This window comes from Eublepharis macularius, chromosome 2 (assembly GCF_028583425.1).
Source record: "Eublepharis macularius isolate TG4126 chromosome 2, MPM_Emac_v1.0, whole genome shotgun sequence".
Lineage (NCBI taxonomy): Eukaryota > Metazoa > Chordata > Lepidosauria > Squamata > Eublepharidae > Eublepharis > Eublepharis macularius.
Genome location: NC_072791.1, coordinates 5,761,523 through 6,005,315, shown reverse-complemented (window position 1 = coordinate 6,005,315; position 243,793 = coordinate 5,761,523). Strand labels below are relative to the sequence as shown.

The following is a 243,793-nucleotide window of genomic DNA, read 5'->3' as shown; positions in this document are numbered from 1 at the left end:
GTCTTCCAAAAGCATACTCCAAACTGCTTAGTTTGCAAAAGGTTACCATATTTCTACCTGTACCCTAAATAGACGAGGGAGAGGCTCTGACACAACCTAGATGTCAGAAGGAGGCTCAAGGCTTATCTGCTCCGAATAGTGCAAATTAGAAAGTCAGTGTTACTGTTCTTAAATATATCTCCCCTCAATTTGGGGAAGAAACTCTTCAGCAGTGGTAGGTGCCAACAGCAAAACATACACTATCGAAACTCCTAAAAACTCTCTTCGTACAGGTTCCTTGTGGAATGCCAGCTCACTCTTTGAGGGATGCTACTACTAGTGCAGCATTACACAGGAACACTTCTGTAGAAGAAGGCTGCAAGGTTGTCAGTCTTGACCTTATTAAGATGCTACAAATCAAATCTATATGATTCAGCGGACACTGACTGTAGTAGAAAAGTACTGCGGTGCATGATCGTGAACGAAGACCACATCCCACCCAGAAACTGGAAACTGCTTTGGGAGCACCCAAGATGTCCTCCGCCTCAGAGGGAGAACGGACCTTTGGACACTTACTGTGAAGGGTCCTTCTCCTCTGAGGAAAGGAGGACATCTTGCCCTCCCCGGGTCTCCGTCCTTCTCTACCCTGCTGCCTCATTCTTCTACCTCCTCCGGGTTATGCTTTATTTACAGTGCATGTTAATGCAACAAGTGTTTTTTCTCTCAGTATTGACAGTTGCTGAATGATAAATTGAATGTTACTGCTTTGTGGAGTCACCTGAACTGAAGAGAGGGTGTTCCACACACCAGACAGGAAAAGGAAGAAAATTAGTTCCTGCCTCCCTGATTGGATGGTGGGAATCACCCAAGATGTCCTCCTTTCCTCAGAGGAGAAGGACCCTTCACGGTAAGTGTCCAAAGGTCCGTTCTCCTTACGTTGCCTTAAATTTTTACCACAGGAGGGCTCTGGTTACAACAGTATTCCTTTTTTTCTCCATACACACAGAGCTTCAGTTGTTCTTAACTTTACCTAGGCTTTATACCTTGAGAACACTTTCCTTTGGGGGGTTTGAATCCCACCTTTAACACCACCTGTGCATAACATATATTTTGCTGCCTCCTTGATTCCCTTAGTATTTCCAAAAGGTTTTCACTGCCGCCAAAGACTTTCACCTTAGATCGCTTCCGTTTAACTAGTATTAGTATGACAGGAACGGTCAACGTATAGGTGTGGCCGTGAGGGAAAAAAACGGATCTTTTTTTGCTTAACCAAAAGTGGAATTTATATTTTTATAAGTACACAAGCATGACGGTTGCAGAGTTTTGCTAAACGTATTGCTTTCAGAATAGTTGTTAAACTCAGCGGTTTCAAAAATAGTTATATATTCTCAGACCCAGTCACAAAGGCTAATTTTTCACACCGATCTTCACAACAGAATTACAACTCCTCTCATCCACACAGACATAGCTTCACTCTGGATTTCCTACACAGCTTGCCCGACCTAGATAGAATAACCTCTTTCTGAGATACACCTGACCCAGGCTCACACACCGTTTGCCTCAACCAGCCAGAATGGATCCCTTCCCCTCAGATCCACTCTGACTGAAAATGGCAGTTGGATCCCCTCCTTGGGCGCAGCCACTGCCCAATCGCAACCCGCGTCCCTCGTCCATCCATCCCCCTTCCTCTTCTGTCAGAGGCCTGCATTTAAATCCACAAGGTGCTGTGGGGTGAGACATAAGGAAAAAAGACAACTTCCATAAGTTCAGCCCAAAAGCTTGATTCCTGGGACACCCACCTAGCTCACCTCGTATGATCCAGGCTTCCCCAGAGGCAATTTCCCATGGAGTTCATTTGCACAAAAGGCCACAATCCTGTAACTCTTCATATACAGATGATACCAATTATCATGCACAGAATTCTGGATTTCAACTCTTAAGGAACTGATCTTTTGTGCCTGTTGCAGAGAAGGGGCTATTTCTAACAATGCTTCAACTACTGCCTGCAGCACACCTTGGCCGATTCCGCACAGCTTACCTGAAGCCGGAACGTTGCGGGACGTTGTGGAACATGCTGGCAAAAATGCGAAAGATCGCATTTTCTCGCGCGAGTTTTGCGCGATGCCACGCAAAACTCACACGAGAAAACACGATCTTTTGTGTTTTTGCCGGCATGTTCCACAACGTCCCAGCTTCAGGTAAGCTGTGTGGAATCGGCCCTTCATAACCTCTCCCAAAGGTCCACAGGTGAACTCAAGTATCTCCCCCTCATTCTTCCTGCAGCGTATTTATTGGCAGAAAGAGCCAACCTCTGAGCCCACAAAAGGGGCTCTCTCCCCCACTCTACTGCTCTTGGCCTTCAGCCCCTGAGCTGTTCATAAATTCTTGGGAGCATGAGCCCACAAACCTATGCTAAAGTCTGGCAGGCTGACGTGGGTTCGCCTGCACCACGATTCCCCTCACCCTGAAAGTGTGGCCGGCGGGTCCCACTCATAGGAACGATGCATTTCAAGACAGGCCAAACAATGGAACCCAAAGGAGCTGGCGGAGCGAGAAAGGTGAGCATGTCGTCTATAAGACTCTCTTAGGTGGCCTTCCAGGGTGTGAGGCACTGAAACCATCTCCTAGTCTGAGTTTACCATTTTGAGTTTCCAGCCGAACACTTTAGGCTGCATTCCTCTTCTCTAGCACCGTCCTGCACAGCACAGGGCCTGTCCAAGACACATGGCCACATGAAGTTGCCTTATGCGGAGTCCTCTTCCACATCGTGAAATTTAATTGGGTTTTCTGTGTATTGAACCCATGAGAATCGGATCTGTACTCATCGGTTCTGGCTCCGTACTGCTTCGATTCTTTGATTCTACACTTTGAAGGAATCGAATCAAAATGGCGCCTGTTTTTTATTTCTGCACTAGAAAAATGCCCCAACTCTGCTGCAGCTTGAAGGACTCGTCATTTTCCTCCGTTGAGCGCTGTTGAAATTTACAAGGGGTTTTTTTTTTGGTCTTTTTAAAAATGGCACCAAAGGTGCAAGGTTGTTGATAATTTTTTTAAAAAATCAGGAAAAAAACTCTGTTCGACCAATCAGGATGCAGGGGAATAAAAGGGAGGGCGAAAGGCAGGGCCAGGCTTCACACCAAAGGAAGCCTTCCGCACTTCAAAAAAGCACCAGGTTGACTTAGCTGGGGGGGGGAAATCAAGGTATGTGCGCAGGGAGAAAAGCTGGGAAAAGATGGATTCTGCAGCAGATGCAGCCTTTCTCCGTGCGGATGAAAAGAGTCTGGAGACGGAATCAGCGTATTTTGACTGTGCGTGCAGAACTCCGGAGAGAAATCGACGCAGTATGGGGCCAGAACTGATGAAAAATCCCTGTGCAAAATAGACCGGAGTTGCACCCTCCATCCATTAAGGTCAGTATCGTCTATTCAGACTGGCAGCAGGTCTCAGCACATCTCTTTCCCATCACCTCCTACTTAATAATTTTAACTGGAGGTGCCAGGGATTGAACTTGGGACCGTCTGCATGCCGAGCAAATGTTCTACCACTGAGCCACGCTTCCTCTCTGAAGCAGGCTGCTCCAAACCTCAGCTGAGCACACGCAACCCAGCTCTCCTCTCCAAGAAAGGTGGCAGCAGCTGCTGGCACAGAAACCACATCCTGCCAGGTTCTGGCACATGCACACACACATACACAGCAACAGAAGCAAAAATGTTTCTACACAACAATAAACTGCCTTACCTCATTTGTGTTCTGCAGGGAAGGTGGTTGCAAAAACAATTTTTTTTTTACATGCAGAGGGACACTGGGGTTGTGAGTTCTACTCCCTTGCGCGATGAGGGGATGAGATGATAGCTTAATGACAAAGTGTGTGGCCTGTGTACAATTCCTGGCATCTTTAACTGGAAGGATCTTGGGCAGCAGGTGTGTGGGAGACCTTCAGAGCTGCGGCCAGCAAAAGTAGGCAGCTGCCGACTAAATAGGCCAGTGGTCTGATTCAGGCCAAGTCCCCTTCATGCTTATGCTGGGGTAAACAATCCCCAACATGTGTGCCAAAGGGTGGCATGCCAAACCATTTTTCTCCAAAACCAACTAAAGGAGAAAGCTCCACCAAGAAGAAAGGTTTTTGTTTTCTTCTCGGTAGAGTTTTCTCGGTGGAGTTTTCTCCTTTCGTTGGTTTTTGTCTATAACCGAGAGAGCCTCCTTGTGGGGTGTGGAAACCATTTTTCTCAGCACAGAAGCTCCCCGGCTGCACCCCAAATGTGGAAGTGCAGTCATAACAGGCCGGACCGGAGCACAGCCCACCACGAAGGCCACGTGGTTTTGATCAAAGTGTCCTTTAAAAATCGCTCCCCGTTTCACACGACGCGAGAAGCCTCCGCAGGTATTTCATGAAGCCCTTTGTTATCCCACGTGCATCCCAGAAGCCACAAGGGACCGGGGCCAATCTGTCAGGCGAAGGGGCCTTCAGGAAGCGCACACCCCACTTCCCCCATTCGTGACATCGTACCCTCCACGCACATGCGCCCACTACCTGTGAGTGCTTCCCACCGGGTGGTTCTACCTCCTCCACCACACAGCCCACTAATGCGCGACGAGAACTGGCGCTTCTTGCTCTGGTCTGGAGCATGGAGAACAGAGAAGCTGCCCAAGCTGCTCTACCCCAGCAGGTCTTCAGGATGGGCTGTGCTCCCCACAGAGGAGCAGTGCGTGTCTGAGGGGACGGAGTGGGGAGGCCCCCCAGCACCCTCTCACCTGGAAGGGCTTCAAGAAGGTTTCCTCCATGGCCAGCCGCCCATATTCTGTGAAGAGCTGGAAAGAGAAGAAAGCCGAGGCAAGAAAGGATTCGTTTCATCTACACACCTATGGCTAAGAGAATGCTAAAGGGAAGGGAAAAGTTGGCAAGGGATGATAAATATCAGAGGCGGAGACGGGAATTGCTCCAGCGCACGGCCAGCTTCCTTTCCCAACACAGTTCCTGTGCCTTTGGCTGCAGCCAGATAGAAAGAGATTCAGCCCTTTGTAAAACTGTAAAGAGCTCAGGGCAGAATATGTGGAACTCCCCTCCCTTCTTTTATCCCAACAATCACCCTGTGAGGTAGGCTGAGAGCGTGACAGACCCTGTATCTGAAGAAGAGAGCTGTGATTCTCGTAAGCTCAAACCCTGGAAATCTAGTTGGTCTCTCCGCTGCCGCTGGCCTCAAATTCTGGGAGTGCAGTTTGGGGGGGGGGCAGCTGAAACTCCAAATTAGGAAAGCTCCTCCACGTGGGCCCTACAGGAGAGTGGCACTGCCAGGCTGGGCATTGCAATGTGGCATTGCAAACACTGCAGCCGTCCGGGGGGGGGGTGTCAGAGTTGCCAGCTTTTAAACTCATGCAGCTAGCTGCCACTTCCATATGGTTTGATCTGCAAGCCATTATTAGGGGCTGACATGCAACTTCATGCCATCATGATGCCTCGAGGTCCTTCTTGCCAGATGAGCAGCCCTCGACCCTTGCGGGTCTCCAGAGTGGGTGGGGAAGAGTCCTGAAGGGACCGTGGAGCAGTGAAAGCCTTCGGGGAGGCCGAATAAGCCGCCAGCAGGGCTTGTAATCCAGGTGGACCTCCCATGACTTAACCTCCTGGCGAGGTTTTGCTCATCCCTTCCTAGCGCCTTCCCCGCCTGGTTTAACCCTGTGTCCATTTATTGCAAAGTGCTTTGATCTGCATGTTAAAAGGGGGCTAGATTCTAGAACCAGGGTGCCACCTGGTGGCCGTTCGTTGTAATTTCACCGTTTATTATGCGGCATCAAGTCGCTTTCGACCTATGGCGACCTTATGAATGAAAGAACTCCAAAACGTCCTATCATTAACAGACTTGCTCAAATCCTGCAAACTGGAGGACGTGGCTTCTTTTATTGAGTCAAGCCATCTCATTTTAGGTCTTCCTCTTTTCCAGAGAATCTTGTCTTCTCATGATGTGACCAAAGTACGATAGCCTCAGTTTTGTCACTTTAGATTCTAGGGAGGATTCGGGCTTGATTTGATCTAGTACTCATTTATTTGTCTTTTTGGCTGTCCATGTTATCTGCAAAACTCTCCTCCAGCACCACATTTCAAATGAATCAGTTTTATTCCTTTCAGCTTTCTTCCCTGTTCAGCTTTCACATCCATACATGGCAATGGGGAATACCATAGTTCGGGTTATCTTGATCTTGGTTCCCAGAGAGACATCTTTATCTTTAAGGATCTTCTCTAGCTCCCTCAAAGCTGCTCTTCCAAGTCCCAATCTCCTTCTCATTTCCTCTCTGCAGTCTCCCTGCGCCTTATCTGGGCTTAAAGATCAAGATGGGTAGCCCTGTTAGTCTGTCGGGTTAAAGCAATAAGGGAAATGGAACCAGAGTGCCACCCTGTGGTTATTTGTAGGAAAAGTAGAAGGCAGTAGGAAAAGAGGAAGACCTAAAACGAGATGTCTTGACTCAATAAAAGAAGCCACGTCCTCCAGTACCACCCATAGATAAATGGGTCTGCAGCAGTCATAGAGTGGAGAGGCAGCATAGCCCCCACCTGTGGGCCCAGCTTCTCGGGAGGCTGAGGTTGAAGCATCTCTTGAGCTCAGCAGCTGTGGGCCGCTGTGGGCTGTATGTGGCCTTTTTACTTTTAACAACTTCTTTAATGAATTCTTCTCTGGGCACAGAGCAGGGGGTCATTGGGAGAGGAGATGGGTGAGAGAGCTGTGAATTTCATGCATTATGCAGGTGGCTGGTCTAGATGCCCCTTGGGGTCACTTCCAGCTCTATGTTTTTACATTAACTGTTTCGAATGCTGGTAGTCATTCTCTGTACCACATAGCCTTTCACCGTTTGAGCACCCTTTTCAAAACAGACGTCAGGGGAAGGAAAGCAGTCAGTTGTTAAATTACTAATTCCCTAGGAGTATGCAAGTGCTGTAACCAATCCCTCTTGTAACCAGTCACCAGGTAGTGGGAGATGCAGGCACTAAATGGAGCCTTAGAACAGCAGTGTGGGTAGGGAAGCTAGAAGCACTGGTCCTCCTAAAAGACCAGTTTGTGGCCGTGGTGATGAAAGAGAAAGAGAAAAACCCTCCAAGCTGGAAAACGGAGTGTCTCTGGGTGAAGACTCAGAGTATCCGAAGAAGAGAGCTGTGACTCTCGAAAGCTCGTAGCCTGGACATCTAGTTGGTCTCTCAGTTGCCCCGGGACTCACATTCTGGAGTGCAGTTTTTTGAAGGGGGCAGCTGGAAATCCACACTAGGAAAGCTCCTTCACTTGGGCCCTACGGGAGAGTGGCACTGCCAGGCTGGGTATTGCAATGTGCCATTGCAAAAGCTGCAGCCGTCCCCTGGGGCGGGCAGAGTTGCCAGCTTTTAAATTATTTAAATTTTAACTGTTTATTTATGTTTATTTAAATGTTAACTGTCACTTCCATATGTTTTGATTTGCAAGCCATTATTAGGGGATGACATTTCACTTCATACCATCATAATGCCTCGAGCGAGCAAAGCCTTTGGTCTTCTTGCTAGCCTTTGACCATTGTGGGACTCCGGTATGGAGAAGAGCCCTGAGGGGGCCCTGGAAGCCTTCGAGGAGGCGGATTAAGCCGCTGGCAGGGTTTTTAATCCATGCAGACCTCCCATGATTTAACCTCCTCCCTTCCAACGGTTCTTCCCTCCCTGGTGGCCATTTGTTATAATATTCCTTTATCGGCATTTTAAGAGTAACGGGGACTGGAGCCAAGGTGCCACCTTGTGGCCGTTTATTGTAATTTCACCGTATCTGGGTTTAAAGAGCAAAAGGGAAAAAGAAAATTCTTTTTAAACGGGGTTTAAGAGAATTAGAACTAGGGAAATAGAACCAGAGTGCCACCCTGTGGCTATTTGCCTTAATATTAGTTTGTCAGCATTTTAAGAGAAAAAGAGACTGGAACCAGGGCGCCACCTTCTGGCCATTTGTTATAATTTATAGTGGAGATTGCGTTCAAGTCACAGATGACTTATGGCTACCCCTGGCAGGGTTTTTAAGGCAGGAGACTATAACAGAGGTGGTTTGCCATTGCCTGCCTCTGCACCCCTGGTCTTCACTGGAGGTCTTCCATCCAATCTCTAACCAAGGCTGACCCTGCTTAAGCTTCCGAGATCTGAGGAGATCGGGCTCACCTGAGCTATCCCAGTCAGAGAAAATTTTGCCATATCTGGGTTTAAAGAGGGGGGGGGAAAGAACCAGAGCACCACCTTGTGGTCATTTGTTGTAATTCACTTTACCTGCATTAGCACTAAGGGAAAATAGAACCAGAGTGCCACCCTGTGGCTATTTTTCGTAATTTCACCTTATCAGTATTTTAAAGGGGAAAGGGGAGTGCCACCTTCTGGCCATTTGTTGTAATTTCATCGTATCTGTGCTTAAAAAGAAAAAAGGGAAAGAGAAAAATAAGAGTACTACCTTGCAGCTATTTTTTTGTAATTTCACTTTATCGGCCTTTAAAGAGATAAAGGGGAGAGAAGCAGAATGCCACCTTGTGGCCATTTGTTGTCATTTTATTTTATCTGCTTTTATAAAGAGACAAGCGGAAGCGAACCGGAGTGGCATTCTATGGCCATTTTTTTTTTGTAATTTCACATCGCTGTGTGCAAAGAGAAAAGAGGAATACAGCTAGAGTGCTGCCAACATATCTGTTTGTTGTCAGTCCACTATCTGGGTTTAAAGAGAGAGAATCAGAGAGCAAACCAGAACTTTTTGCATTTGTTGTACTTTCGCTCTTTCTACTTGTCTGGGTTTAAATATAAATGGGAATAGAACTGTTAACTGGGTTCCCTGACCAGAGAATAATTGGCGCTTAGGGTGCTTGCCACCCCATTGGTTAAGGACTATTGCCTACAGGAAGACTTACGCTTAGATGCAGGGGTAATTTCTCTGGACAGAAAGGATTTCCATCAGTGGAACACCACCTTCTTGCCTCATACTTCTCCTGCAGCCCCAAATTCCCTCTCTCAAATACTGCTCATGGAAGGAGACAGAGGTTGACAAAAATCACACACACCCCTTTCAGCCTGTCTCAGGCTCCCAAGGAGCTGGGATTACCACCAAGAGCCATCAGGCACAACTGTCCTGCAGCTCTATGGCCTTCAGAGTTAAGTTGCGGAATATTCGGTCCAGCTAGACAATAGTAAGAGAGCCTGGATGCTAAAATGTCTTCCTTGAAGAGATGCCTTCTGTCTCCCAATCAGCAGCTGGTATTCATAGGGGGGATCACTAAAAGAGAGAGAAAGGAATTGTTGGGGCCAGCACCCAAATCTAAACCTCATAATATGGCCCAGCAGAGAAGCCACTTTCTCTCCCTATTCTTTTTGTCCTGGGGTTGACAACGAGGTCAGACTGTACCTTCCGGAGGGGCAGGTAGTTCTGCAGAAGAAAACTTCTCCAGGTTCTGGCTAGTTTCCTCTCCTCTGCATTCCAGGAAACCCTCGGCAGAGTGAATTGTGCTCCATTGCGGGTGTGCCTCTCTGCGTCTAACTTGCAATTAAGAATGATTCATACGCTTCCAGTTGTGTCTCTTTATTCATCTCCCTGTGCTAAGCATTCTCTGATTGTAGGTGCCGCTTTTTCCCCTTGGAGGCCTTAATTTGCAGTCTCTTTCTAAGCACTCCATTCCTCCATTCACTTACACTAGATTAACTCTGCGTATGATTACATAACTTAAGTGTTAATTTTATGGGCTGAAGGTGATAAGGAGTGCAGAAGGTTGCCAGCGTAGAGCTAATTTTACAGTTAAGTAACAGTTTGCTATGTAGCTTTAAGATTTCTGCACTGTCCTCGAATGTCCTTTAATTTACTTTGGGTCGCTATTCATCATTTCACTAATATGTCTTCATTATCTTGAGTGTTGTGCCTTAATCTGTCTCAGTTACTCCACTGAATCTGTGTTTTCTTACTGGTTAAGCGTTACTCACTGGGTTGATGAAGGGCCCAGATTTGCCGCTGGAAAAGGATTATTCAAGAATCTGTAGAACAGAAGGCAGGTGTGAATTGAGGACTGAATGTCTGCAGAATCTGTCCCCAGAAACATCTTCTAGAAAATTCTCTCTCCCAAGGTAACAAGACAGCCAACGCAGCTAAAGTAACCATTCAAATCTGGCTCACCAGAGATACCATAATCCACATTCCTCTTCTAAATTAATCCCAGCACATCTTGAAAGAAAACCACAGGGCTTTCAAAAGAAGCACAGGCTAGGACTTTGTTGAGCCTCCACAGAGTCCCAGTCAACAGGCTGTCCTTCAGTGTAGTTTTGAGCAGGAACCCGGAAATCACAGCAATGAGCCGGGGGGGGGGGGCACCGGATTCTCTCCGGGCTCCCAAAGCACTGCACGGGTTCACGTCTCAAAATAGGAAGGTACAAGGTGAGCTTACCTGACCACTGTTGTCTTCAGAGGCCCTGCTTCGGGCGTCCCTGGCATTTCAGGCTGAACCGGTGGTAACCTGAGGAAGGGCGTTCTTATCATGGTGCCAAAACTATGGAACTCCCTCCCTAGGGAGATGTGTCTGTCCCCCTTGTCTTCTGCCAATCGGTGGGGCCTTTTTTTGTTTCGCTTGACGTTTCCTCACTGACCCCTCCCTGTTTTTACGTCTATGTGTTAATGTGTTTTTGTGTAATAGATATATATGTATTTTAAAGCTTGTTTGAATGTTCTCGATTGGTTGCTGCCCTGGGGGGCCTGAGGTGGGTGGAAAGGTGGCTCAAAGAGGTTTTAAATGAATAAAAATGAAATAAAGAAATTAAAAAAATAAAATACAGGGAATCACCTGGGCAGCATAATTAGGAACCTCTGATGCACGATCACTCTGTGAAGATGACTTGTGGGTCTAGAGAATCCACAGTCCACAAACGGACATAACAGGGGCTGTTTTATGCTGAGTCGAACCCATGACCCACTGGGCTGAGAGCTGCTTGACTGATCAGCAATAGTTCTCTGGAGTTGCAATCTCAAAATCTAGAGGAGTTAGCCGTGTTAGTCTGTAGTAGCAAAATCAAAAAGAGTCCAGTAGCATCTTTAAGACTAACCAATTTTATTGTAGCATAAGCTTTCGAGAATCAAGTTCTCTTCGTCAGACGCATGGTACAGAAACTGGTCAAATATAGAAGAGGAGGGGGGAGGAGAGAGAAGATGCAGTTAGGGGGGGAGAGGGAGGGTGCAACCAAAACATTCCTTTGCTAGTAAATGTAAACATCTCCTTTTGGAGTGGAGATTAATTGGCTTGTGTGAGGCTTCAAAGGGGTTTGTCGTGTTGGTTTGTAGCAGCAAAACAACCAGACCATCCAATTCCAATGTAGTATAAGCCTTCGATAACTACAGCTCTCCTCATCAGATGCATCTGACAAAGAGAACTTGATTCTCGAAAGCTTATGCTACAATAAAATTGGTTAGTCTTAAAGGTGCTACTGGACTCTTTTTGATTAATCTCAAAATCTGTTTGCTGAGCAGATTTGTAAGAAAGCCCCATTTATTTTGTATCACAAAGTTACCCATAAGATGAGGTGGTTCCTACAGCACAGAACTGTAGCAACTAGAGATGGGCACAAACCAGGAAAATGGTGGTTCGTCGGATTTCACGAACCACGAACAGGCATAAAATTGCCTGGTTCACGAATTGGTTTGTTTCGTTTGTGAATACGTCACCTCTGGGGCAGCAGAAGGTCTGCAGTAAGCCCACCCCCCCTGTTGCCTAGGAAACTGATTGATCGGTGTCAGGCTGTCTGCAGTGATGAACTGAAAAACGAAACAAACATCACGGTTTGTCAGAAATGCCCTCCGACGAACTGCCAGTTTGCGAACTAAAAAAAGGCCCGGTTTGTGACAAACTTTGGTTCGTATTTTGATTTGTGCCTACGTCTAGTAGCAACTGATTCTGTCTTCCCTCTCCCTCAGACCCCCCTGCTGCCCTCCCCCCCAAGATGTACCATGCTAGAGTTAATAAGACCCAAAGAGGAGCTAGAATTCTTTAATCTATAGTCTGGCGGACTGCAACCTTCAGACATATAGGTGGAAACTTTACACCCCTTCAGTGCAATAGACTGAGTTCACGGAGAAGAAAGAATGCATATATTAAAATACCGAAGGCACCAGAAAAAGTTAACTCACGTTGAATAAATGGTTATGGCAGAAATGATTTTTTTTTTAAAAAAATAGCTATTGGAAAGTTAGGCAAACTGATCCAGTGATCTGGAGAACAGACATCAATAATGGCCATTTCTGGTTTGAACGAGAAGACCTTTTCTGAGACAGGGCTGTTTATTTTCTTTGAAAGGATGTTTAGTGGATTCGGATTCCTGAGAGTTCTAGTACCCATTTGAAAACAAATAAATACTTAATAGCAAGACATAGTGGAAGAGAGAGGAAATGTCTCTGAGAATGGCTGTTGTGGGCTTGAACATGATATTCAAACGATGTATGGTGATTGTGCTCTAGATCATTTGTGTAATGGGTTACTCAATCTTCTCTTAGTGTCACGGGTATTCCTGTTTTTTGTATCCCCTTTGTTGTTTAGAAAATACAATTTTTTTAAAAAAGAAAACAAATAAATACAAAGTTCAGCCCTCTTGAAATGCTAGAAAAACCTACAAGGGCCTCATATTCGTAAAGGGACCCGAGATGAGCCCCTGAGGATGCTTTAGACCGAGCCAGCCCATTGGTCCATCCAGTTCAATAAGGCCTGCTCTAATTGGCAGTGACTCTCTAGGCAGGAAGCTAAGAAAGTTTCCCCCAAAGCCTGCTCCTTGAGACCTTTGATAGGCTGGGGCTGGAACCCAAGACCTTTTGCATGCAAAGTGTATGCACTACCCCTGGGCCAAAGACAAAGACTGTTTGGAAAGCTGGAAACTAGCTTTATCACAGCCAAACAAATGTTGGGCCTGTACTCTGCTGCCTCTTGGTTGTGTGACACGCCCCCTCCAGCTAGGGTTGCCAGCTCTGGGATGGGAAATTCCTGGAGAATTGGGGGTGAAACCCGGGGAGGGCAAGGTTTGAGAAGGGGAGGAACTTCAGCAGGGTATAATGCCACAGAGTCCTCTCTCCAAAGCTGCCATTTTCTCCAGGGAAACTGAGTTCTGTAGTCTGAAGGTCAGTTGTAATTCTGGGAGAACTCCAGGCCCCGCCTAGAGGCTGGCAACCCTATCCCCAAGCATATACCTCTCTTAGTTGGGGGGAGGGACGTCTTGGGAAAAGACGTAACTAGGGGTGTGCACCCCCCCAAAATTCAGGTTTGGAAAGCTTTGCTTCGGGATTCCCGAATTGGTCAGCAATGCTGGGTCCAATTCGGGAATCCCGAATCTTTCCAAATTGGGCCCGATTTGGGTTAAAAACCCAAACCAGAAACCCGAAGTGCACATCCCTAGACATATCTGTGGGGTGTCGAAGGTCTGAGGACCTGCCTTCTATTATTCACCTGGTTATTTTTTTCTCTCCCTCCTCCTCCTTGTGTTTCATCCAGTGCTGCCTGAACTGTAAAATCAGAAACAATGCCGCTCTGATTGTCCCGAGTCCCAGAGCAAAGTGACCAAAGTGGTCCTACCGTCCTACAGAGACTTTGTGCTGGGGATGAGGCCTTTTGAGGAGGAGGTCCCCCATTGTACAACCCTCTCCCATTTCTCACGCTTTCACAGAGTCTCTCTACACGAGACATCTGACAGGTGAAGAACACGTGTCGGGAGATGCAATGGTAACCGGGAAGGGTAGTTTAAGAAGACAGAGCCGGCAGCAGGGCAAAGGCTTTGCTATACACTGGAGCTGTGTGAAGAGGCTGTAAAATGCCAGAAGGGAAATTTCAGCCCATTAGAACCTCTCCAGGTCCAAGCCCGGCTCTGGAAGGAGGTTCCAGCCCATTTCCAATCCTCGCTGCCCTCTGGTTGAAACCCCACACAGTTTTAGACTGGTGAGGTGAAACTGACAGAGCCTTCAAGACGGTGAAGATGAAATTAACAAACTCTCTGAGGAGCGATCTCTGCCTGCTCTGTCTTTTTAAACTATCCTTCTTGGTTAACGTTGCGTCTCCCTACACTTGTGTAGAAAGACTACCAGCCACCGAGTTCAGAGCGCTAAAGACCCATCTTCTCAAACAAGCCTTCTGTGATGCAAAGAAGATCAGGAAATAGGGAGGAGAAGGGACCCGATAAAGTGAAACATTGGTACGGTGGTTCTCCTCGAGGCCTCTGAGCCCAACCTTCACTTGGTTTAGGCAATCTCTGAATCTGGCCACACCGCTTTGGACTCCGACCTCAATTCCCCCATGAATCCGAGTAGGGGGAGTATATTAAGGCTTGAGAAACACAGGGCTGGACCCATGTGCGTGTGCCTGACTGCTGACCTGAGCTTTCTTTGGAGTGAACAGCCCTGAGCTCAGCCGTCCCCAAGAAGACAGCAGAAATGGTCACTTTGGGCTAAAGTGCAGGAAGGCGCACAAAGGCAGGCCCCGATGGCTTCGCTAAGAGCCCAACTGCGCGGCGGAGCCCAAGGCCGGCGAGGTCAGGCTCTTGACGATCCTGCTGAGATTGGCGATCTTTTCCTCCAGCAAGTAGTTCTTCTTCTCGACCGTCTTCTGCCTCTGCTCCGTCATCTCCAGAGCTTTCAGCAGCTGCGCGTTCTCCACGTACAGGTCCTTGACCATTTCGTCTGCTTTTGTGTTCTTCACAAGCTGAAAGACAGGAAGGAAAGGTGGATTCCCCGGACAGGGCGTGCAGCGAGCCCTTTCTGCTAGCTGCGTTGCACGCATTCTCTGTGAGAACTGTAGCTTTGCTCAGGAAGTCCAAGAGATGGAAGGGGACTTAGGAACCATGTAGCCCGACTCCCTGTTCAGTGCAGGAATTCCCAAGCTTAGAACATCCCTGACAGATCGCTCTCCTGCCTCTGCTTGAACACCGGCAAAGAGGGAGAGGCCCCCTGCCCACCTCGGCTGATTGGTTCTCTCGTCAAACTGCTCTTACGCTTAAGTAGTTTCTGCTCATGTTCAGCTGAAATTTACCTTCTGCCCTGACATGGATTGCACAGGTGAGCCCAATCTCATCGGATCTCGGAAGCTGAGCCCTGGTTAGTGCCTGGATAAGAGAACACCAAGGGAGACGAGAATCGCTACACAGAGGTAGGCACTGGCAAACCTCTGAATGTCTCAAGCCTTGAAAACCTCACGAGAGGTAGCCGTAAGTTGGCTGCGACTCGGTGCGCATGCGCACGTGCATGTACACACACACACACACACACACACAAGTATAAGCCCACGGAACAGCAGAGACCGATGACTATGTATGGATGGGAAAGCTGGACAGCGAAGAAAGCTGACAGGAAGAAAATTGATTTATTTGAAATGTGGTGCTCAAAGAGAGTTTTACAATGGCCCAAAACACATATAAGTGAGAACTAGATCAAATCAATCCTCCCTAGAAGCTAAAAAGATGAAACTGAGGCTATAATACTTTGGTCACATCAGGAGAAGACAAGATTCTCTGGAAAAGTCAGCAATGCTAGGAAAAGTAAAAGACAGTAGGAAAAAAGGAAGACCTAAAACGGGATGGCTTGACTCAATAAAAAAGCTACCTCTTCCAATTTGCAGGATCTGAGCAAGTCTGTTAATGATAGGATGTTCTGGAGGTCTTTCACAGGGTCACCATAAGACAAGAATGACTTGATGGCACATTACAAACACAACATAACCCCTCTGCATTTATTTAGAGATTTATATGCCATGTCTCCAAAGACCTGCTTGAAGCACCTCTCAAAGTAAAAAAAAAGAAAAAACCCATAAAATCATATAATGAGACTATAAAAACAATTAGCGCTAAAACCAGCCACAAAAGAGCACACCAAGGGAATAAAAACAGCAAAAAGCAATATTCACCAGCCCAAAATGGTATCCATAAAAGTGACCTGTAACAAAAACCTTTTTAAAAGGATGGTTAGTCCTTCAGTTCAAAGCCACAGGAGAAGAAAAATATTTGGGGTTGGCGTCTAAAAGACAATAAGGCAGGCACTACGGAAGCCTCAAAGGGGAGGCTTGTTCCAAAAGCAAATGCCCGGTTTCACTTCTGCAGATAGGCATGGAAAGCAGGGACTGTGAAAAGGATCTTAATTGGTAGGCTGGACATATGGAAGGAGAAATGGCGCTTCGCATATAATAATAATATTATTAATAATAATATTAATAATATTAATAATAATAATAGATTTATATACCACCCTTCAGGACAACTTAATGCCCACTCAGAGCGGCTTACAAAGTATGTCATTATTATCCCCACAACAAAACACCCTGTGAGGTGGGTGGGGCTGAGAGAGCTCTGAGAGAGCTGTGACTGACTCAAGGTCACCCAGCTGGCTTCAACTGGAAGAGTGGGGAATCAAACCTGGCTCTCCAGATTAGAGTCCCGCGCTCTTAACTACTACACCAAGCTGGCTTTCACATCCCAGCCCCAGGCTGTTTTCAGTCTTCTCCGTTTCCTTCCTCTTCAATCTTCCTTAATACATATTTTTCAGATCCACCAACTATCTTCGCTGGCCTCCTCTCCCCCTCTTCCAATTTGTTTAGCTCCCAGAACGTATGCAAAACTTTAGAGGTCTGACTAGAGCAGAGCGGACTGGAAACAGAACTTCTTGGGATTTTAGGCAAGACACAAGAAGTTCTATTTCCACCCTGCTCTGAACTAGTCAGACTTTTATAAAATTTTGTGTACGTTCTTGGAGCTTGCCTAAAATCCCATTAGCCTTTTGGGCAGCCCGAGTATACCCCCCCCCCCGGGGTCGGCAAAGAGGTATTTTACCACCCCCAATACACACACGGTGCAATCCAAGCGGTTCCTCCTATGAGCCCTTGCAATATTGCAGAGTGCGCTGGGGTCGTTGCACTTGGCCAAATGTCCTTGGAGGCAACGCAAAGACTTCTGGGGCAACTGTGGGGCCTGGCAGGCCCTGCGGGGAACCCCCTTGGGATTTCTTCTTCCTGGGGAAGGCGGCTTACCTGCTCTTTCAGCTGATTGACTTTGTCTTGGAGGAGCCTCTTCACCAGCCGTAGCTGCTGCTCGACGTCCACCATCCTTTTCTCCATGGTCTTCAGCAGCTGTTCACGTCCGCCCTGAAAGGGAGCGCAAGTGCAGTGAATCGGGGCCCAGCGTGCCCCTTGTGGCACCCGAAGGCCTTTTCTTGCAACATTAGCGTCCCTGTTTTGTCAGACAGAAGCACGGCGGCGGCCGGGAGGTTGCTTAGGGCAGAGAATGCGGCCAGAGTGACCTCCTCTAGGGACAAGATGCTGAAAGCAGAGCTGAAGGACCCCCCGTCCAGAAATCTATGCACATAGTGGGCTTTTCTGTTCAAATGGGCACCCCCCAGGGGTCACTTCGTAGAAAAAAAGCTGCAGGAACTCATTAGCATAACTCATTAGCACAACTCATTTGCATATGCCACGCCCCTGGGCAGCACCAGAGGTGTGTCATTAGCATGACTGATTTGCATATGTCCCACCCCCTGACATCACCTATCCTGGTTGTTTTGGACCCAATCCTGGCCATTCAGGGCCGAAATTGGGCCCAAAATGGCAAAAAGGGGCCCAAAATGATCAGGATTGGACTGCTACTGAGCGGGAGAGTGATCCACCACCCGTCAGAGGCCCGATCCTGGCTGTTTCAGGACCAATCCTGGCTGTTTTGGGCCTGAATCGGGCCGTTTCGGCTCCGATCCCGGCTGAAGCAGGCCCCAAATGGCCAAAAATCAGGTGGGCGGGGCCACCTGACATGTGACCTTTTGGGAGAACTACCGGAACTGTTCCTGTGCGTTCCCCCTCGAAATGAGCCCTGGCACCCCGCCTACTCATTTTAATTACGGCACGTGATGGAACGGGGAAAGTTCTGGAGGCAGGTGTTTCTGTTGTGTAGCGGGGCAGTTTGTTTAAGCGACGGCTTGGGCAGACCACAACTTCCGAAGACACCAGGCACAGATCTTGTCTTGAAACTAATCATGGCAGGGCCTGTCCAGCAGACCAAAGAAAAACTGCTTTCTGTCTTGCACCAAGGTGGGTCCATTTATCCTATAATCCACAGACAGCTCCTTTCCTCTTTGTGCAGATTGCCTCTTTGTTCGTTCACAGGTGCAAACGGTCACGTCTTAACTCCAGTTTGCAAAACTCCCGGAGATTTGGGGGGTAGAGGAACTCAGCAGGGGTGAGAGGCCGTAGACTTTGCTCCACAAAGCTGCCACTTTTGCCAGGGGAACTGTTCTCTGTAGCCTGGAGATCAGTTGTTATTCTGGGAGAACTCCAGGCCCAACGTGGAGGCTGGGAACGCTACCCCTACTCACTACCCATGAATCTAGTCCTCAGGGATGAATCAAAGTGCGCCACCAAGTGGGAGGCAGTACTTTTACACCAAGGCCACCTCCAAGGAGCACCTTTTGCTTTCCGGTCGAAACAGCACGTTTGGTTACAGCGGCAGTATCTCGGAAATGTAAAACATCCAGATTACACAGGACAACTCAGGAAAGGAAGTCTGGGACCATTTTAGAAATTCTATAATTAACTTGCAATATTTTTAAGACACTGAAGTGCTGAACTGATGATAAACTCCTTCCCCCAGCCCCCCTTTCCCCCTTCACAGCTGAGCCACGGGGAACACACAGAGGTTCAGCCATTAAAGAAAAGGTCCATTAAAAGTTTGAAGGGGGGGAGGCAGAGGGTGGAAGTTAGTTCTACCAGACCGGTTGCAGGGAGAGCTTCTTTACAGAGGTTCTGCCCAGAGCCACACCGTTTCCCCTCTTAGTCAGAGCAACAGAGTTTTTTCTTTGGGCCAGCTCAAATTGGAACGCCCCAAGAGCCCCACACGTCATGCTTGGAAAGAGGATGAGGTCATGTGGAAGTCCTCTTCCAAAGAAGGAGCAGGCTGTGTTCCATCTGGGAAAAATTCCCCATATGGAAGCAGCTGAGATTGGAGGAGGAGTGGAAGAACTGGTTCAAATTCCCACCCTGGCAGGAAGTTCACTGGACGATCTTGGTCGAGACGGGGAGCCGTGTTAGTCTGTCTGTAACAGCAGAAAAGAGCAAGGGTCCAGTGGCACCTAGAAGACTTAACAAAATTTGTGGTAGGGTAGGAGTTTTCGTGAGTCACAGCTCACTTCTTCAGATACAGTGAGCCGTGACTCAGGAAAGCTCATACCCTACCGCAAATGTGGTTAATCTTAGAATCAAAACACACAAGATGAAAAATCTAGATTCAACTCGTGTTCTCTTACCTAAAGGTTTGTCGGGAACTGTAGGCATCCTTGCAGCTTAAAGTTTAGCATTTACAGAGCAGCAGGGAGAGACGTGCGGGGGTCCTTGCAGCTTAAAGTCTCCCGGTGCAGCCAGGCGTCGCTCTGCAGGGCCAGGTCGGGTGAGGGGAAGGGAAAATGCTGTGATGCACCTTGAGAGTGGGAGGAAAGGCGCCCCACACCTGCACTTCCCTCCTCGCTGCTCTGTAAATGCTAAACTTTAAGCTGCAAGGACGCCTGCACTGTAAGTGCTAAACTTTAAGCTGCAAGGACACCTGCACGTCTCTCCCTGCTGCTCTGTAAATGCTAAACTTTAAGCTGCAAGGATGCCTGCACTGTAAATGCTAAACTTTAAGCTGCAAGGACACCTGCACTTCCCTCCCTGCTGCTCTGTAAATGCTAAACTTTAAGCTGCAAGGACACCTGCACGTCTCTCCCTGCTGCTCTGTAAATGCTAAACTTTAAGCTGCAAGGACACCTGCACGTCTCTCCCTGCTGCTCTGTAAATGCTAAACTTTAAGCTGCAAGGACGCCTGCACTGTAAATGCTAAACTTTAAGCTGCAAGGACACCTGCACGTCTCTCCCTGCTGCTCTGTAAATGCTAAACTTTAAGCTGCAAGGATGCCTGCACTGTAAATGCTAAACTTTAAGCTGCAAGGACACCTGCACTTCCCTCCCTGCTGCTCTGTAAATGCTAAACTTTAAGCTGCAAGGACGCCTGCACTGTAAATGCTAAACTTTAAGCTGCAAGGACACCTGCACATCTCTCCCTGCTGCTCTGTAAATGCTAAACTTTAAGCTGCAAGGATGCCTGCACTGTAAATGCTAAACTTTAAGCTGCAAGGACACCTGCACGTCTCTCCCTGCTGCTCTGTAAATGCTAAACTTTAAGCTGCAAGGACGCCTGCACTGTAAATGCTAAACTTTAAGCTGCAAGGACACCTGCACGTCTCTCCCTGCTGCTCTGTAAATGCTAAACTTTAAGCTGCAAGGATGCCTGCACTGTAAATGCTAAACTTTAAGCTGCAAGGACACCTGCACGTCTCTCCCTGCTGCTCTGTAAATGCTAAACTTTAAGCTGCAAGGACGCCTGCACTGTAAATGCTAAACTTTAAGCTGCAAGGACACCTGCACGTCTCTCCCTGCTGCTCTGTAAGTGCTAAACTTTAAGCTGCAAGGATGCCTACAGTTCCCGACAAACCTTTAGGTAAGAGAACACAAGTTGAATCTAGGTTTTTTGTCTCGTGTGTTTTGAGTCTTATAGGAGCTACTGAATTCTTGCTCTTTTCTACTGGATGACCTTGGACATTCTCTTAGTATAGCTTACCACACACAGTGGAGGAAGGGAAACCTATAGAGACCTTAAGCTCCCAGAAGGAAATGCCACATTGAAATGGGATCAATATATACCATTTTCCAGCTAACTGGTTTATTGTGCTTCTTGCCCTGTTTTCTTCGTGTCTTTCATCTGGAAATCGGTACCAGGGTCAGGGAGGGGCTTTGCGTGGCCCAGAGGCCCCCACCATCTGACTTCTCCAACCCCAGCCAAGGTTGTCTAATAATTAAAATTCTGGCTAGACCTACAACAAGCCCTGTCTATTTGTTAGTAAGACAAAGACACCCACATATTTAAAATTTGTATTTTATTTGTCCAATTACAAATAAAAAAAATGGGTAGCTCTTTCCCCGTTTTAAAAAGTATTTATACATCTTGTACAAAAATCTGTATAAATAACCCAAATTTTCTTCTTCAGATCCGATATATAAAAAAATCAATACCTTTTTGTTTAAAAAATAGTTACAGCATAATTTGAGGAAAAAAATAGTGTTTCTCTTTCCAAACTCCCCTGGATGAGCAATTCTTAAATAAAATAAATTTTTTAAAAAGTTTGACTCCAAACAAATTTTAAAAAACTAAAGACAGCAAATGTGCGGTTTTGTTTCTCTCACATACATACACATACAAACACACACAGACACGCAAATAGATTTTGACACAAATAAATAAGGGGAAGAAAACATAATACTGGAGAGGTTTAAAATAAAATAAGTTTTTAAATTAAAACAAAAAAAAGCAGTTGCATTCCCAGGTTTCTCAGCTTGTGCCAGTTTGTGTGAGTAAGGAATGAGTTGGGTTAGCAGCCAGCCAAGTGGTGGTCACAGGTGCCCGATCCGCCTGTACGTATCGGCATGCAGAGATCGCTGCTCCGGAAGCAAGGCCTAAGGAAAGAAGGCAAGGAGGACACACTTCACCCCAGGTCTTTGAAAACAGCATACCCCACTGTTTCTCTACACGTTACTGATTACCTAGGGATGCTCAAGTCAACTTCATTTCACGTGTTCCCCCCTCCAACTTTCCATGCACTCGTTCACACAGTCTCACTTCAATTTGCTCCCTGTGAATACATTCACGTGTTTGATATCGGTTCCTCCTCAATTGCTAAAAGAACCTCAGTTTCCCCCACATCCGTTCTTTCAAATGCAGGTCTTGACATTTTCTCACTCCTTAGAGAAATGCAAATTGGCAATTCAAAGGAGCCTGCAGTACTTGTTCTTGCAGCAAAAACAGAGCAGAATTGGCGCTTTGCCCTTCAGATTCACTTGCAGATGCACTCACACGAAGGGAGCTCCCATGAAATCGGCATTCACGTGCACAGGGCAAGAGCAGCCTGCACGTGAATTGAGGACTACACATACAATCCTGCTCTTGAGCATCCCTAGGCACTTAGTAACGTGTAGAGAGACTCTTAGTAACACACACAACCAGCACAAGTTTAGCAATCAAAGCAAGCCAGGCACAAAAAGCAAGAGCTGAAACAGAAAAATAAATGACAACATGCGGCGAATGGGCAGACGAGAATTGTTTAAAGATTAGTATCTGCTGAACAGTGAAGACAAGCAACAAATAGCTTGTAAACTGCTTTGTTCAAGCCTCCTTATTCCCTGGGGTGGTAAACATCAGATTTCAAACTGTAATAAGTTGTTTGAATATGCCTCCTCCTATCCTTAAAGATAAACACTGGAACACACTTTTCTTTTTCTTTCTTTCTTTCTTTCTTTCTTTCTTTCTTTCTTTCTTTCTTTCTTTCTTTCTTTCTTTCTTTCTTTCTTTCTTTCTTTCTTTCTTTCTTTCTTTCTTTCTTTCTTTCTTTCTTTCTTTCCTTCCTTCTACCCTGCCTTTCTCCCCAAAGGGGATCCAAGGCGGCCTACATTGTTTTCCTCTCCTCCTTTTTTTTAACTTCACAACCACCCTGTGAGGTAGATTAGGCTACGAGTATGTGAGCGGCCCAAGATCACCCAGGAAGCTTCTACAGCAGAGTGGAGATTTGAACCTGGGTCTCCCAGATTTTAGTCCAACACTCTAACCACTATACCACGTGGGCTTTCTCTCTTGCATACATGCAACATTAAGTGCCGGTTTTGAAGCCAGGATACTTAAGCGACTGCTTGGGGGGCACAGCGAGAGGCCCCCAGGGCATCACAAGGGCATGGCATGCTCCCAGCCACCTGCAGCACAAGAGGTGACGGGCATCAACTCCTGGTTCAGGCTGCTGCCAGTCAGGTCCAAGCCATGCCCTCACAGATCAAGGTATTTGATTGCCCCGAGCAAGGCATACTTGTCGTCTCCTCCCTTGCTGCTGAGCCGAGCCCCTGCAGCAGCTCAGAAGTGACTTAGCTGGTGGCAGCATGCTTCTGGGAAGCAATGCCCCTTGCCTCCTTGCCCACTGATGTCTGGGAACCAGCCAAACTGTTGAACTGTGATGCCCAAAGGGTGCCTTGGGCAGGGCACCGGCTCTGGTGACCACAGGTGGCCCGTGAAAGAAAGCCTGCTTCCTTGGAAAGGCTGTTCAGTAAGTACGGTAAGATTTATTACGCTCGACGACCAGATTCAAGCTTATAAGACAAAACATTATCTGGTATACAATATACAGGTTAAAAGAAACTTCCGTTAAAAATATACAAAGATCAGGATATCAGGATATCTAGTTAAAATTACATCGCAGAATTAAAATAGAGTATAAAAAATATAAAATAGTATCCTAGATAACAATTTTAAAGTTTGGCTCTAGAGAACTAAAAACAACAATACAGTACCTTCTAATGCGATCTGAATCAGGGCTCAAGCGAACAGGACTGAATTTAGCTGTTACCTTGGTAATAGCTGAGAGTTCATCTGTTAGTAGTTTATCTAGACATACTCTGTCCATCTCTGTAACAGATCTATCCATAAGGGAAAGAATTGTCTTAACCTGCATGTCTTTATAGAGGGGCTGTTTCCACACTACTCAACTTCATCCGGAACGCTGCGGAACATCGCGAAAAAAGCGGAAGACAGTGTCTTCTCGCGCGAGTTTTGCGCGATGTCGCACAAAACTCGCGCGAGAGGACATTATCTCCCGTGGTTTTTTCACGACGTTCCACAGCGTTCCGGATGAAGGTGAATAGTGTGGAAACGGCCCGGGCTGGGTAAAAAAAACACGTCCCGTTTTTTCCACCTCGGCTAGAGGGCAGGGGCAAATCCTCTTAGAGTACGCGATCTCTTTGTATCTCCCTTCCAAAATCATTGACGGCATGACATCTCATCTGGCCAGTGTGAAAGCCCGCCTGTGAGGGGGGAAATTTAGCAACAGGAGTTCTCACGCTCGCAGGGAAGGACTGGGAGCTTGAAAGTGGCACAAACAGAGAATGGATCGCCACGGGGAAAAAGAGGAACTAGGAATCGTCTCCTGGAGGCACACTGCCTGTCCTTCGCTCAGTGATGAGTCGCGAAGAGGAAGAGCCATACCTGCGGCATGTTCGTGTCCAAAGGCCGGTTCTCGAGCTCCTCCTGCAGGCGTTGATACCTCCTCTCCGCCTGAAGAAGCTGGTGCTGGAGCTGCTGATATTGCTCCAAGGGGACCACAGCGGCACAGCTTTGCTGCTGGTGCTGGTGCTGTTGCAGCTCGCGAGGGTGTGGGGTCTGGCTAAGCCTCACGCTGGAGCTCGAGTGAAGCAGCTGCCCAAGAGAAGAAGCGTCACACAACGTGAGAACAGCCCCGCTGGAAATCCCTCCGCCGGAAGTGCCCTTCCGTCCACAAAGGCACTAAGAGCCAAGCTACAAGTGATGCCTGACACAGGTTGGACACTTGTCAGCTTCCCTCAAGTTTTGATGGGAAATGTAGGCATCCTGGTCTGACAGCTGTAATGGACAGCCAAGCTGTAAAACCAGGACGCCTACATTTCCCATCAAAACTTGAGGGAAGCTGACAAGTGTCCAACCTGTGTCACGCGTCACTTGTAGTTTGGCTCTAAGAGAAACTGATCTTGATGGCTCTTTCCCAGTATAACTACAACTAAAGAGGTAAAGTGGGGGAACACTGAGGAAGCAGCAGCAACAAAAGTTCCCCTCTGTACAGTACTCAAAAGGTAAAGACGTTCAACAAGCACAAAATGAACTATGAGTCAAAAACTATGTATATATTAAAGTCTCACACCTGTAATAAAGCAGTATACCAATAGTAAATAATGAATAAATAACAGGAACACCAGTCAATAATATCACATCAGCTGTAACCAGGGCTTTTTTTCAGCTGGAACGCGGTGGAACGGAGTTTCGGAACCTCTTGGAAATGGTCACATGGCTGGTGGCCCCGCCCCCTGATCTCCAGACAGAGGGGAGTTTAGATTGCCCTCTGCGCCACTGAGTGGCACGGAGGGCAATCTAAACTCCCCTCTGTCTGGAGATCAGGGGGCGGGGCCACCGGCCATGTGACCATTTTCTCCGAGGGCAACCCACTGGGTTCCACCACCTCTTACCCCAGAAAAAAAATCCTGGCTGTAACACAACTAGGACCAAATGTAAGAATGTAACAACCAAGTGTCTTGAGTAGTAGAAGTCAATCAAAATTGCGCCGTCAAGAAGTCCAAAGGCTCAATGAGAGGAATGGAATGAATGTCAGCCGTTTCTTCCACCTGTATCCAAACCGGGAGGTCCGTCGTGAAGTTAAGGTAAGGTCCAGGAACTCCCGGAAGCGGCTGGTGACAAAATCAGCTCAACACACTGCCAGCAAAGAAGTATTTCGCGGGTGTGAGACTTGATTTTGATTCATAGTTTTTGATTCATAGTTTTTGATTCATAGTTCATTTTGTGCTTGTTGAACGTCTTTACATTTTGAGTACTGTACAGAGGGGAACTTTTGTGGTTGGCTCTTTCCTGGTGACAGAAATCCCGCTACAAAAGCCCATCCAGAGCATCTTTGGAAGCACAGGTAGACCTACCTGTGGCCGCAGCCAGCAAAGCTAACTTACACGGACGAAAGGAAACCCTTCTTTACTTCAACAGTAATGAAATTACAGACCTCGTTGCTAGAGAATGTAGTGCCAAAGGACCTATGCCACAGGAATAGAGGACCAGGCAGATTCATGGAGGACAGGTCTATTAGAGGCTACTAGCCATGGGGTCTAAAGGGAGCCTCCACATTCAGAGGCAGTCAACCTTTGAATATCAGCGCCAGGAGACAACATAGGGGAATGCCTTGGCCTCCATAGATGTTGTCGGCCATCTGGAGCAACTGGTTGGCTGTTGGGTGAAACTGGATACAGGATTATATGGAATGCCGGCAGGGCTCTTGTTACATTCTGAAAGAGTTTAGATGCAATCCTATTCAGTTTGGTTGATTCTGGCTTGCCCAAAGACTTTTAGAGGGCAACCAATAGTCTAACGTTCTGTGATCAAGGTGATCTGGGGAATTTCATAAGAAAGCCGCCATGGACTGCAATTAGACCAGAAAGGGAGAGGCTTGAGTTCAAATCTTTGCTTAGCCTTGAAGGCCATTTGGAGACTGTGGGCGAGGCACCATCTCATCGCTTAACCTACCTTGCAGGGCTGTTGGGTGCAGGGCATGCGGTGCCATAAGCATCTACCAGCATCTCATAGGCAAAAGTATACAGGGTTGTAATTGTAACCTACTTCTCAGCTAACAACGAAGCTTTCTTCCAAGGCAATGGAATAGATCCAGAGGAGTTAGTCATGTCAGTCTGCAGTTGCAAAATAGTAAAGGGTCCAGTAGCACCTTTAAGACTAACCAACTTTATTGTATAAGCTTTCGAGAACTACAGCTCTCTTCGTCAGATGCTTCATCAGAGAGCTGTGGTTCTTGAAAGCTTATGCTGCAATAAAGTTGGGTAGTCTCAAAGGTGCTACTGGACTCTTTACTATATCAAAGCTCCTTGTGCCCGGAGTGGGGGGAGTGCAGCTGCTGGCTGAACTGAGGGGCTGACGCCCACTGCTTTTGAACATGCAGACATCGTCATGGCCAGCACTCACCATCTTCCATGAATGTGTCCAACACTTTAAAAAAGAATAAATCTAAGCATATCCTACAGAAGAAACTTTTGCTTTGGGAGAGGGCAGGTGACATTAGCTGGGTGCGCCTGCGATTTGCGCCGGATTGCCAACTTTAATAGACAAAGGTTGTTGTGGGTTTTCCGGGCTGTATTGCCATGGTCTCGGCATTGTAGTTCCTGACGTTTTGCCAGCAGCTGTGGCTGGCATCTTCAGAGGTGTAGCACTAAAAGACAGAGATTTCTCAGTGTCACACTGTCAAAAGTATGACACTGTGTGACACTGTCAAAAGACAGAGATCTCTGTCTTTTGGTGCTACACCTCTGAAGATGCCAGCCACAGCTGCTGGCGAAACGTCAGGAACTACAATGCCAAGACCACGGCAATACAGCCCGGAAAACCCTCAACAACCATCGTTCTCCGGCTGTGAAAGCCTTCGACAATACATTTAATGGACAAAGCTGGAATCAGCTGGGCTGAGCTGCCTCCTTCACACTGCAATCTTGGGAATGCACATGGAGCTAGCACTCTGGGACCGATGAGGCCTTCTTGCTTGTGCATTTAATAAGGAAAAGCAAGAATTAGGGGCTGGAGCTCAGAGGCAGAGTACCCGCTTTCGTCCCTGGTTCAAAGCCTCTCCAGCTAAAAGATTTCAGGTAGCAGATCTAGGGAAAGACTGGATCATGGAAGATCGCTGCCAATTAGAGGAGGCAATTCCGAGCTCGATAGACCTACAAACCTGTATTTGTCAAAGCCATTTAAAAAACTATCGATGCTACTAGGAAACTGAATGGGCAGCCGTGGCACCTCTGCCAGTTTGCGAAGTCTGATTTTGAAAGAGAATAAAAATCAGCGCAGCATCTTTCGATAAGAAGAGTATTTGCACAGAAGGAAGGCAAAGACCACCAGGGAGCTGCATTTTCCATAAAGACTTTGTAAAAATCAGCAAACCCACGTGACTTTGAACCTGATAATTCCATGGAAGGCATGCAGCGAGGAAAAAAAGACTATGGAGGGAGGTACTCTAAACTTCACAAAAGAACAAATGGATTGGAGGGGAAACACACAGAAAATGGAACATCAGAGCCACTTTTCACTTTGCTGAAAACTGCAAATTAATCAGCATTCTTGGTAAGATTTAAATCAAGCCTCCTCTTTCCCTGCTGGAGCAATTAACTGCCCCAATGGATTTCTCACCCAACCCGTGCCAATTGTCAGGAAAATGTGAGAATGAGAGGATCCCATAGTTCCATTAAAATGAAGAGTAGCTCCTTCAGAAGAGAAGGGCAACGGTTACCCTATTCCAGGGGTCCCCAACGTGGTTCCGTGGGCGTTCTTAGAAAGTCGGGAGGGTCAGGTGGGCCTTTTGCCTCACAAGGCTTCTGATTGGCCAATGGATATTTGATTGGCCAAAGAAATTTTAAAACGTTGCTTTGATAGCAGCGGCCACCACTGCACAAAGATCTTCACTGCGTGACTGAAAGTAAGCTGTGGCAGCCATTTTGTGGATGGCTCCGCCTCCTGTGGCAGCCATTTTGTGGAAGGCTCCACCTCCCGTGGCTGCCATTTTGTGGATGGCTCTGCCTCCTGTGGCAGCCATTTTGTGGAAAGCTCCACCTCCTGTGGAAGCCATTTTGTGGCTGTGTGTACCACATTCTGTTACAATTCCAAAGTGCCCGAAGTTGGGGACCCCTGCCCTATTTGGTATTAAGTCTGTAGTACCAACAGAGAAAGGAAATAATGGACACTATGAAATGGGATTCCCCCCCCCCCCTCCATGCAGTGGAATTACAGGGGAAAAGTTTTGTTCTACCTTCACACGCTATTTCTGCCGGAGCAGTGCCCTCATCTCTGCTAGTTCCAACCACCAAGGTCTAGGTAAGGATTAGCCGGCAGGGGAAGAGAACAAGCAGGGGAGAGAACGTTACAGGAGTCAGAAGGCAGGAAGGGGCAAAAAAATAGTTCGTGTGGAACTATTTGAAGGCTGTTGAATAAAGAAAATCAAGGGCAAGAAGTATTTCGCAGAGATCAAAAGAGTGGGTGGAAAAGACACAAAAACTTCTTCTGCACACAAGAGAAAAGCAGAGCATAACTATTTAAAATAAAGTATCTCAGCTCCATTGTCCACAACAGAATATCCTGAATGCGGATGGGTGCATTCCACAGAATTCAGCTTTTAAAGAATCTCTCGGCTAAAATACAAGTTGCTAGACCTCCAGGCAGCAAGCTGGAACAGCTAGCTATAACAGGAAAGATGCATTTATTTTTTAAAAAAATTCTCCCATGGGGACATCTGAAGAAATTTCAGAAGCAAGAGGGGTGGCTGAATAATATCTGCAGTGATCCACACAGGGGGGGTTTCCATGTTCTTCGCTGTTTCCCCATAACGCAATTTAAAAATTATGCAAAAACACGTTGCACTCATCTGTACCTCAAGGATCTTAACAAATTTTCACAGACGCTGCAAATCTGCATTACTAGCAGAGACTTGGAAAGGTCTTTCTGTATGCAACATCCAGGAAAGCCACATCAGACGGGAGTACTCGACATTTGGGGTGTGACGGAGCCTGCAAGAGCACCCACGTTTGCCTGAGGGCCGGGGCATGAGCAAAAAGAACTTTCACTCTTTGATTAATCTCAAAGGCCAGAATCCCACGTAAAGCATGTTCGCAAATCAATTCGGCTGCTCGGCTATCAATGGATTCAGAACCCAGACACATGCACAACGGGAACAGCCCGTTTTTGCACACGTCAGCAGGGCACTTTGGAACGGAACTCACAGCTCCGCTCTGCTTAGGGATGCCAAGTTCCCCCGCCCCCGGCAACTGATGGGGGGGGATTTACTAGGTTGTGCGGTGGGGAGGCATGCCAGAGATATGACGTGCTGATGTCACTCCTGTGTGCCCGGAAGTGATGTCAGCATGATGCAGGTACACGCTGGTATTTGTCCAGAGTTTTGCTCAAACGCCAGAGTGTCTCCCGGCAACACACTGTCATCACTACTGAGTGTACGGGGACACTGCTGATGTCCCCCTAATTTCCTGCCATTCCCTCCCCCCCCCCCGGCCAGCTGAACAGCCGTGGGAAATGCCTCCCCTATCTGGGGAGAGGTGAACCTGGTTCTGCTAGCAACGGCATGATCTCCTGGAACCTCTAGCAGGATCCAACCCTTTTAACAGCGCACCTGAGTTCAGCCCCAAGTCTCTGAACAGTCTTTCCTCTAAACTTTAATCTTCACCGATTTCTCTCTGTTCTTCCCTTCTCATTACTGAATACCAACCTTTTACTTGATTATTTCCCCACTGTTATTTAAATATTGTAGGCAGCAACCTTTTACACGTGCTGACGGTATCAATGAGCATAGACAACGGCAACCTTTGTCCTCTGGTTGTGCTAAATCCTCTCCCCACTTTCACCACCAGCAACTTGGGTGGCTGAAAAGAACATTTCCGCATTGCAACGAAGCAGCAACAAGTTTCCTGGCTGGTTTCACGCGGAAGGGAAGCCAGCACCTCTCTCCTCTGCTTCCTCCTGCTATTGGCCACTGCCACTCAGCCCAACCCGAAAAAGCAAGCAAGGCCTCTGTCCTTTTCCATCAGAGATAAGGGTGCTGGAACTGGCTTGCTGGGTTCAGACCAACGCCCCAGGATCACTTACTGCAGTGGCCAGATTTCCACTAAACTTCTTCTGCCAGCCTAGATATGTAGCTGACAGTTGATGACAGACTTGCCATCTGGAGTTTTGCCCAGTTAAAGTGGATGTGCAAGTCCTGTCTTGAGGACTGAGCCACAAGCCTCTTTATAAGATCTTCATTTGAGGCCCTGCTGTGCTTGCAGGGGTGCCAGTTTCCTGCTGGTGGCAGGGCATCCCCCATCACCAATGGGTTCTTGTTGCCGCTGCTCAGTTGGGCAGTAGTAGAAAAATCATGGGGAAATGGGAAAACTGACGATCCCAGTGTGCTGACATGACTGCTCGTGCACCCAGAAGTGACGTCAGTGCATCACTGAGGATGCTCCAGCATTTGGGCAAAACTCTATGGTTAAACCATAGTTTTGCCCAAATCCTAGAGCATCCTCAGTGATGCACTGATGTTACTTCTGGGTGCACAGGGAGGGATGTCAGTGTGTCGCCAGTGATGTTCTTATGTTGCTGGGAAGGTTATGTTGCTGATGTCCTTAAGTGATGTCCTTATGTTGCTGGAAAGCTTAAACCATAGAGTTTTGCCCAAATCCTAGAGCATCCTCAGTGATGCACTCATGTTACTTCTGGGTGCACAGGGAGGGATGTCAGTGTGTCGCCAGTGATGTTCTTATGTTGCTGGGAAGGTTATGTTGCTGATGTCCTTAAGTGATGTCCTTATGTTGCTGGAAAGCTTAAACCATAGAGTTTTGCCCAAATCCTAGAGCATCCTCAGTGATGCACTCATGTTACTTCTGGGTGCACAGGGAGGGATGTCAGTGTGTCGCCAGTGATGTCCTTATGTTGCTGAGAAGGCCCCTCCCAGATAAGTCTCCCACCAGTTGCCAGCTTTGTGCTGGCAATCCTACCTTGCGGTGGCACCGCAAGTTTGGCACACCCTCTCCCTGGATGCTTACATGGCACCAGATTTCCTAACTTTTTTCAATAAACCAATTTATTTTCCTGGCTCTTAGGTGGCATTTTAATGTCCCCATTTCTGCTGCCGATTAATACTACCTTAACTGTTTTATCTTTTCCTGCTTATTTTAAACTTGGCAATTGTTTACATTTTTAATATTTCAGCTGCTCAATTTTTGTTTTTATCTATTTGAATATTCTGATGATTTTATTGTAGTTTACTGTTTGTGTTTACTGTAAGTCTCCCCATCTGCTGACTCTCACTGAAAGGTGTTTAAAATAAATTATTAAGAATATTCTGTTGTGGGACAGTTTCATCTTGTGATTGGACTGGATGAACCAGCAGATAGAGGAACAGCCACGGACTGCAAGCTCCAGAAAAATCTCTCGGCCAAAGATCTCAACTGGTAAAGAGATCCTTCCCTGGTTTCTGTCTTTTCCAGGCAATAGCAAAAAGAAGGGTCTATGACCGAAATGTACCTCCATCAACTGTTCCTCCAGTTTGACCTGTTTCTTCCTTAGGCCTTCGTTTTCCAAACTGATGGTTTTCCGTTCACGCTCCAGGGAATTCATCTGGCTGACCTGCCAAGGAGTTTAATCTAATTTTAGAAAAGCGGCGCAGAGGGTTGTTCGTTTGTGCAGAGGGTTGTTCGTTTGAACTTAGCCGTGGATTCCAGTCTAATGGCAAGAGAACCAGCTGGTGAATTCTAGCCTGCGGCTAAACAGCTGTTCCCTCTCACAGCCAGAGTGCTCCAGTGGGGAGGCTGTAGCAGAACAAACTTCTCCAGGGCTCTGTGGTTGGTCCTCTAATGCAAAGCATGGCCAAATTGAGAAGACAGCCCTGCAGGATCAGTCCAAGAAGTTCACCTTGTACAGCATCCTGTTTTCCACCGCAGCCAGCGGGATGCTTCTGAGAAACCCACAAGCTGAACATCATGTCAACAGCCAAATTGGTTGTTGTGTATTTTCTGGGCTGTATCGCTGTGGTCTTGGCACTGTAGTTCCTGACGTCAGGAACTACAATGCCAAGACCATGGCATGCTACGACCACGGCATCCAAGACATCAGGAACTACAATGCCAAGACCACGGCATGCCACGACCACGGCATCCAAGACATCAGGAACTACAATGCCAAGACTACGGCGATACAGCCTGGAAAATCCACAGCAACCATCGTTCTCCGGCCGTGAAAGCCTTTGACAATATATCACTCCCCCAATTCTTTGCACTGAGATTTATGGTCATTCTACAAGTTACTTCTTTTACAAGGTGAAGCCAAACTGTGCTCCGTGAAGACACACGTCGTCGGCTTGGGGATTGGCTTCTATTAAAAAAGAACGAGAGTGCAAATGGGCTCAGAAAGCTGCCACTGGGGGAGGGAGAGCACCTGCCTTTCTCCCCAGCTTTTTCCCCCCAAGTGCAAAAACAGTGTGGGGGCAGGAGAGTTTTCTCCTTTCTGCTGCTGCACGTGCACACAATACCTCCAGGAGATCAGTCAGGAAAACTTGCAGGAACACACAGAGAGCTGTGCTAAAAGGGGGCTGGATTTCTTTCAGTTCAGGCAACAAAAGCAAGAGCCAAACTAAATGTGAGGGCGACTTCGTGGCCGCCACGGGTTTGCTCGTGCTGTTTTAAAGTGTTTTTAAAACGCTGTGAGGGCGGCCTTGTAGCTATTCCCCCGTGCAAGTGTGCGTGAGTGCGGCCTCCCCGCAGCTGTTTTGGCACTTAAAAGGCATAAGAGGCATTACTCAGGGCAGTTATAGGCAGGAGAGTAAAGTTTCATAAAGAAAACACATGGACCAAGATACGAATTCAAATTCTGGATTAGTAAAGAACTGCACAGGCATGGCGCTGGGGCTCCTTTCCCATCCTGGGAAACACAATTTCTTGTCTCGGACGGACCTTCCTGGTGGCCGAGTTCAGCTCTCTCTGCAGCCGCTCACACTCTCTCTTCAGCTTCTCTTGCTCAACTGCTTTCGCAACCCCCGGCTGGCTTTGGTGTTTTTGGTGCTTCAGGGAGAAGAGAGTAGATTCCAGATGCCGGATCTGGTGAGCACACAGCCCCAAACAAACAGAAAGCAAAAGGGTTAGGCAAATAGCTAGAGGCACCAGAAAAGCATTCAATTTTAGATCCAATTCATTATTTGTTTAAAAACGGCCTGCTGCTCTCTCCATTAAGACAAAGCAGCTTATGGTGGCTCAGAATATCTGGTTGCATCCCAAGCAGGGCCGGCGTCACCATTGAGGTGGTGAGGCGGGTGCCGTGGGTGCTGAGGCACCAAAAGGGACGCCGGAGGCACGTGCCACAGAGCTGGTGTGCCTGGTGCGCAGCTACTGCAGCCGGCCAGCCCCGCGCTGCCGCCACCAACACACGCCCCTGGCCGGGCGCAGCAGCCACGGGCTGGGCACGGCAGACATCAGGGGCGGCGTGTGGAACCTCCCCAGCCACCCACTACGCCCGACTGGGAGCGCGGGCAGCCTCCGCGCGCTGTCCCAGCCACCCGCCGGCCAATGGGGCTGGCTTGCTGCGTGATGATGTCATCACGCAGTGACGTCATCATGTAGCCTGGGGGGGGAACACACGTAGGGGCAGCTGTGGGAACCAGAAACCCTGGCGCCACCCCTGATCCCAAGCAGCATTTTTGCGGATACATGAACTTCTTCCCTGGAGCACAATTTTCTCAGTTCCTCCCCTCCTGCAGCAGCACAAGGCACCCCCCCTTCTTAATGTGTCCAAGTTCACTGGGGCCAACACAGGACCAGCCTCCAATCAAGATGTATGTAGTAGATCAGCCAGACTCCTGGTGGAAGGAGGGCTGAAGCAGGGCTTGGCCCATGGCCAGCCACAGACAGCCCACCACTTATGCTAGCGATGATCTTCTGACCTCATGCACGCGCTATGGACTGGACTAAGACCTCACTGTACTAGTTCACACCCCTTCTGGCCTGCGTGGACCGGCTCCAGTTGCGAACCGCCTGGCACCCGAAGGGACCTCAGACAATGTAATTGATAAGAGGGACTTTTTGCAACCCCTTCAACTTGCATCTCCAGTAAAAGGGCTGGGTCGAAAATGGCCCAGTGAGTCCAACAGGGACCAATTTACTCCCATCAAGAGCAGGCAGCAGAACGCCTTCCAAGGTCCCTTTTGTACCTTTTGATTAATCTTATACAAATGTCTGTTGTCCAAATAAGTTTACAAAAGCAAGACTTTGCAAAGAAATCTTGGAAGATGAGCAAGCCCTGCAATCCTCCTGCCTGAGCCATCACGGCTGCCCTGCTAATAAGCAAGCAGGACAGAGCATGTGCAAAGTGCCTTTTAAAAGAGATGTGGAAAACTTACATCTAGATCAGGCTGGGCAAAAGTTTCCCGTGTGAGAGAGGCAGAGAGTGATGACCACGATGGGAAAGGACATGGTTACTGTCATTCATTCATTCATTCATTCATTCATTCGATTTCTAGCCACCCTCCCTGCAAACGGGCTCAGGGCAGGTTACAGTAAAATGCTCAATAAGCATTAAAACATATAATAACATTTAAAATCCAAAAAACAGCACAAATACATACAAAACAGCATTTCGGATGGCGGGCCCCCTCCAATTTCCCCAATCATGGTATAAAACAAAGCAGAACAGAAGGGGTGGGGCCACAGTTAAAATAATCTGGTGATGCGCTTATAGGGGGCAGATGATTTCATTGCTCCCCCCCCCCAAGCGGGAGACCAGTAGGGAAGCTCCCAAAACAATCAAAGACTGGCCTCAACCATACGCCTGGTGGAACATCTCTGTCTTACAGACCCGCCGAAAGGATATAAGACCTTGGCGGGCCCGGGTGTCCGAACATTAAGACTAAGGGAGCTTACAAAAACACCAAGCATGGGGCTTTACCTTTTCCCTAGAATGAGAAAGCTCCACCTTGGCTGTCTGGACTTCTCGCTGGAGCCTCTCGTTTTCCTGCCTTAACAGCTGCTGTTCTTGCTTGACCAGCTGATCCAGTTCGTCCCAGTATAGCTTCTTCGGCTGGCTCTGCAGCCCCGTAGAATGCACGGCCAGTTCCAGAACCTGATTCTGAAGATATCCAATGCACCTCAGGGTCAGAACTGGTGTAGCTGGCAGCAAGGAGGTTAGATTTCAAACTGGGAGGCTGGGGCTTGAAGTCCTGCTCTCCCAGCTTCATTTTTGTGGCCTTGGGCAAGTCACACTTTCTCAGATATAGAGCCAAGCTACAAGTGACATCTTACACAGGTTGAACACTTATCAGCTTACCACAAGTTTTGATGGGAAATGTAGGCGTCCTGGTTTTACAGCTTGGCTCTCCATTACAGCTGCAAGACCAGGATGTGCCTACATTTCCCATCAAAACTTGAGGGAAGCTGACAAGTGTCCAACCTGCGTCAGGCATCACTTGTAGCTTGGCTCTCATTTACCTACTCATAAAATAGGAATTACGGGGACCTATCTCACCAGTGAGAGCCAAACACGTTCATAATTATCAAACTGTTTCTGCAAAAATAAGTGATAGGATGGTGTATATTTTGTACAGAATATACTTGATTCTGATCAAGGAAGCTATAAAAGACTTTCTTTAAAAACAGCAAGTTTTGCCTATATGGGAAGTTTAGGGAGAGAATGACTAAAGAAAGAATAAGATACAGAAAATGATACATGGTTTAGAGAAAAAAGAGAGGGGGAAAATAAAGCAAGTAAGGGTGTGAATTTGGATATTCATGATCTGTGCCTGAAATTCCCTGTTCGATTGGAAATACCTTGAAACAAAGAAAGGCACCCCTGATATCTTGGAATTTTTTTCTGGGTTATTTCAGCTGAAAACCATTGAAAACAGATGCCAAGTCTATTATCCTTTGTTTCCAAAAGAAGATAACCAAAACAACATCATTCAATTTATATACTGCCCTTCAGGACAACTTAATGCCCACTCAGAGTGGCTTACAAAGTACGTTATTATTATCCCCACGACAATCATCACCCTGTGAGGTGAGTGGGGCTGAGAGAGCTCTGAGAGAGCTGTGACTGACCCAAGGTCACCCAGCTAGCTTCAAGCGGAGGAGTGGGGAATCAAACCCGGCTCTCCAGATTTGAGTCCTGTGCTCTTAACCACTACACCAAACTGGCTCTCAATAACAAATAACAATAACAAATAACTGATATTCCTGAACCTGAAAAATGTATCAAAAACAAATTTTGAAAATGATACCAGTACTTCCAAAATTTTGGAAAATGAAAACCATGCCCTTTCTGAAATAACGAAACAAAATAAAATTAATTTTTTTTAAAAGTGCACACCCCTGAAGTGCTACCTTATCATTGGCTGTCTGCAGTTGCTTGTGTAGTGACATCACTTCCTGCTTCAGAGCTTCGTTCTCCTGCTGAGTCACCCTGACGTCCGACTTTAGCCTGGACATCTAAAAGTTCCCGAGGGGTAGCCATGTTAGTTTGTTGTAGTTAAAAGCTGACATTTTCTACAGCATCAACAAAATTCTGGATCTAATGTACAGGTGAAAGAGGACAATATCAACCCAGCAAGGAGTTGGGAGCAGTTGGGTAACCTGGGTTCAAGCTCACTGGGCTGTCCTCTTGGATAAATTACTACCAGCCTGACCTTTCTCAAAGAGCTGTCATGAGGATAAAACACGAAAACCTCCATGTACTGGAAGTAGTGTCAGCTCAGGGGTGTGAAAGAAAGACAGCTATGCTTTTCGCAAACAGTGGGGCCAAAAGCTTGTGAAATGATAAGAAGTCTGATACTTTTCTTACGCAAAATCAAAAAGAGTCCAGTAGCACCTTTAAGACTAACCAATTTTATTGTAGCATAAGCTTTCGAGAACCACAGTTCTCTGGTTCTCGAAAGCTTATGCTACAATAAAATTGGTTAGTCTTAAAGGTGCTACTGGACTCTTTTTGATTTTGCTACTACAGACTAACACGGCTAACTCCTCTGGATCTTTTCTTACGCAAAGACCAAATGTCTATGAGGGAAGAACAGAACTGCCCATTCATTGCCTATGAGCGCCCATCCTTCTAATGAGGCGATGCTAATTGGACGCCGGAAGTGGCAGAGAAATCTGAATTAAGAACCAAGATGGTTAAAGAAATCCAAATCACAGGGCCAAATTAGCAAAAATTCCCCCTCTTTTTGTCCTTCGTGGCAGAGAAATCCAACTTCCCAATTAAGTCCAAATTAATATTTGGTGATAGATTCCAGCTTTGCAATTTTATATTTGAGTTTCTATTCTAGCAGGGGGGGTGGGATTGACAGGCAGAGATGTTGTCCCGGCGACTTTGAGAACTGGAATGTCGTGACGCACCTTGTCTTGCGACGCTGCAATTTGTGTTTTCAGAGACTGGGTCTGATGCTCCCAAGAGGCCTTCTCCTGCTTCAAGGAAGCAACCAGGTTTTCCAAGAAGGGCACTCGAGCCACCTAGAATGAAGACGAGTTCCTGGATTTCTCATTTTGGCTTGCTGAGAGTATGAAAAGAACTGGAGTTTTGCTTTACGGTGTTCAGAAGGTCACGTTTCTTCAGCTCCTCCTTGGAGTACCCTCGGATCCGACAGCGGTTTGTGCTTCAGGGGCCAAACTCCACATTTAGCAACAAAGCATGCAATGATAGTAGGTATCTGAGAGCCAAGCTACAAGAGATGCATTAAACGAGGACGAGCACGTGAACGGAGTCGCAATGTTAGCGGGGAAGCTGAGCTTTAAAAGAGATCAAAAGGCTTTGTCAATTTCCCCTCTCCACAGAGCCAGCTGCTCAGAGAGTTTGTTAATTTCCTCTTTGCCTCCCGAAAACTCTGTCAGTTTCACCTCCCCTTCTAAGAGGTGAAGAGGAAATAAACCTTCTGAGCAGAGATCTCCCTGGCTCCGTAGAGAGGGGAAATTGACAAAGCCTTTTGATCTCTTTTAAAACTCAGCTTCCCGGCTAACATTGCGACTCCTTTCACGTGTTCCTCCTCATGTAATTCATCTCTTGTAGCTTAGCTCTGAGAAAGAAAAATCTGAATACGCCGTGTGGGACAATGCTCCCAGGATGTGAGATAAAGATACGGGAATTTGCGGTTCAAATCCCCCTCTGCTGTGAAACTTACTGGGTAATCTTGGGCCAGTTACTATTTCAGCCCAATCTACTTCACAGAGTTAGAATCATAGGGTTGCAAGGGACCTTCAGGGTCATCTAGTCCAACCCCTGCATGATGCAGGAAATTCAAAATTACCTCCCCCGCACACACACCCAGTGGCCCCTGCTCCATGCCCAAAAGATGGTTGTTTCAGGAAGGGCAGGATTAAACACATGTTAGAAAGGAGCGCCATATGGTGTTCAGGGCGTTGTTGATATTAACTAGCCAAGTGGGCAGGAAATTGCGATCCGCGCCTCCTCACCTTCTCGATGCATCTGTTCAACTCTTCACTGAGGGCTTCCTTTTCTTTCATTAACTTCTCGTTTTTCACGATGAGGCTGGACATCTCATTCTGGAGATCAGAAAGATCAGGGCATCTGGGCAGCTGTGGAAGGCACAGGCTTTTCAACACATACATATTTATCCAGGCGACAGACACGGCTGCCGCCGCTTTTCGGTATCCTCCCATAAGGAGCAACATGGTGCATGGTTATCGTACTGGTCACAAAGAAAGTTCTCAATTCTTACTTTGTCTGTATGTATGTGCGGGGGGAAGTTAATGTGTTTCAGTTGCTCTGACACATACTCACTTGAGTATTTGCTTATTTAGAATGCCCCACACTCTTTGGAGTAGATAACACACAGACAGACGCACACATGCTGAGCAGAGCATCCTACTACATAAATGCCGAGCTGTGTTGGCGACGACTCACTTTTTTATCCTGGCACAGGTGCACTGAGGGCCCTGTGGTGGGCCTGTGCCAGGATAAAATGTGAGTTGTTGGCGCGGCAGGCCTCTGAGGGGCAGTGGAGCTGGCGGGGAGGTGCAGTGTGGCCCCACAGCCACCACAGAGGCAGTGGGAAGGCCACACAGGGGGTGCTCTTCACGGCCGCTGCAGGGCCTTGGGAGGTCTGTGCTGGGCCTCTGTGCTGCCTCTGGCAGACCTCTGAGGGGCTGTGGAGCCAGCAGAGAGGCGCAACACAGGGGAGCCCCCACATGGCTTTCCTGCCGCCTCTGCCGCTAGAGCCCATTGTATTTATTTTCAAAACAGGCTCTGTGCATACAGAGTAACATTGGTTGCAGCTCTGTGATGGTTACTTACATGTGCAGGTCATCACTTGATAAGCACCATCGAAGGACGAGTGTATAAGTTCAAGAAGCCCTCACTAGATACTTTTCTATCCCTTGAACTAAGACCAGATTAACTGATCCAAGAGAGAGAGACAGCGCTGCTCCCCACACAGAGGTACATGTCCTGGAGCAATGCTTCTCAAAAGAAGGGACACACACCATTTCCACACACACAAGCACCTTGTATGCTCTTTGCAAGAAGAGAGTAAATAACTTACCATCTCTAGCAAGCAAGAACTACCTCCACAGTTCCAACTTAAGTTCTGTAACAGCCAACTTGTAGTCTTTCCAACCCTTTGAACATACTTGAGTGTCCTCAAGTACAACATACAGTGTGTCTTTCCTCTATGGAGGACAGAGTGCACACAACACACTCAGGAGGTCTGAACTCCAGGCAGAGGTCTTCTCAGCTTCAGAGGCACAGGGGTCCCCTTCCGATCGCTCTCTGGGAGCGGAGCTTTCCCCCCTTCCACCAATGAACCTCCGCGCAAAGCCCTTACCTGTTGCACCTTCTCCAGTTCTTGCTTCAGGAAGAGGTTCTCTTGCTCCAGGCCGCAAACCTGAGCCCTGAGTTGAGACAGCTCCACCTCCAAGGACGAGACCAGCGTGGACGACTGGAAGCAAAACCACCAGAAGCGAAGGTCATGGGAGAGAGTGGCTAACGGGAGGTGCATTGTTCACTTGTGGGTGGGTGAGCACAGGATAAGTGCAATGTGTTGAGACGGGGGCAATGAGCAGAGAGGAGGAAAGACGGACCTTCATATCTTGACTTCCATCAATCAGCCACCTTTTAGGCTGCGGGTTACCAAGAGAAAGGCCATAGGCTCAGTAGGATAGCATTTGCTATGTACGCAGAAGGGCCCAGAAGCAATCCCTGTTTCCAAGCTCAAGGGCCTAAGGCTTCAGGTGTGGGCAAAGAGCTTTCTCAGACCAAGATCCCGGACAGCTGCTACCAGCATAGAAGGAAAGACCAAGTCAGACAAGCCAACCATCTGCTGCCCCTGACTCATTGAAGCTCGGTAAGGCAGTCAGCTTTCACGTCCCTCATTTTGCTGATTAGGGGAGAGGCTCAACTCAGAACAGAGCAGCAACTGACCCAAGGGCGTCTGATACATTCATGGCAGAAGCGCGTTCTGAACCCGACACTCACTTGACTCAACCTAAGCTCCACTAGTATTTATTTATTATTACCCGGATTATTACCCGAGGGAGCTAGATAAGATCCTGAGAGATAAAGATGTCTCTCTGGGAACCAAGATCAAGATCATCCAAACTAGGGTATTCCCCGTTACTATGTACGGATGTGAAAGTTGGGCAGTGGTGAAAGCTGACGGGAAGAAAATAGATTCATTTGAGATGTGGTGCTGGAGGAGAGTTTTGCGGATACAATGGATGGCTAAAAAGACAAATAAGTGGGTTCTAGATCACATCAAGCCTGAATTCTGCCTAGAAGCTAAGATGACAAAACTGAGGCTATCATACTTTGGTCACATCATAAGAAGACAAGACTCTCTGGAAAAGTCAATAATGCTAGGGAAAGTGGAAGGCAGCAGGGAAAGAGGAAGAACCAAAACGAGATGGCTGGACTCGATAAAAGAAGCCACGTCCTCCAGTTTGCAGGATCTGAGCAGGTCTGTTAATGATGGGACATTTTGGAGGTCTTTCACAGGGTCCCCAAAAGTCAGGAGCGACTTGATGGCACATCACACACACCATAGCCCCTCTGAATTTATTTAGAGATTTATATGCCAAGTCTCCAAAGACCTAATTGAAGCAGCTCTCAAAGTTAAAAAAAAACCCAATACCATAAAATCATAAAACAAGACCATAAAAACAATTAGTGTTAAAACCAGCCACAAAAGAGCACACCAAGGGAATAAAAACAACACAAAGCAAAATTCACCAGAGGAAAACCTAAAACGAGATGGCTGGACTCAATCAAAGAAGCCACGTCCTCCAGTTTGCAGGACCTGAGCAAGCCTGTTAAGGATAGGACGTTTTGGAGGACTTTCATTCATAGGGTCGCCTTAGGTCGGAGGCGACTGGACGGCACATAACACACACACACACACACCTGAATTTTACAGTTCTCCAGTTCTTCCTTGAGCCGAGAGCTCTTCCCCCGCCATTCTTCCGGCACACACTTCTCTGACTCTCTCTCCCTCTGCTGGAGCACCCTCAGGAGCTGCTGGCTGAGCTCTTCCGCATCTGCCTGGCTGGGAGAATTCTTTTGGCCAAGATCGGCGTTTTCCATTTCCAGCTGCTGATTCCTGGCTTTCAGTTCAGACACCTGATTAGAGAGCAAGAGCCAGAAAAGAATCAGCAGACAAAGAACACGTGGTTTTCTAGGCTGTACGACTCAAGCCGGGTGGGGTGTTCCTTTATCATGCTGGGCGAAAGGCCTCCTGATGTTCTTTCTGACGGGATTATCCCATGGGGAGGAGGAGAACGAGGACACAGCCCAGAAAGTGGGTGCAGGATATGGTGTGGATGCCTGGGGAGGGTCACTGCCCTCCCCTGTTCTTGTATCAGCTTTCTTTTCCAGCCGGATGCTACAGGGACACAAACTTTTATTTATTTATTTTATTTACTTCATTTATAGCCTGCCCTTTTTTCTGCTGAGAATCAAGGAGAATTACAAAACACAAGAAACAGTTCAATAGGACAGCATAAGACAGCTAGAATCATAGGGTGGGAAGGGACCTCCAGAGTCATCTAGTCCAACCCCCTGCACAATGCAGGAAATTCACAGTTACATCCCCCACCCCCCACCCCACCCCCAGTTACACTCACACCCCTCAGGCCAAACTGGCCTGGGGAAAATTGCTTCCTGACCCCAAGGTGGCGATCAGCATTACCCCGGGCGTGTAAGAAGGGGCCACAAGAACTAAGCACTGATGTAACACTTCTTGCCTTCCCTCTCATGATCTGAGATGGAAGTGACATCATTGTGCAGTCCCAAGAGCATGCGCTGTGCACGTGCACATGTAATAACAGGGGCACCCCCTCCTCCCGGGAGTTGCCCTGGGTGAGAGCTCCCCCAACTCTTTCCCCAGAAAAAAACCCCTGGCTCCTGTTCCCTTATAAAAGTACCCTCCTGTATTGTTCCACTCTACTATAGTTCTAGTCCCTTTTCACAAAAACACCCTATGAGCATTTCTGTTTTGCATTTTATTAAGTGACCAATCCACAAAGTGGGAGCTGCCACTGAGAACGCCTGTGAACAGGGCAGTTGTCGGTTTTACCCATTTGCAGGATGATACATTTGCATTTGAGTAGATTTGAACTCAGATCCCTCCAGTCCTAGTTAGAAATATGGGGAGGAGAAAGAAACTTACCTGCTTCTTCAAATTTTCAGCCAACTTCTGCACCGCCAACTTCTCTTTCCTCACGGTCTCTACTTTTTGCCTAAGATATTCACAATAAAAACTGTTATACGTACAGTGACAGCTGGGGGAGAGGAACGAATGAAAACGACAAAAGCCTCGCACAAGGGCTAAAACTGTATCTTGACCTTTTCAATGACAGACTTTACTGATCACAGAATCACAGAGTTGGAAGGGGCCACACAGACCTTCTAGTCCAACCCCCTGCCCAGTGCAGGATCAGCCTAAAGCTTCTTGAAAACTGCCAGTGAGGGGGAGCTCACCACCTCCCTAGGCAGCTGGTTCCACTTTTGAACTACTCTGACCATGAAAAAGTTCTTCCTAATATCCAGCCGGTACCTTTGTGCATGTAATTTAAGCCCGTTGCTTCGCGTCCTACCCTCTGCTGCCAACTGGAACAGCTCCTTGCCCTCCTCCAAATGACAGCCTTTCAAATATTTAAAGAGAGCAATCATGTCCCCCCTCAACCTCCTCTTCTCCAAACTAAACATTCCCAAGGCCCTCAGCCTTTCCTCGTAGGGCTCAGTCTCCAGACCCCTGATCATCCTCGTTGCTCTCCTCTGCACCCTCTCGATTTTGTCCACATCCTTTTTGAAGTGAGGCCTCCAGAACTGCACACAGTACTCCAGGTGTGGCCTGACCAAGGCAGTATAGAGAGGGGCTATGACCTCCTGCGGTTTCAATGCAATGGCCCTTTTGATACAACTCAAGACTGAGTTTGCCTTTTTTGCCACTAGATCACACTGACTGCTCATATTTAGTTTACAGTCCACTCTTACCCCAAGATCCCTTTCTCATACACTACTACCCAGAAGTGTATCCCCCATTCAGTATTTGTGCTTCACATTTTTGTGGCCCAGATGTAATACTGTGCACTTGTCTTTGTTGAATTGCATCCTGTTCACAGCTGCCCACTTCTCCAGAGTGTTCAGGTCTTGTTGAATTTTAACTCTATCTTCTCGATTGTTTGCCACTCCTCCCAATTTGGTATCATCAGCAAATTTAATGACTAGCCCATTTACCCCTTCATCCAGATTAAATATTGAAAACTACCTGGCCCAAAATCGAGCCCTGGAGCACCCCATTGGACACCTCCCTCCAATCTGATGTCACGCCATTGACCACCACTCTTTGGGTGTGGTCTTTGGATGCCAAGTGGAATACATAAATTTTTTCCTCCAGGCCTCCATCATCCCAAAAGCAAGAACAAAGATGCAGTGCTGTCCAGGAATTATTCCGAACCTGACCCCATAACTCCCAGTGGGTTGGAAGGAACTTACCAGAGTTCTTCTCGAGAGCCACAAAGCTCCCTCAGCCGTAGGCTCGAAAGGCTACCTTCCTCATTCAACAAAGCAATTTCGTTCCTTAATACGGCGTTTTCTTCTCTGAGACTTTCAGCCTCACATCTGTGGCACAAAAATAGGGAAAGTTCAAGGAACTTAAAAGTTCTGTGAATTCATCCAGCCACTATGCTGGATATTTACGCTCTATGCTGACAGGTTTTCAAGCTTTCGACTCTGAGAGATTCTTCTCCACATTGACTTAGGTGAGGAGGAGCCCCTAAAGCACCTTCCATGGATACGTCATGCGTTCCAGAGCATTTGGGGCAATATTGCAGCCTGCGCACTCATTTAAGGGCTGTGGGGGCAGAGGCAGGCCCTGTGAGCCACTTCATAGATCAGCAACAAAAATGGCAAATGCCATGTGAGGGATTCTTGGGAAAAGGACTGAAAATAAAACTACCCATGAGTAACGGCTTTCTACAAATTTCTAGTGTGGCCACACCAGGTAGAGTTCTGGTTGGTGCATCTTAAGGAAGACACTGAAGAGCCAGAAAAAGTGGAGAGAAAGGCAGCCAGATGGTGTTGGAACACCTGCCCATTGAATATATGGAAACTTTATGTTTTAAAAAGCTGACTGAGGGGAGCCACAGAGGGGTCTACAAAGTTATGCATTAATGGAAAAAGCCAAGAGAGAGACTTTTCTATAATTCTCACTTTTCTATAATTCTCACTTTTCTATAATTCTAGAACCCTAAGAAACTGGTCTGGTGCTAGATTCAAGAGTGACAAAAGGAAGCATTATTTCACACAACAGGTAGTTGACCTGTGGAACTCACTGCCACAAGATGTGGTGGTGACTGCTGGCTTAGGAGAATTTAAAAAGGGGGCTGGGATAAGTGTCTGGAGGACAGATCCATTGCTGGCTACTATCCACGATAGCTGGATTTGACCTCTGGGCTTAGAGGCAGAATATCTCTGTCAGAAGCTAGCCAGCAGTCAGCGGGTGAAGGCTGTGGTTTGCAGGCCCTGTGTGTGGGCTTCCATGTCGCATCTTCCTGGCCAAGATGCTGAACCAGATGGACTACTGGCCTGATCCAACATGGCTACTCTTTTGTTCTTATAGTCCCACAGGATCCAAAGCACGCGCTTAGAAAACACCTACCGATGTCCTGCATCTATGCATTGGAGGAGGAAGATAGCTACAGTGGACAAATTGTCTCCCTGGAAAGCCACTGATCTACTCTTACAACTTCAGGTATTTCTAAACATAACAAATATTTAGAGGCCTGAGATGAGGCTGGATGAAATGACGGCAAAAAATACATGAAACATAACTTTAGTGTTAAGTAACCGGAATGATGCAAAAAGATCCAAGTGAGGACGGCGGAAGGAAGGCAGAGAGAGAGAGCTACAGAGGTGGAGGGATCGTACAGACGTATGAGGCTGAGCTGGGTCCTCAGAAACATTCGCACGAAGCATGTTTTTTCTGCAGCTGGCCAACAAATCAAAACATTTCCCTCAACCCCACCAACCCCAAATTTCAAGCTGCGTATGTTCCCAGCCCGTGTTAAAAGTGACCAGTCTGTGAGACAAGAGAGTGAGAGAATCCAAGGCGGCACTCTGTCTTCTATCCCAGGGTTAATCTACTTGTTAATACAAGATGCAGGAGAAAGTCAGTAGCAGCTGTTACAAGCCTCCCAGTGGTTAGTGCCAAGAAGCAAAGCAAAGTGGCCGAGCTCCGGCTGCAGCGGGAGCCCACCGTTACCTCAAGCACTCCAGCTGCTGCAGCTGCTCTGCGCAGGTGCTTTGCAAGCCACGCAGTGCCGTATTCAAGTCGTCCTTCTCCTGGGCATGCGTTCCCTTCTGCTTGAGCAACACGGCCACTCTCTCTTTCAGCTTCCAGTTCAGCTCCTGGAGTCCCCTTCTCTCCGCTGCCGCCTCTTTGGTGCTGTCCGCACAGTGGCCAGGTCTCCCTTTCAAGGCTTTCAGACTCAGCATCAACTCTTCAAGCCTGTTATGTAGGCGCAGCTTTGCGCTCTGCAGCTCTCGGTTTTCCGCCGCCATCTGGTCCCGAGCCTCTTCCAGCTCCCTCACTTTCTCCCGGAGCTGCTGCTTCTCCGCCTCCCTTTTCAGGCAGTCTCGGCTGCTTTCCTCGAAGCGGCACTGCAGGCCTATCAACTGCGGCAAGTAGCTCTCCAACTTATTGTTCCGTTCAAACAAGTTCATCAGCTCGGCTTTCAGAACCTGGTTTTCCACCTGGAGGTCTTCCGGCAATACAAGAACGGTGGGCTGTATTCCGTCGCTTGCATAGCTTCCCATTTCCAGCTCCCTCTCCTGGTTGGCTTCACTGTGGCCTTTCAAAAACTGCCAAGAATAGTCACTCACCTCCTCGATGCTCGGGTCAGCCTCTGACTCTTCGGCAAAGAGCCTCTGGTTTCCTGCCGCACAGCCTGGATGCTTTTGTGTAACGACTGTTTCCGCCCAATGGGGCTTTTCTGCATTCCCGTCATCTCCAAAGGGCAACATCTTAGGCCTGGGAATTGCCTGAAGGATCTCATCTAGTTCTCTCTGGACCTGGGAAGCCATATCTTGCCGATCGTGAGCCGCTTGCTCACATTCCATTTCCAGGAGGGAGATCCTCTCTTGCAGCTGACGTTTCTGGAGCCGGAGGGTTTCGTTCTCTGCCCGAATATCTTCATAGGCCTTTTTCGGGTCGGAAGAAGTCTCCGTAGTTTCCCTGTAGGTCGCCGCTTCAGTTTCTACGACAGGTTGCCCACTTGCGTCGCCCTCTTTCATTGCATTTGCTCCTTTTATTTCACCACTGTCTTCATCTGTTGTACTCGAGAGCTGAGATTCAGTCAATATTTCTGGAGTCAGCAGGTTGAAACCTGCGGACTGAATGGCTTCTTCTGGCTCGGACAGCACGTTGCTTATTGCGGAGACTTCTGCTGCATTCTCCTCTTCTGCTGAATCCTGGACATTCCGCAGGTTTGGAAAATCGACTTGCACCTCTCTTGATTCCTGGGCTTTCCCTGGCCCTGAAGAATCGCCATCCCCGCTTTCTGCATCTTGGCTTGGGTCTGCAATATTACTTTGAAATTTGGACAGGCGAAGTATCTCCCGTTGCAGTTCTTCCACTTTACCTTCAAGTTTTGAGACTTCCAACCTCAGTTCTCGTTTTTCCGCCGAGGCTCTGCTAAGCTCCTCTTGCTTTGAACGCTCAAGATGATCGAGTCTGCAATTTAGTTCTTCTCTCTCGTGCAAAAATTCCTCCCCCAGCCTTTCAAGCTGTTGGCTAGCCAGCTCCCACTTTCCCTCGGCGGCAGCAATTTCTTCTTCCCTCTCTCTCAGCTCCTTCTCGTGACTGTCTTGAACTTGCAAGAGCCGATTGCGTAGCTCATCCTCTTGCTTTTTCACATCCCAGAGATCCTTCTGAAGCTGTTCCTTTTCCAGCATCAACAGGTTAAGGTGCCCCTTGAAATTCTTTTCTAGAAGCTCCTTCTCTTGGGCGAGCGCTGAAGAAAGAGCCTTCTCTTTCTCAAGCGTTTCTTTCCATCTCTCCTGGGCCTCAGCACTTTCCTGGATAATTTCATCCTTTTCAAATTCCCACCGGGATTTCTCCTCACCCTGCAGCTCGGAAAGCTCTCGCCACTCTTGCTGGTAGCGTTCCTCCAGGCTTTTTACCGCCTCCCCGTATTTGCTTGTGAGGGCCTGTCGGTCAATGGCAAACTGCTCCTCAGTCTGGCAGAGTCTTCCGTTAAACTCACGTTCCATTTTTATCCTAAATGCGGTCAACACAACACATTACTGAAATTTCTGCTGACTCAGGAACAGAGAAGTGCAGACCTCTTAAGACACTAGTCCTCAGCTTTTTCAGACTTCAAACCTCTCTTTGCACCCCCAGGCTACAACACGAGTGTCATCTACAAGTTTTTAACCTTATCTTGTTTTTTCCTCTCTTCCTGTAAAGGATTTAGTTAATAGCAGTCCACATTGGGTCATGTCTCCAAACCATTTGTGGTTCACAACTGACTGACGGAAGACCAGCAATTTGACAAAACTCAGGAACTGCTTCTTTGACCATTTTTGACCCAACATTTTCCACCAAGGACTCTCAGAAATATTAATGGGGAAATGATCTGTTTGGACTGGAATTATCCCTTGCAGATCCTACTTCGAGTTAAAATGCAGAGAGAGCTCTTTGGGCTACTGTGGTTCTTCTGAACTAGCCCTGCATCTGCACAGTGATAAGGGGAATGCTCTGGATTCTCAGGCTGTACATTCGATATCCAAGCAGTCTAGGAAGGCCCTCATCCAAACCTTACCACCCGTACCCACTGGCTAGGTGATCTTACGCAAGCTGCTGTTCTTTCACTCCCTGTTGTTCTGCCCTGGCCTACCTTACAGGACTATTTTATCACAGTACTGTTTGTAAAGTGCTTTTTAGCACCCTAATGTGCTGTATCAATCAGTCTACTAATACTAATTAGTAAGGAGCCCCATGGCGCAGAGTGGAAAGCTGCAGTACTGCAGCCCAAGCTCTGCTCATGGCCTGAGTACGATCCTGGCGGAAGCCGGGTTCAGGTAGCTGGCTCAAGGTTGACTCAGCCTTCCATCCTTCCAAGGTCGGTAAAATGAGTGTAGATGACTGGGGAAGGCTATGGCAAACCACCCTGTAAATAGTCAGCCAAGAATACGTCATGATGCGACGTCCCCCATGGGTCAATAATGACTCGGTGCATGCACAGGGGACTACCTTTACCTTACCTAATACTAATTAGTATTACTAGTAATACCAGTTCCTACCTGCCATCTTGCTAGCAATTTTGATGTTAATTAATGCTTTTTAAAAATAGGCTTAAAGCACCTTGTTATTAGTAATACTGCTGTGATCTTGTCCGAGACCCCTTTGAAATAGCAGCACGAGAGTCAACATGGTGTAGCGATTAGAGCATCGGACTAGGATCTGGTAGAACCAGGTTCGAGTCCCCACTTTGCCATGGAAGTTTGTTGGGCCAGTTAAACACTCTCAGCCTACCCTACCTCACAAGGTTGTTGTGGGGATAAAAAAGAGGAGAGGAGAACTATGTAACCCCCATCCTAGGGAGAAAGTGGGGAGGAAATATAAGTTAAACAAGTGAATAAATAAAGTGTTGATCTGTTTGTTATAACACGCCACTAGCATTGCCTGGGAATAGATGAAGGAAGAATAGTAAATAATAAAATAACCATTATAAATACAGATGAGAACCATGCTCCCTTCCAGATGGCAAGCAACCCAAAAGCTGGCAGCACTGCACCACAAGAGAATAAAAGGTTTCTATCCTGTCTACATGATAAACGTATCTAGGCTTTAGAGCACTTCTGCCACCAGGGCTAGAGCGACTGTCAAAATGTTTGCAGGTCCCCCACCCCCACCCCTTCCCCCAAGCAAGCCCTGCAACTTTAGAGGCTCCTTGTGAGGCAGTTAAGCCAGATTAAGGGCTCTTCCGCCATACGACAAACTTAAAGACACTTGCTCTAAAATGCAACCTGATGCCCACCTCTCTTCCTGGAGTTCCTGCTGGTGCTTCTCTGCCAGATCTCGCCGGAGCTGCTCCTTCTCCAGGGCGCATTTATCCACCAGGATTTGCAGCTGCTCACAGAACCCGTGCTCCAGCTCGGCTTTCTCTTCTTGGACAGTCTGTGCCATGGACCTCATTTTTTCCTCCATCCAAACCCCGGCCTGTATCAATTCCTCCCGCTCTCGGTGAAAATTCTCACACGTCTCTTCTAGCCTGGCTTGGAGCGCCCCTCCCTGGGACTCCTTGCAGCCGGCCTTCTCCTCCACGCCCATCTCGACATCACCCTGTTCCACGCCACGCTGGGGTTCAGCCCTCTGTCCGAACCTGGCCAGCTCCGCCTGGAGGTCAGCGACTCGGGCTTGGAGGCTGTCGACTTGCCGCTCCCTGCTCTTCATCTCCTGGTGGAACTTCCGCTGAAGGTTCTCCTGCTCCTTCTCGCAGCTGCTCTTGGTCTCCTCCAGCTGCTTCTCATAATGGCGCATCTGGGCCGAGAGAAGCAAAATACCCTTGGTTAGCATCTCCGTAGGTTTCCAAGCTCACAACGACCTTGGTAACCTTGGGCAGCAGGCAAGGAAATGAGAGGATTGCATAGAGCAGTTTCACGTAGGTAGCCGTGTTGGTCTGCAGTAGAACAGCACGATTTGAGTTGAGAACAACAATTTTTAGAGTCCCCTCCCTCCATTAGCATTCCACACCCTGGGAAACTCTTACAGGATGACTCAGCCCAAACCCACCTTCCTGAGTAGATATAAATGACCTGCCAACATCTTTTCCACACTGTGACACTGAGAGATCTGTGTCTTTTGGTGCTACACTTCTGAAGATGCCAGTCACAGCTGCTGGCAAAACGTCAGGAACTACGCCAAGACCACGGCTATACAGCCCGGAAAACCCACAACAGCCAATTTTTAGAGTCGTTTTGAGAGTCAAAGCTTTCTTTGTACACAGCTCCTACGATTCCCACAATCGGGAAAATTCTAATCCTGATAATGCTCTCAGCTGCAAAATCATTAATAGAATCATCTTTGAAAGAAGAACTTTTGCCTCCTTTGTCAAACTGGTTTGTGAAACTTTGGGATTTTTTTTATTATGGACAAAATCTCAGACCACCTTCAAACTCTAGATAACCCACGTTACCAGTCAACACTTCTCGAACAACGGGGGCCTTTCCTAGATTATACATACAAAACAGACAGTAATTCTTGATCCATTTATACAGTTTCATAGCGTTGTCATAATATGCTAATGTTAAAGATTGTTAAATACCTATATTGTTATTCTTATTATCGAACGGTGTTTTCCATCACTAGACCAACTTCTGGATTATAAGATGTTAAATGTTTGTTGTTAGTTTGTGTTCAGAAAACTATGGCCGTTTCCACACGGCTTACCTTGTTCCGGACAACAGTGAAATCTCGCTCGAAATTGAGCGAGAAGTCGCTGTTATTGCACAAGAAGTCGCTGTTATTGCACAAGAAGTCGCTGTTATTGCACAAGAAGTCGCTGTTATTGCGCGAGAAGACGTGAGATTTTGCTGTTTTCCAGAACAAGATAAGCCGTGTGGAAACCGCCCTGATCAATAAAATTTTTTAAAAAAGAGTTTTCTTCTTACACGATTAAATCTTGTTGGTCTCTAAGGTGCCACTGGACTCAAATCTTGCACAGAACAATGGTACTAACACCACAGCTTGCAGAGAGCCACAATCACAATTACCATCAACTCAAACAACCTCATTTATTTCCGCCCCTGGCATCAGACCTGCATCTCTCAGGGATCAGGGATGCTGGCAGTTTATGCATTTTCAACCAAAACTGCAGTAGATCTACTTCTGCCTCAGGGATGCTTGCAATTTATGCATTCACCTGCCTGCAGCTGTTTCATGGTGGGAACCAGGGCTTTTTTTTCAGCGGGAACGCAGTGGAACGGAGTTCCAGAACCTTTTGAAAATGGTCACATGGCCGGTGGCCCCGCCCCCTGATCTCTAGACAGAGGGGAGTTGAGATTGGCAATCTCAACTCCCCTCTGTCTGGAGATCAGGGGGCGGGGCCACCAGCCATGTGACCATTTTCTCTGAGGGCAACCCACTGAGTTCCACCACCTCTTTTCCCAGAAAAAAAAGCCCTGGTGGGAACCACCTGTCAACCACAAGCCCCCCAAGCAAGGGCCTTGCTCATTTTTCTGAAACGTAGGGCAGGTGCAGCATTGGAAAGCTGTGCTCGGAAGAGCCTCAGGGAGCATGTCAAAGAGCCACATTTGACCCCTGTGCTCATGAGCGTCAAATGCATAGAGGATTTGTAAAATTACAGGCAGTGATGTGAGGTGGGCAGAGTGCTGGACATGGGCCAGGGAGACCCAAGTTTGAGACAAGAAGCTGAGGGCCACTGCAAAGTATTTTGTAGCACCAAGCAAAGCACACCCCTTGTGTTCTCCTGCGTTGCTGCCAGTGAGGTCCAAAACAGGCCCCAGCTGGTCACCTGCTATGTTGCCAGCAGCCGGGAGTGAGCAGAGCCCCTGTGACATGCCAGCGCTCTTTCTCATTGTGGTGCCCAAGCAGCTGCCAGGCTGCCTGAGCGGGAGAACCAGCCCTCCCTTTGACACACACACAGAGCAAAGAGCTCTTCGGGCTTCCTAATCCAATGGAAACAACTTACCGTGTTTTCAAGCTCCTGCTCTAAGTCGCAGAGATCCCGGTGGTGCTGATCTTTCATTTGTTCAATGATCATTTCAGCTTCTATGCTCATGTTGAGTGGGTTGCAGTCTTCAGAACCGAGCTCTATAAAGCACAAGTCGACACAAAAATGCACATACCAACCTGTTTTTTTAAAAAATTAACTTTTCCTAAAAGAACAAGAGTCCAGTAGCACCAACAAGACTAACAACATTTGTGGTGGGGTATGAGCTTTCGTGAGTCACAGCTCACTCTGTCAGATACTCACGAAAGCTCATACCCTGCCACAAATTTTGTTAGTCTTATAGGTGCTACTGGACTCTTGCTCTTTTCTCCTGGTAATTTAGAAGTGAGCTGTGACTCGCAAAAGCTTACACCCTAAAACAAATTTTGTTAGTCTTATAGGTGCTCCTGGACTCTTGCTCTTTCCTACTGCTACAGACAGACTAACACGACTACCCATCTTGATCCTGTTCCTAAAAGCTGTATACCATCAGCTAACTACCTATAGGCTAGAATCCGTGGGCAATTTCTGGGGACAAAAGAGATTTCTGTCCATACTGAGCCTACTGCTGCCTCCCCTGACGCTTCTGCAGGCAAAAATGCCCCTCAAATACTAGTCCGGGGGGGGGGGCAGGAGACCCCCAAGAACATGAGGGTGATGTTGCCAAAAAACACCCCGCCTTCTGTCCACAGAAATCCTCTCCTAGATCCAACCCGTGACTTCTATAGGGCCAAACAAAATTACTGAAAGGACAAGGTAGAAGCCTTGTAGGCCAGCCGCAAGACTCCTTCGGCTTCTCAGCTGTCCCAATAAAAAAGGATGTAACAATACAAGAGAGTATCACAAAAAGCAGGAAACCAAAGAAAGAAAAAAATTCGTGAACCTTACTAACCACAATGACTCACACCAACAGTAAGGCTATATTAATATCTCTATTTCATTAATATTTCTATAACCACAATTCTAGTTAACATTCACGTAATAACACACACAAAGGCACCACAGCCACTTCCAGAATATACAGCTCATTAGTAAGAGGCTACAATTTAAAGTGCTATGTGCTCAGCCCTGCTGTAAATATAGTTTTTATAAATACAATTAAAAAGATATTATTAAAGTGCAAGGTGCAAGAGCAGTGAATGTTCATTCAAGCACAAGGTGCCTCATAGAAGGTCAGTCCTAAATAAAAAAAGGAGGCGGCAGAGGCAACATCCAAACTGGCCATCAGCTCCTTCGTAGAACTTCTTTCCTGTGTCCCCAAACCCAAATTCTTGTGCATGCTCTGCCCTGACTTCCCTGGGCTGTGCGCCTATTTCTTGCCCGTTGCTCTTCACTTACCCCTGAAGCCTGTTCCACCACCTGCTTTCCAGTTTGCCCCTACCCCATTCCATTCTTCTCCCTCCCAGCAAGGTATCCTGGCTACGTGCCCAGAAAACTGATGCGAGTCATGAACCCCCCCCCCCCCGGCCATATACGGCTTTTACCGTGATTGCATTCAACTCCCCCATCGGCCAACTCGTCGTAGAGGGAGTTTTCAAGCGAAGGCTGGGCCACTTTGCCTGGAGTCCGATGTGCTTCCAGCTGGGACTGCAGTTCGTCAATCTGGTCTTGGAGTTCCTGGGTAACAACCGGTAGAAGTGTCAAGGTGGGACTACGAGCACAATGGTCCACTAGGACAGTGACATTTTACGGGGTGGGAGAACCAGAAAAACAGAATCCCATTCGCACACAATCCGGAAGCTGAACTGCAGCATCGTCGGCGATACTGCAAGAGCTCTTGTGGGGCAGAGTTGACTCTAAATGCAGCCGCCCGGGGCAAAACACCATGTTGAGCAGCCCTGACTACAGTTGACAAACTCACTTCAGTTTGTGGGTCTGTATTCACTTGCAGGCTCCGGATGGACAGTGAGGGCAAAACTAGAGGGAAACCCCAGATCCCTGGTCCTGTGTTTCCCTCTGATGTGTAACCGTGAGATAGGAATTTTACTTTAGGGGGAAAGTGGTAGACGGGAGTGGCACAGCTTCATCCTTAACTTCTCCACCACCTTTCCTCTCGAACCCTCCCACTCCCTCACTAACTGAACAGCCAGGCTGCGGAAAGAGTGGTTAGAGTAGGGGGAGAGGATACGGAAGAAATTATCCACTCCCCACTTGCCTGGTCTCCCTTGGAAATGTCTCCATTTGAAAACGGATATGTTGGAATGCAGATTGGTATGCATGTTTAGGAAGCCATTCCACATTTCAAGTTCAAAGCTGCATTTAAATTCTGCAAGCCAAGAAAGAAAATAAAGCAATCCCATGCCATCAGAATGGGGTACCCCTTTAAGCATGGAAGTTGGCGCTGCACAATTCTTTCTTTGCAGTAAAGTGTTTGACTTGCCCCCTCTAAACACACACACACACAGTGTAGTGTACTACCTAACATGAGACTTTTTGAACCTAATACTTCCCTAGCAACTCTTCATCCATCCATCCATCCATCTGTGTCATTTATAGTCCACCTGTCTTATTAAGCCTCATGGTGGATGGCAAAGTGGAAGTCAGTAAGATCAACAACTGGGACATTCAATAAACAATATAATTGGGTTACAGAAGTCTGAAAACAAGCAAAAATCCAACACAAAGCAGAAACAAAGTGGAACAAAATACATGCATCTTAAAAAGGTATATGAAACAACTTGTCCCTTGGAGGCACGTGACCCTGAACAGCCAATTCCTGTCCTCTCTGGGCTGATCCGCCACGCTTACCCTGCACTGACGCTCATATTCGATCTTCATTTGTGTCAGCCGCTCCTCCTGCAGGAAGAACTCTGCGCTGCCGGGATCGAGATCGCCAAACTAGAACCAAAGAGCAGCCTCGTCAAGAGCTTTGCTCACTTTCACATGCAATCCTTACTGAGCTGGGCCCCGCACTATTGCCTTATTGCTGGCCCCAAAAAAGTGATGACGTGGTTTCTTCTGTATGCGTTGCACTGGACAGTGGGAGAGGTATAAGGGAAAGGGTCTTTCCCTGTATTTCCCATCCATCATTGCCTCCACTCCATTCCTCCAGGAACCCCCTACTCTATAGTTGGACCCCGGCCACCTCCGCCTGTTCCATGTTCTCTCCAGACCTTCCTCTGGCAGGCCTCCTCTTTTGTAGCTGACGACCTTTCGCCTGCATGGGTGGACCGGACCTTTTAATGTACTGGAGAAGTTCCTGATGGATTTCTGATGAGCCACAGCAAAACCGAGCTGAGAGTGGCAACGAGGCACACTGTTCAGCCCGTTGCCCTGGCATGGGAGTCGGCAACAGGCCAACCAATGTCTGACGCTGCCGCGAGTGGCCCAGTCTGAGCTAAGCACCCTTTGTGGGGCTGCTGGCGCTGCAGGGGCCACTCTGCTTGCTCCTGGGCCGTTTCAGCTGCCCCGTCAACCCCGGCTTGTCTGCTGACTCCTGCACGCTAGGCAAGATCAGCGCATCACTCCCCAGGAAGGCCCCGCTCCGGACCCAACAACCCTGGACCTTATTTTGCAAATCAGCTTTGTGGAGTGAGCAAACAGCTATTCGTTGCAGCTTTCCAGCATCTGTGTCAGCTAGGAATGTCATTTTTGACATGCTGCAGGTTTCTGGCCTTCTTCCTTCAACCAGGCTACCATGGCCGGGTTCTAAATAGCGATACAAAGGAGGGATAACTCCAAGGTGACTATCTAAACCAATCTTTCATCACCCATGTTAATCTTTATCAAATACCTAAATAGTGAATACAATTTTACCTACAATATAATGCTTTTATCATGAAGCAAAATAGAAAAGAGTCCAGTAGCACCTTTAAGACTAACCAACTTTACTGTAGCATAAGATTTCGAGAATCACAGATCTCTTCGTCAGATGCATCTGACGAAGAGAGCTGTGGTTCTCGAAAGCTTATGCTGCAGTAAAGTTGGTTAGTCTTAAAGGTGCTACTGGACTCTTTTCTATTTTGCTACTACAGACTAACATGGCTAACTCCTCTGGATTTATCATGAAGGTAATCAGTTGCAAACCACCAATCTACAATTATATTAGAATACAACCAATGCTTCACACAAACTGCTTATTATATAGAATAGTCCATAGTAATCCACCAATTGTCTTTTTATGCTTTGCAGGCAACAAGCCATCGTGGACGTCCCAGCTGACGGGAGGTAGTATTCCTGGAGGGTTGGCAACGGGTGCACCAGCCATTTCGCACTGTGCGAAATGGGATGTCTTAAATGCTGGTGTGAAGCACTGGTTATACTCTAATATAATTGTAGATTGGTGGTTTGCAATTGATTACCTTCATGATAAAAGCATTATATTGTATGTATAATTGTATTCACTATTTTGGTATTTGATAAAGATTATCATTGGAGATGAAAGATTGGTTTAGATAATCTCCTTGGAGTTATTCCCCCTTTGTATTGCTATATATTGGAGACTATTCCCCTCCGGTTGGTATTTCGGGGTTCTAAACAGGACAATGGTACGGCACACACAGACTGACCTTCTCCGCCAGGACATTTTCCAAGTTCTTCTGCAGTTTGCTTGTCGTGCTTTCGTATCTGGCCAATTTCTCTCCCATTTCCAAAAGCTCGGTCTCGAGACGACTGTTTTCCTAAAAGAAACCCAGAAGGCCTCAAAAGTCAGGGCTTCCTCAGAATAACAGAACACATATTTGCTACAAATCTCTGTGCTTTCTAATAAACTAGCGCCAGAGCCCATTGTGACATAATACAACGGGCTCTAGCAATGGGCCAGGCAACCCCACGCTGCAGTGGGGCAACTCCGTGCTGCAACGGGCCAAGCAGCCCCGGTGGGCAGCCCTGTGCCACAGTGGGCTGCTGGGCTGGGTCACACCACTGCACTGGGCCCCGAGGCAGCAGGAAGGCCCGGGGCCTTGGCGCCATGTCTTCCCGCTGCTGCACTGATCCTTCCTAGACCTCCAGAAGCCCCGAGGCAGCAGGAAGCCGCAGTGGTGCAGAGCCAAGTCTTCGCGTCACTGGGCTGGAGCTTCCCAGGCCTCTAGAAGCTCCGAGGCCGTGGGAAGGCCTGATGCCACGGTGCCAGGCCTTCCCGCAGCTGGGCTGGGCCTTTCTGGGCCTCTGGAGACCCTGAAGAGGCGGTGGGGAGGCAAACCGTTTTGCCCCCGACTAGCTTCTTATCCCCGTGTTCTGTGCCTTCGCGGGGATAAGAAGTGAGTCGTCGGCAACACAGTTTGCCTTTTATGTCTTAGGATGGAATCAAAATGTTGAAGATGTGTGTCAATTCTCTTGCTTTCTTTTGAACCCAGCGGCGGCCCCTTTCCCAGGATCGTTACCTTCAAAGTTAGGTTAAGGCGGTCCCGGAGGTAGTTCTCCTCTGTTTTCAATGCCTCGATCTCCTGCTCTAGTTCCACCCGCTGCTTGCCAGCTTGCTGCAGGATCTGCTCACGCTCTTTCCGAAGTTCATTTCTGAGAACTGACACACGATCCTTGTACTCCTCATCCAGTTTCCTGTGTGTGCAGATTAAGGTTTTTAATTCATACGAACTCAACAGCTCACAGATAATGTGTGGAACAAACACTGGCAGCTGTAGTGGTCTGCAGTAGAACGGTAGTATTGGAGTCCAGTGGCACCTTAGAGACCAACAAGAATCTCAGGATATAAGCTTTTGAAAGTCAAAGCTCCCTTCTTCAGATACTCAGAGAGTCTCAGCTCCCTTCTTCAGGTATCTGAAGAAGGAAGCTTTGACTCTCAAAAGCTTATATCCTGAAAATCTTACTGCACAGATAGTTGAAGCTGGAGGAAAATTAAGAGTTCGATAAGTTGGGCAAAAGCTCTGCAGTTGTGCCCCCCTCTTCCTTAGCAAGAGACCTGTCTTTTACACTTCTGTAATCCTTAATCCCACCCTTCTCATGGAGAGATGTTGCAAAGATAAATCTGGAATCACATCATGTCCCTAGATCAAGTCAGGTGGCCGTGTTACTCTGTCTGTAGCAGTAGAAAAAAGCAAGAATCCAGTAGCACCTATAAGACTAACGAAATTTGTGGGAGATAATTTGTGATTGGTAATAGAAGTGTGCACACAAGAGTTTCCCGCTTTGCAAAGCTTTGCCTCGGGATTCCTGAATCGGCTCAGAAAAGCTGGGGCCAATTCAGGAATCCCGAATCTTTCCGAATCGGGCCCGATTCGGATTAAAAACCCGAATTGCAAACCTGAAGCACGCATCCCTAATTGGTAATACCCCTCTGCATATCCCTCCGAATCCAATCACGCTTGCTATCATCATTCACCAGCTATTATAATTTACCTGCTATTGTCATTCGGCATCTGAAATCACTCCACTCTCCAAGATGTAAGGACAGACGGACTCACATTCTAGCTGTATCTGAAGAAGTGAGCTGTGACTCATGAAAGCTCATGCCCTACCCCAAATTCTATCAAATCCCTAGATCTACCTAGTGGGATTTGCCAAATTCCACTGTCTCCTCTCTTCCTGCAAACAGGAGCTTGCTGATATCAATGCTATCAGAGAGCATTTTGTCCCCTTTAGACACTGTGATGCTATGAATTGTGCTTGAGGGGAGCAAAACATACCTAAGGTTGTACTCATTTCGACGTTCGATGGCAGCATGGTGGTCGTCCACTTCGGAGGCCATCAGTGATTTAAATTTTTCTGCTTTCTCCAGGTCCACGCGCAGCTTCTCTTTTTCTCTAACAATCTGGTCCACCCGTTCCCTAAAGAAAGGGAAAAGTTTTCAGTCGTTAAGGGAAATCTCGTCAAATTTGCAGACAGCATAAATCTGGGAAGGACAGCTAATACTTTAGAAAGCAGACTGGAAGGACTGAAACGAACAAAGTAAAATTTGACAGAAACAAATGCAAAGTTCTGCATTTATTTATGTCCTTTGTAGTCTGCCTTTCTCCTTGAGATTCAAGGTGGATTACACAGTGTGAGATTAGTACAATCAATATCATGGACATTTCCATAAATGATACCATAGGGTAATAACAACAACAACATACAATTTATATACCGCCCTTCAGGACAACGTAATGCCCACTCAGAGCGGTTTACAAAGTGTGTTATTATATCCCCCAGTGAGGTGGGTGGGGCTGAGAGAGCTCCGAGAGAGCTGTGACTGACCCAAGGTCACCCAGCTGGCTTCAAGCGGAGAAGTGGGGAATCAAACCCGGTTCTCCAGATTAGAGTCCGGCCACTCTTAACCACTACACCAGACGGGCTCTGGTAAATAAATACAACTTTACAAAAACATAGAATTAGCAAGAATTCAATACAGAGTTGAAGAAAAGCTGAAACAGAAGATAAGCAATTCTAGGACTGACATTAGACAACATGAAGCACAGGAGCACATACTTGAAGCAACAGATAGTACATAAGGCAACATAGTGGTGAAGTCTATGGTCCCTAACTTATTAGTGAGCCATCTGAGACCCTCTTGCTACAATGCACAGGTATGAGGAACACCTGGCCAGGTGTAGGGCACAAGAAAGGGAACTCTGGATCGCACAGATTGCAAACAGCAGCATGATACATCTACAAAATGTGATTTCAAGCAGCATTCAGCCGCAGCATAGCCTCCGAGTCATGAAAAGTACCAGTTCCACTCTTTTCTATGCTAGCCAGACTTCATTTGGAGTGCTGGGACCTGCCCTTTTAAGAAAGATGTATACTTTATATTCAGTGCAAAGGTGCAAAGTGCAAAGTGCAATTATATAAATATACTTTTGGAACAATTTACAGTTTGGACTGGAGTCACCCAGCATCCACATCAGGACTCTCCATTTACAACTTTGTATGCTGCTAAATTTCCATCTTATACCATTTACGGACATTGATCTCTGAAAACCTTCTCCATAATGATTTGAACAAAGGATAAAAATAAGTAATATTTATTGTAATATTGTAAGTAATATTTATTGCACGTTGAGACAGAGAAAGCAGATATTCCTTTTGTATTTATTGTATATCTATCAATTTGTATATTTATATAATTGCACTTTGCACTTTGCACCTTTGCACTGAATATAAAGTATTGATAACTTAATATTCCCGGAATTGTTTGCTACAGTTTATTACTATCCGGGTGGATTCCCTTGGTTTGCCTAGACCTACTTTTAAGAAAGATGGCAACGGGTTTAGAGGATGGCAATCCAGATAGTCGAGAGGCTTGAAAACCCCTGTTCAAGAGGAAAGGTTGAAGGAACTGGATGTGTTTAGCCTGGAGAAGAGAAGGCTGAGGCAGCACACAGCAGCACTCTTCAGGTACTCAAAGGCGGGGCTTTTTTTCTGGGAAAAGAGGTGGTGGAACTCAAGACCACACAATGACGTCACTTTGGGTCAGCTGGAACAAGGGGGGAGTTTTTTAAAGTTTGAATTGCCCTCAGTGAAAATGGTCACATGGCCAGTCGCCCCGCCCCCTGATCTCCAGACAGAGGGGAGTTTAGATTGCCTTCTATGCCAGTGGCGCGGAGGGCAGTCTAAACTCCCCTCTGTCTGGAGATCAGGGGGTGGGGCCACCGGCCATGTGACCATTTTTAAGAGGTGCTGGAACTCCGTTCCACTGCGTTCCCGCTGAAAAAAAGCCCTGCTCAAAGGACTGTCAGGGAGAAAAGGCCAAAATCTTGTTTTCTGCTGCTCCAAACAATAAGACCAGATCTAAGAAGGCTGAATTACAGGAGGGGGAGATCCTGGCTGAACAAGACGAGAAGATCCCGAACGGTAAGTTTAGGAGGGTAGCTGTGTATGTCTGCAGTAGAACAGCAGCAGGATTTGAGTCCATTTGCATTTCCCAGGCAAATGCAGATACTTCTAAGCTGGGGAGACTCATATGCCTTCTTTCCTGCTCGCAGAAGGCTCAGGGCCAAGCCCGATTTTTCTCTACGGTCATTAGCAATCAGGAGGACACACGTGCCCACGCTTGTACGTAAAAGGAAAACTCATTGCCTTAGTTTGAATTGCCGTCTGAACCGGCTCCTGTGAGATCACCTGCAAATTACATAGACCGCTGACCAGGCCTGACCCAGAAGCTTTTATAGAAATAAGAGAGAACCACCTGACCCACTCCAGCCTATAGGTGCCAGGGGCGGTCTTTGCCAATGGGTAACAGAGGCAGCTGTCCTGGGCCCCATGCTGGGGGGCTGATTTCCCACAGCTCTGCCCCTCAAAGGAGGGGAGGAAAAGAAGAGCAGGTTCCTGTTGCCCTTTGCACTTGCCTCATCTGGGGCTTGAGCAAGCGGCTCTCCTTGCTTGGCCCTGGGGGGCAGAGGGGGGGCAGTGATTCTCGGTCCCACCCTGGACTTTTGCCCAGGGCCCCAGAGTCACCAAAGCTGTTGCACCAATATAGATAAAAGCACATGGCAATAATCGATACTGAGCAATCGATACTAGGCCATGTACTTGTATTCTAGATGAACTTTCAAACTTTGCATGAACCGTCTGTGTTTTTTTCTAAGTGTTAGGTAATTCTAACAGGTGTGCTTTAATCTTTTGACAGTTAATTAAAACAGTGAACTCTGTCGAGATTAATGTTCCTCTATCAGAGATTCAACCAATAGTGATCTCTCAACTTAACTTTTTCTGACACTTCTCAGAGATTTATAGTTTTGTTTTGCAAGTATGAGTATAATGTCATTTTTTACTAATTGGAAGGTTATACAATAGAAACTATGAATATTCAATGAAGCATCAGACCAAGTATTGTTTGTTTGTGCTATCATGTGAATAGACCTTAGATATTTGCATATGATGACTTATAAAATTGTAAACTCAGATAGAATGGCAGAGCTCTGATGGAAGAAATCTCTTGAGAGAATTTAGGTGAGAACTTATTTTTACCTATGCATTTCATAGAAACTTTGATTATGTTAAACTTGGAATTTATTAGGAAATGTTAGCAAACTTATTTCTTATTGCCTTTCTGTGTTCTGTTTTTATAGGATTTATATTAATAACCATTTATATTTTAATTACTTGCTTCATTAAAAAACTAGGGTGTATTTTCAATAAAGTGAAATAGACTCTAGACAGGTGTCTGTGTGTTTGATAGAGTTTCAAAGCAATATTGAACCCTATATAAATAAATGTACTGATAAACAGGTGGTTCAAAGAACTTATCTGTTTGACAGGTCTGAGAACTAATTGCTGAAAGCTTTCCAAGAGAAAAGATACATCTTTCTTTTGGCTAGTAGAAGCTGAGTTTCAGACACAGGCAAAAGCTCGTTACAATGCCACATCTAATAGGTAAATCAAAAAGAGTCCAGTAGCACCTTTAAGACTAAACAATTTTATTGTAGCATAAGCTTTTGAGAATCACAGTTCTCTTCTTCAGATGCATGGAGGGCCAAAAGAAACTGGTCAGATATAGAGGAGGAGAGGAGAGGGCGGAGTAGATGCAAACAACTCCTTCTGATATGGAGATGCACTTCTATATCTGACCAGTTTCTTTTGGCCCTCCATGCATCTGACGAAGAGAACTGTGATTCTCGAAAGCTTATGCTACAATAAAATTGGTTAGTCTTAAAGGTGCTACTGGACTCTTTTTGATTTTGCTACTACAGACTAACACGGCTAACTCCTCTGGATCTACCTCCAATAGGTGTGAGGCAGTTTCTTTGGGCGGAGTAGCTGGTCTCTCTTTATTTTCCTCCTCTTTCCACAGCAGCTGCAGAATTCCTTCATGAGATTCTTTAGGTCTCCAGTTCAGGACTTATTGGAGGCTCAATTTTTATCAGTGCTTCTGGGTTTCACTAGCTGTCAGGGAGTCAAGCCCAGTCGGTGTGTGCACAGAGGCACCCCTGGGGCCTGCCACTCACACATCACCCTCCGAGAGGAACTCCCCTCCACTTGAGGTTAAGGCTGCTTTTCCAAGCATTTTCAGAGAATTTTGTTCAGCATTGACAATAAAGCTGTTTATGGGGCTTTTAGAAGGTAGATACGGGTGAGGTCTACTTGTCTCATTTGTCTGAAACGTTATGAAAGTGCACTCTGAAAACTTAAGGGCATAAATCCGATCCCAAAAAACTTACATCAAATGCCTGATCTCCGTTTTGAAACTTGCAAGTGCAGCCTGGTAGATTCCGTTCTTTGTTACGAGAAGCTCATTTTCCAGGGCAAGGGTGAGCTCGGTCAAGTTAACTTTCCCATCCAAGCTGAAATCTAAGCCCTGTCAGAAAAGCAATATGCAAAAATGGTCAATTGTTTAAAAACACTTGTTCTTTTAGCAGGTTATTATTTGGGATTTTAAACAATTGTTCTAATTGGTTATATAATGAGTTAAAATAAAAGACTGCCTTATCTCAGAAAGAGTGGAATTAAGATACTCACCCTGATAACCATTTATCTTAACTAATCGCCTTATGCGTCTCCAGTGCATTGCAGAAAATGAAAAGTTCCCCAGTGGGAAGTTGTGCTACATAGCAGAAGATAAAGGTAAATCTGTCTCACTCAACCCACTCACCCTGCCCTTGCACAAAAGCTGAAGGATGAAAAGTGGATCACAGAAAAAAAAATACTTATATATTCACAGTCCATAAATATGAATGTATGACATGTCCGTGGAATGTGTGGAGTGGTAGGAGCGTATGCCTTGTGCTTGTAACATACTTATGACCAGTCCGAATTGCCTTAAGCCCAGGAGGAAGTGAGTCTTAGTACTCACGAAACGGGTTAATGATATTTGCCAGCAAACCCCCGTCGGCGTTCGTTTAATTACATTCATATTTATGGACTGTGAATATATAAGTACGGTACACAACTCCCTACCTACCGGCTCCCTTTGATGTACTGGCAACTGGCAACTGGCACTTTATAAAATTTTCCTGACGATTCTGGACAACAGAAACATTGAGATATATGTATATATGCTTGGACTCTGTATTTTGGCACTTCAAAATTTTGTATAACGCATTTTGTATTTATGTTTGTATTTATTGCACTGTTCGCACTTTATAACACAAAAACTAGTATATATTTTGGCTCCAAAGATTGTAGAGTCCCGGTTTGGTTGTTTTGCTTCAAACTCTATAACAATAACAATAACAACATTCGATTTATATACCGCCCTTCAGGATGACTTAACACCCACTCAGAGCGGTTTACAAAGTATGATATTATTATCCCCACAACAATCACCCTGTGAGGTGGGTGGGGCTGAGAGAGCTCTGAGAGAGCTGTGACTGACCCAAGGTCACCCAGCTGGCTTCAAGTGGAGGAGTGAGGAATCAAACCCATTTCTCAAAATTAAAGTCCCGGCATTCTTAACCACTGCACCAAACGGGGAGATGTCTTGAGACAGGATGATGAATTAGATGGACCAACAGGGCTGTTCTTATGTTCTTGGCTCTTAATGCCTCTCCCCCACCTGCTTCTCCCAGCACAGGAGAAAATGGGATGAAGACAGAGTCGAAGCACGTGGCCTCAGCTCCAGGTGATTTCTGGCTCTTGTGTCTTCACAGATGAGTGGCTTTTTCAGTGTACAAACAGCCATCAGAAAATTGTAATGGTTGTTGTGGATTTTCCGGGCTGTATAGCCATGGTCTTAGTGTTGTAGTTCCTAACGTTTCGCCAGCAGCTGTGACTGGCATCTTCAGAGGTGTAGCACCAAAAGACAGAGATCTGTAATTTTGAGAAATGGGTTTGATTCCCAACTTCTCCACTTGAAGCCAGCTGGGTGACCTTGGGTCAGTCACAGCTCTCTCAGAGCTCTCTCAGACTCACCCACCTCACAGGGTGACTGTTGTGGGGATAATACATAGAAAATTATAAGTTGGACCCTGGTCTGAAGTTCCGGCCCTGTGTAACAGTTGCAAGCAAGTTGCAGGCTCTCCTCAAGTCCCCACCCGCATAGTATATGATTTGGATTAGGATCACCGCACTACCTGTGTGGAGAAGGGGCTTTGGCATTTCCTCTGTGTTATTTTCCCACCCTGAAATGGTCCCATGGGAGCACTAGTTAAAACTGTTTAGGAAGCACACACATTTCCCAGGGGACACCTGGGTTCCCTAAGTGTGCCAAACAGGACCTCTGGACCTGGAGCTGTTTCAGGCAGGAAAAAAAGAAAGTAGGGGAAGAGAAGGCTGAAGTCTCTTTTCCACACGCAACATGGTCCCCCAATCCAAATCAGGCACTCCGCACATAGAAATTGAGGCAAACCCACATCTGTTAAATAGGCAGAGCTTTTTTCCAGCTGGAATGCGGTGGAACGGAGTTCCAGCACCTCTTGAAAATGGTCAAGAGTCGGTGGCCCCACCCCCTGGTCTCCAGACAGAGGGGAGTTTAGATCGCCCTCCATGCTGCGAACTAAACTCCCCTCTATCTGGAGATCAGGGGGCGGGGCCACCGACCATGTGACCATTTTCACCGAGGGCAATTTAAACTTTAAAAAACTCCCCCCTTGTTCCAGCTGACCCAAAGTGATGTGATTGCGCAGTCCTGGGAACGTGCGCACACTTTGCATGTGCGCATGTGGTACCAGGGGCACCACCTCCGGCCAGGAGTTGCCCCCTGTGCTGGCAACCCACTGAGTTCCACCACCTCTTTTCCCAGAAAAAAAGCCCTGTATATAGGGCAAGGACCCAAACTCTGTGTACTCTGTGTTATCTAAACTGACTCTAGACTGGGAGTGGGGATAGTGGACCAGTGCTTGACTGGTTTTGTGGGCATCAGGGCTTTCAGCAGTCCACCTGGAAGCAGACCAGACTTCCCATAATATCCTGTCCGCTCTCTCCAACTATGGAGTCGAACGGTAGGATACAACCCAACACGCCACTGAAACTACAGCAGCTGAATTCACTCTTAACTTCGGAGTTGTCCGCACATCCAACAGCCAAAACGATGGATTACCTTCATGACCTCATGGCTATTCTCTATTCCCTCTTCGTGCCAGATGTCAAGGATTCGATCCACGGCAGCATAGCCCATCCCGTCGTCCAGGCTGGAAAATACCCGGAAACTGATTGTAGTTGTCACTGCTGAAGTTGTAGTGGTGCGTCTTCCACTCTCATCAAACGACTGGTGCGGGGTGGGGGGGAGAGAAAAGACTAAATTGAATAAAAGTCTCTGATATCCCGATGCATTACTAGAATGTGAAGTGAAGCTGACAGATAACCTTCATCCCCTTTTCAGGGAGACCCAACCCTCAGAACGTTGGATTCGGATCCGACAGTCTTGAGTTCAAGTTATGCCATGCCAAGAATTCAGTAAATTACCTTTTGTAAGTTACACACTGTCAGCCTCATTTCCCATCTATAGTTAGAACCACGGTAGCCAGTCTCATTAGGGATAGTAAAAACATTCTGTAGATTCATTGTGCTATGCAGAATGCAATGGTCAGCCATATTGCTACCAATGTAGCTATATGGCTAATCCAGACCTGGATTAATAAGGCCTGGGGTCCAGATCTCTGCTCAACCACAGCGTTCACTAGCTGGCCTTAAGCCAACCCACCTCACAGGGTTGTTGGAAGGATACAATGAGGGGCAAATCTCATGAACGACTTGGAAGACACATGGAATATTAAAATTGTTTTTAAAAAGAGGGAGAATGATGAGCGTTCACCAGGGTTTTGGGAGATCTTCTCCCGCAAGAAAAATGTAAAAACGCTTCTGAATTTCCCATGATAATGCCAGAGAGATCTCATTTCAAAAGATTTTCATACTCTCAGAAAGAGCCTGATACTAAACTACCAGAAAGACTTAGAGCCAAGCTACAAGTGACGCCTGACACAGGTTGGATACTTGTCAGCTTCCCTCAAGTTTTGATGGGAAATGTAAGTGTCCTAGTTTTACAGCTTGGCCCTCCATTACAGCTGCCAAACCAGGATGCCTACATTTCCCATCAAAACTTGAGGGAAGCTGACAAGTGTCCAACCTGTGTCAGGCGTCACTTGTAGCTTGGCTCTGAGATCCCCAGAATACAGGGAACACAAAAAGACTTCTTTGTGGGTGACTTCATACCATCAAATACCCTGGATTAAACACCCTTAAATTCACTCTACTGTTTGAGATCTTCATATATTCAGGGGTAAATACGAGGCTGAAATGAGTGGGAAGGGAGCTGACCACCCTCGGGGAGATCAAGAGCTCTTGACCTTTGATGAATGATCTCTGGATGCCAGCAACAGCTGCCTTATCACCTCTGGTGGGTATTTTGAGCAGAGAATGACGGACAGTCCTTGCAATTCCTTGTTTATGTAAATAATGCCCAGGCTAGCTCAATCTCATCAGCTCTCGGTCGGGAAGCAGGGTCAGCCTTGGTTAGTACTTGGATGGGAGAACCACCAAGAAGTCCAGGGGCACTGTGCAAAAGCGGACAAGGGCAAACTACCTCTGTTCATCTCTTCCCTTGAGCACCCTATAGGATTGCCGTAAGTTGGCTGCAACAGCCCTTACAGAAGAATAAGCCATTGGGCTAGTGCATAGCCGGAGGCTCACTTTACTAAACGTTCCTCTGTACTAAAAACAAACAAACCCCTCCTTCTCATGGAAAGCTAGCATATCAGAGTGATGGTTAAGCTAGAACCCTTTCCTATGACTTCTACTTTCCTATGCAGTGAGATTTTGTGAATTCCACCAAGTGAAGAGCAGAATTTGAGTCTAGGGGTACCTTAGAGATCAACAAGGTTTTCAGAGTATAAGCTTTCAAGAGTCAAAGCTCCCTTCGAGAGTCAAAGCCTTGTATCTGAAGAAGGGAGCTCCAACTCTCAAAAGCTCATACCCTGGAAATCTTGTTGGTCCCTCACGTACCACTGGACTCAAAGCCTGCTGTTCTACTGCAGTCCAACACAGTTACCCATCTAAAACTATCTACCAAGTGAGTCAGTCTTAGGGCCGGATCTACGGTTGCCAGCGCCCAGGGCAACCGAAGTCCGGACACTCGCACACGCTCCTGGCACTGCGTGATGATGTCACTTCCGGCACCGGGGGGGGGCAGACTACCCCCTCTGCCCCCCCGTGACATCATCATGCAGGGTGGCGCATGCCAGCACGCAGCAAGCCGGCTGTCCCAGCACCCCATGGAGCTGGCAGCAGCAGCACGAGTGGCTGGGAGGCCGCCCGCACCATTTGCCTGCCCCGCAGGACAGGGAGTGGCCGGCTTGCTGCGCACCCCCTGTCCTGCAGGGCAGACAAATGGTGCGGGTGGCCTCCCAGCCACCCGCACTGCCTTTTGCCTGCCCTGCCACTTGCACGCTCCCGGGGCTGGCAGCTGTGCCCAGCGCCCCCTCTTTGGCGGCACCGGGGGCAGACTACCCCCCTGCCCCCCCATCAATCCGGCCCTGGTCAGCCTGATACATATTTACTGTATATGTGAGCTAGACCACAGACAGGAATTGTTCTGACAGTATATCCAACCCGAGTTGGCAATTCTGTAAACAATTCCTTTGTTTGCAAATGTACACTTGAGCCTAAACTGTTTACTTTGTTCTGTGCCATTTTTCACAAGTGTAAAAAAATAAGTGTGAAAATAAGTGTGAAAAAATAACCTTAAGTTTATTCATGACCAACACAAGCCGCTGCTCTGCACCTTTCCCCCTCCTCTGCTCTTCTGATCCTTGGTTTCATTTGTCCTCAGTGTCCTTGACCTTCGCTTGCCCACACAGCCTATTAACTGTGGCAGCCCTCGTTATTTTGTTGTGGATATTACCACACTACATCTGATGTGAGGACGAGCTCCCTGGCACTTAAACAAAATTACCTGAGTTGCCACCGCTACCTGGATTGGTATTGCAGGCAAATGAAGGTTAGAACTATAACACCAAAGAAGCTGTCTCCGAGGAAACAAAAACAGCACCAAACAAAACAATGTGAATTTCTGGCAACAGAATTGTTGTTTGCCAATCAGTTCAGCTGAGTTAATAGTGTTACTTTTGATTTGCATATGAACTTAGTGATAAATTTTGATGAGGTGCAAAAAGGCAATCGAAGATGCCCACCTGCATGGAGAGATGCCGTTTGAGCTGCCTGTACGGGGTTGAGGCAGACGGGGGAAGAGGCTTCCCAATTTTAAATAGGCCATAGAAAAAGTCTTCGATGCTCATCATTCCATCGTGTTCGAGGTTGCGGAAGACTTCCTCCAGCACCTGAGAAACAGCAAAGCACACCTCAAATCGGGCACAGGAAAACAACATTTGTAGAGCACCACGGGAGAAAGTTCTGCAAAGAGAATTCGAGCTGTGATCCAGCAACAGAAGATATACTGCTTTTCTAAGCATTTTCAGAGAATTTTGTTCAGACAGCATCAGATCTCTTGTTACTCAGGAGTAGAGATGGGCACGAACCAAAATATGAACCAAAATTTGTGACGAACCAGGCCGGTTTGTGGTTTGGGAACCGGCAGTTCGTCAGAGCCCATTTCTGACGAACTGCCATGAACTTTAGGCTGATTGGTTTGGTTCATTTTTTGGTTCGTCACTGCAAACAGCCTGGCATTGATCAATCAGTTTCCTAGGCAACAGGGGATGGACTTCCTGCAGACCTTCTGCTGACCCGGAAGTGGCCTTCTGCTGGCCCAGAAGTTATGATTTTGCTGACCTGGATGTGACGTTTTCACGAACCAAATAAACTGGTTCATGAACCGGGGCAGGTTCGTGAAAGTTTGTGGGCTGTGGTTCATGAAATGCGATGAACCATGAACCGCATGGTTGGTTTTTTTCCGGTCCGGGTCCATCTCTACTCAGGAGGATATAGAGGGATCTGCCCCCAAACCACTTAGCATCTTCTCTTCTGGCTATATCCTACCCTTGTGGCCATAGAACCAGGAGGGGAAGAAGGCTGTGAAACCATTTTCCTCCTTACATGCCCAGGGTAATGCCAATCGCCACCTTGGGGTCCGGTAGCAATTTTCCACAGGCCAGTTTGGCTAGGGATCCTGGAGGTGTTTCACCATCTTTTGGTCATGGAACAGAGGTCACTGGGGCAGTTGAGAAGAGGGGGGGTAGCTGTGAATTTCCTGCATTGTGCAGTAGGTTGGACTAGATGACCCTAGAGGTCCCTTCGAACCCTATGATTCCTCCTCCTATTGACTCCTGTTCCATCCTGCTTGGAGCAAACACTCAATAGCCTCCTGGCCTTGTTAAGAAAAAGTGTGCACGATCCCATAAGCCTCCAGGCCTTTGGTGAGTGAGAACTGCTTTCGATGTATTGTCGAAGGCTTTCACGGCCGGAGAACGATGGTTGTTGTGGGTTTTCTGGGCTGTATTGCCGTGGTCTTGGCATTGTAGTTCCTGACGTTTCGCCAGCAGCTGTGGCTGGCATCTTCAGAGGTGTAGCACCAAAAGACAGAGATGACACTGAGAGATCTCTGTCTTTTGGTGCTACACCTCTGAAGATGCCAGCCACAGCTGCTGGCGAAACGTCAGGAACTACAATGCCAAGACCACGGCAATACAGCCCGGAAAACCCACAACAACTATCGAGAACTGCTCTCCTTACGGGCCGCTGAGAGTTGTCCCGTTTGCTGCCTTCTCTCCCATCCCTGAATCACCACCTAGAAGAGTCGCTGATCAGCTGTTGTGGTGGAGCGTTCATGTTCTCCTTCACCACAGTGGAGGATCTAGTTCCCAGTTTGGGACAATATCCATTTGGAGGTGGAGATCTTCCTCTCTCGCACACAGGGTTTGCCTGACTTCTGCACTGGAAAATCTTGATGCACATGAATAAATTCTTTGCTGCCCCCCCAGCAAAAGAGGACTCAGTCGTGTTTGCAGACCCATGACGCAGCATCCTTGCTGAAGCCAAGCAGGGACGGGTCTGGACAAAATCTGGCTGGGAGAGTTTCTGAGAGCTTCCCATTCACCCTAATGAGCTGTCCAGGCTCTGAGACCTTTCGCTGTGCAGCTGCACCGAGAGAAAATCTCCAACCGAAAGCCAATTTCAGTAAAGCGGTAATAGTCACACTGCCCAGCCTGACTCTGGTGTGTGTGTGTGTGTCCATGGGTACCTGCGTATCAATATTCTGCAGTCCATATTGTTCACAAATGGAGACGAGCTTCTCTCTGTCCAGATGGCCATCTCTGGAGATGCCTAGATTCTCACACACCTCACGCAGCTTCTCTTCTATCCAGTCCTGAGTGGGGGAGATGTTTGGGGATGCGTTCAAGTCGTCAGGATTCCAGAATCTCAGCTGGCCTGAAAGGGAAAGCAGGGAAACTCCTTTTTAAAAGATTAAAAAAGAACCAACCAGGGCCACCAAAAATGGAGCAGCACGTCTCACACAAGGAAGTCTTCAAAACAGGGACAGAGTTGTGCATAACCACGCAACAAACAGCATGTGCCATTTAGATAACTTCTGCCCAGGGCTTTTTTTCAGCTGGAATGCAGTGGAACGGAGTTCTGGAACCTCTTGAAAATGGTCACATGGCTGGTGGCCACATGGCCACCAGCCATGTGAACATTTTCTCCGAGGGCAACCCACTGAGTTCCACCACCTCTTTTCCCAGAAAAAAAGCCCTGCTTCTGCCTCTTACATTGGGCTAACACGAGGGAGGGGATGAAGGGTCTATCTGTTCATAGCTAAAGCAAGGGTTCCCCCCCCCAAGTTTCTTAAAACAAAAACTGCACACAGTTGAGGGGAGTTAAACCCTTCCTTCACCTTACTTCACTGGACTCGGCTGCTTTTGGAACTTTCTCGCAACCTTCCATGAGGATGGGTTTAGGTGAGTAAATTCAGCTTGGTGGCCATGTTAGACTGTAGTGGTAAGAAAAAAATGTGTCCGGTAGCATCTTAAAGACCAGCCAAATTTTCCAGGTTATAAGCGTTTGTAAGTCAAAGCTCACTTCATCGGACACAAATGTTCCTCATTTGTATCTAACAAAGTGATCGTTGACTTGCTGTTGATGGTTCTAGTGGACTCAAATTTTGTTTTTGCAAGCTGGCTCACTTTCAGAACCAGAGCTATACTGGAACAAAAATTGTTAACAAAAATAGAGAGAAGGAAGGCGGGCACAGGGAGGAGGGCATAGCTCCCCTGTCCAACTGCGTGCCTCATTTATTCATGATATGAACATAGCAGACAGGTTCCCCTCTTCGCAGCCAGTTTGGTCCTGAGTCGAATCAATTTCTCCCCACTCCTCAAGGAAGAGATGGAAACTGCAGAGAACCACAGAGTGTAACAGGGCCAGAGAGTACCATCTCTGCATCCGTTGTGACGTTGCAGTGGATGCCAAGGTGCATGTAGTGTAGCTACCTGAGACAGCAGCTCCGCAAAAAACATTACAGAGCAAGCATAAAAGTTCCAAATCAACCAAACAGCACACTGCAAAAATGCAGAAATATGTAGTTGCTTGTGCAGAGGAGGATGGGAGATAGAAGAGACAGCAGCAGGCGAAGCAAAGGAGGAGGAAGGGGAGGGGGGGGAGAGCAGAAATAAAATTTGAAGAGGGGTGTTATCAGAGGAAAAAGAGGTGGCTATAACTACAAGAGGTCTGTGTGAAATCTAGCGCAGCTGTCAAGGTAATATGTGGCAGCTATCAGAGAACGCTCTTGCTTTAAGAAAATTTGTAGCATTCTGAAGAGCGAAAAAGGGCAAAATGCATTTGTACGTTATTCCCTATTCTCCCGCTTCAAAGCGAAACCAGAGTTTGTGTTCATTAGATGCTTCAGCAGGAGGGAGCCACTGAAACCTTTTCGTTATCCCTTCTTACCTTCCGCTTCATATTCTTCACTGTCTTGGGACTGCCAGTGCTACGAAGGGAAAAATAAAAGAGAATAAATCTTGCTGAAGCCAACCGTTGTTCTAGAACAGCAAGTTGATACGATTCCAGAATCGCCGCCTTGTGAGTCTGCTGCAACACACACAACAAAGAACCTTGTGGCACCTTAAAGACTGCACAGCTTAGTATGTGGCAGAAACTTTCTTGGCCAAACAAATAATAAAAACACAATCTCCTTCCCTTTCTTATCTCTGTACAGACACATGAACGCACACTTTGCGCATCTCAGAAAGTAAGCTGTAGGTCACAATAGGTTGCACCACAATAAATGTGTGAGTCTGAAGGGGCCACAAGACTCTTCTTTGGTTTTTTTCCAATTATGTACGGCAATTCCAAGATCAGCAGAACACAAGAGACAGGCATGCTCCAATGCAGCTCAGTTTTTCAGCTTTTCTTTTTTCTTCACAGGACTAAAGAAGAGCCAAGCCCTCCCCGTGCCCTTCCATTATGAAGCATCAAGCTTTTTGAAAGCCGATTCTGATTCCAGCTTCCAAAATAAATGACACCCTCCTCCCTGACCTGAACAAAAGATCCACTTGGAAAACAAAGGGCCAGAGGTTGGTCGGCTTGAAAACAACTGACAGCTAGGGGGGACAAAATTAATGTCTGTCAGTGCCAGATGGGTGGTGGGTCATTTTTTAAAATTCACATAAGCATGGCTAGTCTGTAGATTCTTGAGCGGGAGGGCCTGGGCGTACTAAGAACACACAGTATTATGTGTAGTTTGTATGCTGTGGCACTTCTTCTTCCAATTAAGTAGTGGCACGACAATCAAAACTGTGTCTGGGCAGCTATTTCTGTTTTCACTAGAGTGGACAGAGATATTAGTATACCGTACCGGCTTGCTGTGGAGGAAGGTGAGTAGGACACTCTAACCATTCTCTAGGAAGTAGGAACAAAATTAAAAGTTTGAGGACAACAAAACTCGTCTCTCCTCTGACCATATATCCGTTATTCTGCACAGCATACTTTGGTTTGAGAATGCTCAGGCAGCAGCATTCTACGCCAAGTGATAACGGGTGGTTTATTTTCCAAATGCCAAAGCAGTTCTAACGGATCACTGATACGAAAGGACATTCCCGCCCCTTTGGGAGATCCAACCGCTGAGCAGTTTATGAGACAAATAATTCATATACACACAGCTGCAAAGAGCTTTCGCATTCCAAAAAGGCGGAACTGGATGTGAACGTTGCATAGTACAAAAGAGGCAAAGAAAAAGTAAACTGCACTCCGATCGGGAGGCTCTGAGCACTCCACAAAGCCCTACCACATCATAACATAAAAGTTTAATACTGCTCATTCACATTACAGCTAAAATGCCTTTAATCTACCAGTGTAGCCACGGGAATCTCTTTCGGTCACTCCACTGTTTAAAAGCCGTTTCATGCTTCTTCACCATCTGGTAGATCAAGAGAAGGAACCCCCAGAACTCCAAGTCCCTGTAGAAGAGCAGTGCACAGTTCTTCTATACTGTATACTGCATGCTGCTGCATGTTACAAATGCAAATACAGTGAAATTAGAGTTGCCAGCTATGTGTATGGAAATTTCTCTAGATTTTGGAGCCTGGAGCAGGATATAATGCTATACAATCCACCTTCCAAGGCAGTCATTTTCTCCTAGGGAACTGATTCTCTGGAGATCCATTGTAATTCTGGGAGATCTCCAGCCACCACCTGGAGATTGGCAATCTTAAGTGAAATGGAATGTACAGTCACTGACATAACCATTCCAAAGGCCCCCCAAACAAGCCCACCACATTTTGCCCTGAAACGTGGGTTCCTTTGCACATTTTTCAAGGGATGCAAGATCCATTTTCCACAAACAGCTCTGGGGTGACTGGGATAATATTTAGAAGGCCCAGGTACATGAGCTTGCTCTAGGGTTGCTAGCTCCACGTTGGGAAATTCCTGGAGATCTGGGGGGTGAAACCTAGAGAAAGTGGGGTTTGGGGAGGGAAAGGACCTTGGCATGGCATGATTCCATAGAGTCCACTCCTCTAAGTAGCCATTTTCTCCAGGTGTGCAAATAACAAGCCTGATATCCGCAACAGATTGCAATACACAGAGTGAAAAACTAAGTAGCCATTTTCTCCAGGTGAGCTGATCTCTGTGGCCTGGAGACCAGTTGTAATTCCGGGAGATCTCCAGCCACTACCTGGAGGCTGGCAATCCTAGCTTGGACCAGTAACAGAGATGAACCATAGAATTGGCACTCGTCTATGCTCAAAGTATGATAGCCTCAGTTTTGTCATTTTAGCTTCTAGGGAGAATTCAGGCTTGATTTGATCTAGAAGAACCCACTTATTAGTCTTTTTGGCTGTCCGTGGTACCCACAAAACTCTCCTCCAGCACCGCATTTCAAATGAATCAATTTTCTTCCTGTCAGCTTTCTTCATCTATCACACCCATAGTAATTGGCAGGGCTTTTTTTCAGCTGGAACACGGTGGAACGGAGCTCCGGAACCTCTTGAAAATGGTCACATAGGTGGTTTTCGCGCCAGAATGTCAACGGACCCAAAGGGCGGGAAGTGTCCCTAGAATTGGTAGTGCCTTTTTTTTAATAGTCACTTCTGCCAATTGCTACCTTAGTGTGAACACCTTGAACTGTACGGCTCTCTAATAAAGTTGCTTCAACTGGAACACCTGTGTGTTAACTGTGGAGAACTTAAGGACTGACAGATCTCTTTCTCTTCAGTCATTACTTTGGCCCATATTTTGGGCGTGGGGAAGAGAGGGTCTCAAGCAGATCTGGGGAGACAGAGTGTACAGATTTTCTGAATAAATTTCTAAATAAATGTCTGAGGCCTGCCCGCATTGTCACCTTGAGGACAGTTCTGAGCGCCAAGTACCTGCTGAACTGGACCCTCAGGTGGTTGTTTTGGGCCTGCTCCAAGGGACAGATTTTGTGAATCTTGAAACGTGCCAAGATTATAGACCACAACAGAGGCAAAATTGGGTTGCAGCCTGATGCTGTCAGCTGTGGCCTTGCTTAACTTTCCACTGATTCTAATCCCAGAATCCGGTCTCTGGTGCAGAAGGAAGTATCATATTTCTCCAGTCAGAAGAGCAGGGTTCGTTTTAAGCCCATCCATCAACTGGACAGGTACAGGCGGCAGAACGCCTCTGAGAGGAGAGAACGCTTTTCTAGTAATCTCCAGGACCAGAACGTTAAACAGACAAATGTTGCAGCGGCTGTGTGTGCGTGAGAGAGAGATCTCCCCACTGTATAAAGCAGCAAGAGTACCCCATTTTTTAAAAAGAAATATTATGAAGACGCATTTCCCTCATCGCCCAGAAGTCACACAGAGCCAAGCTACAAGTGATGCCTGACACAGGTTGGACACTTGCCAGCTTCCCTCAAGTTTTGATGGGAAATGCAGGCGTCCTGGTCTTGCAGCTGTAATGGAGAGCCAAGCTGTAAAACCAGGGCGCCTACATTTCCCATCAAAACTTGAGGTAAGATGACACGTGTCCAACCTGTGTAAGGCATCACTTGTAGCTTGGCTCACAGTTACATGGCGATCGTTTCAGGTGGGTAAATATGTTGGTCTGTAGTTCCACAAGAGGCCTTAAAATTTTAATTGTCATGCTGAGTACCTGGAGTGGATAGAAGAATCCGTTTCGGCTGCCAGAGTGTAATCTGGAGTTTTACGGAAAGGTGGAACAGAACTGCTGTGTCTTATATGCTCCAAGATATGTGATGTATTAAGGAAACAGGAAAAGCATTGCCTGTTTGTGCTGGAGGTTATTGCTTGTTTTCGGGATGGGCACACAATACAGAAGTGGGCAAGCCAGCCGTGATAATCAGGCACAAATTCTGTGCCAGCAACTTGTACACATGAAGGGAAAAACAGGTCCTGAGTGTACCTACTGAACAGCCAGAGTTGGAAAGCATACATCCATGGGGTTGAGACTGTATCCAGCACATGAATAGACACACATCGTAATGGCAAAAAAGACATAGCTCACAATCCAGTTCATCATTTCCGGAAAGTTACCGTTTGTATTTTATTACCGTAAATGCATTTGAATAAACAAACCCTTTCAGGGACAGCCATCATTTTTTTCGAGATTCTTTCTCAAACTAGACTCCCCCCCCCCTGCCTCATATCTTAACAGGATACAACTTGTTTGACTGACAGGGAAGAATCTATCAAAACTCACTATGGCTACAAAAGTCCAAGACTAACAGGAGGGGTAGGAATGCCACAAACTAGCAAGGTTTTTGCAAAAACACCTCTCCCTCTCACAAGCCCTCACAAAAACTGGATTTAAAAGACACACGGAGTAATTTTCTGAACATTTCCACCAAGTAGACGAAGAGCTGAGCACCTGTCAACCTAGGTTTTAATTTTGATGATCCATTGTTATGGTGCAGCCCAGCTCCCGTGCTCTTTGGCGGACGCCCCCAACTCCGGCTGCTCAGATTAAGGGCCTCCTATTGTATCCGGGTGCTGCCCCCTCCCAGCCTCAGCTGGCTGGACCCCTTTGCCGTGCACACACTCCCTCATTACCATATGCAATATGCGTGACAAGAGCCTCATTGTGAAAAGCAGCCAAATGAGGTCAGAGGTCAAGCCGCCTCAAAATGGCTGCCCCAGAAGGCAAGTCGGTGGATTGTAGCCAACACAATAGGGGGCACTTTGATAGGTTCTGCGAAGCATGAAAACTCCCCCCCCCTCCATCACACCAGGTATTCTTATACGGACTGTAATTGTTCTGCATCTGGATAAGGGGGTCATGTGCATTATGGGGGGGGGCAGCTCCTCACCCCTGCAGCAGGCAGGGATTCCAAGAATGCCTTATTTTGAGAGAGAGAAAGACAGGCTTCACTGGCCTGAAGAACAGATGGCTGGAAGTTTTACAATGACCAAACTCAAAGCCCGTGGAAGCATCTGTGGCTGAGCTCCGTGCTCCGTGCAATCTCCTTTCCCTCCCAACTCAGCAGCCCTCTCAGCTGACCATCTGCTCCCAGAAGACAGACCTTTATTCTCAGATGGAATATATAGCCTATTAAAACGAGCAGGGTGTTGGCACGTGCACAAACTGGGCTTGTTTGGAACTTGCATTGGTTCCAGGGGCCCTGGGATCATTGGTAGGGCTTGCCATTCCCCCGCCCGGGGCAGGGGATCCCCTGCTCCCACCTCCCTCCATCCCCCCACTTACTGGGCCAGTGGGGGGCATGCCTCCTGGGGCACCCCCGGCAGTGAGGTGCCCCCCCATGACCCGCAGAGGCACACTTCCGTGCCCCACAGTGGGCCTGTTTCGGCTGAATTGGGCCCTGTGGGGGGGGAATTCAGCCCTTTGGTGAGTGCAGGAGCGCTCCCGGGCCGCCCTCTGACCCGCGTGATGAAGTTGCTTCCCGGAAGTGACATCATCACACCAGCTGGGAGTATGTGCGCATGAGAGGAAGAAGAGAGGAATGAGGGAGGTAAGAGCCAGAGTCCTGATCTCCCGGCAGAAGGGTGAAGGGATCTGGCAACGCTATCATCAAGGCCTAGGGGACTCGGAGCAGCCATTAGACCAGATAGGCTGGGTGTAATTAGGGGACAAATAACGTGCCTTAAAGGAATGAGATCAAGATGGGTAGCCGTGTTAGTCTGTCTGTAGCAGCAGAAAAGAGCAAGAGTCCAGGAGCACCTATAAGTCTAACAAAGTTTGTGGCAGATTATGAGCTTTCGTGAGTCACAGCTCACTTCTTCAGATACCACGAGTACAGTAGCACCTATAAGACTAACAAAATTTGTGGTGGGGTAGGAGCTTTCGTGAGCCACAGCTCATGAGTCTGTATCTGAGTCTGTATCTGAAGAAGTGAGCTGTGATGCACGAAAGCTCCTACCCTACCACAAATTTCGTTAGTTTTACAGGTGCTACTGGACTCTTGCTCTTTTTTAATGGAATGACACTCTTACTAGTACTATACCTTTTTTCCCCTACACATAGCTATCTATACCTTTATTTTCACTCTTCAATTTAATCAGTGAACGTTTCAGGTCCACAGTATATTCCTTTGGTCAGTTCTCCTTAAACGGAGTTATTGTATTAAGGATGGCCTGCGGGATTTGTAACCTACTAAATCAAAGGAGGACCACTTGCCTGCCAGACGCTTGACCCCAACCCCCAACCCCAGAAACTCTTTCAAGTCCCTGGCAGGTGACTGTGTGAGGCCAGGTGGGTTACAATTTCTAATTTCTGCAGGGCCTGGTTCCGAAACTTCCTGGATGCTGAAGTCTACGCATAGAGGAACTTTTCACATCCAGAAGAGGTCTACCTATGAATAGCGGTGTTAGGAGACAACATCAAGGGAAAGCTTTGGCCTCTATATACCTAGGCTGAATCCACACTCACCTATTATCCGTTTTTTTAACGGAAAAAATCTGTGTGTTTCCAACCCGCAAATTTCACCTGTCTGTTCACATTCATGCTGAAACTGCGTATTCCTTGCGCGATCTACTGTTCACATATCCGTTGGCAAAGTCGTCTTAGTGGGCGGGGATCAATCTTCCCGCCCAATTTTTAAAAAATTTTTTAAAACAGATTTCCGTTATTTCGAAATCACCATATACTGAAGCATCAGCAAAGTGATATATCACGTGCCACTTTTCGTAGCGATTGGTTCACATTTCTGGCGGGGTACTTAAAAATTCTGTAAAAAGGAAACGCACAGGAAAGATCTCTCTGTGGGTGGTAGTGGCTGGTAGGATTCATTATCATGGATCCCATAATAGCTTTGATGGTGCAAGTAGTTTTGATTATGATGCAGTGCACCTCGCAGATGTTGGTTGCCTACAGGCGCCACTCTATGCGAAGGCGTTGTGCTGCTGCCCGACTCCTTTTTTCCCGATCAGAAACATGGAAATTTTGATAGGACAATGCTTCTTAGCTTCGTTGAAGAGATGAAGCTTTGAAGCCACAATAGTGCAGCGGCTCCTCAATGCATCTATCTAATTTTCAAGATTGCGTCCGAAAACCAAATTGGGATCTATGCAAAAAGATATCCCATTTAAAATTTCAGTAATTATGAAAATATTTAGGAAGTGGCGGTGGCCGCGGAAAAAAGGGAATCTTTAGTGCCTATGTGTTCCGTTATATTCTGAATTGCACAAGAATATTTAGCGGAATTTCGATATTACATTAATCAGATTTTTTTTTTAAAAAAGGAATAAAACGTGTGGTGATCCACATCGTGCCACTGAGGATTGAATTCTCCAGACCACTTTCCCCAACAACGAGATTTTATTCTGGCAACATCAAAATAATGTTTTCAATAGAACAACGTAAGCTATGAAAGCCCAGCGTTCATGGAGTACGGAGCATTTGCGGGGACAATAAGCCAATCGACGCGTTAGGAACAGGTTTCCTATTCAGGGCAGAGAAACGGAAGTGCGGGTGGTTTCAAGAAAAGGCGCTTGAAGACTTTACCATGACGCAATCTGCCTAGTGTGGTTGAAAGAGTGGATGACGTTAAAGAACAAGAAATTACTAGCCCTAGAGGGATACAAAAAAATATTCGGATGGCACGCATACCTATGGCATGATAAAGTAAAGGTGAACTCGATGTTCCTGCATCATTATATACGGAGAAGTTTATATACAATCTGGAAGAAGTACAGAATCTATTTACAAGAAGGAACCCCTTTGTGGGTAGTTCCATATGAGGTGATAGATCCGAGAGCTGTTGATAATGAGCAACAATGTTTAACTTATAAAGAAATAACTAGAATTGAAGCATCTAAACTCAGAATAAGGACTCAGGAGGAACTACTACCTTATTACGATTGGTTCCAGTATAGACAGATTAGAGATTTATATAACTCGGACTCTGTAAAGGGAGGTATACGAACAGAGAATTCGGAACTAGAGCAGACCCTTTTTAAAGAGGACAAGAAAAGAATATCCAAGGTATACCAAGTACTGTTGAAATGGTATACTGAGGATGAGATAGTCAAAGCACAAATGGTGAAATGGGCTATAAACTTCAACAAAGAAATAACAATGGAGGCATGGGAATACTTGTGGAAGACTACAATGAAGACAACGACATGCACTAGCATTAAAGAGAACATTTACAAAATGATCTATCGTTGGTACATGACACCAAAGAAGATTGCGCTAGGGAATTTGAACACTTCTAATAAATGCTGGAAATGCAGGAAGCACGAGGGCTCCCTCTACCATATGTGGTGGACGTGTGAGGTAGCTAGGCAGTACTGGGGGGAAATAATAAGAGAAATGAGTGAGATTTTACAATTTCAAGTAAATAAGAACCCAGAACTCCTGCTACTAAACTTGGGAATGGAGGGAATTCCAGCCCATCATAGGACGTTGATATTTTACATGACGGCAGCAGCTAGACTTTTGTACGCGCAAAAATGGAAAGTACAAGAAGTGCCAACTATTGAAGATTGGATTTACAAATTGCTGTATATGGCAGAAATGGATAAGATGACAAGAAAACTGAGAAATCTGGACTCAGGACAGTTTAACACAGACTGGGAGAAGCTGAAACAATATTTGGAGAAGAAATGGGAGGTGGGAGGAGAACTGTGGCAGTTTGAGAACTATTGAAGTACAATAAAATGTAGAGGGGGGTGACTTTACCGGGGGGGAGAAGAGGTAAAAGTGAATCTCTAAGCAGCTATGTTATTAGATTGATATATATAGAATAATAAATAGAATATTGATAGAAAATAACTAATTATAAGTGTTAACTATAAGGATTGACTAACTAATAATATTTTCTTTCTGATTCTGTATAATGTACCAAACTGAATATGTTCATCTGAAGGTATATATGAGTGAAATTGATTGATATCATATATAGATTTATGATTGAAGGGGAATAGAAATATTAATGTAAACAAATATAACCAAAATAGAGAGAAGAAGATAGAATGAATACCATATAGAGTATAAGTTAAACTGGCTGGTTTATATGAATGTATGGTTTACATAGTTTATGATATATAGAAATATTTGAAAATGGAATTACGAAAAAGGGGATAAATTGTTTATCCATTATGGAAAAAAGGGACTCATAGTTAGGGTACAGAGCATTAAAAATAGTTAAAGAAGTATTGCTTAGAATAAAGGGAGAATATATATTTGTTAGATAGAGGAATATATAAAGAGTAAGGGAAAAGGGATAAAGGGTTGGAAAACTGTTGGAAGTCAACAAAAAGGGGGGGGAAAGGGAGGGGGTTAGAAAGTGGGAAATGGGAAAATTGATTGTAATGTATAAACATTTGATTCTAACCCAATAAAAAAATTTTTCAAAAAAAAAAAAAAAAGAAAAGGCGCTTGAAAACCGCTTCTAGGCAATCATGTCTGTCAGAACTGTGGCTAGATAATGTCCTTACTCCAGACTACCTTCTGCAATCAGACAAAAGCCCGTTGTTTTCAAAAGTTTACTGAAGAAAGAATTCATTATAGTCCATGGGCCTAGATACAATATCCAGGCTGGTACACACGTGTGTTGTTACGAATGACAGGCAAAGCATGAGTTACAAAGTATCAGAACCCAGCAGGCCCAACCTCCCCCCATAGTTCTCAAAACAATCCCTTTGAAGCTGAGAAAGCGAAAGTTTCCCAAGGCTGGAGAAGCGATAGCCAAAACAATCCTCTTCCGTGAGATAGCTGCTGGGAACATCTTGGCACCTGGGAACAAAGCACTTAGAATACTGAAAGAATTAATATGGAGTCTCTTTGGTTACATACATACACTTCAACCCTGACAATGTCCACCGTGCAACTCCCTCAATAGACCAGTAACTGGTGATGAAAACCAAACCGAAAGAGAAGCGAGAGAACTGTGGAATGGAAAACAGGTAGTGTGAACAGCACTGAGATTTGCACAAAAAAGTTGTAAAACTGTGGGAAAATTTATGTAGTGTGGATTCGGCCCTAATTTATTGGCGCCCACTTTCAGGACAAATCATGTCAGCCTTTAAAACAGGAATTCCCTGTTTTGGGAACTTTTTCTCCATTTCCCAAAATACGAGAACTTGAGGCTGTCCAGTGAATTTGATGAGCAATAGATTCAGGACACATAAAAAAGAAATAGTTCTTTACAGGAGCAAGATTCGGGTCCAGTAGCACCTTAAAGACCAACTGGATTTCCAGCTTCCGAGAATGAGCGATTAAAATGTGGAGTTTACTGCCAGAGGATCAGGCCACAGGCAGAGATGGCTTTAAAAGGGTTTAGACAAATTCATAGAGGTCCGTTAATGGCTACTAGCCATGGTGACTCAGGGGAGCCTCCATATTCAGAGGCAGTCAACCTTTGAATCCCAGTGCCAGGAGGCAACATCAGAGAAAGGCCTCGGTGCCTATGCTCTGTTGTCAGTCCTTCAGAGCAACTTGCTGGCCATTGTGTGAGATAGCATGATGGACTAGATGGACCTCTCGTCTGACCCCACAGGACTCTTATGTCCTTAAAAGTCACAACAATCCAACAAACCATATAAACCACAGCTGACACACAGTTCATCACAAAAGAGCAATGTTTAACCCAATACAAATAGCACGAACACTATGCATCTTTGTACAGACCTGCCCCGAGACCCATATCCTCCATGGGTTTTCTGGGTAAAGATCATTTGCAACCCACTCTTCCCTCCAGTATTGTTGGCCATCTTATTACCAAATGCTCTTACCTCCATATCTACTCATAAATGCAAAAACTGGTGAAAAAACAGGATTGTTACAAACTGGATAAAAGGTCTACTTAATAGCTGCTCCGAGCCTCTTTTGACAGAGAAGGGTTCCTTAGCCAAGTAAGGTACTGTTTAGAGAGGTCTTTAAAATACCTTCCTTGCTGAGCAGAAGCATCCAAAATGCCATGCAGACAGGCCTGGCGTGTCCATAGAGGTGGTGCTGGCAGCTGCCCTGAGCACTGAACTCTGAAGAAGGCACCGTGCCGGCCCCCGACAACCCCCCCCCCAATCCGGAAGCAGGCCGCGTCCCCGCTTGCCTCTCCACCCCTTCACCACTGCTGTCTGTCTTGGCTCGGCTTCTGGCGAGCCGGGCGCCCAGGCAGCGCGGCAGCGAGCGGGGAAGTGGGCCACCTCCTTGCCCCTTTGCTGCTGCCACCCAGCTCAGGTGAGGGGGACGCTCCTGCGTGATGACATCACAAGCGACATCATCGCGCAGAGCTGGAGTGCCTGGCCGCTTTGCGCACGTGCATGGGGCGCAAGTAGGTATCTCGTCTCAGGTGCCAGAAGCCCTAGCACCGTCCTTGCATGCGAATAAAAAGGGGGAAATAACCATCTCATCTTCCTGCATCCATCGAGTGGTGGGATGGCAGGGGAGGAGGATGGCGGACCTAAATTCTAATCTGGTTCTGGGCAGTTTTCAATATATTCTGTTCTAGATGGAAGAGTGCTATATTATTCCATTTCTAAATTCCTTAGAGGCCTTTAGTGCAGTGCCTTGTATCTTTAAAGATTAGTTCATTAAATTATTCCATCATTAGGTTTATAAAGAAATTTCCTTTATTTTTGATTTATTTATGTCATTTATAGTCCGCCTTTCTCACTGAGACTCAAGACGGATTACACAGTGAGAGATTAGTACAATCAGTAGGAAGGACATTTCCATATAGTGTCAAGGATATTTCCATAAATAATGTCATAGGGTAAAAAAATACAAGTTTACAAAGACAGAGCATTAGCAAGGATTCAATATCGAGTTGAAGAATTGCTGAAACAGAACATAATTAATTCTAGGACTGACATCAGACAACATGAAGCACAGGTAGTACATAGGAGAGTACATATTTAAAGCAACCAGTAATATGAAACGCAACATAGTGGTGAGGTCTATGGTCCCTAGCTCATTATTTATTTATATTTATTTATATTTCAATTTATATACTGCCCATCCCCAGGGGCTCTGGGCGGTGAACAGTTAAAATCGATAAAAACAAGAACTAAAATCAATATACAAACAATAAAACAAATTAACAAAGTGCAGTGGTGGGGAGAACTCTCCCCCACCCCAAAGGTGGGAGGCCGACATGGCACCGCCCCCTTCAATCACCGAACGCCTGGCGGAACAGCTCTGTCTTACAGGCCCGGCGGAACGATAATATGTCCCGCTGGGCCCGGGTTATAGAAACATCTGAGACCCTCTCCCTACAATACAGCCCTCCTGTCTAAAAATCCTTTTTGAATAATTCAGTTTTGCATTGTTTGTGGAAAGCCAAGAGAGTAGGGGCTTTCCTGACCTCCTCGGGTAGGTCATTCCACAGGGTAGGGGCCACCACAGAGAAAGTCCATGTACAGACTGCTGTTGATTTTGCCCGTGTGCAGCTTGGCACCTGCAGGAGACCCTGTTCAGATGAGCAAAGCTGTCATGGAGGGAAATCCATCTGTTTCAGCACTAAAACGGAGCACTGGGTATTAAACACTTGTAATTGGAAAGAGATTTCCTCCTCTTCTTTTTTTGATAGCCATAAGAAGTTTCAAATTCTGGATTCACTGTATGTGCCCTTTGCTTATAATCTGCTCCAATTGGCAGCAGCTCTCCAGGAGTCTTTGGGAAAAATCTGCTACCTGAGACCTATTAACTGGAGATATCGACGACTGAACCAGGTACCTTCTGCAAGCAAAGGATACAGGCTTCCACTAACCCACAATCCCTTCCCCATTATTACAAAGGAGGACATAAAGTCACAGAGGAAGAGCTCTCTCTTAATGGATGGCAACTAGAGGTGGGCATGAACTGAAATACGAACCAAAGTTTGCCACAAACTGGTCCATTTTTTAGTTTGCAGTTCATCGAAAGGTATTTCTGACGAACCACAACGAACCACAACAATTTTTAAGCTGGTTCGTTTGGTTCGGTTTTTGGTTCGTCACTGCAGACAGCCTGGCGCCAATCAATCAGCTTCCTAGGTAATGGGGGAGGGGGCTTTCTGCAGACCTTCTGCTGCCCCGGAAGTGACGTATTCACGAACCAAATGAACCAGTTTGTGAACCAGGCAATTTCATGTTAGTTTGTGGTTCATGAAACGTGATGAACCACGAACCACAACGAACCGCCATTTTCCCGGTTCGTGCCCATCTCTAATGGCAACCATGACGAACATGCAAAATTAGGGGTAGTATACTTCTGAGTGCTCGATGTAGAGTACGGCTAACAATGTCATATTTCACTGGTGAGCTTCCCAAAGGGCTACTGCTGGGGGGGGGGGTCACATTGTTGGTGTACACTACTTTGTCTGATATGCCAAGCTGACTAGTATTTTCAACTGTGCCACAGTAAAGCCCGGTCAATCCAGCAGATGGCACACACAACCCATATGTTTGACAGGACGCAGTTTTTAAAAGTGAAGGAATATTCATTTCATACCACGGGGCAGCCAGAAGTCCCCCTACCCCCAGCCAGGAGAGACTGTTCCCTGCACGGCTTTCAGTAGTAACGTAAAAGGGTGGTACTGGTCCCCAGAAAGTGGTTTATCTGGCACCTCCTCTGAAGGTTTCATTGCCAAAGGCTGGATTCTCTCTGCAGGATTGGAACTGTTCTTGAGTTGCGCGGCAGGAAACACTGAACAGCCTAATTTCCCCCCTCTGTGAAGTCAGTCTCCCCCCGCCCCTCAGCTCTTTGTAAGTCCTACTTAGCTTCAGGTACGAACAGGCCTGCATTTCAAATGCTGCTGTACTATGCAACATATTCAGCATTCACCATCTGGCAGCCTGTGCTGAAGTCACACGGCCATTATAGCTAAATGGAATATCCATGTCTAAAAACAGTATACTTCTGGATTTTATTTTAAAGTGATTATATCCCACTTTTCTTCCATACTATGAGACCCAAAGCAGCTTACGTCATAAAACCACTCCAGTTAACGACCTACAAATGCCAAAAAACAGCTCTCAGTATCCAGCAAACGTAACTGCCCTGTAATCAGACGCCATTAAATGCAGGTTCAAACAAACCAGCTTTGCAAGCTTCTAGCAATCTGAAACAGAGGTGCCTCTCTCATCTCTTTCAGGAGGCGATCCATAAAATAAGAACTGACACTGAACACCCCCAACCCTTGGCAGAAGTGATCCTCCCGGCACTAGGTGTTGGAACAACTAACAAATTATGGGATGATGCTAGGTGTGGTGCATAGGCTCCAATTAGTAGAAAAGGTCTTACAGATCTGAGTTAAAGGTCAATATCAGTACCTTAAACGGAATGTGGAACCAAATCAGCAGCACCTATAAATATTTCAGACTTGGGGTGATATGCATAGAATCATAGAGTAATAAGGTTGGAAGGGACCTCTAGGGTCATCGAGTCCAACCACTGCACAATGCAGGAAATTCACAACTACCTCCCCCCCACACCCCCAGTGACCCCCGCTCCGTGCCCAGAAGACAGCAAAACACTGTCAGAATCCCTAGCCAAACTAGCCTGGAGAAAATTGCTTCCTGACCCCAAGATGGCGATCGGCCTCACCCTGGGCATGTAAGAAAGGGCCACGAGAACTAAGCACTGGTGCAACCCTTCCTGCCTTCCCTCTCATGATCTGCCCAGGTTCACAGAATTAGCATTGCTGTCAGATGGCCATCTAAGCCTCTGCTTAAAAACCTTCAAAGGAGAGCACACCTCCTCCTAAGGAAGCCTATTTCACTGAGACACCGCTCTAATTTGCATAAAATGCTTAAGCCTGCTTAATAACCTCACCATCACATTCTGAACTAGTTAAAACTTCCATGTTGTCTTCAAGAGCAGCTCATGTACAGTTCACTACAGTAGTCCAGTTTTGAGGTTACTGTCCTGTGGGTTACCAAGGGCAGTTAGCTGGGACCAAGAAAGGGGACAATTTCCATGCCAGATGCAGCTAGGAAAAAAAGCCATTCCTACCACCTGATTCAACAAGGACTCCCAAGTTCTTAATGATAAGGCCACCCCAGCCAAAGCATTGCACCAGAGTTTCCAACTAGCATCCTCCCCATCTTGCCAGTATTAAGCTTTACCATGTTCTCTAGACCCTGATCCAATGCAGAGATAGCTGCTTCTGTAGGCTTCTACAAAGAAGTGTATAGCTGGGTGTCCTCTGCACGTTGAGGACAATCTACTCCAAAACTTTGGATGACCAGTCAGTCTTATACAAATGTTAAATAATACAAGTGATAGCGCTGACCCTTGCAGAACTCCAAGTGAGAAATTCCAGGCCATTGATTCTGCATCAGCAATAAAAACATTCTGTATTTGGTCACACAGAAAAGATCGACACCACTTAAGTGCCTCAACTCAAATATCAACGCCATATTCCAGGGGTCCACTCAAAAATGTGAACTTCATTGTATCAAAGGCAGGTGAAAAACGTAGTGATTTGGGGGTGGTAATTATTCACCAAGGCCACATGCTACACTCATCCCACAGCCAGACCCGAAGGCAGACTGAAAAAAGTCAAGGACAGATGGATTATCCAGAAAACTTGGGAGCTACTCTGCCACAAATAAGTTCCCCATTGCACATTTAAAGAATGGCCTATAATTTGCCAAAGTTGTTGGGAATTAGCAAGTGTTTATGTTCAGTTATGAAAAAGTTAAACTGTTGTTTGTGTTACTTAGTTAGTAAACCTATTTGCATATAACCACTGCTGTTAAGGAAGGTTTTCTGCCACAGGAGTAGGAGGGTCTCTGCTTGATTAAGTAGAATTAGGATTCTCTATTGGTCAACCAGTTTATTGGGGCATGGGCAATTAAGTAGAAAGATATGCAGAAGTTAATTGCCCTTTGTTCAGCATTCTCTCTCTAGTCTACCTTTCACCATCTAGGACGTAACGGTCTGGAGAAAGTCTCTGTCTAGTCTAGAAGCCAGCAAGATGTGGCTGGAAAGGCATTTTTTATTTTGTTCCAATGTAACCCTATTTCTATCCTTTAAGTAGTAAACTATTTTTATAGAGCTAACTCTGGAGTGTGTGTGTTCTCATTATATCCAATGCGCATTTCTGCTAAACTCTGCTACCGTAAGTCTTAAGAGCATCTTTCTTTCCCAGAAATGTCTTTCAAAGGGGGATAGGAAAAGCTGAAGGGGGAAGCTATACAATTTTGATTCGTTTTTAACAATGTTTTTGGTTTTAGAGAAATGAAGCCTCTGACTCATGGGTGGCCAAACTTGCTTAATGTAAGAGCCACATAGAATAAACATCAGATGTTTGAGAGCCACAAGACCTGATGCATTGAAGTGACTTCAGAGGAAGAGGTGGGTTTGGGGGAGCGTCCTGAAGGTGACATCACAGGACTGGGTGGGGTTTTGGTGCAGTATGCTGGAAGTGACACCATCAGAAGGGGTGGAGCTTGGGAAGAACCATGACCTGACCTTTGACTTGGAAGCGAAATCACAAAAGTGATGTCACATCCTTGCTAGGCTTCACCCTCAAAGTCCCCAGGCATTTTCTGAGTCAGACCTGGCAACCCCAACATTTTTAATGGAAAGAAAGAAGGAAGGAAGGGAAAAAGGGAAAGGGAGGGAAAGACATGGAAAGAAAAAAGGACAGAAGGAAAGGGAGGGAAAGACATGGAAAAAAGGAGGAAAGGGACGGAGGGAAATAAAATAAACTAAAATAAAATGTATGGCCATGGCTAATACTTAGAGACCACTGGGAGACACACAATATGTCTAGAAGAGCCACATGTGGCTCCCGAGCCGCAGTTTGGCCACCCCTGCTCTAACTGATGCAGAAGGGGGAGACTGACTCCAGAGGAGAGGGCTCCCTTTCACCTTGGGCAGCCTTCCCTACCAGAATTAGCCCCCTAGGGAAAAGTTCCTAATTTGTTTTTACAATCAGGGGTAAAAGCTGCTTTTAGGGGGTCTTTTTTTGGTAAAAAAACTGCTCAGAGGAAAGGGTTAAGAGCCCCCTCCTCCCCATACCCTGCCCCCCTTCAGCGACTGCCTTTGGTAACAAAACAACCTTGTCCCTAAAGGGAATTGTGGAACTACACCCAGTGTGCATTCCCACCCCGAGAAAACAGCAACTCTGCTGGGCGTAAACCGAGGCCTTTCAGATGGAAACAGTTGCCGGTTTGAAAGGAAAGCTCCTTAATTAATCTGTTCCCAGAGGCTTTTTAGACTAGCTGGGCTTGGAAGCATTCAGAGGAGGTGGCGACATGTCACGGTTTGCTGGGAACAGTCTTCACAAAGGACTTAGCAGGGGTCACAGCAAGTAGAAGCTGGTTTAGAAGCAGCAGCATCCTGTCAAGACGGAACTTGCGTGGACACCTTATTCCAGGGCAAAGACCCCCAAATAACCCTGGACTTCAGGATGTCGGAGAAAATTATATGGTGTGTGTGGGAGGGGGGCAGTTTGCATCAGCAGTATACAATCGAGAGGGTGTAGAGGAGAGCAACGTGGATGATCAGGGGTCTGGAGACTGAGCCCTACGAGGGAAGGCTGAGGGCCTTGGGAATGTTTCGTTTGGAGAAGAGGAGGTTGAGGGGGGACATGATTTCTCTCTTTAAATATTTGAAAGGTTGTCATTTGGAGGAGGGCAGGGAGCTGTTCCAGTCGGCAACAGAGGGTAGGACCCGAAGCAATGGGCTTAAATTACATGCAGAATGGCACCGGCTGGATATTAGGAAAAACTTTTTCAAGGTCAGAGTAGTTCAAAAGTGGAATCAGCTGCCTAGCGAGGTGGTGAGCTCCCTTTCCCTGGCAGTTTTCAAGAGGCTGGAGGAATATTTGTCAGGGATGCTTTAGGCTCATCCTGCATTGGGGGCAGGGGGTTGGACTAGAAGGTCTGTATGGCCCCTTCCAGTTCTGTGATTCTGTGAAGCAGTAGCATACAGCCTCCTGGTTGACCAGTGGCACCAACCCAATGCGCCTCACTTGTTTAAGACAGCAAAGTTTTCCTGGTCCAAAGCTGACATTAGCCGGCGCTCACAGCTTGATGGGTCCCAGATCTTAATGAGCGCTGGTTGTCTACAAGATGGGGGCCCACAATGAAAACAGGCGCAATCGGGATGGCTGTTGCTATTTGGAAATGCTAGTCCATTGCAGCAGAAACAATCAAAGAGTCTGGTGTGGTACCTTACAGGCTAACAATAATGTATTCCAGCCGAAGTTTTTATGGACTAGAAGGGCCCATCTCATCCAACGCTTGCACAAAGTTAAGGCAAGAAAATTTACCCTGAAATACAATTTTAATAGTATTTCCGGTGGCTCAAGGATCCTCTTTATTCTCTCTGGAAACAGAGCTCACAGCTTTCAGAATACTGAATTTCCAGCGAGTTTTCCTAAAAGGTGCTAAACAAAAGTTGGAGGGAAGTTGCGGAGGCCCTTTTCACTGATGTGCTGATGAGATCTCATTAGGCAGTTAATAAATATTCCTAGAATGAAAGGCACCACAAGGGGGAAATTGCTCATCACCAGCTTCTTTGAGGTGGGAGGAGAGGAAAATGTGGCCAAGGACCAATTCAGTTAATTGACTGGCCTTGTTAATTGACTAACCTTTTACACCCATTTTTACAACTAATAGGAAGGAATAAAAATCACAGCACAGTTGTTCTGGCCTGAGCATCCCCCTGGGAAGTGTCTTAACATTCATTCCAAGGTCACTGCAGTACCCGAGGCCAGCAGGGGAGATGGATTAGCCCCTTGGTGCTGCTAAGCAAATCCATTATCGAGGGCGCAGCTGTAAGAACCAACTCGCTTACCCAGTTTTACGAGGGCTGGTTTGTAAAGGTCACTTATAAAAAAAGATCTGTTTGGAAAGGAAAAGAAGATGCCAAGCTACCAGATTGCAGATGGAGAATCGGAGATGGCAGGGAGACAAAAGTGAGCTAGCTGGAACTTCTAGACGTCATTTCAGTATCTAACATTCGAGCCGACTGGAGAGCTTCCAAACAGGAGGAGTCAAGACTCAGTGGCAGATCACCTGCTTAGCATGCAAAATGCTCTTATATGAACCTACCCAACCACTCTGGTCATCTTTGGAGGCCTGCCTTAGGTGCCCTCTGCCACCTGAGGCTAGATGGGTAGCAACTAGAGATGGGCATGAACTGGGAAAATTCTGAACCATGTGGTTCATGGTGCGTTGCGTTTCATAAACCACGAACTTCCATGAACTTGCCCCGCTTTGCGAAACGGTTAATTCGGTTCGTGAAGACGTCACTTCCGGGTCAGCGGGAGGTTTGCAGGGAGCCCATCCCCCCGTTGCCTAGGAAACTGATTGATAGGCACCAGGCTGTCTGCAGCGATGAACTGAAAATAACGAACCAAATGAATTGAGCTAAAATTCGTCACAGTTTGCAAGAAATGAGCTCCCACGAACTGCCGGTTTGCGAATCATGAACTGGCCTGGTTTGTGACAAACTTTGGTTCGTATTTCAGTTCGTGCCTGCTTCTAGTAGCAACCTGAGAAAGGGCCTTCTCAGACGCGATGCCCAAACTTTGGAACTCCTTCCCCAGAGAGATTCATGTGTGTCCCTCTACCATTGTCTCTTTTTTAAAATTTAATTTATTTTAAACATTTATTAGCCGACTTTCCTCCAAAGGTGCTCAAGGTGTCTTACAATCTAAATCATAAATGACATAAATATAACAAAAGACAACAGTTAAAAACAGAGTTAAAACACAATTAAAATGTATTAAAAGGCTGTCCCAAATAAGAGAGTTTTGTTTGGTGTCCCCTCACTAACTCTTATTAGCCTTCTTCTGTGTTTGGGTATTTATATGTTCATTTGTGTCTGTGTGTTTGTATATTTTAAATGCTATTTTAATATTTGAAATGTTTTAATGTTTGCCATCTCAAGAACCTGAGTGGAAAGGCAGCAAAGAAATGTCTCAAATAAAATAAAATATCCAGATAACGGACGTTGGGAAGAGACTTCTCTGCCTGAGAGCCAATCAGAATAGGCAAGGCTGGACACATGGATCAGGAGCGAGCTAGGAATGATGCCGCTTCATGCTACATAACCAATATGAGAACAAGAGTGGTGTAGTGGTTAGAGCGCTGGACCAGGATCTGGGAGACCCAGGTTCGAATCCCCACTCATCCACGAACCACACTTGGGCCACTCACTGCATCTCAGCCTAACCTACCCCATAAAGTTGTAGTGCAAATAAAATGGAGTAAGCAAGAACATGAACCCTGAGTTCTTTGGAAGAGAACAGGATAAACATGTAAGCAGACTGACAGACAGATACATCATCATCATCATCATCATCATCATCATCCAGAAAACAGCAGAAGTTAAGTTTGCCTCCACAGGGCTGTCCCAATGCTGATCGACATTAATCGTTCTTCAATTTGGGACGGCTACAAATGCTATCGCTTGCGGGCTGCAACCATATCTGCGTGTAACGCGCCTTGAGGTTCACGTGCCAGTGTTGCTCCTGGTTACAGTCATGAAACAGAAGCTAGGAAGTTCCAGTCCAAAACCCCACGAATCCTCAAAGGTAAGCTGGTTCCCTCACCAAGGGCTGCACAGTTACACGACGTCCTGTCTGTAGGAATGAACTGAAATCTCCTCAAAGACAAGTTTCTTCAACGGCACTTCACTCGCCAGTTGTTAAGAGCTGAACACGGTTGTGTCTAGACTAGGACTCCTCCAGCCAGTGTTTGGAACCTGAGATTGGGGCCAGTAACCTCACACCAGATTCTTTTCATCCACTGATCTCCACCAGCAGCTCTTATAAAGAAGTCTCCAGGGACGTCTTTATCTGCTGTTAACAGATACGAAGGCCACCTTCCAATTACCGGAGTTTACTAATTCAGAAGCCAGAATTCCCAGCATGAACCAGCCCAGACTAATGAAGCGCTCCACAATGAGCACGCTCCATCCGCCAGATACAATCAGAGCATTGTTTTTGGCTCTGGCATCTTAGTAAACAAATAGGCAATTGGCCTAACTACGGGGCATGGCTACAAAGAGGCAAGTCATTCATTGCAAGGGGCAACGGTGGTGGCGACTATGAGCCAGAGGGGCTGGCAGCTAATTTGCATTTTACATGCATGTAATTTCAGTAACCTGTGCACTATTTTGCCATAAATCCAGTCTGTAGCAGCAAAATAGTAAAGAGTCCAGTAGCACCTTTAAGACTAACCAACTTTATGGTAGCATAAGCTTTCGAGAGCCACAGCTATCTTCGTCAGATGCAACCAACAAAGAGAGCTGTGGCTCTCGAATGCTTATGCTACAATAAAGTTGGTTAGTCTTAAAGGTGCTACTGGACTCTTTACTCTTTTGCCATGGCACATACTTATACTGTTATTAACAAGACGTTTATGTGGGCAGAAATGTGAACGGTAAAAGAGAGCTAATCGGCTCCACCTTTTTTGTCTTTGACCACTTCTTCCTCCCTTCCTTGGCTCCTCAGCTCCTCGCTTCCCTAGCTGTTTCATTGGCACCCTCACCTCCCTCCCTCCAGCTGCAATTCCCATGGCCATGATAGTGAGATGTCTATTAAATTTTCCACACCACGAGAATGTCTCTTCGCTGTCACAAATCCTGCTCTCTCATCCTCATTTATACACTCAAACATAATGGTCACTGCTCACTTCCAATGAGGCACATTCCATCAGTCAAGCACGTCATTTCCTCATTGTTGGTTGTTAGACAAGCAAATAGGTATGAGATGTGGGGATTGGTAAAATAGCTTCTAAAGTCACAAAAAATGAAGGAGGAGGAGAAAGAAAACAAGGTGTTTCAAGGCTTACAGGCAGTCCCCCACCCTAAAAAAAACTTCTCACCAGCAGGAATGGACTACCAAACAGACACAAATCCAAGAACCAAACCCTACAATAAATAGATGCCAACTTTGTCTCCATACACACTCAGGTAGTACTGTTATGGAACCTAGCAACATCAGCTACACTATTCTGGGCTTGCACGTTGCTTGCACGTCATCCAATTCAATATATGCCATCCTGTGCGAACAATGCCCGTCCACTGTCTACACTGGACAAACATATCAGCCTCTGCTTGAGAGAATCTATGATTACAAATTGGACATAAGAAATCACAACATTCAGAAACCAGGGGGGAAACATTTTAATCTCCCTGAACATACTATTATAGACCTGAAAGTCACTGTTCTACAAAATTATTTGAGTCCAGTAGCACCTTAGAGACCAACAAGATTTTCAAGGTATAAGCTTTTGAGAGTCAGAGCTCTCTTTTTCAGGTTTCTGAAGAAGAGAGCTCTGACTCTCAAAAGCTTACATCCTGAAAATCTTGTTGGTCTCTAAACTGCCTCTGGACTCAAATGGTGCAGTTTTACTACATGCCAACAGGGCTACCCAACTAAAACTCCTTTTTTTTTGTCCTTGCAGAAAAAACTAGCAGGCATTGGAAGTCGCAAATCCTGGTGGGAGACGCTAGAAGACAGCAACGGGATGCAGGAACTGACAACAGAAAGTGTTAGGAAAGAGGCCAAGACATCCCAGTTCAGGGTGAAATCACAATGAGAGCGCTGTGGGGTGGATACAAGTTTTGCCTGGGAGAATCTTCAAGAAACTGATTGCAAGCAAATAAAGTAACCAGTCTGGGGGACACGGCGTGCAGTTTGCACATCTGAGCAGAAGGCAACCCTTTCTGTGGATTCCTTCATAAAAGAGGGGAGCTATTAGGTGGAGGGAAGAGGCAGCAATGTTATGATAAGAGGGGGGCAAGGCAAATATCAGCGCGGATCTAATGTTGCATTCACACGGTTGCTTCTCCAGCATAGCTATTTTGCAGGCAAGAAGAGGGAATGGTACACATTTCTCACGAACATTTAGTAGAAAGTGCTGTTTGTACCCAGGAAAACAGAACGGAATGCAAAGCTTGACTTTGTACGTGTTTAAACACGAGGACGAAGGCTTTCTGACCTTCTCCACGCTGGCGGCAAAGCACACCTGAGGCCACATGAAGCATCTCTGGTGCATTTTTCAGTTGTTAAATAGCAGCTGTGCAGGATGTATATGGTCTGAGAGCCAAGCTACAAGAGGCGAATTACACAAGGGGGAGCAGGTGAAGGGAGTCGCAATGTTAGCCGGGAAGTTGAGTTTTAAAAGAGATGGGAAGGCTTTGTCAATTTCCCCTCTCCGCAGAGCCAGGGAGATGCTGCTCAGAGGGTTTGTTAATTTCCTCTTTGCCTCCAGAAGGCTCTGTCAGTTTCACCTCCCCTTCTAGGAGGCAAAGAGGAAATTAACAAACACTCTGATCAGCCATCTCCCTGGCTCTATAGAGAGGGGAAATTGACAAAGCCTTCCAATCCCTTTTAAAACCCAGCTTCCCAGCTAACATTACAACTCCCTTCATCTGCTCCTCCTCGTGTAATTCATCTCTTGTAGCTTAACTCTGTATTAGGGCCAGAACATGGGGGGGGGGGTTAACCCTCCCTCTCTGTACCTTTCCCCTAACCTAGAGCTCATATTTGCTCTCTTGGGAGAAACACACACACACAAAGCAGGCAAACTGTAGGTTTCCTCCAAACGTGACAAACGGTACCTTGAGGGGCTATCTGAAGCCAGGAAAAATGCAGTTGGGAGGGAGGGGAGTGTTAGAAACTCCCCCATACCATAAACCCTAAACCAGATTATCCCCTTTAACGCCGATCTATTTAGCTGTGTTAGTCTGTCCGTAGCAGTAGAAAAGAGCAAGAGTCCAGTAGCATCTGAAAAAGTGGTATCTGAAGAAGGGAGCTGTGACTCACAAAAGCTCATCCCCTACCACAAATTTTGTTAGTCTTATAGGTGCTACTGGACTCTTGCTCTTTTCTACAGCATCCAGTTTGCTCAGAGGTGCCTGAGTTTTTTGGCTCTGATATCCATAAGAAGGTGGCAAGAAGAGACTAAACAACATCCACCCTGGCAAGTACTCAAACCCGTGCTCTCTTTCTGCTTGCTGGGTTTCTTGGCCAACATAAAGAAGAGAGAATCACGGAAAGCAAAAACCAGGGGAAAAAACATGCCATGATCGACTTACTCAAACAACAGCATTAAACTGTAATATAATAACAATAAAGAGTCATTACAATAATAAACGGTGGCTTTTATTTTCAAAAGCAGCCTTGCTGCTATTACAGAATATAGAACACAAACTTATGGTTGGAGTTATCAGCCATGAGCACAATGCACTTTAGAAATTTATGAATGTATTCGTCTGACAGTGCTGGGCTGGTTGATCAAAAAATGCTTTTTGTATTCTTTTGATGCCCGTATGATCTTTGAGCTCAATAGTTATTTTTGTGTGCGTTGCAAATTATTGAACATAAAAAACACCATTTATTATTGTAATGACTCTATTGGTATTATATTACAGTTTAATGCTGTTGTTTAAGTCAATCACAGCACATTTTTTTCCTTGGGTTTCTTTGCTATGCATGGACTAGCACCGAACCCCTGGCTCCTCTGAATCCTACTTGGCCTTTTGACTTCTTCCTGGCTGGTTTCCTCAAGTTTTCTTCTATGAACCTAACCCCTCTCAGCCTTGGTCCAGCTATTTTGCTCAGGTCCTACCCAACCCCCAAAACAGACACGCACGCAAATCTTCCAGACTGTACCCTTATGCTTTTCTGCAGGACCAATTCACTCAGATCTAAACAAGCCACAGCATGGAGAGCTGTGCCTTAAGGGAATTTAAATATAGTTCTGTCAAGAGTTATAAATTTAACACAACAATCAAAACGCCATAACTGTGTAACCACCTTAACCCGCCACAAACACGTTTAGTTTTCATCAAGGAAAAGACAGCTTGCGGGCTTTCTATCCCAGCTCCTACCTAGCCTTTTTTATTGATCAAAATTGCTATTAAATCTTTACCTCGTTGCAGGCATCACTGGAGAGGCAGGGGGGCCGGGCTTCCTCACTCAGAGGCTCAATTACTGTCACCTTTGCAAACTCTTCCACAGGCTCCTGAAACTCTGGCAATGATCGTCTCCCATAGCGCTTCCCGCCCTTGATATATTTTGGTTGGGCTTCGGGTGAAGAATCTACAAAGCAGAGATGGAAGTGAAGGCCATAAATCCAAAAGATACGTAATGAGTGCTTTCCCCTTCAATGTACAACTCAAATCACTTGCAAGAAATTATCCATTGCTTCTTCGATTGCGAAACGCCGACGTTCTCTCTTAATACCCCTCTTTCAGGTATATCCCTCATAGATAAAAATCTGGACATTTTGAAGTCTTGGGAGGGGAAAAAAACAGCAATTCTGGAAGAAAAAATGAAATAGGCGCAATACCTCCTTATCAAATTTACCTTATTTAGCGGCTGTAACAACATTTGGCATGTCTGTGGAATTTAAAAATATAAATGCCTTAGAGGTTTTTTTTTAACAAGCAACACTGAATATTTCCAACATTAGAGAGTGAGGGAGAGTGCACAGCAATTTGCTGTATCCTCTGCTACCTTAACACACATCTCTCTCTCTCTCTCTCTCTCTCTCTCTGTGTTTGTGTGTGTTGTGTGTTTGTGTGTTGAAAATCTTAGCTTTGCCATCAGAGAAGTAGAGGGAAGTGTGGTATCTGGATAGAAATAGTCTCCTACATTCACAACATGACTAGTGCCTTGAATATCGAGTTAAACTTCATGTGGTATATTACTCCATTCGTTACTCATCAGTTACCAGGCGTGCCAAGGTCTTGGCTATCACATGTAATGATCTACCTATTTTTCTTTTTAAACCTTTAACCTTTGGACTTTTAACTCAGCTCCTCCTCACCTTACTTTAAACATATACCTCAAGTGGGTTCTGGTGACAACCTACACTCTTTTTTCCCCTCCGTACAGAGTTTCAGGCAGGGCTTTTGGGGGGGGGGAGAGGTGGTGGAACTCAGTGGGTTGCCCTCGGAGAAAATGGTCACATGGCCGGTGGCCCCGCCCCCTGATCTCCAGACAGAGGGGAGTTGAGATTGCCCTCCGTGCCGCCGAGCGTGACTATTTTCAAGAGGTGCCGGAACTCCGTTCCACCATGTTCCCACTGAAAAAAAGCCCTGGTTTCAGGTATTCTCTACTTAACCTGGATTTTTACCCCAAGGATACCTTCCCTTTTCATGTGTGATCTATATATGGCTGCCTCCTTGACTTCCTCAAAAGGTTTTCACTGCCACCAAAGGTTTTTTTGCCTTAGACCTCCTTAACTGATAATATAGGAAGGCTTGTTATAGCTGGTAGTATATCAGCATGCAGGGGTGGCTGTGAGGTAGAAAGGGAATTTTTTTCTTAAACAAAAGCAGAATTTATTTATAAGTACGTAAGTGTGAGGGATGTAGAGTTTTGATAAGTGTACTGGTTTCAGAATAGTTCTTAAGCTTGGTAATTTCAAAAATAGTTAACTTCTTGAAGGCATATTCACAGACTCAGGGCCAAACTACAAGTGACGAATGACACAGGTTGGACACTTGTCAGCTTCCCTCAAGTTTTGATGGGAAATGTAGGCAGCTTGGCAGAATATTGGACAAGTGACAGTTGAAAAGTCCGTTGGACAGCAGTTGGAGAGCCAAGCTGAAAGACCAGGATGCCTACATTTCCCATCAAAACTTGAGGGAAGCTGACAAGTGTCCAACCTGTGTCATTCGTCATTTGTAGCTTGGCCCTGAGTCACACAGAGAAGTTCTCCACAGAGGTCTTCACTAACAGACTAAACTCTCATCTCATTCACACATGGATTCACTCAGGCCTTTCCACACAGCTTGCCTGACTTAGATAGAATAATCTCTCTCACACATACACACACTGCCCCAGGTGTACAGACAATATGCCTGACTTAAGACAGAATTAGGTTATCAGGCTTCTACACAGTCCATCCGATTTAGCCAGAATCCTTTCTCTAAGACACCCAAAGACTGACTCAGATGCACACACAGTTTGCCTGACTTGGCCAGAATAAAACCTCTTTCAGGCTTCCACATAGGTTGCCTGATTTAGATAGAAAAATCTCTCTCTGAGATGTACGAAGGCTGACTGAAAACCTTTCCTCAGCACCAGGGGCGGATCTACTATGAAACTAATGAAGCTTAAGCTCAGGGCCGCTAATCCTGGAGAAGCCCTGAGGCAACTTTTTTTAATGAGTGAATTTTTCAACAAAATTGATAAAAAAGTGTTATTAAAACAAAGTTTTTTAGTGACAGAATCATAAGCCAATGGGTTGAAGTACTTAATATTGACCTTAGAATATGTGCTAATACCCATTTCATATGGCCTCAAAATGTCCCTGTAAGAGGTCAAATTTCAAAGTTTTCTCGGGGAGCTTGCAGCACCCGAACTCCCAGCTGTTGCTCTATTGTCGCTGGTTGAGAAGGGCCTCCCATAACAGTTCAAGCTTCAGGGTCCCAAAAATGTAGGCCCACCACTGCTCAGCACGGACTAAAAACTGAAGTTCACTCTGTACAACAACAACAACAACAACATTATTCGATTTATATACCACCCTTCAGGACAACTTAATGCCCACTCAGAGCGGTTTACAAAGTATGTCATTATTATCCCCACAACAACAAACACCCTGTGAGGTGAGTGGGGCTGAGAGAGCTCCTATATTCAGGGCAGACTCCATTCACCCATCCAGCCCCTTCCTTTTCTCCTCACAGGCCGGCACTTACAGTGCGATCCTAAGCAGAGTTGATTTCTCTGCTACCTTAACACACATAATGATTTTAATGCGCTTAGACAGGAGTAACTCTGCTTTGGGTTGCACTGTTAAACTCACAGTAACAATCATTTAAAAATCCCACATTAGCAAGCAGAAATAAAATCCAAATTAAATACATTACATGCAAAACATTACACCCTTCATGGTCTTGGTTGCTTATATCTGCAGGACCGTTTCTCTTCCATAGTGATTCCGCACACATTGGATAATGCACTTCCAATCTTCTTTATAGATCATTTGGAACGGATTTTTTCGTATGCGAAACAAAAACTCCACCTCAAACAATTGATAAAGTGCATTGAAAGTGCAGTATCCAACGTGTGCGGAATCAGCCTATGTTTCACCATGGCAGCTTCACTCATTCAAAAAAGGCCTTCCACAGCTGCCACCTTGCACATGTGCCAAATGAACAGCTGCCCATACTAGCGCATTCTCTGTGGTAGCCTCCAACTTATGGAATGGCCTGCTTGAGGAGGTCGGGAACACTCCCAAACTTCTGACTTTCCACAAAATGTGCAAATCTAAATTTTTCAGGAGGGCTTTCATATACAAGTAATAGGGCTGCACTGTAAGGAAACAGTTTGAAGAGACGGTTAAATAAAGGGATAGGGACTGTAAACTGTACTACTGTGCACTGGCTGTTACTATCATTTATCATGTCACATCAAAATTGCTTGTATTTTGTTTCACCATTGTTTCAGGTCCGAATCAGATTTCTGCATGTTTTCAGACTTCTGCAATCCACACACTAGTGTATTGTTCATTGAAAGCCCCAGTTGCAGATCATATTAAATTACACTGTATAATCCACCTTGAGTCTCAGTGAGAAAGGCAGACTAGAAATAACTTATATAAAATAAATATTAACTCTGGACAAAATCACACATTAAAATAATGAACATACCTTCGAAAAGATGTTGTATATATGTCAACAGCAGGGGTCATTTCATGGAAAAAGAGCTGGAGGAACTAATTAGCATAACTCATTAGCATAACTCATTAGCATATGCCGTGCCTCTTGCCATCACCGGAAGTGTGTCATTAGTATAGCTGATTTGCATATGCCACACCCCTTGACATCACCTATCCTGGCTGTTTTGGACCCAATCTTGGCCATTCAGGGCTGAAATTGGGCCCAAAATTGCAAAAAAAGGGCTGAAAATGGCCATAAAGGGGCCCAAAATGGCCAGGATCGGGCCGCTGCTGAGTGGGAGAGTGATCCACCATCCGATAGAGGCCCAATCTGAGCCGTTTCAGCTCCAATCCAGGCCAAAACGGGCCCAAAATGGCTGAGAGTCAGGTGGGCGGGGCCACCTGACATGTGACCTCTTTGGGGAACTGCTGGAACTGTGTTCCTGTGCGTTCCCCCTCAAAATGAGCCCTGGTCAACAGTGTACCCAGGAATTATCCTCTAACATAAAAATCTTTATATTACACGTTCTGAGTGAATAATACCTTCCTTGTTTTGAAAAGCACTGCACCCATTCCAAAAGAGAAAACATTTCTTAAGATGGTTGTTGTGGATTTTCCGGGCTGTATAGCCATGGTCTTGGCATTGCCTTTGACAATATATCATTTCTTAGGAGTTTTCTAGAAACCCCACCCCCAAAATTCTAGCTTCATGTTTGGAAATATTGAAAAAGTTTCTCAGGGGAAAAAAGCAAAGCCCCATTTTCTGGTTTGGGTCTTCCCCATCGCCAGTCCTAAAATAGCGTCTTTCTCATTTGCTCCACACACCTCAAACAGTGACACAGTCAGCTTTGCTCATTAGAGCTTATATCTTCCCCCGTCAGTTTCCAAGGGAAGGGCAAAGCAATGGGAGGGGGGCAGGTTTCAGGTTGCCCATCCTCAACTGCTTTCAGGTTACCCCTCACCTCCTTGAACCACTTTGCTATGCTCACAGTCGTAATAACTAAATGGGGATTTAAAAAACCCACTTCAGTCAGGCACACTCAATTTCCATTTTTAAGTGGAAGCTGCCACATTGCAAATTAAAAGCTTGATTTTTGGAAAATTCTTAGGTTGGCAAAACAGAAGTCCGGATGGGGCAGCTGGGCAACTTCCGGCGTCACCCTTTCCACAAAGGGCAAATAGGCAAGCAAGGGAACGAAGGGGACATGCCTGGAATTGTGCTTTTAATTATGTTATTAGGCACCAAGAGAGAGATTCCAATTGGTGGAAGAAATCACTGAAGTGAACACAGCACAGATCTTACCATCTTTGAGCGGAACTTTTTCCTCCAGAATAACGTTTTAGTAGCATTCCCTTTTTTCCTGGCTGTACCAGGATCTTCTGCCTCCATTCTGGACCCTGCAATAGTTGCCCTCTGAATCATGGCAGGGCTTGATATGTACTCAACTATTTGTTGGAATATCCCTGGCTTTGTGCTACTGTCCTCTCTGTGGTCACCACATTGTAAGCCACCTTGAGGGTTTCCCTGCAGGGCTAGTAGGCAGAGTATGCCCTTCAAGCAAAATATTTGATGATTCCCCTGCAAAAAGCATCGACTCAAACCCCAATCTCTTCTAAGATCAATTCTCTAGCTGGTGCACAACACAGCACCGCAATTAAAAAGAAAAGATGACAAGTTAAGGGTCGAGCACTGCTCACAGCCCCTGGAGTTAAAACTAGAGATGGGCATGAACCAGAAAAAAAGAATAACGTGGTTCGTCAAATTTCACAAGCCACGAACTTTCACGAGCCTGCCTCCCAGTTCGCTAACCGGTTTGTTTGGTTCGTGAAAACGTCACATCCAGGTCAGAAAACCACCACTTTCGGGCCAGCAGGAGGTCTGCAGGAAATCCATCCCCTGTTGCCTAGGAAATTGATTGATCGGCACCAGGCTGTCTGCAGTGACGAGCCAAAAATGAACCAAATGAACCAGCCTAATGTTCGTGGTGGTTCGTCAGAAATGAGATCTGACGAACCACTGGTTCACAAACCACGAACCAGCCTGGTTCACCATGAACTCTGGTTCGTATTTTGGTACATGCCTATCTCTAATTAAAACTAATAAACCCCGCAATGAAGAAGAACAGGCTATGGCTAAGCAAAGAGGAAAAGAAAAATAAGAACCAATATTCTAAAAAAAAAAACCCTGAGTGATAAGCTTCTTTGGGCAACATGAGTTAATGGTACTTTTAGTTTTAAGAGAGTTCTGATGGAGGGCGGGGGGTGAAAACAAGAAACAGTAAGGGGGAAATCGGTAACTAGGGGAACCAGAAAAGGACAGGCCTTCAGATGTGCAGGGAAAACAATAATCCAAGCGTCCTGCTCAAGGATCATATCGGACAACCCTTCTATACCCATTCTGTCTCTGAGCTTGTTAGCGGAAATGTATTCTGTAGCTTAGCTATGCAATGAATTATAAAATACACAAGACCAGAAACCCTTTGATATCCCCCCTTTTATTTCCCCTGGACTCACATCCCATCCATACATTTTGCAAACCCTGGGGAATGCAAGCACACGTGCGGGTGTGTTTGAACAAGACAATTTTAACAAGATTTCCTGCAGCTGGGAGCCTGGACATGAAAGCCCTTCGATGAAGTACACAGATAGGGAAAAGTCAGAAACGAGACAGGTTGATTAAATAAGACCCAGAAGAACAAAGGCAAACCTCATCGCCGCCATGAAAGAGGCGGGCGGCTGGCAACTGCTAGCCGGCAGCTTTCTCTAGCACGTTAGCTCTGGTGGATTCTTTCTGACCCGCTCATTTTCTCTCCTTGCCTTGGAGGAAAACAGGTTCCTTCAACAGTATAATCCAATTGCTCCAAAGAGGAAAGAAGCGACCCACAGGGGCACCCAAGCAACGTAGAAAGAGATTTCAGGGAACTGCAAGAGCGTGGCTTTCTCAATTTACACCAGGATTTCTCCAGCTAAAACCACATGCACACACACAATTAAGTTGCTAACCAATGCTCACATACCTTTATTCCAGAATTATAAACATTTGCTGTATAATTCATATCATTCTGCCAAGGGAATCCATGGCCTCGTTCTCCCTGAGGACTCGGCCTGCATCTAGGCGGCATCATTTCTGACAGCAGGTAAAAGCTCAAACAACAAAATGCTCTTCCCTACAAAAAGAAAACCCCTGCACATAGAAAGCTAGCTTGTCAGGGTGACAGCTTTTGCTTCCCTCTGATACGCTAGCTTTCTGCACACAGGGTATTTTTATATGGGAGAAGTATTCAAGTGAAGTGAGATGCCCCCCCCCCCCGCTCTGAAGGGGTATACCCCAGGCACAGGTGGAGCATTCCTCTGTGAGAACTAGGCCCATGAACAAGAAGAGCCAGGTTATATCAGCCCTTGTCAACGACATTTACTAAGTATCTTCATTCAGTTAACAAGGTAGCAACTGTATAGCATCGCCTGAGTTCCTAAAGCCCCGATTAAAGGTTCTTTTTGTACTGGAGAAGCAGCGGGGGGTGGGGGATCCAGCCAGTATGTGTACAGAGTGGAGAAAGAGAATTTATTTATTTATTATTTATGTATTTATTCATTCAATTTCTAGCCTGCCCTCCCTGCGAACAGGCTCAGGGTGGGTTACAGTAAAATGCTCAATAAGCATTGAAACAGATAACATTAAAACCCCCCAAAAAACCCACCACAAATACATACAAACAGCATTTCCGACGGTGGGCCCCCTCCAATTTCCCCAATCGTGGCAGAAACCAAAGCAGAACAGAAGAGGAGCGTGTGAGCGAGAGAAGAAGGAACTCAGGGACACAACAAAAGAAAGAGATGCAACTTCACCTCTGCTCTCACCCCTGCCCTACCTTTGTCTGCCTCTCTGCAAATGGCTCAGAAAGGCCTGAGATGGACAGACACATATAGGTATGGAAGTGGTTTGGAAAAGGCAACAGCGTTGTTCTCTTTTCCGGTATGTGTGTCTCTCTCTGTGTCCTTCTGATCAAGGCCGCCAGCAACTCCAAAACCCTTGGGCTAGCTACAGATTTGCTGGGACAAGCTGGACGGAGGTGCTGCAAAGAGCAAGGAAAGGGCGGGAGCATCCTTGAAGCAAGTGCGGGGTGCAGACGTCATTGGCAGAGTAGCCTCACCCCCACCCTCCGCCCCCTACCCCCCCCACCAGGCACCAGCCTGACAGCTCACCCCCAGCACCAGCTATCGCCAGGGGCAATGCTTTGTTATGTTTCCACGTCAGATGCGCTTCTTCTCCCCAGGGGCAAGAAATTCATTTTGAGTTTCCTTACAGACACGCACACACTCTGATGAAAACTCTGATGAATATCTCAACTGCGAAGCGCCTGGTTCCGAAATATTTGCATGCATTTTCACTACCAGACCCCAATTCCAAATGGATTGAGATCGTTTTAAATACAGCAAACAGAACGACACTATTTAAATGCTAAAGGATGGAAAAGGTTGCTATTTTAAAAATAAACACACTTTAAGGACTCCACGTTTTTATTCTTGAATATGCATTTGAAGACTACGGCCTACTTTGTATGATTTTTAAGATATCCTTAGAACTGTGGTTGCCCAATACGATGCCCTGACCAATGACAATCTTTTACTGGCTAAGAACATAGCTGTGAGCTGGGAAGCGGGGCTGGCTCCAGGTATTAAAAAGCTCTGTGCAAAAACAGACTGGGCTCCACTATATATTGATTGTGTAAGGGGTATGGCTTGTGTTCCCTTGCAAACAGTTGTTTCTTATTACAATCTAAATTAATGGGGAGGGGGACTGACATTTGGAAAGTAATTGTCGTATGGGGCACACCTGCCCCACTTCTTACGTTTGAAGGTAACTCTCTTCCCCCATCAGGGTTGGTGGTAGTGGAGAGTGCCCTCAAGTCATAGCTTGGCGACCCCTGCTGGGGTTTTCAAGACAATAGACTAACAGAGGTGATTTGCCATTGCCTGCTTCTGCAACCCTGGTCTTCGTTGGAGGTCTTCCATCCAAATATTAACCAAGGCTGACCCTGCTTAGCTTCTGAGATCTGACGAGATCAGGCTCACCTGGGCTATCCGGGTCAGGGTTTTAAGAGTTATTGAAAGAATAATTTGCATTTCTACAGTGTTTCACATTTAAAATGCTTTTCATATAGCTTATCACAATAATTCTTACAATAACTCTGTAAAATAGACCAATATTTTCTTCCCCATATTGAAGAGGGGGGCTGGGGTGGGCAAGATGCAGAGAATAACTGCTTGGCAAAAGTCAAACACTAAATCTATAGATTGTAAAATTTGAACCAAGGTGTTCTCACACACCCCTATATATCCTACATCTACTCTAAGTGATACAGTCGAAGGACTCAGGAGAAGCATTAGCATTACCAAATCGTAGCTGAAAAGATTATAATCAGGACAATATATTTTGTATTCCATCTCCCTGGAAGCCTGTATTATAATACGTAATATTATATTATAGCAAAATGCAAATTTATTTAAATTTAGTCTACTGACCATTGAATAGTTTAACTTTTTAAAAAGAGCTGTAACTTGACAACCCTAGTGACCGTTGGTTGTTGTGGGTTTTCCGGGCTGTATTGCCGTGGTCTTGGCATTGTAGTTCCTGACATTTCGCCAGCAGCTGTGGCTGGCATCTTCAGAGGTGTAGCACCTCTTTTGGTGCTCTTCTGGTGCTACACTTCTGAAGATGCCAGCCACAGCTGCTGGCGAAACGTCAGGAACTACAATGCCAAGACCACGGCAATACAGCTCGGAAAACCCACAACAACCATCGTTCTCCGGCCATGAAAGCCTTCGACAATACTAGTGACCGTTGCTTCTACTTTTATTGATAGTGGGCTTCTACTGACAAGCAAAGGCCAAATAAATTAATATCATTTGCATCTCTGAAAGAGACCCCATTGTAACCCCAGAAAATGGAGTGTGGTCTCCTTTAAGGCCTAAAAAGTGGGGAAGAGCTAGACTCCAAGTCTCTCGAAACGAGTGTGTGTGCCGGACTCTTTAGTCTCTCGACACGAGTGTGTGTGCCGGACTCTTTAGTCTCTCGACACGAGTGTGTATGCTGGACTGTTTAGTCTCTCGACACAAGCGTGTGCGCCGGACTCTTTAGTCTCTCGACACAAGCGTGTGTGCCGGACTCTTTAGTCTCTCGACACTAGTGTGTATGCTGGACTGTTTAGTCTCTCGACACGAGCGTGTGTGCCGGACTCTTTAGTCTCTCGACACGAGTGTGTACGCTGGACTGTTTAGTCTCTCGACACGAGCGTGTGTGCCAGACTCTTTAGTCTCTCGACACGAGTGTGTATGCTGGACTGTTTAGTCTCTCGACACGAGCGTGTGTGCCGGACTGTTTAGTCTCTTGACACGAGTGTGTATGCTGGACTGTTTAGTCTCTCGACACGAGTGTGTATGCTGGACTGTTTAGTCTCTCGACACGAGTGTGTGTGCCGGACTCTTTAGTCTCTCGACACGAGTGTGTATGCTGGACTGTTTAGTCTCTCGACACGAGCGTGTGTGCTGGACTCTTTAGTCTCTCGACACGAGTGTGTATGCTGGACTGTTTAGTCTCTCGACACGAGCGTGTGTGCCAGACTCTTTAGTCTCTCGACACGAGTGTGTCTGCTGGACTGTTTAGTCTCTCGACATGAGCGTGTGTGCCGGACTCTTTAGTCTCTCGACATGAGTGTGTATGCTGGACTGTTTAGTCTCTCGACACGAGCGTGTGTGCCGGACTCTTTAGTCTCTCGACACGAGTGTGTATGCTGGACTGTTTAGTCTCTCGACACGAGCGTGTATGCCGGACTCTTTAGTCTCTTGGCACAAGTGTGTGTGCCGGACTGTTTCCCATTCTGGAGTTTTTACCCTGCTGCCCTCGCTGCTTAGAACTTTGAATTAACTAAGCCTCAGCAAAGCAAAGGCTCCAGAAGGGGAGGCAGCAGAGCACTGTGAGAGAATCCGTCCCCACTGGACCGATGTCCTCCGGCTCTTGTCTTTCCCGGTGAACATGTCTCAGTTGTCTTGCGCAGAGAGACTCTAAGAGTTGCCCATGACTCTCTTAACAAGATCTGGCCTTTCCTCCTCCAACCCAGTTGGAGGACATGGCTCTAGAGATCAGCGGTAGAGTGGCCCACACCAAAGACTACTCACACCAAGGTTGCCAATCTCCAGGTGAATTACAACTAATCTCCAGACTACAGCATCAGTTCACCTGGAGAAAATGGCTGCTTTGGAGGGTGGACTCAATGGTTTTATGCCCTGCGGAGGTCGCTCCCCTCTTCATACGCCATCCTCCCTAGGGCCCCTCCCCCAAACATCCAGGAATTTCCCAACCTGGACCTGGCAAACCTAACTCACATGAGGACTCCACACCCTAAACTACAGCAGATCTCTCTTCTGTGTAGGGGAGGGACCTGGCAAAAGAAATTAACTGGCTCACTGGACTCCAAGTTTCCCAGCCCACATGCCAGAACCATCCTAACGTACTGGAAAGGAATTAAACAGGCAAGCTTTTTGAGCGTTAGGCCAATATCATTCCCTTGAGCGGCTCACAAAGAATTGGGAGCTGGCAGACCTGCAATGTAGAAATCCCAGGTGCAACTCTCAAATGCATGCCAATTCAAGATCATGCCAAAAGGTCGGGAGGACGCCTGTCAATACAGTCCAAAAATAACCCCCGCACTCATAAATTATTTAGCTAGATACCTAGAAGCAACTCAGTAAATCCCAATTATTTCTGGACCAGGGCACGTGGGTGGAACTCGGCCAAGACTTTGGCTGGTCTCAAGGCAGCTTGACACAGCCTTCCTTTGCTCAGATGTTGCAGTCTTTTGCCATTCAGCAGTATGTTTTTTTTCCTTGTTCATCAATAGTATGCTGCATTATTTAAGACACAAATTGCTTTATGCTGAAATGGGAACCATTTGGTTTCTGCAACCATGAAAACACCCCATGCCTTGGCTCACACTTATCACAGTATAAGAACGAAGCAGGGAGCACCTGCTTCGTTGGCAACAGGGCTCATTTCGAGGGGGAACGCACAGGAACGCAGTTCCGGAAGTTCCCCAAAGAGGTCACATGACAGGTGGCCCCACCCACCTGACTCTCGGCCATTTTGGGCCCGTTTCGGCCTAGATTGGGGACGAAATGGCCCACACCGGGCCTTTGACGGGTGGTGGATCACTCTCCCGCTCAGCAGCATCCCAATCCTGACCATTTTGGGTCCCTTTTCAGCCATTTTCAGCCCCTTTTTGCCATTTTGGGCCCAATTTCAGCCCTGAATGGCCAGGATTGGGTCCAAAACAGCCAGAATAGGTGAAGTCAGGAGGTGTGGCATATGCAAATCAATTATACTAATGACACGACTTCCGGTTTGGGATTCATGGAGGTCTAACGCAGCTCCATTTGCGGAGCTGACCGAATTGCCGTTTTAACCGGCCGGAGGGGTGAAAATAACCCGCGGCCGACTGCTCTCAGGCGGGGAGCAGGCAAAGAACGCTCAAGACCCTAGGGTGAGCTAGATCTCGGACGAGGGGGGGCTCTACACAAGGAGTCTCCCCCCCGATCCTTGAGGTCCCACCTTGCGACGGGTCGGCTATAATCTCTGCGGCAATTTTGGGGCCAACTCGGCTGGCATAAGACCTACATACCCAAGCTTCGATCGGGGAGGGAAGTCGAGAGGAGAATTTAAGATCGAAACAGCGATTACAACCCGAGAAAGTTGAAGAGAAGGTAAAGATCGCTATCTCTTGAAACGGGACAGATTGACAAAAACAGAGAGGAAAGAAAGTAGATTTTTAAACTGCAACAGACTAGTGAAAAGGAGGTGAAGACTCGGCAGGAGTTGTATTTTAAAAGAGACTAAGTTTAAAGAAGTTATTACAAAAATCGGACTATTGTTTTGAATACCTGTGGTCTTGGAGCTGTGGGAAAAAGACACCATCGCGAGACCTGCTGTGGGAAGACGGGAGACAGGAAGTGCGTAATAACAATAGAGTGGCTGGAGGGAAGCGGCCCTTGCCAAGGGACAGGAAGTGGGGAATCGCCATTTTTGAAAGTGGAAGGGTCGTGGCTTCAGCGGAAGAGGAAGTAGGCCATCTTGGATTATAATAACATAGAGAAACCATAGAGAAAAGACGCCCGACATTTTGGATATAAAAAACTAATTTTGGCAAAGATTGGGACATTTGAAAAAAAAAGGAAAACGTTTAATTATACGCCACGGAGCTGAGGAAGAGAGCAGATTCGTGGGAGCGAGCTAAAGCAAGCCCCACGATGTCGAAAAAAGAGTGGCAATCGGCAATAGAAAATTTGGACAAAAAACTTATAGACATGATGAAAGAACTTAAGGACACGAAATTGGAGCTTATTAAAGAGGTTAAAGAAGTTACACAGACAGTAAAGTCGGAGCTGTCAGAAGTGAAAAAAGGCGTGGAAACGATTAGCAGTGAATTACAAGGAACGAAACAGAGAGTCAAAACAGTAGAAGACGCGATGGAGAATTTAATAGAAACGCAACAAACAGAGATGAGATCGGTAAAGGGGAGGATGTCAGTTGCAGAAACTAAACACATGGAGAAGCAGCTTCGTTTTCGTGGTCTGCCAGAAGTTGAAGGGAAATCAGCGCAAGAACAGATGACTGAGGTGTTGGCTGAATACCTGGGGAAGGAGGAGGAGGAAATTGTGGCTATCCTAGATGTGGCGTATCGTGTGAACTCGAGAATTGCAACCCAGAGGAAACTACCAAGGGATGTGATCGTGCAGTTTACAACTAGAAATATGAAAGAGAGGATTGTGACAAAACAATTTCAAGACCCATTGGAGATTGATGGCAAGACGATTATCATAATGAAGGAATTGCCCAGATCAGTGTTACTGGACAGGAAAAAATATAGAGTGTTAATTCAGACTTTGAAGGACATGAACATTAGGTACAGATGGGAGTTACCGGAAGGAGTGTCCTTTGAGTTTGGAGGGGCAAAAAAGCGTATCAGATCTGAGCGGGAGATGGAGAGATTTATTAAGGACAATGAAAAAGACTTCCCAACAAAACCATGAATATGGAGAGTAAAGTATTATCTTGGAATGTAAATGGACTAAACTCACCGAATAAGAGAAAAAATATTTTTCATTGGCTACTAAAACAAAAATGTGATATTGTTTGTTTGCAGGAGACCCATATTAGAAAACAGGATGTAAAATATTTAAAATCTGGAAAATTGGGCAAAGAATTTGTAGCGGCTTCCAACAAGAAAAAAAGAGGAGTGGTGTTGTATATAAAAGAGGAGCTGCAGCCAAAATTTGTTATGAGAGATGTGGAAGCTAGATTTGTAGCAGTGGAATGTAACTGGAACTTAAAGAGAGTGTTGGTAGTCGGACTTTATGCACCTAACGGTGCAAAGGAAAGCTTCTTTGAGGACTTAAGGAAGCACTTAGACGATCTTGTATATGACCAGATAATTCTTGCTGGAGATTTCAATGGAGTGACAGATTTGGAACTAGACAAAAAGACTACAAAAGCACAAAAGAAAAGAGGATTATTGCCAAAGCTTTTTTTTGAGTTGATTCAACAAGAGACTCTCGAAGACGTATGAAGGAGAGAATATCCTAAAACCAGACAGTTTACTTTTTATTCTGCAAGGCATCTTACATTATCAAGAATTGATATGATCTGGGCCTCAAAGGACTTAGCGTTATGGACTAAGGAGGTAGGAATAATGCCGATGGTAGGCTCAGATCACAACCCAATTATGTGGAAATTTGGAAAAAGGAGAAAAAGGAAAGCCTGGAGAATAAATGAGGACTTGTTACAGGAAAGTGAGAATATGGAAACATTGAGAAGAGAGACTAAGTTTTTTATACAATACAACGTGAATAAAGAAGTACCAACCAATAAAGTTTGGGATGCGTACAAGGCGGTTGTAAGGGGCATACTAATGGACTTAAATGGCAGAGCAAGAAAAAAGAAAGAGGAGAACAGACAAGAGATTGAGGAGAAAATAAAAGCCAAAGAAGTACAGTTAAAAAAGAGACCAGGGAAAAAGAAAATATACCAGGAAATCAAAATTCTTCAAGAACAGCTAACAGCAATGAGTAATAAAGAATTGGAGTGGAATCTTAAAAGACTGAATCAAAAAGCGTTTGAGGGTGCTAATAAACCTGGGAAATATTTGGCATGGCAATTGAAGAAGAAAAGGGAAAAGAAAATAATAAATAAAATCTGTGAAGAAGATAAAACGTACTTGGAGCAGACTACCATTAGTAGAGCCTTCTATAAATTCTATGCTAAGCTGTATAATAAAAAAGAAGTAAACAAAGAATCAATAGCATCATATCTGGAGAAGACCAAACTTCCAGAAATCTCGGAAGCTTGGAGAAGTAAGTTGAACAGTGAAGTAACTGACGAGGAAATAAGCAAGGCAATACAATCTGCAAATCTAGGAAAGGCGCCAGGGCCAGATGGACTTACGGCTAAATTTTATAAGACAATGGCCAATGAACTGGCACCATTCCTAAAAGAGGTGATGAATGGAGTTTTTAGGGATCAAAGGATTCCAGATACTTGGAGTGAAGCGAATATATCATTGATCCCAAAGGAGGGCCAAGACCTGACCAACGTGAAAAATTACAGACCTATATCACTACTTAATAATGACTATAAAATTTTTGCGAAGATATTGGCGGAGAGATTGAAGGGGTGGCTCTCGGAAGTCATAGAGGAGGAACAAGCAGGCTTTTTGCCAGACAGACAAATAAGAGACAACTTAAGGACAGTGATCAATGCTATTGAATATTACGACAAGCGTTGTGACAAAGAGGTTGGTTTCTTCTTTGTAGACGCTGAAAAAGCGTTTGACAATTTAAACTGGGACTTTATGTTTGCCACTATGGAAAAGCTACAACTGGGAGAAAGATTCGTCAGAGCAATCAAGGAAATCTATAGAGACCAGACTGCAGCAATTGTAGTGAATGATGAACTGACCAAGAAATTGACGATTAGTAAAGGAACAAGACAAGGTTGCCCGTTATCTCCATTGTTGTTCATTTTAGTATTGGAGATTCTGATGATACAAATCCGACAAGATGAGGAAATACGAGGAATAAAAATAAAGGACTATTCATATAAGGTCAGAGCATTTGCAGACGACATAATGTTAATTGTAGAAGACCCACTGGAGAACATGCCAAAAGTGATAGACAAGATCAAGGAGTTTGGAGACTTGGCAGGTTTCTTCATTAACAAAAAGAAGTCAAAGATATTATGCAAAAACATGACTAAGCAGAAACAACAATTGTTAATGGAAACAACGGATTGTGAAGTAACTAGTAAGGTGAAATACCTGGGAGTTGAGCTGACTGCAAAAAATATAGATTTGTTCAAGAATAATTATGAAAAATTATGGACTCAGATAGAGAGAGACTTGATCAAATGGAATAGATTGAACCTGTCATGGTTGGGCAGGATTGCAGCAGTTAAGATGAATGTGTTACCAAGAGTAATGTTTTTGTTACAGACAATACCAATCATCAGAGACTCTAAACAATTTGAAAAATGGCAGAGGAAAATATCAGATTTTGTTTGGGCAGGCAAGAAGCCTCGAGTGAAAGTAAAAGTTTTACAAGATGCAAAGGAGAGAGGCGGAATGCAACTGCCCAATCTGAGACTTTACCATGATGCAATCTGCCTAGTTTGGCTAAAAGAGTGGATGACATTAAAGAATAAGAAACTATTAGCCCTAGAGGGATATAAAAAATTTTTTGGATGGCACGCATACCTATGGCATGACAAAGTAAAGGTCAACTCGATGTTCCTGCATCATTTTGTAAGGAGAAGTCTATTTACAATCTGGAAGAAGTATAGAACCTACCTACAAGAAGGAACCCCCTTGTGGGTGGTTCCATATGAGGTGATAGATCCGAGAGCTGTGGATAATGAACAACAATGTTTAACGTACAAAGAAATAACTAAGATTGAAGTATCTAAACTTAGAATAAAGACGCAAGAGGAACTATCACCTAACTATGATTGGTTCCAGTATAGACAGATTAGAGACTTATACAACTCAGACTTTGCAAAAGGGGGCATACGAACAGAGAACTCGGAACTAGAGCAGACCCTTCTTAAAGAAGACAAGAAAAGAATATCCAAGGTATACCAAGTATTGCTGAAATGGTATACTGAGGATGAGATAGTTAAAACACAGATGGTGAAATGGGCTATAAATTTCAATAAAGAAATAACAATGGAGGCATGGGAATACTTGTGGAAAACTACAATGAAGACAACGACATGTATCAATATTAAAGAGAACATTTTCAAAATGATCTATCGTTGGTACATGACACCAAAGAAGATTGCGCTAGGGAACTTGAATACTTCTAATAAATGCTGGAAATGTAAGAAACATGAGGGCTCCCTCTATCATATGTGGTGGTCGTGTGAGGTAGCTAGGCAGTTCTGGGGGGAAATAATAAGAGAAATGAGTGAAATTTTACAGTTTCAAATAAATAAGAACCCAGAACTCCTGCTGCTAAACTTGGGAATGGAGGGAATTCCAGCCCATCATAGGACGTTGATTTTTTATATGACTGCAGCAGCTAGACTTTTGTATGCGCAGAAATGGAAAGTACAAGAAGTACCAACTATTGAAGATTGGATCTACAAATTGCTGTATATGGCTGAAATGGACAAGATGACAAGAAAACTGAGAGATCTGGACTCAGGGCAGTTCAACACAGACTGGGAGAAGCTGAAACAATACCTGGAGAAGAAATGGGAGGTGGGAGGAAAACTGTGGCAGTTTGAGAACTACTGAAATATAATAAAAGTATAAAAGAGAGGGGTGACTTTACCGGGGGAGGAAGAGAAATGTGAATTTATAAGCAGTTAGATTAATTGATTGAGATATATATAGATATGTATAGGTCAACTGATAGAGAATAATTAATGATAAGGTTTAAACATGAGGATTGACTAACTAACAATATTTTCTTTCTTTGACAAGATTTATATGCACCAAACTGAATGTATAGAAGAGTTAAATTGATTGAGTATCTGAGGAGTTATATAGAATTACCATAAAAAGTTGAAATGAGTAATATATAGAGAACAAATCAAATTGTTTGATTTAAATGTGGGAAATTTTTATGGTTTATGATATATAGGTTTATATAGAATTACTCAAAACTGGAAAATGGGATAAATTGTTTGTCTAAAGACGTATAGTTTGGGTGTATAATAAGTAAAGGAGTTAAAGATGTACTGCTTAATATATTGGAGAATGTATATCTGTTTTAGACAGAGGAACTTAATAGAAGTAAGGGAAAAGGGACAGAGGGTGGGAAAGCTGTTGGAAGTCAACAAAAGGGGGGGAAAGGGAGGGGGTTAGAAAAGAAAAATTAGGGGAAAATTGACTGTAATGTAAAAATAAAAATGTTCTAACCCAATAAAAATTTTTCAAAAAAAAATTATACTAATGACACACTTCCTGTGATGGCAAGAGGTGTGGCATATGCTAATGAGTTATGCTAATGAGTTCCGGCAGCTCTTTTTCAATGAAATGACCCCTGGTTGGCAATACTTCTAACAAGAGGTATTTCACGCTTTCCCTTATCCTCATAGTAGCTGAATTGGGGACAGCATTCCGATATTTTAGAGTCAGACAACTGGCTATCAAATTACAACTTGGGTCTTTCAAGACTCAAGTGAAAGGTAGACCCAGAGATTCTTTAATGTTGAGTATTATTTGGGGGGGGGGTATGAAGAAACTGGCCATCTATCTATCTATCTATCTATCTATCTATCTATCTATCTATCTATCTATCTATCTATCTATCTATCTATCTATCTATCTATCTATCTATCTATCTATCTATCTATCATCTATCTATCTATCTATCTATCTATCTATCTATCTATCTATCTATCTATCTATCTATCTATCTGGCCAGTTTCTTCATTGAGTATTATTGGTGTGGTGTGCTGTTTCTGTCTCCCCCCACCGCTCTTGTTTGAGAAGGTTCAAGAGTTGCACAAAATAATATATATATATATATAGCACAATATATATATATTGCACAAAATTATATATATATAATTTTGCAATATATATATATATATATATATATATATATATATATATATATATATATATATATATATATATATATATATATATATATATATATATAATTTTGTGCAATATATATTTATATATTCTTTTCTCTCTCTATATATATATATGAAGAAACTGTATATATATGAAGAAACTATATATATATATATATATATATATATATATATATATATATATATATATATATATATATATATATATTCTTCATATAGAAACTGGCCACAGTTCTCTTCGTCAGATGCATCTGACGAAGAGAGCTGTGGTTCTTGAAAGCTTATGCTACGATAAAGTTGGTTAGTCTTAAAGGTGCTACTGGACTCTTTTATTATTTTGCAACTACAGACTAACATGGCTAACTCCTATTAAAATTTTAAATTGCCCTTGGACTTTTGTTTTATTTTGCTATAACAGACTAACAACCTCGAAGAAACTGCCTGGCTGAATCTATATTCCCCCTATACGTGTTGCCATTATCCAAATGTAACAGAAATATTGCTGTTCTGGCTTACCTGGTTCTTCGAAGGGCTCTTCATTCGTTAATGTCCTTGATAAGATGAGGATTAATGCTTCTTTAAACTGGCTGAAGTTGACCTAAAAAAAAAAGAATACGAAAAACTAAGTTATCAGTATATATTACTCCACGTAGCAGATTGTATTCATATCACTCATTGCTTATGGACCCAGAAGGGGTCCGCAGACCAGTTTGGCTAGGGATCCTGGAGATGTTTTGCCATCTTTTGGGCATGGAGCAGGGGCCACTGGGACAGTTGGGGGGGTAGTTGTGAATTGTGCAGGGGGGACTAGATGACCCTAGAGGCCCTTCCAACCCTATGAGTCTAAGATTCTAGGGGTAGCTTTGCGGGTTTGCTGTAGTAAACAATAAGGGGTCCCACGGCACTTCTAAGACCACCACATTCAGGGCTGGTTCTCCATCGAAGCAACTCTTTTTATTTGTTTATTAAACTTCCTTACATTTTTCAGTACTCACAGCCTGATCCCTGTTAACATATTGTGGCCTATTTGGTCCCACTTTCCAAAGAGCAGCACACCTCTCCATCTCTAAGGCACGAAAGTGTGAAAGTGCAATAGATCACCTCCATGCTAGTTAACAGGAGTGAAGCCGCACAGATTCTGAATGAGAGATGTACAAATCCATCTAATAGGAGTTACTGTTTCAGACTTCGTCAGATACAAAGGAGCTTGATTCTCAAAAGCTTATACCACAGAAAATCTGACGAAAGGAGCTTTGACTCTCAAAAGCTTAAACCACGGAAATCTTGTTGGTCTTTAAGGTGCTATCGGACTGAAACCTTGCTCTGCTATTGCAGGCCAACACAGCTACCCACCCAAAATTATCTTTCAGACTTCTTGGTGGCAGCAGTTACTATCCAAAGAGAGGTTGGTCCCCCACATCAACCCCAGGAGTAAGTGAAAGAGATGGATGCTGGACTTTTTCAAGGTCCCAGGGCTGCAAGTCTGTTCCTTTACAGTTCACCGAATCAGAGGCATTTTGCTAGTACATAAACACCTCTGTTCACACTTGCAAACCTCTGTGCACCACGCCTCCCATTTTCTCTCCCAATATTATTCTCGCTGCCACTACAAAGGAAACAAGGAGGAAAAAACAACATACAATTTGTCAAACTTTATTTAACTTTCCTGAGAGATGTTTCTCTCTCGCTTACTGCATGGCTGGCTTATTCCTCATGAATGACAAGAAACTTTGCCCAGGCAAGTTTCAAGTTCTTGGCAAGCTTATTCCAAATGAATGAGCAATTTCACTCACTTGAGACATGCGGATTAATTTATCTGCAGCTGAAAGCTTTAGCGCTATGCTGGGCCCCAGGCGCTATGGTGACAAGTGTCATAGAGATATCTTCAAATAAACACCCAGCATTACATAGCACAGCGAACACCCAGAGTAATGAAGAGGGGCAGCCCCACCTTCTTGGGCAAAGAATCCAGGATCCAGCCAACACCAAGTTACCTACAGCCGATCAGTCTACTTTTAGCAATAGCGGCTCTTGGTGCTCTGCAGTTCCCAGTGCAAATCCTGTGCTGGATTTACAAAGGGTTTGTCAAGGTTCAAGCTCCACCCCTCAAGGACACAACATTTTACCCAGGAAGGCCCACCCCCTGATTGAGGCACTCTGCCCATGTTAGGACAACCTCTCATTCACATATAATTCCTTCCTTCCAGGGCTGAGCTGCAATGCTCTAAATATGTCCCTTGAATTTCGGCTCAAAGAAAGTTCAGCAAATATTATAATTTCTGTAGTACTTTTTTATGTCACCTTTCCTCCGAGGAGCTCACAAAGACTTCAGGGCTGCTAAGAGACACCCCAAAGATTCCCTTTGCCTACACCACTCAAACCCAATCCACAGACAGTTTGGTGTAGGAGTGGTTAAGAGCACGGGACTCTAATCTGGAGAGTCGGGTTTGATTCCCCACTCCTCTGTTTGAAGCCAGCTGGGTGACCTTGGGTCAGTCACAGCTCTCTCAGAGCTCTCTCAGCCCTACCCACCTCACAGGGTGTTTTGTTGTGGGGATAATAATAACGTACTTTGTAAACCTCTCTGAGTGGGCGCTAAACTATCCTGAAGGGCAGTATATAAATGTTTATTATTATTATTATTATTATTATTATTATTATTCCTATGAAAATAAATAATGCAAGGTGGAGGGAGGATCTACAGCCAAGCCCTGTTCTTTGTATCTGTTTCAAATCAGTTAGCTTTTTTTCATTTTTACATATCTTTGTTTATTAGGATTCTCTGGGCTTCTCCTTCAATCTCTCTTGTTTTTCCGATATAAAAACGAACATTTTTAAAAAAGAAAAGCTGTATTCCACTTCTCCTGTTCTGCTCAAAGCAGCTTAAAACTAAAATCTAATTTATTTATTTTATTTCTCCCCTACGGGGACCCAAAGCTGCTTACATCATTCTCCTCCCCTCCATTTCATCCTCAAAACAGCCCTGTGAGGTAGGTTAGGCTGAGAGTGTGTGAATGACAGGTCACTCAGTGAGTTGCTGTGGCAGAGTGTAGATTCCAGCCTGGATCTCCCAGATCCTAGCCCAACGCAGTAACAACAACAACGTTTGATTTATATACCACCCTTCAGGACAACTTACACCCACTCAGAGTGGTTTACAAACTATGTTATTATTATCCCCACAACAACAATCAACAGGTGGATGGGGCTGAGAGAGCTCTGAGAGAGCTGTGACTGACCCAAGGTCAGCCAGCTGGCTTTATGCAGAGGAGTGGGGAATCAAACCTGGCTCTCCGGATTAGAGTCCTGCCACTCTTAACCACTACACCAAACTGAAGCTATTATCCTATTGCATTAAGAGAGTTCTCCAAATATTGTCCCATCATAACAACAACATTTGATTTATATACCACCCTTCAGGACAACTTAATGCCACGCTCAGAGAGGTTTACAAAGTATGTCATTATTATCCCCACAACAAAACACCCTGTGAGGTGGGTGGGGCTGAGAGAGCTCCAGAGAGCTGTGACCGACCCAAGATCACCCAGCTGGCTTCAAGCGGAGGGAGTGGGGAATCAAACCCGACTCTCCAGATTAGAGTCCTGTTGCTCTTAACCACTACACCAAACTGTCTCTCTAGCCACTACACCAGACTGCCTCTCATCAGTCACTTTTACTAGCCACTTTACCCATTCCCTTTTCCTCTGGAATAATCACCGCAGAGGGCCCTTTGCTCGTCATTCTACACTGCACGGCTGAAAGGACAACCTAGCGATTGTTCACAGGATCACTTGATGGGACCAGGTCGGGCAAGAACACTCCTCAACTCCTGATTCATTTCTGGGTGAATCGGGGTAACCATCAAGTTCCACTGGCTTAATACACTCATTACACCCATGTAAGTGACAAAGTGAACAAGCCCCTTGCTATAGATCAGGGATCTGCAACCTTTTATAACAGAAGAGCTACAATTATATCAAATTTCAAAGCAAGAGGTCAACAAACAGCTAGTATAATAAAGTCCATTCGAAGCCACTGCAGTGTAGTGCTCGGGCCAGGATGTGGGAGACGCAGGTTGGAATCCCCATTCAGCCATGGAAGCTTACTGGGCGACCTTGGGCCAATCACATACTCTCAGCCTAACCTACCTCACAGGTGCAGAGGAGTTAGCCGTGTTAGTCTGTGGTAGCAAAATCAAAAAGAGTCCAGTAGCACCTTTAAGACTAACCAATTTTATTATAGCATAAGCTTTCGAGAATCAAGTTCTCTTCGTCAGATGCCTGGTACAGAGACTGGTCAAATACAGAAGAGGAGGAGAGAGAAGAGACAATTGGGGGGGGGAGGGGGAGGGAGCAATCAAAACATTCCCAGTGGGAGAACACTTCAATCTACCAGGACATTCCATCAAAGACTTAAAGGTCACTGTAGTTCAACAGAAACCTTTCAAAAACAAAATCCAACGGGAGGCTGCTGAACTGGAATTCATATGCAAATTTGACTCTGTAAAGCTGGGACTGAATAGGGACTATGAATGGTTATCACATTACCACAGGTAACAGATTTCCTTTACAGAGGTGGGGTCTGGGGGAGCTCAGTGGCACCTGGCGTGGGCTTTCGGGAGCCACAGATCTCTTTGTCAGATGCATCTGGCAGGGAGAGCTGTGGTTATCGAAGGCCCATACTGCATTGGAATTGGATGGTCTAGCTGTTTGGCTGCTACAAACTAACAGGGCAAACTCCTTTGAAGCCAATTGATCCACACACTAAAAGGAGATGTTTACATATACTAGCAAAGGAATGTTTTGATTGCTCCCTCCCCCTTCCTCCCCCTAATTGCCTCTTCTCTCTCCTGCTCTTCTGTATTTGACCAGTCTCTGTATCAGGCATCTGACGAAGAGAACTTGATTCTCGAAAGCTTATGCTACAATAAAATTGGTTAGTCTTAAAGGTGCTACTGGACTCTTTTTGATTTTGCTACCTCACAGGGTTGTTGTAAGGTTAAACTGGAGGAGAGGAGAATGATGCAAACCGCTTTGTGTCTCCAATGGGGAGAAAGGAAGAGTATAAATGAAGAAAGGAAGAAAATATATAAATAGAATAACTGACAATATACAGCCTGACATTCAGTTGCTTGCAGCTAGAATAACTGACAATATACAGCCAAACTGACAATATACAGCCTGACAATATACAGCCTAACATTCAGTTGCTTGCAGCTAGAATAACTGACAATATACAGCCTAACTGACAATATACAGCCTGACAATATACAGCCTAATATTCAGTTGCTTGCAGCTAGAATAACTGACAATATACAGCCTAGCATTCAGTTGCTTGCAGCTAGAATAACTGACAATATACAGCCTAACTGACAATATACAGTCTCACAATATACAGCCTAGCATTCAGTTGCTTGCAGCTAGAATAACTGACAATATACAGCCTAACTGACAATATACAGCCTGACAATATACAGCCTAGCATTCAGTTGCTTGCAGCTAGAATAACTGACAATATACAGCCTAACTGACAATATACAGCCTGACAATATACAGCCTAGCATTCAGTTGCTTGCAGCTAGAATAACTGACAATATACAGCCTGACAATATACAGCCTAGCATTCAGTTGCTTGCAGCTAGAATAACTGACAATATACATCCTGACAATATACAGCCTGACAATATACAGCCTAACATTCAGTTGCTTGCAGCTAGAATAACTGACAATATACAGCCTAACTGACAATATACAGCCTGACAATATACAGCCTAGCATTCAGTTGCTTGCAGCTAGAATAACTGACAATATACAGCCTGACAATATACAGCCTAGCATTCAGTTGCTTGCAGCTAGAATAACTGACAATATACATCCTGACAATATACAGCCTGACAATATACAGCCTAACATTCAGTTGCTTGCAGCTAGAATAACTGACAATATACAGCCTAACTGACAATATACAGCCTGACAATATACAGCCTAATATTCAGTTGCTTGCAGCTAGAATAACTGACAATATACAGCCTAACTGACAATATACAGCCTGACAATATACAGCCTAGCATTCAGTTGCTTGCAGCTAGAATAACTGACAATATACAGCCTAACTGACAATATACAGCCTGACAATATACAGCCTAGCATTCAGTTGCTTGCAGCTAGAATAACTGACAATATACAGCCTGACAATATACAGCCTAACATTCAGTTGCTTGCAGCTGCCAACAGATGAGTGGTCAGGCAAGCTGGAAGCACAGATGGATCTCATTACTTCTGGATGTTGCCACCCACAGCTCCCACTGAAGCCTGGAGCTGCCCTTTGCTTTGCTGTGTATGTCAGCCTAGACATGACACCTGCACACTGAGGTACGGCGGCCAGCTCTGGAGATTACCTTTAATTCTGGGAGATCTCCAGCCACCACCTGGAGGTTCTAACTATTACTACAATTTCATTTAAGTTCTCTTGTAAAACTCAACTACTATCTAAGAGCCAAGCTACAAGTGACGCCTGACACAGGATGGACACTTGTCAGCTTCCCTCAAGTTTTGATGGGAAATGTAGGCACATCCTGGTCTTGCAGCTGTAATGGAGAGCCGAGCTGTAAAACCAGGACGCCTACATTTCCCATCAAAACTTGAGGGAAGCTGACAAGTGTCCAACCTGCGTAAGGCGTCACTTGTAGCTTGGCTCTGAGACCCACTGGCGGCTTGATTTTTGGCGGCTCAATGAAAATTTGCGTTTGAAAGTGTGTTGGAAATGTGTGATGCATTCAGGCTGCTTGAATGTGGAGGCTCAATGAAAGTGGATTTGTGAAGGTACGCTGGGAATGTGTAATTATATGAGATTTGTTTGAGATACGGCTACATACCTGAGGAAGATCTTGGCAGAAACGGGATTTATATTTAGCCGGATGGGAACTGACAAACAACTGCCCTCAGACTGTAACATGGGGGAGTTGTTTTGCTCAGAAGATAGCTGTTTACTGAAGTGTATTATGTACTGCCTATCTTGTGCAAGCCTTTAAGAAAATGTTTGGATTTATACAATTTTTGTGAATCTCAATTGGTTATGTTAATGTTGGCAGCTTTGGAGCAGGTGTAGGAGAAGGCAATCTTGTATATTCACAAAGTATATAGACACAGCTGAATTTTACAAGATAATTTCAATTAAACTGTAGTAGTAGATTGTCACTGAGGTTGTCCCTTATTCTTCTTATCTTTGTACTGTGATCTCCCTCTTTTTTTACCACCTGGAGGTTGGCAACTCTAGAGGGGGAGCTCATACATTGGGCAGACAAATACCCTTGCATGCTCCCTGAAGCATGTTTGGCGCCATACTCTGACGCAGGTTGCTGACCTGTGCCGTAGACCAGTCAGGAGACCAGATTCCAACCCAGTGACTTAGTTCTTAAGAAAATAAAGGGGACTCTCGTAGGTTGCACCGAAGATTCCTCTATCCTAATATACAGTCCAGCCAGATGCTTCTGGGAATACAGGCCACAAAGACAGGGCACTCTTTTGTTTATCCCCAACATCTGGTGCAAGAGTATACAGCTCCCATACAGGGAGATTCTCTTTAGTTGTAGTAGTTAACTCCATCGACCAACGTCCTGCCATGAATCTGTCAGATCTTTTAAAAAAGACATTTAAATGACTGCCTACTGCCTATCGTCACATTTCAAGAAATAAACTACGACAAACCACCTTTGCATTATTTGAAAAGCCACAAGTCAATTGTGCGCTATTTGCATAAACACTTCCTTCTGCCAGCTGGTTCTGGACAGTCATATACCGAGGTGATCCTCGAGTGACGAGATTAAAAGCAAACCAGCAAATTATGTCATGTAGCAGCTTACAAACAAAATGTTTTTAAGGCACGAGCATTTGTGAGCCAGAGACCACTCTGCCAAAGGTTTGAAATCTCATGAGTAGGGCTTCAAGAGGGAGTGGAAACCTCTCTCTCTCAACATAACTCACAGCATTTTAATACATGTCTGTCATGTCCTACCTCTGTCTGCCTTTTTTCTAAAGCAGAGGCAGCCACATATACTTTAGTTTTTCCTCATGGGAACGGTGACCCTTGATCGAGTCACTCTCATACAAACACCCTCCCAAATGAATAGCCCGAGTCATTACATGCGTTGGGATCCGATATTAGGAGTCAGCAATAGAAACTGCAATGCATCTCAAACGGGCGTAATTAAAAGCAGCCCTGGAAATCCTCTCTGTGAAAAAACTTTGTTCCAGCAGCCTCATTTGCACATTAATTGCTGCCATTCATCCTACAAATATTTCAAAATGCTAGCGCTCTTCAAAAAAGGGGGCAGTTTGCAGCGAGGAGAGAATTTCCCTGATTAAAAAAAATACTTTGACATTTAAACTAAATGAGCTTGACTGCAAGAGAAGGGAGACTCGGATTAGCCAGGCTACGGCGTACAACAATTATAATATTGGGGGTGGGGGCTTGCTCAGCCCAGCCTCCCATCCAGCCCTACACGTTTGCTGAAGGAAATTTATCACAACAACACACCTGCCAACGTTCGACAGAAGAAATCAGGACGACTGGCTCGGCAATTTGATTTAGCTAGTTTAGTTTCTCTTGCCATTTAATCAAAAAACCCCTCCGAGTGCTGACATTTGAAAAATCTGATCAACAATAAAACCAACTGTCATAACTGATAAAATATTTTGAAAAATACAGTCTATAGACTTGACCACAATGGATGTTTACGTATCTGAAACGTTTCAGATGTATTATCTCCATCTTTTCTGCAGCAAACCTGTATTGTAGATATACTTGCGAAGTGCCTGCTTTGGGTGGCCAATCTCCCGTGGAAGGAGAGCCTCCCACCCACCCTTACCTCTCATGCCAGTGGGAGTGGAAATGATATTGGCCTATGTGCCAGCGTCACGTCTGGGCTAAAACCCAGGTGTGATGTCTGATGACAGCGGACACTCTAGAAACTCTACGGTAATACCCAGGGCTCATTTGGAGGGGGAACGCACCAGAATGGCGTTCCTGTAGATCTGAAAAGAGGTCACGTGGGTTTTGGCCACGCCCACATGGTTCCTTTTCCTCCCCACTGCCTCCCCTCCAAAGGAGGGTAAGCTGCTTTAAATTTATTCTGCTTCATTTTCATTCGTGACTCGTGAGTGAGTGCAAGCTGGGCTACTGGGGCTGGCTCTCCAGAGGAGGGTAAGCTGCTTTGAGTTCATTCTGCTTTATTTTCATTCGTGACTCGTGAGTGAGTGAGCGAGTGAGCGAGCGAGTGAGTGCAAGCCGGGCTACTGGGGCTGGCTCTCCAGAGGAGGGTAAGCTGCTTTAAGTTCATTCTGCTTAATTTTAATTCGTGACTCGTAAGTGAGTGAGTGAGTGAGTGCAAGCCGGGCTACTGGGGCTGGCTCTCCAGAGGAAGGTAAGCTGCTTTGAGTTCATTCTGCTTTATTTTCAGGAAATACCTGGAGATTTTTTGGGGAAAGGGGCCTGAGGGGTGGGTGTTGCCTTCTGACACACTTCCGGTGATGTAAGGGGTGTGTGGCATATGCTAATGAGTTATGCTAATGAGTTCCTGCAGTTCTTTTTCTATGAAATGAGCCCTAATACCACAGAGTTTCTAGAAGGTCAGTCAATACGCTGATTTCTGTTTTTTGCCTGGATGTGACATCAGCACATAGCCAGATGTGATTTCTGCCCTTTGCTCCACCCCTGAAGCACCCACGGGAGGCAGGCCACTGTCCGGCATCCCTAAAGATAGTTGATAGTCCCAAACAGCAAAAATGGGAGATGAGTCTTTGAAACAGACAACTTGCCCAAGGCTCTAGTGGGTTCATGGCTGAGGAGAGATTTGAATCAGAGACTTGCAAGTGGACAGCACACCCTTTTATGCTTTACACCAGGCCTACACCAAGCCAGATTCTGTAGCCCCAGCCAGGAACCATGAACTGGAGGTCTGTTGAGGCTCTGATAAGCTACAATACATGGCTACCGACTTGTACGGTTGCCATCTGCAGGTTGGGAAATTCCTGGAGATTTTTGGGGTGGAGTCTAAAGAGGGCACGGTTTGAGTTGGGGAGGGACCTCCACAGGGTATAATCCCATAGAGTCTATCCTTCAAAGCATCTATTTTCTCCAAGGGAACTGATCTTTTTAGCCTGGAGATCTGTTGTAATTCCAGGAGATCTCCAGTCACAACCCGGAGGCTGGCTGGTAGCCCTACTACCAAGCTGAACTGACAGCCAGTTTGGTGTAGTGGTATAGAGCGCAGGACTCTAATCTGGAGAACTGGGTTTGATTCTCCACTCCTCCACTTGAAGCCAGCTGGGTGACCTTGGGTCAGTCACAGCTCTCTCAAAGCTCTCTCAGCCCTACCCACCTCACAGGGTGTTTGTTGTTGTGGGGACAATAATAGCATACTTTGTAAAGTGCTCTGAGTGGGTATTAAGTCATCTTGAAGGGCTGTATATAAATCTATTATTATTATTATTATTATTATTATTATTATTATTATTATTAAGCTATGTGGGAAATACAATATGCAGGCCTGCTCTACACTAAATCAGACCCAAGAGAGAAGAAGACCTCATTGCAACTTCCCAGAAGAGCTCAGACTGGCGCTTCAGCAGACCTAATGAATTGCACATGGCAGAAGCCACAATTTAGGCTGCTGTGTTCGGCGGCGTCCCAGCCTAGGCAGCAGAAGCGGAGGCTGCTCTTTAAGGGCAGGTTGGCACATATGAGGGAGTGACTGATAATGAGAACAAACAAAACGGCAACTTCTACTCCAGTTATAGGGATGGCAGGAGAGACTGGACCTTTAAATTATTGGAGGAATTCCTGATCTGCAGGAATAGCAATAAGCCAAGAGGGGCCTCAGCGATGCTGACGATTTATGGTGATTTTATTGAATATTATATTTTTGTACTATTTTTAACCGTTGTAAAGGTTGATGAACCACTTCGAGATCTTAATTGAAGAGAAATGGTATAAAAATCAAATAAGTAATAACAACAATAATAACAATAACAACAACATCCAATTTATATATTGCCCTTCAGGACAACTTAACACCCACTCAGAGCGGTTTACAAAGTATGTTATTATCCCCAGAACAATCACCCTGTGAGGTGGGTGGGGCTGAGAGAGCTCTGAGGGAGCTGTGACTGACTCAAGGTCACCCAGCTGGCTTCAAGCGGAGGAGTGGGGAATCAAACCTGGCTCTCCAGATTAGAGTCCTGCCGCTCTTAACTGCTACACCAAACTGGCTTAAGTAGTTCGGTGTAGCGGTTAACAGCAGCAGGATTCTAATCTGGAAAGCCGAGTTTGATTCCCCTCTCCTCCGCTTGAAGCCAGCTGGGTGCCCCTGAGTCAGTCACAGCTCCCTCAGAGCTCTCTCAGCCTCACCCCACCTCACAGGGTGATTGCCATGAGGATAATGTAACACACTTCGTAAACCTCTCTGAGTGGGTGTTAAGTTGTCCTGATATAAATCAAATATTATTACTGTTGTTGTTATTAAATAAATAAATAAAAATGACGTAAGGAAGAGGGCGCCCCGCTCAGAATTTCCCTTTCTTAGTCTCCTGCTCCCCTGAGCCTGTCTGACGGGGAGGGCGGTCTAGAAATGTGATAAAATAAAAAATAATACAGCCACTGACTGACCAGTACAGATCAAGAGATGGACAGAAGAGAAAGCAAGAGCTGAAAGCAGATCACTTGTCAGGATCGCTTCCAGTGTAGAGCACATAGATGCAGAGGAGTTAGCCGTGTTAGTCTGTGGTAGCAAAATCAAAAAGAGTCCAGTAGCACCTTTAAGACTAACCAATTTTATTGTAGCATAAGCTTTCGAGAGCCACAGTTCTCTTCGTCAGATGCCTGATACAGAGACTGGTTAAATACAGAAGAGCAGGAGAGAGAAGAGGCAACTAGGGGGGGAGGGGGAGGGAGCAATCAAAACATTCCTTTGCTAGTATATGTAAACATCTCCTTTTAGTGTGTGGATCAGTTGGCTTCAAAGGAGTTTGCCCTGTTAGTTTGTAGAAGCCAAACAGCTAGACCATCCAATTCCAATGCAGTATGGGCCTTTGATAACCACAGCTCTCCCTGCCAGATGCATCTGACAAAGAGATCTGTGGTTCCCGAAAGCCCACGCCAGGTGCCACTGAGCTCCCCCAGGCCCCGCCTCTGTAAAGGAAATCTGTTACCTGTGGTAATGTGATAACCATTCATTGTCCCTATTCAGTCCCAGCTTGACAGAGTCAAATTTGCATATGAATTCCAGTTCAGCAGCCTCCCGTTGGATTTTGTTTTTGAAAGGTTTCTGTTGAACTACAGTGTGTGTATCAGTTGGCTTCAAAGGAGTTTGCCAGCTAGACCACCCAATTCCAATGCAGTATGCAATGTAGAGCACAGGCAGTTTCCACCCACTAACGCACGAGGTCGTATACAGAATGAGGCCCCGCTTTTAACACAGATTCGCCCCACGCCCCACTTCACTGTCTGTCCTTTTCAACCACAGACATGCCTACAACTGAACTTCCATTTAAAAGAGAGCTCTGTTGTAGAGCTGCCAGCCTCCAGGTAGTTACAACTGGTCTCCAGGCCACAGAGATCAGTTCACCTGGAGAAAATGGCTACTTTGGGGGGCCGGGTTGACTCTATGGAATTATGCCATGCCAAGGTCCTTTCCCTCCCCAAACCCCTCTTTCTCCAGGTTTGACCCTCCAGATCTCCAGGAATTTCCCAACTTGGAGCTGGCAACCCTACTCTGTTGTCCAAATAGAGATCTTTCTTCTTTTTCAAATTAAGAGGGGGAAGTAGCAGCGCTCCAAACGCCAGCCACCCTGAAGTCTTATTAACTGGCGACGCCAGAGATCGAACCGGGGACCTTCTGCTTGCAAAGTACACCGCCTGCCCTTGAGCAGTGGGCCCTTTCAATCCGCTAGACTCTAGAGTATCATTATCCAAAAGGGATCTATTTGACCGTCAACAAAGTGAGTAACCAACAATAATGACGGAAAGAAACTGCCCCTGAGCAATGAGGGAAATCTTGGTCAATGGAAAGAGCAGGCTGGCGGGGATGGATCTCTCTCTACAAGACCGCCATTGTTTTGAAAGGAGGCCGCTGCCGGAGCGGAGACCCTGCCTGGAAGGCTCGGAGGAATGACTTTGTGCTCTTTGTCAAGTCATTGTTTGTTATGCAACTGGAGTGTGTTTTACAAGAAGAAAAAGGAGAGTTGGGGGCAGAGAAGGGGCTTTGGTGGGCAGGGGTGGGGGAGAACGCGAACATTTCTCCTTTGGGGCTCTAACCCCAGTCTCGAAACAGCAGCTGCGCCCGGAACAGATGGCCGCGATTTGTATCACACGAAGCAATTTCACCGTGACCGGAGCTCAAAAGGGAGATTAACAGCGGCAAGTCTAAACCAAGTTGGAGGAGGGGGAAAAAAAACGAAAACGAGAAGGCGGCTGCAACCAACTAAGGCAAAAGAGGTGGAAAATTGCACAGGGGTCATTTGCTCAGAGAGGGGAAGGGTTACGGCTCCGTGGCATGGCGGCTCCGTGGTAGAACATCTGCTCTCCACGGAGAAGGTCCCTGGTTCCATTCTCCGCATCTGCAGCCAAACAGACCAAGCAGGAGGGGATGTGGACAACCTCGGCCTGAGACCTTAAAGAGCCATCGCCGGTTGGAGAAGAAAACACTGACAAGGTCAGAGCGAGGGGAAGGCACCAGGGGTTGACTAGCAAGCTCGGTTGAGTGGCCCCCGCAGCGCTAAGCCGAGCTGCTGGGATTTGGTTCTGTTTGCTCCGGGGTTGCCAGCAGCCCTCCAGAGCAGTGGCCCACAAGGAACTTTCCCTGTGAGAGCCAAGCTACAAGTGACGCCTGACACAGGTTGGACTCTTGTCAGCTTCCCTCAAGTCCTGATGGGAAATGTAAGCGTCCTGGTTTTACAGCTTGGCTCTCCATTACAGCTGCAAGACCAGGATGCCTACATTTCCCATCAAAACTTGAGGGAAGCTGACAAGTGTCCAACCTGTGTAAGACATCACTTGTAGCTTGGCTCTATGTTAAATAGCCAGTCCCGCCCCTGGAAGGCACAAACATCTATCCGTTACTGGAAGAGCAACTGGGCCAAATAATTATTGATGGGCATGCAAAATATAAGAAGTGGCCACATTTGCAGCCCCTGGGTGTTAGCCTCAAGGAGACCTATGTGGAAAGCCAGACATCTGGGGCCAAACACACATACATGGAGCAAAATGCAATGCTCAAGCCTGGTCCGAAGACAGGACTCAATCCAGAGAAGAACCCAAAATGAAAATCTGTCATTCTCCATCCTGAACTGATCTGATAAGTTTAAGGGAGATTTGATCGGGCCTCCTCCCTGGTGCTCAGCGTCCACGCTTAGATTCAAGTCTGGACACTGCCACAGCAGCTCTCCACAAAGCTACAGTCGATACACCTCCCCCCTCCTCCTCCTCTTCATTTACAGCCTGCCTTTCTCACTGAAACTCAAGGAGGATTGTGTGTGCGTTATGTGCCATCAAGTTGCCTCCGGCCTGTGGCGACTGGATGAATGAAAGACCTCCAAAACGTCCTATCGTTAACAGACTTGCTCAGATCCTGCAAACTGGAGGCCGTGGCTTCTTTTACATCTCGTTTTAGGTCTTTAGGTCATTTTAGGTCTTTTGGCGGATTACCAAATACAAAAAGCAATTCAGACAGCAGACCTCTGCTGAACAATGTAGTAGGACGTGGTTTACAGAACTGAAAAACAATGCAAAGGAGTAACTAATAAGGGCACAACATACCGGAATGAAGAAAGGGGATTACAAAGGTAGAGGATGCTGCTGTAGAAAAGGGAGGTGACGCGAGCAGTAAATATTGCAACAGACTACAATACTATCCCTTACGGAGCCTTGGTTCATGGGCAGTACTTGATCATTGGTCAAACGGCATTTTGTGCTACCCGAAAACAACAATATAAGCCGGATGGCAGTAGGGTTGGCAAGGCCAGCCATTTCCCAGGACTCAAGGACCAGCGAGCATTCCCTAGTGCCACATTACTTTGCATGGAGCTCTCAAGAGAATTCTTGATTTGCTTGGGTTCAAGGGTCCCACTGAATGTGCTGTACCGGCAAGATTACAATAGCCGGAGCCCGCACAAACTCTCAGGAGCACTCCCTACAGGGAATCCTCTTGAAGGTCACGATGGGGAGGATTCTACTTCGGTTTCCCATACATGTGATCGTTGATGGTCTCCATCTATACAAGGGTTCTGTGTCCCACGAAGGAATCCAGCAATGCACACAAATAGAAGGCAAAAACAATCACCTCCTTATCACCTCCTTATAAGAAGGGGAAAAGGTCTTCTGCATTCTAAACCCCCCTACAGCCACCACCTCTCCTCTTTCTACTCTTCTTCTCCTGGTGACCTTGGCCACAACAGGCAATCTGTTCTCCAATTATTCTGTACCAGTGCAACTATTTGAAGGCTTTTAAAAACAGGACAAAGCTGAGCAGTAAGAAATGGCTCAGAGATGCCTTGGTAAAGGACTGTAGTCTAGAGTTGGGCACGAACAGCAATACGAACTTAAAAAAAGCCATGAACAGCCCAATCAGCTGTTCGCGAACAAGCTGTTGGGGAGGCCCCATTCTAAATGAATAGGTGTTCGTTGCAAGCCTCGTTCGTTGCTGTTTGTCAAGCCAGTCAGCCTGGCACCTGCAATCAATTCCCTTGGCAACTTAGGCAGGGACTGCCTGAACTCTGTCTGAACTCCTGCTGTTGCCCTGGAAACCCCCATCTAAGTCCAATTTAGCTTGATAGGCAGGTCTTCCTTTCAAGTGTGGAGCTCCAAATTTGTTACAAGGGAGCAAAGAGCAGGGGGGAGGGGGGCTCCCAGCTCTGGTTTTTCAGACAGTGAGGAAGAGACAGTTGCTGTTGGCATTTTGAAAGAGAGACAGGGAGAGTGCATTGGAGCTTGAATTTTCTTTGTGTGGGGTGGGATAGGGATCTACCTCTTCAGGTTCCAGGGGTGCTGCCAGGCTCTGGGCCAAGCTATTATTTATTACTGGTACCTTTCCTGCTGCCTGCTCAGGTAGGGTTTCTGGGAGTGGTGTGGTAGGGATCTTGATGGCTGGAGGAGAGCCTACTGGCCCCCATGAACAACGAACAATGAACATGTTCGTGAACAGGTCATGTTCATCAGTGTTCATTGTTCGTGGATGGCAACGAACAACGAACACCATGTTCGTTTTTTTTCTGTTTGCGCCCATGCCTACTGTAGACTATTCTGCTGGGTACTGCCTGTTGACATAGATATGCTCCTACAAGGCAGTTTCTGCATCGTTAAAGATATCATGTTTGATTACTTATGCTTTGTTTCAGCAATCTTCCATCTCTCTGTTTGGATTCATGCTAGTTTCCAAATTTCTGCCACCCATACCCTATTGTATTTTTTCATTGAATGTCAGCTGTTGATCCGATTGATTTGCACTGGGTAATGTGTCTTGGTCGCAGTGAGAAACGCAGAGCATAAATAAATAAATAAAAATAAGGCCAGATCACTGAATCAAAACCCCAAGCGCAATAGGAAAACTAAGACAGGGACCAAGAGTCTGAAGTTCCTCCACCGTACATTTTTAATACTCTTTTCAAAGTACTTTTGATGTCAGCTCAGCGGGTGTTTCAGGCGCTACAGACAGCTAAAAACTCACTTTAGTTTGGTAAGTCTGGCTATCTTTAAAAATTGATGAGCTGGAAGATGGTGTTGAGTTTTTAAAGTAGAAATAAAAGGAATGGAAGAAGAGGCGTACAATAAAGATGGGCACGAACCAAAATATGAACAAAAATTCATGACGAACCAGGCTGGTTCGTAGTTCGTGAACCAGCGGTTCATCAGATCCCATTTCTGATGAACCACCATGAACTTTAGGCTGGTTCGTTTGGTTCGTTTTTCAGTTCATCACTGCAGACAGCCTGGCGCCAATCAATCGGTTTCCTAGGCAACATGGGATGGACTTCCTGAAGACCTTCTGCTGACTCGGAAGTGACCTTCTGCTGACCCAGAAGTGGTGGTTTGCTGGCCCGAAAGTGACATTTTCACTAAACAAAATGAACTTATTTTCATGAAAGGTTCATGAAAGTTCATGGTTCGTTTTTTTTCTGGTTCGTGCCCATCTCTTGTGTACAATCATATTGCCCAAGAAGGGAGCTCGGAATGTCCCTGCTTTTAAGAAAACCCCTTTACTCAAGAACATCCTAGCGCCACCAGACACAATGGATGTATTTTGTCTTAGAACATGATGACATCTCAATAAAATGGACCTCGCTGTCTGTAGCCTCTCGTGGCTTTGCAGTTTTTATTTGGAGAAGGCCTGAGGAAGGTGCTAAAAATGTTAACGGAAATTCTAATGGGAACCCAAAATTATAAGACAGAGCACCCAAACTATGAGACTAATTGAAACTGGGGCAAAGATAAAGGTAACTCAAGACTTCAAACTAATCCTTCCAGCATATTTTTATTTTATATACATTTATTTATAGTGTACCTTTCTCACTGAGACTCACTGAGGTATAGTCTACCTTTCTCACTGTGTAATCTACCTTTCTCAAGGTAGATTACACAGTGTAAATCATTATGGTCCGCAGCCAGGACATTCAATAAACAATACAATGGGATACGGATTACAGTAGTTTGAAAAGAAGCATAATTCCAAACTCAGAGCTGAAATATTGCTGAAACAAAACGTAAGTAATTTGGTATGACATATTAAACAATGTGAAAACCACCCAGGAGGAGCATATCTATCAACAGACAGTACCCAGCAGTATAGTCCACAGTCTCTGTTTCTTTACCAAAGCATTCTAGGAGCCATTACTCATAGCACAGCCTGACCTCTTCAGCAGGCTATTCCACAAGGCAGGGGCCACCAGAGAATATTTACTGATCAATGGGACACACATCCACCTTAGAAGAACTCACTCCTTGTGCGAACTAAGGGGAAGGAGGAGATGCCTCTCCTGAGACGGTGCTCCAGCTTCTTCAGTGCAAAATGAACCGCAGGTAAATTATGTAGGGAAAAAGACCTTTATATGCCCCAAACCCTAGAGAGCAGCTGCCAATCAGGAAAGACGATACTGAGCTAGCAGACCTCACAGCCTAACTCAGGATAAGGCAGTTGAATATATACAGCTGGCACAAAATGCAGCGGTGCATGTTATTACGAGAGTGCCAAATAAGGTGCATATAACACCATTCTTACGCGAGCTGCATTGGTTGCCAGTGGAGTACCGGATCAGATTCAAGGTTCTGGTATTGACCTATAAGGCCCTGTGCGGACTGGGACCAGCGTATCTACAGGACCATCTCTCCCAATATATTCCCCAGAGGACACTTCAATTAGGGGACAAACAACTGTTGGTGGGCCCTGGCCCCAAGGAGGCCCGCCTAGCCTCGACTACAGCCAGGGCCTTTTCGGTCCTGGCTCCCACTTGGTGGAACGCTCTGTCTGCTGAAATCAGGGCCCGGCAGGACCTACTATCTTTTCACCGGGCCTGCAAGACAGAGTTGTTCCGCCAGGCATATGGCTGAGGCTGGGCCTCAGCTGGCCTGGAAAAAAGGGTTGTGAAGACTGTCCACCATCCTGTTTTAAATGTGTTGTTTTTAATGAACATGAATTTTTAATTGTATTTTTAATATGTTGTTATCCGCCCTGAGCCCGCTCGCGGGGTGGGCAGAATACAAATTTGAAATAAATAAATAAAATAAATACATATATGTATTTAAAATAATTTTAAGAGTCTGCTACCTGATTAAACATGAGTGCTCTTTTTAGCTTGCTGAGTGTCAAATCAACTGATCAAGTAAGTGGAGGACATGTAAGAGTTCATGGAGGGAGACATTTCTTCTTCTTCCCTCTACTCCCATCTCCTCTTTCTCCATCCGCTCTGCTTTCCCCAGTTATCCACTGACTCTTTGGTTTTTTATGCTGGTTTAGACTGTTTTAATAAAGATTGAATGATTGAGCGATCGATTGGGCAGATCACGAGGGGGAGTGCAGAATGGGTTACATCAGTGCTTAGTTCTCGTGGCCCTTCTTACATGCTCAGGGTAATGCCAATCGCCACCTTCGGGTCAGGAAGCAATTTTCCCCCAGGCCAGTTTGGCTAAAGATCCTGACGGTGTTTTACCATCTTCTGGGCACGGAGCAGGGGCCACTTGGGCAGTAGGGGGGAGTAGTTGTGAATTTCCCGCATTGTTCAGGGGGTTGGACTAGATGACCCTAGAGGTCCCTTCCAACCCTATGATTCTATGATTGATCAATTGATTGACTCTGGTTGCTTCTGCACTGAGGCTTTACTCTGCATTTCCCCTGCCCCATGCTGTAGTGTTTTTACTTAACTTTTACATAACAATGCCTTGGTCCTGTTGTCTTCCCTCTGGGTTCCCCCCAGCCTCACAGCATGTCCCGACCCCCAAATCGGCTTTGATAGATTCTTACCAGAAAGATCATATGCAAAAGGGTTCAATGACAGTGCTGAAAAGACGATGAGGATTTTTTCAACCTCCTTGCCTACATCAATACTATTTTCTTTCCAGCCCCACCCTCCACACACCACTAGGATTTTAGCCTTTTAAAAAAATGGTGGTAGTTATAGCACTGCACCGTCAGGACGCTATAGTGATATACCAAGTACAGATTTATTTATTTTTAATGGAAAAAGCACACTGCCGTGCTGACTGGAATGTCAAGCATGGGGGGAATGGAAGGAAAGCATGGGGAATAAGTTGTGGGAGTGTGGGACAGCTTCATTGCCACTGTAAATGAATCCCTTGGCACCCACAGTAGCTACGAGGCCACACTGCAGACCTGTTCCTGGTTGGAAGTAACATTTGTACCCACACATTTCCCTTTTCACGCCCCCCCAGCTTCCTCAAACCCTAGTTCCCAATTCTCCACCCCTACTACCCTTGTCGCCCCCCATTTTCCTTTTCTACCCAGTCCTGCATTCTCTCCTTTCACACACACCCCTTCCTCCTTTAGTTGAAAAGGGAATAGAGAACATGAAATCTCATGAAAGCACAGCCATTTGGGATTGCCTAAGCCACCTAAAACAGTAGGGGAACTCTCTTGAGAACTAGCTTTGTACTGGCACTTTTAAAATCCTTTGTTTTATTTAATCTTCCTGCTTTTTAAGTTTTAAGATTTTTTTGCTAACCTGGGACTGCCTCGAGGTTTGCAGAAATACCTACTCTCGCTCTAGGTGGCCCAATGGTGTGGATTTCTCAGTTTGCACAGCAGGTCCGCTCAGGTCTATTAGATATAGGATTTCGACACCCCACACAAAAGCAAAGCATATGTGTGAATTTGTTTGTACACAGAGTCTGGGCAATTTTCATCCCACCAATACAATTTTACCGTTTCTGCCTTTGGACTCTCATAGTGGAAATGTGTATTTTTTTAAAAAAATGCTTCTAACCACCCCAGGGTTATGGTGGTTTACAAAACAGTACAAAAACAGATGCAAGAACTAGAAACGTTCGGTGCTGCACAGATACGGCTCCAAAAAGGACCTCGAGCCTACGTGACAACAGCGAGCCGGACACTATGCTCTGTAACATCTTGCAGGCAAGATGCTGAAGAGCTTCGTGTTGAGCAACGACGGACAGCGCTGCAACATTCCCACTGCAATGATGTTGCATGCTTTAAAGGGGTGCATATGCACAAAAAACGTTTTAGCTAAATATACAGGTCTCTCCCCATTCTATTTGATGGTTGCCTATAAAGCCCCAGAAGCGATAACTAACAACTGCACCAGATGAATTCAAAGCCTGCAAATAAATCAATAATAGGACAACATGTATTGCAGGAACTGCAACGCATACGCAGCTGTCAGAGGCTAATTGAACTTCTGGCTGGCAAGTTCGCTTGATGATGTTCAGCCACATCTTGGATACCCAATTTAAGGAAGGCGCTCCTATCAGCCAGTCTCCTTATTAGCACAATAAAAGAGACACGTCCCGCGTCCCGGTTCAAACCGCTCATTATTTTCTACCGTTTTTTGTTCGCACAATGCAAGTCTACAAGTTCTTCAAGATGTAGGATTTTCTCCCCAGAGAGCTCGCAGACATCAAACATCTTCCTCCCGTTTCCAGCCTTCAGAAAAAAAGGATTTCGCCACTGCAAGCGGCAAAGCTCTTTCTGACACCCTCATTCCCACAGTGGTGAAGCTGTGGCACACGTTTCAGGTGAATATATAAGGGAGGGATGAGAAGGGGAATTGAAGGAAACAGGGGATTTGTACGCGTGGGGGCGGGGTCGAAGTCTTGCCGCAGATCTGGATCCAGCAGCACCTTAGAGCCAAACTACAAGTGATGTCTTACACAGGTTGGACACTAGTCGGCTTCCCTCAAGTTTTGATGGGAAATGTAGGCAGCTGTAATGGAGAGCCAAGCTGTAAAACCAGGACGCCTACATTTCCCATCAAAACTTGAGGGAAGCCGACTAGTGTCCAACCTGTGTAAGACGTCACTTGTAGTTTGGCTCTTAAAGATCAACTCGATTTCCAGAGCATGAGCTTTCATTATATATCTGCCAAAGGAAGCTTGGACTCTCGAAAGCTCATACTCTGGAAATCGAGTTGGTCTTTAAGGTGCTACTGAGCTCGGATTTTGCTTCTACTACAGCTCAACAAAGCTACCCACCTGAAGCTGTACACAGTTAATCACTGTAATATTGGCAGAAATTAGTTTGGATCATGGGACACATCATAATGTATCTGATGTCAGTTCCATTACATTTAGTGTCTGCTGCCTTTCTTCTGAAGCTAACCGACTGGGAAAAAACAGTAGTGAAAGCTAAGTAAAGTATTCAATTCAAGTACCAAAAATCATTTAATAAAGTGTTTAAGTCAACACTCAGAGGAGGTGGCTGTGTTAGTCTGTAGTTGCAAAACAGTAAAGAGTCCAGTAGCACCTTTAAGACTAACCAACTTTACTGTAGCATAAGCTTTCAAGAACCACAGCTCTCTTCGTCAGATGCATCTAGTCTGTAGTCGAAAAATAGTAAAGAGTCCAGTAGCACCTTTAAGACTAACCAACTTTATTGTAGCATACACTTTTGAGTTGCATCTGACGAAGAGAGTTGTGATTCTCGAAAGCTTATGCTACAGTAAAGTTGGTTAGTCTTAAAAGTGCTACTGAACTCTTTACTGAGTCAACACTGTATCTAATTCATATTTTTGTGTCATGTATCAGAAAAGACACCTATAAAAGTTATTCACTAAATCAACCTCTGAAAAACAATGCGATTCACCTTCAACAAATCACTTTGTATCAATAAAGTGGTAATACTTACAACATCCAACATATACATTTCATAAATACATCAATAAATAGTTGAATATTGCACAAGTGCATGTACTGTCCCAGTCATGAGGTCCAAAACAGCATGCTGAGGAATACACATATTATAAATCCATTATTCATTCATGTAAAACGTGTATTCATCAGCATGCTATTGGACATCATTCTCCCCAATTGGTTAGCATCTTAATCGTGATTTCTTCTGAAGCTGGCAAAACCCCCTTTGGCATGTAGGGTTCCAAGGAAGGGCTTGTATGTTTCTTATGAAGAAGAATTGTGCATTTGCTAGAGGAGGTTTTGGGGCACAAGCAAAGGGCCTGGGGGACCAACAATGTCACCCCCCTTCTGCAAAGAGCATTCAAAGAGGTTTGAGAATTCTGGGCCTCCTTGCCTTGCCTCTCTTCCATGGAGCCCAGCAAGGGACAGCCAGGGCTGGTGTGTCCATAGAGACAGGTCCGGCAGCCACCTCGAGTGTTGAGGCGCTGGAGGGGGAGCCAGGGGTGGGGGCATGTGCCACAGAGCCAGCAGCGGGAGCGCTGGAGAGTTGGGAAGCCACTCGTGCACCGCCCAGGCCACCTGCCGCACCTGGCCCGAAGCTGTTGCAGCCTCCCAGCCCGCCTGTTCAACTGCCCCGTGGTGCCGCCACTGCCGCCACCACCAGCACGTGCTCCCGGCCAGGTGCAGCAGCTGCGGGCCAGGTGCAGCAGGCTGCTGGGGCAGCACGTGGAGCAACTGAGCAGGGCGGTTGACAGGACACATGCATGCTGTCCCAGCTGCCTGCCACATGACGTTATCACGCAGTCCAGGTGCGCGCGCGGGCAGCTACAGCGCTGAAGCTGCCCCAGCCTCAGGCGCCAGAAAGCCTGGCACCGGGCCTGGGAACCGCCCAAACCCTGGACTCAGCACCAACCGTTACTGGTGACACAGCTTTGTCTTGTCCGGCTTACCCTTTCCAGGAGGTTGTCTTGCAAGAGGGCTTGCTGGAGCGCTCCCGGAGCGACTTCTTCCAAGTGCAACACGTGACAGAGGTCGGTCAGCTCTTCTTGCCCCAGAGAGCCTGAGCCGGTGAGGTCGAAACTGTCAAAGAGTTCTTTGAGACGGGCTTCGTGCTGGTCCTGCTCAGCTTCATCCATCCCATAGCCCACTGCGCTCAGCTGGGGAAGGAGAAAGAGAGAACCACACAGTCACAAACACAGCGGTTACGTGGTTGGGCTGCGAATCGGCACTCTGCTGGTTCGACTCCCACTATTGCCATGAGCTCTGCAGGTAGCCTTGCTTAAGCCACTCCTCTCAGCCCAGCTCCCCAGCTGTATTGTGGGGAATAATAATAATAATACTGACCTTGTTCTCTGCTCTGAGTGGGGCACTGATCTGTCTAGAAGAGTGAGCTATAAGTGCAGTTAGTACTAAGAATTGTGCTGTTGCCTGAATTCCAGCAAGGCTGTGGCCACGTCAGGGAGGCTCAATGGTACAGCTCTTCCTTTTGATTTATTTCTTAAAAAAATGTGTCTGTCTCCTCTCCAAAAACCCACCAGAGGCAGCTCAAACCCTTTGCATGTAGAACATACCAGGGTTCAATCCCTGACAGGTCCACTTAAAGGAATTCAGACAGCTTTGAAAGACCTTTTGCTGGCTGACACCTGATAAACCACTGCCCGCCAGAACTGGAAACGCATTGCTAGCCCAACCGGTAGTGTGACTTGGCACAAGGCAGCTCCAGAGATGGAGACATGGGCCGAATCCACACTTCCCTACCTTCCGCTTTTCATACGCAATCATTGCTCCGGATTCTATCCCGCAATGTCCCAGTCTGTGTTCACATCCCTTCTTTTACTGCGCCAGCATCGTGCTATACTCCGTTCACATCCCTGGGAGAATTGCACGATACGGGGCGGGTTTAGATCCGCTGTCGCCGATGACGACATCACATAGCCTTTTTTTAAAAAAAATTAATGCTAGATTTTCGCTATATCGATTTTCTGCTCAATTGCAATGGCGGGGCCACACCCCCATTGATGCCTGTGATTGGTTAATGTTACCGCTCAACTATAATTATAGGATAGCGATTTTTCACTATACCGATAATTTTAGTTTAAAAAAAAAATGGAAAGAGTCAACCTTTGCAGGCACAGTCCGCTTATCAGAAATTACCTAGGCTCTCCTTCGGCAGGGAAACATTATTTACTGTAAAAAAAATGGCAACCTCCCCCTTGATACCTCCACGGACTTTTTACAACGCCACTTCCCAACCCGCTTGTGGATGATCTTCATGAACAGGATTGCGCAATAGTGCTAGGAATGCCCCCTTAAAAAAAAAAACAGGACGGGGGTGTGGGCATACCTTGGACAGAGTTGGGACCATAAGAATTGCTTTGCTAAGAGGGACGGTGTTTTGGAAAGGCAAGAAACAAGGAAGTGGGGGGGGGGTTAAGAGGGGGCGGTCTCTTTGGGAACCGCTTCTATTTGTTCACATCCATGGTGAGAACTGCGCAAGAGAAGCGTTTGAAAGCGTGACAACCTCGTCTGAGATGCAGCTCAACAGATGCGAAAGAATGGCGGGACTGAGGTAAGAGTATATGAACAGCCCTCTGAGAAGCGCATAAATGGCGGGAAAATAGCGGCAAACTTGAGCCGTGTGGATTTGGCCATGGTCTCCCATAGCATTTTAAAAGCCAGCAGTTTCATTGGGGAAGAGGCTCTTCTAGACTGCAGCCCATCTTATCTGATGGGCGGAGGGTTATCCCAAGCTGATGGGCTATACACATAACATACACATGGGGAAGCAAAAGGAAAAGTTTGTAGACACCGAGGGAAAATGGCCACGGATGGCTTTCGAGATGGGCTTTGAGATTTGATTTTTGTAGTGCTGAGCAGGAATTTCAACCCGGGGCTGCCTAGTCATGAGCTGATACCCTAATCACCACTGGCCCTTTCCATGTGAAGTCCAAATCTACACAAGCCAAACCAGGGTAACTACAGCAGAAGTTTATTAGGGGCCAGAATCTACAGGAACTGGAAGTGACAATCCTTTAGCAGCTTAACTGCTGATTAACTAACACTTGTTTCCAAAATAGTAAAGAGTCCAGTAGCGCCTTTAAGACTAGTTCCAACAAGAAAAGCAAGCAAGGGAGAGTACGATCAAATAGCGAAGCAAAAACTCGCTCAAGAACCAAGTAAAACAATGAACTAATCAAAATATTTGCTATCAAGTGCTATAAGTCCAAAAAGTGCATCGTGCTTAAATACACACAAAGTCATAAATACAATCCTCAATCCTCAATACAAATAAAGCATAAATATACACAATTATACACAATTCATATTCCAATACATCAAACAATTAAATACGAGGCTATGAAACATATAAATACACAGTTCCAAAGCACATTCTGTATAAAGTCAAAATACCCAAATGTCTCCAAAGCGCTGTTGGCTTTCTAGCGGAAGTGAGAAAACAGCACAGGAGTAGAGGCGTTCCCTCTTGCTCCCAAACGTCATTAAATAACACAGTCCAATGGCCTATATAGCCCAAATTTCAAAATGTAGCTCCTCGAGAAAAGTTCAAATCGAAGTACAACTTTTAAACAGAGCCCCCCAAAGGTGCCGCTTCAAAAGATGACTCCGTCTCACTGCACAGTTTGTCTGCCGTAGCCAGCACCTTCTCTATCAGCCCGACAAAACGCTAGCACTCTTAGTTTTGCCGAAGAAGCTTTTTCAGGGGCTAAATTATTGGCGTACCCAGGGCTCATTTGGAGCCGGAACGCACAGGAACGGCGTTCCGGTAGGTCTAAAAAGAGGTCACGTGGGTTTTGGCCCTGCCCACGTGATTTCCTCCGAGTGCAAGCCGAGTGGTGCTGGGCTCCAAAGGAAGGCAAGCTGCTTGGATTCATTCTGCTCTGCTCCTTTACTTTCATTTGTGACTGGTGGGGGGCGGGGAGAAAATGAGTGAGTGAGTGAGTGCAAGCCGAGTGGTGCTGAACTCCAAAGGAACACAAGCTGCTTGGAATTCATGCTGCTTTATTTTCATTTGTGACTTGAGAGAGTGAGTGAGTGCGTGGGTGCAAGCAGGGCTGGCTCTCCAGAGGAGGGTAAGCTGCTTTGAGTTCATTGTGCTTTAAGGAAATACCTGGAGACTTTCGCAGAAAGGGGCCTGAGGGGTGGATGTTGCCTTCTGACACACTTCCGGTGATGTCAGGGGGTGTGGCATATGCTAATGAGTTATGCTAATGTGTTATGCTAATGAGTTCCTGTAGTTCTTTTTATAGGAAATGACCCCTGGGCGTATCCATTGAATCAAACAGACTGGAAGTACCTGAAGGGACTTTGATGGAAGCAATGTCTGTCCTCTACTCCTGTGCCGTACAGAATGTACTTTGGAACTGTGTATTTATATGTTTCTTAGCCTTGTATTTAATTGCTTGACTGATGTATTGGAACATGAATTGTGTATAATTGTGTATATTTGCGCCTTTAAGACTAACCAGCTTTATTGTAGCATAAGCTTTTGAGAACCACAGCTCTCTTCATCAGATCTGATGAAGGCAGCTGTGGTTCTCGAAAGCTTATGCTACAATAAAATTGGTTAGTCTTAAACGTGCTACTGGATTCTTTACTATTTGCAACTACAGACTAACACGGCTAACTCCTCTGGACCTATGACCACAGAAAGCACTTGTTTCCAGTAACTGAGGCTCAAAGGCTCGACTTATCAGCAATGTAGACTCTCTCTCTCTTTGTGGTAATTTATCTAAAAACTTTTAATATGTTTTTTTTCCCCTTCCAGCTAGCAGATGGTTTGCCTTTTGGAGCAAAACCAAGAGGGGAAAACAGACCACCATTATTTGGAGTTGTAGTTGATTAATTTGTACATTTTCACAGGAGAGAAATTGTCCCCTTTCATGAGGACTCTCAACAAAAGGCACCTTAATTAAGGTTTCCCGACAAGTAAATGTTGGTCATTATTAACTGATTAAGCAGTTAAATGCCAGACAATTTCTTCAAATGTTCATCGGCTGTCCGACAGTCTTTTTCTGCGCTGGCAGTCCAGAAGTAATGACTTGGCAGCATCCAAAGATGGAAACCATGCACGGCGCCCTCCCCTCACCGAAATACCCTTCCCACAGTATCCCCAACAGACACCATTGCCACTGATTCGCCACCCAGACTGCTCGGCTTCCCTTCCCAAAACTGCCCTGTACTTTAAATCATTCATAAACATAAAAGGCAAACCGTGTTGCCAACGACTCACTTCTTATCCCTGTGCATAAGAAGCGAGTCGGTAGCAAAACGGTTTTCCTCCCTGCTACCACCTTGAGGCCTCCAGAGGCCTGGAAAGGCCTAAAGCGGCTGTGGGAAGGCCCAGGACTGTGGCACAGGGTCTACCCACTGCCTCAGGGCTTTCGGAGGCCCAGGAAGCCGCGGCCCAGCACTGTGCCGCCAGGGTTTCCTGCTGCCTCAGGGCTTCTGGAGGCCAAAGAAGGACTGGCACGGTAGTGGAAAGACATGGCACTGTGGGCCCTAGGCCTTCCCTCCACCTCGGGGCCTGGTGCGGTGGTGTGGCCCAGCCCAGTGGCTTGCTGTGGCGTGGGGCAGCCCGACCTGGTGACATAGGGCGGCCCGGCTTGGCGGCCCAGCCCAGCCTGGTGCCTGCTGCTAGTGCCCACTGTATTATGCCACAACAAGCTCTGGTGCTAGTATGTATATAACCTTGAGAACTGTGAACTGCAGCTATATACCCAATGATTCAAAGACCGACACTAGATGCTGAGCACCAGTACAGAATTCTATGTAAAGAAGCCCGAGTGCTAGGGGAAGGCACCCTACAGCAAAGATCTTTCCGTCATGGAGGCTCCAAAAGGGCCGACAGAGAATGACACCGAGGGAGTTTCGTGGCCTGCCCATGCTGCTCCAGCACCACACTACATCGGCTCACCTGGAGGAAATGGCTACTTTTGGGGGCGGGCTCTATGGCATTATGGCGTGCCAAGGTCCTTTCCCTCCCCAAACCCCACTTTCTCCAGGTTTCTCCAGGTTTCACCCCCCAAATCTCCAGGAATTTCCCAACTTGGAGCTGGCAACCCTACATGAGGTGGCTTGACTTCCATCACCCACAACGATGGCTGGCCATAGGCATGCCTACTACTGGCTGCTGTAGTCTAGTGGTTAAGTGCCTGGGCTGTGAGTCCACACTCTGCTGGTTCGACTCCCACGTCTGCCATGAGCTCTGCAGGTGGCCTTGAGTAAGACATTCCTCTAGCCCCAGAGCTGGATCATGGGGATAATAACAACACAAACTTTGTTCACCACTCTGAGTGGGCACTATGTCTAGAAGAGTGGTAGAAAAGTGCATAGATCCAGAGAAGTTAGCCGTGTTAGTCTGTAGTTGCGAAATAGTAAAGAGTACAGTAGAACCTTTAAGACTAACCAACTTTATCGTAGCATAAACTTTCGAGAACCACAGCTCTCTTCATCAGATGCATCTGACGAACTGAGCTGTGGTTCTCGAAAGCTTATGCTACAGATGCATCTGACAAAGAGAGCTGTGTTTCTCAAAAGCTTATGCTACAGATACATCTGACAAAGAGAGCTGTGTTTCTCGAAAGCTTATGCTACAGATGCATCTGACAAAGATAGCTTTGTTTCTCAAAAGCTTATGCTACAGATACATCTGACAAAGAGAGCTGTGTTTCTCGAAAGCTTATGCTACAGATGCATCTGACAAAGATAGCTGTGTTTCTCAAAAGCTTATGCTACAGATACATCTGACAAAGAGAGCTGTGTTTCTCGAAAGCTTATGCTACAGAAGCAGAGCTTTTTTTCAGGGGGAACGTGGGGGAACAGGCTTCTGGAACCTCTTGAAAATGGTCACATGGCTGGTGGCCCCGCCCCCTGATCGCCAGACAGAGGGGAGTTTAAACTCCCCTGTCTGGAGATCAGGGGGCAGGGCCACCAGCCATGTGACCATTTTCTCTGAGGGCAACCCACTGAGTTCCACCACCTCTTTTCCCAGAAAAAAAGCCCTGTACAGATGTATCTGACAAAGAGACCTGTGGTTCTCGAAAGCTTATGCTACAGATGCATCTGACTAAGAGAGCTGTGTTTCTCAAAAGCTTATGCTACAGATACATCTGACAAAAAAAGCAGTGGTTCTTGAAAGCTTATGCTACAATAAAGTTGGTTAGTTTTAAAGGTGCTACTGGACTCTTTAGTACAAAAGTGCTGTTATTATTATTATAAGGAGCACATGCCTACCACCACAGCTGCCGACTGGACATACGCCAATCAACCCCTGAAGTTTTGCCCGTGCAGAAATAACATTTGGTGCTTTATTGAGAACTTTCAAGTCCATGTGAAAAAATGATGCCGGAATGGATTATTAGTTTGGGGTTGTTTTTTTGGGTGTGCGCACAAAGTTCACTAGTCTGACACAGTGCTTAGCTCGCTCTTGGCCACCACTTTGAGAAGTGAGACGTTGCAGGGGAAAGGAAAGTATCTACCTAACTCTAACCTTCGTCAAAAAGCCAAGACACAACCATGAAAAGGGTTTTAATATTTAAATATTAAAAATATTAAAAATATTAAATATTTAAAATATTTGCCACGTGCTGCTGCTACTATTAGTATTATTCCTATTTCTCGTTCCTTCCCCCTGAACATACATGCTTTTCTTCATCTCACTCCTCCACTGTATCCTCAGAACTGCCCTATTTAGTCTCTACTCTGCCTAAACTACTAGTCCAGAATCTATCAGTAAGCTTTGCAGTTCAGCAGGGATTTGAACCTAGAAATCCTTGGTCTAAGTCTAAGAGTCCCTCTACATGAGACCCCTGGGTGCGTGTTCATCAAGTGCTGGAAGATGCAACGTTAGCTAGGAAGCATAGTTTTAAAAGACAGAGCCGGCGGAGATTGCTCCGGAGGGGACAGATTCTCTCACAACTTTCCATTGCCTCTGGCATCTCCCCTTCCAGAGCCTTTGCCCTGCTCAGTTAATTCAAAGTTTTAAGCAGTGGCAGGGTAAAAGCTCCAGAAGGCGAGACAGTCCGACACGCCAGAGGCTCTGAGAGAATCCATCCCCTCCAGAGCGATCTGCGCCGGCTCTATCTTTCAAAACTATGCTTCCCGGTTAACATTGCATCTCCCGACACATGAAGAACACTTGTCAGATGTCTTGTGTAGAGAGACACTACTCACTACATCACACTAGAAGAAGCAAGGCCAAGGACTGGGGGGGCTAAGCGGGCATGATTAAGGAACTCTGCAGCAGCAGCAGCAGCACAACCGAAATCGCAACAGATTTTTTCCTCCAGTTACGCCACGCAACAAAACCACGTTCAAAAACCGATCTGCTGGAGCTTGCGAAGTGCTAACCTAGAGCGGCTTCCTTTTGACAGCACGTGTAAGAATTATGAAGAGCCTTCATAATCACTCGCTTTTATTAGGGAATGAAGGAAACACACCTGCCCTGCACTGCGTGCTCTTTCTGCAAACATGCTATTTTGCTTTATCCCAGTTAAACCCCAGATAATCTCTGGTTATCCGCAAACAGACAGAGTGAGATAGAAGGACTTTCTCTAACACTGTGCCTACTTCAAAAAGAAACTGGTTTAGGTTTTTCTTTTAAAGAAGATTGTATACATGTATTATATACACACCCTCTTCTGGGCGGAGAGTCTCATTGGTCTGTTTTTGGTCTGTTTTTTTAGGTATCGGCATTGGTCTGTTTTTTTAGGTATCGGCACTGGATAAAGCTGTCTCTCTGGGAACCAAGATCAAGATAATTCAAAAGATGGTATTCCCCATTACAATGGATGGATGTGAAAGCTGGACAATAAAGAAAGCTGACAGTAAGAAAACTGATTCATTTGAAACAAGACGGGAGGGCGATCTGGCTGCGACATCTGTCACCCCATTGATCTCCAGGGTTGATTTGGCTGATCTGGCTGGTTAGGTCGGTCTCCCCTTCCTCCTTCACTGCTCTATGTGCGTCCCTCCCAAAGCTGCGTGCTCAGTGGAAGAGGACGACTACCCCAGATAGGAGTATATTGTTTTTCGGTCACGAGCATAGGATTCATTTGATATGTGGTGTTGGAGGAGAGTTCTACGGATACCACAGACAGCCAAAAAGACCAATAAGTGGGTACTAGATCAAATCAAGCCTGAATCCTCCCTAGATGCTAAAATGACAAAACTGAAGCTATTGTACTTTGGTCACATTGTGAGAAGACAAGATTCTCTGGAAAAGTCAATAATGCTTGGAAAAGCAGAAGGCAGTAGGAAAAGAGGAAGACCTAAAACGAGATGGCTGGACTCAATAAAAGAAGCCACGTCCTCCAGTTTGCAGGATCTGAGCAGGATAGGATGTTTTGAAGGTCTTTTGGAGGGTCATCATAGGTTGACCGCACATAACACACAAACACATTGGTTTTTTAGGCATCGGTCTGAGTTTTAATGTCTTTGCTTTTAATTATTGTGTTTCAACGACTTTGTTTTACGAACTTAGCTGAAGGCTGTCCCAAGCAGGTTTCTGGAAAGGAGGCATATACCTTTCCCCAAAATAAATAAAATAAACATGGTAGCCATTACATTATGTGATCCACCTTGAGTCTCAGTGAGAAAGGCAGATTATAAATAACATAAAGTAATTGTTTTAAAATGTGTTGGGAGAGAATGCCCATCAGAGTGCATGCTTAGAAAAAGCAAAAGGCACCAGACCTGCTGCCTCTCCTTGCCCGTAGAGAGATGAGCCAAAGGACAGCGAGATCAGGTCACTTGGCAACAGAGAGTCTATTTTAGCACAGGCAGGGATGGAGACATCCAGCCCCACAAAAGCTCTCTCTTCCTCTCCGGTGCCGCAGCCTGGCTTAACTGCTCCTACCCCTGCCAGGCAGAACTCCAATGCCCTATGCAATGCAATGCCATGTGCTCACTGGGTGACTCTAAGACAGTCACTCTCTTTAGCCTAAACTACCCCAGAGAGATCTCGACCTGGATAGCCTAGGCAAGCCCAAGCTTGTAAGATCTTAGAAGCTAAGCAGAGTTGATGGTTGTTGTCGGTTTTCCGGGCTGTATTGCCGTGGTCTTGGCATTGTAGTTCCTGACGTTTCGCCAGCAGCTGTGGCTGGCATCTTCAGAGGTGTAGCACCAAAAGATAGAGATCTCTCAGTGTCACAGTGCGACACTGAGAGATCTCTATCTTTTGGTGCTACCCCTCTGAAGATGCCAGCCACAGCTGCTGGCGAAACGTCAGGAACTACAATGCCAAGACCACGGCAATACAGCCCGGAAAACCCACAACAACCATCGTTCTCCGGCCGTGAAAGCCTTCGACAATACATTAAGCAGAGTTGACCTTGGTTAGTAACTGGATGGGAGACCTCCAACAAAGACCAGGGTTGCAGAGCCAGGCAATGGCAAACCACTTCTGATAGTTTCTTGCCATGAAAACCCCACCAGGGGTTGGTAAGTCAGCTATGACTTGAGGGCAGGATTTCAGTTTGTACCCCCATGGAGATAAATGCTGGGGGGGGGCTCTACAAATCCTAATTTTATTGCACATGTATAATGTTTTTAAATGTTTATTTATAATGTTTTTATTGCTTTAAACTGAATGTTATAAATTGTATGTTGTTACACTGCCCTGAGCCTGTCCGACGGGGAGGACGGTCTAGAAATGTAATAAATAAGTAAATAAATAATAACATTCAATTTATATACTGTCCTTCAGGATGACTGAACACCCACTCAGAGAGGTTTACAAAGTATGCTATTATTATCCTCACAACAACAAACACCCTGTGAGGTGGGTGGGGCTGAGAGAGCTCTGAGAGAGCTGTGACTGCCCCATGGTCACCAGCTGGCTTCAAGTGGAGGAGTGGGGAATCAAACCTGGCTCATCAAAACTTGGGGAATCAAACCTGGCTCAGATTAGAGTCCTGCTGCTCTTAACCACTACACCAAACTGGCTCTCAATTCTGCCTTGAGCTCTTTGAAGAAATAATTATTAAAATCTTGATCTGGAAAAGCCAAAGTCCAGGACTGTCACATGACCAGCTCAAAATGTAGGACATAGCTCAAGGTCGAACCGCTAAGAAATCTGTCTTAAGTTAAAGAAGGGAAAACACACAAGTTCAGTGGAGTGACCACCTACGATGCCTTGGGGACGGGAAAGAGTTTGCATGTCTCCTAGCAACTGCCCATTCTTCCTCAGAGCGCTATCAATTTATTGCAGGCCAAAGCAGTGCAAAATCACGGAGTCCCCCCCCCCCCCACGAATGGCTACTGCTGGGGCTTCACATTACATCACCCTTGCAGGGCAGGCTGCTATACCGATCCATTTTATGACGCAGAGACCAAATGCTCGCTCAAGACTGCACCTTCGCAGAGGAAGGGCTCAAAACCCGAGGCCCCAGTCTGCACTTCCTATCTACTGGTCTACCACCTTGAGCCAATTTTAAAAAACCAAAGATTCGACACTGATGCCCGGGGATGTCCTCCGCCTCGTTCAATGGTGCTTAACTCAGATCTGGCAGCTGCCATAGCCTCTCACAACCAGAAGCAGCAAACCCAAGTCAGCAAACCCATAGCCGCCCTGAGCCCATCTATGGGGAGGGCAGGGTATAAATGGAATGAAATAAATAAATAAATAGCAAAGCAGGGGCAATAATCCAGGCCCTCCGTGACAGGTTCCCTGCAAATGCTGTTTCAAAACTTCCTTGGGCTGTGGCTCAGGCTCACATGGAGACAGAGAGCTCAGGAAGGGAGGACCGGCAAGGCTGAGGGACTAGGGTAGGGCTGCCAGCCTCCAGGTAGTGGCTGGAGATCTCCCGGAATTACAACTGGTCTCCAGGCCACAGCGATCAGTTCCCCTGGAGAGAATGGCTACTTTTGGGGGATGGACTCTATGGAATTATGCCATGCCAAGGTCCTTCCCCTCCCCAAACCCCACTTTCTCCAGGTTTCACCCCCCAGATCTCCAGGAATTTCCCAACTTGAAGCTGGCAACCCTAGACTAGGGGCAGGGACAGGCAGGGAGAGACCAAAGCCAGGCACACAAAGCCAGGCACAGCTGACTGCGGGCCTTGTCCTCTCCCCTTCCAGATGGCTGGACAGTTGAGACTGCGGCTGCAACATCTGGCTGCACTAACTGCTGATCCCCAGCCAACCCGACCAGCCCTCGGCCACAGCTGGAAGAGGACAGCGCAGACAAATTTATTTTACGATCTTAAACCAATGCTTCACTAATGACTTAGGGACAAGAGACTTCACCACTATGTTGCCTTACATACTACCTGTTGCTTTAAGTATGACCCTACTGGGTAGTTCTATGTTGTCTAATAGTAAAGTGTCCCGTAGCACCTTTGACCAACTGCATCTGACATATGGGCCAAGCTACAAGTGACGAATGACACAGGTTGGACACTTCTCAGCTTCCCTCACGTTTTGATGGGAAATGTAGGCGTCCTGGTCTTGCAGCTTGGCTCTCCGACTGCTGTCCAATGGACTTTTCAACAGTCACTTGTCCAACATTCTGCCAAGCTGCCTACATTTCCCATCAAAACTGGAGGGAAGCTGACAAGTGTCCAACCTGTGTCATTCGTCACTTGTAGTTTGGCCCAAAGAGAGCTGTGGCTCTCGAAAGCTTATGCTACAATAAAGTTGGTGAGTATTAAAGGTGCTATTGGACTCTTTACTATTTTGCTGCTACAGACTAACATGGCTTACCTCTGGATGTTGTCTAATGTCAGTCCTAGAATTGCTTATGTTCTGTTCCAGCATTTCTTCAACTCTGCATTGGACTTTTGCTATGTCTTTGTAAACTTGCATTTATTTACCCTATGGCATTGTTTATTTAAATGTCCTTGATACTGACTGTGCTAATCAAACACTGGGTTGCCACAGGTCGGAGGCGACTTGATGGCACATAACACACAATCTCACCCTATGTAATCTGTCTTGAGTCTCAGTGAGAAAGGCGGACTGTAAATGGCATAAATAAATACATAAATTCTGTTATTTATAGTTCGCCTTTCTCATTGCGATTCAAGGCAGATTACACAGCGGCTTGTTCTTGAGAAATTCTTGCTGGTTCATGGTAATCACAGCCTTCTTTAATAAATGCTCAAAGAGGGAATTTTTGATAATTCCGTTCTAGAATTTTGTTCTAACAGCTTTCCAGGTATGGATATCAAGATTCTTCTCTTTGCTGGAAAACCTTCCCAGCGAAGTCAACCTCTAGAGTCATTTTTCTGCTCCCCCGTCCCCATTGCAAGGAGAGCTGTCCCTGGTAAATCAGAGCTCACCTTGACCTCCTCGTTCCCAGCTTCTTCCAACCTCATTCGACCCTGACTTGAATCCTCTTCGAGATTTGCCTTTAAAGTGGGGACAGATGGTTCCTCAGGACACGCTTTCACAGTCTGCTTGCTTGGCCATACGGCTGGCCACTACTTCTAAGAGTTGTGCTTACTATCACGGGTCGTGAAAAGTATTAGCAAGGCATCCGATTTGCAGAGAAGCGAAGAATAAAGCTCTGCTGCTATCGGCTTCCTTTTTCACGGTCAGAGGTCATAGCCCCTCTCTATACTGCCTTGGTCAGGCCGCACCTGGAGTATTGCGTTCAGTTCTGGAGGCCTCACTTCAAAAAGGATGTGGCCAAAATCGAGAGTGACGAGGATGATCAGGGGTCTGGAGACTGAGCCCTACGAGGGAAGGCTGAGGGCCTTGGGAATGTTTAGTTTGGAGAACAGGAGGTTGAGGGGGGACATGATTTCTCTCTTTAAATATTTGAAAGGCTGTCATTTGGAGGAGGGCAGGGAGCTGTTCCAGTTGGCAGCAGAGGGTAGGACCCGAAACAATGGGCTTAAATTACATGCACAAAGGTACCGGCTGGATATTAGGAAAAACTTTTTCATGGTCAGAGTAGTTCAAAAGTGGAATCAGCTGCCTAGGGAGGTGGTGAGCTCCCCTTCACTGGCAGTTTTCAAGAAGAGGCTGGATGAATCTTTGTCAGAGATGCTTTAGGCTGATCCTACACTGGGCAGGGGGTTGGACTAGATGGTCTGTATGGCCCCTTCCAACTCTATGATTCTATGATTCTAAAAGAGAGGGTGGCAAGCCCTGTACTCGAGAAAGCTTGTGGGGAAAACAGGCAGGAGTTTGATCAAGATGGGTAGCCGCGTTAGTCTGTCTGTAGCAGTAGAAAAGAGCAAGAGTCCAGGAGCACCTATAAAACTAACAAGATTTGCCGTAGGGTATGAGCTTTTGTGAGCCACAGCTCACTTTTTCAGATATGAAGGAGCTGTGGCTCCCGAAAGCTCATACCCTACGGCAAATTTTGTTAGTCTTATAAGCAGGAGTTAGGGAATGTCTGTGTAGGGGTGCCTGCTCCCTAGAATAGAAGCAGAGCCTTCTCAGATCACATGCATGATACTATTCTACATGCTTTCCATGTAGAATGTCCCAATTGCCTCTTTCAGGAAGCAGGTGTGGAGCTGCCAGTCAAAGGAGATGATACTGTAATGAGTTCGAGATCTGACCATTGTGGCTCAGACTGCTGCAAGGTGAAAGGAAAAGTCATGTGTTTAGACTGGGCCCTTAATGGCCCTTTACAAGCAGCTCATCAAGGCGTGGGGGGAGATACACCTCCCTCTGGGGTGAAGGGAGTAGGCACATGTGCAGTTAAGTGAGAAGAAAGCATAGATTTGGATAGTGAAAGGAACAGAGAAAAAGTAAGTACACTCCAAGTCTGCTTGGAGTGGCTGCAGCCCCTTAGGAATGAAGAATCTCTCTCTCTGGGATCTGATGGAGCCAGTTTGGTGTCGTGGTTAATAACGGCAGGACTCTAATCTGGAGGACTGGGTCTGATTCCCCCCTCCTCTGCTTGAAGCCAGCTGGGTGACCTTGGGTCAGTCACAGCTCTTCCAGAGTTCTCTCAGCCCCACTCACCTCACAGGATGATTGTTGTAAGGATAATAATACCATTAGTTGTTGTAGATTTTCTGGGCTGTATGGCCATAGTCTTGGCATTGTAGTTCCTAACGTTTCGCCAGCAGCTGTCAATGTGTCACATTGACACTGAGAGATCCCTGTCTTTCGGTGCTACTCCTCTGAAGATGCCAGCCACAGCTGCTGGAGAAACGTCAGGAACTACAATAGCAAGACCACGGCAATACAGCCCGGAAAATCCACAACAACTAACGTTCTCCGGCCGTGAAAACCTTTGACAATAATAATAACACACATTGCAAACCGCTCTAAGTGGGTGTTAAGTTGTCCTGAAGGGCAGTATAAAAACCGAATGCTGTTATTATTTTTATATTTATTTAGCACATCTGCTGCCCTACCAGTGTACTTCTTCACCTCCGCTTTTACTCTGCTTATATATTTGTACATTCTACCAAAATGCCATCAGCCTCCAGTGTTCTCTCCTCCAAAGGGAACCAATCTAAGGAAGTGCTGCAGCTCTGAGACTTCTCACTGCTGGGAGCGCGACAACAATACTGAGCCAGAGGGACCAATGGTCTGTCATGGTAGAAGACACAGAGGTGTGTGTACGCAAGCACACATGTGCTTTGCACAGGTAGCAACCCGATCTCAACGAGTGCAAATCCCCACCTGGGAGTGTGTTTTGCTCAGCGACATCCACTATAATTCTTGCTCTATTAAAATAAACCGCTCTGGATGAAAGCTTGAAGCATGCCTGCAATTTAAAATTTTTTTGTAAACAACAAAGAAAGCATGCAGGAGACACACAAGCTTAGACCGCAAAACGCAGGACTCCAGAGCAAGATTCCCTACGAGAGCGAGCAAAGACGTGCTGGATGACTTAATGAGGGGGTGCCGTGGCCAGCTAGGAATAATACTCTTCGCTCATCGCTAATGACTGCATTTCTTGTAAGCCTGCAAACAAACACAGTTATTGCCGCTGGGGAAAAGGGAAGAAAGGTGGTCCGGTTTAAATGTTACCCTTTGTTCAAAGGAACATCAGCATTAAAAAAAACCTCTGCCCCTACCCAAAGCCCACACCAGCCTGATTCAGGCAGAGACTCCCTTTCATAAGGACCAGAGGTAAAAACAAAACAAAACAGGCAACAATGTCTCTAGTCCCAAGTGAGCAATCCTATGCTTTTGACACAGATATAAATTCTGGGTTCAACGCAATCCTGAGCCTACCACGTTTTTATTCTCCAAAGGCCTCCAAGCGTCACCCACAGGGTTTCCCCTTGGGGACTTCACAGAGCTGCTTGATCACTTTGCTTAAAGGGTTGCCAACCTCCAGCTGGGGCCTGGCGTCGTCCCCGAATTACAACTGATCTCCAGGCCTCGGAGATCAGTCCCCCTTGGGAAAAAATAGCAACTTCTCAGGGCAGACAGACTCTATGGCATCCCATGGCCACTGAACTCAGTGGGTGGCTTTAGGCAAGCTACGCTCTCTTAGCTCCCCATTCTGTAAAACTTGAGCTAACACTGGCTCACTTGACAGGGGCGCTGGAAGGATTACCGTGAGTGTGTATGTGAAGCAATTTGCACGCTGAGAGAGCAATATATACTTACTATTATTAGGGTGTTAAAGCCTGTATTCTCCCTAGAAGCTAAAGGGACAAAACTGAGACTATTGTACTTTGGTCACATCATGAGAAGACGAGATTCTCTGGGAAAGTTAATAATGCTGGGAAAATTGGAAGGCAAAAGGAAAAGAGGAAGACGAAGCGAGATGGCTTGACTCAATAAAAGAAGCCACGTCCTCCAGTTTGCAAGATCTGAGCAAGTCTGTTAATGATAGGACGTTTTGGAGGTCTTTCATTCATAGGGTTGCCATAGGTAAGAGGTGACTTAAAATTGGAACAAACACACCCCTCCATCAGTAACACAATGGTATTCTCAGGTCTAGGATCAGTTTATAATTGAAAAAATTATTGAAAGGAACCAGTGTTCAAATTCACTTAATAAAAAAAATAAATTTCTATGAAAAATGGATGCCCTTTTTCGAATTTATTGATAAAAATGACATGCAGCCTTCAAGTTTCTTATATCGAACTATTTTAGAACAATGATGTTTTATAGACATGTTTACTACTTATAGTAGCAAAGCTTTTCCAGAACCAGAGTTACCTACTTGTAATGATATAATTTGTCAAAATCTACATGTTCGACATTTTGTATCGGTTAACCTCATGTTATCATCGAATGTTATCATTATATGTATAAGGATGTTTTATTTAATTAATAAAGTCTGTTTGAGCTTAAAAAAAAGAGGTGAGTTGATGGCACATAACACACACAAAGCTCAGGTTGAGAGGCCAGTGGCAAAGAAGGGCAGACTTCCCTCTGCTCGGGTGAAGAGCTTTGGCTATTAGCTCTGTCCTCAAACCCACTGGGCTGCTTTCCTTGAACCACCAGCCACAGGCAAGATCTTGCCCTCATCAGCCATGTGCTCTCCTCCGCTTCTTCCCAGTGCCCCTGGTCTCTGCCCCTGTCTACAGGGCTCCAGCTTTCTGTTTGTGCAATCCTTGTGTTCATTTTGTATTGAAAAGGAACAGGCTAGTGGCCTTTGTGATCAATATTGTTCATAAAAGCGGTTAGTAACTTAAACCATAAGTGTGTGCTGTACTTTGTAGACTTTATGTTAAGTTGCTAGTCCTTATTGTTGTGGGTCTTTTGATTCATTATCTTTGTTACCACACAGTGTTCCCCTCTGTATTTTTTTCAGTAGCCCGGTGAAGCAGACAAAACGACCTTAGTATCTTTGAAAATAGCACTTCAAAGTTTGCCAAGTGTCCCTTTGATGTTTATTGTGTTTGCTCTCCTGTTACAATTCTCCATGCACACAGAGCCAACCGGAGCTCCTAAGAGGAAACTATTTCAAATCTGTGCAGTGGAGCAGCTGGTGAATCAGACCAAAGGTCTATCTCACCCGTTAGCTGTTGACAACCAGCTGCTTCTTGGAAACCCACAGTCGGGGCCTGAAGGCAGCCGGCCTCCCCTGCAACCCTCTCCGGCATTTCCCCTCCAAGCCTTTCAAGTGGAGGGTCCTTTGAGCCATCACACCTACGGACCAGTGATTGGCCTCTTCTCCATGCCGTTGTTTTAAAGCCATGACAGGCAGGGACTGTCAACAAATCACACGACAGCAAATCTCATAAATTAAGTTCCGGGTTTTGCAAAGAAGTACCTTCTTCTGTCTTCCTGAATCTGTTACCAAGACACCAATGGAGTTGGGGAAAAGTCTAGCTCATGCATATCAGTGGATGTGCAGGCATGCTTCCTTGTTATGTGCCATCAAGTCACCTCTGATCTATGGCGACCCTATGAATGAAAGACTTCAAATGTTCCTCCCACCAATTTTCACTCCACTTTCTTCTAGATCTAATCCAGCTTTCCTTATGATATGTTCTGCATAGAGGTTGAACAGGTAGGGAGATAATATACATCCTTGTCTGACACCTTTGCCAGTTGGAAACCATTCTGTTTCCCCATATTCTGTCCTGACCGTAGCCTCTTGTCCAGAGTACAGGTTGCGCATCAAAACAATCAGATGTTGTGGCACCCCCATTTCTTTTAACACTCTCCATAGCTTTTCATGATCCACACAGTCAAAAGCTTTGCTGTAATCCATAAAACACAGGCCGATTTTCTTCGGAAATTCCCTAGTATGCTTCCTAAGGCCCCTATATTCGGAATTCTTAGAGCTACAGACATACAACCCTCCCCAACAGCGGCGTGAGTGGCTGAACATCCGGTTGGTGGTGGTGCAAAGTGCTTCCAAGTCATAGCTAGCTTTTGGTGACCCCAGGTGGGGTTTTCATGGCAATTGACTAACAGAGGTGGTTTGCCATTGCCTGCCTCTGCAACCCTCGTCTTCTTTGGAGGTCTCCCATCCAATTACTAACCAAGGCTGACCCTGCTTAGCTTCCAAGATCTGATGAGTTCGGGCTTGCCTGGGCTATCCATGTCAGAGAGAACATCAGAGTTCAGCTTGGAATGCAGAAGTTTGCAGGTTCAACCCCTGGTATCTCCAGTTATAAGGTTCAGATAGCTGGCATCGGGGTCATTTCGTAGAAAAAGAGCTGGAGGAACTCATTAGTAAAACTCATTAGCATATGCCACACCCCTTGCCATCACTGGAAGTGTGTCATTAGCATAACTGATTTGCATATGCCACACCCCCGATATCACCTATCCTGGCTGTTCTGGACCCAATCCTGGCCATTCAGGCCCAAAATGGCAAAAGGGGCTGAAAATGGCCGAAAAGGGGCCCCGAATGGTCAGGATCGGGCCGCTGCTGAGTGGGAGAGTAATTCACCATCCATCAGGGGCCCAATCCGGGCCGTTTTGGCCCCAATCCAGGCTGAAACGGGCCCAAAATGGCTGAGTCAGGTGGGCGGGGCCACCTGACATGTGACCTCTTTTGGGAACTTCCGGAACTGCGTTCCTGTGCGTTTCCGCTCAAAATGAGCCCTCTACTAGAGACCCATTGCCAGGCAGAGGATACAGACCTCAGCAGACCAATGGCCTGGCTTAGAAGAAGGCCGCGTCAGGTGTATGAGCGACAAGTATGAGTGACAGCACAATACACCTGGGCATCCTACCGCATAAGCAAAAAACGACCAGCAACTCAGAGACAGCCCCCTGCCCCAGGGAGCTTCCAAGTTAAAGTCTTAACAGAGAGAAAGGAGGGAAGGGCCATCAAAGATAACATGTGATGAACCTGAGCAAACACAACACAATATCATGTTATCGTCATCACAGGAGAAGACTGCACCATTTCAATTTGTAGGCAATGGATGGCTCACCGGGAAGGGCTTCCTTGTAATAAAGTCCCAAGCACACGGAAAGCCAACAAGTCAGGGCGAACATAAGATACCGTGGTAACGTCCTTCCACAAGCAAGGGGAGTTTGACAAGATGGTTTACCAGCGAGCCAGAAAACACCCAAAGACCAGCTTCCGTCCCTTTAAAGGGCAGCTGGAGATGCAGAAATCAGCCGCCGAAGCTTTTTCAGGGCGTCGAGAGAAACGTAACCACCCGCTGATTGTTGCGGATCCTGATGACCTAAGAGGCCAGTTCCGAAGTCTGCTACTTTATTCCAAGCGAGTTTGGGGAGAAATTGGTCCAACAGCAGCTCAGCAAAGAGGATGTGCCTGATGCCCCCCACTGCCCCCAGCAGCGAACGCTCCCTCTTTCTCGTTCTTTAGGCATCGTTAAACAACGCACATTAAACTACAGATGCCTGCAACTGGACGAGAAACGAATATAAAAATTCGAATGTAGTAATTATGTGAAGGCAATATTGGTTGATTCCGCACACATTGGATAATGCACTTTCAATGCACTTTAACAATCGTTTTGAAGTGGATTTTTGGTTTCACATACGAAAAAATCAGTTCCAAATGATCTCTAAAGAGGATCGGAAGTGCATTATCCAACGTGTGCGGAATCAACAATTGCCATTTCTTCCTAGCGATCACAGTTAAGTGATGAGCGGTGTGGAAAACGAAGACAAGCAGAGTGCTGTTTCAAGCAGAATGGATGATACTTTTGTCTCTTGTTCTCCCCTTTCCCCTACCCCTAATGGAAAGACTAATTGAAAATATTTATTAAAAAAATAAATAAACGACACATGCCCAGTAGGGGTTCCCAAACTCCTGATTCCTGAGAGCTCAGGGAGCCCAACCGGGCACGTGCAATTTGCTGGAATATTTTAAAATGCTTTGGGAACGAGGAGGGAAGGAGTATTACAGCTCCCACTCCTGGAAAGGGGAGGGGGCTGTGGGGGTAAGATAGTGGCTACGGGGGACGCTGCTGCCCCCCAGGTCCCCATCGCCCCTTGCCTTGCTCTACAGCCAGCTCTGACTTTGCAAAATACCTTTCCTGAATGCATATCAGCTCTTGAACAGCAGTTCTTCCAGAAAGCTGCAAGATCAGGCTAAGCAGCCTACCCACTGAAGATACATCTCCTGGTGACTTATCCCACGGGTTGCCTGGAACAGCCCGGCTACTTTGAACCGATTCTTTGGCACGAGAAGGTGCAGCCAACCAGCCATTCTCTTCCAGGCACCTCGGAGCACGTCTTCTCCCACTGCTCTCAATTACTTCCCAAGCTGCAGGTGCCGAGGGCTGATTAATTGCCAAGTAGTCAGGCAATTAACAGCCTCTTAATTGAGCAGTTGGGTGTCGCCATTAGCAAGAGTATTAGAAAGCAGGTAACGACGTTTGTTGCCTTTGAGCAAAAGTGGGGGGTGGGGAGAAAGCAACCGAGCACCCCTCTAGCACGCTCACAGAGAAAAGTCCCGCTCACAAGCCTGCACTTTTTAAAAACAAGACACACACCCCTCTGTGTCACTAGCTGCTGGCTCTTAGGCCAAACAAACTCCTCTCTGGAACTGGTGATCAGCTGTGATGCTTTTGCAAAACGTTTGCCGATAAAATCTCTCAACTATATTTTGATTGGGATGCTGATTGTAACATAATTCGAGCGCCCTTTAGAAGTGCTTTTTGCGCCATCTGGTCCTCTAAGGGATCATTTCAACGAGATTAACCTGATGGATGTCAACCGGATCTCGGGATTTGCAAAGGCCGCCATTTGCACTCTTGAGCCATCCTTTCCCAAACCCCCCTGCAGAGCGACTGATATTTTAAAATTTATAATAATAATAACATTCGATTTATATACCGCCCTTCGGGACAACTTAATGCCTGCTCAGAGTGGTTTACAAAGTATGTTATTATTATTCCCACAACAATCACCTTGGGTGGGGCTGAGAGAGCTCTAAGAGAGCCGTGACTGACCCAAGGTCACCCAGCTGGTTTCAAGTGGAGAATCAAACCTGGCTCTCCAGATTGGAGTCCTGCTGCTCTTAACCACTACACCAAACTGGCTCATACTCTCTGATTGACCCTGACCTGGATAGCCCAGGCAAGCCCGATCTTGTCAGATCTCAGAAACTAAGCAGCATCGGCTTTGGTTAGTAATTGGATGGGAAGAGACCTCCAAGGTCGCAGAGGCAGGCAATGGCAAACAACCTCTGTTAGTCCATTGCCTTGAAAACCCTAGCAGGAGCCACCAAAGGTTGGGTACAGCTGGACGGCAATCTCCGCCACCACCCTTTGAGGTTTTTGGGTTGTGTGTTCTCTGAATGTATACTGCCCTTAATACAGATTGGCTGCCGCTTATTTATCCTATTGTTGTTCCTGAATTTATATGGAAGCATCTTCAAAAACTTGCATGAATTTCACTGGCTGATTTTTGCAAGTAAGGTCAAGGTAGTCCCCTGTGCAAGCACCAAGTCATTACTGACCCATGGGGGGACATCGTATCATGACATTTTCTTGGCAGACTTTTTGTAACAGGGTGGTTTGCCATTGCCTTCCCCAGTCATCTACACTTTACCCCCAGGAAACTGGGCACTCATTTTCCTAACCTCGGAAGGATGGAAGGCTGAGTCAACCTTGAGCTGGCTACCTGAACCCAGCTTCTGCCGGGATCGAACTCAGGTTGTGAACAGAGCTTGGGCTGCAGTACTGCCGCTTACCACTCTGCGCCACGGGGCTCTCTTTTTTTGCAGACCATGCTGCTATTAAGTCCTAAGAGTAGGCCAAGCCTGATCATCTGGCAACCTTGTGGCTTCCCTAAATGGAAGATGACATCCAAGGAAGGAAGCAGACATGGCCCTCTGCCTTCTTCATGGGAAGAAACAGGCTAGGCTGAGCAAAGCAGGAGGGTCCCGAATTCCCTGGGAGAATGTTGCACTCTCCTTCAGTTATTCATCCCGGGCTCCACCCACATATGGGTGGAGATTGCAGCGTACAAACAGTAAGCAGAAATTTTCCAAGACGGAAACTTAGTAAAGCTCACTTCATGCAGGACTCTGGACACCGCAAATAATTTCCCTTAACTAAATTCTGCTTCTTGGGCACATCGCTGATTTTGCCTTCACGGCACCATTTGGATTTGCGCTAACCATCTTCGGAGACCCTCCTTGCTCACCTCAACACGCATGAAGCTGCCAGGCACAGAATCAAACCAATAGTCCATCACGATCAGTATTGTCTGCTGAGATTGGCCGAAGCTCTTCAGGGTTTCGGGCAGAGATTTTTCACAGCACCTACTGCCTGGTCCTTCTATCTGGATAGGACGGGGATTGAACCTGGGACTGTCTGAATGCAAAGTAGAGGCTCTTCCACTGAGCCACAGCCCCTCCCCAAACCCACATTAACTAGCTACATTCTGCCCAGTTTCCACATTTTCAGAGAAAATCTGTAAGTCCAACTTTCCCTGACATGGAGATAGAATGGGGAGTTTCACCAGCCACCTGCATTTCCATATGATATGAGAAGGCGCAGGAGCAGGGCTCTTTAAAAAACTGATTTAATGTGGTCTCGCATCCTACTTCGCCGTAGTCTCATCTGGTGCTGGGAACGCATATTGCCTAAAGAAGCAGGTAATGCTTTTGAGCACCAGGGACGGAACGGAAGAGACCCCAGTGCAGACAAAGTGCCAAGGGCACCCGCCCGGCCCGCTCTATCCCTGTGTGGCCTGCCCAAGTCTCTCTCTTCAAGGGTCACCGGGAAAGTCAGCTGTACAGCCGGCAAGTGTGCTCACACCCCAAACAACACCATTACTTATGTCCCCCACTTCCCACACAGTGGCCCGTATCCCACCCACCCCCTGGCTGGCATTCTTTGTCAACTGTTTGGCAAAATCTTAATTAAAAAAAAAATTAAAGTCCTTTTTGTTTTAGCAAAGAAAGGGAGTTTATTAACCAAGAGGAGCTCCTGGGAAGACTAACAAGGGAAGAAGTCCCATAGAGAACGCTATGGTATAAATTTATGGTAACTGCTTCAAAAGGCTGGAGTGCCATACATATTCAAGATGCTCTGATATTTGCATGGTAATAGGGTCTTTCAATAACAAGCCCTCCCACTATTAAAGGAAAGGGGGGGGAGACAATAAGCCCATCTGTTTTGTTTTGTCAAAAAAAAATTATGAAGGATTCATCGAGTGTGATAAATCACATCTCTTGCAAGAGACAAAGCCAAAAGGTATATCTTAGAAGAGGGGGGTGAGCAAAATTGGCAAGCCTGTCCCACAATCTCCCCTTTTGCCCAGAATAGCAATTACGTAATTGGCAAGCTTGCTACGTTGTAGTTTGTGAAAAAATCTTTTGTTCCGCTGCTTATCAGCGCCAGAGAGCTTGCCAAAACATTGAACATCTAATTAAGAACCGGGAAACATCACTTTTAACGGCAACCTTTTTATTAGCTTGTTTTGGCAAAGTTTTTCAGGAGGGGAAAATATATATTTTAAAAAGGCAAATTTGCAAGAACCTTCTCTCACCCCGAGATGCTCCCCGTAATTTACCTCTTGGTGCTTTCCTAACTCCAGTCCAGTTCATCACACAATTCAAGTTCAAAAGGGATGCAACCCCCAAAAAGTCAAGAAAAAAACCAGGACACATTCTCTTTGGGCAGTTGTTTCTTCTTACCTTTGATTTCAGAAAAGGGCCATCCAAGTTGCTTCTAAATCCTCAAAAACCTCAGGCTTTTTCTTTTGTTAAAAAGTAAAACCACCGAACAGTCAGGGAGCAGGGGCTCTCTCTGAACTTACTTAAAGAGAAGCCATGCAAGCAAAGGGAGGTATTCTAACCTCCTCTTGTCCCGAAGCCCTCTAGCAACAGCAGCCAGGCGGTAGGAGTTCACACCACCAGGCATAAGCAGAAATGGCAAACTTTTTACAGGATACTAGCCTGGGCAGGACAATAAGCCCTCTTCTCTCTCTTTGCAAGCCTGCTCAAGGTTCTGCCCGCAAAGCCAAGCCAGGAGAGCGCCTTGGCGTGCAACTGACAAGAAACAATGAAACTGACTAGACCCCCCCCACTCCATTGTCCAGGCTGAGTGAAAGGCTGGGAGGGGGGAGAAGAAAGGCAGGTGCTGTCGAAATGGAGTGGGGGCATTCAGCGGGGACCAAAAGCATCTCGGCAGCTGACGTCTGGCTCCGATGCGCTCGCTCACCCCTTCGGAGATGAATCCCATCCCGTCCCTATGGCGCAGAGAATCTCCAAATCGGGCGCCGGGCCAAAAGCAGCCCTCCCGCTATCCCGAACGGGGAAGAGCCCAATTAGGAAGCCCCCCCCCCCCGCCGGTGAACTCACCTGCTCAGGGATCGCCGCTCCAAGCCCCCCACCGCCGCCTCCAGCGCTCCTGCCGGGAGAAGAAGAGCTTTTGTTAGAGGCGCCCGGCACCCGCGTCGACTGCGGGATGAGCGCGGGCGACATTTGCATCTCCAAGGGGCGGCTCCCGGGGGGCTGGCCGGCCGGCCGGCCTCTCCCCTCCCGTCTCCGCCCCCCTCTCCCGCCTGGCCCTCCGCCCCCACCCCCAATGCCTCCCAAGCTCAGCAGCTCCCCCCAGAGAAGCCCCCAAGCGCCGGCGGCCAGGAGCCTCTCCCCACCTGCCCGGGAGCCCCTCGCTGCGTCCCAGGCGCTCGCCCCGGACGGCCGCGCTCCCTCCGCCGGCCCCACCGCGCTCGCTCTGCGCCTGGCCCCATCGCCGCCGCCTCCACCGGCCCCCCGGGCTCCCTCTGGCGGCCGCGGCGCGCACTGCCCCCCAGCCGCGGAACGGTCCGGCGCGCAATTGCGCAGCGGCGGCGGCGGCGGCGGCGTCTCCCCCGGCGGGCTTACCCGGCTCAGGGCGCCGCGATCCCCTGCGCGGCCCCGGGCGGCATCGCTGGGCCGGCCCTCGCCGCCGCCTGGCGCGTCCCCGGCTCAGCTGGGCCGGAGCCGAGCGACAGGGAGGGCGCAGGAGCTGCAGGCCGGGAAGGGGCGCGGAGAGGGCGGGCTTGCGCGCCGGGACCGCCCGGCAGGAGGCGGGCAGCCGGGCCGGAGCCCTCCTTCGCGGGAGAGCGGCGCCGCTTAGCCTCGTCCCCTCTTCGGAGCCGCCGGCGCGGCTTCCGTGTACACGTGTCGAGCGTCCTCCCTCGTTCACACGCACACGGCAGAAGAGGGGAAAGGGGGCCTCTCTGCGGGGCAGCCTGGCTCGAGCCTCCGCCCCTTCCCCTCCGGCGGAACTCAGGGCAGCAGCGAGCCAGCCCGGGGGGGCGGGAAGGGATTGGAAGGCAGGACTCGCCCCCAAGCCTCTTCCAACGCCTAGATCGCCTGCGCTTCTGACCATGTGCAGAGGGCCTTTCTGAATGCCGAGCCTGCCCCGGGCGGGGTGTGTGTGTGTGTCAGAGGAGTGACATCTCTGGCAGTGCCTTGACCCCCAGGGGCCAAGTAATTAATTAATTAATAATATCCAGCTCATAGAACTGGTCGCTGTCTCCGTGGGCAGCTTACAATGCCCGTTAGCTAGGCAAGAGAGGAATGGGGAAAAGGTTCGGGCCCCCAAGGACTCTCTTAGGGGGGAGGGAAAGCCGCCTTCCTTCCAGCCAGGGCCGATCTCGGTTTTGCCCGCCTGCAGTGTGGGAAGGGCCCCTGAGCAGGTGCAGAGTTGCTTCTCCCCATTGGCTGAGCCAGCACCCCCCCCCCCCATTCGATGCTGCTTTGGTTAAGGGTGGGCCTTCCAAGCTGGTCTTCTGCAGCGCTTTCAGGCGGGCTGCGGTCCTAGCACTTCCCTTTTCAGAAAAATGCCGAAAGAGACACGCAGGGCCTGCCAATGAGAACAGCGTGCTGGCTTCAGGCAAGCAGGGTCCTACCCTGGTTTCCCAGCGGGTGGGCTCCTGCTTCCCCAAACCAGGGGCATCTTAAAGACCGGTGTGTTTCTGGTGGCGTGACCTGGTGGGGTCTGTTGCAGGACAGGATCTGGAAGTTGGTAGGCATACAAAGGTTGAATACATGAAATCCTGCCCTCAAGACATAGTTGACTTATGGTGACCCCCAGTGGGGTTTTCATGACAAGGGATAACAGAGGTGGTTTGCCATTGCCTGCCTCTACAACTCAGTGGTCTTCATTATAGTAAAAAGACCAGTAGCACCTTAAAGACTAACCAACTTTATTGTAGCATAAGCTTTCGAGAATCACAGCTCTCTTCGTCATGCATCTGACAAAGAGACTTGTGATTCTCGAAAGCTTATGCTACAATAAAGTTGGTTAGTCTTTAAGGTGCTACTGGACTCTTTACTGTTTTGCTACTACAGACTAACACGGCTAATTCCTCTGGATCTCTGGTCTTCATTGGAAGTCTACTAACCAAGGTCGACCCAGGCCAAATTAAAGGTTCTGAAAACGAACACGTGGCTGCTGCTGAAAATGGCAGCCATAAGTCTGGTTTCCTGCCACACAAAGAAGGTAAGAACAATTTACCCGTGTCTTGACTCCACAATGTTCTACGTTTCCTATCTTCACGCTCCGTATCACTCGTTGCCACTGGCATGGAATGAAACAAAATGGTTAAAAGAAGAGCCCTGAGGACGTCTGTCCCGTCCAGCATTCTCTTTTCCACAACACCTAGCCCAATATGTGTAGGGAAGTCTATATGCAAGGCATGAAGGAAGCAGACGTCCTCCTTTGGTTTGCTCTCCTGGCAACTAGTACCGAGAGGTGAACTGCCTCGAAACATGGAAATTCCATGTAGCCATCATATCTAATTGCCACTGATAGCTCTATCCTCAAGGAAGTTGTCTAGTTTCCTTTTAAAAGGATCTTAATGCCAAATGAAAGCTTTGTGTTTTTAAAGAGTTGGGTTTCCCTAAAGCCAAACAGTAGCTGTAGGCAATGGTTTCTTAAAAATATAGTTTTCAAGTAGATAGCCATGTTCGTCTGCAGTAGAACAGCAGGATTTGAATCCAGTAGCAAGGACAACAAAAAGGGGCAAAAAACTACACCAGCTCTACAATCCAAGGGTAACCAAAGAGGTTGGAACAAAAGAAAGAAAATATTCAAAATTATTGAATATAACTAAAATATGAATTAGAAATGCCCATATAAACTATAATAAATCAAATTAATTTTTTAAAAATGTAATAACTCAGTAAGAAACCTAAACACATCTGGGTTTTTGGTTCTATACATACGACAATGAAATGTACTATTATACCTGTATATTAGTGATTTTATTAAGTATATATACAAGGTTTTTGTACTTATATGTAGAACCATATTGAGGATAGGGTATTTTTTTGTATTTCCAGGGCTTTTTTTCAGCAGGAACACAGTGGAATGGAGTTCCGGAACCTCTTGAAAATGGTCACATGGCTGGTGGCCACGCCCCCTGATCCCCTCTGTCTGGAGATCAGGGGCCGGGGCCACCAGCCATATGACCATTTTCTCCGAGGGCAACCCACTGAGTTCCACCACCTCTTTTCCCAGAAAAAAGCCCTGTGTATTTCTAATTAAAGAAGGGAGTGTTGACTCTCGAAAGCTTACACCCTGAAAACGTTGTTGGTCTCTAAGGTTCCACTGGACTGACATCCTGCTGTTCTACCAACATGGCTACCCACCTAAAACTGTTCTCTAAGAGCCAAGCTACAAGTGACGCCTTACACAGGTTGGACACTTGTCAGCTTCCCTCAAGTCCTGATGGGAAATGTAGGCGTCCTGGTTTACAGCTTGGCTCTCCATTACAGCTACAAGACCAGGATGCCTACATTTCCCATCAAAACTTGAGGGAAGCTGACAAGTGTCCAGCCTGTGCCAGGCGTCACTTGTAGCTTTAAGAGCCACTGAGCTTCCCCATCATCTTTCACTTCCCAGTCAGGGTGATGAGACGTTGCAAGGGAAGGGAAATGGGCAGCCTGGTGTAAGAGTTTACAGGAAGAAGCTACGGCTGTGATTTCCTGGTAACCTCCGAGCCGGCCAGAAGGGCATCTGGTGCGGCTTTACACTAAGTGAGATCATTGACTCAACTTGTCTACCGTAAGACATAGTCATACTGCAGGCAGGCGGTGTCGAGGCAATGGAGTGCAGCAGTTAGAGTGTGGGTCTGGAATCTCGGCAATCTGGATTCAAGTGCCCATTGTCCCATCAAGCTGGCCTGGGGGCCAGTCATTCTCAACCTTGCAGGGCCGTTGTGAAGTTAAAAGTGGAGGAGGAACGAAGGAGGTACACCTACCTAATCTTGTAGGAAGGCTGGGATATTGAAAAACACGAGAGAGAATGCCCCCTCACTGGCCCTGCAAACTGGAATCCTTTCAGATGGAAATGTCAGGGCTCAAACATGGCACCTTCTCCTTGCAAGGGCTCTCCCATTGTGCCACGCCACCCTGCCCTCCTCTACGTGGTCTACCAGCCCAAGGCAGGTAAAAAATAACCCTCACTGCTTCATTTGAAAGGACTCTGGCTTTCCAGGCAAGCACTTTGCTCACTCTGCCCCCTTCCCAACAGATGACCTCACCTCACCCCGCTGCAGACCTTGGCAGCTCTGACTGCTGGCTGATGCCAACTTTATAATGGGCCTCCCCAGCCCAGAGGGCATCAGACTGAGCCAGCCTTGGATTAGCGTCTGATAACTTCTAAGAATACAGAAGTTGCCTGTCGCTGCCCTGGATGAAGTGGCTTGCCGTCTTCCTCCTTAACTCTAGCAATATGCGGCATGTACGAAGGAGGATTAGACGCTATTAGCTCATTTTATCCGCTCTAATGTGTAGCGCTCATCTGGTATTTAGGACGGCTCAGATCGGAGCTCTCTGGCAAACTGCTGGTTCCCAAAATGGGGCCAAAGAGCCTGCCACACCCAGCAAACTAATCCCCCCCCCTTTTTACAGACTTGGTGGGAAGTAGAATACCCCTCCTCAAAAACCCAAATTAGGAGGCTACATTATTGCCAGACATTTCAATGTGCACATCTCAAATTGTGCCATCTTTCTGTGCCGCTGGGAATGCTATATATTATCTATCGGTTGTTCTGTATTATCTTGCTCTTGCTGCATCGCTTTCTACTTTTGTAATTCCATTTTCCACATTGCTTAACATATCACTGTGTCTGATTTTTATAATCCTAGTCCTATTAGGTTGCTTATTAGTTCTCTCGTGCTATTTGATCCCGATGTTTTATACCATGTGTGAGTAGTCCAGAATGCTCCAGACAATTACAGAGAAATATGCAAATATTTTCTCCATTCTTTCTGAAGTTTTATTTGTTTGTTTGTTTATTCAGTTTTTAGCCTGCCCTTCCCGCAAACAGGCTCAGGGTGGGGTACAATAAAATGCTCAGTGCTTTCTCAGTCCTGGCTCCTGCCTGGTGGAACGCTCTGTCTACTGAGACCAGGGCCCGGCAGGATTTACTACCTTTCCACCGGGCCTGTAAGACAGAGTTGTTCCGCCAGGCTCATGGCGGAGGTTGGGTCTCCGCTGGCCAGAGGCTGCAACATCTACCCCCCTCCCTGTGAAAGTTGCCCACCACTGTTTGTTTTTCAGCAGCTGTTGCTGTGCTGCTATATCCAGTTGTATTGCTGTATTGTTGGTTATTAGTTATATTCAGGACTTCTTTTCTGGGAAAAGAGGTGGTGGAACTCAGTGGTGGAACTCAAGACCGCACAATGACGTCACTTTGGGTCAGCTGGAACAAGGGGGGAGTTTTTAAAAGTTTAAATTGCCCTCGGCAAAAATGGTCACATGGCCGGTGCCACCCCCCCCCCCCCGATCTCCAGACAGAGGGGAGTTTAGATTGCCTGGCAATCTAAACTCCCCTCTGTCTGGAGATCAGGGGGCGGGGCCACCGGTCATGTGACCATTTTTAAGAGGTGCCGGAACTCCGTTCCACCACGTTCTAGCTGGGAAAAAAAGCCCTGGTTCTATTGATGCCGGCAGGCAAAGAGTGCTGCTATTTTTATATGATGTTTTAATGTTTTAACATGGAACATTTTAAAATGATTTTAAGGCTGTTATCCTGAGCCCACTTGGGGGAGAGGGGAATACAAATATGATATAAATAAATAAAATAAATAAATATAAAAACATATAAATACATTGAAAAACCCAAACCACAAAACATATGGAACAGCATCTCAGATGGCAGCCCTCTCCAATTTCCCCAATCATAGTGTTAACAAAAGAAGGGGGGACCATAATAATATTCCACTGATTGCACTTATGGGGGGGGCAGATGATTTTGTCGCCCCCCCCCCGGCAAGAGACTGGTTGGGAGGCTTCTAAAATGATCAAAGGCTGGCCTCAACCGTATGCCTGATGGAACATCTCGGTCTTACAGGCCCACAGAAAGGATATAAGGTATTGGCGGGCCCGGGTGTTTTCCAACAGAGACTTCCACCAGGTTGGAGCCAGGACTGAAAAAGCCCTGGCCCTGGTTGAGGCCAACCAGGCCTCCCTGAGGCTGCGGCCCACCGGTAAGTTCTTATTTGTCCATCTTAGTGCTCTCCGAGGTTCACCGTCTTTTTCTAACTCTGTGGCACCTTTTAGCTGCACTTTTAATAATAGTGTTTTTATAAACTTCTCTTTCACTTTGCAGTGTGCAGAATTTATCTCCTTTAAGATCTCTCTCTTTCTCCTCCATCCAAATCTCTAAGAGCCAAGCTACAAGTGACGCCTGACACAGGTTGGACACTTGTCAGCTTCCCTCAAGTTTTGATGGGAAATGTAGGCATCCTCATCTTGTAGCTGTAATGGAGAGCCAAGCTGTAAAACGAGGACGCCTATATTTCCCATCAAAACTTGAGGGAAGCTGACAAGTGTCCAGCCTGGGTAAGGCATCACTTGTAGTTTGGCTCTAATTTTCAGTCCAAAGTAGGGTTGTCAACTCCAGGTTGGGAAATTCCTGCAGATTTGGGGGTGGAACCTGAGGAGGGTGGGGTTTACAGAGGGGAGGAACCTGGCGGAGTAAAATGCCAGAGACCACCCTCTAGAGAAGCTGTTTTCTCCAGGGGAACGGACCGCTTTAATCTTGAGATAAGTTGTAATTACATGAGATCTCTAGCCACCACCTGGAGGTTGGCAAACGTACTCCAAAGCCTTCGCATTCAGTCTCACATCTGAGTTAAAGCCCTCCAATGCTTTGCTGAGCTTCCAGTTATAAAACCTTAATCCTCACTCCCTCTCCAATTTTATGTTCCTGCTCATTCACTAATCCAAAGGATAATCAATTTTTAGTCATCAACCTTTGAGATAGTGTTGGTTTTTATACAGTGCTGCCCTCTGTTGGTACCAATCAGAATTGCTGGTTGAAAGGCCTGCTCAAATGAATAGGAAAATCAAAAAGAGTCCAGTAGCACCTTTAAGACTAACCAATTTTATTGTAGCATAAGCTTTCGAGAATCAAGTTCTCTTCGTCAGATGCCTGATACAGATACTGGGAGTAATGAATAGGAGTAATAGACAGTTGGAGAGAAGAATGTTATTAAATTCAGAAGATACAAATATCCCTTTTGTTTAATTCAGTGTTGACGGTTTCTATTTTTAATTCTTATTTTTCCCCTGTTTTCCCAAATGACATAAAAATGAAATATTCATATGTATTCTTAGAATGCAACATGCTGCTCCAACACAGAATAAAATGTATAAACAGAAGTTGTGGCACCTTAAAAATGGGCACATTTTATTCCAGTATAAACTTTTGTGGACGGGAGCCCCCCTCCTCAGATGCCTGCGTTGGGTCCTTAGTAGGCAGATATTTATATATGACGATCTAAAGACCAGATTGTAAATAGCAGAGGGAAAATGGCCATGACATCTTGGAATTGCAGAGAAGGAACAGTTACAGATGCGGCTGTATGACAGAGAAAAGTGAACGTTATCCCCTGAGAAAGTGGTTACGAAACAGGTGAGTAGCTAGCATCCTGTTGGGAATTTTGACACACCCAGACAATTGGGGTGTAGAGGGGTGTCCCCCCCAGTTTGTGTGGACGTTGAGCAGGAGGTGATCTGTTTGAAGTGCTATGACCTGATGTACCTGTGGGAAGAAGCAGAATAGCTCAGTTATATATATACAGCCACAAAGAAGAAACACACGTGGAAAACTACTACACCACAGGGGAGGCGCAAGTTACCATTTACCTCCAGTACCCTTTCCAGGAACGGTTTCAGACAACAGAATTCAGCCTTTCTATTTGTCAATGTGTATTTGTATTAGAGAATCTATTTATTGCAATTTCTATTTATCATTGTCTATTTGTATTAGAGAATTGGACATCTATATTTATGCTCCTATGCAGGGCTCATTTCAAGGGGGAACGCACAGGAACACAGTTCCGGCAGTTCCCCAAAGAGGTCACATCAGGTGGCCCCGCCCACCTGACTCTCGGCCATTTTGGGCTCTTTCAGCCTGGATTGGGGCCGAAACAGCCTGGATCAGGCCTCTGACAGGTGGTAGATCACTCTCCCACTCAGCAGCGGCCCGATCCTGACCATTTGGGGCCCCTTTTTGGCCATTTGCAGCCCATTTTTGCCATTTTGGGCCCAATTTTGGCCCTGAATGGCCAGGATTGGGTCCAAAACAGCCAGGATAGGTGATGTCAGGGGGTGTGGCATATGCAAATCAGTTATGCTAATGACACACTTCCAGTGATGGCAAGGGGCGTGGCATATGCTAATGAGTTTTGCTAATGAGTTCCTCCAGCTCTTTTTCTACAAAATGACCCCTGCTCCTATGTATATATGATGTATTAGAAAAACTGTATTTATTGGATGAATGTGGATTATTGATGATCATTGAGCACAGATAAGTTATATGATTAGATTGTTGTTTTGAGGACCTCGGTAAATAATTACTTTGAGAAAGTGGCTGATTTTATTGTTAACTTGTATATTGGCACTTATTATTTAAGCACTTACACTTTATAAAAAATAGATTAAAAATTCTAAATTATTTAGTGTACACATAGAGAATCTTTAGATCGACTACGGGAATGGTTGTTTACTTTTGAACTGTGTTTGGTGAAAGCCAAACAGATACTTAGGCCTTGGGTCTAAAAAGGGGGCTAATAATTTCAGATTTTGAGGGGGGGGGCTGTGGCTCAGTGGCGGAATATCTTATTGGCATGCAGAAAGCCCAGGTTCAATCTCCAGTTAAAACGGGTAGGAGAAGATGCGAAAGACCTGAAACCGTGGAGAGCCGCTGTCCGCGGACGGATCCTGTATAAGGTAGCTTTTTGTGTTCAGATTATGCTCCTAAATTACATGCTTTGTTTAGCTGCAAACCAACTAGTTGGGCATGGAGCAGGGGTCACTGAGGGTGTTTTTGGGGGGGGGGGAGGTCATTGTGAATTTCCTACATTGTGCAGGGGGTTGGACTAGATGCCCTTGGAGGTACCTTCCAGCTCTATGATTCTAATCTGGTTTCTTTGTTCCGGCAACTCTGTGCCTGCTCCGGAAAAAGCTGGCGTTGAGACTGGGAAACCTGTTTGAAATCAGATGTTGAAATGGCTTTCTCTTTCTCCGAGAGTTAAAGTGCTTTGATTTCAGTCAGTCCCTCCTGCCTCCGTGTGTGCTTTTGATCTGAAAGCCCTTGAGAACACACCTTACAGCTTGGCCTGTGCGCTCAATGCCGGCAGCCCCACATTTGCCTTTAACAAACCAGCTCTCCAGAGGCACTGGGCGTTCTCCCCTCCTCAGCCCTGGAGGATGCTCGTTAGTTCTGGGCCAGGTGAGAAGGCAGAAGATGGAAAATTCACAGGTACAGACCCTTTGGGGACGGCACAAGTGTTTGCCAATGAAAAACAAACACAGTGAAAGCCTTGGGGAAGCAACGGCTAACAGCAGGCTTGGAAATGAAGCCTAAGCGGGGGTGTGGGGGGGGGGGTTGAGAAGTGTTTGCAGCTTGGGGAGAGAAATGGGGCTGAAGAAGGGAGAAGAGATTTATCTTTTACCAGCCCTCTCCACCTCCACCTCCACCTGACTGTAGGGAGAGACTGGGCTGACCCTATTGTCCTTCGCTGGAACTGGGAAGACTCTGCCCTGAACACCGGGGCTGCAGTGAGGCCTCAGGGGTGGGAAATTAGGCACAGACTTTCCCAGTTCCATCCCTTTCCCTCTAGGATCCTTGCCAGTGGAAGGCTTTATCCTTGGGTGTGAAAGGCCAGTATGGTGTAGTGGTTAGAGCTGATCGCTCTCCGGTCATAAGATCTTTTGCAACTGGAGTTAGTATTGTGTTGCTTGGGTCATGCAGGACCTGCCCTCCCCTCCCACCCTATCCGCCTCCCCGCCACCCACCAACCCCAGTCACATGTTCTCCTCGTCTGCTTTTGGAGTCGGCGTCAGCAGGGCTAAAGGGAACCTCAGTGCGTTACAACTCCGCTCCCTCCAGCATCTCTTTGACCAGGAAGTGGGCCAGTCTTTCTCCCTGGAGGGAGCACGGTGCAAGTGGCATGCCGTAGCAAGCCACACTGAGAGCCAAGCTACAAGAGACGAATTACAGGAGGAGGAGCAGGTGAAGGGAGTCGCAATGTTAGCTGGGAAGCTGAGTTTTAAAAGGGATGGGAAGGCTTTGTCAATTTCCCCTCTGGGCAGAGCCAGGGAGATCCCTGCTCAGGGGTTTGTTAATTTCCTCTTTGCTTCTCTAAGGCTCTGTCAGTTTCACCTCCCCTTCTAGGAGGCAAAGAGGAAATAAACCTTCTGAGCAGGGATCTGTAGAGAGGGGAAATTGACAAAGCCTTCCGATCTCTTTTAAAACTCCGCTTCCCGGTTAACATTGTGACTTCCAGGGGTCATTTCATAGAAAAAGAGCTGGAGGAACTCATTAGCATAACTATTAGCATAACTTATTAGCATATGCCACTCCCCTTGCCATCACTGGAAGTGTGTCATTAGCATGACTGATTTGCGTATGCCGCACCCCCTGACATCACCTGTTCTGGCAGTTTTGGACACAATCCTGGCCATTCAGGGCCGAAATTGGGCTCAAAATGGCAAAAGGGGGCTGAAAATGGCTGAAAAGGGGCCGCTGCTGAGTGGGAACGTGATCCACCACCCGTCAGAGGCCCAATGCGGGCCGTTTTGGCCCCAATCCAGGCTGAAACGGGCCCCAAATGGCTTAGTCAGGTGGTCGGGGCCACCTGTCATGTGACCTCTTTGGGGAACTGCCGGAACTCGTTCCGGCACATTCCCCCGTGAAATGAGCCCTGGTGACTTCCTTCACGTGCTCCTCCTCATGTAATTTGTCTCTTGCAGCTTCGCTCTCAGGAAATGAAAAATCACTCACTGGTCTTGTCTGCATCACTGTACAAGGAGTTTAATAGAGTAACAGAAGAGGGAGGCCTGTGAGGACGTGAGAAGGGGAAATCACCTCCCTGCCCCGTATTCCTGCCTCTGTCCTACTGGCTACTTCAACCCACTTGTTCCACGCCCTGCTTTCACCCTCATAGCTCTGGCTTTGGCCCCCCCCCCCCACTGTGTTGCTCCGCTGGCATTCTAGATTTCCAAAGTGAAGCGTCTTTTCATAACAGTAAAATCTCTGCTTCACATTGTGTTGTTAGGAATCTGTGGAAGGGTTCAGTACCTTCTGCCAGGTACTAAAACTTACTACTGATTCTTCACAAAGTTCTCTTTGTTTGGGGGTATTCCTTCACAACCCCAAATGGCAGCCAAGATCTTGCAGGGTGTTCTTACGATATCTCAAGTGGCAAGGAGTTCCACAGTGCCTCTGCGATATCTGCATTCACTGTTATGTTTTTTTTGTGGTTCCCCCTCCTATATTTTAAACTAGGACTTTTCTGGAAACCCAGGGATTCCCTGAACACGCATGAAACTGCCTGGTATTAAATCAGACCATCGGTCCATCAAGTTCTACTCAGACCGGTAGTGGCTTTTCAGTGACTTTCCTACTGCCTGCTCCTTTTAGTAGGGGATGCCAGGAATTGAAGCTGGAACCTTCCGCATGCCGAGCAGATGGCGTACCACTGAACCACCCCAGGGCCTCCCCTGGCTTTGCATTGGGGGCAGGGCACACAGGTAAGTGAGCCTCAAAAGACAAATCCTTGCTTTGAGGAACTTGCAATCTAAACCCTGGTAATGGAAGACTTCCACTGGAGGGAAGGGGGAAAAGGAAGGGCCTCTGCATTGATGCATCTCACTCGATGTGGATGCTGTTTTCTCTGGGAGCTGGACTAAGCCCCGGACTTCTTGGGCAAGGATGAATTTGATGAGAGAGAGAGAGAGAGAGAGAGAGAGAGAGAGAGAAGCTGCCCACTAAGAGATGACAATAATAATAATGGTAACACATGAAACTTAACAAGAACACTATAAGAGCTATATATAACTGTCAATATAAAGATATAATTAAATAGAAGATCAGCATAAACTGTTGGATTTCTTTCTCATTGAGTTGTATCATAGCAATAACAGATATGAGAATACCAATAATAATTTAACTATATGGAACCTCTCTTGTTTGGGAATCAGGTTATGTATCAAATATAGCTTGGTATAAATGGGTAGGGGCTTGCAATTCTTTTTCAATAATGTAATCATAAAATGGAAGCTATTTTTCGTAAAACTGTGATCTATTGGAGGAGTTATTTAGGTTATGTAAATTGTTAGTTATCTTTTCTATAATGACATAGTCCCAAATTTTTAGATGCCATTGCTTAACTGATGGTTGTATAAGTTTGTTCCAATTTAATGCTATTAAGTTTTTTGCTCGTCGTAATTAACTCACGCATAAGTGTAGGAATTTTAACATCCATCCATAAGTCTAGAAAGATTAGCTGTGGAGAAAAGGGGATCTTATAATTTGTAATTAAAAAGATTTGGTGTATTATGTCTTCCCAGAATTTGTTGATGATGGGGCACTGCCACTACCTAACCTGCACCTTTAACCTCCTGGGGGTAGAACTGATGGCTGAGCAGCCAGGCCCAAAAGGCAGAGGGAGGCCAGGCTGTGGAGCGCCTTGAAAGTGAGGACTAGGAGCTTATGCTGGAGATGGAAGCCAGCAAAGAGATCTCGGAAGGGATGACTCACAGTCTGGTGAATGAGTTTTGGACACCGGCCGTGGGAAGGCCTGAGAGGAGAAGGCTGCAGTTGTCCCCGCAAGAGACGAACAGAACAGAAAGCAGAGGAGACCTTTTGCTTCTGGGAACAAGAAAATCCTGAAAGCCAGAACACTGGAGCCGTCTTAAAGTCAGAGGTGGTGCTTGGAACCTAGGAAAGAAGCTGGTCTGAAAACCAAGAAGCCGCAAGAACGGAGGATGATCTCCGCTTGGTAGTCACACCAAGGGCAACCATGGGCCGAGGATTCACACATTAGCTAAAAGGAGAGGCAATCTTGTTCCTCAGACAAACCCCAGCAAAGAGAGGGCCTCCCCGAGGAATGAAGTCAAAATGGGTTTCCATCAGCTAGCAAACTTGTTGGGTGCACGAAGCATTCAGGCATACAAGGCATTTCCTTTAGTTTGCAACATTGTCCATAGTGTGGAAGTCCGTACCTGTGAAAAGAAGAGAATTCTAGCTGTTATTTGAATAATTAAGTTCACTCTTACAAGAAGTTGGTTACAAAAACTCAATTTTCCTGGGAAGAAAGAAATTTTTTTGAAATTATGCACTTTTGTGTATAATGTGCATGCATCATGTTTATGGATTGTCATATTGTATTTCTAGAGATTATTCTACATATTGTTGATAATTGTGGCGTTTATTGCTGTGGATATTTGAGTTTAAGTGAATGCACTTACAGCACTTCAGCATTTCGTATGGAGTAGTTCTGTAAATTCTGTAGATATTTTGCACATTGTATTTATTGTATTTATTGTGTTCATTCCTCAGGGAGGCTCTCTCTGGGCTGGGCTTCGTCTGAGGATTCATGCATGGAAAGCCACATACTTATTTACACCTGGAGCAGATGTACAGTGTAATCCTAAGCATGTTTACTTAGAAATTGTTCAATGGGGTGCACTCCCAGATAATATGCACTGTATTGCAACTGTAATTTCCTCTCCTAAACCACACCTTTAATGGGAGACCTTTGAATTAAATCTCTTAACCTCATGTGTAATTATATTTGCTCTCAACCATCCCTAGGTACCCTGGACTCTCCCTCCCCACCTACTCTCCTTCTCTGCTGGCTAATGTCAAAATTTAGCTTACTGGGAGCAAAGGCCTTTTTAGGGACCGGGACTGGGGACTGTACTTCTGTGTACCGACTGAGTCGTTTTTGCAGCGTTTCATATGACATGTTGAATTGCTTATGCTTTGGTCAAGATGGGCAGCCGTGTTAGTCTGTCTGTAGCAGCAGAAAAGAGCAAGAGTCCAGTAGCACCTATAAGGCTAACAAAATTTGTGGTAGGGTATGAGCTTTCGTGAGTCACAGCTCACTTTTTCAGATACCAGTAGAAAAGCACAGGAGTCCATTAGTGCCTATAAGACTAACAAAATTTGTGGTAGGGTATGAGCTTTTGTGAGTCACAGCTCACTTTGTCAGATACCAGTAGAAAAGCGCAAGAGTCCAGTAGCACCTATAAGGCTAACAAAATTTGTGGTAGGGTATGAGCTTTCGGGAATCACAGCTTACTTCTTCACATACCAGTAGAAAAGCACAAGAGTCCATTAGTGCCTATAAGACTAACAAAATTTGTGGTAGGGTATGAGCTTTTGTGAGTCTCTTCAGAAGCTTAGTCTCTCTGTCAAGCACCATGAGGGCTGAAGTATGAGGAGTAATAATAACAAATTGCCAGCAGGTGGCACTCTGGGACAAGTGGTATGATTCACTGAGTTGGCAGAAGGAAATTGGCTGCGAATTGATAGCACTTTCTTGCAAACACACACACAATATGTATCAGTGATGAGGTGAGGTGCCAGCTTCTATCGCTTTGGTGGGAAAATGCTCCCCTGCTAAAAATCCCCTGAGCACTGAAATGCCATTGTTAGCATGTCAAGGGAAAGAGAATATGCTGGTCTGGAGGCCAGTGGGATGGACAAAAAGGGAAGTTAGATGGTTTAATGTAAGGTAGGCAGTATGAGGTGCTTTGGGATTTGAACTTTTGTCCTTAAAGAGGGATCTCTTTTTAACTATTTAACTATCCTGTCGCAGAGGTTGATTCAGTAAAGGAAGCCACGGCCATTTCGCACGACTGTTAACGACAGGACATTTTGGAGGCCATTCATTCATAAGATTGCCGTAAGTCAGAAACAACTTAATGATGTATAACGTACATGTGCCTTACAGTGGTGCTGAAGGTGATGGAAAGGAATAAGGACATCTACAGAACTGGCCATAATAATAATAATGTGTGCTTATATACTACATTTCTGGACAGATTAGTGCCACACTCAGGGCCAAGCTACAAGTGACGCCTGACACAGGTTGGACACTTGTCAACTTCCCTCAAGTTTTGATGGGAAATGTAGGCATCCTGGTCTTGCAGCTTGGCTCTCCGACTGCTGTCCAATGGACTTTTCAACTGTCACTTGTCCAACATTCCGCCAAGCTGCCTACATTTGCCATCAAAACTTGAGGGAAGATGACAAGTGTCCAACCTGTGTCATTCATCACTTGTAGTTTGGCCCTCAGAGTGGTAAATGAAGTCATGTATTATTACAATACATGACTTGTACAATGTATTATTATTACAATACAGCTGGAGAGCTGGGCTGAGAGGAGTGGTTGTAGAGTCCACCTGCAGAGCTCATGGCAGTAGTGGGATCAAACCAGCAGAGCACTGATTCACAGCTCAACCACTTAACCACTATGCTACAGCAGCCCTTATAGTGTATTACTATCCCCACAATGCAGCTGGGGAGCTGGGCGGAGAGGAGTGGCTGACCCAAGACAAGCTGCTGAGCTCATGGCAGTGGTTGGAGTCGAACCAGCAGAGTACTGATTCGCAGTCCAACCACTTAACCACTATGCTACAGCAGAGTTAACGTGCCATGCAGATTTACACTTTTCGAAGTTCATTGAAGTTAATGGACTTAGAAGTGTGGAATGCCACTTAGGACGGTACTGCAAACAGAAAGCCAGAAAGAGGAACTGCCTTCATGTTTATTCCAACCATCTCTTTTCTTTATCAGCTGGATTAGGTTCCAGCCAGTCGCTGATGTTTCCAATATACAGCAAGTCTTGCAAGTGGTTCTTGTTTGGTAAAACTATCTACCTCTTGTCAACCTGTCCATCTATTATGTTGTTTTTTACCTTTGTCATTCCGTTTTCTGCACAGTTTGACATATCATGTGTGATACTTTTTTGCGCCATTTCTAATTTTTGTAATTCTAGTCCTATTTGCACAGTTTATTAGATGCCTCATGCTGTTGGGCTGCATTGAATTATGTTGTAATCCTCCCTGAGTCTTGGTGAGAAAGATGAGCTATAAATAAAATAATATACTACGTTTCCTCCCATCTTTCCTCCAAAGAGCTCTAGGTTCTCCTTTCCTTGTTTTATTCCCACAACAGCTGTGCAAAGTAGATTGGGCTGAAAGAGAATGACTGCGCAAGGTTACCTGGTAAGCTTACGGGAGAGGTGGGATTTAAAACCGGGTCTCCCAGAAGCCAGTCAAATGCTCTAACCACTGCATTACACTGTCTCTCTGCCTAAACTATTCTGCTAGATCAGCTGTCTTCCCCAAACTGGGAGAGAAAACATTTCTTTTTAAGAACTCTCTCCACACCTCTGATAATTATACACACAGCATTAGCTGTCTTCCCCTACCTAAATTGCAAAACTTCAATCTTGCCTATCCATTAACGGAGCACAAGGTATACCTCAGACCTTAGATTGCACAAAATTTGCCAGTATCCAAAATTCAGTTGATGGTTCCTTTGACACCCCACAGGGCAGTTACGGAAAATACCTGTGGGCTGAGAGTTCCTGCCTTCCGTTTCGACATATCCATGGGACTAAATCCCATGTCTCTTTTGACTGGCGGGTTGGCCTGTGCGCATCTCATTTTACCCTTAACCCTGCCTTGCTGCTCCCACAACAAAGATGTTGCACCATATTTATTCCCACACCCTCGCTTTTGAGTTTGCCCAGCATGTTACGAGCATACTATTTCAACTGTTCTACCGTTGCTGAAAGGAACCAACCTGCATTGTTTTAAAACGTATCGTTCCCTTAAAACAGCATTGTAGCAATTTTGTATATTACTACCCTTAGACATTTATTACAGTTGTCTTAAACTTAAACACAGAGTGCCATGTATTCTCTACTTTATTTAGACTTTTTTACCTCGAGAACGCCTTTCCTTTAAATCCTACCACTAACACAACCTGTGGCATTTTGCCCCCTTTGAGTGACGTATATTTTTCTGCCTCAGTGTTCCCAAAAGGTTTTGGGAACATGTCTATGGGACTAAAGGTGTTCCCAAAAGGTTTTGGGAACACTCCCTCAGTGTTCCCAAAAGGTTTTTGCTTTAGATCTCTTCAGTTTAATCGGTATTATAGGAAGACTTAGTTATAATTTGTAGTACGTCAGAAAGGTCAGTGTGTGGGGGTGGCTGTGAGGTAAAAAAGGGAACCTATAGTCCAAATAAAACAAATGTTTTGGGCCATTTCTACACATCCTTAAAGGGACGTCCCACTCACCGAACACTAGCAGCTTTTCTCCTTCACTCCACACATCTCCGATTTCAAAGTGGTAGCAGACTGTTTGGATTCTGGTTTTTAGGCACCTTTTCTGGAATGCAGGAAAGTTTGGGAAATTGCATTCTTATAAAAGGTGCCAAAAAGATGGAAGACAAACAGCTTGCTACCACTTTGAAATTGGAGACATATGGAGTGAAGGAGAAAAGCTGCCGGTGTTCGGTGAGTGGGCCAGCCCTTTAAGGATGTGTGGAAACGGACTTGCTTAACCAGAAATAAAGTTTATTTGTAAGTAGACATGCAGGACGGTTGTAGAGTACTGATAAAGACTAATTTCCCACACAAACTTTCTCTCGGTGCACTGTCTAAAGACCACAGTTTACTCGGCCCCTCAACACAGCTATTGGCCAATCACAGAACGGTTCACTCACCCATCCAGCCCTACTCCTCCTTGAATTAGAGGCCTGGATTTTAACCCCTGGCGACATACATCCAAACCCTCACATTGATATACAGAAATAAAACAAACTTATTTACATGCAAAACATTACAACCATCAAATTGAATTGTCCTTCCTTCTTTCCTTCTTTCCTCCCTCCCTCCCTTCCTTCCTCCCTCCTCATTATTTTGTTCTGAAAGCTTTCTTTAAAAAATGAAGTGCAATGTAAGGATCTTTTAAAGTGCATACTCCTAAGCACAGAAAAACAGGTGACTCATTAACAATGGGACATTTTCCAGTGTTAGAAAAGCTGAACCCCAAAAGCCACAGTGGCAGGCTACTCAAACGACAACGGAGGATCGGGGTCTATGCCTCTCAAACACATCCAGCCAATTCAAGGTTCAGATGAGTCTTGCAATGCGCGAGTGCACCAAAATGCATGTTTACATCAGCCATACACGCAGCTGGAACTGTGGCAGCGTGATGTAGTGGTTAAAGTGTCAGAGTAGGATCTGGTGTGAATTCCTTCTCTGCTATGGAAGCTTTGGGCCAGTGGCACACTCTCAGCCTAACCTACCTCACAGCTCAAAAAACAAAGTGGAAACAAACCACCTGGGACTGAAAAATAGTAATCGAATTAAAGTGCTAGTACTCCCAAATTCCTATGCATTAAATAGAACACAGTATATACAATTATTACAGTGAACACTCGTTAAGTACAAAGTACTGAAAAGGAAATAGAGGACGACTCCTTCCCCTCCCGTTTGTTCATGAGAAGCAGGACGCCAACGCCAAGGCCAAAATGCAGGTAAGTGTGGCGTGTCTTCCAAAAAAGCAAGTTGCATTCAAAACGATGATTGCCCAGGGGCAGGCAAAGGATCACCAAACACGGACGAACTGCTTCATTTTTTCACAGAGCCTGGAAAACGATGCAGATCCAGAAATCTTCCCTGAGGAAGTCGGGAGACGAAATCTGGCATTGCAGCCGGCCTCCCGCTTGGGCAGTCATCGTTTTGGATCTCCTTTTTGGGAGTACTAGCACTTTATTTAGATTGCTATTTTTTAATCCCGGGTGGTTTGTTTCCACTTTGTTTCTTGAGCTGTTACTCCGGGATTTGCCTGTGTTTGCTTACTAGCCTACCTCACAGGGCTGTGACGAAGATAAATAGAAAAGAAGAAGAACCACGTAAAGTGTTTTGTGTCCCCATTGGGGAGAAAGGCGGGTAAATAAATGAAGGGTGGTGGTGGTGGGGAGTGCCCTCAAGTCAGAGTTGACTTATGGCGACCCCTGGTGGGGTTTTCAGGGTAAGAGACTAACAAAGGTGGTTTGCCATCGCCTGCCTCTGAAATAAATGAAGTAAAGAGATAAAGAGGTAAATAAATCTGTAGGGGCTTTTCTTGCTGGAATGGGACTGAATGTGTTTGATTCTAACAGCCTTTGTCCTCAATAACTGGAGATTTCAAAAGTAGATTTCTAGAGGAGATAATGGGAAAGCTTCAAGTTAATCTCTGAGATCTGGATGGTTAGGTATTGGGAAAGAGGGTGACAGGATATTATTATTTATTTTTGAAAGTCTGTAACCGTAGCTGTGTAAACAGAGTGTTGCTCTACTCACTTTACGCAATGCTCTTATTGTTCTGATGATATCTTGAATTTATTTATTTATGTTTTGTGTGTTTATGGAAATGTCCTTGATATTGACTGTACGAATCACACACTGTGCAATCCGTCTTGAGTCTCAGTGAGAAAGGCAGACTATAAATGACATAAATAAACAAAATAAATAAAATAAATATAGTCCACCTTTCTCACAGAGACTCAAGGCGGATTACACCATGTAAATCAATATGATCAATGGCTGGTACAGTCAATAAACAATATGATAGAAATATGAAAACAAGTAGAAATCCGATAAAGACTTGACCCAAATACATCTCCATTGTGTTCTTCTGAAAACTGTAATACTGTGGAGGGTTCTTAATAAGAGTGGATGTAAATCTCATCCTAAGATATAAAAGGCAAACCGTGTTGCTGACGACTCACTTTTTATCTCCACACAGGCGCACTTGCAAGGATAAAAAGCGAGTCGTTGGCAACGGACTTACCTGGCCACGAGAGCCCAGAGATGGAGTCCGTGCCCACAGACTCAGCTGGGGTGCAGGGGGAAGACACCTGAGAAAGGGGCACCACCGGAGAAGCTAGCAGACCTGTCCTGACCCCTTCTGGGCTTCAACCACTGGCCTGGGCACAGGGAGGAGATGCGCTGGACCGAGTGGCAACCAGAGCAGCCAGTGGAGCTGCACCGGTCCCTCTGGGGCCTCAGCTGCCAGCCTACGCAGTGCCAGAGGTGGCACAGGCCACCTCAAGGGCAGCAGCAGCCGAGGGAACAGCCAGCCACACCATGCTATCACTCTCTGAGCCACAGATGCTGGCCCAAACAGCAGCAGGGGCAGCAGGAGTCTTGGCGTGGAGGATCGAGCATATGGCGAGGGCACCAGTTTTTCTAGAGCCCGTTGTTCATAGAGCCCGTTGGTTGCTAGTTAAATATAAGCACTGGCCAGTGGGCTGCACTTCTGAACTACCCGCACTGACTCTCAGTGGCGCTCAGGGCAGCTTTAAAAGCCCACAGGAATGAAAACTCCAAGGAAAGAGAAGATTTAAAGGCAGTCATCAAGCCACTAAAAGTATTTACTTATTGTATTTAGAAAATGTCTGTGTTGCTTCTCCAGAGACCTGCTCCGGAGACTTGCTAAGGTGACAAACAAAACCATTACAGCACAACTATTAAAAACAAAGCCATTAAAAACTATTTTTAAAATGACAGGGTAATGGCATTAAACAGGCCAGGGCATAAAATGGGGAGACACAGGAGTGAAAGATCGATACAGCAGCTGGCTTCTGTTCAGTATATAGGGTTGCCAGGGACCTGGAGTCCCCCAACAAGGGATCCCCAGGTTCCTGTAGTCTCCTGGCGAGGGATTGGGAACCAGTACTTACCCTGGCTTCCTTTCTCTGTGCATGCGATCCTGGCTCGCGTGATGACGTCACTTCCACGAGTGAGGTCACCATGCAGGGTCAAAGGGTGCCCCGGGTCAAAGGGGGCTGTTGTTACCGCCGTTGGCTCTCGCTGTGACTGCAGCCGCTCGCCCACCCACTCGCTTGCTCTCGCCGCAACCACGGCCCGCACAGGGGCTGAAATGACGAGAGGCGGTGGCGGCAAGAGCCTGCGGCAGCGGTGATAACTAGAGCAGCTCAGGGGGGAAAGGGGTGTGGGAGGAGAAGGTTGGGATCTGGGGATGGCAACCCTAGTTCAGTAGGGACCAAAGACCCTTTGGGGCACTGCTGTCTTCACTCAGGCAAGAAAAGAGGGGCCGCGAGGGCTGCTGAGGCAGGAAATCCCAGAACCCAGGTGGAGGGAGTCACCACGGAAAAGATTTGCCTGTCTTCCTTCATTTACTTCTGCCATGCAAATCAGGGCAAGGGCAGTTGATCTATCTTCATGCCTTTATTAAGACTCCTTTCCGAATCAACATAATCCTACTCGGCACATTTTTCATGTTTTTGAGTATTCAAAATGCTTCTCGTTCATTATCCAGTCGTCGTCTTTTTGTTAGGCATGCGAAGTAGGCAGGGCTTTTTTTCTGGGAAAAGAGGTGGTGGAACTCAGGACTGCACAATGACGTCACTTTGGGTCAGCGGGAACAAGGGGGGAGTTTTATTAAAGTTTAAATTGCTCTTGGCGAAAATGGTCACATGGCCGGTGGCCCTGGCCGCTGATCTGGAGGTCAGGGGGCGGGGCCGCCGGCCATGTGACCATTTTCAAGAGGTGCCGGAACTCCGTTCCACTGCGTCCCAGCTGAAAAAAAGCCCTGGAAGTAGGCCAACATTCATGTTCCTGTATTATCAATTGTAGGGTGAGGGAAGCGGGCAGATGGCAGCATGCCCAAGGCCACACTGTGAGTTCCTAGCAGAGGAGAGAGGGAACCAGGGCTGTCCTGATCAGGAGTTCATACGGTTGCCAGCCTCCAGGGGGTAGCTGGAGATCTCCTGGAATTACAACTGATCTCCAGGCCACAGAGAGCAGTTCCCCTGGAGGAAATGGTTGCTTTGGAGGGGGGACTCTATGACATTATACCCTGCAGAGGTAGAATTGCCAGGTCCCCTTATCCTCCCGGCAGGAGGGGTGGACACCTGGCTCTTGCCTCCTCCTTCCCCTCTTCATTCTTTACTCATGCACATGCTCCTTCGACTGCTGAATGACATCATTTCCTATGACGTCACTTCCGGTGACGTCACCGCGCAGGTGCAGGAGTGCATATGTGGCTGATTTGAGACTCAAATGAGCCCAGTTCGGCCCATTTGGGGCCCAAATACGCCTGCGGGGAAGCGCAGAAATGCTCTTGGGGTGGTGCAATGACGTTAGGGATGTTCTCATGCCATCCTGGGAGTGCACCTGGGACGCCCATTCCCGTGCCTTCCTCCGCTTCCGGCCAGGTAAGTGGAGACAGAGGGGGGGTGGAGGGTGAAAGCAGAGAATCCCTTGCCCCCACCAGGGAAATGGGATCCCTATGCTGACATCTCTCCCTTCCCCAAAACCCACCCTCTCCAGGCTTTACCCCCTAAATCTCCAGGAATTTCCCAACCTGGAGCTGGCAGCCCTCGGAGCTCAGTCCCCAATAGTGGAATTAAAACAGTGGTTCCAAACGGCTTGATACGGGTATGTATTTCCACGCCAAAATCTTACCATGCCCACCCCCACAGCTAAGATTCTAAGCATCTTTACTCAGAGGTAAGCCCCATTTAGCTCCAGAAAGCATGTATAGAAATGTTCTCCACAATCAGGACTCCTCAGTGCTACTAAAGTTGGCCCTTTACAGGGCACTTTCTTGAGGGTCTCACGCAGCCCTGGTGCCAGGGTTTCTGGCTCTGGAGGCCAGCCTCACACGCGCACAGCGTGCGCACACCCCGAACTGCGTGATGACATCATCACATGATGACATCATCATGCAGTGCCGCTGATGGGTGGCTGGGGCGGCGCGAGGAGGCCGCCCGCGCACTGCGCGCTGGCCTGGCCACCTGTCATCCCTGGCTCGTGGCTGCTGCGCCCGCCCCGGGGCGTGCGGCGGCGCGGGGCTGGGCGGCAGCAGCGTGGGACGCACGCCTCCGCCCCCGACACCCCCCTCCGGCCCCACAGCACCCGTGGCCCCCACCTCAACGGTGGCGCCGGCCCTGGTCTCACCACACAAGACAAAATGCACTCCAATTACACAGGTAATTTGAGAGTATTTTGTTATTTGAGTGTAATTCGAGTGTAATTCAAGTGTATTTTGTCTCATGTGGTTTGGCCCTGATAGTAGACACCCTTGAGTAGGCCTCCGAGTTGATTTGCTTAAGATTGCATTGTTAGTCATTGTCTCCTCCTTCATAGCCACAGGCATTACATTCATTACTCATTTCCTCTTTACGGCCAGAGCGATTTCACCATTTTGCAACCCCCCCCCCACCATTTTATTAGTGGAATTTTACTGCGATGCAATTGTACTTCAATGAATAAACTAAACAGTTTTATTTTCCAAAGCACAATTACACTAATAAAGTAATTTTTTTTCAGCTTTTGCTTCTGAAAGTTTTAATTCGCGTACTTGGGCTTTTAAAGAGGAGCAAGGAAAAGCTTTGTGGACCACAGGCCATGCTCATGGCCAAAAAACCCAAAATCCTGCCTTCAAGTCATAGCTGACTTATGGCAACCCCTGATGGGGTTTTCATAGCAAGAGACTAACAGAAGTGGTTTGCCATTGCCTGCCTCTGCAACCCTGGTATTTGTTGGAGGTCTCCCATCCAATTACTAACAAAGACTGACCCTGCTTAGCTTCTGAGGTCTCCTGGGCTATCCAGGTCAAGGTGCTCATGGCTGAGCAAACACCAGGCAAGCCATTCCCAGCTGCCTCACAGCCCACGCCTCCCACCAGAGGCATCATCAACAGCCCTTTAACTGTCCACACTCGATAGGCAGATGCAGCAAATTGTGTCAATATCGCTGTTTTTAAAAAGATGGGAGGACAACATGGAAACCACTGAAATTTAGCTAGTAACAATACTGTCCCCATTCTTTGTAACACTTGAATGTATGGCCTATGGAAATTCTAGAGAAAAATGATGAGTGCAGAAGTTGTTCCAGTTTTTATAGTGCAGAACTCAGCAGGTTTACTTAGAAAAGCCCCACTTTATTTAACGGGGTTTATTCCCAATAAGTGTGCATGGGATTGAAGCCACATGGTTTAAGAGCGCAACCTTATGCATGCTTACCATACACCGGAGTTTGCTACTGAGCACGCATAGAATTAGGCAGTTCCAGATTACAACTGAAATGAGACCTTTTGTAGTAACAACATCTTACAGTAGAAAAGAGCAAGAGTCCAGTAGCACCTGTAAGACTTAACAAAATTTGTGGTAGGGTAGGAGCTTCCGTGAGCCACAGCTCCCTTCTTTGGATGCAGCTAGAATGTGAGTCCATCTGGATTCATTGTCTTGAGCTTCGTTATCCGTTGCAATTCAATGGTCTTTCTTATAGACATCTTTGCTTTCATTAGAAAAGCCTTCCCGGCGGAAGTTTATGGTTTGAGAAGTATTTGGAATCCGATACCTACTCTGTTCACGTAGACCCGTGGGAGTTTGTTGCCCACCTGTACATGCAGGTAGGGTGGATGCTACCCGGGGAATTGCAGAAATGTGAATGGTTGAACCTAGGGCTTTTTTTCTGGGAAAAGAGGTGGTGGAACTCAGGACTGCACAATGATGTCACTTTGAGTCAGCTGGAACAAGGGGGGAGTTTTTTAAAGCTTCAATCACCCTGAGCGAAAACGGTCACATGGCCGGCGGCCCCGCCCCCTGATCTCCAGACAGAGGGGAGTTTAGATTGCCCTCCGCACCGCTGAGCGGTGCGGAGGGCAATCTCAACTCCCCTCTGTCTGGAGATCAGGGGGCGGGGCAACCAGCCATGTGACCGTTTTCAAGAAGTGCCGGAACTCCATTCCACCGCGTTCCAGCTGAAAAAAAAGCCCTGGTTGAACCTACTGTGAGGTCAGAGCGACTCAAGAGCGCAGGGGAGTTCAAGTCCTCCAATTGTTATGCAATAATTGCATCACTTTGAGAAGGAGGGAGAAGGTCCCGTCCCTAAAGTGAAGCAAGCGGATGAAAGCCACAAGAGCAGCTCGCTGGCAGGAGACCAGGAAGAGGGGGTGTGCCTGAGTGAAGGAACCACCCTGCAGACGTGGTGAGTCAGACATCACACAAAAAGTATGCAACCTGCAATTCTTTCCTGGCACGTCTTTTGTGCCTTAACAGGACTATGTCAACCAGAAAAGCAATAATGAAATCCCTTCACCATGCTGAGAAAAGGTCCAGGCGTTACATTTTTCCCGATGGCAAGGCTGATAAAGGTATAAAAGACATGCCCAAAGATAAGCAGGCAAGCCTCGTAATGCCTGGCTCATGGTTGCCCCCTGTCTGGTGCAACAGCCCCCCCCCCCAGTAGAAAAAAGCAACAGTCCAGTAACACCTATAAGACTAACACAATTTGTGGTAGGGTATGAGCTTTCGTGAGTCACAGCTCACTTCTTCAGATACCAGGGTTATCGGAAGAAGTGAGCTGTGACTCACAAAAGCTCATACGCGACCACAATTTTTTTAATCTTATAGGTGCTACTGGACTCTTGCTGTTTTCTATTGCTACAGACAGACTAACACGGCTACCCATCTTGATTTAACCTCAACAGATATTCTTAACAGTTTCAGTCCAAAAGCAAGAACAAAACCTTTGCAGTGCCTTTTGTTAGGAATGACCAGATTGGCACACAAGCTTTTGAGGTCACCAGAACTCTTCGTCAGGCTGGAAGTTACAGCATTTAAAGGCCAGCCTGTAGTCAAGGCAGTCAGTGTTACTGGCTGAGGGCTAAGCAATGAACAGCATTGGAGACAGAAGGGGTTCAGGAACCTGGCAAGCCACAATTGGTGTGGCTTTTTTTCCTGGGAAAAGAGGTGGTGGAACTCAGGGTCAAGCTACACATGACGAATGACACTTGAACAGCAAGTGTATTTCTCCCTGTTCACTTGCCCTCCACTCAATCCACTTGCCGTTCAAGTGTCATTCGTCATGTGTAGCTTGGCCCTCAGTGGTGGAACTCAGGACTGCACAATGATGTCACTTTGGGTCAGCTGGAACAAGGGGGGAGTTTTTTAAAGTTTAAATTGCCCTTGGCGGAAATGGTCACATGGCCAATGGCCCTGCCCCCTGATCTCTGGACAGAGGGGAGTTTAGATTGCCCTCCGCACCACTGAGAGTGGCGCAGAGGGCAATCTAAATTCCCCTCTGTCCGGAGATCAGGGGGGAGGGCCACTGGCCATGTGACCATTTTCAAGAGGTGCTGGAACTCCGTCCCACCCCATTCCAGCTGAAAAAAAGCCCCGGGGCTGTCAGGGCAAATTATCAGAGCAAGAGCTGGGCCGATTCCAGACGACTAACCGGAAGGCGCTTCATGCCGCCATGTTCCGGATCGCGATGGGGAAAACGCGAAATATCGCGTTTTCTCACGCGAGTTTGGTGCGACGTCGCGCCAAACTCACGCAAGAAAACGCGATATTTCGCGTTTTCCCCGTCGCGATCTGGAACATGGTGGCATGAAGCGCCTTCCGGTTAGTCGTCTGGAATCGGCCCTGGTCTCAGGAGACGCTGCACCAGGGAAGTTTTTGGCTGCAGAGTCTTGTGAATGCCTGGCTGTGTTATTCTTGCTGCCCTGGATGAGGCCCTAATTCTGGCAAACTTGAGACTGCAGCTCCCTCCTCCATAGTGGGATGCCCCCAAACTGTTTGGTCCAGGTTATTACATTGACTTGGACCTTAGCTGTCTTTGGCTTCCTGGATTTTCTGGTTTTCCAATTCCACTGGATCTCTGGCTGGAGCCCCTTCCTGTGAGATAAGTATAAACTACTCAAAGTCCAAACCAAACATACCCCATTCTTTAATATTGCAATTAATCTGAGCTGGGAAATGGACTATTTTTGGAACTACCCAGATAAAATCATTGACCTTCTATATTCTGGCACCCTTTCAACTTGCCAAGGACAACAGTCAGAGAGGGAGCCAGCAGAAAATAGAAGTGATCGGCATATTCAGCGAACCAACACAGTGCAACAGATCTCAAACCGCCACAGACGATTCAGAATTTGGAAGCTTATCGGAAAAATTTTCAAGCAATTTGGTTTCCTATTGTGCAGTTTTTGCAGGAAAAAGACATTGTTTCTTCTTTCATTCATTGTCAAGAGCTATTGAATTTCCAGATGTATGGAACTCTTTAGAAACTGTATTGTCAAAGGCTTTCATGGCTGGAGAACGATGGTTGTTGTGGGTTTTCCGGGCTGTATTGCCGTGGTCTTGGCATTGTAATTCCTGACGTTTCACCAGCAGCTGTGGCTGGCATCTTCAGAGGTGTAGCACCAAAAGACAGAGATCTCTCAGTGTCACAGTGTGGAAAAGATGTTGGCAGGTCATTTGTATCTACTCAGGAGGGGTGGGGTTGAGCTGAGTTTTTCAGCTGGAATGTGGTGGGACGGAGTTCCAGCACCTCTTGAAAATGGTCACATGGCCGGTGGCCCTGCCCTGGACTCTATGATACTATTATACTATGATGAGTGAAAGAGTTGGGTTTAGCAGATGCTTTTTTGCGGTGTAAAGGAAAAGCCTATGTGCCCGCTGAGTAACTCTACTTGCCTGTCTTGAGAGGCCTGTGCCCTGCTCATGCGCACACTGCCAATGAGGATTTGAGTTGCCTTTGAAACAGATCCAGAGGAATTGACCGTGTTAGTATGTAGTAGCAAAATAGAAAAGAGTCCAGTAGCACCTTTAAGACTAACCAACTTTACTGTAGCATAAGTTTTTGAGAACCACAGCTCTCTTCATCAGATGCATCTGTAGCATAAGCTTTCAAGAACCACAGCTCTCTTCATCAGATGCATGGAGGGTATGAAGAAACTGGTCAGATATATATAGGTGGTGAGGGGAGAAGATGTAATCAGTAGCTTCTGATAATGGGATTAGTTTGCTTCTGGTAATGAAATCAGTTACTTCTGATAATTCAAATTTACATATGAATTCCAATTTAGCAGCTTCCCCTTGGATTTTGTTTTTGAAAGGTTTCTGTTGACCTACAGTGACCTTTAAGTCCTTGATGGAATGTCCTGGTAGATTGAAGTGTTCTCCCACTGGTTTCTGGATGTTGCCATTTTTAATGTGAGATTTGTGTCCATTTATTCTTTTGCGCAGAGGTTGGCTGGTTTGTCCCATGTACAGAGCAGATGGACATTGTTGGCACATGAGGGCATATATCACATTGGAGGATGAGCAGCTGTAAGAGCCCTCACCACCTATATATATCTGACCAGTTTATTAATACCCTCCATGCATCTGACAAAGAGAACTGTGGTTCTCGAAAGCTTATGCTACAGTAAAGTTGGTTAGTCTTAAAGGTGCTACTGGACTCTTTCCTACTTTGAAACAGACTCTTCAATATGATCTGCCTGAAATTTGGCAAGGAGCGTCTCATGGGAAAAAGGCATGATTGAGTTCACCTTAGCTGGGTGATTTTTTTTAAAAAAAGTAAATAATGTATTTCCATTGAAACCCAAGGGAATGAATAAAGAATAAACTAAACTAAAAAGTACAAGATGGGTAGCCGTGTTAGTTCATCTGAAGCGGTAGAGAAGAGCAAGAGTCCAGTAGCACCTATAAGACTAACAATATTTGTGGTAGGGTATGAGCTTTTGTGAGTCACAGCTCACTTCTTCAGATGCCAGTAGAAAAGAGCAAGAGTCCAGTAGCACCTATAAGACTAACAATATTTGTGGTAGGGTATGAGCTTTTGTGAGTCACAGCTCACTTCTTCAGATGCCAGTAGAAAAGAGCAAGAGTCCAGTAGCACCTATAAGACTAACAAAATTTGTGGTAAGATGTGAGCTTTGGTGAACCACAGCTCACTTCTTCAGACCCCAAAGTATCTGAAGTACAGATTTCAAGAAAGAAATGAAATAAAGAAAGAGAGACTGCTGAACTGCAACTGATAATGAAGCTCAAAACAATGCATCCGCCTGGACTGAACTGAGATATAGGTATCCTGTCTCATTACCATTTCTTATTTCTCCACACCCACTACCCCTCTGCATACTCAACCCGATTCAATCAAAGCTGCTGTTGTCATTCCCCAGCTATTGTTATTTGGCATCTGAAATCACCCCACTCTCCAAGATTCACATTTTAGCTGTATCTGAAGAAGTGAGCTGTGGCTCACGAAGTGTCACACCCTACCACAAATTTGGATAATCTTATAGGTGCTAATGGACTCTTGCTCTTTTCTACTGCTACAGACAGACTAACGCAGCTACCCATCTTGAAAGAATACATCAGAACATATGGAGGTAGGAGGGCTGTACCGTACCTAAATGGTCCATGGAGATATTTTGGAAAAGGGATAGGGAGTTTGTAACCTATGTGCCTGTTTTATTGGATGTTCCAGCTGTAGTTCATATGGATTTACACTATGTAATCCGCTTTGAGATTCACAGAAAAAAGCTGATGATATATAAATAAAACAATAGAATAAAAGGGTAAGTGCCTTCATTTGGGGCGGTGAAGGATGACTTCATCTCCTCTCACCGTCTGCAACTCTTTGGCAGGTCTGAAATGTAATTTCCGTCGCTTCCCCGACAAGACAGGGCCATTCATTGACATCCATCTGTTTTGCTGATGTACAAATGGGCTGAAGACACAGCTCAGATAAGAGAGGTTGGGCAGCGCCAGCAAACTTAATTCCTTTCCACCACGTGTTTGTTCTTGGGATTTATCTGCTTTAGGATCTACCGTTCTGATCCTAGTTGTTGCTCAATTCCCTCAGCCAGGCTTAGCAGTGACTGCAAGACACATCTGCAATCCCTTTGGGAAACATTCCTACACCTGATTAGGTGGTGCATAGCGGAAAGTGGTAGCGGAAGCAGAGGCTTGGTCGGAATGGACTGGCTCCCAGTGGAGTTCCGGATCCGGTTCAAGGTGTTAACCTTGGTGTTTAAAGCTCTTCACGGACTGGGACCTCCATACCTGCCTCTTCCATTACGTCCCCTGCAGGGCAACTCCTGGTGGTCCCCGCCGGCCCGAAGGACATCCATCCGGCCTCGACCACGGCCAGGGCTTTTTCTGCCTTGGCCCCGACCTGGTGGAACACTCTCCCGCTGGAGATCCAGTCCCTGAGGGACCCGTTACAGTTCTGCAGGGCCTGTAAAACGGAGATGTTCCACTGGGCCTTTGGCTGAATGCCAGCGGGTGTCCCCCTTCTTCCATCAAAGACCACCACTTTTTCTGGGGCTGCCCTCAGCCATCTGCTATGCCCGTATACGGACTCCCAAATATTTATTTAAATAGCCTACATCTGCACTATTTTAATGACTTTTAAAGATTATTATTGATTTTATGGTTTTGATTGATTCACTGTGTTTTATGAAGGTTGTTAGCTGCCCTGAGCGGGGAGGGTGGGGTATAAATCAAATCAAATCAAATCAAATCAAATCAAATCAAATCAAATCAAATCAAATCAAATCAAATCAAATCAAATCAAATCAAATCAAATCATAGATAGATAGATAGATAGATAGATAGATAGATAGATAGATAGATAGATAGATAGATAGATAGATAGATAGATAGATAGATAGATAGATAGATAGATAGATAGATGATAGATAGATAGATAGATAGATAATAAAAGCTGCTTCCCTCTTCCCACAACTAGTGACTTGCACACGAAGAATCCATACTATGGTGTGTACAGACTGGCACAAGAAAGCTGTCTGGAAATTATCTCCGCTTCTTGCTGGTGCATGGGTGTGAGAATGAAGAAAGTGCTTAGCATGAAAGCATCGTGTTTGGCCTTTCTCCTTCCTCCGCATCCCACGCAAGTGACTCCATGGGCCAAACTGCGCACAACATTTGGGATCCATGGGCAGATTCTCTAATGTGTAATTTAGATGCAATAAAGCCACAGGGAGGAGGCAGGGGGGCGGCAAGGATGGGGGTCATAGTGCTAGGGTGGGAGGGTGAACTCTCCCTTTGCATCCATTCCCCCTCAGCTGCTCATCCTCCAACATGATATATACCCTCATATGCCAACAATGTCCATCTGCTCTGTACATTGGACAAACCGGCCAACCTCTGCGCAAAAGAATAAATGGACACAAATTTCACGTTAAAAATGGCAACTTCCAGAAACCAGTAGAACACTTCTATCTACCAGGACGTTCCATCAAGGACTTAAAGGTCACTGTAGTTCAACAGAAACCTTTCAAAAACAGAATCCAACAGGAAGCTGCTGAATTGGAATTCATATGTAAATTTGACTCAGTCAGGCTTGGATTGAATAGAGACTAGGAATGGTTATCTCATTACCAAAAGTAACTGCCTTCAGGCATTCTATTCAGATTCTGCCATGGAGGGGAAGGGTCACACCCAGCCTGGATTGTGCATTCCACCTCTTTCATGAACTTATTTATATTTACATGACCCTCACTCCTTGCACCCTCTCCCCCCTCCCCTTGCCACCTATATATCTCTGGCCAGTTTCTTCATACCCTCCATGCATCTGACAAAGAGAGCTGTGGCTCTCGAAAGCTTATGCTACAATAAAGTTGGTTAGTCTTAAAGGTGCTACTGGACTCTGCTATTCCCCCTCAGGAACACTCATGGGTTATTTTTTATGTGGGAAAAGGCACAGAGAGAAGTTAACCCTCCTTCCCTGGTGCCACAGACCAGGCCCATGTCCCCACCCCACCCCACAACTGTTTTTGGGAGCCAAATTATCACACTCAGGAGGCAGTATAGTCACAGGTCCCCAATGTCACGTCCGAATATGGCCCTCCCTGCCACCTAATTACCCCAAAATACAGTACTATGTTTTTTGCATTTATTTATAGTCCACCTTTCTCACGGAGACTCAAGACATATTTACACAGGAGGTCAAAATAGTCATAGAAACCCTATCGCGCCACTCTTGTTCCTTCTACTCTGGCTCCCTGTTTGCTTCCAGGCTGGTCCTGACCTTTAAGGCCCTCTGTGACTTGGGACCGGCATAGCTGGAGGACCACCTACTCCCATATGAATCTACCTGACCGCTCCAGTCATCTTCAGAGGCCTCGCTTTGGGTGCCCCTGCCAGTTGAGACTAGATGGATGGCAACCAGAGAAATAGAGTTGCTAGGTTCCTCCTCCCTCCTGGCAGGTGTGGGGGACTTGGCACTTATCTCACGCTGCTCATGTGTCCCGGTGCATGCGCAATGACATGACTTCCAGGAATGATGTCATCGCACCAACCACGTGAAGGCCCCCATGCTCTGAGCAGGGCCAAATTGGGCCCAAACGAAGCGTGGGAGCATTTGCACGGCCGGTGCAATGGCATCACTCCCGGAAATTATGTTGTTGCGCTCCCCAGGAGTGCGTGCCCCATACATGTTTCCAGGATGTCTGCTGGTGGCGGGTGAACTCCGGGTGGCTTGCCACCTCCCACCGATCGCTGGCAGATCGGCGGGCAAGGAGGCAAGCCCCTGGGAGTTTGCCCATCACCGGTGGGCACCTGGGAACCCTACCAAAAGAGGGCCTTTGTGGTCTTCGCACCAAAACTTTAGAACCCCCTCCTCAGAAACATTCTTCTGTCTCCCTCTAACTTCTTCCACCAGCATGTGAAAATTTTTCTGTTTTGCTTAGCATACCACTGCTGTTATTAGCCCTCCTTTATGTCAGTGCATTTTTATGTCTGTATATTATATTATATTATATTATATTATATTATATTATATTATATTATATTATATTATATTATATTATATTATATTATATTATATTATATTATATTATATTATATTATATTATGTAAACATATATTTGGATTTAAAATGCTTTTTAATGCTTTAAATGCTTTTATGTTGCCAGCCACAGAAGTGTTTTAAATAAATAAATAAGAATAAGGCCATTTGCTTAATTCTGGCCTACTGCTTTATACGAGCTGAATTGTCATTGCTTCTCCCAAAGAATTCTGGGAACTGTAGTTGGTGAAGAGCGTGCTGCTAGTGGTTCCAGTCCTCTTGCCAGAATATACCACTCGGGGTCCCCCGAGGTGCGGTGACAGGAGCAAGATCGGTTGAGAATCTGTGGCGTAGAGATGCCTCGGTCGTCGTGACCACAGCTTAGTTATTTGCTCCAAGTGGCAGGTTAGGGAGGTTGTCAAACCCACACCGTGTTGTCAAAGAAAAGGCACAAAGTCACCCAGTCAGTGCACGTAAAAACGCCAGTTGTCTGGGACGAAAACACACCCCTGGTGCTTCCGTCCTACTCCGTGGGTATGTTTGATAGACGGCCTGTTTTGCATGTAAGAAGGCTATAATGGAATATGGCAACATCCTTATTTTAATTGCTGTTTATAACAGCACAGCTGTCGACATGAAGGGTGGAGTCCCTTTCTTACAGGGACAGTTTGGTTATTGCTCTGACACCCACGGAGCAAACTGCTTCTCCCTGCAGGGAGACACGAGGTAGCTACTTCCAGTAGGATCTTTGCAAAGAAGGTTGGGTTTCCATGGGTTGTCTCCAGCAGAGAGAATGACAAAAATTCATACCTAGGAGAAATAAAAGGATGCACACAAGGATACCGTGGGAGTGGGAGCAAAGCCTATGTTATGTCTGTAGTGACCCCAACTACTAAGAATCCAAGCCATCCTAATCTGCATAGTGCCAGTCCTTCATCGTCCTAGCCCTATCTGATGCTTGGGTTTATGGTTACACCTCAGCATGAAAGAATGCTCGTAACTAGGGGTGTGCAAGCCACTTCGGGATTCAGGTGTTTAAACCGCTTCGGTATGCTCTGTAAAGATTCGGGAATCTTTACGGAGCACACTGAAGCTCAAAGCAGCACGTCTTGCCACTTGCAAGCGGCAAGAAAAGCGTAGCTTTTAAAGTTCAAACTTCCTGCCTGGCTGCTTTTTTCACCCGTTGGGAAGGAACCCCCTCCTCCCCCTCTCATCAGGTGAAAAAAGTGGCAGTTCGGTAAGTTTAAAGCTACACTTTTCTTGCCACTTTCACCCATAGGGTGAAAAAAACAGCAGGGTGGGAAATTTGAAACTTTTCTTGCTGTTTGCAAATGCAAACATCTAGAAAAGTGCTGCAGGCATGGCTGCTGCGATTTACCCGAAGCTTTCCGAAGCGATATGAATTGTTTTGGAAAGCTTTGCTTTATGATTCCCAAATTGGCTCCGCAATGCGGGGACCGATTCGGGAATCCCGAATCTTTCCAAATCGGGTCTGATTCAAGTTAAAAACCAGAATCAGAAATCCAAAGTGCACATCCCTACTCGTAACTGTGACGGTCAGCATGGTGCAGTAGTAGATAGTGGTCCGAGTGTTGGACAACGACCTGGGACACTGGTTCTGATTCCTGCTGTGTGATGACATTTGCTGAGCTCTTTATTGAAGAGAAGAGGTATAAACATCAAATAAATAAATCAGCCAGCCTAACGTACCTTGTTGGTGAGAACAGCAACTCCTTGGGATCTCGGCCCCTTTTCACCGACGTGTCCGTTTTTCAGTGTAGAGCAAAGGCTCTGGAAAGCTCGCACCCATGGAAATCTAGTTTAAGGTGCTACTGGACCCAAATCTTGATCTTCTGCTGCAGATTAGAACCCCAGCCTGGTCTCAGAGTTGCAGCAAAAGGCTATTTGGGGGGAGTTCTTTTATGGAATGATTTGGAGGAACGTGCTTAATGTTTCTTCTGACCCCCCCCCTTTCCAGGACTGATTTTCCAGCCAAAGGAGAGCATCACAGATGTTCAGCGGGTTTCCAGTAATGCCCCAGGGCTTGGATTGGACCCAGCCTGTCAGAGGCAGGACGGGCCAAGGAGACGAGGTGGTTATTTGAACCAGCTCCGCTCTCCTGATATTTAAAATGGAAATTGATGATTGTGAGCAGCCTTGAGATTTGAGGATAGAAGGGGATACACATTTAAATAAAGAAACGTGTTACAAAGAATTCTTATGAACTGCTACTACTTTTGTGACTGCTGAGTGTGTGAGCATGCACACGACGGTAAAGCCTTGCCTGTTTTGTTTGCCTGCTCCCCGTTCTGAGAACGTCAACAGGATGAAGAGAACGGGAGGCTATCCTCCTCAGTGAATATGTCTTTTGCGGATTCTCCTTGCAAACCATAACTGGCATTGATTGTCTATTGATTAGATTCCAAGGATGGATCGGGCATCCTTTTTATTTACCACCTAGTCCCCCACTGGGCAACCTGTCTGACCTGGTGGAGGTAATTTCAGGTTTGGGGCTAGAGACGCCAGATTGATTGTTCTGGGTAATTACAAGATTCATGTTGATGACACCTTGTCTAAGACAGCTCAGGATTTCATAGCCTCTCTGGCTCTATGGAGGTATCGCAGGCTGTAATGAGCCCAACACATAACACACCTTAGAATTAGAGCAAGATTGGGCTCCAGTAGCACCTTAGAGGCTGACTAGATTTATTTGCAGATTTGGAACAATGACTCCCCCAGGGTTGAACTGGCACACAGGATTTTTCTTGTATTACAAGATGCTAATTTTATGTACTTCATAATATGTTCTATCAACCAAATCACAACATGTATTTTCCTGGCAATCTAATTTGCAATACCCCTCCCACCCTCTACCTGAATTTTAAAGACACCTGCCTTTTCCCGCTCATCTGAACAGGGTCTCCTGCAGGTGCCAGGCTGCACACAGGTGAAGTCAGCAGCAGCCCGTACAAGGGCTTTCTCAGTGGTGGCCCCTATCCTGTGGAATGACCTGCCTGAGGAAGTCAGAAGAGCCCCCACTCTCCTGGCTTTCCATAAATGATACAAAACCAAACTATTCAAAAAGTCTTTTTACTCAAATGGGAGGTCTGTATTGTAGGGAGGGGGTCTCAGATGCTTGACTAACAAGTTGGGGATCATAGACTTCATCACCATTTTTGCCTCATATCTTATCTGCTGCTTTAAATATGTACTCCTAGGTACCACCAGCGCTCCATGTTGTCTAATGTTAGTCCTAGAATTATGTTTTGCTCCAGTATTTTTTCGACTCTGTCTTGGATCCTTGCTAATGCTATGTCTTTTAAACTTGTATCTGTTTACCTTATGGTATTGTATTGAAAGGTACTTGATACTGACTGTATTAACCTCATACTGTGTAATACGCCTTGAGTCTCAGTGAGAAAGGTGGACTAGAAATGACATAAATAAATAAAATTTAAAAAGCTCACACCCTGAAAAACTAATTCATCTCTAAGGTGCTACTGGACCCGAATTGTGTTCTTCTACTACAGACCAACACGGCTACCGACTTGAAATAACCTCAGAATTAATTATTTGCACTGGAACCTTTGGGGGAAGGTTTGGTTTGGTAGTGGGAGGTTCAGCCGATGCTGTGGTCCAACTTCTGCCTCCTCACATCACAGGTGAATGTGGCACCAACACACTACACCGGCGGGAGCGTGGTTAAAATATTCTACCGGTGGAGATTCATGGATTCTTCCGTATCCTTGAGGATTTAAGATCCCTTTTGAGAGCTCCGACGAGGGGGGGTTAAATGAGAAACTATCAGTATAGTTGCCCTTCGGCCTCTCCCACCCTCAAACCATCACCTTGGTTAACTAAGAGAGCTGGTTACTACAGAGAGCAGGTTGATGACTAATGTAACATTGGCAGAAAACGGAGTCTGATCCAATGTACTATAGAGCTCACAGGAAATCTTAAGAGACAGTTGCAGCGGCAGCAAAGAAATCCTGTTTTGCTGCCATCGCATTGGCTAGTTCGCACGCGTTGTAATGCTTTTGCAAAGCTTGCTTTGCCGAGAAAATCTTTCAGTTTTGTTCTGATTTATCTAGGGCTTTTTTTCTGGGGAAAAAGGTGGTGGAACTGCCTCGGAGAAAATGGTCACATGGCTGGTGGCCCCGTCCCCTGATCTCCGCCCCCTGATCTCCGTGGAGGGCAATCTAAACTCCCCTCTGTCTGGAGATCAGGGGGCGGGGCCACCAGCCATGTGACCATTTTCAAGGGGTTCCAGAACTCCATTCCCCCGCGTTCCCCCTGAAAAAAAGCCCTGGATTTATCTAACGCCAAAAAAACTTGCTATCATTTCATCCAAAAAATGAAAGAGTGGTGAATTGGGTACATTCTCTCACTGTTGGTGGAGATGTAAGTATATAACAGAATTTTGGGGAAAGGTTATCAATCAATTTTTTCTCATTACATCATACCCCATGCCTTTTAAACCAGAACTGATTTTTTTATACTGGGAAAACTTACCTATACCATCTATTAGACGTGACTTAATTACAACATTTTTGGTGTCAGCAAAAACAGCAATAGCTTCAAAATGGGAGCCGCAGTTTCCCCCATCTCTCAATCAATGGTACTTAACAGTTTGGGAACAGTTAATAATGGAAAAAATAATGGAAAGAATATTATTGTCATCAAATCCTTTATTAACATCAGATCTATATACAAAATGGAGTCCTTTCTTTGACTTCCTTTTGGAAAATGAGACTTTATTGTCCAGCTTGCCTTATAGAACAATTATTAATCTGGAAATATAATAGCTATAGATTTTATAGAATTCAGCAGCAGTTGAAATTTTTGGTGTAACACACTAGCTGATGTTGCATTATGCTCTTGTATTACGAATTCTATTTTGTATGTTTAGCTGATTACTTTGTTATTGTACATGTTTCTTAGTTTAATAAAATTCATTTTTTAAAAAGTTATGTTCTGATTTGAATGCTGGTTGCAATATAGGTGGGATGCTAGAAAGGCCGAGTAGACCTCCTTGTCCATGTATGGATCATTTTAACTCAGCTACTTCTAAGATCTTGGTCTGTAGGCCACCACTTGTGCTATGTACCCCTGTCCATCCAGGTTACTGAAAATGTATAAAGAACACGCCAGTGAGGTCCTGACGTCCATTCATGAATCAATCACTGACCCAATTGCTAAAATAGGTTATCATCTGTCCACTACTTAAATAACCTCATCAGATCTCAGAAGCTAAGCAGGGTTGGCCTTGGTTAGTAATTGGGAGACCTCCTACGAAGACCAGGGCTGCGGAGGCAGGCAATGGCAAGCCATCTCTCAGTCTCTTGCCATGAAAACCCCACCAGGGGTCGCCATAAGTCAGCTATGACTTGAAGGCACTCTTCACCACCACCAAGTTGGAGGTGACTTGACGGCACATAACACACATAAGCTTTCCAGAGTCAGAGCTCTGCAGAAGTGAGCACCCTTGAAAATCGTTGGACTCTAAGGTGCTACTGGGTTCAAATCCTGCTATTCTACTGCAAACCAAACACAGCTATCTACCTGAAACTATCTGAAGAAGGGAGCTTTTTTTTAAAAATTAAAAGTTATCAAGTACATAGTCCAATTCAAGTCTTACTTTTACATTCACATAACAATAACTTATTAAGAAGGGAGCTTTGACTCTCGAAAGCTCATACCCTGAAAATCCTATTGGACTCTAAGGTGCCACTGGGTTCGAATCCTGCTATTCTACTGCAAAGCAAACACAGCTATCTACCTGAAACTATCTGAAGAAAGGAGCTTTGACTCTTGAAAGCTCATACCTTGAAAATCTTGTTGGACTCTCAGGTGCCACTGGACTCAAATCCTGCTATTCAATTGCAAAGCAAACACAGCTATCGACCTGAAACTATCTGAAGAAGGGAGCTTTGCCTCTCTAAAGCGCATACCCTGCGCCACTGGGCTCAAATCCTGCGCTTCTTTTCCAGAGACATGCATGGTGTAAAATGATCCTCAGGGCAGACATAAACGTTACCCGCCTTGTTAGTCCGGTGCCACCTGTTCGATTCCATGCCGAAGCACTTGCCGAGAGTTGGGCTTCGGAGCACACGCAAAAAGCCCAAGGAAGAGCGCAGCCGAAGAGCCGCAGGGGGAAGACCTTAGCGGTGGGCGTGACTTACCCGGGCTGGCCCCGCCTCCTGAGGGAGGGGGCGTGGCCGGGGGCGTGGCCGCTCGCAGCCCGGCAAGGCTTGTGCTCTGCGGGCCGCCGGCAGCTGTTTGGCTGGAGCGAGCATGAAGCGGCGGAGCGAGCGGGGAGGAGAGGCGCCGGCGGGCGCCCAGGACAAGGGCATCGCCGCCGCCACCGAGGCGGCGCTGCAGCCAGCTGCCGGGTAAGTCCGCCCCGTGCGCGCTGGCGCTCCCCGGCTAGCAGCCACGCCGCTCCGGTGCCTTGCGCGCTCCGGTGTCCCCTTGAAGTCCGTGGAAGGACGCGCCGGGGAGCTTTCGCTTCTGGCCACGGGCGCGCGCAAAGGGTAGACCCGGGGCGGTGCGGTGCAGTGGTTAGAGCCTGGAAGAGCTGGGTTTAAGTGTCCGCTGTGCCCTGAAGCTCCCCGGGTGCCTGCCTTGCAGGGTTGTTGGGAGGGTGAAAAGGGGACAGGAGAGCCGTGCCTGTCGTCGCCCCGAGTTTTTTGGTGGAAGGGTGGGGGGAAGTGTGCTAGGTGGCTATTTACACCAGGATCGGAGTCCGGTGGCACCTTAGAGACCAGCAAGATTTCCAGGGTAGGAGCTTCTCTCTTCCTTGGTGCAAACATCCATTAAAAGAGAGGCTGCACCCAAGAAGGCTGAAAGAGATGGAGAGTTGGAAGGCAGCCATGAAGGAACTAGAAAAGATCCTTAAGGTTAAGGATGTGTCCCTGGGAACCAAGATCGAGATAATCCACACTCTGGTATTTCCCCATTAGTATGTATGGATGTGAAGATAGCTGACAGGAAGAGAGTTGCAAAATAGTAGCACCTTTAAGACTAACCTTCATTGTAGCATAAGCTTTCGAGAACCACAGCTCTCTTCGTCAGATGCATGCGCCTGACTAAGAGAGCTGTGGTTCTTGAAAGCTTATGCTACAATAAAGTTGGTTAGTCTTAAAGGTGCTACTGGACTCTGCTATTTCGCAGCTATAGACTAACACGGCTAACTCCTCAGCAAGAAAGTTGATTCGCTTGAGATGTGGTGCTGGATTCCACAGACAATCACAAAGACAAATAAGCGGGTTCTAGATCAAATCAGGCCTGAATTCTCCCTAGAAACTAAAAGGTAAGACTCACTGGAAAAGACGATAAAGCTAGGAAAAGTGGGAGGCAGTGGGAAAAGAAGAAGACCTGAAATGGACTCAGTAAAGGGGGATATGTCTTCTAGTATGCAAGATCTGAGCAGGGCTGTTAATGATAAGACAATCTGGACGTCTTTCATTCATAGGGTCACCATAATTTGGAAGTGGTGGCACATCACGCACACACATGCTTTTGAGAGCCAGATCTTCAGGTGCAGGGCTTTGACCGTCAAAGGGAGCTTGTCTCTCGAAATCTCATACCCTGAAAAGGTGCCCCTGGACTCTAATCCTGCTGTTCTACTGCAGACTGGCACGGCTACCCACTATCTAGATGGCGATTTACTGTCTTCACTTGTAATCCACCTTTCATGCTGTGATTCAAAGTGGATTACAATGAGAAATGATGCATGCGACCACAGAACAAGAAAACGGGGCGTTAACAAGACAGGACAGGCAGCTAAGAGCAGAACCACAAGTGACAAAAGGCACAGATTGGACACTTGCCAGCTTCCCTCAAGTTTTGATGGGAAATGTAGGCAGCTTGGCGGAATGTTGGACAAGTGACAGTTGAAAAGTCCATTGGGCAGCAGTCGGAGAGCCAAGCTGCAAGATCAGGATGCCTACATTCCCCATCAAAACTTGAGGGAAGCTGACAAGTGTCCAATCTGTGCCTTTTGTCACTTGTGGTTCTGCTCTAAGATTATAGAACAAGGCAATGAAACAGAGCAATAAAACCAGAGCACAAAATTAATAACGCACTCACCGTGGCATAATATATGCAGTGAAGGCTGTCTTAAATTCCTCAGACATTAACCACATCCTTATTCCCTTTATTAAAATAGCGTCAGGTGGGCAGCTGTGTTGGCCTGGCACAGAACAGCAAGATTCGAGTCGAGTTGCATCGTAGAGATCCAACTAGATTTCCAGGGCGTGTGCTTTCAAGCGTCAAAGCTCCTTTCAGCTTTGACTTTTGAAAGCTTAGACCCTGGAAATCTTGTTGGATCTCTACGATGCAACTCGACTCGAATCTTGCTCTTTATTAAAATGGAAAAGAGCCAGTGTCCAGTAGCACCTATCAGACTAACAAAGGTCGAATCCACATTACTCATTCTAAGTCGCATGTTCCCCGCATTCCCCACGCAATCCCGAGTGCCGGTCACATTACCTCATTAAACAGACGCATTTCATTCGCATTTCTCCCGAATATGTGGTCACAGGTTTTCAACGGGAGTTTCACGGTGGCCGTGAACGGGCCAATGCGCAATTTACACGGTTTTTTAAAAACCACCCCCCCCTTCCTGTCTCTCCGGCCGTTCCGAGAGTTCCTATTGGCTGATTCAACTTGCAAGTGCTCCGTAGTCTGCAAAAGACTGTTTTTGACTTCATAGCATTGGATTTATTGATTATGCTGTTTCTGAATCAAATCTGGTAGTTTGAAAAATCATTTTGGGGTGAATCCATCCTCAGAACGGACTCACGAAACTTCCTTTTTAACTGTTTTTTATTTTTTTAATTTTATATTACTGTAATATCAAAATTATGAAATATCGAAATAATGACACTCCAAGGAAGTGAAACTTCAGTAAAATTCAGGCACTGAACTGTCCTGCATAGGAAATGCCCACGAAAGCTTCCCACATGCTTCCAAATTTCCAAAAAAGAAACGGGAGAGAGCCATTAGTGCTGTCAGTGGGGGAAAGAGAGGCATCATTATCTTCAATGATGTTTCTTTATAAGGCAAGATCGAAATAACGGAAAAGTGCGCTCAAAAAAATAAAAAAAATGGGCGGGAAAAAAGGTCCCACCCCAAAAAGCAGTTTTCGAGCAGCCGTGTGACCGGAGGGACGCGCGAGAAAGACGGATTGGAAGCAGGAATGTGAACAAAGAGGAAAAAATCACGGATTGGAGGCAAATGGAAGATATCCGATAAACATGCGGGTAATGGGTGAATGTGGATTCGACCAAAATTTGTGGTAGGGTATGAGCTTTCATGAGCCACAGCTCGCTTCGTCAGATACCTGCGACTCATGAAATCTCATACCCTACCACAAATTTTGTTAGTCTTACAGGTGCTACTGGACACTGGCTCCTTTCTATTGCTACAGACAGACTAACACGGCTACCTATCTTTATTAAAATAGTCTCCTGATAGTCTTGTGGGAGCTTTTCTTATCACCCCGGGCAAGCTGTTGCATCAGGTGGCAGCTGCAACAGAGAATGCTTGCTCTTCTCTGTTGCCAGGTGGCATCTTCAGAAGTCTCTTGCCAGAGGAGAGAAGTGGCTGTAGCACGGCATATTGGGAGAGGCGGTGTGGACAACTCCTGTTTAGGTGCTAGCGAGACAAAGAGCTTTGCGTGGACGTCTCATCGAAACTGTGCCAGGACCAGTGCAAAGCAGCTACCAGAGAGTCACTGTGTACACCAGAGAGAGATTGTGTAAACTAAACGTGTGTAGGCTAGCATCACAGTTAAATCAGATTTGAATCGCCTTCCTGCCTCCTAATGGCGCATTCAAGGTATGGCGCATTCGTTGGAAAAGGCTCCAAATCCTTTAAGAACCAGCACAACAGGGCTACTAAAAAGGGTTTCCTGAACAGGTCGTCAGTAGCAGCAAGATTGTCAATGGTATTGTGTGTGTATTTGTGGACAGGTGTTAGCAGGCAGGGTCTGTGGCCATCTGGCTTGGCCTTAACCGTTAGGTGGTTTGTTAGCATGTTATTCTATTGGAGAAGGGTGGGGCAAGTGTCCAGTTTTTTATTTTCCTCATGGCAGGACTGGTTCTGTAGTTAAGTTACTGAAGTGGCTGCTTACGGGGCAGTACAGGGAGGAGGTGTGGAGGCACCCTAGGGACCCAGTTACCTGCAAGTCTTCAGTGGCGTGGCACGGGTAGTGACTGACATTGTTTTCTGGGCCAGCACAGCCGCTGGCTACATCCAACCTTGGTTTGGATCTGCCTGATGCAGGCACAGGGGGTGATAGGTGTGTCTTACTTGAGATGACCAAATATTATTATTGTTGTTGTTGTTCTTCTTCTTCTGATTTATAAAGTACCCATCCTCAGGGGCTCTGGGAGGTAAACAACAGTTAAAATCAATAAAGACAAGAAAACAATAATTCTAAAATCAACATACAAGAAAAAATAATAAAATAAATTAACCAAATACATTAAGGTGCAATGGTGGGGAGAACCAAAGGTGGGAGGCCGACATGGCACCGCCCCCTTCAGATGCCGAAAGCCTGGTGGAACAGCTCTGTCTTACAGGCCTGGTGGAACAATAATATGTCCAGCTGGGCCCGGGTCTCCATTGACAGAGCGTTCCACCAGGCTGGGGCCAGGATTGAAAAGGCCCTGGCCCTGGTTGAAGCGAGGCAGGCTTCCTTAGGGCCGGGGACCACCAGTAAACATTTGTCCACTGATTGAAGCGGTCTCCGGGGAACATACAGGGAGAGGCGGTCCCGAAGATATGCCAGTCCCAACCCACTCAGGGCTTTGAACCTTGAACCAGCCCAGGACAATGGCAGAGATCTGGAAAATAAGGAATTGGGACCCCCTCCTTGCTTAAAGGCCCTGACCTGGATAGTCCTGGTGAGCCTCATCTCGGCTGGTTTCCGAAGCTAAGCAAGGGTTGGCCATGGTGCGTAATTGGATGGGAGACCTCCAACGAAGACCAGGGCTGCAGAGGCAGGCCATGGCAAACCACCCTGGTTAGTCTATTGTGAAAACCCCACCAGGGGTCGCCGTAAGTCAGCTATGACTTGACGGCACTCTCCACCACCACTTTGCTTAAAGACAAAAACCGTAGTGGTTTCCATCCAGAAAACTTTGGCTATACCTCCGTCGTGTCTGGAAAAGGCCACAAGAGTTTAGCTCATGTCTCACATTTGAGCAGGGAGGAGTAAATAGAGGTTATCCCTCCTCATTTTCACAACAACCCTGTGAGGTAGGTTAGCCTGGGAAGACAACATGCCCAAGGCTACCTAATGATCTTTATGGCTGATTAGGGATTTGTATATTAGCTCCAGCCTCTGATCATAATTTTAGAGTGTCGAAAAGGCATGCTTTACAATGAGGGCATTGATGTCATTTATTTTATTAAGAATGTAGTACAAAAGGTTAACTTAAAATGTTGAAAAGGTGCCTGCAAGGAGACTTTTAGCCAGGGCTTTTTTTCAGCTGGAACACAGTGGAACAGCGTTCCAGAACCTCTTGAAAATGGTCACATGGCCGGTGGCCCCGCCCCCTGATCTCCAGACAGAGGGGAGTTGAGATTGCCCTCCACGCCACTTGCTTGGCTCACAACTTTTCTATGTGGATGCGGAAGATTTTTTTAAAGCTGTGAAAGCATTTTGCCATGTGATCTACACCTGTAAGTCAGATGAATAAGACCTGTAAGTCAGAAGGTTAGTGAAAACTAGGCCGCAGTAATAGCTACCTTCAGTAGCATGTCTCACAAAACGGCGTTATTAACTGGGCCTTGGAAAGTAATTGCACCTTTCTGCTGCCTTAATTTCTGGCGCTAGGATACTAAACATCTTGCAAAATAGAAGGTAGAAATTTGGAAGTGCAAGACTGTACGCTTTCAAGCCCAATCCATGCATGCTTTAGAATCCCAGAATAGCCCACCTTACATCTCCAAATAAAAGATAACTGGAAAATAAATCTTGTCTCGCTTTTTCGTTGCCGTCTTTAGGATTAGAAGCATTTAATGCCCCTCGCCCCTAAGCCGAGGCTTCAATTGTCTGGGGAACTTCAAATTAACAAAGTTGTGATTAAAAAGGGGGCGGGGATAGGGGGGATGCATTGTCACTGTGACAGCACACACCAGGAATTATGCAAGTGAGTCTGTCTGGGCAAAACAAAGGCCATCTGTCCTTTTCCTCTTCTTGGCAGTCTTTGTCGGTCTCCCTCCCTGACTTCACCCACTGGAAAAGTCTGGTCTCGGTCCTTCTGTATTGTGTCTGTGGGGTTTCTTAGTTTGCATCTGAGCGTCATCTCGGAGAGGGGCACGGGCAGATCTTTCCTGCTGCTGCTTGCTTCTTTTGTCCAGCATGTCTGGGAATGCCTGCCTGTTTTATTAGTGCATTTTTATTGGGCTAAGCAGAGCTGATCCTCTTAGGCTGTATAGCTAACGGTGCCTCAGACCCTCTGAGCAGCCCTTCTGGAACAACTCCCATCCCACATGGCCTGCTCTGAGCTAGGGAACTGAGAGCTAAACTACGCGAGATGAATTACATGAGGATGCTCAAGTAAATGGAGATGCAATGTTAGCCGGGAAGTGTAGTTTCACCTCTCTACAGAGCCGGCGAAGATCACTCCTCAGAGGGTTTGTTAATTTCACCTCTCTACAGAGTCTGCAAAGATTGCTTCTCAGAGGGTTTATTAATAATTGACAGAGACTTTGGGGAGGCAAAGAGGAAATTAACAAACCCTCTGAGGAGCAATCTTTGCCTACTCTGTAGAGAGGTGAAATTAACAAACCCTCTGAGGAGTGATCTTTGCCGGCTCTGTAAAGAGAGGTGAAATTCAAACTACGCTTCCCAGCTAACCTTGTGCCTCCCTTCACTTGAGCGTCCTCGTGTAATTTGTCTCGTGTAGTTTAGCTCTGAGAGCAGATATTGAGGAGCTGTGGCTCAGCGGTGGAGCCTTTGCTTTGCATGCAGCCAGTCCTCGGGTCAATCTCCAGTAAGAGTGATTCTTCATAGCTGAACACACCTGAAGCTGCCTCATACCAAATCACACCACTGATCCCTCAAGTTCAGTCTCACATACTCAGATTGGCAGCCACTCTCAGGCAGAGGCCTTTCACATCCCTTACCACCGGACTCATTTTTTTAGATGGAGATGGTAGGGATTGAACCTGCAAAGCAGAGGTCGTTCCCTGAGCTGCAGCCTTACAGTTGCTGCCATGTATCAGAATCACCTAAATCATTTGCCAGAAGACTTGCACAAAAGTACCTTCTCTGGCAACATACAGCAAGTTGTGTACAGCCTCCAGCTGTGCCTGTTACTGCAGGCCTTTGGAAGTGAAAACGGGTACATGTTTGCTGAGCTGGAGATGTATGACATTCTGCCAGTTGGATTCCCTGACACGCCATAGAAACACTTCCAGGAGAAGCGTTCTTCGGATGCTGCGAATGGATCTTCAGAATGCAAGAAGTTTGTGTGGGGGGGGCAGGGGGAATGATACGGAAAGTGTTCAGGGAGATGAGATCTGTCACTCCTGGGAACCAGCTAAGGCAACTACAAAATCAAGGAGGTAGAACCAAAAATGAATACACAATTTAAGTATATATCCAAAATCTTTAACAATTTTTTCAAGTGCAAAGTGCAAAATATAAGTCATGCAATTCTCAATACCCAAGTAATACAATACAGTTACAACAACCATCAATCAGCCTACGGGTCTTGAAGAGTCTTTATTGCTGTTCTTGAAGAGTCTTTACAGCTCCGTTTCCACCTGGAGGACTGTTTGCTCTCTGCAAAATGAAAATATGGAAATATGAACTGGGAATTTCGATTGCTCTTGTTCTTCCTCCAGTTGGCATATGTATTATTTATCTCTATGGATGATTTGGTTCTTGATTGATGGCTGTTGTAACTGTATTGTATTACTTGGGTATTGAGAACTGCATGACTTGCATTTTGCACTTTGCACTTTAAAAAAATTGTTAAAGATTTTGGATATATACTTAAATTGTGTATACATGTTTGGTTCTGCCTCCTTGGTTTTGTAGTTGCCTTCGCTTGTTGTTTAAGGAGGTGCCCCGGTGTATCAACTCCTGGGAACCAGGCGCCAGCATCAGCCTTGAGAATTAAACTCGCTTTTGAGCAACTTCCTCTGTAGCGGAAAGGCACACCTCCAATGCCACCTCCCACCTGCCGTGTGTACAAACATCCTGATTTCGGAGGACCAAGAGTTAGGTCTGATTTAAGTATGAGGCAGGTGAGTGGAAAGAACACACCTGTGGGCCTTTGCCCAGGACAAAACGTCTCATTTCAACTCTTGCGAAGCAACCACGAGCCCTGGGCTACCGTGCCAGAGGTCTCTAGCCTGAGTGGTGGTTGTGCGGGCCCGGCAATTAAGCACCTGTGGCAGCTCTGCCCAGCTAAACAAGACACGGCTGGAGTGCAAAATTGTCTGATCAATGAGATCAATGAGGATTGAAAGCATCCTGGGTGGGAATGCAAAGGGTGTTCTGGGGACCTGAGGGGTAGGAATGCCCTTGTCAAAAAGGGACAAAGGGAGACAGGCGGCAGGGGGAGCTGCCCCCCAGGTTAAAACATGGGGGGAGGAGAGGGAAGAGAAGAGAGGTTGGGAATGGTGATTGATTATGGACCAGGACGCTCAAGAATAGATGCTTATGGCATACTGATTTGAAATTCCAAGCTGGGTTTCTGCTTACGGATGTCTGGCAGAAATTACCTGGCTTTTGAACACTGGTTGTGTGCAAAGATCCAGCTACGTTTGGGGGTAACTGCTGCATCAAAAAGCACAAGCATCGCCCCCATCCCAGGATGCTCTTGTCCCGTGTCTACTTAGGGCGAGCTGGGACAGCACCTGTTTGTCCAGCCTTGAGGCGTTCCTTCTCCAAAGACGGACAAGGGTTTGCTTGTGGTCTTAAGGGGCACTGGAGAGTTAATGGGCTCTGGCCCGAGTGTGTTGGTTCTGTAGACTTCACCCCACCTCTTTGTCCTGGACTTTGTTGGGACTTTTCAATGGGGAGGAAGATATGATCCCAAACCAGGCATGAGACGTCTAACGAATAATGCAACAGAGCTAGTATCACCAAAAAAACCCTACAAAAAGTAGCAGGCATGGTACGGCATAAGCAATGCAAAAAAAAAAAGGATCTCAAAAGTAGAAAGTAAAGCAGCAAGAGCCAGAAAATGCATTGAACAGCGGTGTAGATTACATTTGTGTTCCCTTCATAAAAATTCCCTCCTAAGCAATCCTGTTCTACCTAGTTCGCTGGATGCCAGAACTGTGGGAATCTTTCTGACAGGCTGTTCTCCAAAGCGAGAGCCACCGCAGGAGAACGCATGTGAACGGTGCACCTGTTGATCTTATGCCTTTGCAGGACGACACCTTCAGAAGGCTTTGCTCAGATGAGTTAAGCGGTTGCAGCGGAGCATAGCAGGCGAGGCGGACCCGCCGGTATGTGAGTCCAAGATTATGAAAGGTGGAGTAGGCGATGATTGGTACTTTGAACTGAACCACGTAACTGATAGGTAGCCAGTGGGTGACTGCAGAATGGGTGTGAGATACACACTCGGCTTCGCTCCTGACAGCAACTCCTTGTTCTGGCTGAAGTTTCCACGCGCCTGATGCTTTTTGTCTCCTAACCTGCATTGGCATCTGCTTATTGCTGAGGAGCAATTAGACAGTCCTTGTGGCTTGAGAGGGAGAAGGAACAAACACCGAAGTCCTGACTGGCCAAGATTTGGTGACCCCGATTCACTTTAATCTCCAAGCCTCTAGATGTATTTGTTTTTAAAATGTTTGTGCGTCTTGCTAATTGGCACCAATCCCTTTTAATCTGCTGTCTCAACCACCCTCGAAGTGTGGAAAATAGTGTTTGCCCACAGTGGCCCCTCCCTTTGCTGTTTCATTTCCCTCTTCTTAGATTGTAAACTCCTTGGGGCCAGGGATGTGTATGTTTTTGCCGATAGATCCTGTAGAGACAAAGTATTAAATAATAGCTCCGGAGGTCGAAGTGAGTTCAGTGAGTAGGTTGGGTGATCACTCCCTTTGGGCTGAACAGACCTTTACTCCAGTGCTTACTCACCTGATACAACTGTACGAGCGCTACGAGCTGCCTTGTTGAAGATGCCTTGCATTGCCGAACTGGGTGGCGTGAGCTTTTTTCCTCCTTGAGGTTTGTGCGGATGGATCAAAATTGCCCGAGCCATATCACGAGATATGCAGATGGCGCCACGTTACTGGCAGAAAATAGTGAAGGCTTGAAAGAACTGCTAATGAAGGTTAGAGGAGAAAGCACCAAAGCAGGATTACAGCTGAACATCAAGAAGACAAAAGTAATGACTACTGAGGAATTGCACAGTTTTAACGTTGACAATAAGGAAATTGGAATTGTCCAAGATTGTCTATTCCTTGGCTCAATCATCAACCAAAAGGAAGACTGTAATGAAGAAATCCGAAGGAGATTGCGACTTGGAAGAGCAGCTGTGAGGGAGCTAAAAAAGATCCTTAAAGAGACAGATGTCTCTCTGGGAACCAAGATAATCCAAACTATGATCCTCCCCATTGCTATGTACGGATGTGAAAGCCGGACAATGAAGAAAGCTGATAGGAGGAAAATTGACCCATTTGAAATGTGGTGTTGGAGGAGAGTTTTATGGTTACTATGGACAGCCAAAAAGACAAATAAGTGGGTCTAGATCAAATCAAGCCTGAATCCTCCCTAGAAGCTAAAATAACAGATCAATGTTATTGTAGTAAAGCATGTAGGGGAATTTTTACTTGGATAATCTTCTTCATTTGCACTGTTGGCTTTTGCCTATTTTCCTTCTCCTGTTTTCTTCTTCCCGGATGGAAGCAACCAGCGTTTCAACTAACATGCAGGTGCAGCGATCTGCTAGACGTCACGTAGTTGGGATGACTGTGTCTTTTCATAAAGTCCCTCCTGTAATGGCAGGTGCAGCTGCATTCATAGATTGGAAAAGATGCAGAAAAGAGCCACCTAAACGCTCAGGGGATTGGAGCATCTCCCCTAGGAGGAAAGACTAAAACATTTGGGACCCAAGCTTAGGGGGGAAATGAGTGGGTGGGGAGAGGGTGACTGGATACTAGCTGGGCAATCAGAGTTATAATCTTTTACGCCCATTGGATCTTGAAGGGTGTAGCTCTGTTTAGGATTGCACTGTAACAGCGTTTCCTATTGGAAACAATGGCCAAACCTTACCTAATAATCCCGAGGCGGTTTAAATACCTGAAGCTGAAGTGGCAAGCCACTTCGGGATTCGGGTTTCCACGAATTTTTCCCCTACTTCGGTAAAACCGAAGCAGAAAACCTGTTCTGAGATGTACACCCCCACTGTAAAGTCCCCTAATACAATCAGGAGCAACAGAACCAGGGCAGATGAAATTTACTGCCACAACATGTAGTGAGTGCCTCTAGTTTAAATGACTTTGAAAGGGAATCAGGCAACTTCATGGAGGAGAAGTCCATCAATAGCTGTTGGCTGTGATCATTCAATGAAGCCTCTGTGTTCAGGAACAAGTGTACCTCAATTTCAATAGCTAGTAATCAGTAGTTCTCTAGAGCTATTACCTTTGTGCTCTGCCTTGTTGGCTTCCTGGGGACATCTGTTTGGCCATTGTGGGAAACAGGATGCTGTACTATATGGACTTTTGCTGTGATCCAGCAATTTTTTTATTATGATTTTGGGGGTGCTGGTGACAGTTGAGCAGCAGCAGGAATGTAACAAGCTTGCTTAGAATGCAGATTGTCTATTTTTTCCACTGTATTGGAACACGTTGAAATACTGTCTCTTTGGCGTAGACGTCTTCCCAGAGCATCCCCTTGAGGTGGTGTCGGAGATGTTGCAAAGCGGCTTGTCAGCTGGGATTTGCGCAGGCAGCTTTCTCACCTGAGCCAACTCTTGCATCATTCAGGCTCGTTGCTTGCTTTGTGCTTCGGCTTCCCCTAGCATTTCCCCTTGCATGAATTACCAGTGGAAACTAAAACAGAAGAGAGGCTCTGTTGCTCATTCGCCACCTCTCGGCTTTGGGCCAGGACTTACCTTGCGCAGTGAGAGAGGAATTTTTTTAATAGTACTCTGCTGCCAATGATAGGTTCCCCTGCTACCACTTACTCAAATATATTCAAGGCACCAAACACAGTGATATTGGAAAATATGGGTTTTATTGTGTTTTAAATAAAGCCCAGAAACATATTGGCTGCTTCCACACACGTTGGATAATCCACTTTCAATACGCTTTAGTGAACATTTATAACTGATTTTCCATGTGTGGAACAAAAAATCCACTTCTAAAGGATAACTAAAGTGCGTTGAAAGCGCATTATTAAACGTGTGTAGAAACGGCCATTACCTCTTTTAGGCTCATTTGTATAAAGACCAGTTACATCAGAGAACATAGATCCAGAGGAGTTAGCCGGGTTAGACTGTAGTTGCAAAATAGTAGAGTCCAGTAGCACCTTTAACCAACTTAAGTACCTTTAAGACTAACTAAGTTGGTTAGTCTTAAAGGTGCTACTGGACTCTTTACTAGCAGAGAACATAGACCTTTAGAGTTAATTGTTTAGACGATAACTGCTAATTGTTTGCAGAATAAAAGAAAAGGTTAATACAAACAGCAACTGTTAGGAAGAAACTTGCCAATGCTTACCAGGATTCTATGGAAAAGGAACATGCAGTAAAAGTCTGGCTTGACAAAGCAATGCAAAATCGGATGTAATCAGGGCTGGTGCACCCGTTGCCAACTGCCCAGGAGATCTTTCTTCTGTCTGCTTCTCCTGAAGTACTCTGCCTATGAAAAGAAGAAACAAAGTTTATTCCTGCTTGGATTTGGACATTTTACTTACCTTGCTACCATCAGAATTGAGATAGATCTTATGACTATTTCTATGGATGTATTTTCCAAAGACTGAGACATTTTGGGCATCGGTCATGGAATATTGATGTGGTTGACCCAGGATTGGGCAGTAGTGTTATTGACAAAGTAATAATATTTGCACATATTGCACTCGTACTTTCTTTAAAAATATAAAAAAATAACATACTATACCAGTTGGTGGTCTCTTTGGACCTTGGGTCCCTCTTTTTTGTATAGTTTAGCTTAGAGACCATTCCCTTGATTTTGCTATTCCTTAGATGCTGGATAACCAGCCAGAGCTAATGGAAGCGACCGAAAGCTTTCCTTGGAGCTGTGCGTAAACTAGTTGCATTTAAAATAAGAGCCTGTTTTTCTACTCCCTTGCTCTCTTCCCTTTAAATACCACCAACTGTCTCTTTCTTCAGGCACCAACAGAAACATGTTGATCAGGTTTTACTGGTCATTTCATCTGAAATACTAATGAAACACTAATTTCAGGCACTGTGCTGAGGGTGGCAACTGTCTGTGTGGATGACTTGATTTCACTGAGACAGGGTTAAGGTATTATTTATAGTGTGAGCAGGTGCAGAGGTGTGGATCAAAAAACCTTGGTTCAAATCTGCCACGAACTCACTAGATGAGCTTAAGAGATGCTACTTTTTCTTGCAAGATTTCTGGAAATTTTGTTGGTCTTTAAGGTGATACTGGACTCGAATTCTGCTCTTTTATTGCAGGTCAATGTAACTACTCACCTGAAACTACTTTCTCTTGGGGGGGACGAAAACCTTAGCCTCCCTTGAGGAACTGTAAGGATTACGAGTAGATCATGTCTGTGTGTCAAGTGCTCTAAATGTTTGAAAGTGTCATATAAACAATAATAATAACACAATAGCAATAACATTCAATTTATATACCGCCCTTCAGGACCACTTAACACCTAAGAGCAGCTTACAAAGTGTATTATTATCCTCGCAACAATCACCTTGTGAGGTGGGTGGGGCTGAGAGCTGTGACCGACCCAAGGTCACCCAGCTGGCTTCAAGCAGAGGAGTGGGGAATCAAACCCGGCTCTCCAGATTAGAGTCCCGTACTCTTAACCAGTACACCAAACTGGCTCAAAGTCAAGTCATATTCAGTGGGGATCCAATCTTTTCAAGCACATACTTAGTTTGGCATTTTGTGCCCACCACTGCTTCCTTTAGGCTTGTTCCCCCCCCCCATCCTGAGCTAAGGGTCAAGAAACAGTTCCTGGCCATTAATTTCAGGTAGGTAGCCATGTCGGTCTGAAGTAGGGCTAGGCTTAAGATTTTCCGGATATAAGCTTTTGGGAGTCAAAGCTCCCTTCTTCAGATACGTCCAGGGCGTTGCGCTCTACAGACAAGCAGCTCCTGGTGGTCCCCGGCCCAAAGGACATCTGCCTGGCCTCAACCAGGGCCAGGGCCTTTTCTGCCCTGGCCCAGGACTGGTGGAACGCTCCCCCGCTGCAGATCCGGGCCCCATGGGACCTGTTACAGTTCCGCAGGGCCTGTAAAACGGAGATGTTCTGCCAGGCCTTTGGCTGAGTGCCAGCGGGTATCCTCCTTCTTCCATCAAAGACCGCCACTTTTTCTGGAGCTGCCCTCGGCCATCTGCTATGCCCGTATACGGACTCCCAATATTTGTCTAAATAGCCGGCTCCTGGACTAATTTCATGATTTTTAAAAAATTATTGTTGATTTTATGTTTCTGTGATTTTAATGTATTTTTAATGTTGTTAGCCACCCTGAGCCCATTTGTGGGGAGGGCGGGGTATAAATCGAATTAAATAAATAAATAAATAAATAAATAAATAAATAAATAAATAAAAGGGCGGAAGCTGATGGAAGGAGGAAGGCTGCGGTCTTGATTTCTTCATGTTCACTGAGGAAAACAGCCACTCCAGAGAGAAACCGCACCTCATCTTTTATTTGTCTGTCAGGCAGTAATCCGGGGTGGTGACGGGTCTGATCACCTCAGCCTGGAGGAAGAACTATTGTCCTTGGTAGCATTTCCCACAAGTCTTTCGGGGTGTCCCAGTGAGGTAATGTGAACTATTTGACTTGGTCAAAATGACCATTCAAGGCAGGAACCAGGACTGCTCCTGTGCCCCCACTCTGTCTGCCTGAAGACCTCCCCTCTCTTTCTTTACTTGGGATTTTTTCCTCTCAGCGCCCATTGCTGGCTCGTTCACCACCTTTGGCCAAACTGTTGGCTCCCATTCCTCCCTCTCTCCAGCCTGGAAATAAAAGAACCTTCTGCTTGTAACCTGGGCCCCTGGGCCCATAACTGTAGCCAGCATTTCTCCCCCTCATGTCCTGCTGTGTCATGTACGTGGAGCTCCAGTGATCTGCTCTGCTGTGTCCAATTGACCTATGTAAGCTTTTCTGGACCAAAGACACGGCCTTTGTCTTGGGAGTGGAAAAGTCCCATTCCTGGAACATGTCACATGTTGCTTCTCTGCTTTGCCCTGGGATGGCTTTGGATACAGGGGCGGTGTCAGGGTTTCCGAAGTAGGGCTAGACTTAAGATTTTCAGGATCTGCGTGATGACGTCACTTCATGTGGCATCATCATGCAGGAAGCCGGCCCCATTGGCTGGCAGGCGGCTGGGATGGCGCATGGAGACTGCCCGCACTCCCAGTCAGGTGCGGCGGGTGGCTGGGGAGGTGCACATGCGTTCTCCCAGCCCTCCCACTCTGTTGTTCCACACGCTGCCTCAGACGCCTGCTGTGCCTGGCCCGCGGCTACTGTGCCCGGCCAGGGGTGTGTGTTGGTGGTGACGGCAGCATGGGGCGGGAGGGCTGGCAGGCTGTAGCAGCTGTGGGCTGGGCATGGCAGGTGGCCAGGGCGGTGCATGAGCGGCTTCCCATCCCTCCCACTCAGCTGCCAGCGCTGCCGCTGCCAGCTCCGTGGCGAGCCCCCCCCCCGCCGGTGCTCCCTTTGGCGCCTCAGCGCTCGAGGCAGTGGGCCGGACCTGCCTCAATGGGTGCACTGGCCCTGTTTGGATAACAATAATAACGTTCGATTTATATACCGCCCTTCAGGACAACTTAACGCCCACTCAGAGCACTTTACAAAGCGTGTTATTATTATCCCCACAACAAAACACCCTGTGAGGTGGGTGGGGCTGAGAGAGCTCCAGAGAGCTGTGACTGACCCAAGGTCACCCAGCTGGCTTCAAGTGGAGGAGTGGGGAATCAAACCCGGCTCTCCAGATTCAAGTCCTGCCACTCTTAACCACTACACCAAACTGGCTCTGGATTCTTTGGGACCTGGAATTGAACTTTCCTGACAGGCAGCTGTAGCCCCCACGTGCCTGTTTTCTCTCCTTTCTTTCCCCTCTACCTCCCCCTTGCTGTGTAGGATGTGTTCTTCTGTGTGGCTGGACTGGATTCGACTGAGCTCCATTCTAGTGCTGGGAGTTACTGCTGTGTGCTTGCTGTTATTATTTTATTTATTTATTTTATTTTATCGTATTTATATTCCGCCCTCCCCGCAAGCAGGCTCAGGGCGGATAACAACATTGTGAGTTCTCCAGGCCTGCTGCTTGTATTATTCCCTTCCACAAACTCTATCTCTGATTTCACTCTTAGAATAGGGGTGCTCCTGAAGCTGGGTGTAGAAGCTCAGCAAGAAAGCCACTCCTTTAGTGTAGGAGCGAGGCTATGGATTGGGGCCAGTTTGGACTGTGGGCCAAGAGGCTCCTGGGCTGCACATGGTAACAGAGTGGGTGGAAAATACAGCTGCTGGCACATGGCGTTGAGGTGCATTTGAACATCCTGGGGACGTGTACAGGGAGCCAATGCTCTACGCAAGCTTTGGAGGGGCTCTGAAATGCTGATGTTAGAAATAATAATAATATAATAATATTCAGTTTATATACCACCTTTCAGGACAACTTAACACCCACTCAGAGTGGTATGTTATTATTATCCCTACAACAACAAACACCCTGTGAGGTGGGTGGGAGAGAGTTCTGAGAGAGCTGTGACTGACCCAAGGTCACCCAGCTGGCTTCAAGTGGAGAAGTGGGGAATCAAACTCAGTTCTCCAGATTAGAGTCCTGCCACTCTTAATCACTACACCAAACTGGCTCTCACTGGAAACAATTCAGCATTGGCCCAGATGGATTGTATGCGCTGTCCTCAGCCTGCGGCATGCAACTAAATTAATTTACTGCAGGTGCTTGTTAGAGGCTTGCAAATTTATGTGAGGTTTTGCTTAAGGGGAAGGCCAGAGCCACAGAGATGTCGCTGACACTGAGCAAAGAAATTTCAGAGGCGCCCGATGGCAGGGGCGGCGCAAGGGTTTGCCACGCTTGCGGGCGGCCTGCCGGCCAGGTGCCCCCACGCGCGCACAAGCGCGCGCACACACCGGCCTGTGTGATGACGTCACGCATGACGTCATCACGGGAGCGCATGCGCCGCCGCTGACCCGATTGCTGCAGCGGGCGGCCTCTGAGCTCTCCCACTCGGTTGTCTGCGCCGCCGCAGATGCCTGCCCGCGGCGGCTGCACCTGGCCGGGGGCTTGTGCTGGCAGCGGCAGTGGCGCGGGGTGGGAGGGATAGGAGGCTGGTGTTTTGTGGTGCGCGCTCCCGCCTGCCGCGCCTCCTCCGGCGCTCCCTCCAGCACCCTGCGCCTGTGGCCACCGCCTACCTGGCCTCAATAGGCGCGCCAGCCCTGCCCAATGGTGTGCTTGCCAAGTTAAGGGAGGGATGCAGGAGTTTGTGAAGTGGTTTTCTGGTTCCTTTTGGGACTCAGTCTGTGCTAGAGCTCCAACCGCCCCCCCCCGGGGGCCAGGGGTCTGTAACAAGGAGGAGAGGTTACTGTGGCTAGAAGTTAACTGGAGTTTGACCCACTGTGGTTAAAAGGCTTTGTGGCTTGCCTTAGATTTGGGCTAATTTGCTTCAGAGCTGCACCTATATTTTGCCTCTTTTCTCGGGGTCTTATAATGTGTTAGAGGAAGAAACCTCCCATTGCTTAAAATGGTGTTACACTCCAAACAGCCCTGTGAGGTAGGTTAGGGCTGACAGTGTGCAATGGCCCCGAGGTCACCCAGCCAGCTTCCATGGCAGGGCGAGGATTTGAAGCTGGTTCTCCCAGCCCTAGTACTGTACTCTCTTCCGTGTTGTGGGACCCTGTTGGCTGCTGGACTCTTTTGGTGTGGGTTGGGCTAGTGTTCAGTGAGCCAAATGGAAGCTCTGGTAGCACCATTGCAGGTGAGATCCCAGTTCTTGGTGCGGGGTAGAACCAGGCTATCTGGCAGGTGCTGCACAAGAGAGACATGGGGGGGGGGGCTTCTCTTGCCAGCCAGGGCATCGGAGTTTGGTTGCTGGGTCACAAAGCCCCAGAGGAGTCCAAATGCCACATTGGTTCCATGCTAAATTATATGGGTATTGTCACTGATCGGTCAGGACATGGGAAACCACAATTGGGTGCCTAAGGAAGAAGTGTGCCCTTTGTAGCACAGGTGCTTATGAGCTGTTTGAGAATTACCGTGAAGAGGAAAGGGGACCGCACCAGACAAAACGAAGATGAAGAAACGGTGCCAAAGAAAAGAATCTTTAATATACGTATAACCCCCTACAAGTTTCGCGTGCAGCTTTGTCAGGGGGAATCTTCCAGATTCTTTTTAATAGGGGAACATAATTAATCGGGAAGATTCCCCCTGACCAAGTTGCATAGGGGTTATACAAACATTAAAGATTCTTTTCCTTTGCACCAATTGAGCATTATTGTGCCAAGTTGTGGAAGTTAAAAAAACAACAACCACAGATTTCTATCTGAATATTGTGTATGTCTGTAGAAAGGGACAATGTGATTGTGCAAGGCACAATCATAACTTGGAACGTTTAGCCTGGAGAGGAGACGACTGAGAGGTGATATGATAACCATCTTAAGTACTTGAAGGGCTGTCATATAGAGGATGTTACAGAGTTGTTTTCTGCTGCCCCAGAAGGTTGGACCAAAACCAGTGGGTTGAAATTAAATCAAAAGAGTTTTCAGCTAAACATTAGGAAGAATTTCCTGACAGAGCGGTCCCTCAGTGGAACAGGCTTCCTCGGGAGGTGGTGGGCTCTCCTTCTTTGGAGGTTTTTAAGCAGAGACTAGATGGCCATCTGACAACAATGTTGATCCTGTGAACCTGGGCAGATCACGAGAGGGAGGGCAGGAAGGGTTACATCAGTGCTTCGTTCTTGTGGCCCCTTCTCACATGCCCAGGGTAAAGCCAATCACCACTTTGTGGTCAGGAAGCAATTTTCCCCAGGCCAGTTTGGCTAGGGATCCTAATGGTGTTTTGCCATCTTCTGGCCATGGAGCAGGGGTCACGGGGGGGGGGGGGGAGATAGTTGTGAATTTCGTGCACTGTGCAGGGGGTTGGACTAGATGACCCTAGAGGTCCTTTCCAGCCCTAAGATTCTATTATTCTAAGGCAGAATTGAATAGCTGATGTTGTATAAATGAGTAGGGAATGGAAGAAATACTGATAAAATAAAAACGACTATATTACAAATAGTGCAAAAGAGAGACGAGGAAGCCAGTGGCGTTGAAGAACTACAAAGAGTAGCTATTTCTCTGCTGATTCAGCTAGCAGAAGCTAGGGTTGTTGCTTGCTTCTTGGCCAAAGCAGAAGCCAGCCACCCGGAACCTGAAGCCGCCATTTCCAGTTCAAAACCCCAGCTCTAGCTACGGTGAAGGGTACTTTGGATTGGGGCCACAGCGCTGCCCTCTTTCCTTCACTCGCTTGCTATTTCCCAGAGAAGAGTCACCTCTTCAAGTAGCTGTCACTCCAGTCCCTTTCCCCCCCTGTTAAATCTAACAGCTGCTTTACGGCGGGCGATACTTACTGGGAAACGGCATGAGGGGGGAAGAGAACTACGGCAACTCTCGTCCAAAGCTTGTACATCTCTAGAACCAGTTCACCCCTAACCAGTTCACCCCTAAGGAGATCTGATGCAAATCAGTTTGGAATTTTCTTTAGCCAGCAGCAATCTGGGCGTTGGTACTTCTGTGTGCAATGTATGACTCCTCTGTGCTATATAAACTCTGTGTCGTATTAATAAACTTAACCTTTTATTTCTCTTTCAGGGGACTTCTGGACTGTCTTCAAAAATTTAAGATCAAGAGCCTTCTCCTAGATTTATTTATTTTGTACATTTCTGTCCCTTTCGTCATTCGCCTCTTCCCTTCGCTTTTACGAAAATTTGTCTATCTCAATTTTTGTAAGTATTCCTTTTGCTTATCTGTGTTGACCGGGGGGAGGGGGGGTTGGCATTGGAATAAGGGACCGAACCTTTTTTCCCCCCTTTGTCCCCTTGGGCTGCTGCATTTCTCAAGCTAATGCTAAGCCAGGATATGGGGTGAATCTATTTATACCCCCTTTATTTCAAAAGAAGGTGACTTGACATCTTATGATGGGGAGACACGGCTGGATGATACAAGCTGCTTAATAGTGGCTTCTTAATGGGCATTGGAGATGTTCCTTTAACTAGCCACTGATGGCTGTTGGTTAATGTAAGGTGGCCATGTATCTGGGATGTAGCCGTTGAAGGAGGCTTAATAGCGAGATAGCAAGAGGGAGTTACAAAGGGATCCATTCGAAGGCTGTAGAACTGATGCGCTTTTAAAGACTCCCCGTTTGCCTAGGTGCTTACTTACCCCTCCACCACTCAGTGAATATATTTGGAAACCACCAAACGTGTCCAGGGAGAACCATATCTCCAAGATTCCCTCTTATAAGCACTGTAAAAAGCACCTTCTTATCGTATTGGATTACTGTGGAAGATTCTCTGATCTCATTGTATTTGGTGCCATTTATTATTTTCTTTTAAAAAAAAGATGTAAATCTTTTGTCTCTTTGCTGTGATAGAAATGATAAGGCAGCGGCTGTATTTTTGAGAAAGAGCAATAGGATTCTTTCTGGGCATATCTGCATTGGAAACTTCTGTCCAGTTCATGTCATTTTAACTGCTGCAGCTTCCCTCTTGGGGACTACAGTTTGAGGGTGCTGAGAATTCTTAATTAGAGATTCCAAACCCCCATCCCAAGAGAACATGGGAATCGTAGTTTTGGGAAACCAGTTAAATCGAGGGTAGCCCAGAGTTGCCTTGCTATGTCATTGGTATATGGCCTTTATCTGAAGGCTGGCTTCAAAGTGAAATTCTTTTCCAGTATCTTTCCCCTTCGGAGTAGACTTTCAGAAGCCCGAAGTGTACATACACAATTACACAACCAACTTCTATCTCACTTCCGAACCTGGGATCACGTTCGGCGTTTGGTGAGTAATTGCATGGCTGCACAGCTCCCTCACCCTGCCTGCCTTGAGGTGGCTGCATGCGGTCGTTGTGCTAACAAGCACATCCCCTCCCTTGTGGGTGCACAACTCTGGTTCACAGCTGGGGCAGTGCATTCCATGTTGCAAAAACAAACAAAACAAAACAGAGCAGCTGAAGCAGTTTCACTCCAGTCCCCTCCAGACTGTACTTCTTGTGAGTTTGATTCTGTCTTTGGAAGAGGCTGTTGTCCTGGGATCCGCTGGCTTGTTGTCTCCAGCGTCTCAGCTGGACAGAAGCAGCCTGCCTCCTTTTGTTCAGCCATGGAAACCCTATTACAACCTGTGTTGCTTCTCTTAGGCATGCCCTGCCTCACAACAGGAGGGAGGAGGCCGAAGGGAAGGACCGCAGCTGGTATGAAGAGGCCCTGGCGGATGATAACCCCGTCATTATCTATCTCCATGGCAATGGGGGTAACAGGTGATTTTACTGTTTCACAAGCACAAAAGCAGTGTTGCCTTCTTCTACAGCTTGCATTGCTTGTGGAGGTGGGAAGAGGTTGGCTCTAAAGGCAAAGGGAGGGAGCTGTTCCCCTCTAGGTTTGTCATGGACCTTCCTGTAATCACAAGTTTAACAAAAATACATGCAACACATAGCAAAGGAACGATTTGGTGAGCGACGGCTGCCCCAGGAGGGAGTGAAAGGAGACATTTTCTGGGCTGCGAGTCCAGTCTGAAAGCCCCCAATTCTCTTGCCTAGAAACAACTGTGAAAATTCAGGTTTTTTTGTGTTTACAATATTAGGTCAATGCAAAAGCTGCCAGTTGATGAACACCTCTGGTGTCACAAACACACACAGCCGCATAGGACTTCTGCAGAGTCTTCTACAGTGGTTCCTTAAAACTCAAAACCAGAAGATTCTCTGATGTGTTCTGAATAGCAGGTCTGATATGATGGTGCCTGTCAGGTTCTGGCAGTTAGATCCTCATAGCACTCCACTGCACACACTCCAGGGTATGAGTTAAAGTTACTTTATTAGAGATCCATCAGCCTCAGCATACACAGACAAGGGTATTGGCAGAAGTGACGTGTAGAAGTTTGGAGGGGTTAGTTATAGGGAAAGTTCCCATTTTTAGGATATGGACGGTTAGGATTCTGGTGTGAAGGAGCCTGGAGGGGGGGGGGTGGAGGAGGAGAGAAGAACTAGAGGAGAGAAGCAAAAATGAAGTCATTTTCAGTTCCCAGGCTCAAGCCGGCACTCAAGGACACATTCTCGAGTGGCTACAAAAACAAAAGTAGACACCACAGGAGGCACCTGTAAGATAAGCAACTCCCAGCCAAACAGGCCACCGATATGCAACTTCACGTACTCTCAGAGGATCAGTACAAAGCACAGAATACAGAAAATACTCATGGCAGTTAAGTAGGCAGACATATATGACAGTGCCTCTCTTGGCTTCTTCTTGCACATGTACCTAGCTTGATCGTGTGTCTGAAGTAGGAAGCCCCAGCCACCGCCATGCATCGCTGTGTTTGAAATGGAAAACAGGATTGGGAATTGTCCCTCGCAGTTGCATGGAAGGCCACCCTTGCGTCAGTCCCCGATAGAGATTTCAGTGCAAAGAGGGTATCATCTGCTGGATTTCAAGTCCCGTTGTGAATGTCAGTATGGTGGAAGCAGGAATGCTCTTCGTTCTAGAAGGAAACATCGTAGCCCCATTCAGTGGAAAGGCTTTGACAGAAATGAGTGAAAGGATGCGCCAGAAGGCATTCACCAGGGAGAAACGAAGCTGATGTTAGGAACCAACCTGAATGACCTAGAGAGAGACGACGTGGCTTCCGACGTTCTGTGCTCGTCTTCAGTGGTTCTGGGTCATGAAGACCATTGATGAAGTGAAATGCCATCTCAGCTACATACTTGGAAAGAGGGAGGACATACTGAGAGCATTCCACGTCACTCCGCAACATCTCGTCGTGCATGGTGGTGAGATCAGCAGGAGCGTCGCAGGATTTGGAATGCCCCTTTTGCCAAGAAGAGGGCATTCCCTCATATACAATTCTTTATTTTATGGTTTCAGCTGGACTCATGGCAGTCTCATTTCTACAGGTCGGAAGATCACTGGCAATTTTTTTTATGTCATTTATAGTCCACCTTTCTCACAGACTCAAGGCGGATTACACAGTATGAGGTTAATACAGTCAGTATCAAGTACCTTTCAATACAATACCATATGGTAAACAGATACAAGTTTAAAAGACATAGCATTAGCAAGGATCCAAGACAGAGTAGAAAAAAATACTGGAGCAAAACATAATCAATTCTAGGACTAACATTAGACAATAGGGAATGCTGGTTGTACCTAGGAATACGTATTTAAAGCGGCAGATAATATATAAGGCAAAAATAGTGATGAAGTCTATGATCCCCAACTCGTTAGTGAAGCATCTGAGGGCCAAGCTACACATGACGAATGACACTTGAACGGCAAGTGTATTTCTCCCTGTTCACTTGCCCTCCACTCAATCCACTTGCCGTTCAAGTGTCATTCGTCATGTGTAGCTTGGCCCTGAGACCCCCTCCCTACAATACAGCCCTCCCATTTGAGTAAAAAGCCTTTTTGAATAGTTCGGTTTTGTATCATTTATGGAAACCCAGGAGAGTGGGGGCTCTTCTGACTTCCTCAGGCAGGTCATTCCACAGGATAGAGGCCACCACAGAGGAAGCCCATGTACGAGCTGCTGCTGACTTCACCTGTGTGCAGCCTGGCACCTGCAGGAGACCCTGTTCAGATGAGCGAAGCTGCCGTGGAGGAACATAGGGAGGGAGGCGGTTCCATAGGTATGCCAGACCAAAGCCATGAAGAACTTTGTATGTCATAACCAATACCTTGAACTGAGCACGGTAAACGATGAGTAGCCAGTGGAGCGACTGTAGGATGGGAGTGATGTTCAGGCTCCTGCAGTACTTTTCTTACGCTGTTGCTATTCGTCCTTGTTGCAATGACCTCTTGCTTTCCTTTGTGGTGTACAACACAAAGACTCTCCCCAGACTGTTTTCTGTGATTGCTTCACTCTTATAATGGGTCTGAGTGGAGACTCTTCTGTACTTTTTCTCTTGCTGACTCTCCAGGGTAAAGGTTGATTCTGGTCCCCTGGGTCCATATCTCATCCTTCTCCTGCTGTTTTCACTTTATCAACAACCTTGCAACTTCCTCTTGGTGGGCCCAGTGCCGGTTGGCAATTCCTGGTATATCCAGTCCACCCACCTCCCTTGAATTCTTTGTCCACTTCCCCTTCAGTGCCCTGGTCTGGAGGCAGTTTGTTGTAACTCTTTCTTGTCCATAAAACTGAAAACCGTGTGGCCTCGTGCAACCTTCTTTCAATGTTGTTGTCCTCTACTAATTCAAGGCCAAATGTCCCAGACAGCATGGAATGCTTCCACTATTGATTGACAAGTTGTTCTTGGAAGTTTGTTCTGCTCCTCAGCAATGGTGATGTTGAAAGAGGATTCCATCGTCTGTTGCAGAAGGCAGAATGCTTTGGCTCAGTCTGGTTCACAGTTGAGAACTTCGTCAAAGCTGTTAGATCCTGGAGCTAATGAATTTGTGACAACTACCTTCTGTGTTGATGTCTGCTAACTGTGCCAAGCTGTCAGCTGCTGGAGGAATTGCCTGTTATCCATCGATAAACATATTCAGTAAACTATTTTGCTCTTTCCGCTGTTGCCATATTTCCTTATACTCTGTGTCTGTTACCTGCAGTAATAACCAATTTTTCCAGGACGCTTGTCTGCATTTGTTTCTAAGACTGAGCGAAGATGTACCCAGGTGAAACCTGCCGAGTAATGCGGCCACATGAGATTTTCTTCTCTACTTCTTAAAGGGCCTCTTCAGTTTATTTGTACTCTCCTTGATACACAACCAATTAAATCACTGGCATTTTCATCCGGTTCGTTGTTTCCTGGCACTGATCCATCACGTCTCTGTTTTGTTTGGAGGCTGTGCGTATCACTGAATGTGCCCTAAAAAGCAGGAATCCATTTTTGTATGTAAAAGGCCCTGCTCTTTTGCAGCCATTGCTCACCAAATCTTGACTAGTTTAATATCTGTTGATATGTAGCTTAATATCTGTTCAGATTTATTTCCAATGCCATCCTAATCAGAGTTACACTATTCTAATTCCATTAGCTTCAATGGATTTATAAGGGTGGAATTCTTTTGAGGATGGCACTGTTACAAAAGAAATTGGCCTTGTATGTACTTCTATATTGACCTTTATTCATCCCGTAGGGCACAGCTGCTACTTTTGAAGACGACAGCCAAGTGCTGAGTTTAGAAAAGCGATCTTTAGCTTAATTTCAACCTAAGCATGTCACACAGGATTTACAATGATTAAAAAGAAGTCTGTATGGATTATAATGTCTAAAGTAGTTATGTCTTGCTCTGGAGCCTTCCGTACATAGATCCCTTTGTGCTAGAATTTTTTTTTCTTTGGCTTCATCTTGGAGGAAGGGCTAGGGGACCTACCAGTTAGAACTGAATGGTTCCCTTTCTGTTTTTTTCTCCAAAGTACAAAACTCTGCATGTGGCTGGCTTGAATCCATACGCTCTATTTACTTTTTCCTCTGAAAAAGCTTTAAATACGTTTGTTACAAAGAGCTTTAATTTTTTTCTTTCTTTCCCCCTCGCTTTGCAAGAGCTGCTCATTAATGAAGGGTGCTTTGTTTGCTAATTGAATAATCAATGTGACCCAGTGCTCATCTCCCCTTTTTGAACTCTCTTCCAGGGCAACGAGCCACAGAGTGCAGTTCACAAAGGTAGGTGATGTCCGTGAGAGATTCTTTGGTTCCAGCCAAGATGGCCCTTGTGGGGGCCGCTGCTGCTGTTGAGTCCTTTCGGAAGCTGTCTGCTGTGTCTTGACTGCTCCTATTCTGTAAACCGGTATTGACTGAGAGCCAAGCTACAAGTGACTTTTTTCACATGGAGAACACTTGATTGTTCTCGCAAGTTTTCCTGGGAAGTGAAGTCCCAGTGCTCTTCCCCTCTCTGTTAGAATTGCTGCCTGAAGAGCCAGAGAAAGCCGGCGGCAGCAGCAGCTTTTGCAAATGGTTCCTCCAGTCATAATCCTGCTAGACAAGAGGGCTCCCAACAATTGTTTGGGGGCGGGCAGCTGCTACTTTCTCCCAGGGTGTCCTGCTCCTGGGGAGCTGCTCTGGAGAAAGCCGCCAAGTTGGTGAAGCTCCAGCTGCAGCGACAGCGGAAGAATCTGCTGCTGCTCTGACATGCCCTTCCCCTGCTCCTGAGCTCCTGGAGAAAAACTGGAATGAGGGCATGATGAATATTTGTCAGGGATGCTTTAGGCTCATCCTGCATTGGGCAGGGGGTTGGACTAGAAGACCTGTATGGCCCCTTCCAACTCTGTGATTCTGTCTCCTCTGTTTCGCAGCTAACATTGCATCTCTCTTCACTCAAGCGTCCTCATGTAAGATATCTCATCTATAAAGACTCTTGGGGACAAGCTACAAGTGGCAAATGACACTTGCCTGGCAAGCGAACAGACTCACATGTATTCCTCCCTGTTCACTTGCCATTCACTTGCTGTCCACTTGATCAAGTGGAGCGCAAGTGAATGGCAAGTGAACAGGGAGGAATACACGCGAGTCTGTTCGCTTGCCAGGCAAGTGTCATTCGTCACTTGTAGCTTGGCCCTTAGTGGGAAGGCACTGACCAAAAAATAGTGGATGTGTGGCCTCTTAAGAGTGAAGACCTATGGATAAAGCGGTGGCCATGAGCATAGATGGCCTTCAAAGGGGATTAGACAGATTTGTGGAGGATGGGCCCATCATTGGCTACTAGCCATGGTGACTGGAGGGATCCTCCACATTCCGAGGCAGTCTGCCTGCCAGGAGGCAAGGTCAGTGGAAGGCCTCGGCCTCTCTGGCCTGTTGGCGGCTCTGTGAGACAGGATGCTGGACTAAATAGACTACTGGTTTGACTCAGCACGGCTCTTTCTCTGAGCTGTGGCCGTTTCCACACGGCTTACCTTCTTCCGGAAAACAGCGTCTTCATGTACAAAATTGCGCTAGGAAGACACTGTTATTGCACGAAATTACACGAGAAAGTGCTGTCTTCCGTGATAACAGCATCTTCTCATGGGATTTTGCGCGATTTCGCACATGAAGACACTGTTCTCCGGAAGAAGGTAAGCCGTGTGGAGACGGCCTGTGTCTGTTACAGGTGCTGAAACCCCAGCCTCGGAAAGGGCAGGGGGGCTCTTTGAGAAGAGCTTGTTGCCTTGGCTCTAAGGTCCACTGAATCAACACCCTTTCCCCACCCATGTGCCTCTGGGGTGCTTTCAAGCCAGATGTGAGGCTAGCAGCCCTCTCCTGTTTGTCATCTGCCCCTGAACATGGAGGTTCTATTTAGTTATCATGACAGTTATTAGACAGATTAATAGAGGATTGGACTATTTTTATTTTTAATGCAATCGTTTTGGGGGTTACAGAGGTATGTTTAAGGTCTGTAGGCTGCACAGAAGGTGTGGATTTTGTGCTCTAGTTGGAAGGTGAGGCCTTCACAGCCAAAATGACGGACTTGACCTACTCCACTCATTGGCAGGCACTTTAGGCTGACGAGCGCGCCTGCCAGTTCCTCCCGCTCTCATTCTCTTCTGCCCAGTCATGTTGCTTGGCACAACGGAGGGCAGTCCTGGTTTGACCCATATCTGTGCCTTGTCAGAAAGTTCTAAACTTTAGGAAAGAGCTTTGCTGTAGAGGTTCTTGGTCTTTTTCGCATGGAGGATTTCCTGTGGCTTGGATGCGCGCCTGTAGTGTTATTTCTCTGCACTTCTTCATGACTTAATTTTTTCATGTGTTGCCTTTCCATGGTTTCCGCCTGGTTTCTTTGGGCTTTCTCAAACTACCTTTGACCCTTTTTGAGAAAGCATGGAGAAATGACAAAGGGCCAAGCTAGAAGTGACGAATTACACTTGAGTGGCAAATGAACAGACTCACATGTATTCCCCCGTTCGCTTACCATTCACTTGCTCTCTACATGATCAAGTGGAGCGCAAGTGAATGGCAAGTGAACAGGGAGGAATACACGTGAGTCTGTTCACTTGCCAGGCAAGTGTCATTCGTCACTTGTAGCTTGGCTCTATGTTCACTTGCCATTCAAGTGTAAATTGTCACTTCTAGCTTGGCCCAAAGAAACCATGGAAGGGCAACCAATGGAAAATGAGGACGTGAGACGACGGGTCAGCTCTCAAACTGCAGGGAAAAGTCTATGTGAAAAGGCCCAGTCTGTATTTATATGAAATTTCATTTGGATTATAGATGTTTAAATAGCCTAAATTACCAAAAAATCAAAACACTCAAAGCTATCTTCTTGAACAGGCGATGAGCGATGCTGGCTTTCACATCCTGGCCGTTGACTACAGAGGTAAATTTCTGTCGAAAAATAACATGAATTTCTGCATTTTCTACCACAAGATTGTTGCGGTTTCCCCTGACCCTTGTTCTAATACTTTCCAGGCTATGCAGATTCCACCGGTCAGCCTAGTGAGACAGGCTTTACTACAGATGTCCTGCATATCTATCACTGGGTGAAAGCTCGGAGCAAAAACAGCACCGTGATTTTCTGGGGGCACTCCCTTGGCACTGGGTAGGTCTTGGTGTCTAGCCCTGGTGAAATGCAAACTGTTCCCTCCCTATTGGTGCTCTCTTAGAAGGTGAAAGAAGAGATTTCCTATTTTTTACTGTTGTTTTAGGAAGTGGATTATTTATTTCACCGTGCCCTACATGGGCCAAAGCCAGGAATTATGTAAAATGATGGATTTAAGGCTAAAGTGGGGGAGGTGGGGGGGAATAGCTGTGAATTTTTAATAAAGCCCCTTTTTGCCCAGCACTCTAGCTTCCCTGTTTCCTATTTCCTTCTAGAATTTCTACGAACGTTGCTCGGGAGCTGAAAGAAAAAGGTAACATTTATAAGCATGAAAAGGGGCAGAAGCACTGCGGAGGGAGGGGGGACCTATTGTACAGTGTCATGGTTTTTTTTTCCCCCTCTTGGAAACTGGTGCCCCTGGTTTGGCTCAAAGTGCAATATTGAGATGTGAGCCAGAAGTTGACTTCAAGCCTATTTCCAACCAGGGCTCGGTTGTAATTTAAAAAGGGGGCTTTTGAGCAGACTTGGCTTCTGTCACAAATGACAAGCCACAGCCCCCACAAGGGGTAAGGTCTCTGGTTGCCTCCACCCACTACACTTCACTGCCCAGGAACCGGAGGACCCAATGTGTTTTCCTTCTTCATCCCCCAGACATCTTTAGGTGCCATTTAGCAAGCTGCACAAACCCAGTAGGGTGTCCAGAACATTTGTATCTCATGACAATTAGTGGAAGTGCTCCTAGGAGTGGGGGTGGCAAAGGCGGAGGGTGCCCCCAGAGGTCACAGCCTCATTGTCGAGCCTGTTGTACCGCCCAGGTCCTCTTCTCACACCTCTTAGTTATTATAGGAATAGAGAAACAGCTGAGTGCTTTGAGAACATATGAGAAGAACCGTCATTCTGCCATTTGGGTGATCCTGGCCTTTCCTCAGACCCTCTTCATTCTTCTGGAATATGGGTGGGGGGCTCGTATGACTTGACTGCTCCTCAAAATTCCCTGCATACAGTAAAGTATTCACTGAGAATCCTTTCACTGACATGCGAGTTTTCCATGGGTGGGAGAATATGTAATGTGGGGGAACCTTCAAAGTGCCGAAGGTGGCCATCTCTGGAGCTCTTTTGGTTCTAATGACATTAACTATCAGTGTAGAGAGGGACATAAATCTCAGAGTCTGGACTAGGGACGGCAGAAAACCATTAAGCACCTCCCTCATTCAAAATTGTTAGAATGCAGTTTTTGAGGGGAGAATCGTGTTCGGAAGCTTTTCCCACTATCTTTTGAAAATTAAAAGCTCCTTCAGTAAGGTGCAATTTTGAGCTGAACGGAGGGTATGTTTCTGTGCTCCAAATTGCCCCCTAAACATGAGGGGAACCCCCTGGAGTAGAAAAGCGACTGGTGGGAAAAGGGTTATGTACCCCCACCTCCAGTCTTGGAAGCTTAGAGCCAAGCCACAAGTGACGCCTGACACAGGTTGGACACTTGTCGGCTTACCTCAAGTTTTGATGGGAAACGTAGGCGTTCTGGTTTTACAGCTTGGCTCTCCATTACAGCTGCAAGACCAGGATGCCTACATTTCCCATCAAAACTTGAGGGAAGCTGACAAGTGTCCAACCTGCGTCAGGCGTCACTTGTGGCTTGGCTCTCAGATTCTGGAGTCTGCTTGTCATTAGGAAAAATAAACTTTAGACTTCAGGACTTTTTTACACCTGTGATTTGTCCCTCATTGGAGAGGAGGGAGAGGCACTGCTAAGCCAGGGACGAATGCCTGTCGGTCAGGTTGCTCAGGACACATGGCAGTCTGAGAGGAATCCAAAAATGCAATTCCTTTGTGCTCCCACCACTTTAGTGCAGGCTTCCCCAGAGCCACTAGGCCTCGGCTCATAACACTTTGCAAACAAACTTGGCTTGCTTTGGTTTGCTTTGTGACCATTCGGTTGGGTTGGTTGGCCTTCCCATCTACCCTGTCTTACTTTAAGGTTACACATTATTTGCTCAATGCATCCCAGTGATTTTTGTGTGTTTGCTTTGGAGGGTCTTGCTGTACCAGTCTTGTGTGTGTTTTCTAGGTAGGGGGAGGCAGATAGGCCAGGCAGTGTGACTCATTCGGCTTGTGTACTTTCCCTGTTGAACTCTTTAAAATCTTTTCAGAAGGAACCATAGTGGATGCTATAGTACTAGAGGCACCTTACACCAACATCCGAGATGCGGCAGCCACAATCCCCGTTACAAAAGTAAGTTTCTCTGTGTAAACTGGTGAAAACGATCTCCCCTTTTTTTTGTAAATAGTTGTCAAGTGATATGGAAGTCTAGTGGGGTGGCTTGGCTCACTTGTTTGAGCTGGTAGGAGCTCTATAGATGCCTTGCCACGGGGCAAGTTTAATTTCAGCCTGAATACTTTTCAGTTCTGTCTTAATTTTGCATTCACCCTTTGAAAACGTCACTCTTGGTGAAAAAGTGCTCCTCCCACAGGTCAGCAAAGAGGGCAAATTGGTGGTTGCTAATTCCACCACTTTTCTTGGGAGTTCACAATGTGTGTGTTATGTGCCATCAAATCACTGCCGACGTCATGGAAACCTTATGAATGAAAGACTCGCTCAGATCTTACGAACTGGAGGACGTGGCTTTTTTTATTGAGCCAAGCCATCTCGTTTCAGGCCTTCCTCTTTTCCTGCTGCCTTTCCCTTTTCACAATGTAGATCTTGGGTTTTCCATAGAGCTGGGATGTCCATATTTCCTGTAGGCGACTGAATTGCACAAAGGAGTTTCCAGCATGAGAAATGTCTGTTTTGCTGCCTGCTGTGTTTCGCAGTCTCTTTGCATAAGTCTCTCCCTTCCTTCTTTGAAACAGATCTACCGCAAGTTTCCCGGCTTTGAATATTTGATCTTGGACACAATGGCGCATGCTGGCATGTACTTCTATAATGACAGAAAGTGAGTGGAGAGTCTTCCACAGTTTGCTTAACACACTGAATGTTTACTCTGTCCTGGATCAGAGACCTTGTCTTGCATTGTGTGGGGTTCTCTCCCCTTTCAGAAGAGATGAAGGTACTGTTGTTTTGAAGTGTGCACACATTTGAGGGTTTTCTGTTCAAAGGTCTTTCGAGGGTTTCCTATTGCTTAAAAAACAGCAAACCCTATTTTGGCTATCACTGTTTGATCTGAGCTGATAGGAGCAGGTCTCAAGAAAAGAATGTACTCTGGAAGAATCCAACACTGCCTACTATAGAAGAATGGTTGATAAAGGTGCTGGAACTTGCAATGATGGCAAAACTTACTTCGCTGATTAGAGAGAAGACAATAAGTTCATTTATTGCTGAATGGAAACACTGGAGACCCAGTTTGGTGTAGTGGTTAAGAGCGGCAGGACTCTAATCTGGAGAGCCGGGTTTGATTCCCCACTCCTCCACTTGGAGCCAGCTGGGTGACCCTGGGGTCAGTCACAGCTCTCTTAGAGCTCTCTCAGCCCCACCCACCTCACAGGGTGATTGTTGTGGGGATAATAATAACACACTTTGTAAACCGCTCTGAGTGGTTGTTAAGTTGCTCTGAAGAGTGGTATATGAATCGAATGTTATTATTATTGTGTGTGTGTTATGTGCCGTCAGGTTGTCTCCGACCTATGGCAACCCTATGAATGAAAGACCTCCAAAATGTTCTCTCTCTAACAGACCCACTCAGATCCTGCAAACTGGAGGACGTGGCTTCTTTCATTAAGTCAGGCCATCTTGTTTTAGGTCTTCCTCTTTTCCTGCTGCCTTCCACTTTTCCTAGACTTTTCCAGAGAATCTTGTCTTCTCATGATGTGACCAAAGTACGATAGCTTTAGTCTTGTCATTTTTATTTTTATTATTTATTATTATTATTATCGTGTCATTTTTATTATTATTAATAGACTTTTTATAAGAAATAGTAATGATATGATGACTTGTGGACGTATGGACTAAAGAATGTGGACATTAGAAAAAAGAGAACTTTTATTTTTAACGTAGAATAAGAGAAAATTTGAAAATACTAATATTTGCCGCAGAGAAAATCAGAGGCTTCTTTTTAGTTGACATAGTTTTTCTTTTATCTTTTGTTATTTTTGTTGTTGTGTAATTGTATCTTTATGTTTTTTTTCTTATTATACAAAACTCGTAAAAAAAACATAAAAGAAACGGGTGCACATGCAACCTATCAGGTCCTTTAAACAAAGTTCTCTGCTCAAGTGATTTCAAAGGCTTGTGTCTCATAGAGGAAGGACGGCTGTGTCTGGGCCATATTTTATTACATTCACAGGACAGAATGCAGCTCTTTATTCCTCCCCCAATCTCTGAACATGGAAGACCGTCACAAATACTTTGCCTTGGTAGGCTATCCTTCTATGCGCAGGGATTTCTTTTGGTACAGAGGAGCATTCAGTCGAAATGGCACAGCTTAGAGGAGGGCCGATTCCAGACGGCCCTCCGTATCGCGAAACGTCGCGCGTCGTCATGCAGAAAACGTGAAATATCGCGTTTTCTCACGCGAGTTTTGCGCGACGTCGCACAAAACTCACACAAGAAAACGCAATATTTCGCGTTTTCTGCGCGACGACGCACGACGTTTCGCGATGCGGAGGGCCGTCTGGAATCAGCCGAGGTTTGCAGTATCAGTAAGAGTGTGATATCATAGGGATATCCCCAGGTAGTGGTCTGAGGCTATCTAAATGTTCACCATGCAAGTTGACCAAAAAGTAGAAGATGCCCTGTTGTGGATACGATTACTCATGGATAGCATTATCTGCAGGTATGTACACTTGCATATCTACCATGGTTTAAATCCTGCACTTCATCCAAGGGGCTCATAGCTACATACATGGATTTCCCCTACCGTTTTATTCTCACAACATCCCTAGGAGGTAGATTAGACCGAGAGAACAATTAGCCCGAGATCATCCAGTGCACATTACGGCAGAGTGGGGATTTGAACTCATGTCTTCCCCCGTCCTAGCCTGATGCATCAAACGAGCATTTTCTTCATGAGTCAAACTCTTGGTTAACTTCCGATAACTACCTTGAGAGCTGTTTGGACGGGCCATGAAAAATGGATCTGACGGAGCGTGCCGTGAAGTCATAGCTTACTTATGGCGCCCCTTGGTGGGGTTTTCATGGCAAGAGACTAACAGAGGTGGTTTGCCCTTGCCTGCCTCTGCAACCCTGGTCTTTGCTGGAGGTCTTCCATCCAATCTCTAACCAAGGCGGACCCTGTTTAGCTTCTAAGATCTGACAAGATGAGGCTTATCTGGGCTATCCATCTAGTAGGTCCATAAAAGTGGAAGTTCATACTAAGAGGAGGAAATGCGTTTCTTTGAAAGCCTTTCGCCTTGGCGACAATTGTGCAAAGGAGGCTAGAGGATCTTTCCTAGGAGCACCTTCTGATAGAGGGGAGGCTGCGATTGGATTCCCCCTCTTCTGCCTCAACCCCATACACACACACACACATACCCTGTCTGGGCACCTGTAAACTGACTCTTGACTGAAAAGCAAGAGGGGAGAATCTAACCAGCTCTGCTCTCACCTGCAGCGTCCAAGTGCTATCCAGCCCTATCTTAATCTTGCATTCAGAAGACGATGGCATGATACCCGTCAGCCATGGAAGAAAGGTAATGTATTTTCCTGTTTTTCAACAGGAAATGTCATGTCTGTGCTCCTACATCCATTCCATTGTTCTCTGTGTGGAACCATTGCTAATGCTGTACCCTGATTTCATTTTGCAAATGGTCTAACCATAGCTTTTGTTTCTCCAGCAGCCTGGGAACACAGCTGTCTTATCTGTTCTTTTGTTGAGGCTCACAGAAGTGGCCTCGTACTGTCTGGAATGTTATAGCTTACTGTTATGACCTGTACTTTCTTTGGGGTAGATTTTTCTTTTAATCTTCCCCTTACACCCTCTGGGTAGTTTGCTGCCACCAGGAATATATTATTCCAAAATATTTTATTCAAATTTCCCCTTTGGTAACGTGTTTAAGCATCAGGCTCCTTCGTGGTTCTATGTGGCCCTGAGGATATGAATGGGATATAGCAATGACAGCTACACTGGGATATAACAAAATAAAATAAATGTTTATTTTTCAAGAAGCGTATTGGTTTCATAAAAGTAGTTCTTCGTTCTTAAAGTTACTTCCTATAAACTCATTCACACAGATCTCTTGTAAGGCTTCACACACAGCCTCTTTCTCTAGGCTCTATATTTCTCTCACAGAAAACTCCTCAGGCAGCACACAGCCAGCCTCTCTGACTCTTATTCACAGAAATATGAAACCTGCTCAGGCAGCACCCAGCTGGCCTCCCTTTCCCTGACTGAGTGTCCTTTCACAAACAGGCTCAGTTCAGGTTCCACACAGGTTATATTTCTCTCATAAAACACTTCAGCATATTCAGGCAGCACACAGCTAGCCTGCTTTCTTCTGATTGAAACTTTTCTCTCTCTCTCAGAGCGGGACCACAAGTGACGCCTGACACTAGTTGGACAATTGTCAGCTTCCCTCAAGTTTTGATGGGAAATGTAGGCAGCTTGGCGGAATGTTGGACAAGTGACAGTTGAAAAGTCCATTGGACAGCAGTCGGAGAGCAAAGCTGTGAGACCAGGACGCCGACATTTCCCGCCAAAACTTGAGGGAAGCTGACAAGTGTCCAACCTGTGTCAGGCGTCACTTGTGGTCCCGCTCTCAGGGCCAAGCTACACATGACGAATGACACTTGAACAGCAAGTGTATTTCTCCCTGTTCACTTGCTCTCCACTCAATCCACTTGCCATTCAAGTGTCATTCGTCATGTGTAGCTTGGCCCTCAGTCTCAAGCTGCCTTCACTCCGCCCACCCTCTCAGTCATCAACCAGTCATCTCCTTCACTCATCCCTCTCTTTCACCCCCCACTCTTCACCTATCTCACACCAAGCATTTAAAGACACATGCACCCATTTCTTGAAATCATTACGCTTACTCTCATGTATTCTCAGACTACTTCCTACGCTAATCTGTGGTCTAGGTGGGAGGGGGGGAATGAGTGGGTATTTAGAGTTTGTATTTTCTTCAAGTTGCTATTCCTATAAAGGAACGTGCACTACTGAGATGCTTTCTTTCGTCTGAGTCATTCTATGGACATATATATGGACTGGATTTCTGAATAAAACCATTTGACCAAGAGTTTGGAGTTCTTGCTGCAATGGTACAGAGCCCTGTCTACCATATCCTGTCATCCAGAGCCCGACAAGAAGTTTCCGTGAATGGAAACTGAAGGGGCATCCCAAGGGAAAGGTTCCCTCTTGGGTAGCAGGTGTTGGGAAGGGCCTCTTTCTGTTGATCCCAGGGCAAGAAAACAGAGTGGGGGCGCTTTCCTGCCCTCGCTCTGGGATTTCTGTCTAGCCATTGTGGGGCACAACAGTGAGCTGCAAGAATACTACGTCTGTTCCAGGAAGCCGCTTCTGTTGAGCCACTACGGCGAAGCAGCTACCACCCGTGTCTGGCAATTCTGACTGCAAATAATAGAAGCTTGCCTTGGGGTGAGGAGAGACTGTATGGGCAGGGGGAAGGGCACGAAGCCAAGCCTCTGCAGAACATTTGCAAACTCGCCCTAAGAGTTGGCTGGCCCGTGCTTCTGCATCCTTCAAGGGCTTGTCACAAGGAAAAATGCCTTTGCAGCTGTAAGCCCCCAAACTGGCGTCTCTTGTAAAATGCTGTTTAAAAGTCAATTTCATGCATGCTAATGCCAGTCATGAAGTAGATGTGCATTGAAAGCAGAACTGCCCCAGCCCCTTGCAAAACCAAACCCACTTTTAGTTCTTTAGGGGGAGTCCAGTAGCACCTTTAAGACTAACCAACTTTATTGTAGCATAAGCTTTCGAGAACCACAGCTGTGGTTCTTGAAAGCTGATGCTACAGATGTATCTGACAAAGAGAGCTGTGGTTCTCGAAAGCTTCCGCTACAGATGCATCTAACGAAGACAGCTGTGGTTCTCGAAAGCTTATGCTACAGATGCATCTAACGAAGACAGCTGTGGTTCTTGAAAGCTGAAGGTTACACTGGCCTTGGCAGAGAGCTGCTACCTGTCAGAAGAGTATTCCACGCTGGTTTTAATGGATTACAGCTCTGATCTGGAGTTATGCAGCTGCATTCGTCTCACTCCTGTCTTTTCCTCCAGCTGTTCGAGATTGCACGCAACGCCTCCCAGAAGAAAGAAAACATCAAGTTTATTTCCTTCCCTGCTAGCAAGGGCTTCGGACACGACTACATTTCTTTCAACCCTGAGCTCCCTGCCATAGTGAAGTGAGTTGAATCACGCTGCGATGCGTCCGAGGCGGACGCCGGGTTCGCACCAGGTTTATCTCTGGCGCTTCGAAGGCTGCCCTGCAGATCTGGCCTGGGGAAATTGGGGGAGGCTGCTTGAGAGCAGAGGGAAAGCTGCAGTGGGTTGAGAATATACAGAGTTTGTTTGGCTTCTTCTCTAGCAAAGTGTCACCCGGCCTATATACCAGCAATAGGCCATTAAGCAGCAATGGTGCTTTTGAAATAGGTCAATGCACAATGAATGATAGATGTACGCAGGGGTCATTTCGTAGAAAAAGAGCTGCAGGAACTTATTTAGCATAACTCATTAGCACAACTCATTTGCATATGCCACCCCCCCTGACACCACCGGAAGCATGTCATTAGCATAACTGATTTGTGTATGCCCCACCCCCTGCCATCACCTAGCCTGGCTGTTTTGGACCCAATCCTGGCCATTCAGGGCCGAAATTGGGCCCAAAATGGCAAAAAGGGGCTGAAAATGGCCAGAAAGGGGCCCAAAGTTATCAGGATTGGGCCGGTGCTGAGAGGGAGAGTGATCCACCACCCGTCAGAGGCCCGATCCTGGCCATTTCGGGACCAATCCTGGCCATTTGGGGCCAGAATTGGGCCGTTTCGGCCCTGATCCAGGCCGAAATGAGCCCCAAATGGCCAAAAATCAGGTGAGCGGGGCCACCCGACATGTGACCTTTTTGGAGAACTACCGGAACGGCGTTCCTGCGGGTTCCCCCTCAAAATGAGCCCTGGATGTATGACACTTCTGCCCAGTGCTCGATAGGCCACCTGCACTCCTGGCTGGAGCAAACTTGCAACGCCCAGCCCAGCAGCTACGGGGGAAGTTGTTTTGGTTGAGGGAACCCACTCTGCCCCACAGAAGTCCTCCCCTGCTCCAGTACCTTCCCCTACCACCTCCTACTCTGTGCCCCCTTGCCAGTTTTGTGCCAGGAATAACATCCAAACTGGGCTGCTCAGTAATGTTAGGCAGGTAGGTAGGAATCAAGCCAATCGCTTTTTCCAACTAATACTAACTTTATTCTACTGGCAAATCTCTGGACTGAGAGCCAGTTAGGTGTAGCGGTTAAGAGCAGCAGGACTCTAATCTGGAGAGCCAGGTTTGATTCCCCTCTCCTCCACTTGAAGCCAGCTGGGTGACCTTGGGTCAGTCACTTAAGAGCGGCAGGACTCTAATCTGGAGAGCCGGGTTTGATTCCCCACTCCTCCCCTTGGAGCCAGCTGGGTGACCTTGGGTCAGTCACTTAAGAGCGGCAGGACTCTAATCTGGAGAGCCGGGTTTGATTCCCCTCTCCTCTGCTTGAAGCCAGCTGGGTGACCTTGGGTCAGTCACAGCTCTCTCAGAGCTCTCTCAGCCCCACCCACCTTACAGGTTGATTGTTGTGGGGACAACAACATACTTTGTAAACCGCTCTGAGTGTTAAGTCATCCTGAAGGGCAGTATATAAATCAAATGTTATTATATTATTATATATTATAGTTATTTCAGTTACTTATAAAATACAGCTGACTGGACTAGGGTGAAGACTCCTGGTGATAGAAATGAAACAGAAAGCTTGCTAACCCCACTTGGACCTTCCAGGCCTTCCGTTTCCCGTTGAGAGAGTCAAACAGGCAAAAAGAGGATGCTGTCCTTTGCACAGTCATGCCCCCCCCCTACCCTGTGGTCAGGGGCACACACACCAGCCCCCATCTCCTTTTTTAGATCTCCCTGCCACGTGTGTATAAACGTCTTCACCAGTCTGGGTTTGGGGTTCTGGCAGTAACAGCTCAGCCACTAGAGAGGGGCTAAGATAGCAAAAAAAAAAACCCCTCATGTTTTACTTCTGATTGCGAAAATCATGAAAAATGGAGTTCCCAGCCCTGGTGTCACCTCAAACACTGATAAATCTCAATAATAGTTGCCGCCTCTTGCTCTAACCCAGGACAGGGTAGCCTAAGAATCACAGCCCCCAGATGCCTTGGCAGACCCTCCCTGTGCAATGAGTTATTGTTTGGAGTGCATTCCCTTAGGGTTTCCCTTAGGGATTCCCTTAGAATCATAGGGTTGGAAGGGGCCTCCTGGGTCATCTAGTCGAGCCTCCTGCACAACTACCCCACCCCACCCCCAGTGACCCCTGCTCCATGCCCCGATGGCAAAACACTGTCAGGATCAAACTGGCCAGGGGGAAACTTGCCACCTGACCCCAAAGTGGTGATCGGCCTCGCCCTGGGCATGTAAGAAGGGGCCACGAGAACTAAGCCCTGGTGTAACCCTTCCTGCCCTCCCTTCACAGGCTGGTGTCTTTTAAACTGCAACAACCATCTTTGGAGGAGGGGAACTTTGTCTCCAGTCACCTTCTGGTGGCCAAGAATAGCGTCTCATCTAATACTTTACATTCTGGTGCAGCTCAGAATGCCACATCTTTGGGGAAGGGCGGGTGGTTCAGCGCATGGCCTTTTTCAAACAGGGACAACTTCTGGAAGGGGGGAGGGCAGGGCAGTCTGTCTCAGACCAGCTTGACAAGTTAGGCACCCCATGTTACTGCTGGGCCCTGGCCAGGGAAGGTACTCACCCTCATTCCCTCCTCAGCCTCAAGGATATCTTCTGTGTTTAAGAGGAGTTCATGTGGCAGAGGCTGCTGAGGTGTCTCTGGGCTAGAATGGAAGCTGCCCCTGTCCAGGCCTTCCTCAAGGCTCTTGCACAGCTTCTTGGGAGTCCCTCTGAGCACTGGAGTGGAGAGAGTGCCCTGAGGGCCAAGCTACAAGTGATGAATGACACTTGCCTGGCAAGTGAACAGACTCACATGTATTCCTCCCTGTTCATTTGCCGTTCACTTGCTCTCCACTTGATCAAGTGGAGGGCAAGTGAACAGGGAGGAATACACGTGAGTCTGTTCACTTGCCAGGCAAGTGTCATTCATCACTTGTAGCTTGGCTCTGAGACATCCTATATCAGCAGAGAGGCTGGTGAGGGGAGGCCTGAGCGACAGTCTAGCTCACAACTTTGGTTGTGACATAAAACCAACCCCTCAGAGCTCTGGTGCTCAGCTTTCCCACCACTGAAGAGCAAAGACACTCCGGAGGCCAGCGCATTGCTAACTTTCACAGGAGGTAGATATTTTTGGCAGCACAGAGCTGGGAAACAGCCTTCTTTTCCTCTTCCCTTACAGAGATTTTCTCAAGAGCGTCAAGTGACTGCAGCAGCCCAGCATCCAGCCACTTTGGTCAAGGCCAGCCCAGAGGAGAGTTCCTCGTTCTGACATGTTTGCGAGCCGTAATAAAACAAAAAAAACAACGGAAAGGAGCGTGTGGCTTTTTACTTTATTTTAGGCCTGTGGCCGTTCAGGAATGCATGAGGGTAGATCCGACACAACACCAGAGACAACAGCAAAAGCTGCCCCCGAGCTTCTTATGGGAAGGGAGCCGCAGATATTTTGCCCTCCTGCTTCTAAACCTTAAAGCTTAGCTGCCCAGAATGCTGCCTTCACCCTAACCCATCTTCCTAAAGCGTATGCAAGCGATGCGGGTGCAGCCACTCAACTTCGTCGCAGATCTGGCTGCATGAGCAGACCAAACACATAGCACCGGTTGTATAGCACCATGTCTGGCTCGTGGCAATGGAATATAGGCTCACCTCTCATGGGGAGATGGTGGGAGGGGAGCAGTAAACAGCTCAAGCTATTTCTCAAGCAACTGCGCCCCTGCTGTTTCAACCCCCCTCTTTCCCCAATGGGTGCTGTGCTATGTTAAGGAACTGGTACGGTAATACTAAGAGCGTAAGATGGTAAGCTGCCTTGAATATTAGTCTACAACTGGTCTTTTTTAAAAATAGTCTGACCCGGCCCTTGGCTTCCGTT

General features: G+C 46.4%; 3 protein-coding genes across 4 annotated transcripts in view; 1 reads left to right on the top strand and 2 right to left on the bottom strand.

Moving 5' to 3' along the window:
* Window positions 1–11,968: 11,968 nt before the first annotated feature.
* NIN (ninein) lies at window positions 11,969–164,562 on the bottom strand. Of its 2 annotated transcripts, XM_054970915.1 has the most exons (31): window positions 164,506–164,562; window positions 164,210–164,258; window positions 140,013–140,219; window positions 117,214–117,295; window positions 97,803–97,972; window positions 72,988–73,027; window positions 71,285–71,472; window positions 69,279–69,425; window positions 66,191–66,358; window positions 63,375–63,511; window positions 58,923–59,063; window positions 57,663–57,837; window positions 56,850–56,960; window positions 55,090–55,179; window positions 53,826–53,958; window positions 52,321–52,442; window positions 49,648–50,150; window positions 45,870–47,885; window positions 44,102–44,227; window positions 42,774–42,843; window positions 41,510–41,725; window positions 39,936–40,049; window positions 38,566–38,688; window positions 37,495–37,608; window positions 36,487–36,591; window positions 35,057–35,236; window positions 33,073–33,216; window positions 31,649–31,750; window positions 24,035–24,244; window positions 16,972–17,085; window positions 11,969–14,658 (listed from the first exon to the last, which is right to left on the bottom strand). In XM_054970915.1, the coding sequence occupies exons 3-31, from the start codon at window positions 140,196–140,198 to the stop codon at window positions 14,449–14,451; spliced, it is 6,237 nt and encodes a 2,078-aa protein (XP_054826890.1). In that variant the 5' UTR covers window positions 140,199–140,219; window positions 164,210–164,258; window positions 164,506–164,562; the 3' UTR covers window positions 11,969–14,448. The 2 variants fall into 2 exon arrangements, with proteins under 2 accessions (XP_054826890.1, XP_054826891.1); XM_054970916.1 differs by lacking the exon at window positions 45,870–47,885.
* A 38,472-nt stretch (window positions 164,563–203,034) lies between these two features.
* On the top strand, window positions 203,035–243,237 carry ABHD12B (abhydrolase domain containing 12B). The gene is made up of 13 exons (XM_054970029.1): window positions 203,035–203,174; window positions 222,795–222,928; window positions 223,878–223,983; window positions 224,339–224,458; window positions 228,763–228,793; window positions 231,371–231,416; window positions 231,509–231,638; window positions 231,914–231,951; window positions 233,785–233,867; window positions 234,485–234,567; window positions 237,181–237,259; window positions 239,797–239,921; window positions 243,107–243,237. Exons 1-13 carry the CDS (start codon window positions 203,077–203,079, stop codon window positions 243,129–243,131), a joined length of 1,098 nt encoding a protein of 365 aa, XP_054826004.1. The 5' UTR covers window positions 203,035–203,076; the 3' UTR covers window positions 243,132–243,237.
* Window position 243,238: 1 nt separating this feature from the next.
* PYGL (glycogen phosphorylase L) overlaps window positions 243,239–243,793 on the bottom strand; it is a 65,441-nt gene continuing 64,886 nt past the window's right edge. The window contains exon 21 of the mRNA XM_054970028.1: window positions 243,239–243,793. This exon is cut by the window's right edge and continues 617 nt beyond it. The gene's annotated coding sequence lies outside the window, so the exon portion shown is untranslated.

Bases quoted from the DNA above. Each gene is read 5' to 3' on its own strand.
- NIN (XM_054970915.1), bottom strand. From the start codon at position 140,198: ATGGATGAAGCTGAGCAGGACCAGCACGAAGCCCGTCTCAAAGAACTC. The intron at 117,296-140,012 runs GTAAGCCGGACA...TTTTTTTTTTAG, and splicing joins AAGACAACCTCCTGGAAAGG to GTCAACTTCAGCCAGTTTAA. The intron at 66,359-69,278 runs GTGGGCATCTTC...ACCCCGCACCAG, and splicing joins AACGGCATCTCTCCATGCAG to TCGTTTGATGAGAGTGGAAG.
- ABHD12B (XM_054970029.1), top strand. From the start codon at position 203,077: ATGAAGCGGCGGAGCGAGCGGGGAGGAGAGGCGCCGGCGGGCGCCCAG. The intron at 223,984-224,338 runs GTGAGTAATTGC...TGCTTCTCTTAG, and splicing joins GGGATCACGTTCGGCGTTTG to GCATGCCCTGCCTCACAACA. The intron at 233,868-234,484 runs GTAAGTTTCTCT...TCTTTGAAACAG, and splicing joins CCACAATCCCCGTTACAAAA to ATCTACCGCAAGTTTCCCGG.